This window comes from Hippopotamus amphibius, chromosome 7, assembly GCF_030028045.1.
Source record: "Hippopotamus amphibius kiboko isolate mHipAmp2 chromosome 7, mHipAmp2.hap2, whole genome shotgun sequence".
Taxonomy (NCBI): Eukaryota; Metazoa; Chordata; class Mammalia; order Artiodactyla; family Hippopotamidae; genus Hippopotamus; species Hippopotamus amphibius.
In genome coordinates, this window is record NC_080192.1 from 113,352,569 (window position 1) to 113,560,724 (window position 208,156).

At 39.5% G+C, this 208,156-nt stretch overlaps 4 protein-coding genes across 8 annotated transcripts; 1 reads left to right on the forward strand and 3 right to left on the reverse strand.

Moving 5' to 3' along the window:
- Positions 1-1,962: 1,962 nt before the first annotated feature.
- Positions 1,963-19,539, reverse strand: ABCG8 (ATP binding cassette subfamily G member 8). Its single transcript, XM_057742513.1, has 13 exons — positions 19,422-19,539; positions 14,990-15,091; positions 13,483-13,633; positions 9,924-10,162; positions 9,320-9,452; positions 8,957-9,226; positions 6,517-6,679; positions 6,345-6,428; positions 5,279-5,478; positions 4,776-4,852; positions 3,842-4,109; positions 2,717-2,844; positions 1,963-2,633 (listed from the first exon to the last, which is right to left on the reverse strand). The coding sequence occupies exons 1-13, from the start codon at positions 19,482-19,484 to the stop codon at positions 2,496-2,498; spliced, it is 2,016 nt and encodes a 671-aa protein (XP_057598496.1). The 5' UTR covers positions 19,485-19,539; the 3' UTR covers positions 1,963-2,495.
- Positions 19,540-19,718: 179 nt separating this feature from the next.
- Positions 19,719-49,376, forward strand: ABCG5 (ATP binding cassette subfamily G member 5). The gene is made up of 13 exons (XM_057741339.1): positions 19,719-20,000; positions 20,693-20,814; positions 27,817-27,953; positions 28,038-28,136; positions 32,992-33,124; positions 35,421-35,560; positions 36,315-36,444; positions 36,919-37,132; positions 37,216-37,421; positions 38,252-38,390; positions 43,716-43,901; positions 48,275-48,387; positions 49,178-49,376. Exons 1-13 carry the CDS (start codon positions 19,855-19,857, stop codon positions 49,369-49,371), a joined length of 1,959 nt encoding a protein of 652 aa, XP_057597322.1. The 5' UTR covers positions 19,719-19,854; the 3' UTR covers positions 49,372-49,376.
- Positions 35,470-95,943, reverse strand: DYNC2LI1 (dynein cytoplasmic 2 light intermediate chain 1). 5 transcript variants are annotated; one of them, XM_057741341.1, is made up of 14 exons: positions 95,827-95,943; positions 93,873-93,990; positions 85,182-85,216; positions 84,104-84,173; positions 81,927-82,015; positions 72,481-72,667; positions 71,484-71,552; positions 70,822-70,899; positions 66,994-67,070; positions 66,333-66,403; positions 63,191-63,288; positions 62,670-62,762; positions 59,620-59,724; positions 35,470-35,677 (listed from the first exon to the last, which is right to left on the reverse strand). In XM_057741341.1, the coding sequence occupies exons 1-13, from the start codon at positions 95,832-95,834 to the stop codon at positions 59,662-59,664; spliced, it is 1,056 nt and encodes a 351-aa protein (XP_057597324.1). In that variant the 5' UTR covers positions 95,835-95,943; the 3' UTR covers positions 35,470-35,677; positions 59,620-59,661. The 5 variants fall into 5 exon arrangements, with proteins under 5 accessions (XP_057597324.1, XP_057597325.1, XP_057597323.1 ...); XM_057741342.1 differs by lacking the exon at positions 35,470-35,677 and adding an exon at positions 51,989-59,069; XM_057741340.1 differs by lacking the exon at positions 35,470-35,677 and having other exon boundaries at positions 59,428-59,724.
- Positions 95,944-100,911: 4,968 nt separating this feature from the next.
- Positions 100,912-205,404, reverse strand: PLEKHH2 (pleckstrin homology, MyTH4 and FERM domain containing H2). Its single transcript, XM_057743217.1, has 31 exons — positions 205,313-205,404; positions 198,915-199,044; positions 176,006-176,068; positions 168,915-169,064; positions 167,803-167,886; positions 167,119-167,200; positions 163,878-164,063; positions 161,678-162,168; positions 160,994-161,464; positions 157,808-157,883; positions 156,378-156,472; positions 155,613-155,757; positions 153,326-153,462; positions 153,115-153,225; positions 152,868-152,954; positions 151,361-151,519; positions 143,272-143,352; positions 139,775-139,954; positions 135,978-136,086; positions 134,952-135,064; positions 127,384-127,563; positions 124,947-125,044; positions 123,388-123,565; positions 122,310-122,465; positions 120,354-120,451; positions 114,026-114,167; positions 108,851-108,996; positions 107,683-107,812; positions 106,813-106,899; positions 102,694-102,831; positions 100,912-101,395 (listed from the first exon to the last, which is right to left on the reverse strand). The coding sequence occupies exons 2-31, from the start codon at positions 199,035-199,037 to the stop codon at positions 101,213-101,215; spliced, it is 4,479 nt and encodes a 1,492-aa protein (XP_057599200.1). The 5' UTR covers positions 199,038-199,044; positions 205,313-205,404; the 3' UTR covers positions 100,912-101,212.
- Between the last annotated feature and the right edge of the window lie 2,752 nt (positions 205,405-208,156).

A 208,156-nucleotide genomic window follows, 5' to 3' on the forward strand; every position in this document is an offset into this window, starting at 1 on the left:
AACGAGCACACTTGTCATTCAGATCTTGCCTTCTAAATACCATTTTCCACGGAAAGGAATCAAGATTCTTTAGTGAAATGTCTGCTTCCATGATTAGGGACTGGGAAAATACAAGATGAGCCTGAAACACTTTGTTGTGAAAATGTTCAGAGCATGATGGGGACATGTCAAAACGAGGCAGAAGCCAGCTTGAATGGGCTCCCATGGCCACAGCAGGGACAACTTCAACATCCAAATTAATAATGATGATAAAAGATTATAACCCATTGAATAAAATAGGAAACCACAAGTTTATATTGATATAAACTTAAAAATGAATTAATGGAAAGTTTGATGAGGAATAGGCCATTTACACAGTTTCAAAATACCTGCCTACATGTGCTTATTAATTACAAAAGGAGGGAAAATCATTGACTGTGGTGAAGCCTGGCAAGCACTCCTTTGATTAAATGATCAAAGTGAACAACAGCAGTACGGGACAAATTGAAATCACGTGCCACTGATAGGATGCAATGAGAAAAGCACATCTCTTCTGTGATATTCCTGCCAGAGGTGTGTGACCTGAATTTAATCACGAAAATATATCAGACAAACCAATCTAGGCATATTCTACAAAATTTTCATGTGTCAAGATCACGGGAGTTAAGGAAAGCTGAGAATTATTCTAAACTGAAAGAGACCAAAGAGAATTGATGACTAGATCCAATGCACGAACCTGAATCCTTTTGCTATGAAGGATGTCATCAAAACAGTGAGTCTATTTTTTTAAGTTTGTTTGTTTATTTATATTTATTTATTTATTTATTTGCTGCATTGGGTCTTCATTGCTGTGCACAGGCTTTCTCTAGTTGCGGTGAGTGGGAGCTACTCCTCATTGCGGTGCATGGGCTTCTCATTGCGGTGGCATCTCTTGTTGCAGAGCACAGGCTCTAGGATGCATGGGCTTCAGTAGTTGTGGCACACGGGCTCAGTAGTTGTGGCGCATGGGCTTAGTTGCTCTGTGGCATGTGGGATCTTCCCAGACCAGGCTCGAACTTGTGTCCCCTAAGCATTGGCAGGTGGATTCTTAACCACTCCACCACCAGGAAAATCCTCAAAACAGTAAGTGAGTCTTGAATGATGTCTGCCCTTTGGATGGTGCTGATGTAACAGTGATGCATGTGCAGTGTTACAGTGTAACCACATGAATATCCCAAGTTTGATGGTTTATCATATAAGGGAAGTATACTAGGCACTGCTTTTCAAGCCTGTATGTGTATACCAATCCGGGAATCTTTTTAAAATGCAGATTCTGATTCAGTGGGCCTGGGTGGGGCCTGAGACTCTGTCAGTCTAACCAGCTCCCAGGCGAGGCCCATGCTGCTGGCCCAGGGACCACACTCAAAGTAGCAAGGGCCTAGGAAACCCATGGAGAACATTCACTGTGTGCTTCCTAAACATCCACCTTCCTCCCTCTTTTGGTTCCAGACTCTGTTTTTCTTTGGGGATAAGTCCCTGCCTGCTTTCTGTGCAGCTGTTTTGGTCAGCTGGTCCTTAAGACTCAGGCATGAAGCATGTGACTTGGGCCTACTCCATCCCATACCGAGCCACTGTGAAAGGTTCCAGGCTGGTTCTGAGACACAGCCAGGGCCAGTGACATGCAACTGTAAGAGTCTTGGCTGAGCTGATACAACGTCTATAAGACTTTTCATCTTCTGGAGCCTTCCTGGGCTTCCAATCCTCACATTGGCTCAGACTTGCCTTCTGCCCGCTAACTCCTAAAGGCCTCTAAGACCTTTCTGACCCCACATGACTCCACCAAGTAGCAGCCCTGTGACCTTACTTAGTAAACAATTAGTCTGTGCCTCTGTTTCCTCATCTATCAAATGGGATACCGCCTACCACAAAGGGTTGTTTTAACAAAGAATTGAATGATGCAGTCCACAGAAATAAAGTGCTTTGCCCCGAACCCAGTGAAGAGTGATTGTTCAATAAATATTTAATTGTTCAGTTTGGCTTTTGGAGCCCATCACCTCACACAAAAAGAAGGGATGGCGCCTTGCTGGTATGCTTTTGGTCATTTTCTACACTGAGAACTGCTCAACAGAGTTAGGGGACCCTGGAAGACAAGGTGAAATATTCCACTATTATGTTATTGTTTCTGCAAAGCCTAACTACTCGATTCATAGCTAATTTGCTCCCATCTTATATTAGCTGCCTATACAAATACACATCAAAAGGAAATAAATTAGTGACATTAGAGGTGTCCCCAGGTATGGTTTTCACATTCCCAGTAATCGCAAGCTCTGGCTGATCAGAAATCCCTTTCGACTGTCTTTATTCTACTGCCATCCTGTGGCCAGCCTGTGCCACTGCAGCACTGTGGGCCAGATGCAGCTGAGCTTTGTGTTCTCACGGTCCTCCTTGTGCCTGGGAAGGGGCTCCTTGGGAGGAAGGGAATGCAGCTGAAGGGCCTTCTCACGTCCCCCACTGGCAGGCAGGAGTTTGGGCGTGAATCACCAGTCCTGACTTGATTTCTGTTTTATGAACTTTAAGGAAATATAGTACAGGACCACAAAACCACCACTGATGCCAATGACGAAGAAGTAGATGGCGTAGAGCGGGTACGAGCCCAGGCGCATGGCGTTGAGGATCTGGGGACACAGACATCAGTGAGCTCAATAAGAACATGTTCAGACGGCTGCCATCTATTTAGCCCAGGGCCTTGGCTTCCTACCATGTCTCCCGGGATAGGGATGGTGATATTGCCAGCTGTCAAGTGGTATGTGTTTCCACCAAACTGGATTTGCATCAGGCCTTCAAAACACCATCGGAGGAAGGACACCTTGGAAATCCACGCGGGCACTGGAGGCGGTGAGAGTCACATTATTCACACAGTCTAACCACCTGCTCCCCAGGAAGTGAGCCTGGAGAGGGGCCATGGTGGCTCTGACCCAGGGACAGCAAGTCCCCTGAGGGAGCAAGGAGGGGGCGGGGAGAGAACAAAAGGGTGAAAGGGCAGAGGGGAAGCTCGGAACATGGACTGGGGCCGAGGGGCCGAGTGGCTGCAGGATCACTGCACGTTTGACCCATAGTAACATCAGAGAGTAATTTCATCAGGTGTCCGGCATGTGCTCAGCTTCACAGAGCTTATGGACTGGGGTGACTCAGCAGCCCCGAACCAAAGATTACTGTCTGCACCCTGACCCCGCGGAGGCATCATGGTTCAGAGAGGAGGAGGAAGCAATGAACCCTGTCCGGCCGGATGGGACAGAAAAGGCCCATGGAAGAGGGGGAGTGGTGCTCCTATAGAGAAAGGATGCAGAGCCTCCATCATGAGAGCCTGGAGTGTCTTGGGAGCTGCAAAGGGCTGGGCGGAGGCAGCCGGCACTGAGCAGCCCCAGGAGCACTCAGACAAAGCAGTGACTGGATCTGCCCCTCAGGAAGCTCACGCTGCACAGGTGAGGGCTGGGAGGGACATGGAGGAACCAGGGTCACAGATACCGGACTGTCCCAGTGGCCCAAGATCAGCTGATAGGGGGTCGTGCGCGGGGTATAAGGCAAGAAGACATTTCAGAAAGACATGGGAGGCAGAACTGATCCGGCTTACTGGGGACGTGGAGGGTGAGGGAGAGTCACGGGTGGCCCTTGGGTGTTGGCCGGGCCAAGTGAGAAGCTGCCATCTCCCCCTCTCGCCGCCCCCCCCCCCCCCACCTTGGAGCCATTCCCTTGGCGCCTGCTCCCAGAAGGTCCAGCTGTGAGTTGGACCTAAGTGATGAGCTCTCATCTCCAGGGGAAAGCAGGCTGACCCAGCCACAGAAGGCCTCAGAAAGGTTGACCAGGCAAGGGGGGCAGGCCTCACCTGTCCACAGGTTGTCCAAGCTTATCATGAAGCCCCCGGTGAGGTAGAAGGAGTTGTAGACAGCGTTGCCGAAGAAGGAGGACATGTGGAAGGTGGGTAACAGGGCGGCGGCGGCCAGGGCCATGGTCCTGCAGCAGAAGACCACCAGCCACACCAGCAGGAAGTACAGCAGGAAGGGCTCGGGGCCTGGGCGCAGGTTGGCCAGCCAGTACGTAGGCATCCCATAGATGATGATATAGACACAGTGCTCCGGAAGCTCCCCTAGGATCTGCAAAGGACAGCCCTTGCAAGGATGCGGAGCCAGTGCCTTCACTGCTACTGTTCTTGAAACGTTTAAAGCTTGCAGCCCCCAATGATGCCAACCTTCCCTCCTGGTGGTTTGATTGGGGTTGAGGCAGGAGGGCTGCTGGGCATGGGTGTGTGGGACTCTCAAGCATGAGCTCACTTCTGGCTTCCTCCTGCAGAGGCCAGGTGCTCCCTCTGGGGCAGTTCAGAGCACCTAAGATCTGGTTTCACGTCCCCACCCTGCCTGCCCAGACCTGGTAGCTGTGTGGCCTTGAGACAGCCACATAACTTCTCTGAGCTTCCGTTTCCTTGAAATGCGGACAGTCGCACCTGCCAGACCTGCTTCCCAGGGACATGGTGAGACTGGAGAGGTGAAGTATGCTAGATGTTTCCCACTTCTTCTTTGTTAGGTTTCTGGTGGCCAGAAAAAATGTCATCCCTAGTCCATGGTCCTGGCCTTCTGGTAAATGTTTAAAAAATATCAAGTTGCTGAAACTCCCCTGAGGAATGTGGCATTTGCAACCACAGACGATGCATGGCCCCACAGTTCAGCAAAGGCTTCCCTGTAACCTCTGTACAACGTGGAGCAGCTTTTCCTGCCCCTCCTCCCACCCAGGGTGGCCACTCAATCTCAGGCCTGACCAGTCACCTTGGCAAAGAAATACGGCTCCACAGTGTACAGCCCGTCTTCCAGCTCATAGTAAAGCAACGCCCTTTCCGAGTGGCCTAAGAAGGGGAGAAAAAGAGAATGAAAAAGTGAAATTAATTTACAGGGTTTCTATTTTTGAGTCTCTCTTAGTACAATTAAAAATAGTTTTATTGTCTCAATGTCACATATTGTTTTAAAAAACAGGCCATTTTCAATCCTACTTTAGATGTTTGTAATTCTGTGACTTATGCATTACTGTCAATATAACTCCTGCTAGGACAGGAATGCCTCAGACTCCTTGGTAATTTGTTTTCATTTGCATACTAATACTAATGTTTGAACTTTAAAAACAACCATCATCCTTTATCTCACAGTCATGGTGAAATTATTCAGCAAACCCATCTGCTCCAGGAGCTCAGAGGAACTCAGGCCGGCCCTGGACCAGCTCAGAGCACGGCCAACGCAGCTCCACGTGTGGGTCACGGACAGCAGGCCACACTCACATTTGGCGATGACATCCAGGATCACGTTGAAAGGGACGAGCGCTCCGATCATGAACAAGAGGGCCGCGGTGTCCGCGAGGGAGAGTCTGATGGCTCCGTGGCCATAGTAGAGGAACCCAATGATGAGGGACATCAGGCAGGCCTCTGCCCCGTGGATGAGGAGGGTTGGCAGGTCTCGGAAGTCGTTGGAAATCTGACGACTTGAAAAACAGAAGAAAGAGGTGCCAAAGGAACAATAGGCACCAGCACTGTGACCTTGGCAATGTCCTTCAATCTCTGTAAGCCTCATTTTTTCTCCTCTGTAAAATGGGGAAAGCAGTGCCCACCTCACAGTTCCTGTGAGGCTCAAAGAGAAAATTGATGAACACATCTGTCTCACAGTAGGTACTCAGTAAATGATGTGACTTTTATCACCTATGTATCGCCTTGCCATCTTATTTAAAGACATTATCCTGAGGAAATAACCAATCAAGAGTGTAAAGATGTATGTACAAGGATGTTTGTCATAGCGTTACTTGTAACAGCAAATGACTGAAGATGATCTGACCATCAATACGGACTTAATGGGTAAATGAGTAGATCTGAAACCCAAGACCTAAACCAGATGAGAGGCAGAGGTGCTATTCTAAGTGGAAAGAAAAAGAAAGTTATTGAAAAACATGTATGATCCCATTTATGTATTAAAATGGTTATGTGCATAGAAACATCTTAGACTCACACCAAACACTTGGGTCTGGTTTTCTCTGAGGGCTGGTGTATCAGGGAACCTTCCCTTTCCACTTGAGGGTCTCCCATATAGACTGCATTTTTCACAGTGATTCTGGGTGATTTCTGCGAGCATCTGGCTAGCAAGGAAATTTTGATTTTGTTTAAAGAATCAAAGTAAGCGGAGGGCTCTGTAGCACACGGAGGGCTGGTGCTGGTTTTTTTCAAATGATTCTACCTCTTCAAATTCAAATTCTTCCTTTGAATTCACTTTAAATCCAAAGGGCTTAATTTGATACAACGAAGACTTTTGCAGGGTTGGGGCAGGGGCAGGGGGAGTGAGGAAACAGCAGACAATTACCGGATCAGCGTGGCAAACTGCTGCAGGGGGCCAGGCAGCTTAGTGGGAGTCTGTAAGGGGTTGCTGTCCCTCGGAGGAGCCAGGCTGTCAGGAGACAGAGAGTGTCATGGGGGCGTGGCGGCGGCCGTCTCCTGCAGGGCGCTCTCCACGCAGGACCACCTGGCTCCCTTACCTCTGCACACAGGCGCCCACACCCTGCTCCCTCGACTCCGCTGTCCACAGAAAGTCTTCGAAGCCACGTACTTTTTCTTGAAACAAGGCTGCAAGGGACTGAGCCTTCTCCCTGGTGGCCACTTCCTGCTCGTTGCTTCGCCTGTCGATGCTGGTCAAGTCCACTGCAAGCAGAAGGTGTGCGGCCGTGGGCGACCCGGGCCCCGCAGGTGCTCACAGCCCGTGATGCCGGTCCGTCCGCAGGGACCCCGGGGCATGCTCCCCACTCTCTGAGAGTGGACCACGAAGTGATGGCCAGAGCAGAGAGAGGCAGAGAAATGCCCAGGGCTGTCCCCCATGTCTGCAGAGAGCCTGCCTCAGGGGAAGGGCCAGTGAGCACTGGCCCTGGTCCCACCACCCAGGCTTATTATGGGGACATCCCAGGACAAAGAAGGAGGCTTTGGACTTTTGGAGCCCAAGGCCACCGCACAGTTACGCCCTGGCTCCAACTCTAGCCATCCAAGGAGCTTGTGACGGGGACTCAGCCTCCCAGGCGTGCCTGCCACAGGGAGAAGGCGGGCTGGCCAAGGGGAGGCTGAGCAGTCTGGCTCCTGGCAGCTCTAGTTCCCACTGTAAATTAGTCACTTTGGCTTCCCAAGCAGCCTCCCAAGAGGGAAGAATTCTTCTCCTCCCAAAAGAGAAGAATGTTTTGGCCGGAGGGTGCCAGGCTCTGGCCAAATACGAACTATGATTCTCACTGCTCTGGGAGGAGGGAGCCAGCATGACCAGCTGGAGAACCAGGCTGGGCCGTACCCACCTCCATGTTACCCCCCGGGCAGCACCTGGTAGCCCCAGACCACAGCCCTCCTCTCCCGGGGCCCCTGAAATGCTGGAAAGGCACACCTGCCAGTTACAGCCAGGGCCTTCCTAAGCCTCCCCTCTCTCCATCCCTCCCTTGGGCGGGGGATTTCTCTTAATCTCTCTGCCTCTTCCCTCCTCGCATTTTCATGACAACACCTCAAGACAGGATAACGTCTCAGAGAGGCCTCGTCAACTATGAAGGGTCCCCTCAGTGTGCAGGGCCATAGCTTCAGATGCCAGATTCTGCGGGCGCTGCCAAGCTGTGCAGGCTGGATCTGTGAGGGCCATCTGCCCCGGGGCCTGTGGGCAAGAGCCCCCTCCCCTCCCCCCACCAAAAATGATAATATAAAAAAAATTTCTTTTTCAGATCTGGGCACCTGACTTCTGGCAACCTCTCTCTGGGTTACAGCATACTGCTCCCAATGGCCAGGCGGGCAGGTGCCCTCTGTCCCCTTCTCTGGGATGACCCGTCAGAGGATGATACGCTGGCAGGAAGCCAAGCCGGCACCTGGGCCCAGGGAGGGAGGATGACCTCTAGGTGAGTTCACACAGTGTGAGTGAAGGCAGAGGGTGAGGGCTGGGGGGCCAGAGAGAGTGGCCTGTCCTCCTCGGGGAGGGTTGGTGGGTGGATGCCGGGAGGAGGGCATTGGCAGCAGGGCCTGGGGTCTGGGAGGGGCGGGGCTGGGGGGTGGGAGGCCCAGTTCTGCAACTGACTGTGAGGGAGGACTCCAGTCTTCTCATCTGTAAAGATGAAGCTGACCGTGGCCTGGCAGGGCTGTGAGGGTCAAAGGGACACCCTCTGGTGCTTGGCACCTGTGGGCATAGTATCTGCCCTCAAGGAGCTGGGCCTTGTCATCATGTTTATTAGGGAGGCCCTTGCTACACCAGGCCGTCCTGGGAGGAAGGTGACCTATGTTTGGGACAAGCCACAGCTGCTGCCTCCCCTGGCCCTGGTACAACCTTGCAGCCTGTCTAGCAGCCACGACACTCCTCAGCACTCAGGATCCAGGCACCTGCTTTTAGGGTGGGTACCTGGAAAGGCAACTGTCCCCACAGAAATTGAGGGCCATACGCTGAGGCCTCGGGACCCCAAGCAGAAAGGCATCTCTGGTGCTGACAGCAATTTTCATATCTAGAGATTCATTGGCCAAGACCACCAAAAAGGTGGCCTGTGCCCTGGGCCCCCATTCTACCACCCAGAGCCTCTGGGCTTCCTAGCCTTTGTAGGGGAACCAGGGCATGGCTTTAAGATTTCCTGGTGGCTTCCTACCTCAAATACCTAAGTTTCCCTACAGAATCTGAATAAAGAGCACAGTTCCAGAAATTAATCCAAACTCTCTCCGATTATATCTCCTCCGGTTTGGAGCTCTCATAAGGTTCTTATCCGTCATGCACACAAGGGTGGCTATGTCAGAAGCTGCTTTCTTCAGGCCCCCATTCCTAGCGTTTGATGCCTGGCACACTGAAGCCTGTAATACACCCCATCCGTCCCCCTGCCTCCATCCTCGGTCCTGTTCTCCTGAAGCCTCTGAGAGTTTCTCTCCTGGCGGGTTCTGGATGTAGGGGAGCCCTGTTCCTTGTCTCTGGCCTGGCTGGCTCACCATAGTAGTCGGCAGGGTTGCTGTAGCGAGGACAGGGGTGGCCGGCTGCCGTGAAATACTGGACCATGTGCTGGGCCGCCCCCAAGTAGATGGTGGTGCCAGACGTCATCAAGAGGACCAAGTCGAACAGCCTGAAGATATCGGAGCGGGGCTGGTGGATGGAGATGAGCACCAGCCTGTTGCCTTTGGCCAGCCTGGACAGGGTTTTCACCAGGTTGTGGGCCGTGAAGCTGTCGAGCCCAGAGGTGGGTTCATCCAAGATGAGGATGCCTTCCCAACAGAGAGAAGGCTGGTTAACCAGGGGCAGGACTCCAGCTGGACCGGGTTAAGCCAGGCGGTCGATGCAGGCCCCTCCTGCCTCACCTGGGTTCCACAGCAGCTGCACGGCGATGCTGACTCTGCGCCGCTCGCCCCCCGACACGCCCCGCACGTAGGTGTTGCCCACGCGCGTGTTGGCGCATTGCCGCAGCCGCAGCTCCGCGATCACGTCGTGCACCTGGGAGGGAGGGGGCCTGCGGCTTTAAAGAGCTGCGCGGGCCTGCTCGGGGCCAGACATCTGTGCCCCGCGGTAGATAGGCGCCTGGGTTTAAAGCTCCAGCCTTCATTTCCCTGATGCAATGTTTGTTCCCTGAGTCTCTCCGCACATTTGGAGCAGCTCCCGCGTGTCCAGCATGGCACTGCTTATTGGGAACGTGGCCATGCCCTGGCTTTCTGCCCACACGGAGAACCGGAAAACAAGTAAGCAAATACTCCTCACACATTTTGGGCTAAGATGGGACTTTGAAGGAAAACGGGGGACGGAAGGGCAGGGCCGAGCATATGGTGGACTTTTTCGGATGGACAGAGGGTGAGCTGGGTTGCTCACACTTGACCTGTGGCTGCACCCCGAGGCAGGGAAGGAGGGGGAGGGGGAGGATATCATGGCTTCTTGGGGTCTCCGGGGGTGGGGGTGGGGTCTGTTAGTTACCCTTTTGTCACGCTGGGCCTGGGAGAAGTTTCTGGGCAGGCGCAGCTGGGCAACAAAAGCCAGGGTCTCACGGACGGTCAGGTTGGGGAGCAGCTGGTCGTGCTGGCGCACGTGGGCCACGTACTTCCTCACCAGCTGTGGTGTGCTGGGTTGCCCGTTGATCCAGATTTGGCCTGACTTAATCTTGCCGCCGTGGCCTCGCCCGGTGATCACGTCCAGCAAAGAGGCTCTCCCACAGCCTGGGAAGCCACCAGAGACATCCCTGAGAGCAGGGCTTATGCAGGGGCCAGCCTGGAAGCCACTGCTGCCCATGCACACTCCAGCCACCCCAAACTGCTGTGTCCTTGAAGACATAACCAGCTCCTAGGGAAGGTGGCACAGCCCTCAGACCTGCATGGGGCAGCCAACTAGAGCATCCTGGGGGATTTGGGGTGTTCAGGCCAGGTTGGCCCGTGGCTGCATGGATTCCTAGCTGTCATATGACTACCTATGCCCAGACTGTATGCCGTCTCCTCCAAGCAAGGTTGGTGTTAATTGCACCGTGGAGCTTAACTGTTTTTGCCTGGCAAACATGCCAGCAACATTTCATCATTCAACATCATTTGGCTCAGAAGCTGGCATTGATGAGAAGGACTAATTTTGGAGAATTAATAGGGTGCCTTTTAAAAATGCAAAACTGGAAGCTATTTTCAGAAAGAGAAAAAGTAGAGAAGTAATAGATGTGGAAGTGATTTTAAAACTACAGTACAGATGTACATATGGGTTCTGAATTTCTCTACACCCTCTACACTTATTTTTATCAGTGGTACTTTTCACTCTCCAAAAAAATAAAAAATCCATTACACACAAATTAACACCATCCACTTCTGAATGACATAGTGATTGCTATCGATTTGGGGAAGTTACTGTCAGATTGGATCAGGTTCCATGAGATTCCATGAGACTCTTTCTTTGACAGCCATTTGAGCTGCAAATGCAAATAGGGTTCAGGCTCTGAGAAGGCCTTCTTGCAAAGGTGCTGGGAATAGCTCAGTCCAGTTCCCCCAGATGGGGTTTTGGTTTCCTTATTGTAAATTCCTTTCAGAGGGCACATTTTTCAAGTAGTTTTTAAACAGGGAAAGCTCCAGTACACAAATGTGACGACTCTTCCTTGTCACATGCCCAGGCCTTCCACAGGCAGCCCCATGCCCCCAGTGCAGAAAACAAAAATCAGGAGGCCTCCCCAGTGATTCTTCTGCTTACCCACCGAAGGTTCTCAGGGTGAAAAGGGACCTGTACACCGCCTCCTGGGTGCACATCATTCAAGGTCCCTGAGAACTTAGGTGGCACGAAATAGCCAGGAGAGAAACCAGAGGGAAGGGCTCTGGCCCTGCTTCTGGCTCAGTCTCAGACATCATAGGATCCAGGCTCTGGAGCGCAGGGAACTTTGCTAACATTTACAGGGACCTTAGGATTCCCAGTCAGGGAGCAGGAAGACTATATTTCCTAAACAAAACTGTGAGAGGTGTGGGTAGCCTTTCCAGGGGAGGTTGCCCTGTATATTTGGGGAGATCCTCCGTGAACCAGGAGAAAACACCCATAGGCATTCAAGACCCTTATAAAATGGCTGGAATCTCCAAATTAGTAAATTCATTCATTGAAAACACCTTTGGCGCTACTGCTGCTTCTATAGAAGCAGCTAAAATGCCTGGTGCTGTTTTAACTAATTTTATTCTACTATTATAATTTTGGTGACTGGTGTATAAATCACAGGTGGTATAATTGGTAAACCTTTCTAGGAAATCACTTACGTAATTTCAGCCAAGTAAACCTGCAGCTAAATAACACTGAGCCTAGAGTTGAAAGTTCTGGAGACACTCAGTTCTGCTTGGCCTCTCCTGACTTCCCCTTCCTTCAACTGAAATCAGGGATGCCAACAGCTACAGGGCTATATGTGGCCAAGATTAACAGTGATGATTCTCAGCTTTGCGGAAGTGCCTAGTAAGGCCCATGTGTCCCCTGTATTCTCAGTTCATGAAGAAAAAGCAGGTATAAGCAGAAAAGCCACCAGGTGTTACAGACAAAAAATGAAATTGACCGGTGAAGTTTCCGCATTTTTCTTATTTAGATCAGAATTGAAGGGGCAGGACCAGAAGTTGGTGGGACTTGATTTGTGGGAGGTTGTTTCAGTTACAAAGTGCATTTGTACATATTTGATCTCATTTGCTCTTTGGTTAGACAACAAACAGAACTTCCCCATCCAAAGACTAAAAATTTGGAGCAGGTGTTCAAAAAATTGAGCAATCTCTGCTTCTGGAAATGATTAATTGAAAGGTATAACGTGCCCCCTCTAACACTGTAAGGGAGAAATGCCTTGATCTGTGTTTTTAAAAAAATAAAACAAACAAAAAAACCCCAGTAAACCCCAAATAGAGTCACTTGTCTTAAGCCCCACATCACCAGACTGAGACTGAATACCTAACTTAATTACAGTTTCAGTTTCTCTTGGGAGCAGAATCTTAAACCAGCCCATCTGACATTACCTGGTCAGCACTGATAGACCCCTACTGTCCCCCAAAGGAAGGTGTCCTTGCCTAAAACACTCAGCCCTTTGCTAGAACAACTTCCGTGTCCTACCTCCTTCTGCTTACAAAAATCTTTCATTTTGTACAGCTCTCCAGTGCTACTTTCTGTCTGCTAGATGGGATACTGCCCAATTCATGAATCGTTGAATAAAGTCAATAAGATCTTTAAAATTTAATTAGTTGAATTTGTTTTCACATCTGAGAACCAGGAGACCAGAGTTCTAGTTCTTGCTCTGCATCAAATGTGTGTCCTTAGATGAACCATTCTTCTTTTCTAAACTTTGGTCTTCTCATGTGTCAGGTATAGGGGGAATGGTATACCAGGAAGATACTCTAGAAAATATGGAACTAGGTAATTTGAAAACTCTCCTCTAAAGATGCTTCCAGGCTGGTCAGGAGAAAGAAAGGTAGACTACAGTGAAGGGAATGAACTCTGTTCTCCAAGCCCCCTTCCAGCCCTGGCATTCTACCCTTTTAAGTTTAGCCTGCGGATGTGACTTTTTGAAGCACTCCAAAAATCTGGATCTTTGCAGGTGGTTGAAGGGTGAGCTAAGACTTGGGGTATCTGAGAAGTGAGTTGCAGCGGGGGCTGTGCCTACCCACTGTCTTCCCCAAACAGGAATCTGATGTGGAGGGAGCAATGAATGAGCGCTTCTTGTGGTGGAGGAGTCCCCTGGAAAGGACATTCGATTCCACAGCTGCCTGATGCTCTTGGAAAGGCTTTACCTTGATACTAACCAAGGATCAAAACTCTGGCTGCAGCTGTAAGAGGCCTACTCATGATTTATAAGGGCAGTGACCTGAGAGCGAGTAAATGGAGGAGCTGAGATTTGAACCCAGCTCTGTCGGACCCAGAATTTGTGCTCTCACCACTCTGCTGTATTATTCTACTGGTCAGCAAAGGGTCCTATAAGGAGCATCTGTTTGCTTGAGGGGCCACTCTGTATCCCAGGAGAGAGAGAATCCATTGCCCCACTATTTGCACTTAGTGATACCTGAGCTCCCTATGACGGCCAACATCTGTCCACTCCTCACTTTGAAGCTCAGGTTCTGAATGCCTAGATCACAAGAGTCCTTGTGAGATGTCCAGGGCATCCTCAAGTGGGACAGCTGCTTAAACCAAGGCACCTGGGAGGCCATGTCCACCTGTGGGGAGAAATCAAAAGTTTCCTCAGAAAGCTTCAACTTCTGTTCAGCTCCCTCCAGGAGACATCCTCCTGCTGATACACAACCGGCCTGAGGGGTCCCCCACCCAGGTTCTATCAAACATAGAGGTGGACGCCACCATGCTGAGAACCTGAAGCTGCCATTTCCAAGTGTTGGAAGCAAGAGACTTGGGAAGTATGTGTAGGAGCAGAGTAGAAATAAAAACACAACATAGAGCAAAATGATGTTTTCATGTAATAGTAATTTACTAATAACTTACTGAGCGTTTACTATGTGCAAGGCGTGTTCCTCTGTGTATTATATCCATTTCATTTAATCCTCATTGCAGACCTGTGACATATGTACTGTTATAATCCCTGTTTACAGATGAGGCTCAGAGCAGTGAAGTAATGTGCTCAAAGTCACACAACTAGTACGTGGCAGAGCAGAGAAAGGTTATAGTGTGGCTTGTCAGCTTATTCTAACTCACTTCCCCAGGAAGCCAGACTTGGGCCTCTGAGGTTCACCATCCCAGGTCCCACCATGTTCCATCTGGGCCACCTGGTATCTGGCCCTGGGGAGGTGTGGGAAATAGGGGTCTTCGAATCTGATCAGGAGATTCCCGAGAGCCTCTGAAAGGCCAGTAGTCCTTGTACTCCTGTGTTTTATTAGCTCCAGGGTAGTACATTTTACCAAAAAAAAAAAAAAATATATATATATATATTTGTATATAAAACTGATGAGATCTGAATAGAGTCTGTAGTTTGGTTAACTGTATTATACCATGGTTAATTTCTTAGTTTTGTTTGTTTTTTGTTTTGTTTTTTTGGCACACAGGCTTAGTTGCTCCGTGGCATGTGGGATCTTCCTGGAGCAGGGATCAAACCTGTGTCCCCTGCATTGGCAGGCGGATTCTTAACCACTGCGCCACCAGGGAAGCCCGTAATTTCTCAGTCGTGATTACTGTGCTATGCGTAAGCAAGATGTCAGCATTAGAGGAGGGTAGACAAAGGGTCTATGAGAACTCGGCACTATTTTTGCAACTTTTTCAAAAGTCTAAAGTTATTCAAAATAAAGAGTTAAAACTCCGTTTTAGGGAGTTTGTCCTCATGGGTTCACACAGTTGGCCTTATGTTTTAACAAAAGCCTCAATCTCTTTTGCATTCCTGTCAACCTTCAGCTCCAATGTGTGTAGTTGAGGGAAGTCTCTGTGGTGCTTGCACCCAACACGTGAGGCATCAGTGTGGCCTGGACTCTGTCCTTTGGGGCAGAGGGCCCCCAGCTGGGCTCACCCTTCCCTTTTGCTTGGGGAATTGTCTGTCTGCTCCTGCCACCTGTAGTCAGGTGTGTCTTTACCTGGTAGCTGAGATCTCGGACCTCCAAGGTGTTGGACTGGCCACTGTAGGTGAAGTACAGGCTGTTGTCTCTTTCAGAGGAGAACACACTGTCCTGGAGGCCCTGCCGGGAGACATGAGATGTGAGGGGATCCTTCAGAAGGAGGACGACATAGGAAAAAACAGAAAGGAGACCCGGAGAGGTAAGAGCAGGAGCTAGCGTGGGTGAGACCCCAAGTGGACAAGAGATGGATTTGGGCAGGGGTGCACAAGAGCTGTGAGAAAACAGGAGCATCCATGAAGGCAGGGCTCCTCTTCCTCACAGAGAGAGCTTTGGGGCTTCCCTTCAGTGCAGCTCCTGGCCCCAGAAAAACTCAACCACAGGCTGCCGGAACCTGAACACAGGTAACCAACCTTTCGTGGACGAGACCCAGACCCTGGACTGGAGAGCTTTGTGAGCCTCTGTGCTTGGGGATGGCCTGAGCTGGGGGCTGGTCTTTAACTTTCTCTTCCCTGCGTCCTGCTTAGTATATCTTGATGCCAAACAGACTTTCCATACCCAGCATGTGAGAGGAAGACAGCTGTCGACAAGCTAGCGCTCAATACTTGTGAAGACACTGCCATTAGAAAAGTTGCATCTTCCTGAGGATTTTGCACAACAGAGCTCTTCAGAATGCTGCTGGGAGGTTTTAGGGGAAGTCCCTACCATCACTATTGTTGTTGTCATTGTCACCTTCATCAGCATCTCTTTGCTGTTGTTGGACTGCTGCTTCATTTGAATGTACAGCAAACAAATCAGTGTTTCATGGTATCAGCTGATAACTTCCAATGATATTAACTGTCTGCAGATCTGAATTCCTTCTGTTTTATCAATTCAATCCCTGAGGCCCAAACAAGAAAGAACCTGCCTGGTAAGATTTCTGTTGTTTTTTTTTTTTTTTTGAAGTATTCAGATTTTCTTCCATTGCAGTAGTGCAGGGGAAAGTCTGCATTCATTAACAAGTTCCTGTGGATTCCCATCTTGTTCCCTCAGAGCTGCCATTCCCCCACTGATGGGTTCCTGCAATCAATCAAGCATCCAACAAATACTTATGGGAGGCCCACATCATGCGTTAGTCTTGGAATTTGGGGTGTGCCTGTGAAAAAGACAGTCTTTGAGAAGCTTAGATTTTAGTGGATGAGACAGGTGATGAGGATGGAGCAAGACAGGCATAGGCATTGAGGCAGGTTGACCTCGAACACCCGATCAAACTGTATTTTCACTGTCCCCACAGTGTCCGTGGGTACTTTATGTGAAAACAGCATGGCTTGTGAGTTCTGTGAAAATGACATCCAACAGTCTTTGTCAGAGCATCCCTGCAATGGTGGAGGTAAAAGGTCCTTAAAAAGGACATTGAGACCAATGGAAGTGGAGGGAGGTGAATATGGGTGGCAGTCTGCTGCAGGCTCACAGACTTCTGAGAGCAGCCCCCAGAGTTCTGCAAGACTGTGGAGACAGCAGACCATAGCTACTCACCTTGTTTTATGCTTAAACTAGTAAAGATCCTAGATTATACAGAAAAACATAGGGAAGATCAACAGCTAAGTCAACAGAAGGGCTATCTTTGGGGTATAGGAAGGGTTACAAGGAGGGAGGGTCCATGGCGGGTAGAGAGAGTGGGTGGCCTTCAAAGCTGTTGGTAATTTGTGATGGGTATGGGAGTTCACTATTCTTTAAACTGCTTTGTCTGAAATATTTCAAAATGTTTTCAAGGTGAGCGAGTACGTCCATGAGGAGAAGTCTAGAGTCCTACTCTCACCTTAACCGCCAGCTGCAGAAGCTGGAGGTGGAGGTGGAAGAGATGAGAGGGTCTTGCCCTCCGAGATGGAGAATGGAGCTCCTGGGGAGGTCACGGGCAGTTCTGGATTCCGGCAGGTCAGCCCTGCAGCCCCGACCCTCACTCACCACCTCCATCACCAGCATTCCTGCTGCCTCGTTTACCCATTTCATCTGGTGAAACCATCAGAACGTCTATCCGTTGCTGACTGATTTGGGCTAACGTGCATCTTGCTTGTTTGTTTTTAAAAGGTAGATATCTTCAGGAGGAACATTAGTCAACTGGTATAAGGTATGAGTTAGCTCCGAATTTGCTTCTGCAACAGACATCTGGGCCAGAAGCTCCCCAGGTTAGATTTCAAGGCGGAGGGGCTGCTGAGAAAGGAGGGTTGGACATTTTGGAGTCTTGAGCAATATGTGGCCATGACCTTAAGCCTAAGGTGTTCTACTCTCCAGGCGAGAGCTTGGAGAAGGTGGAGGGTGCTGGGGCCCTTGGGGAAAGAGGCATCAGGATGGGAAGACAGATCAAAGGAAGGAGAGAGGTGCGTGCTCCCTGCTCTTCGGCTCCTCCAACCCCCCCTTCACCCTGGGGCAGGTGCGGGCCAGCCAGGGCCCCAGCCACTATCGAGGGCCTATGCCATGCCCAGCTGCATAGGCGGCTCAACGTTCAGGAGAAGAGGATTCGTGGCTGGGTTGGGGACCTCCCCTGTTCCATTTCGAAATATTTTCCTTGGCTCCCAGGAAGGATTTGTTAGACTCTTCCTGAGGTTTTGACAAACTCTCTGTATTTTTCAAATGCTTAAATATCTATTCAGCTGACACCTTAATCAGTATGACTGTCAGAACATCACTTGAATTTCTGACAGGTGACACCCAAAAAAGCAAAGGCAGGTTTATTTGTAGGTAACCAGCGCAGCTCCTGCTGGGCTACATTGTAATTTCTCCTTGTATTAACTTCTGATCAAATGCCTGAGTCAGAAGCGTAGAGTAGAAGGAAAGTCAGGGAGTGCAGAGCCCAAGTTCCTTGCTCTAAGATGAAGGGCCCGTGCCCTGGAAAAGTAGTGACATGCTGAGAACTCCGCAGTGAAGCCTGGGCCTCTCTCGTCCTCCTCTGGCCAGGCTTTGGCCCATAGACTGAGGAGTCTGTGGGCCGAGGGTACCCACGGTACCAGGTACCCACGACCCCAGAATTCCCTGTGCAGATGGTCACAAGCCCACTCCCAGGGCTCCGTGAACCTCGTCCCACGCCCATCCTCCCAGGCACCCCAGGCCATATTTGGAGGGTAGGGATGGAATGTGGGTGGGCAGGATGGGGTGACCATGTAGTGGTGTGTGAGGTCACGTGTGGTGCTGGGTACGGGCAGAGAAGGGAGACAGGCTGTGGCTTGGGCTGGAAGCCACAGGTCCTAGAATTTCTCAGTGTACACCTGGCCTTCCCTACTGTGAAGAAGGTATGTATGTCACGCTAAGAGGATAGAGACTATTTAATAGCTTTTAGCTTGACTGATAACTTTTAAATATCTAGACAGAGGACACAAAGCCCTCAGCCCCTTGTTGCAGGCACCATAAATGTTAGGGGCAGACTGTCGCTTGGCACCTTGAGTAACAGAGTGGAGGAAAGGAAATTGGAAATAGCAGGGCCTGCACACATTCCTGGATGTCAGATTTGGGCAGTTCTTTGCATCCCAAGCTGTGCTGGCTGAATTGTCAGACCTTCTAGAAAGTGTCCCCAAAGCCACTGGGGACTTTGCATCCTCTTCAGGCTGTGAGCAAGCACTGTAGGCCCGGCTCCTAGGAATCCTTTCCCGGCAGGGAGTGGCCCCATGGGGTATTCCCAGAGCACAGCTGAACTGGGAGGGGTGGGTTCCTGGGGCCTGGCTGAAGTCAGGTCCTAGCAAGTCAAGGCCAGTCTGGGTGGCCTGTGGCCCTTCCTGTGGTGTCGAGTCCTCAGCCCTTTGTGTCTTTCTGTTTCCACCCCTCACCCCACTCACAGCCGGCGAAGACAGATCGGAGGGTGCTGTGAGGCCGGGGTGGAGGGTGGGGATCTGCTTCCTTTCTATCTTCCAATCTCACCTCTTGCTTCAAACCCCGTCCACATCCTGATTTCAGTCAAAGACCATTTTTCAGGCAAACATTCCTCTAGTAAAATGAGGGCAGAAACCCTGTACCTCTTGGCCCCCTGGCTGTTGCCTGTTCCTTCCAGCTCTCTTGGAATCTCACAGGCACCTGCTGTGGCCGTATTTGGAATGTAAATTCTGATGTTCCCACAAAGTCCGCTGACATCCTGTCTCATCCGTTTGTTGCCACTGAGGCTCTGAGCTTGACAGCCACACGGACAGAGGAGATGCTGCAGTGTCCCCGGGATGTGTGAGCACATCTCTGTGATGGAGCCTCATTTGGAAAGAAGCCAGATCAGCCCAAGTCACAGACAAGAACATCATTTCCCTGTAGGAGCGCACCTTCGGGCAGGAAGTGAGCTCAGAGGCCCCCACCAAACCCTGACCGCCGAGTCCATTCCCCTCTGATGCCCAGGAAGTGGAGTCCTGCTGGTGAGTTAGGACAGAAAGTTCCTGAGGGAGGAGAGAAGGGCCCGACGAGCCCCCACCCACCAGCACTGTGGTGACTCCCTGTCACTCACCAAGTCATCCTGGGGAGAAGACGTGTCCGCCAGCCCTTTCTCCTTTGGGGCCTCCTCAGCCATGGGGCCCAGCGGTGTCTGTGCCCCGTCTCTGCAGCTTCCTCTAGGCTTGCCCGCTGCCGACCACGGCCAATGCTCTCTGTTTCCCGGAGCTGGGCAACCTCTGGTGTGGCTCCCAGCATTCCTCGCTGGCCAGCCCTCTGACAAACACGGGCTGTGTGTTCTGCCCGCTGCCGAGATAACAGACAGGCTAAAGGTACATCAGATAATGGCATCCACGGCCAAACCCCAGGCCCGCCACTGGGAAGGCCTGAGGAGGGGCTCCAGGGCCAGGTGAGGAGCGGGCGGGGCAGTCTGCCACCGGCTCCTCGGCCCAGGCCACTCCAGGGAGGGGCAGGCCGGGAAGTTCACCTGCCTCTGCTGCCCGGTGGCCATGAACGAGCGGCCCTTTGGGACCCCTGGGGGGTCCTTGGAACTCCACGTAAAGAGGAACTCCCAGTGCTCCCCAGAGGGGGTTCCTGCAGCTGCTTCAAAGCCTCGACACAGCCTGGGCGTCCTCCATGCCTCCTACAGTGTCAGGTAAGGCCAGTGTCTCTCTCACCCACTGGGAGCTTTGCGCCGAGGTCGGGGACAGGCCTGGTGCGGGGTGAGTGGGCCTCTCTGCCCTCTGCTGGCTTTCCTCACTGACGGGGGGGCCTGCACAGAGGCTTGGGCTCCCTCTCTCGTGGGTGGAGGTGGAGAGAGGGGAGGGGAAGGGTTGCCAGCGGGAAGCGAAGAGCCACAGTGAGCGGCCCTCCTCCTGCCACAGTGGGCCTGGGGGCTCTGACAGACGGCAAATGCGGCAGCGGTGCTCTGCCCCCGGCCCCTGCTTTCTGCCCCTCCCCCTCCCCTCTGTCTCCCTTGTCTATAACCTGCCCTATTTGGATGGCGAGGGCTTGGGGAGTGGGGGGTGCTGGGAACATGAGGTGAATGAAACTGGGTGAAGGAACTCGGGGTCAACCGAGGAAGTAAACAGTGTCCTGTTTGCCGTCTGCCAGCCAGCCAGAGAGAGCTGGCATTCAGAGTGGCTGCCAGGCAGGTGCTTTGCAAAGATGACCTTCTGTCACTACCTGCCAGGGTCTACAGAAGAGGGACACTGAGGCTGAAACACACTTAGGAACCTGTCCAGAGACAACTTGGGCTGGGCAGAGCTGGGATTGGTGCTGGGGGACAAGGGTCTGGACCCCTCCAGAACCCCATGCTGTCTTTCCCTTGTGGGGTTTCCTTTAAAGCCACCATGTGGGGCCCTGGTGGGACATCGCATCTCGTCGACAGAAGTGGTCCAGGCAGATCCTCAAAGATGTCTCCTTGTACGTCGAGAGCGGGCAGATCATGTGCATCTTAGGGAGCTCAGGTAAGCTGGGGAGGGAGCTCGCTAAATTCTCCCCGAGGACTTGGAAGAGGCTCTGGCTTGATTTGAACACACTGAGGAAACAGGTTTAAGTGGTAGCAAGAAGGCCACAGGTCTGATATTTGAATGCAATCTGATGACATATCTGACTGTGAATAGAACCCGGTGCTAATGTGAAATCTTTAGAAAGATCCTTGAAAAAACAAAGTCCTGCCAAACATGCAAGTTAACTTGTATTTCAAAGTTTGGAAAGCACCTAGCACAGTGCCCGGCATATAGGAGTGCTCAGTAAACACAGTTTTTCTGCCTGGAGATGGGAAAAAGAAATAAGCACAAAGATGCCCGTTTATCTCCCACATTCATTGGGCTTTTAAAAATTAGGACCTATTTCAAACATACAGGCACGATAGAGTAAATAAAGAATGTTCGTGTCTTAACATCTGGCTTTATCAAAATTTAACAGTATACCTATATTTACTTCAGACCCTTTTTTGTTTTTTTTTTTTTTAAAAAAAGGAATTAAATATTACAGATTCCACTGAGGCTATCTGCGTGCCTGTTGCCCATCTGGTTCTTCTCCTCCTCTTTTCCTGCAACAGCCAGTCCTTGCTGGGGAGGGTGGAGCGCCCAGAGAGGCAGTGCCCTGGGAGGGTCACAGCTGAGGAGGCACAGCTGTGGGGGCATGGGTGCGTTGGCCCTGAAGAGGGCATCCGTGTGGCACATCACAGGGTCCCCTACGCTAGGTTATCCTGCACATATTAAGATTGAAAGATTCTGACAGATTGACTTTCCAGGAGCCTGTTGGTTGAGTGCTTGCTTGCAAATTGTTGACCCTTCCTGCTACTCTCTGCTTGCATTGCTCTCTTTAATGGAGGTGGGCCATGTAAGTCTGTGATAAAAGTTAAGCGTGGTCAGCCTGTTTCAACCCGGGGAAGTTAAATCCACAGCCACTCCCCTGCTACAGCGGGGGACAGCTGGATGACAACAGTAGTGTTGTTAAGGTGAAAAAGAATTCACTGACGAGGATGGTTAGTTTCCTGAGATTTCCTTTCACTTTTTCCAATTTTTAAATTGTAATTTTCATTTTCTAATTGTATGCATGTCCCATCACATCCAGGGTCGTCCTCATTTTCCTCTTGATAATTATACCTCTTTAAAAAGAAAAGCTGAGTTATTCCTATAATAATGTGTCACTCGTTGCCTGCCTTGTGTAGGATAAAAAAGGGTGTCATGTAGCACCACAAGGAATTGAACCCACTTCTCAGAAGTGTGTCCCACAGGCTTGAGCGTCACGCTTCATGCACATCTCAGCAGGACAGTGGGTGGGGCCCCCTGTTCTGGGGGCTCATGGGCTGGTTTCTGATGATGCCTTATCATGGTTTTAGGACGCTCCATCATTTTATAGTGAACATGAATTCCCAGTAGACTGCAAGTTCCGTGAGGGTGGGAGCTTGATCTTTTTTTTTTTTTTTTTCCTGCTGTATACTCAACAGCTAGGTCAGGGCTGACTACACAGTAGGTGCTTAATAAGTATTTGCTGAATAAATGATTAAGCAAATGAATGAATTCTATGAATTACTCTTAGTGTTTCATAAAAGAACATGATTTCATCGGTGTCTTATCTAAAGCAGTATTATCAAATCTTTACTAGTGAGGCAGAAGATGACTTAGGTGTTCAGAGTCTCACTGGAGAATGGTCTAATGCAAGCCTGCCTATGGTCAACCAACCCTCCAGGGGAAGGTGATTTTATTTGACTCATTATTTTCCATCATTTAGGACCTAGACTCTAGGCTGCATGCTCCCTTGCAGAAGACTAGTTACAGATGATTTCTGTCCTTTCAGTGAAGATAAACTCAAAGGCCATGGTTTTATTGCCCTGTAGGGCATTAACCTGTTTTTTTCTTTTTTTTTTAATTGTGGGAAATTACAGATAAGATTTGCCATCTTAACCATTTTATCTTTTTATTTTTATTCTTTATTGAAGCACAGATGATGTACAGTGTGTTTCAGGTGTACAGCAAAATGATTCAATTATATTTCTGTTCTTTTTCAGATTCTTTTACATTATAGGCTATTGTAAGATATTGAATATAGTTCCCTGTGTCATACAGTGGGTCCTTGTTATTTATCCATTTTATATATAGTAGTGTGTATCTGTTAATCTCAAGCTCCTAATTTATCCCTTCCCTGCCCTCTTTCCCCTTTGGTAACCAAAGTTTGTTTTCTATGTCTGTGAGTCTGTTTCTGTTTTGTAAATAAGTTCATTTGTGTCATTTTTTTAGATTCCAAAAATGTGATATCATATGATACTCGCCTTTCTCTGTCTGACTTAATTTACTTAGTATGATAATCTCTAGGCTCATCCATGTTGCTGCAAACGGCATTACTTCATTCTTTTTTATGGCTGAGTAGTATTCCATTGTGTTTACGTACCACATCTTTATCCATTCACCTGTCTATGGACACTTAGGTTGCTTCCATGTCTTGGCTAGTGTAAATAGTGCTGCTGTGAACATTGGGATACATATATGTTTTCGAACTAGAGTTTTCATCTTTTCTGGATATTTGCCCAGGGGTGGGATTGCTGGATCATACGGTAGCTCTATCATTAATTTTTTAAAGGAGCCTCCATACTGTCTTCCATAGTGGCTGCACCAATTCATTCCCACCAACAGTGTAGGAGGGTTCCCTTTTCTCCACACTCTCTCTGGCATTCGTTATTTGTAGACTTTCTGATGATGGTCATTCTGACTGGTGTGAGGTGATACCTCATTGTAGGTTTGATTTGCATTTCTCTAAAAGTTAGTGATGTTTAGCATCGCTTCATGTGCTCAGTTTTTGATTGGGTTTTGAAAAATTTTTTTTGGTATTGAGCTGTATGAGCCATTTGTATATCTTGGAAATTAAGCCCTTGTCAGTTGCATGTTTACAAATATTCTCTCCTAGTCCATAGATTCTTTTCATTTTTTTATGGTTTCCTTTGCTGTGCAAAAACTTATAAGTTTGATTAGGTTCCATTTGTTTATTTTTGCTTTTATTTCTTTTGTCTTGGGAGACTGACCTAAGAAAACATTGCTACAATTTATGTCAGAGAATGTTTTGCCTATATTCACTTCTAGGAGTTTTATGGTGTCATGCCTTATATTTAAGTCTTTAAGCCATTTTAAGTGTATTTTTGTGTACCATCTTAACCATTTTAAAGTGTACAGTTCAGTGGTATTAAATACATTCACATAGTTATGCAGTCCTCACGACCATCCATCCCCATAACTTTTCATCTTGTAAAACGAAACTATTCTTCTTCAATAACTCCCTTTCTGCCCTTCCTTCAGCCCCTGGCCACCACCATTACACTTTCTGTCCCTATGATTTTGACTACTCTAAGTACCTCATATAGGTGAATCATACAGTATTTCTCTTTTTGTGACTTGCTTATTTCACATACCATAATGTCTTCAAAGATCATCCATGTTGCAGCATATTGCAGAATTTCCTTCATTTTTAAAAAAAATAAATGTATTTTTGTCTGTGTTGCAGCTTTGTTGCTGTGCGTGGGCTTTCTCTAGTTGTGGCAAGCAGGGGCTACTCTTCATTGCGGTGCACGGGCTTCTCATTGCAGTGGCTTCTCTTGTTGTGGAGCATGGGCTCTAGGCATGTGGGCTTCAGTGGTTGTGGCATGCAGGATCAGTAGTTGTGGCTTGCGGGCTCTAGAGCACAGGCTCAGTGGTTGTGGCACATGGTCTTAGTTGCTCCGCAGCATGTGGGATCTTCCCAGACTAGGGCTTGAACCCATGTCCCCTGCATTGGTAGGCAGATTCTTAACCTCTGTGCCACCAGGGAAGCCTGAATTTCCTTCATTTTTAAGACTGAATAATATTCCACTGCATGTACAGACCATAGTTTGCTTATCCATTCATCCATTAATGGATACTTTGATCACTTCCACATTTTAGTTATGAATAATTCTGCTATGAACAAGGGTGTACAAATATTTCTTAAAGACCCTGTTTTCAGTTCTTTAGAGTATATACCCAGAAGTGGAATTGCTGGGTCATATGGTAATTCTATTCTCAATTTTTTGAGGAACCACTATACTGTTTTCCACTGTGGCTGTACCATTTTATAATCCCAGCCGTAGTGCACAAGGGTTCCAATTTTTCCACATCCTAGCCAACACTTGTTATTTTCTTTTTTTTATTTTTTTGATAGTAGCTATTAGGTGTGAGGTGATAGCTCATTGTAGTTTTGATTTCTATTTCCCTAATGATTAGTAATGTTGAACATTTTTCCATTTGCTTTTTGGCCATTTGTGTATCTTCGTGAAGAAATGTCTGTTCAAGTCCTTTACCCAATCTTGAATCAGGCTGTTTGTTTTTGTTGTTGTTGTCGTTATTGAGTTTTAGAAATTCTCTGTACATATTCTGGATATTAATCCCTTATCCCATATAAGATTTGCAAACATTTTTCTTTTATTCTGTGCGCTGCCTTTTTATGCTATGAATTTTTTGTTGTTGAAAAACATAAGTTTAAAATTTTCGTGGTCTGATTTGTCTATTTTTTCTTTTTTTAATTAATTTTTTATTGGAGTATAGTTGATTTACAATGTTGTGTTAGTTTCTGCTGTGCAGCAAAGTGAGTCAGTTACACATATACATATATCCACTCTTTTTCTCTTTTTGTTACCTGTCCCAGTGCCCTCACATCTTAGAGCACTGACCATTTCTGCACTTTATTCCAATCTTCTTTTCTACACTGACTACACATAACGGTTTTTCATATCTTTTTTGAATGAGGATATGAATCCTTTTCTGTCATCCTGCTGGTTCTCTCAGTAAGGAGTTAATAAATATTTGACACATGTTCAGAAAAAGACCATATTAGCTACCTATGTCTCTGTTTCAAAAAGGATCCCCAAACTAAGTGACTTAATATAATAAAAATCATTTATTATCTCTGGGTGTTTCTACGAGTCAGAAATTTGGAAGTGCCTTGGTTGGACACTTCTGTCTGGGGTCTCTCCTGAGGTTGCAGCCAGGTGTCAGCGGGGGCTGCGATCACCTGTCTGAAGGCGGCTGGAGAAGCTACTTCCCAAGTGGCTCCCTCACACGCTGGCTAGCAAGCTGGTGTGTGCTGTTGCTCGGTGGGGATGTGTGACACGAGAGGAGCCCTGAGGGTCACCCACAGGAGGCTGGGAAGGAGCAGCCAGACCAGCAGGATTAAACCGAGAGGAGGAGGTGGCATCAAAGCCAAGGGAGAGAGGTGTATAGAGAAGGGCAAGCAATGGTATCAGACACTGCTGAGAGGTCAGACAACAGAGAAGCATCTGCTGGGTTTAGCAACAGAGAAGGAGGCTAGTTTTGAAGTAGTGGTGGAACTGGAGTCCAGGCTGCAGGCTGTTTGGAGGGTCTGTCAGAGTTAAGACTGGATCCCAGAAATGTAGGCTAGGGAGGCTGCTGGTTAGAAGAACCATAGACAAGGCCTAATACCGTGCCTGGGAAACGTCAGGGCACATTCTGAAAGACAACCTCAGTGAAGTCACATTTTGTTTCTTTACAATCACTCTGCTCCTGCCCCCACGCTGTCCTCTACCTGAACATACTGGGGCTGATTCTGAGCTTTGCCAGTTGTAGGTGAGAGGGAACCACTGTTCCAGGAGCTTGGCTTATTCTTCTTTGCACCTCTCAGAGCAACCAGCAGTTTTTTTCAAGTATTTGAACAAAAGATCCTTGCTTTGGTTTTGCACAAGTCATCACATCCTCAGTAGAATTCTATCACCATCTTCTCGGACAGCCCACCCAGAACCTCCTCTTATTTCCTCTGTTGCTCATTCTAACTGCTGAAAAGCCTTGGTCAGGAAAGGCCTGGTGACTCCCATCCGTGTCCCCACTAACTCTCTGGGCCCATGTAAGCTTGTGTCCAATAAGAATGGGAAGGGCCAGCTGGGGTTACACTAAAGGATCGTCCAACCCTAGGAAAAGCAAACCAGGAGAAACTGCACCCTCCAGTCAACCTCTGCACCAGATAGATAGTTCATCCCAGCTCCTCTCTGGGAAGTTCTTAGTGACAACCAGCTGGGTTATGTCCGAGGCTCTCAGTGTAGGCTGAAGCCACCTTGGTTTTACCAAAGGACTAGCTAAGCTAGTGCTCTTCAAACTCTAATATGCATGAGAACTGCCCAGGGATCTTGTTAAAAAGCAGAATCTGAGTTAGGAGTTGGGGCCTGAGATTCTGCATTTTTAAATATTTATTTATTTATTGGCTGCTTTGGGTCTTCATTGCTGCACGTGGGCTTTCTCTAGTTGCGGCGAGTGGGGGCTACTCTTCATTGTGGTGTGCGGGCTTCTCATTGTGGTGGCTTCTCTTGTGGAGCACAGGCTCTAGGCACGTGGGCTTCAGTAGTTGTGGCATGTGGGCTCAGTAGTTGTGGCACGTGGGCTCAGTAGTTGCGGTCCACGGGCTTATTTGCTCTGTGGCATGTGGAATTTTCCTGGCCCGGGGAACGAACCTGAGTCCCCCGCATTGGCAGGTGGATTCTTAACCACTGTGCCACCAGGGAAGTCAGATCCTGCATTTCTAACAAGCTCTCAGGTGTGGCTGATGCTGCTGGTCCTGAGACCACACTTGATTAGCCAGCCTCTGGGTGGTGTCCCCCACATTCAGCAACCACCAGAGGATCCCAGGGGGTCCCCAAAACAAATTCAGATGTTCTAGGATCCAAACGTTTCCAAGAACCCTGGTTTTCCTTTTATTATGATCCTGTATTTTCTTTTTCAGCCTCAAGCAGCTTTAAAAGCAAATAAACAGGCAGACAAAGCTCCTCCAAGTCCTGACCTGGAGGAGAGAAATAGCTTCTCCCCTGTCCACGAGAAAAGACTCAATTCTAGCCATAAGTTTGCCCCACGAGGCCAAAGAGAGAACAAGGCAGGGTTCACTGAGGGTCTCTGGAAGCTGCTGCGAGGCCTCGTGCAGGGCCTCCTCCAGGGCCTTCTCTTGTCGCCGCCCAGGCTCGGGGAAAACCACGCTGCTGGACGCCATCTCCGGGAGGCTGCGGCGCACGGGGACCCTGCTCGGGGAGGTGTTCGTGAACGGCCAGATGCTGCGCAGGGACCAGTTCCAGGACTGCTTCTCCTACGTGCTGCAGGTGCGCGCGTCCCGGCCCCTGCCCGCCCCTGGCGCCTGCTCAGCCGGCGGCGGCTGCCGACACTAACGCGTCCCTCCCTCGCAGAGCGACACCGTGCTGAGCAGCCTCACCGTCCGCGAGACGCTGAGCTACACGGCGCTGCTGGCCATCCGCAGCGCCTCCCAGGGCTTCATCCAGAAGAAGGTGGGTGCTGCCCCGGGGCCACCCAGGGGACCACGCCCCTGTGGCTTCGCACCCCCTCGTCCCTCCACTTGCCCATTCCTCCACTCCACTCTTCACCCTTTAAGAGTCTGGAGCTGCACTGTCCACTAGGGCAGGGGCTAGGCACACGTGGCTTTGGGGCACTTGAAGCGTGACTAGACCTAATTGAGAGCGGGCCTGAGTAAAATACACACCGGATTTTAGAAAATTAGGCTGGAACCACAGAATGTGAAATAGTAATAATTGTGAAAGTATTGGTTATTGGTCGAAATTGAAATATTTTGCTTGTATTGGGTTGAAGAAATTTTATAGCTAAAATTCATTTCGCCTGTTTCTTTTCACTCTCTAAAATGTGGCCACTAAAATATTTAAATTTTAAATATGGCTTGCATTGTATTTTTATTGGGTGGCGCTGTCCTGGGAGCTCTGTGTTTCAAAAGATATGGGTATTTTCCTCATTCATTTTGTCCTGCAGCCCCGTTGAGGTTTTTCTCAACTTTCCTTAAGGCATCTTGAAGGTGCCTCATCCACACTGGATTTAGTTGGTGAATTGTCAGCTCTTTCTAGGTTCTAATCTGTTTCTTTAAGTGGACCTGATTTGGAAGTAGCTGCAGGTAAACTCACAGGGACCTTACCTGCAAACATTGCCTCATTTCTGTCTGGGCTGGAAACACAACCAGGGACAGGTCTGTGTGCCACCTGCAAAGCAGGCACAGTTTCCTGGGAAACAGGCTCTCATCCTGCATCTCAGCTGAGGGGGCAGCAGACTCCGTTTTTATCAGGCACCTCTGAGCCTGTCACCAGGGAGTTATTCCTCTTGTCCCTGGTGCTGGACTCTCAGACAGGGCCTGGCAAGTGGAGCTGGGTCTGAACTGCGTCCAGAGTACCGGCAGGCCTGTGTGCTGTAGTGCTGGTCAGGAAAGGGCATTCTTCTGTTTCAGAGTCCTGGACGTGCTGGAGCATGGCTTTCACTCCAGAGGAACCTACAGGAAGGACCATAAATCCCACAGAATGAGGACTATCCCTGTTCCTCCCTGGAGGTTACCTTAGAGTGCTCAGGAGGCATTGCGAGGTTCTTGGTGTTCTACCAGCTCATACTCTGGGCTCCCGTACCTGGCTGGCATCCATCAGGCCTTGTTCGCACACATTATCTCATTTCATTCTGGCATCAGCTCTATGAGGGAAGCATCCTCTCTATCTTTCAGCTCAAGAATTGACCCCCAAGGAGATTAAAAATTAACATCTCAGACTGGCAGAGCTGGGGCGTGAACCCATGTCCTCTGGCTCCATCGTGCCTCCCTGGGCCCCATGATGGTCTGAGAAGACGGAGGTCAGAGTTCAGCTGGCGGGGAGGCACAGGCATGTCCACATGACTTAACTGCCCTGACAGTGAGTGACAGGTGAGCCCCTCTGTAGGCTTCCTGTCTGCCTGCTTTAATCTTGGCTCTAAAATGGGTGAGAGATCTCACAGGTATTTGGGTAGGAGAAATGAAGTCATAAGCAGATTCTTTTGAGATAATGACACGTTTACATCACATATCCCAGGGAGAGAATCTGGGAAAGTCACCAAACCTTTTCCCCTGAAAATGCACATATTTGCATAAATATTCAGGAAATTCAAGGGTACCTGCACTTGGGTGACGGCAAATTTGCCCCCTGTGAATGGTCCCTCTCCCTGGCAGTGGCAGCCCCTAAATGTCCTGCAAAGTTTCCTATCATAAAGTTCTCCCCATTTGAGAGTACTTTCTGAGCAAATCCAGTCTACAGGATGTAAAATTCTGACAGTTGAGGGAGAAGGAAGTGCCTGTAATAAGAGCAGAGCGCGCAGCAGATTTGCTTCTGTCCTCTGCGAACCTGAATGTATAGCAGTGGTTGATGTGGGCAGCCTGTGTCTGTTGGGCCATTGGCCAAACCTTGCGCTTCTTGGACCACTTGAGAACCCACACAATTTACTCTCAGTCCCAGCTCTGCCATTTGCTAGTGGTGTGACCTTGGGCAATCCATGGACCTCTCCGAGGATCCGTTTTCTTCTCTATAAAAAATAGAATAATAATGCATCTCTCCTGGAGCTGAGGTGAGGATGAATCCATTTTTGTGAAATCACGTAGATGGAGAGGATCAGTGATCCCAGTGATCCCAGTGGTCCCTTCCAAGACTCTGGGAATTCTATTCCCAATAGTATTTGCAAAACATGGGAGAGGCTTCTAGCCAGAGACATCTGAAATGGATTAAGTAAATATCTCCTTTCTGCATCCCTTCTGAGCCAGGAGGGGCAAGCTTTACTCCTTTCTTGCTGTTACAGAGCAGAGGAAGGGGACGCTCAGGAATCTGCCCTGGCTGGGGAACGCATAAACCCTGCCACGGCAAGTGAAGCTCAATTTCAGTATCCTTCTAATCTAATGGCAAGAAGAGGGCCTTCTTTTTTTCCAGAACAAATCATTCTGGCTTACTTATGCATTTTTAACCTCCTTGTTATCCCTTTGTATCTATTTCAGGTGTGTCTCTTTTGGTCAAAGCTTCATCTATTGATCCTATTCCCTGTCCCCTTTGGAACTTTGTTCCATAAATCATCCCCTGCTTTACTCCAACTTAGTTTGTCGTTGTTATTTTTTAATACTGTATTTCTCTTTTTGTTATAAAAGAAACACAATTTCATTAGAGCTGTATGGGAACAAAACTCATTACCATTTATAAAAATATTCTCAGTCTCTTTCTATCTGCTTTCCCCAGGGCCTTATGCAAATAGGGGTGCTCAGTCAGGGGAGGACCAGACATAGAGATTTTTGAAAGGGTCTCTGGAGAGGGGATAAGCTGAGGAAGGAAAGAGAGAGAGAGAGGGAGGGAGGGAAAAGGCCGACCTTCTTGATTAGAGAGTCAGTTAAGAGTTTCTTTAGTGATTACTGTTTTGGGGAGTTGAGTGAGGAGGGGGTTTCAGGGAGCTGCAGGGTATAAGATAAGCAGAGTGAGGAGAATTGGGGGAAAGGAAAATTTTTAAAGTGGCTGTAGGTTATAAACTGGGTCCCTTTTAAAGTCCTTAAAGAGATTCAAATAAAGATTGGCTGTATTTTTAATTACTTTTGATAGCTGCATTATATTTGATGCAAAACCACAGTGAGATTGGATCACATGGGACTCTAGGACTTACTTGGGTTACATAGGGGAGGCCAGGTTTAGTTCAAATTGGATTTTTTTTTTTTTACATATGAAACATTTATTACAATAAGGTTTCAAAAACCAAAGATTAAAAAATTAAGCTATATTGTAACTGTGACCTTTGGGGATTTTTCTGTATAGGCTGGACTGACTGTAGCATCTGAAAATAGGAGTCAAAAAATGTCTCCATTGTTTCCTACTGAATTTCCCTGAAGCAAGTAGAAGCAGTTTTTGTTGCTCTCAGGGCTTTTTTTTGTTTGTTTTTTTGTTTCAGTTTTATTTTATTATTTGCTAGAAAGACTTTTCAATATGCAAGTGTGTTTCTTCTGAGAGTTGCCCCAGTGTGATCTCAAGAGTCCATGTTAACTCCTTTGCTGGAAACTTCCTTTTCTTAGTTGTTGTATTCTTGAAGAGCCTGGGCCGTGAAGAGTTTGCCCAAGTTTTGAGCAGTGAACTCCTTGATGTTCTGGCAGTATGCGCAGAGAATGCATCCTGGCAGGGGGCTGGTGTGGTTTGAAGAGCTTGGACAGATCCTCCTCCGGGAGCGGGGGTTCTCCTCTCAGGCGCTGCATGTTTTCCTGCTGGTGGCGCTACTGATACTGATGTTTCTGCGGCTGCTGTTTACTCGTGTTCCTCATGTATATCTTGGCTCATTTCATCTACTCTGCCCATCAGCAGCTGGATGGTCTTCCCCAAATGATTGCTGCTAGCAAGACTGAGCAATTCATGTTTATCTGCTACAGCTGACTTCTTCTCAAGCTCCCACATTAGGACACTGATCAGATGTGAATTTTTAATTACAATCGGCACTTCTTCAAACATGTGCTCAAAGGTGATATTTCCCTTTTTCAATGCTTCGGGAGAAAAATCCTTCTCTTTACAAACTTCCATCAGTTTAGGAGTCAGTCTGTATGCCTTTAGTGAGAGAGACCCTTGGGCAGTTTTTATGGGATCGTGAATGAGAACGACAGATTCTTCAATGGCATGCTGGTAACTGAACTGAGAATCCAGAAGCGCCCGGGTGACGAACGAGCCGTAGTACGTGGACTGGTACCAGCCCACGTGGAGATGGTCGATGTTTACATGGCGAAGGCTCCGCATCATTTCCATCTGATATTGGACTTCATCAAAGTCAGCATCATCTTCAGTGTGCTGAGGGAAAGGAAAGCAGTTGGTAATTTCAAGCCTATCTTCTACAACAAGGCCCAAAAGCACTCCCTGAACCACCTCAGTTCCTTGTCCTTCTTCTTGGTAATGTTTGATAATCTTTAATACTACCACGCCATCTATCTGCACTTGTTTCACAGCTGAATCTCCAGACCCCCCTTTGCCTTTGCCTTTCCCTGCAGCGCCGGTGGTAGAGCTGGAAGAGGTGGTGGTAGAGCTGGTGCCTTCCTTGCGGAACGCCATCTTTCCAGCCAGACAGGAAAAGAGACGGTTGCTCTCAGGGCTTTTGAAAAAAAATTCAAATTATTTTAATCTGATACACACACACACATATACATATTACATTGTGATTTAAACCAGGTTGGATTCTATTGTAATAGATGTGCTTTCCCTAGGGATGTGGTGAGTCTGAAAGTGGCTCAAGGGAAGCGTGTTAGCTCTCTTGCCATCCTCAGCCCATCAATTGGGATAGCAGCCTAGCAGTGACCAGCCTTCCTGGGTGTTGTATCTCTTATAGGTGGAGGCAGTCATGACGGAGCTGAGTCTGAGCCACGTGGCAGATCGACTGATTGGCAACTACAGCTTTGGGGGAATTTCCCATGGTGAGAGGCGCCGGGTCTCCATCGCAGCCCAGCTCCTCCAGGATCCCAGTAAGTGGGACCCAAGGACTACTAGCTGCCGCCTGGCATCTTCCACATGTCTACAGACATTTTCAGCCCTTCCTTTACAGTCTCCATTTGGAAAGGCATTTGTGTGAAACTGAAGTCATTGAGGTTTTTCAAGCTGGGGACAATCCCATAGTTTCTGGTGCGATTCCATCATCCAAGTACAAGACAGCTCTTGAACTTGGAAGCACTGCGTTTGTGCTATGTTCGGTTAGGATCTTCCATGGATATGGGACCCTGCCCTTTCCCTCCTCACTTCTTACTAGAGCAGCACCACTATGTCTGCTCTGGAAAGCCAATGAGTTTTGGTGTGACTAGAAATATTTATGAAACGGACTTAAATAGGACTTAGTGATACAGGAATTAAAACAGGACTTTAGTGATACATGAAGAAGTATATATATTGGAAGGAGGGGTTATCAAGATGGGGTAGCCTCTCCTGCCTGGCTTGATCATTCTTCCCACTACCTGGGGAAACCTTGCCATTTATATACACTTGGAAGAGAACATAATACATTTGGATACTTTCTTCACATTGGGGTAGACCAAGACTGCCTGCTCTTCAGAGCAAATAAGAGGGATGTTCTTAAAAGCCTCTGTACTTTTGGGGTAGAAATAAGCTACAGTTAAACCCTCTAAAGCACCCAAATGCCTGCCCCATCTCAAACTTTGTTTCATGGGTCAGAGTTTTTTGCAGTGCAAAGACCCAGTTGGTGTTGGAAAGTGCTAGACATGAAGTAAGATTATGTCTTTTTAAAACTTATTCAAGTATAGTTGATTTACAATGCTGTGTTAACTTCTACTGTACAGCAAAGTGATCCTGTTACATATATATATGTGTATATGTACATTCTTTTTCATATTCTTTTATGGTTTATCACAGGATATTGAATATAGTTTTCTGTTCTGTACAGTAGGACCTTGTTGTTTATCCATCCTGTATGTAATAGTCTGCATCTGCTAATCCCAAACTCCCAATCCACCCCTACTCTAATCCCCCTCGGCAACCACAAGTCTGTTCTCTATGTCTGTGAGTCTGTTCCATAGATAAGTTCATTTGTGTCATATTTTAGATTCCACGTGTAAGTGATATCATATGGTATTTGTCTTTCTCTGACCACTTACTATGATAATCTCTAGGTGTATCCATGTTGCAAGATTTTGTCTTTTTAACCAGCCTCCTCTTAGCCTTTTAGAACACCTTGCTGCCAGCCTGCCATCCCTTGTTCCCTGTTAGGGTCCCCTGGTGGAGCCCAAATAGTCTTTAGTGCCACGTGAGAGGCCTGATCTGGTTGCTACCCCATCCCCTCAAGGATTAAGGCTGAAATGTGCTCTGGAGCTGGGAGCACCTCCCAGGTCAGGTGCTTCCTCCTGGGCTTAAGTTGAGGTACTTCTCACTGCACACTGTTTGCATGGGATAAGACAGCTCACTAAGGACCTGTTCAAAATTCTGAGCCTAGATGCCGAGACCAGCTCGGCGACTCGAGGTGAGTGACGGGTGCCGCAAGCTTGAAGAAAACACAGACACAGACTGAAGAGAAAGATGGGACCGTGGGACTCAAGACCTCTAGGATCAAGAGCCTTGCTGACTCATCCCACGTTGCTTTTATTGGTTTCTGGGCTAACACTCCCAGGTTAATCCCATAAACAATCAAAGACCTCACATGACTGGGGAAATTATCTTTGTTTGCCTCCTGGGTCCGATTTGAGCAGGTGTGGATCTGAGCTGGGCGTGGAGAGCAAAACAGCCCTGGGGGCAGGAGACCTCTCTCAGATATTGGGGGTCTGTGCCCCACCCCTGTCGGCCCCTCTGCGACTGTGCCTGTCTTAGGTTGTTCCTCCCTTGAGGAATCGTACCTGTCTCTGGCTAACCAGTCATCCTCCAGGGCCAAAAGGGTGATATAAGGAAGGCTCTATGCACCACCCCTGTTGGCCCCTCTGCGGCTGTGCCTGTCTTAGGTTGTTCCTCCTCTGAGGAATCTTACCCGTCTTTGGCTAACCAGCCGTCCTTCAGGGCCAAACAGGGTGATATGAGGTGTGCAGTGAGAAAGGGGCTGCGCCCCTAGAGACGGCCAACCCTCTGCCTATGCCCCCATAGTCTCCACGCCCCGCACCCTCAGCTCCTCCACTGCTCAAGCAGGACATTCTGAATCCCCTCGCTCGGCCCACATACTTTAACATTTTCAAGGTTTCAGAAAGGCTCCTGAATGTCTTCCCACACCTAGAGCACAGAGTGAAGGCTTGGCAGTGACTCAGATGTCTGACCTTTCTTTGCCTGCAGAGATCATGCTGTTTGATGAGCCAACCACAGGCCTGGACTGCATGACTGCAAACCAGATTGTCATCCTCCTCGCAGAGCTGGCTCGCAGGGACCGCATCGTGGTCCTCACCATCCACCAGCCCCGTTCTGAACTCTTCCAGGTGAGGAGTTGTCTCTTGTTCCAGCTCAACTCATCCCGGGTGGGTATATGTGTGCCGGGCTGGGTATCTCGGGGTAGAGGTTAGTACTTAAACCAGAGCAATTGGAGCCAAAATCTCCTGATATGGGAAGAGCAAAGTACGGAAACTCAGTTCTTTCAGTACCTACTATGTGCCAAATACCTTCCATACACTAGCTCATTTAATCCACACAACAGCCCTATGAGGTGGATACCAGTATTTTCAGTTTACAGAGGGGAAGAGTGAGAGTTAGAAATTATACAAAATTGAGCCAATATCACAGTGAATAAAAAGCTGGAATTGGCATTCATATTCCAGTTGGCTTACAAGTCTGTGTTTTTCCATTAAATCATATAGATTTCCTCCCAAAAAAATCTCACTTTAATCTCCCAGGATCCTTTTAGGGAGCTTATTATTTGCCTTTTGTAAATGAGGATCTGAGACTTAAAAAATATTTTTGTCCAAGGTCACTCACTCAGGGGCACTGCTGTGACTCAATCCCAGGTCCTCTGACGAAGTCCAGGGGCTCTCTATCCTAGATACGATGCTGGGTGCAGGTATCCACAGTGGCAACCCAGGCTGGAAGGAATAGAGATGCATTTTGAGCGGCTCTGATGGCAGCAGTAAGAGTACTGATGTATGGCTGAGACGATCAAAGGACTGACCACTTGAGACTTATTTTCCCTAAGGATGTGGTGACCTGATTACGCACTAACACTGTCTGTCGTTCAATCAGCTCTTTGACAAAATCGCCATTCTGAGCTGCGGCGAGCTGGTTTTCTGTGGGACACCGGTGGAAATGCTTGATTTCTTCAGTGGCTGCAGCTACCCTTGTCCCGAACATTCAAACCCTTTTGATTTTTATAGTAAGTTTTTCTTTCACATTCTCCATCATACATGTTTTTTAAACTTTATCATCTCAGACTTCTGCCCAGATGACACCAGCACAAGTGGGTTTTATTTCTGCTTTTGTTTTGGTGTTTTTACTCTTCAAAAGATTAATTTGGCCAAGTCAATTAACTTGCCGTAGATGACCTATCAGAATGAGGCGGGGATCTCTCTTGAAATGGCGCACTTCTGCTTTGTCAGAGAAAAATTGGCTGAACTTCTGAATTCTCCAGATAGGCCTATTGGGATCCTCATGGCCCTGCTGGTAGCTTTAAAATAAATATTTCTGATTTTATAGGTGGGCATTAACAACAGGTACTATTTTGATGAGATGGGGTGTTCTGGCTAGAACTCCTAAATCAATGATGAAACATATTAGCCATTGTGATTGTGTATATACATGCATTTAAAAACTCATGGGTCATTTTTTTTGTGTGGGAAAAAAATTTCAGTGGACCTAACATCAGTGGATACGCAAAGCAAAGAACGGGAAATAGAAACCTACAAGAGAGTCCAGATGATTGGATCTGCCTACAAAGAATCAGCAATGTATCGCAAAACCTTGGAGGATATTGAAAGAACAAAACACCTGAAAACATTACCAGCGATTCCTTTCAAAACCAAAGATTCTCCTGGAGCCCTTTCTAAACTGAGTGTTCTCTTGAGGTAAGCGCCTCACCCTGTTTTTAGATGGGTAGACATCCACTCTTAAAAGAAGAGCAATTACAACGGGGCTGTTTGGCTTTCAGGAGAGTGATGAGAAACTTAATGAGAAATAAGCTGGCAGTGACTATGCGTCTCGTTCAGAATCTGATCATGGGTTTGTTCGTCATTTTCTTCCTCCTGCGGGTCGGGGACGACGTGCTAAAGGGTGCCATCCAGGACCGCGTGGGCCTCCTGTACCAGTTTGTAGGTGCCACCCCGTACACAGGCATGCTCAACGCTGTGAACTTGTGTGAGTGCCCTACCCAGGAGGTGCGGCCCCCGAGGTGAAGGGGGGCTTCTCTCTCCCTGAATAGCTCCCTTCTCCAGCCAACACCTTGCAAGACTCCACCATTATAAGGGCATTTCTCTGAGCTCAGCCTGGCCCTCTTCAGGTTCTCTCTCGGGGGGCAAGGTAAATCGTGAATCACGAATAATTACTAATTCCTACTAATTACTAACACCTTAGTGGGAATGAGCTCAGCACGTGGATCTCCCTGAGGGTCTCTGAGGATCCAGGGAAACCTGAAGTTATGAGGAGCTGATGGGGCAGAGTTTGGGCAGGATTTTTACAAGATCAGCCCTGGTATCTTAGCCACTAGGAGGCACAGCCTATGGGGGCCTAGATGCCTCGCCAACTTTGCACTGTTCTTTTCAGAGCCTATTTTAGGACAGCCGGCACCCGGTTTTCAAACTCAGAGTCCAGAAGCAACACCTAGTTGTCTGTTCTGTGCCAAGGCCCTGCACGGAAAGAGGACCGAGTGCCTCGCATCACTCACTTGTATCCCTTTCGCACCTCGGTTCTTGAGTTGCTGACACCCCTCCCCCCACTTTAGTGAGGAGGATGTAAATTATGACAACTTTTATAGCCCTCTTGTAATTCAGGTAGAGTGCAGATTTCCCGGGTGGGGTTATGTATAGTTCTATGGATGGCAGGTCCCTGTTCTCCATGACTAGGGGGCCCCAGCTGATCCTCACCATCCAGTCCTGATAGACCTCAAGTTCAGCCTGGGCCAGCAACTCCCAGCCCCGCCCCCAGCTGTGTGGTGACCGGCTGTTCTGAACACTGCCTTCCGTGCCCAGTTCCTGTGCTGCGAGCCATCAGCGACCAGGAGAGCGAGGACGGCCTGTACCAGAAGTGGCAGATGCTGCTGGCCTACATGCTGCACGTGCTCCCCTTCAGTGTCATCGCCACTGTGATATTCTGCAGCGTGTGCTACTGGTAAGAAAGAGGGTGTCCAGCGGCCTTGTGTTCTCCCAGACCATGCCCCCCTGGGGTCCCAGGTGGCCAGTGGGACCTGTGGAGGGAGAGCCCCACGGTAAATAACTCCCTGCTCTCTGCTCCGGAGGGTCTGTCTTTGCCCACCAATGTCCAGTACAATATCCCATCCTTCAGGACAAATCGAAGACCCCACTGTAGGCCACAAGGGACCTGAGAGCAGACCAGCAAGATCACACGCACCAGGGAATGACATGTCCCACAGTCACTGAGGGGCCTGGCCCAAGGAGAGGGCTCTGGAGTAGCTGGGACCCAGGTGCAGAGGCAGCAAGTGAGTGTCCACCCAGCTCAGCGTGGCTCCTAGGCGGCTGTGAGCTGGAGCAGCAGCGCTGCCTGAGGTTTCACTGAGCAACCTGGGGTTGTCAAAGTTGGCCAAATGATCCAGGAGCAGATTTTTAAAGACTGCCATTTTTGAGTAAGGCAAGGTTGGTTGGAAGCTGAGAACCTTGTTCGGTTAGAACCTTGCTACTCAGTGGCCCATGGAGCCCTGTGTCAGTGTTACTTTGAGGCTCGTTTAACATTCAGACTCTCACGCCCGGCCCTGCTGAACTGGATTCTACATTTTACAAGATCCCCCAGGTGATTCACAGGCACTTTAAAATTTGCAAAGTACTGATTTTGAAGACCATATAGTATTTGTAAAACTGCCCATGAGAAAGAGTTCTGTATGATTTGAGAAAACAGGGCAGTTTTAAACTCGGTTCAATGTAAGCATCCGGGTCATGACTCTTCTTGACAAAAAGTCAGACACAAAAACACAGACTAGTTTCCAGTGGCAGCACAGCTGTTAGCAGTGTGGCAAATACTTTGATTCAATGATAGAAACATTTGTTGAATGCCTGCTAGGTGCCAGGCACAGTGCTGGGTGCAACCAGGGATTTAAAGGGGAGTAAACAGAAGGGGCTGCCCTCAGGCTTGCAATTCTGAACTGAGACAGCCCTGAAAACCAGTGTTTTCTAACTCTTAGCAGTCATCGGACCGGAACGTACTCAGTAGCAAAATCTGATCTGAACCGACCTGAGGTTCTTTGTCCTTTCCCCGTAGCAATGCTCCTGTTAAGTAGAAATATTAAAGGGCTTGAATACAGGTGGAGTCCTGGACCCCACTGCAGCAAGTATGGTCTGTGTAGTGTGAAGCCTTTCCCAGATCTGTCAATTGCCGCATTCTAAAACACATCTGGCTCTAAAGTATTTCAGATGATGGATTGTGGACATAAATGTATCTCCAGATGACTTTAATTCAAGGAAGTGTAAGATTAATATTATAAAGAAGCATAATTATATTATGCTGAGGAATATAACAACAAGAATGGCTAACACATATTGAGCACTTGCCTTTATGTCAGGCACTAAGAGGTTTAAATGGATCAATTCATGTAATCCTTGCCACCATTCTATAAAGATGGCATTGCTCATTATCTTTGATGAGGAAGCTGAGGCACCAATGGGGCATATCTCTGCCCCATTTCACATTCATCATCCCAGTGAATTACAAAGGAGACCAAGGGTCCGTTTGGTTGGGCGGGGAGAGAGACTCTTGGAGGCTTTATAAAGGAGAACTTGAGAGATGAGCAACATTTGAAAAGATGCAAAAGGAGCAAGGCACTCCAGGGCAAGAAGGAGAAGGGGCATAGGTTTAGAAGCAAAAACACACAAGACCTTTCCAGAGAAAAGATTCGGTTGTGCTATGGGGAAAGGAGGATTGGAAGGAGTAGTGGAAAGCATGAGTGGCAGCCTTGGAGCCTGGTAGGTGCTTGGAGGTGCTGAATGCCAGGCTAAGGGGCTGAAGTGAATTAGATATTGGGACATAGTGGAGGATTTCAAACCCCAGGGAGTGACTCATCTGTGTTGAACTCTGGAGGGTGAGGCTGGCATCACTTTGGTCCCAGACTGGAGTTCGGGCAGCGATGCTGGACAGCCCTGTGAGGAGCCTTGGCCACAGTCTGTGGGAAAGGCAGAGGCCCTTGTGAAGACAGTAGCAGTGGCAACAGAAAGGAGGGGTCACTTTGAGTTGCTGGGAAAGTATAATCGAATGGACTCAGAAACAGAATGGATTTGTTGGGGGTAAAGAAAGTCATAGATGATGACTGAGTTTTCAGGCTGGGGGAAGGGGAAGGTGACAGCATCCTTATCAAGTTTGCCAGGAAAGAGAATGGATTTGGTTTTGAATATGTTGCATCTGGGATGCTACCGGACACCCAGCTGGAGAAGTCAATCTGAGGTTTGGGTGATAGGTTGGTGTAGAAAGAAAAGGCAAGAGGAGTAATAGTAAAGACCTGGGAATGGATCCTTTAGGAGAGAATGTCAGAAAGGGAGGGAGCAGTCTGAATGTAAAATCTGAAGAGGCACATTCAGAGGGTGGGAAGAGGAAAGCAATCTCGTGACAGAGGCAGAAGGGTGGGCAGAGAGGCGGAGAGAAGCAGGGTCAAGCAGCGTCAGAGAAGCCAAGAGAGGAGAGAGTTTCAAGGAAGTGTAGTAAACCAATTAATACTGAAGAGGTTCAAGGAGGTGAGGCATAAGATTAGGAGGTCATTGGTGATCTTCCAAAAAAGAGCTTCAGTAGAATGGTGGGGGTGCAAGTCAGGTTTACAAGGGAATAAGGAGTGAGATGGAAGAAGCCGACATTTGAGAAGCATGGTGGTATAGGGTAGGATGAAGAGTGGGGCACTTGCTTAAAAGGTTATCAGATTCAAGGAATGGTTATTTTATGATACGGTAAGTAAGACCCTCAGGGAAAAGCATTAGATTGAAAGTAGATGAAACTATAGAAAAACTGGATAGTTCACAGATCAAGTTTCCAGGTTAGACCAAGGTAGGGATAGGGAAATCAGGTTACCATAGGATCAGGGATGCAAGTAGATAGGGTGAAGCTTGGTAAAGATAGGGGGAAGAGACAGAGACAGAGAAAGAGAGATGAAAAGTAGAGAAGATAGAAATTCACAAAATGGGAGGTGAATCCATCTGCTGAGCACTGTGGGGGGCAGAGTTTGAAATTCCCTGGGGAGAGGGCGTAATTTAAAGTAGAAGCTGTCATTAGCCATGACGGGACATGCCATTGGAACCCAGTAAACAATGAGGAAAAATTAGGAATCCAGGGGTCCAAACCCCACTTTGCCAGCTGAGGCAAAGTGGCAGAGAGGATCCAATTAGCATAGCTTACATGAGAGAGCAAGGTGCCCAGGTGTGGGGATTGGTAAGGAAAGACTAGCAGAGGGGAGCTGAGGACCTGAGGCAGTGAAGGCTTCGGGGAAATAGGAGACAGGAGGAGGCCATGATCAGAAAGGGCACTTTCAGAATCTGAAATTTTGGATGTGAAACAATTTTGAGTGACAAATATTTAAATACAAGACACGGTGAGTGATGAAGATTAGGTGGGTGGAGCCACTGGAACTGATCAGGTTACCTAATTGGGAAGCACTGGTGTTAGTGGATTATCAAGGTTAAAGACCTTGAGGATAATGATGGTGGACAGGAGTGCAAAACTGACCCTGGTCCAGAAGCTACGAGGTGAGAGAATGTCTTAAAAGTCCGAGGACTGCATTGGGGCAGAGAATTAATAGTATAAGCCCACACTAGTCAGAATGGCCATCATCAAAAAATCTAGAAAAAATCTACAAACAATAAATGCTGGAGAGGGTGTGGAAAAAAGGGAACCCTCCTGCACTGTTGGTGGGAATGTAAACTGGTACAGCCACTATGGAAAACAGTATGGAGGTTCCTTAAAAAACTAAAAATAGAACTACCATATGATCCAGCAATCCCACTCCTGGGCATATACCCTGAGAAAACCATAATCCAAAAAGAAACATGTACCAAAATGTTCATTGTAGTACTATTTTTTTTAAGTTTATTTATTTATTATTCATTGTAGTACTATTTATAATAGCCAGGATGTGGAAGCAACCTAAATGCCCATAAACAGATGAATGGATAAAGAAGATGTGGCACATATATACAATGGAATATTACTCAGCCATAAAAAGGAATGAAATTGAGTTATTTGTGGTGAGATGGGTGGATCTAGAGTCTGTCATACAGAGTGAAGTAAGCCAGAAAGAGAAAAGCAAATACTGTATGCTAACTCATATACATGGAATCTTAAAAAAAAAATGGCACTGATGAACCCAGTGACAGGGCAAGAATAAAGATGCAGATGTAGAGAATGGACTTGAGGACATGGGATGGGGGGTGAAGGGGAAGCTGGGACAAAGTGAGAGAGTGGCATTGACATGTATACACTACCAAATGTAAAATATGCAGTGGGAAGCTGCTGCATAACACAGGGAGATCAAGTCGATGATGGGTGATGGCTTAGAGGGCTGGGATAGGGAGGGTGGGAGGGAGTCGCGGGAGGGAAGGGATATGGGGATATATGTATAAATACAGCTGACTCACTTTGTTGTACAGCAAAAACTGGCACAACAGTGTAAAGCAATTATATCCCAGTGAAGAGCTTAAAAAATAGTATAAGCAAATTTTGTGATTTGTATAGGAGGAGAGGCAGATGGCCTTGAAATGTGCTAGGGAGGGGTAGATGTAAGACATGCCAACTCCTCTTCCTTACTCTACAAATGGAAGAAAGAGCAGCTATGTTTAAGGGTTGTTGAGGACATGCTATCACCAGGGAAATGTTATTTGGTGAAAGGAATATAAGGGGTTGAGGGGCATGGATATAGGGTAGCTTGTTTATAAGAACATGAAGGTCAAATCAATGGAGAGGGTTGGTGGACTAAAAGACAAGAATGCAATGGAGCAGGCCTGGGGAGGGCTAATTCGCTGGAGGATGAAAGTAGTGAGGGGTTTTCACACTGGCAGTAACCCCACGTAACAGGGGTGAGGTTCAGGGGAGGAGGGGCTGAGAAGCAGGTTGGGTGAGGCCTCAGCATTGGGGCAGCAGGCTAGCTAGGGTGGGAGCCGTGCCAGCCAGACGGAATGTGCTTGCTTATGGGGAAGCCTGGACAGTTCAGCCCTACGTACGGCAGTGGGTTGTGACTGTGCTCTGAGTATTAGTGTTTTTCGGTGAGAGCTGAGGAGCTGTAAAAAGGAAAAGGTGGGTCCATTGATTTGGGGCCAACAGAAACAATTTGCGGGACTAAACGGCCTCAAATGTTGGCCCTGTTCCGAAAAGGCCTTTCAAAGGGGAGTTGGCCTGCCCTGCAGACTCTCCCCACCCACTCAACCACCATGGATTTATTCGTAGAAGGCAAGTGTGGAATTCTTCTTAAAAGATAACCTTTGGAGAGGAACTAATGACCTTATGTTTTTCTAGGACTCTGAACTTATACTCCGAGGCTGCCAGATTTGGATACTTCTCTGCTGCTCTCTTGGCCCCCCACTTAATTGGTGAATTTCTGACTCTTATGCTGCTTGGTGTGGTCCAAAACCCAAATGTGGTCAACAGCCTGGTGGCCCTGCTCTGCATTGCTGGGGTACTCGTGGGCTCTGGATTCCTGAGGTAAGATCCCATAATTCAAACAATTTAGATTGGTATGATTTGATGTTAATGATTATGATAAGGCATTCCAGAGGAGAGCTGTGTGATACTGTGATACTCGATCACCTTACAGTCCAGAGCATTTATAATGCTTGCTAAGCAGTATTGCTTTGACTTTGAACTGTTCATTATTTGTTCAGTAAAATGTCTTCAGAGTGAGAATCAGGAAGTGACAATTGAGGCATGTTATCTATATGATTCACATGTCATAGGCCATTATAACAAGAAGGGGAAAACCAAGCTATCCTGCAGAAATTCTCACAGCCTATTACAAGCTAAATAGCATGCATTTAGTTCACTTCTTCCCTCGCACTGCTGAGTTTCTGTTCCAGCTCTCAATTCTCAGTTACTTTAAGGAAGATAGAATAGTCAGATAAGAGAGGAGCCTGCCGGGTAAAAGACTGCTCAAGAAAGCATCAGGACTAGAAGGACGTGTACCGACCATTAACAGTAATTATATCTAGGTGATATTTATTTTAATTCATCATAGTTTCCTATATTTTGTGAATTTTCTATAATGAAAAAGCATTATTTTATAATAAAAAATATATGTACACATACAAACATATTGTACGTTTAAAAAAAGAAGTAGCATGGACTTCCCTGGTGGCACAGTGGTTAAGAATCCGCCTGCCAGTGCAGGGGACACAGGTTTGATCCTTGGTCCGGGAAGATTCCACATGCTGCAGAGCAACTAAGCCCATGCACCACAACTACTGAGTCTGTGCTCTGGAGCCTGTGAGCCACAACTCTTGAGCCCCAGAGCCACAACTATTGAAGCCCATGTGCCTAGAGCCCATGCTCTGCAACAAGAGAAACCACCACACTGAGAAGCCTGCACAACTACAGAAAGCCTGCACGTAGCAACGAAGACCCAATGAAGCCAATAAATAAAGAAAATTTAAAAAAAAGAATAAAGTCCAAACAATTAGCAAAAAAAAAAATAGTAGCAGGAGCGTCGAAAATTTGGGAAGGGTGAAAGTGGTCTCAGGTAGGTGATGCGAGTGGGATCTAGTAAGTAAACTATGGGTCCCTGAGAAAATGTGAAGACAACTGTTTCTGTGACTTAAAAATGAAACAAAAAATGCTACTGAGCAGCTACTATATGTAATCATATTTATTTTTTTAATTTTTATTTAATTCTCAGAGCAGTGCATGTTCAGGTAAGAAAACTAAGCTCAGACTTGACTGCTCTGATCACACAACTGTAAAAACTCTCCCAGAAGGCTCCTTGGAGAGAGGACTGACCCTGGAGTCAGTCTTCTTCCTACCACTTAGCTGCCAAGTGACCATTGGCAAGTCACTTTTCTACCTAGTTTCCTCATTTATCAAATGGAGATAATGATCTCAGCCCCACCTGCCTCAAGGGATCATGAGACTCCAATGAGATCATCAACACTTTGTGAACTGTAGTGAGTTATTAAAAGGTGAGATATTAGAAAGCCAAGTGAGCTAGGCTTTGATCAGTCAAGGAGGATATGTTTTTACAGTGACACCATTACTTTGTAATTATCTATGTTGTTTAAGTGGCGTGTTAGCATCTATGAAAAATGCACAGATGAAATCCCCCCAGTGGCATGGAATCAAGCCAGGAAGTTACAGAACCAACATTCAGCAGCATCTCCTCTTTCTTACTTGAATCGTTATGTGTTCTAATCAGCCTGGCACTATTTCATGTATTTGATTTACAGGAAAAGGGGATTGACTGTTCTTAAGAGGGAGGCAGTGACCAACATTAACAAAATGCTTTTGGGCTCTTTGCCAAATCTCAACATCCCAAGGCTTGCCCTGGGCTCTGCTCCCATCACTGGGGTGAAACTCCACTCCCGAAAGCCACACCAGCTTCCTAGTCATTGAGTTTATATTTTTCCCTCAAGTCATCATCTTTCCTGCCTGGCTGCAACATTTGCCTCTTCCTTTATACACAAGTGGAAATAGCTTTGTTGTTCTGCTTACAAAATAATGCAAGTTCTTTTGGGGGAAAAGTGCACACAATGCAGAAATGTATAAGGCAGTAAGTAAAAGTTACCTGAAGTATCACAACCCAGAGCTGATTTTTGTTGTGTATCTTGCTAGACTTTTACATAATCTTTAATTAAAATGAGCTCATACTATTGTGAAGGAGTAAGGTATGTATGTATCTCTCCCCTTTTAACAATGTAATGTGGGTGGTCCCACATCAGTAAATGTAGATCTGTGGTTCCTCCCTCTCAGATGTACTGCAAGGATTTCTGTGACACAGCCTGGTTCTCCTTCTGTGTCTTTCCCTGATCCATTTGTCCCCTTCTGCCACCTGCACAAAGCCTGCCTGTCATTCCGTTGGCAGGGCGAGCTCTCTCTGAAAGACCCTTTTGTTGGGTCTCACAGCCCGTCACGTGCTGCTCGCTTTGCAGTCTTCCTTGGATAGACTGTCAGCCTCTTGAGGGCAGCAGCTGTGTCTTGTTCATCATTATAGCTCTTTGCAGTGGCTGGCCCATGGCCTTTAACTAATTGCAAAAAAAATTTGGATTGAGTGAATAAATGAATGGCTACTCTCTCTTCTTGGACTGCTTACACACTGGATCAGTCACCAAATGACGTTTTCTTCTCTGATGTCAAATCACAAATGCATGTGGAGCTTTTGTGTTTGCCTTGTGTGGTGCGGTACAAGATGAAGGCACATGGTTCCTATCTTACACTGTAGCCAGCTGGGCAGCCATCTTCTCGTGGCCATCATCCTATTCCAGGCCTTTGTTATCTCATCCTTGAACTTCTGCTGTAGCCTGCTCTTTTTTTTTTTTTGAATTTTTTTTTTAATAAATTTATTTTATTTATTTATTGGCTGTGTTGGGTCTTCATTGCTGCACACATGCTTTCTCAAGTAGCGGCAAGTGGGGGCTACTCTTTGTTGTGGTGTGTGGGCTCCTTATTGCCGTGGCTTCTCTTGTTGTGGAGCATAGGCTCTAGGTGTGTGGGCTTCAGTAGTTGCGGCACACAGGCTCAATAGTCGTGGCTCAAGGGCTTAGTTTCTCCGCGGCATGTGGGATCTTCCTGGAACAGGGATTGAACCTGTGTCCCCTGCATTGGCAGGCAGATTCTTAACCACTGCGCCACCTAGGAAGCCCCTGCCTGCTCTCTTTTTTTGCTGTTCCTACTCTACCCTTATTCTGGTCCATCCTACTTCCTGCTGCCATATTAATTTTCTTAAAATATTGACTGCAATGTGATCTTTATCACGGTCCTTCGATGTCAGCTGCCTGCAAGGCCCTGAAAAGCTAGTTCGTGGCTACCATTCCAAACTCATCTCCTACTGCTCCCACTTCAGGTCCTCTGCTCGAGCCTTGCTAATCCATCCAGCCCCACATGCCTGTGCTCATACCATTCTGCCTCCTAGAGTGTCCTTCCTCTTCCTCTCCAGACTCCTATCTGTCCTTTCTGGTTAGCAGCCTCTCAGTGTGGCTAAGTCAATTTTGTGCCTCAGAAAATTGGCAATAACTGAAAGTCATGGAGTTTGGGGATCACTAGGTGAGACCATAAATACTAAGTACAAGAATGTTGTGGACACGTGGTACTGGTTTTCTATACTTTGTAAGCACAAATTGTTTACCACTGTGTGTTATAGTCTTAAGGATATATAGTCTATGTCTCCCAACTACATTATGAGTCTTTAGGGGTAGGATACTTCTTTTGAGATTCCTTAAGCACCCAGAACTAGTGCCTTGCAAATAGAAAGAATTTAATACAGCATGAAGTTTCTCCTGAAACAGCTTTCACAACGAATGTCTGCTTGTTTTCACCATCCTTTTCCCCCTGTATTATAGTTTAGTTCTCACTTCATACACTAACTCCCTCAAATCTGTTTAATCACTAACACCCTCCTCTAATGTGATGTGTTATGTGTTTTCTTTTATATCAGTGGTGCTTACCAATAAAATTAGACACCAGTCCATCATCACGGGTGTGTTAAATTAAGGTTCCTACTATAATGGACCACCAAACTGTGATTAAAAATGATGGAGTGCTATGCTTACTGACTTGAAAGGATGTCTAAGACATGTTTGTTGAAAAAGCAGGTTAGGAAAGAGGATGAGTTGTTTAATTCCATTTATGTAAAATGTTATAAATACACATATTACATATATCACCAAAATGTTAACAGTAGTTATTTCTGGGCAGTGGTATTTCTTCTCAGTGTTGTTTGAAGTCTTTATAGGAAGCATAATTTTTATAATGAGAGATGAAAAACTATGTATATTCCTGTTGGGAAACATAAGGGTTGCCTTTCTTTTCATTTGGTAAGATTGTTAGCAGAACCTATTGAAGTTCATCTTTCTTTCTTTTTGCTTTTTCTTAAGAAACACAGAAGAAATGCCCATTCCTTTTAAAATCTTCAGTTATTTTACATTCCAAAAATATTGCTCTGAGATTCTTGTAGTCAATGAGTTCTATGGACAGAATTTCACTTGTGGTAAGTAATGTATTTTGGAGTTTATTTTTACATATTAGTTTGAAAAAACAGTTCCTTGAGGGAAATATATCTTTTAAGTAAAAGCTATATTGCAAAATAGATTTAAAACTTTTTATTGAAGAGTCTAAATTTTTCTCTGATTTTTAAAATAATCAGTAGTCAAGCTAGTCACTTGTCAAAGGTCAGTAGCTTAAGGGCATTCTGATGTTTTTAGAAAATGACAGACAACGTACACTGAGGTAAACTCTAGAATATGGAATCAGTTCCTATACCTACTGGCAGGCTGAAGCAGGCTGCAGTGGCTGCTTCTTCCCCCAAAACGTACAGAGTATGCAGCTGAGTGAAGCCATTTTTGGCAAAAATCTGTTCCCTAATCCCACAAAGAGGGCGGTGGGAGCACAGCAAGGCCCTCCTGCCCTTGGAAGTCCCAGGCCACTCTGTGAAGACACCTAAAGAACAGGGCAGAATTTAGTAGTTGTTTTAAATATCTTTAGGTGATAACATTAGTAACCTTGGGATAGTCAGTGCTAAGTGATCATAAATTTTATCAGTACTGTGGTAATGAATATATACCCCAAATGGAAACAAACCCATTTCCATCTTCAAGGCCCCCAGCACTGACTGTTGCTTCATCTAATAATGAATTCCTGGCTCTCTAAAGTATCCTTTATCTTCACGAAGAAGGGTACTTAGCAGAATGCTAAGCGTTTGGTGGGCATTTGATAAATACGTGTTGATTAGATTACCTTGCAAGTACCATATTTGACATTGTCAACCTTTTCCCTGGCAGGCAACTCAAATGGTTCCACGTCAACGAATCCAATGTGTGCCCTGAGTCAAGGAATTCAGTTCATTGAGAAAACTTGCCCAGGTGCAACATCCAGATTCACAGCCAACTTTCTGGTTTTGTATTCATTTATCCCAGTTCTTGTCATCCTAGGAATCATTGTTTTTAAAATAAGGGATTATCTCATTAGCAGATAGTGAAGAACATTGCCGCAAAATGGAACTTAAGCTCCTAGTTGTACATGATTGCTTTGAATTCTGAAATAAGAATGCCACATGATTCTTAATAGAACATCAAAAGACTTTTAACCATTAAGACTGCATCTGTGCCCCTTGGATCCATGCAGGCCTTGAATGCTATTCCTTGAAGGCCCGGAGGGACATGTGGTATTTGGAAATTGTGACTGAGCTGGCCCAAAGATGTAAATAATAATAATTCATGAAGTTATGGGAGCCTGGTGTGCCTGTTTGTTTTCTTTGTTCTAGACACAGAAAAATAGGTCGGTTAAAGATTATGCTTACATTTGATAAAGGATTTGGTAAAAAAAAGAAAACATTTGAATGATTGTAAGTAACAGAAAAAGAGTTGTGGTTTGATTGAAGCAAAGCATCATGCAGAATTGGGTAAGAATGCTTTCATTTTCATTTTAAAACCTTATTTATGTGCACACGTCCACATAAGCTACCTGATCACATGGAGAGGATACTGGACAGATGTTGGAGGAAGACCCCTGACCCAGAGCATCCACTGATTTTATTGAGGGTTAAAATGGAAAACAGCAGGAATGGGCTGAACTGAGAACAGCACACTAAACAAAAAGATTAGTTTGCTGTTTTTCACTTTCCACTTAGTTTACTTACAAAATTAAAAGTAAATATCACTAGATAAAGTGTATGCACTGAGAAATGACATTTTTAAGGTTGGAGAGCAGCTGTTATTTAAATCCACATAGAAAAGATGCTCAATTGACAATATTTACAGTAAGAACAGAGTTACACTAGGAATTCATGTTCTTCAATTGTAAAAAGAATGCTGATAAATACACAGTTTTAGGGATGAGATGATGTATATAGATTATTAAAAGTGGGTTCTGGACTACATGACTGATGTTTCTGATCTTCCAGTAATTCACGTACAAGTTTGAAATGAAACTGTCATGTTACCATGGTAACTTTGAGATTATCTTAGTACATGAACTTGTTCAGTTGCTGTGACCTAACTTGTAAAGAATGATAAATTATAGTATTTGAAAGATCTCACATTATAGTGGAAAAGATCATTTCATTAAGGAAACCATGGTAAAATTCTATTTCTTAGAACAGTATTTAAGGATCTGGAGATATTGGTAAATTACCAGAATAGTATTGTCAATTTTTATAAAAGGTCTTTGACACTGATGATTATGGTATAACAGTTACATAATGCCTTACAGATTATATATGTCACATCAGTTATAGACAATTCTGGAGATGATAATCTATTAAAGTAGTTCAAAGAGAGTCCCACAGGAACCTCTTTTGAAATCACTGATTTCAACTTACTAAAGATATGGGTGTACAGTGTAAGTGGAAACATTTTCTACTATTCATATGCAGATGAATTTCATTCTAGCTCAGAAACATTTGGAAAATTGACACAGCACATGGCTTCAAGCTATTAAATGTTAGTAATACCGTCTTAGAAAAACACAATGACTTTCAATATGTGACAGTTTGTCTCAAGCCAAAAATGGACAGTGATGTGTAAGAAAACCAAATTACATAATAAAAATTCCTATTCCCACCAAGGCACTGATATTTCTGAGATCATAACGTTCACTGTTGATTTAAAGGGAGCTGTTTCTCCACAGCACTTGAGCAGGGTGCCTGTCTGCTCCTAAGACTGCAGTTCCTTGGACACATGGTGAAAATTCTGTTCTCCAGAGTGTTGGCACCACATGCACTGTAACTAGTTTAGGAAGTCGTATTTCATTGCAATAACCGGGTAGTTTGCTATCCACTCAGATACCACTCATCAATCTTGGGGTTCTTGAGGTTAATAAGTGTGCTTATTTGTTTCTTGGTGCATGGCATATTAGAGTCAATGTATTTTACAGTGGAAATGGAAGAACACAGAATAAATTACTTTCCTGTTTAATGACAGCAATTATGCTTACTCCAACTGAAGTTAGCTAGCAGATACACAAATCTCCAGGAGTTAAAAGGCTTCTTAAAGGCTATCCCACCTTGGAAATGATCTTGGTTGTTACTAACTCATGCAGTTTTGGCCTGCTTATTGATAGACTATCTCCTTAAATTTGCCTGTTCTTCAAAAAATTATACTCAAAATGAGTATGTCAAAATCACCAGAGGTGATGATAAAAAATACAGATTACTGAGCCCCATTCCAGACCCACTGATTCAGGATCTCTGGGTGTGGGGACTCAGGAACGCATTTTATTTTCCTGTTTTAAAAAAAAAAAAATTGAAGTATAGTTGGTTTACAATGTTGTGTTAATTTCTGCTGTACAACAAAGTGATTCAGTTTTATATATATATATATATATATATACACATATATATATTCTTTTTAATATTCTTTTCCATTATGGTTTATCATAGGATACTGAATATAGTTCTCTGTGCTATACAGTAGGACCTTGTTTATCCATTCTATATATAATAGTTTGCATCTGCTAGTCCCAAACTCCCAATCCATCCTTTCCCTGCTCCTCTCCTCCTTGGCAACCACTGGTGGTGTCCATGATTCTTTTTTTTTTTTTTTTTCATGATTCTTTTTATGTTTCATAGATAGGTTCATTTGTGTCATATTTTATTATTTTATTTTTAATTTATTTTTTATTGAAGTATAGTTGAATTACAATGTTGTGTTAATTACTGCTGTACAGCAAAGTGACTCAGTTATACAAATATATACATTCTTTTTCATATTCTTTTGCATTATGGTTTATCACAGGTTACTGAATATAGTTCCCTGTGCTATACAGTAGGACCTTGCTGTTTATCCATCCCATATATAATAGTTTGCATCTGCTAATCCCAAACTCCCAATCCACCCCTCCCCTACTCTCTGCCCCCTTGGCAACCACCAGTCTATTCTCTATGTCCCTGATTCTGTTTCTGTTTCATAGATAAGTTCATTTGTGTCATATTTTAGATTCCACATATAGGTGATATCATATGGTATCTGTCTTTCTCTTTCTGACTTAACTTCACTTAATATGATAATCTCTGCAAATGGCATTATTTCGTTCTTTTCTATGGCTGAGTAGTAGTCCATTGTATGTATGCACCGCATCTTCTTTATCCTTTCATCTGTTGATGGACATTTAGGTTGTTGCCATGTCTTGGCTATTGTGAATAGTGCTCCTATGAACATATGGGTGCATGTATCTTTTTGAATTATAGTTTTGTCTGGATATATGCCCAGGAGTGGGATTGCTGGATCATATGATAATTTTATTTTTAGTTTTCTGTGGAACCTCCATACTGTTTTCCACAGTGGCTGCACCAACTTACATTCCCACCAACAGTGTAGGACAGTTCCCTCTTCTCTACACTCTCTCTAGCATTCATAATTTGTAGACTTTTTAATGATGGTCATTCTGACTGGTGTGAGGTGATACCTTATTGTAGCTTTGATTTGTATTTCTCTAATAATTAGCAATGTTGAGCATCTTTTCATTGCCTGTTGGCCACCTGTTTATGTCTTCTTTGGAGAAATGTTTATTTAGGTCTTCTGCCCACTTTTCAGTTGGGTTGTTTTTTGTTGTTGTTGTTGAGTTGTATGAGCTGTTTGTATATTTTGGAAATTAAGCCCGGGTTGGTTGCATTGTTTGCAGATTTTTCTCCTATTCCATAGGTTGTCCCTTCATTTTGTTTATGGTTTCCTTTGCTGTGCAAAAGCTTGTAAGTTTGATTAGGTCCCATTTGTTTATTTTTGTTTTACTGCTGTGGGAGACTGACCTAAGAAGACATTGGTATGATTTATATCAGAGAATGTTTTGCCTGTGATCTCTTCTACAAGTTTTATGGTGTCATATCTTATGTTTAAGTCTTTAAGCCATTTTGACTTTATTTTCGTGTATGGTGAGAGGGTGTGTTCTAACTTCATTGATTTACATGCAGCTGTCCAACTTTCCCAACACCACTTGCTGAAGAGACTTTATCCCATTGTATATTCTTGCCTCCTTTGTTGAAGATTAATTGACCATAAGGGTGTGGGTTTATTTCTGGGCTCTATATTCTGTTCCATTGATCCATATGTCTGTTTCTGTGCCAATACCATGCTGTTTCAGTTACTGTAGCTTTGTAGTATTGTCTGGAGTGTGGGAGGGTTATGCCTCCTGCTTTGTTCTTTTTCTTCAGGATTGCTTTGGCAATTCTTGGTCTTTTATGGTTCCATATGAATTTTAGGATTATTTGGTCTAGTTCTGTGAAAAATGTCATGGGTAATTTGATAGGGATCACATTAAATCTATAGATTGCTTTGGGTAGTATGGCCATTTTAACACTATTCTTTCAATCCAAGAGTAGGGGATATCTTTCCATTTCTTTGAATCATCTTCAATTTTTATTAATGTTTTATAGTTCTCAGCATATAAGTCTTTTACCTCCTTGATCAAGTTTATTCCTAAGCATTTTATTTTGGGGCAGGGTGCAACTTTAAAAGGTTTTTTTCTTTTTCTTTTTATGTTCCCTTTCTGATAGGTATTTCATTGTTGGTGTAAAGAAATGCAACCGATTTCTGTATGTTAATCTTGTATCCTGCTACCTTGCTGAATTTATCTGTTCTAGTAGTTTTTGTGTGGAGTCTTTAGGGTTTTATACATAGAGTATCACATCATCTGCATAAAATGACAGTTTTACCTTTTTGCTGCCAATTTGGATACCTTTTATTTCTTTTTCTTGTCTGATTGCTGGGTCTAGGACTTCCTATACTATGTTGAATAGAAGAGGTGAGAGTGGACATCCTTGTCTTGTTCCAGATTTTAGTGGGAAGGCTTTCAGCTTTTCACCATTGAGTATTATATTGACTGTGGGTTTGTCATAAATAGTTTTTATTATGTTGAGGTAAGTTCCCTCTATACTCACTTTGGTAAGAGTTTTTTTTTTTTTATCATGAATGGATGTTGAATTTTGTCAAATGCTTTTTCTGCATCTGTTGAGATGATCATGTAGTTTTTGTCTTTTGTTTATGTGGTATATCACATTGATTTGTGTATGTTGAACCATCCTTGTGAACTTGGGATGAATCCCACTTGGTTGTGGTGTATGATCTTTTTTCATATGTTGTAGGATTTGGTTTGCTAATATTTTGTTGATATTTTTTGCATCTATATTCATCAAAGATATTGGTCTGTAATTTTCCTTTTTCTTTTCTTTTTTTAAAAATTTATTTATTTTGGCTGTCTTGGGTCTTCATTGCTGCACATGGGCTTTCTCTAGCTGCGGTGAGTGGGGGCTACTCTTCATTTTGGTGGTGTGCGGGCTTCTCATTGTGGTGGTTTCTCTTGTGGAGCATGGGCTCTAGGCGTATGGGCTTCAATAGTTGCAGCATGTGGGCTCAGTAGTTGTGGCACATGGGCTTAGTTGCTCCATGGCATATGGGATCTTCCTGGCCCAGGGATCAAACGTGTGTCCCCTGCACTGGCAGGCAGATTCTTAACCACCGCGCCACCAGGGAAGCCCTGTAATTTTCTTTTTTGGTGGTATCTTTGGCTGGTTTTTGTATCAGGATGATGGTGGCTTCATAGAATGTATTTGGGAGTGCTCCTTTTCAGTTTTTTGGAAGAGTTTGAGGAGGATCAGTACAAGTTCTTCTTTGTATATTTGGTAGAATTCACCTGTGAAGCCATTTGATCCTGGACTCATTTGTAGGGAGTTTTTAAATTACAGATTCTATTTCACTTCTAGTGATCAGTCTGTTGATATTATTTCTTCTTGGTTCAGTTTTGGTGGGCTGTGTGTTTCTAGAAACTTGTCCATTTCTTCTAGGTTGTTGAATTTGTTGGCATATAATTGTTCATAGTATTCCCTTATGGTTTTTTGTATTTCTGAGGTATCAGTTGTTATGTCTTGTTGATCTTTTGTTTATTTGGGTTTTCTCTCTTTTCTTCTTGGTGAGCCTGGCCAGAAGTTTGTCAATCTTGTTTATCCTTTCAAAGAACCAGCTCTTGGTTTTATTGATTTTTTTCCTACTGGTTTTTTTTTTTTAAATCTTTTATTTCATCTCTGATCTTTATGATTTCCTTCCTTCTGCTGACTTTAGGTTTTGTTTGTTCTTTTTCAGATTCTTTTCAGTGGTAAGTTAGGTTATTTATTTGAGATTTTTCTTTTTTTCAGGAAGGCCTGTATTGCTCTGAACTTTCCTCCAAAAACTGCTTTTGCTGCATCCCCTAGACTTTGTATGGCTGTGTTTTCATTGTCATTTGTCTCAAGTTTTTTTTTTTAATTTCCTCTTTGAGTTCATTGATGACCCATTGGTTTTTTTAGTAGCATGTTGTTTAATCTCCGTGTAATCGTTTTTTCTCATTTCTTTTCCTGTGGATAATTTCTAGGTTTATGCTGTTGTGGTCAGAAAAGATGCTTGAGACAATTTCTGTACTCTTAAATTTGTTGAGGCTTGTCTTATGCCTTAATATGTGGTCATTCCTAGAGAATGTTCCATGCACTTGAAAAGAATGTGTATTCAGGTTTTTTTAGATGCAGTGTCCTGAAAATATCAATTTTAAGTCTGTCTGTTCTATTGTATCATTTAGGATCTCTGTTGCTGTATTCTCTGTCTAGAAGATCTGTCCATTGATGTGAGTGGGGTGTTAAAGTTTCATACTATTATTGTATTCCTGCCTATTTCTCCCTTTATGTCTATTAGTATTTGTATTATGTATTTGGGTGCTCCTATATTAGGTGCATATATGTTGATGAGTGTAAAATCCTCTTGTAGTGATCCTTTTATCATTATACAGCATCCTTCTTTATCTTTCTTTATGACCTTTGTTTTAAAGTCTGTTTTGTCTGATGTGAATATTGTGACCCCCCACTTTGTCATTTCCGTTTACATGAAATATCTTTGCCATCCCCTCACTTTCAACCTATGTGTGTCCTTTGCCCTAACGTGGGTCTCTTGTAGGCAGCATATTGTAGGCTCATGTTTTGTTTTGTTTTTTATTTTTTTAAAAAATTTATTATTTATTTTATTGGCTGTGTTGGGTCTCCTTTTTGCTGTGCGTGGGCTTTCTTTAGTTGCAGTGAGTGGGGGCTACTCTTCGTTGTGGTGCGCAGGCTCCTCATTGCCGTGGCTTCTCTTGTTGCAAGAGCACAGGCTCTAGGTGCGTGGGCTTCAGTAGTTGCAGCACATGGGCTCAGTAGTTGTGGCTCACGGGCTCTAAAGCACAGGCTCAATAGTTGTGGCACACAGGCTTAGCTGCTCCGCAGCATGTGGGATCTTCCTGGAGCAGGGATCGAACCTGTGTCCCCTGCATTGGCAGGAGGATTCTCGACCACTGCGCCACCTAGGAAGCCCTAGCCTCATGTTTTTTAATCCAACCTGCCACTCTATCTTTTGATTGGAGCATTTACTCCATTGACATTTAAGGTAATTATTGATAGATATGTATTTATTGCCATTTTAAACCTTGTTTTCTCAATTGATTTTATATTTCTTCTCTGTTCCTTTTTGTTTTTCCTTTTGTAGTTTGATGACTGTCTTTTGTATTATACTTATGTTCTCTTCTTTTTGGTTTTTGTGAATCTGTTGTATGATGTGTGATTGCCCTGTTTTTCAAGTATGTTAACCCCTTCCTATATCTACTTGCCTTAGACTGGTAGACATATAGGCTCAAACACATTCCAGGTGGAAAAGAAGCCCTACATTTTCTTACTGTACCCCCACCCTCTATGACCTGATGTCCTCTTCTGCATCTTCATGGTCATCCTGTTGCTGTTCATTGTGGTTATCACCACTTTTGCAGAAATTTTTTGATTTTTTCTAATCTGTGTACTGGCTTATTTAATTTATTTTGCAATTGTGATTTTCTCTTTCCTATAGATTCTTACTTCTTTTCTATTTAGAGAAGACCTTTCAATATTTCCTTTAGGTTAGGTTTAGTATTGCTGTATTGTTTTAGTTTTTGCTGGTCTGAGAAATTCTCTCTCCTTCTATTCTAAATGATAACCTTGCTGGGTAGAGCATCCTAGGGTGCAGGTTTTCCCCTCTCAGGACTTTGCAGGCCAGAAGGGAGTGGCAAGATATATTCAATGTTTCTGTAGAGAAATCAGCTGATAGCCTTATGGGGGTTCCCTTGTAGTTAACTCTTTACTTTTCTCTTGCTTTAGAATCCTCTCCTTATCTTTACCTTTTGCCATTTTTTTATAATATGTCTTCGTGTAGGTCTGTTTGGGTTTATCTTGTTTGGGACCCTCTGTGCTTCTTGTACCTGGATATCTGTTTCCTTCTTTAGGTTTGGGATGTTTTCAGCCATAATTTCTTCAAATACATTTTCTATCCCCTTTTCTCTTTCTTCCTCTTCTGGAATCCCTATTATGCATGGATTGACATGCTTTATATTATCCTATAGGTCTCTCATATTGCTTTCATTTTTTTTTTAATTTTTATTTGGCTTTCTGTCTGCTGTCCTGATTGGGTGATTTCCATTATTCTGTCTTCCAGGTCACTTATTCATTCTTCTGCATTATTCATTCTGCTGTTCATTGCCTTTAGCTCAGCTCTCATCTCTGCAAATGAGTTTTCTAATTTTTCTTGGTTCCTTTTAATAGTTTCTAGTTCCTTTTTACAGTACTCTGCATTTCTGTTGATAGCCTATCTTAATTCCTTCAGTATTTTCGTTATATCCTTTTTGAAATTGGTGTCTATTAGACTGAAGAGGTCTGTTTCATTATTCTTTCAGGGGAATTCTTTTGGTCTTTTAACTGGAATGGTTCCTCTGCTTCTTCATTTTACTTACATTTCTCTTACTTTGTGAGTTTAGGAGAAACAATTATCTACTATGGTCTTGGAGGGCTATTTACATGTGGGGGTGTCCCTGTGTAGCTTGTATAGGTTTAGTATATTTGGTGCAAGGTCTGTTTTTAATTTGGATGCCTATTGCCTCTTTCCTCAGTGTGTGCTGGTGGTTACCCCCTTGATAGGATAGGGGGTGTGCAGATGCAGCGGCTGGTGCCTGGTCCTGGGTTCTCAGTGGCAGTTCAGGCGTGCCCCCCAGAGCACATGATGGGAGTGGAGGTGGCTCAAGACTGCTCCTAGAGTCTGTGAAGGAGGCAGCGGTAGCTTGCGACCACTCCTGGAGCCAGTGCACATAGTGTCCTGCCCTCTGTGAGTGTGCACACAAGGAAAAAGGCTACAATGATTGGTCCTGTCCCTTCCCTTGTGCACCCCCAAACAATGGCGCCTGGCCTCTAAGGCAGCCCAGGCTTCCTCCCTGTATACCTCAGTTGCAGTCACACTAGATTCCAGACCCCCAGGCTGTTTCTGCACAGCCAACCCCAGTCCTCTCCGTGGGTCTGATCTCTGAAGCCCAAGTTCCAGCACCCAGCCCCCACCTGCACCATCGGACCTGCGTCTCAGGCTGGTGAGTGCAGGGCAGTGGCACTGACCATCTGTGCAGTTTTCCCTCTACTCTGGCTGCCACAAACTGGCTGCTGAGTTCTCCTCTGGGTCTCTGAAGCTCCCCTTCTGTCCTGGCAGATCTCCCCACCGGTGAGGGGGCTTTCCAGGGTGCAGGAACCTTTCCTCTTTCATAGTCACCTCCCAGCGGCACAGGTCCCATCTCGATTCCTTTCTCATTTTCTTTTTTTCTTTTTTCCTACCTGGTTACCTGGAGATTTTCTTGCCCTTTCAGCAGTCTGAGGTCTTCTGCCAGTGTTTAGTAGATATTCTGTGAGAATCATTCCACATGTAGATGTATTTTTGATGTATTTGTGGGAGAAGGTGAGCCTCACATCCTACTACTTTGCCATGTTGATTGCTCCTCAGAAATGTGCATTTTAAATAAGTACTTCAGAGGCTTCTTGCCCCTCACCATTAGAGTAAAATGATACCTGTGAAAGTGATCCCAATTCCACTTTCCTACCAGACACAGCTGAGAACTCCTTCGAGAAGGAATGTGTCTAATATAAATGCTTAACCTTATACTCACAACTGTTACTAAGTGCTCTTGCTTTCATATTCCTGGAAGCATAAGAAGAAACTTATAGATACTGAATGGAGTACCCACTACTTAAACATGTTAGAGGTAGGTCCGACAAGATTCTTTTTATTTTTTTTTTAAATACTGCATATGATTATACATTTTCTTCCCCTTTAAGAGACTGAAAAGTATCCAGGGAGTTGCACTAATACAAGAAATTCCACTTTTCCCTTAACAAATTACACATCTAAACTTCCCTCACTTATTACTATAATATTAATTAATAAAATAATCTTACTTGTATTTGGAAAAGAATAAATACACTATAGTTGAATTAGGTTCAGGAATCAAGCTCAATTTGTTTCCAAGACTTGGAGGAACTTCTTTTGTACTGTTCCAGTTCCTAAAACAAAAATATGTATTACTTGTAAAAAACTTTAACATTTAAACTAGGCATCTTAAAACTTCTTTAGCATTTTTTGGGTATAACAGTGTATCCTTTATAACATTATTATTCTCAAAATTTCTTGACAACTGTTTTATACGTAATTATACTTAGGATTTATTTTCTAGAAATGTAGTCTTCAGAGTTTCTGTGTAGCACTTGGAGATGTGCTACACTTGGAGATGAATTATTAAAATTTCAGACATAATTATACACTATATAGTACAAACTATCTTTCAACTAATGAAATTAAGCATTTGTCATACTTTAAGTATATAAAAGTGATGTTATTTTTAAACATTTGCTGTTCAACTCTTGTCAAATTGTGGTTGCAGTTAGCAAAGTATCAACATTTAAAATGTACATATCCTTTGACCCTGTGATTGTACCTTTAGAAATTTATATAGAATAATAGAGAAGAGCAGAAGGATAGCAACAGAAGGATATTCACTGCACTGTGTATATTGGCACACAATTAGAAATGGCTTGGCTTAGATATCTCCCAGTAAGGACTGATTAAATACATCAGTGCCCATTCACACTCGACTTCGTAGGCAGCCAGCAAAAACTGTAGTGGTCATATGTGCCACGTGAAAAAGGCAAGTAGGTGGAGAGAGGGCAGGACACTTCCATTTTCTATGTTATATACTTCTATGTCTTAATTTTTTTTCACAATGAGTATATGTTACTTTTACAATTCATAAAACAAAGATAAAATTTAGTGGGGGTGGATATCCTGCATGAGATGACTGACATGCAAAAGGGACTGACTCCTGGCCTCTTACACGTTGTTCAACGTCTAAGTGTACAAAGTATATTATTACTTCAGATAAGCAAAAAGTGGTTACTCTGCAAGATAAGGCAATCACTGCCCTTTGGCTAATGTCATTGAAGTTCATAGTTGCTAGGAAAAGAAAATTGCATTCTCATTTCCAGAAAAAAATTGTAGATTCTCTTTCATACCTATACTCTAAAGTTATTCAAATTTCAATGTTGAAAGTTTCAAAACCGTATAAAGACTTCAGAAGGATTTTTTTTTATACTGTTAATCCCAAAGTAGTCTTTATAGCTTGGTTTATTTCTTATGATGAAGTTAACTCAGTTCACCAGTTATCTTACCAGTAACTTATGGTTTCAAAGGCTGTTAGCTCATAAAGAATAAACAGTAATCAGTTATCACAAACTTTAATTCGAAGTGTTGAATTATTTTTACCAATAGTAATGGTGAGGACATTGCTTTGAGATTCTGTGCTAGTATTTTGTCCCTTCTACAGACAGCAAACTGAGAGAATATATAACTTTAAAGTTTTGGATATTATCATGTCAAAATTGGAAATGAATATCAATAAAATGATTGAGGGTCAATTGGTAATCATTAGCGTGACTTTTTTTTTTTTTTTTTGGGCGCACGGGCTTAGCTGCTCCACGGCACGTGGGATCTTCCTGGAGCAGGGATCGAACTCATGTCCTCTGCACTGGCAGGCGGATTCCCAGCCACTGCGCCACCTAGGAAGCCCCATTAGCGTGACTTTTAAAGCAGAAGCATAAAATTTTGTTAAGGTACTACACGTACAAACTAAAATCAATCCATCTACCAAAATACCATGAATGAAAGAGGAAAAATTAGGATATAACTAACTTTTCAGGTGAGTTTTTAAAAACAATCTCTCAGTCAAGAGAATGTAGAATTAGTGAGGTATAAGGGTTGAATGAAGAATGATACAGGTATTGTGGGGCTGCTTTCCAGTTCCACTCAAAATTCATAGGGTTTTGGGTCAGTTAGGGAAGATGGATTTGAATGTGAAAACTCATGATTCTCAAAAGTACTCTAGCCCTTTAATAATATGTTTGTGTGTATAAAAAAAAGGGGTCACTATGTAATATAAACAGACATTCTTATCAGCAATGGCAGTTAGTCATTGACTCCTAGATAAATATTAATTCAGAGATGACTTCCAACTAACCTCTAAAGCCAACCTGCACACGTAATAAGGGTTATGTGAGGTCATTTTACCGTCCCTACAACATGCCTCTCACTTTGCTACAGCTACAACACCCTATAAATATTCATGACATATTTTTCAAAAGTCTTCTGTACTTAAATGTTTTGCTTCCTTATTCTAGGGCCCCTGAAGGTGAAAGTTTAGTGCTGAGAGAAAGACCCTGGTCACTGCTCACAGTGGGTGGTTGTGTTCAGGTTATCCTTGCAACAGTGTGACTGCCCAAGTTACACAGTTGTATAAATCCCACCTAAGAGGTGGTCAGGGAATTCAATTTACTGTGCTTACTTATATAAGGTTGTGTTCTGCACAGTGCCTCATTTTATCAAACTAAAAGGAGATCTGGGAAAATCTAAATATTGGCTCATGATGAATTTACCAACTTTTACACTCTGACATTAGATTTGTGTGTCAAATGGTGCTATCTGGGCATATATAGAAAGCAGTCTCCACTTTTAAATCACTTTCCTGAGAGATTCTGGGTTTTGTCAACTGTGTTTGTGTGCTTTCAGATTAGTCAGTCCTTAATTTTTCTGATACAGTAAAGTACAGATACATCTAAATGTCCTAATAATAAACAAAACCTTTTAAATAATCCCACAAACAAAAGAATACTATGGAAGTGTCTCCCCAGCAGTGGGTAAGAATCACTACCCATTGTCAACATAAAGTAAACTGGAAAGTCCAAAAAGGGTATGTGAACATTAAGTCATCTCTGGGTGGTAGAATGATACGTGATTTTTTTTGTTGCTTTTTCATGCATATCAGAATTTTTTAATATACAGTGAAGATGTATTACTTAAATAATTTTAAAAGTAAAAAATAAATCGAGAGAAATTTATGGAATTCTAAGGATATTCCTATGATAAAACTCAAGATGAAATTAATGTTTAGGATAAATACCTGATCCTTCTGAATTCTCATTTCATCAACTTCACTTTCAGCATACTGAGGGTCTCTTGCAGGGTCCTTGACATCTTTTAGTGTGTTGATACTCTGAAATCACAATTTTTCAAATCATTTCATGCCCATAACCCAAAACCTTTAATGACTATCATCTACCTTGTAAGCCAAGTTCCCGTTTCTCAGCCAGCCAGCGAAGGCTGATCTTTTGAGCTTTTATCATCGCCAACGAGGGCAATTCAAATTCCCCCAGGTCCTCTCTCTCTCTCCTTTCAGCTGTTGTCTCTCCCTTCTCTAAGAACCAGAGAGCTCTGTTTGGAAGGAGAGTGAGAACTGTGTCTTATCCATCTTTTGAAAGCCCCACAGTGCCTGATATACAACAGATTTTTAGCAAATGTTTAATTGATTTTTGAGCACGTGAGTAGAAAACAAAGTTACTATAATAGGCCTGTTGAAACATTTCCCAATAACTGTTGAACAGTGCTGAAAATTCTTGCTTGAAAAGAATTACGAACATATACCTTTGGTGGAAAGAATTTTTCATACACTTTTTCCCACAATTCCATTGGTGAATGGGCATGAAGCTTTCCAATGTCATTATCAGGAACAGGAGGAGATCCTAAAATTGGAAGTTTTACTCCAAATGACTGCATTGACTAAAACATTACAAACTATCAATAAAACAGATGATACTTACACAAACATAAATCTTAGATCACTCATTTCTCTTCTATAGTCACTATTAAAATTTGCTCCATCCCAGTGTAGCAAGGCCACTGGGGCAGATTCTAATACCAGAGGAAGATGAGACACAGTAACGAGTAAACAATAATTCTCTTTCCCTGCACTTAAATTGCTGCTCAGCAAAAATATAAAGTTTGATATTCTCATGTGTTCATGAATGTGTAAGGAAATATATTCTCATGTGCTATTGAGTAGAATGCAAATTGGGTAATACAGCACTAGTAAACACTATGAAAATACTAAAAAAGCTCATACCCGATTAACCAGCAATTCCAGTTTTGGGTGTTTACCCTAGAAGTACCTGCATACGTGCATTAAGGATTTCACATGGCTGCATCATTTGTGTCAGTGAAAAATTCGCCACAACCGAAATGTCCATCAATATACAGTGAACTAAATTCCTATGCATAGCCATGCTCTGTGACACTATCAAGCAGACAGAGTATACATAGCATTAATATGGAAAAATCACTAAGGTGTATTGAATAAAAAAGGAAAACATCAAAATGATATAGAATGATAGAATTATATTAAAAGTTTTTTCTATACCACATTCACATATGTAGAAAATGGTCTGGAATATTAAACTTGATCTTAATATGTACTATTTTGAGATTTTATAAGGAGAATGTCTTTATGTGTTGCTTGTATAATTTAATTTTAAATTAATATGAAAAATTTGAAAATATGCTGCCACTTCTTGGCAATTTTCAACCCATAGTCTGAGCTATCTCATTCTTTCTATTCTAGCATCTACATTGTTCACAAGACTGTTTCACTCTTGATCTTTCAGGGCCTCCTTACCACGCTGGTGGATAAAACACTGATATAATCCACCAATCTTATTTAGATTTCCCAAGTTTCTTCCTTGTCCTCATTTGTGTGTGTGTATTAAGCTGCACACAATTTTATCACCTTTGTAGGTTATGTATCCACTACCACAATCAAGATACTGAACAGTTCCATTCCCAGAAGGATCCCTTGTGTCGCCCTTTTATAACCACACCTACCTCCTTCTTGATCCTTTCCCCTACCTTCTTATTTATTTATTTAAGCTGCGCTGGGTCTTAGTTGTGGCACATGGGATCTTTAGTTGTGGTATGCAGACTCTTAGTTGCAGCATGCATGTGGGATCTAGTTCCCCGACCAGGGATTGAACCTGGGCCCCCTAAATTGGGAGCATGGAGTCTTACCCACTGGACCACCAGGGAAGTCCCCTTATGCATATTTTCTAATTTGATTTTTTTTTACTGTTATTTATATATTCTAGAGACTAGTCCATTGTAAAATATGTAGTTCGAAAATATTTTCTCCCACATTATAGCATGTCTTTTTATCCTTTTCACATCAGCTTTTAAGAGCAAAAGGTTTTAACTCTGATGAGGTCCAAGCTCCATGATTTTTTATTTTTTATTAAAAAAAAATTATTTATGTATTGGCTGTGTTGGGTCTTCATTGCTGCACACGGGCTTTGTCTAGTTGCAGGGAACGGGGGCTACTCCTTGTTGTGGTACATGGGCTCCTCGTTGCCATGGCTTCTGTTGCGGAGCACAGGCTCTAGGCGCGCAGGCTTCAGTAGTTGAGGCACACAGGCTCAATAGTTGTGGCTCACGGGTTCTAAAGCACAGGCTCAATAGTTGTGGCGCACAGGCTTAGTTGCTCTGCGGCACATGGAATCTTCCTGGAGCAGGGATCAAACCCATGTCCCCTGCATTGGCAGGCAGATTCTTAACCACTGTGCCACCTAGGAAGTCCTCCATGATTTTTTAAATTCAGTATTTTTCAGTCCTTTTCTGACCTCCAACTATTTACACGGGCAGAAGATTTCCATCAGCATTATCTATCACGACATACAGTGATTCTCACTGCTAATGAAATTAAGTTGGTAATAACTATTATTATAAAAGTCAGTCTTTATAATCATTAACACCTCTATTCTTTTCATTCCAATTCAATCTATACTCTCATGACAAAGATCTCTACATCTGAAGTCAAGTCAACTTTAATTTGTAAGAGTAATGGGGGAGGGGCTTCGCTAGTGGCACAGTGGTTAACTCTGTGCTCCCAATGCAGGGGGCCTGGGTTCGATCACCGGCCGGGGAACTAGTTCCCACATGCATGCCACAACTAAAAGTTAACATGCTGCAACTAAGGAGTCCACCTGCCACAACTAAGACCTGGCTCAACAAAATAAATAAATAAATCTTAAAAAAGAAAAAAAGAGTAACAGGGGATAGGAAATAAGAAAGAAAAATATTGCTCATTAGAGTGTTAAAACCAAACTATGCCAACCCCAGAGTATAGAGTTGCTAGGCCCAAAAATCTCCACAATGAAAATAGCTTCTGTGAGAAGATAAGGAGCTTGACTATATCAACTCTTGAAATTTCTCTTGCTTCATAAGTCTAGGGCATCCATAAGTTTAGGAAACACATTCTATTAGATGATACAAGCTATTTTCATAATGAAAAATTAAGGCATACCTAGTTAGTACAACTGTATTCTTTTTTATTTATTCCAGCACTTGAATCTCTTATATTTTTCATCATTGCCCATAATATATAACTTTGAATTTCCTGACCACTCTATGCTTGTGGTTTTCCTCTAAACCCAAGGAGCTAAAATGTAAAAGTACCTGGAAATCAGCAAGGGAAAGAAAATACATGCAACTTTTTTAGTGGAATAGAGATTAGAAATCAGTCTCTTATGTGGCAACATCCCTTCCATCACAAATATGTCAATATGATACATTTTGCCTCAATACTGTGTATACAAATAAATACATAAGAATAACAGCAACCATAATGTAACCAGAAATGGTGGTTAAGGTTAGAAGATGTTGGAGATGAAGTGAACAGGGAGTAGGATAAAATCAATAAGCAATTAAAAAAAGATTGAACAATCTTAATAAGTTCACCAACCTATTTGACTTAAAGAATCCAATCCTGCTGTGATAAACAGTGGTTTATTCTGATCCACACATATTGATTTGCTACATGGATAAGAAGAAAAAAGAATCTAATTTAGTTTAGCAATTGAATATCCTGCCACTCTCTACTGTAAATACAAAAGCCAAGTTTTATATCTAGCCACTGGTGAGAGCATTGCTCAAAATGAATGAATGAATATTAATGTGATTCCAAAAGTCAAAGTATAGCACTAATAATGGTATTATAGGAGAAAAAAATGATAGACCCAAATTACTCAAATCAAAACCAAGAAAAGTAGCAAGGTTAAGAAAAATACATACTAAAATGATTGATTCCATTTCTAATCAATATAAAAAAGTGATAATAGTGGGAAAGCTACTAAAATGAGCGAAAAGAAGTAAAAGAAATCAGGGAAACAAGTATAATACTATGATTATTTTATTCATCTCAAACTATTACATAACATTTTAGTTGTAAAATTTGATAAATATTTAAACAATATAAGAAGCAGGAGATAATATGAAATTCTCTAAGAACAGTCCTCTGAGACACTTTCCTGGTCAAGAAACAAAAGTCTTGTGAGAACAATAATCAGATGAGACAATACCAAAAAAAAAAAAAGAAAGATATTTAAAAAATATTTTAACGGTACCTTTTGTCAATGCCAAATGCCAACTGGTTAATAACTCCACGTATTTTTAGTAATAGAGCTTCTGATTTACTGGTAAACTAAAAATAAAAAAAAATCAGGAGAATAAATTACATGCTCTGCTTTCAAATCACAGAAACAGGTAAAATAAAAATGAATTTGAACAAGTACAGACGGCAGAGAGAATTACTATTTATTTGCCCAACAAATCCTTGTATTTGAGTAAGCAAAACAAAGCCTGAATAAAGGAAATCTCGATAAATTTGTTTTAACTCACTCTGCAACTTCATGAGTGCAGATATTGAATGGACTTGTGTTTATGCACTAATCATTTCAGCTACTCGCACAAATGGATCATAATCATCACCCAGATGCAATGTGGTTGGTTAAAAAACAGGAGGTATGCATCATAAATAACTTTTCCATCCAAGGGTGTATTACTGTCTTCAAAGCAGTTAATGTGGGAGCTGCAGACTAGTCAACAATACTGATACTCACTAAAATGATTTTTTAACTTCTCTTCTGAATTGCCTTTGAAACCTGCAAAATAAGCTACTGAATATTCTCAGTGGTGATCTATGACTAGAGCGATCATCACCAGAACATTTTAGAGAATGAAACGGGGTGGGTACTATTAATCATTAAGCTGAGAAATCAGGTGAAACCAGAACACACGGTTACCCTACAAACCTTTTAAGACTAATCTGGTTTTTGGAAATACCAAAGTCACCCAGCCCAATAAGAATGACGAAGATGTGTGAAAGTAGGAAAAACAGTCTTGAACCAAAATGAAATGTAATTATAATGTAAAGAGGTCAATTTTCAGGATAAGATTCATTCTGGATTAAGAACAGGCTCTGGGGAAAATATTCAAAGCAGAACACACATGAATATATGATTTGATACATTTATTTTTAAAAACTGAAACAATTTTATGCTTCTATTGAAACAATTTTCTAATATGAAAACTTTAGCTGAATTTTAAAAACACAAGGTTTTATCATCATCATTATTATGTTATCTATTATGTTCCCTATATGGTGAGGAAAAAACCACATCACAAATGGATTTCATAGAACTGTAGAGCTGGGCGGACATGAGAAGTTTTCTAACTCAACCCCACCCCCCACCCCCATCTGCTGCATCAATTGCCTTGAAAACATCCTCCACAAATAGCTGTAGAGCTGGTGTTTTTTTTTTTTTTAACTAATGAACTCAATGCCTAGAAACTCATTCTCTCTGAAACCAATCCATTCCATTTTCAGATAATGGTAGTATTAGAAATTTCTTTCTTGATTGGAACTAAACTCTCTCTATTGATTCCCTGTTCTTGACTCTAAGAAAGCAAAGAATATATTTAATCCCTTTTCCATGGATCAGTCCTTCAAATATTTAAAGAGTGTTATCATATTCCAGATGCCAGAATATAATTTTATACTGTTCCTCACATATCATAATTTTTTTAAGCTCTTTATTGGAGTATAATTGATTTACACTGTTGTGCTGGTTTTCTCTGTGCAACAAAGTGAATCAGCTGTATTTACACATATATCCCCATATTCCCTCCCTCCCGCGACTCCTTCCCACCCTCCCTATCCCACCCCTCTAAATCGTTACCGATTTTAAGTCCCCTACCATCCTGGTGGCTCTCCACTGAATCTGGTCCTACTTACCAATGTTTTTCTTTTTTTGTTTTTATTAACTTGATTAGATTGCTCATACCATTGAACCAGTATTCTTGACTGAATTATAAAGGATAAACTATAGTGTTTAAAAAAAACCTGCTGAGTATCATTGAACCTTGTAAAGCAGGACCCAAGTCTGGGCTGTAAGATAAGAGTGGAAGTGAAACTGAAAGGTGGGGCTCTGATAACTCTGATTTGCTCTCTTTTTGGTTTGGGAAGCTAGAAAAGCTTTATGGTTCCTTTGGTGGTCCAGAGTGCTCTTCTAACCCCAACCTCTGATCCCTCTGGCTTACTGAAAGCTAAGATGAAGGATTTTCAAATCCTTTCCCTAGTCCCTGATCTTCTAGGGTCTTTTGAGTCTCGGTTAATTGCAGGCCTGCTGTGGCCTGGGTTGACCTGACTTCACCGAAATTTGTATCCATAAGACCAGACTGGGCCCCGACGGGTCATCAAGGGTGATCTGTTCCTAAAGAAACATAGGGATTTCCCTCAGCGAACTAACCAGATCTAAACGAGGGGCGTTATCTAGTGGCGAAAGTAAGAAACTGCAAGATCCATGGTCTTTGCTTCTGTACCCTGAGCGAGTGAGTAATTTACTTTAAATTCCCCGTATCTTCTTCAAAACAGTAAAGAATATTTCCATAGTTGCCAAAGAGGAGGGAGGGTGAGGGAAGGCTGGATTGGGAATTTGGGACTAGCAGATGCAAACCATTATACACAGAATGGATAAATACTGAGATCCTATTGTATAGCACAGCATATTCAATATCCTGTAATAAACCATAATGGAAAAGAATATGAAAAAGAATTTTAAAAAAAGAATATTTCCAAAGTACTCTGTCAACCTAATAAGTAAGCAGATACAGTACAAACATTAAAGGTGATGATTTTTAAGAAAATACATAATAAAATGTATTTGGAGTATTCTGAAAAGCATAAAAATTTTAAATACAGATCAGATTTATTACTTTTAGTCTTAATACACTAGCCACAAAGGCTGGGGACTAGGCCACGTTGCCTACAGGATCCTCTGAGCACTTTAATTTAGAGGGGAAAAGAGACCATTCAAATGGGATGAAAGTGTTTTTGTTTTTTTTTTAATAAAAATGCTTTTATATTTTATTGCATTAGAGGATATCCAGCAACATGTGGTCCTGCTGTGGAAGATAATGATAACAGCAGTTATAAGAACCAGCCTTTATTGAGCTTTGTGTCGGACCCTGTGCTGAGCATTTCATAGGTACTCCTGCTGCTAATCCTCACGAGAACCCTATGTAGAAGGTACTATTTGTCCATTTCACTGTGGAGGAGACTGAGACTTCAGTGAGATTAAGTGACTTGTCTGAGACCACATAGCTAGTAAATGGTCATCCTGAAATTTGAACCCAGGCAGCACAACTCCCAAGTTCATATTTTTAACATTTTACAACAAACAGCATTTTTTAAAGTTTTTTAAAAATTGTTAGTCTTTTTCTCTTTTCTTTTAAGAGAACATAGATTCTAATTCTTAAGAGGAAACTAAAACATGACTAAATAACCAGTTTATCTCTTTAAGACTGATGGGGGAGCTTCCTAGGTGGTGCAGTGGTTGAGAATCCACCTGCCAATGCAGGGGACACGGGTTCGATCCCTGCTCCAGGAAGATCCCACATGCCGCGGAGCAACTAAGCCTGTGCACCACAACTATTGAGCCTGTGCTTTAGAGCCCGTGAGCCACAACTATTGAGCCCATGTGCTGCAACTACTGAAGCCCACACGCCTAGAGCCCGTGCTCCGCAACAAGAGAAGCCACGGCAATGAGCCTGTGCACCACAACGAAGAGTAGCCCCCACTCACCGCAACTAAAAAGAAAGCCCATGCACAACAACAACAACAACAACAACAACAAAAAAGACTGATGGGGGTTTAGGGCTATCAGAAATTTAGAAATTTTGCTTCAAAGAAATGGTAGGCCATCTAGCAGGGTGTGTTCTAGAAATACATTATAAACACTCGGTAACAAGAGGGTTTTGGGGCAATGGGAAAGGAAAGGAGAGAAGGACATACATTAGTAAAAGTATTAGCATTCACAACTGTGCACCAAGCTGCTAATCTTCCCAAATTTCTTACTGTCCGTTCAAACCCAAAAGATACGAAACTTGCAAACCATTAATGATGCTCCGTAATAATGTGCAACAAATCGAAGTGTCTTGCATATAACCTTCCTCTTCTCAGAGTCAAAATCCTAAAGAAATATGTTATTAAAAGGAAAAAAGTTGAGAGAACTAGTATCTGTAGCAGAACGGTGCAAATTATTAAATACAGAAATAGATTCTTCCTTATTTTTTGGAACATACATTGAGTAGGATTCCATTACCTTGGCATTTGTTTCTATAGAGAGCTTAACAATAGCTGCAGCCTTCTAGAGCTACAGCTACCAGATCTTTCCTTGTTTAAACACTTAACGCAATAGAATTTAGATATAAGCACACATTTTATAGTGGGGAATACCCCAAGGATTCTCTGACAAGCAAAGATAAAAAGAAACCAATTTTCTACAACTTAAAAGTTGAGACAAAAGTCCTGTCCCTTGGTGACTGGACCGGATTCAGTTTCTAACTCTTCTACCTTATCCCCATTCCACTGCATTTACTGTTCTTTACCTATTTTCTCTTTTACCAACTATATCCTCTTTTCCAAAATTTTTAAGATGCGTGACTCCTTGACCTCTTCCTCCCAGAGTCATTTTTCTAATTTATTACTTTTGCTCCTCTCCTATAAAGCCTAGGTATGCGTACAACAAGCTCAACTAGAAGTGGAAGAGCTTACCTGAAAAATATCGTATTTACTTCCAATTATGACCAGAGGAATTGGAAATGGGTCAATTAATTCACGATCCTGTTAACAAACACATTTCATTGATTCATTATAATTGTTTGTTACTATGTATTCAGCAACTTCCGCTTATATCATTTTAAACCTTCCCATAATGCTGGCATTCTTTGCGTCACATAGAGATTATTCCAATATTTAATTTCTTAAATTATCAATACATTTCTCAAGCATAAAACTAGAAATGACAATTCCCTAAACTACAATATTTATTCTTCATGTTTTGTCCTTTTATTTTCTTAAATAACATGCCACCTTTCTGTTTTCTTTTTTATTATTTTGTATTAACTGTTTGTTACAATAACATTTATAATGCATACATGGGAATGACACTATCAGTTTTGTTCTGATATTACCCTTGTAAAACGCATTCATATAAACCCTGGGCAATATAAAATACTGCTCTTAGTTTTCTAGAAGATGGCATTCATGACTGTATAATAAAGGACTTGTGTTATCATATTGCAACTTTATAGTTTAATTATCAGATGATAAAAAGATTGATTATGTGACAGAAACTAAGTGAATGTAAAGTATAGTGACGGTAAAGGCTGTTAAAGCTATTCCTTGCTTAAAACTGTAGTCTTATCTAGTCTTTGCCAGATGACATTTGTACAACCTGGCTTTTTATCTTCATTTCACAGAGATTATAAAGTCAGTATCAAACTACTACTTTAAAACTCTGTTCCTTGTGATTGGTGTAATATGCCATAACAAGCACAGTAGATGTCAAACAAGAAGACACAGGAAATCTTTTTCTTTGTTTTGCTCTTACTGAGGTTTTATTACATTGCTATAATTTTCCAGTGAACAGGTTCATCTACATCAAATGAATTTCAACTCATGCATAAAAATCTAAAGAAGTTGTTTGTGATGTTAACTTTAACTATATATGGGGCTAAGAATTCCAGGAATAATCCAAACAGAAACTCACTGGATGGTCCTTCTGCATATTGCTCCATATTTTCTGTCTCAGTTCAGAAGCTGCTTTAGCATTTTTCTTCCGCAGTTTCATTATCACTTTATCTACATGAAGTTTTGTGGCTTGCAACAGACTTTCCATGGTGGGCCAAAGGTCATTAGGTTTCGAAAGATCCAAAACAAGAACAATAGAAAATGTCCTAAAAGAAAAAAAGAACAAAAAGAATGGAAGACAGTCTCAGAGACCTTGGTGATAACACTAAGCGCCCCAACATTTGAATCACAGGCATCCCAGAAGAAGAAGAAAAAAAGAAAAGGTCTGAGAAAATATTTGAAGAGGTTATAGTGGAAAACTTCCCCAACATGGGAAAGGAAATAATTAACCAAGTCCAAGAAGCACAGAGAGTCCCATACAGAATAAACCCAAGGAGAAATACACCAAGGCACATATTAATCAAACTAATGAAAATTAAACACAAAGAAAAAATATTAAAAGCAGCAAGAGAAAAGCAACAAATAACATATAAGGGAAAACCCATAAGGATAAAAGCTGACCTTTCCGCAGAAACTCTGCAGGCCAGAAGGGAATGGCAGGATATACTGAAAGTCCTGAGAGAGAAAAACCTACAGCCAAGAACTCTACCTAGCAAGAATCTCATTCCGATTCGATGGGGAAATCAAAAGCTTTACAGACAAGCAAAAGTTCAGAGAATTCAGCACCACCAAACCAGCATTACAACAATTGCTAAAGGAACTTTTCTAAGTAGGAAATACAAGAGAAGGAGAACACCTACAAAAACAAACACAAAACAATTAAGAAAATGGTAATTGGAACACACATGTCAATAATCACCTTAAATATAAATGGATTAAATGCTCCAACCAAAAGACACAGATTGGTTGAATGGATACAAAAACAAGACCCTTCTATATGCTACCTACAAGAAACCCACTTCAGACCAAGGGATACATATAGACTGAAAATAAAGGGATGGAAAAAGATATTCCATGAAAATGGAAGTCAAAAGAAAGCTGGAGTAGCAATACTCATATCAGACAAATTAGACTTTAAAGTAAAGACTATTACAAGAGATAACTACATAATGATCAAGGGATCAATCCAAGAAGAACATATAACAATTGTAAACATCTATGCACCCAACATAGGAGCACCTCAATACATAAGGCAAATGCTAACAGCCATAAAAGGGGACATCGACAGTAACACACTAATAGTAGGAGACTTTAACATCCCACTTACATCAATGGACAGATCATCCAAACAGAAAATAAATATGAACACACAAGCTTTAAATGACACATTAGACCATCTTGACTTAATTGATATTTATAGGACATTCCATCCCAAAACTACAGACTACACTTTCTTCTCAAGTGCACATGGAACATTTTCCAGGATAGATCACATCTTGGGTCACAAATCAAACCTCGGCAAATTCAAGAAAACTGAAATCATATCAAGCATATTCTCTGACCACAATGTCATGAGGCTAGATATCAATTACAGGAAAAAAACTGCAAAAAATACAAACACATGGAGGCTAAACAATTCACTATTAAACAGCCAAGAAATCATTAAAGAAATCAAAGAGGAAATCAAAAAATATCTAGAAACAAATGACAATGAAGCTACAACAACCCAAAACCTATGGGATGCAGCAAAAGCAGTTCTAAGAGGGAAGTTTATAGCAATACAGTCCCACCTCAAGAAACAAGAAAAATATCGAATAAACAACCTAAACTTACACCTAAAACAATTAGAGAAAGAAGAACAGAGAAACCCCAAAGTGAGCAGAAGGAAAAAAATCATAAAGATCAGAGCAGAAATAAATGAAAAAGAAAGGAAGGAAATAGCAAAAATTAATAAAACTAAACGCTGGTTCTTTGAGAAGATTAACAAAATTGGTAAACCATTAGCCAGGCTCACCAGGAAAAAAGGGAGAAGACGCAAATCAACAGAATTAGAAATGAAAAAGGAGAAGTAACAACTGACACCACAGAAATACAAAAGATCATGAGAGACTACTACAAGCAACTATATGCCAATACATTGGATAACCTAGAAGAAATGGAGAAATTCTTAGAAAAATACAATCTTCTAAGACTGAACCAGGAAGAAATAGAAAGTATGAACAGACCAATCACAAGTACGGAAATTGAGACTGTGATTAAAAATCTCCCAACAAACAAAAGCCCAGGGCCAGATGGCTTCACAGGCGAATTCTATCAAACATTTCGAGAAGAGCGAACACCTATCCTTCTCAAAATCTTCCAAAATACAGCAGAAGGAGGAACACTCCCAAACTCATTCTATGAGGCCACCATCACTGATACCAAAACCAGGCAAAGATGTCACAAAAAAAGAAAATTACAGACCAATATCACTGATGAATATAGATGCAAAAATCCTCAACAAGATACTAGCTAACAGACTCCAACAGCACATTAAAAAAAATCATACACCAGGATCAAGTGGGGTTTATCCCTGGGATGCAAGGATTCTTCAATATATGCAAATCAATCAATGTGATACATCATATCAACAAATTGAAGGCTAAAAACCATATGATCATCTCAATAGATGCAGAAAAAGCTTTTGACAAAATTCAACATCCATTTATGATAAAAACTCTCCAGAAAATGGGCATAGAAGGAAATTACCTCAACATAATAAAAGCCATATGAGAAACCAAAAGCCAACATCGTCCTAAATGGGGAAAAAATGAAAAAATTCCCTCTAAGAATAGGAACAAGACAAGGGTGTCCACTCTCACCACTATTATTCAACATAGTTTTGGAAGTTTTAGCCACAGCAATCAGAGAAGAAAAAGAAATAAAAGGAATCCAAAGTGGAAAAGAAGTAAAATTGTCACTCTTTGCAGACGACATGATATTATACATTGAAAACCCTAAAGACTCTACCAGAAAACTGCTAGCACTAATCGATGAATTTAGTAAAGTAGCAGGATGCAAAATTAATGCGCAGAAATCTCTTGCATTCCTATACACTAACAATGAAAGAGCAGGAGAGAAATTAAGGAAACTCTCCCATTTCCCATTGCAACCAAAAGAATAAAATACCTAGGAATAAACCTGCCTAAGGAGGCAAAAGATCTGTATGCAGAAAACTACAAGACACTGATGAAAGAAATCAAAGACGACACAAACAGATGGAGGGACATATCATGTTCTTGGACTGGAAGAATCAATACTGTGAAAATGATTGTATTACCCAAAGCAATTTACAGATTCAATGCAATCCCGATCAAATTACCAATGGCATTTTTCACAGAACTAGAGCAAGAAATGTTATGATTTGTATGGAAATGCAAAGGACCCTGAATAGCCAGAGCAATCTTGAGAAGGAAAGACGGAATTGGTGGAATTAGGCTTCCTAACTTCAAACTATACTACAAGGCCACAGTGATCAAGACAGTCTGGTACTGGCACAAAAACAGAAAGGAAGACCAATGGAGCAGAATAGAGAACTCAGAGGTAAGCCCAAGCACATATGGACACCTTATCTTTGACAAAGGAGGCAAGACTATACAATGGAAAAAAGACAGCCTCTTCAATAAGTGGTGCTGGGAAAATTGGACAGCTACATGTAAAAGAATGAAATTAGAACACTTCCTAACACCATATACAAAAATAAATTCAAAATGGATTAAAGACCTAAATGTAAGGCCAGACACTATAAAACTCCTAGAGGAAAACATAGGCAGAACACTCTATGACATACATCAAAGCAAGATCCTTTTGGACCCACCTCCTAGAATAAAGGAAATAAAATCAAGAATAAGCAAATGGGACCTCATGAAACTTAAAAGCTTTTGCACAGCAAAAGAAACCATAAACAAGACAAGAAGGCAGCCCTCAGAATGGGAGAAAATACTTGCCAACGAAGCAACAGACAAAGGATTAATCTCCAAAATATACAAGCAGCTCATACAGCTTAATACCAAAAAAGCAAATTAACCCAATCCACAAATGGGTGGAAGACCTAAATAGACATTTCTCCAAAGAAGACATACAGATGGTCAACAAACACATGAAAAGATGCTCAACATCACTTATCATCAGAGAAATGCAAGTCAAAGCCACAATGAGGTATCACCTCACACCAGTCAGGATGGCCATCATCAAAAAATCTAGAAACGATAAGTGTTGGAGAGGGTGTGGAGAAAAGGGAACTCTCCTGCACTGTTGGTGGGAACGTAAGTTGGTACAGCCACTATGGAAAACAGTTTGGAGGTTCCTTAAAAAACTAAGAACAGAACTACCGTATGATCCAGTAATCCCACTACTGGGCATATACCCAGAGAAGACCATAATCCAAAAAGAAACATGTACTGTAATGTTTATTGCAGCACTCTTTACAATAGCCAGGACATGGAAGCAACCTAAATGCCCATCAACAAATGAATGGATAAACAAGATGTGGCACATATATACAATGGAATATTACTCAGCCATAAAAAGGAATGAAATGGAGCTATATGCAATGAGGTGGATATACCTAGAGACTGTCATACAGAGTGAAGTAAGCCAGAAAGAGAAAAACAAATATTGTATGCTAACTCATATATGCGGAATCTAAAAAAAAAAGGTACTGATGAACCCAGGGACAAGACAAGAATAAGGATGCAGATGCAGAGAATGGACTGGAGGACATGAGGTTGGGCGGGCAGGGGGCGAAGGGGAAGCTGGGACGAAATAAGAGAGTAGTATAGACATATATATACTACCAACTGTAAAATAGATAACTAGTGGGAAGTTGCTGTATAACAAAGGGAGATCAACTCGATGATTGGTGATACCTTAGAGGGCCGGGACGGGGAGGATGGGGGGGGGGGAGTCGTGGGAGGGAGGGAATATGTGTATAAATACAGCTGACTGACTTTGGTGTACCTCAAAAACTGGTACAAGAGTGTAAAGCAATTATATTCCAATAAAGAGCTTAAAAAAAAAAAAAAGAAAAAGAAAATGTCCTAAAGAAATAAAAACATATTTCAAAAAAAAAAGACTCAAAATAATTACTATTTGAAACCATACTATACTGAAATTTATTTTCTAAGAATAATACTATAGTTTAAGAAAAAAATAGCAACTTTTTAAGAAAAAAATGCCAAAATTGTAGCCTTATTTATTCTAGTGCTTTTCCCTAGTGATATTTAAGTGTCACAACTGAAGTTTTTGTTTGAAATAATAATAATCCAGTTCAAATAATCTGCAAGCAATTGGGTCCAACAATGCCATGTTTAGGTCCAGTTTTGCTGTGTGCTCCAAAGAAGGGCAGCTAAAATAATAATCACAGCAGCAGCAACAATGCAACAATCTGGTGAAGGAGAAGAAAACAGATTTACTGATGGTCCTTGCTAGGCGACTACCTAACTTATTTACTCTTACCAACAACACTTCCAAGAAGATGTTACGACGCCATTTTATGGATTAGAAAGCTGAGGCACAGATGCAGGTAACTAGTAAATGTAGAACTGGCATTTAGATCCAGAGCCACGTGCCTTTCTGCCGTACCTTGCTGCCTCTCTGAAAGCGCACCCTTGGCTACCACACACCACCACTGTTACCATGTGCATGTATAAGCGTGTTCATTTATATCAAACATAAATCTAAACTCAGCAACAACAAACAACCCAATTTAAAAATGGGCAAAGAACTCATACACATTTCTCTAAAGATATACATATGGCCAGTAAACATATGAAAAGAGGCCCAGTATCACTAATCATTAGAGAAATGTACATCAAAACCACAGTGAGATACCACTACACATCCATTAGGATAGCTATGATAAAAAATAAAAATAAAAACAAAAAACCCAGAAAATAAAAAGTATTGGTAAGCATACAGAGAAACTGGAACCCTGGTGCATTGCCAGTGGGAATAGTATAGTACAGAATAAAACAGTACAGCAGACACTGTGAAAAGCCGTATAGTGCTCCTGAAAAAAATCAGAGGATCCAGCAATTCCACTTCTGGGTGTTTTGAAATCAGGGACTCAAATAGATATTTGTACACCAATGCCCATAGTAGCATTATTCACAGCTGCCAAAGGGTGGAAATGACCCAAATGGCCATCAATGGGTTAAGAGATAAACAAAACATTGTACATACATATGATGAAATATTATTCAGCCTTAAAAAAAGATGGAAATTCTGATACACGCTACACCATGGGTGAATCCTGAAGACATTAAGCTAAGTGAAAGAAGCCAGACTCAACAGGACAAGATCGATTTCATTTACATGAGGCGCCTAGAGTCGTCAGACCATGGAGCCAGAAACTAGAATGGTGGTTTCCAGGGCCTGGAGGAGGGGGAAATAGGGGGTCATTTTTCACCGGATACAGTTTCAGTTTGGGAAGATGAAACGTTCTGGAGATGGATGGTGGTGATGGTTGCACAACAGTGTGAATAATACTGAATGTCACTACCCTGTACATTTAAAAATGGCTAAAATGGTGAATTTTATGTTATTTTACAATAAAAAACAAATGTACATCTAGGAGTATTTCAGAAAATGGTCATAATGAGTATGTAGAGCCATAATCATGGGCCAATGCATCTTTAATCAACAGGGCAAACATCCTGCTAGCAGATAGAGCAAGGAATTATAATATATGCTAGTTATAATATACTCAAGTTATTTTGCTTAGTTTGAGCAAATCAGCTATTTTGTGTAGTTAAAGCAAAACAATAGCTAAGCAAAACAATTCTATACTATAGGTTTAAATCCAGATTAGTCTTTTTAGACATTAACTAATTATCAAGATTTTCTATAAAATTGTTGTCATTACATTGTCTAGCCAACCATATCTATGTCATTTTTATAAGCTTAGAAACAGTTCTGCTTAATTATAACATATATAATTATATATACACACACATACACACACATATATATTAAGGAAACATTTTATTTTTAGAGTTTTAGTATGGTTAATGTTTAAAAAAAGAGGACTATGGTTTAACTTTTTTTCCCTCTTTTTTTAATATTTTATTTTATTTATTTATATTTTTTGGCTGTGTTGGGTTTTCATTGCTGTGCTCAGGGCTTTCTCTAGTTGTGGCGAGTGGGGACTACTCTTTGTTGAGGTGTGTGGGCTTCTCATTGCGGTGGCTTCTCTTGTTGTAGAGCACGAGCTCTAGGTGCGTGGGCACCAGTAGTTGCAGCACATGGGTTCAGTAGTTGTGACTTGCGGGCTCTAGAGCACAAGCTCAGTAGTTGTGGCGCACGGGCTTAGTTTCTCCGTGGCATGTGGGATTTTCCTGGACCAGGGATTGAACCCATGTACCCTGCATTGGCAGGCGGATTCTTAACCATTGTGCCACCAAGGAAGCCCCCCCGCCCCCTGCCTTTTTTTTTTTTTTACTATAGTAAAAAATATATATGTATAACACATAAAATTTATGATTTTTTTTCCAAATGAAAATAATTTTCTTTTAATCAAAGGAGAAATGGGTTATTCAACTTTTTCTAAGATTAAAATTTATGTTTCCAGTGCACTGGAAATACTGTGTTACTTTTACCTTCATAGCAAATGACAGCTAAAAAATTAAAAAAAAACGAAAAACAAAACAGTACCTCTTAAAAGAGTGGATCACAGAAGTGCTCTATTACAAATTATCTAAGGTCTGTGGAAATGTTCAATGCATCTAATATTATTCTATGAACAGTCATTTTAAAGATAAACAGTATCTAATAGTATTTGGTAAGGGTGCTGTGGTTGCTGGGCTTTGTCCAACACAAGGAAATTATAAGTCAAATTAATTCCAGTCACAAAACACTCTGAGATTTGCAACTACATGAGGAGTGAAATGTTTTTATGACTTCTTCAACCACTCAGCAAGCTACTTTGGACCCAGGCCTATGGCACCCCCGCCCTCCATTCATCATAGCCCTGACTCCTTTTCTCTCCTACAGCAGGCTCCAGCTGCCGCGGGGTTCCAGGGAAAGAAGCCCAAGAACCCACAAAGTGAGGCATTAAAGAAACCGTGGGAAGATTTGTCTTCCTGCAGGAACCAGAATTTCTACAAGTCCATGAGGTCTAGAGAAGGGCAGCGAGGTAATACAGAAAAGTGATGTGACAAGCGAGGGCCAGCACTGGAGGCAGCTCCCAGCCAGGTCAGAGCTGCTCCCTGCCTTTTCACTCCTGTCAGCCTCAGGCCAGCCTGGCTGGCAGCTCTGGTTCCTTCAGCTCCTCCCCATCCTCGCCACCTCTTCACGACAACACCACTGTGAGCTGCCCTAATTCCCAGGCAGCTTCGATTGTTTGTCTCTGTTAAGGAGGACAAGTGAAAACTATAGAGCTATAAAATCCCATGATTCTGAAAAATAATGTCAGGGGAAAATGCTGGTTATAAGTGAAAAAGCAAGATCTAAATCTGTTTATGTACAATATCCTATACCTGTACACAGTATATTTATGAACACTGAAAACACTGAAAGAAATATCTCAATATGCTGAGAGTGGTTCTTTTTCATGTGACTGAGGATGCTTTTACTTTCTATGTATCTTTCAGTATTTTTCTAAGTTTTCCATATGAGCATACATTACATTTGTAATTAGTAAAAGACAGTAAATTATATTTCTTTAAAAGAAAAAAAGCACTGGACAAATAAAGCCAATGTTATCGGCTAGTTATAGAAAAACAATTATCCTATTAATAAGAAATAATCCCATACTCTAAAGATCTTAATGGCTGATATTTAACAAATAATTGTCAAGCCCTTTATATCTGGTCCAGGCAGCAGCAATGTTTTGTGTTAAACTCTGACAAGAGTGGATATTTCAGATTTTAAAATTTTGTTTTCCTTGGCTAAGATGGGTTCCCAGGAACATTGTGAGAAATGTCACAATTTTCCACATCTGATTTGGCCAACATGTGGGAATCATTGTCAGGAAAACACCAAAGAGTTGGAGGTTTTCCCCCAGGTTCCATTTCTTTAAGGTCAGCAAATACTTTCTTCCTCCTCTAACTCATAGACTTCCCTTGGATGAAGCTTCAATGGTATTAATTAGCATTAAATTCAAGGTAGACTTTTAATATCCAGCTGCAGGAAAAACTCAGGGCTGAATTAGCTCATGCTTGGATGGGTATTAGAAAGAATTGTTTTCAAATTTATTTTTGCCAAGCGAATTCATTACCCAAGTGTTATTTGACATATTTCATTTGTTTGCAGGCTTGCAAAATATGTTACTAGTTGGAATGCCAACTATCTCACTTCAGCACAGGCCAGAACCTTGGTTCTTTAAACTCTCTGACAGCATTAGTTTAAGCACATAGAAAGCAAGTGAATGTAAGCCTTCAGCAACATAAAACTATCTGCAAATTCTGATTCACAAAAGCTTACTCATATTCATCCACTGGGTACTCTAACAACTGTTCCTGGAGCTGGCCCTGTGGCCCCGCTTACCGTAAGGTGTCACTTGTGATTGGTATGCTGATTAAGTCCAGTAAAGAGGTTCCTCCACCTAGTTCCCAAAAATGAGCAATATCTTTTGGCTGAAAAAACAGGGTTTTTCATATTAATATTCTTTGACTTTTTAAATTTTAAATAGTTCTTATATTTCATTAGTACCAGCCAATAATAACTACGGACACAAGATATTATAGTCCTCAAGACCCTTTCTTGGCAATCAAAATTTTCTTTCTCTATTCCATCCCTCAAAATGCACCAAAACGTCTATTCCAAAGAACAAAAGTGAAACATTAAGAACGTACATGTGTACTAAATGTCTTAATTCTACCCTAACTTAATAGAAGATATTAAACAGTGCCCCAATTCCATAAATATCACACGTAGCAGACGCTCAAATTAGAAATAAAATTAAATTGAACACATTTGGAATTCTCTTTTTGAAAACAGTTATAATTTCAGATAGAAATAAAACAGCTGAACAGGAAAACATCCTAATTGAGGGAGGCAGAAGCTGACAAAATAAATTAGACATACAGACTAGACATGAGGAAACGGGAAGAACAGATGGCAGTCCGGGCTGCAGATCCGGATTACCCAGGCAAACGGATAAGCAGCCAGCATGTGCCTGCCTCCCCTGGAGGATGTGACAGGCTGGCGCCGGCCATACAAGCATAGGTAGGGGAACAAGGAGGGACTCAAACACTAGGGGACTGAACGGGCTGGGCAGCCAAGTAGCTAGGAAATAAGACCTATTCCACAATGACTTTCCTAGACTGCTGGCTAGCTGATGGCATCTCTGCTTCTGGCCAGATACTGAGGCACCTCCAGGACACCAAGATCGTGTGAGGAGCTGATAAAGCTCTTCCATTTAGAATTTTTAGGAGACGTTAAATCTGAGAAAGATGTGAATCTTCTAGAATGAATATGGAAAAACCCAACTTGATAGCACAAGGTTTAGCAGAAACAAATAGGTGAAAAAGAATCACATGAGTTTTTATGTGTGTTACCATGAACTTGGAAGAGGCAGATGGTCATTAAAACAGTTTTAGATGAATATGTATATTTTGCATTTTTGACAAGTTATCATCACAATCATTAAAATTATTTTGCAGTTGATGTTTGAATCATTAATGCTTGTAGGGGAAATAAGTTTGCCTTGGAAAATCTCCCTTGATTCACAACTGGATGAAGGGAAGTTTTTAGAGCTCTTCTCAAAAGTTTTTTGAAAGTTGTCTCAGAGTTTCCCACAAAAAGCATAATTCCATTTCTAGGCTTATCACTCATGTAAAAGTTCATGAGTCACAAAAATAAAGTTCTCCCTCATCTCAATATATAACGTTTTTTCTTTTCTTTTTAATTTCAGTTTTTTTTAAATTTCACAGTTTTAATAACCAACTTGTCTAGGTGAATATAGGAAGTAGCAGCAGCCAGTTTTAACTCTTTATACACTGTCTAGTGACCAAACACTTGGACTGGGTCAATCTATAAAAATTCGCCTGTCTTATGGGAGATATGGGACCTTCTACTGTGTTCTAGATTGTTTTTCCATACACCTAACTTTATTTAAGAAATGACCCCTTTTCATATGAGAACTCCAAAAGAGAATTCTATTTAGGATTTTTTATTCCCCTAACATACACTGTAAGTTCTCCCTCTATCCTGAACAATTTCTAATTTTCCTCTGTAGATACACTAACAGAAGTGAAAACAGGATTATAGCCAGTTAGGACCTAGGGCCTCAAATAGCATTACCCGTTACCAACCTCAAGATATATTTGTAAAAATGCTAATAATCTGGATTTTGAGCAGTATATTTTCATAAATATTCCACAGGTCAAACTCACATTTTTAGCAGATTTTATGAGACAAAAGACAACTCACAATGTTATTCTCATTTGACAGAAGAAAATATGCCAAAAATATTGTATAATGCAGTTACAAAGGAATCCTACTCAAGCATTTTAAGATGTAACAAATGAGAAGGCCAAAATATTTCACAGTTTAGTTGGCTTCATATGTGCTGAGTTGCATTTCAATTAAAAAGTACACAGCTATGAAGTGTACAGCTGGATATGTTTATCGATTGTAGATAAGATGGAAAATATAAAACAATGTCAGCATCCTTACTTCTCCATCTATGTGTAGAGCAGCATCACCAAAAAGACACTCACTATGTTATGTCCTTTTGCTCTCCTTCCATACGTATATTCCAAGGCTAAGGTTGGTTTTGGTGGCTCATCTCTGTATAATAAAGACAGGTGGTATTACCAACATGGGTGGAATTATTTTCTTACGCTATCATCTCACCTGATTTATTTTCTGCTTGCTCTTAAAAACTTATTAGCAGAGAAGTTACACCTTATATAACACATTGAGATAAAAATGATTAAGAATTTATATAAAAATTAAATAAGCCTTCAAAAGACCATCTTAGATGTCAGTAGCAGACGTGAATAGTGCAGATGTGAACAGTGGCACCTGCATGTAGTGGCAGCGCCTTGTGACACCGTTGGGGGAGCAGAGCTGGCAGCATTGGTGGCCACGTCAGGGCACAAGCTCTCTGCACCCAGGCCACATGGGAAGCTCTGACCACAGGTTTATGCTCAACCTTGATGTCGGGAGCTAGGAACCTAATGCCTATGTTAATGGAAGATCTTCATACAGTTCTCAATCGGAAATCATGGCTCAAACGTGGGCATCATTTAGCTAATGAGAAGTGCAGACAAACAAGGCTTTCCTTATCAACTTCCTGCAACACCTAACAACAATAATCCTCTGTATTAATCTGGTGGCATGCTTCTACGGTATAGAAAATTAGGAAGTATATAAAACAAATGGTAACTAACATGTACAGTTTGAAGACTAATAATGTGCTTCAAAAGTGTACCCAAGAGCAATTCAAAGATTATAATTAATGTTCAAATAATCATGAAGTAGATAGAAATAAAAAGTTTGAATATCAGAGTAGCATAGCCAAAAAAAGTAAGTACTATGGTACGCTGAATAATTGTGTTAATTTCTCCCCCCAAATAAAGAAATCCAATATTAATCCTGTATAATTTTTTTTGCTTGTTGTTGGTTTTATCTTTAAAGGAGACTGTAAAAGCCATAATAAGAATTCACTAAGAATTAAAATATTTTGTTTCAGCCTCAAAATTTTGCTCTTTCCATATGTCTTTCAGATTCGAACTTGCCCTACACAACAAGAATAAGCAAAAAAGGTAGTCTAAAGGTTAACATAACACTTACCTGTCAAGACACCTTAGAATAATAGTAGTCTTTCCCTGGAAATTCAAAACGAAAGAATACTGTGTTAATGTCACCCACATGTAAAATTTTATTATTGTTCATAATTGTGGCCCAAAATAGCTTTTAATTACTTGAATGATAAATTACCTGGAAACTAGAAACTAGAAACTTTGAGAATTACTCCTAAGTTTGATAAGTGGAAAAAGTTAACTGTCAACTTTCCATCAGAGTGTAACTACACTGCTATTATTATAATTATAAAGTCCCACAGATGACAAATACTAGCAAATCAAACCTTATTTTAGTGGTCAACTTGGCAGCTGTCTTAAATTTTCTCTCTACTCATCAATGCTAATTACTGGTTAAGCTGATGATTAGTGTCTTCTAAAATGTTTTAATTCCAATTTGTTGAAGTGGAAATAAAAAAAGATAACATACAAATAAAGGACATGGTGCAGATATGTTCCAAGTAAGCAATCCAGATACCAGGTTAGAGTACTTTTTTTCGGTTTGTTTTATTTCTAGAAGATGTACTTATTCTAAATTTCTTTTTAGGAGTCAGGATATATAGGTTCTGGTCCCATCTCTGCCACTAATCATGAAACTTAACCTCACATCCTAACCAGGCTCAGTGGTTTAAATTATTGCTTTCTTAATAGTAAAACTTTTTTTTTTTTTAAAAAGCAAACAATCTCTAGACACAGATGTAGAGAACAAACATATGGACACCAAGTGGGGAAAGCGGGGAGGGTTGGGGGGGAATGAATTGGGAGATTGGGATTGCCATATATACATTACTAATAAGAAAAAACCAAATTGTACACTCTGGAAAAAAAATTCTTATAAGAAAACAGACAAAAGAAGAGCAGCAGGGAAGGCTCTACTGATGGAAATCTTTAGGATCCAAAGAAAGCAGTTTGGAAAACTCTGGACTACCAAAAACACAGATTATTTTACTATACATGTGTTGTTGTTTTTAAGCCAAGAAATATATCATATTTACCAAAAAAAAAAAAGATAATCATAAATAAATGACTCCAGATTATATCTGGGTTATGATCAAATTGAGTGACTTTTTTTTGTAATGAGATACATAAATAGATGGAATGGTACTAAAAATATATATTATTGAAGGATATTTATTGGTAGGTGTTATATCAAAGTAAAAAACTAGAAACGATCTAAATGTCCCAAATAGGGGACTGGGTAAATTACTTATGATGACCCACATAATGGAATAACGTGCAGCTAACAGGAATGATGATGTAGGGATATACATCCTGACATGGTAAGACAGGCACAACAGATTAGCACGACCCTGTTAAAAGGTGTCTTTTCCTACTTCTTTGAGATGCACATACATGTATACATAGACATAGATACAGAGAGAGAGAAACACAAATAAATGAATCCAGAGGGACATCATATTGATAGTGAATGTTTCCAGGTGATAACTTTGTATGTGATTAATTTTTTAAGAAAAATCAGGATTTTCTAATTATCCTACACCAAACGTATCATATGTAGTATATTTTTAAAGTTTTAAATAAATGAGGACTACAATACCTTACAATTAATATAGTCTATGTATAAGAAAGTACACAGAGTTACTGTATTTTAGAATTGGAAGGAATCTTAGATAATATCTAGCCAGTTTTCTCAAATTCTCATGGTCCCATAGCATTGATTTTGATTATTTTTATTATAATTTCATATAAATGTATAAGACTACTTGGTGGAATTCCAAATAAAAATAAATTCAACTCTAGGCACTGAAATCAACTTTTAGATTATCATTAAAATAATGATCCAAATTTTAAAAATTCCCTAGTAAATTGTCACCCTCTGAGAATGCATCTAGACACCTGGGTTTCCTAGTCCAAGAAGCAATGACATACTACAAGTCCATTTAGAGGCTATCAAAATGAATCCTATGTTCCCTTCCATTACCTCAATCACAGCAGATGGCCAGTCTTTTTCTCTGACCCCTGCAACTCTAATTCCATAATCCTCTACACATCCCTTCGTCTGGCATAATAATATCCCCCTTCTAAAGTCCGTCCACTCTCCATGATACAAACTGCCTTCCCTATGTCCTCAACCTCATCTTCAGAAGGTTCTCTCTACCTGTTGGCCTGCACTAAAATATAACCATCTCTTGGACCACTTTCTCTGCAGTCTTGTTAAAGAAGGCTATTTATTCTCACCACCCCCATGTACTAGAGGGCCCGCCTCGCTCCCCAGCGCCACCTGTAAACGATTACTCTGCTTCTCTCCTCTTGCAAGAATCTTAGAGGCTTGTACCAGTCTACCCTCATGGTTGCCGGCTCTTCTGGCTCACAGCCCCCCTCTCCCTCTCAGCTTCCGTCATCAGTCTTGTTAACATCACACCCACATGGGCATGGGCCACCCACATAAGACCCTGACCTCTCAGTCCCCTTTGCCGCCTCTACTTCTGCCACATGTCACCTTCAAGGTTCTATCTTGAACCACTTCACTACTGGAAATTGTACCACTTCCAAAATCACACACACAAACAACACATTCTCTAACCACTTTTTCAGGAATCCCTCCAGTAATAACTCTTTAGCTTTTGTGAGAGGCCTCCAAAGTCCGTCCATCCTTCTGGGACACAGGTGGAAACCTGGGCTGCCCGGTAAAGACGTAGTGTCACTGAGGCAGAAGTGAGTTCCTGAAAGCTTCACATCTGTTAACATGCCCTCAGGAAGAAGCACGAAGCACAGAGATAGAATAGTATTACCTATACATATACAGATGTATAATATATATACATAGAATAAAATAGATGGTCCCTGATTTAGGATAGTTCCATTTATGATTTTTTTTGACTTTGCAATGGTGTGAAGTTGATATACACTCAGTAGAAACTGTACTTTGAATTTTAAATTTTGATCTTTTCCTGGGCTAGTGATAGGCACTGCTATACTCTCTCACGATGCTGGGCAGGGCAGCGAGCTGCAGCTCCCAGCCAGCCCGCTCATCACAAGGGGAAACAGCCAATACACTTACACCCATTCTGTACTCGGACGGCCATTCTATTGTTTACTTTCAGTACAGTAGGCAATACATTACACAAGATATTCAATACTTTATTATAAAATATGCTTTGTGTTAGATAACGTTGCCCAACTGTAAGTGAATGTAAGTGTTCTGACCAGATTTAAGGTAGGTTAGGCTAAGCTATTGATGTAGGTTAGGTTAGGTGCATTAAATGCATTTTTGACTGGCAATATTTTCAACTTATGATAGGTCTGCTGAGATGTAACCCCATCATAAGTTGAAGACGGTCTGTAATATAAACCCCAAATAGGAACAAGCTATGATGTTAAGTGAATTTCAGCATCTTGGATCTGCAAGCCTCAACATTTTTTAGACAGTGTCACCAGCAGTTCTCCATCTCTGCCAGGAACTTTGTGTACCAAGCAAATAATTTTTAGTGTTGTTATCAAAATGAGTTTGACCTTGTTGACCCCCTGAAAGGATCTCTAGGACTCTCAGGGGATCCCAGACCACACTTTGAGAACCATTGTTCTAGAGGAAGGATTCAGTCTAGAGCAGGGGTCCCCAACCCCCGGGCCATGGACTGGTACTGGTCCATGGTCTGTTAGGAATTGAGCCATCCAGCAAGAGGTAGTGATGGGCAAGCGACCGACTGAAGCTTCATCTGTGTTTACAGCCACTCCCCATCGCTCACATTACCGCCTGAACTCCTCCTGCTGTCAGATCAGTGTCGGCTTTAGATTCTCATAGGAGTGCAAACCCTACTGTGAACTGCGCGTGTGAGGGATCTAGGCTGCTCGCTCCTTCTGAGCATCGAATGCCTGGTGACCTGAGGGGAGCTGGGGCGGTGATGCTAGCGCTGGGGAGGGGCTGCAGTACAGGTCATCATCCGCAGAGAGGCTTGGCTGCACAGAGACCGTGACACGTCAATGGCTTGCAGACTCACATTATAACCCTCTCAGTGAGTGGCAAGTGTTAATTAAGGTGCATCTGGCGGCAGGTGATTTTTATAGCGGCAAGTGAGTTGATGTATTTCAATTGTACAGCTGCTTCTGGTGGCAGGCTTTAAGTCAGAATCCGACACTTTTTTAGTCTGCGTGTGGCCCGCCTGTTATTTTATTGACCACTTCCACCCGCGCCTCTTTCCCACACTGTGCACTTCTCTCAGTCACAGTTTTGGTAAGCCCACAAGCTAACCCTAGCCAAAATGAGTAAAAAAACAAACATCGCTGGAGAGCTTCTTTAAAAAGGGCGAAAGACCCAATGATGAGACAGCAGAAGACTTTAAAACTGCCAACGAAAAGAAAGCTGCATTTAAAAGAAAATACCAAGAGTCCTACTTAAATTATGAGTTCATTGCAACAGGTGATTTGCATTCTCCAAGCCTGCTTTGTATAATATGTGGCAACCGGCTATCCACATGGAGACCAAGCACCCTGCATTAAAAGATAAGCCTTTGGAGTTTTTCAGAAGAAAAAAACATGAACACAAAGAACAGAAGCAATTATTGAAGGTCGCCCCTTCATCAGATGTGTCTGCACTGAGAGCATCATTCTTAGTGGCTAATCACATTGCTAAAGCTAAAAAGCCCTTTACTATTGGTGAAGAGTTGATCCCGCCTGCTGCTAAGGACATCTGTCGTGAACTTTTAGGAGAGGCTGCAGGTCAAAAGGTGGCACATGTTCCTCTTTCGGCCAGCATCATAACTAGATGAACTGAGGAAATAGCAGAGGATACTGAGGCACAACTGTTAGAGAGGATTGAGTCACTGTGGTACACAATCCAGGTTGACGAATCTACCGATGTTGACAACGAGGCAACGATGCTTGTTTCTGTGTGAAATGTTTTCCAGGAGGATGTGCATGAGGATATGTTATGCTCACTTTTGTTGCCAACCAGCACCATAGCTGCGGAACTATTCAAGTCTCTGAATGATTACACATCAGGAAAACTGAGCTGGTCATTTTGGGTCGGTGTATGCATGGACAGAGCGGCTGCCATGACTGGACAGCTTTCTGGTTTCACTACTCGGGTCGCATTCACTCCTGAATGTCAGTCCATGCAGTGTGTGATCCACAGAGCAATGCTGGCTAGCCGGAAACTGTCCCCTGAACTTCACAGCATGCTTTGCAGGATGTGATTAAAGTTATCAACCACATTAAACTACATGCCCTTAACTCACATCTGTTCATGCAGCCCTATGAGGAAACAGGCGCAGGGCACACACGTCTTCTCTCATATGCAGAAGTGAGATGGCTTTCTAAAGGTAGATCATGGGCCAGAGTTTCTGAGTTACAAGAGCCACTCCAGAGATTTCTTTGAGAAAAGCAGTCACTACTGGCAGCACATTTCAGTGACACAGAATGGGTTGCAAAACTTGCTTACTTGTGTGACATATTCAACCTGCTCAGTGAACTCAATCTGTCACTTCAGGGGAGAATGACATCTGTGGTCAAGTCGGCAGATGAAGTGGCTGCATTCAAAGCCAAACTGGAATTACGGGGGTGACAAGCGGACACTGGGATTTTTAACATGTTTCAAATATTAGCAGAGATTTTGAAAGAGACTGAGCCAGGGCCTTCTTTCTCCCCGCTGGTGCATGATCACCTGTCTCAGCTTTCAAAAGAGTTTGCGCATTACTTCCAACCGCAAAAGACCCCCAAACTGGGAAGGAACGGATCCTCGACCCATTTGTGAATAAGCCAGGTGAATCGACTTTGTCCGTGCTAGAAGAGGATCAACTGCTTGAGATCACAAATGATGGTGGCCTTAAAAGTATGTTTGAGACAACTTCGAATCTCCATACATTCTAGATTAAAGTCAAAACAGAATATCCTGAGACTGCCACAAAAGTACTGAAAAGCTTGCTTCCATTTCCAACATTTTATCTTTGTGAAGCAGGGCTTTCTGCAGTGATAGCAACCAAAACAAGATTACAGAGTAGACTGGACATAAGCAACACACTTCGGGTGTCACTGACTCCCATCACCTCCAGATGGGACCATCTAGTTGCAGGAAGACAAGCTCAGGGCTCCCACTGATTCGGCATTATGTTGAAGTTGTATAATTATTTCATTGTATATTACAATGTAATAATAATAGAAATAAAGTGCACAATAAATGTAATGTGCTTGAATCATCCTGAAACCACCCCCCTCCACCCCATTCCATGGAAAAACTGTCTTCAACAAAACTGGTCCCTGGTGCCAAAGAGGTTGGGGACCACTGGTGTACAATACTGAAAGTCTGGAAACAGCTCATAAGCCCACTATTCAGAAATACAGAAGTAAATCACAAAAGAAACAGTAAAAGATTTGAAAATGGTGGCTTTGAGGAGAGATTCTGAATGAGGTGGAGAGGTTTGTTATTTTACTTTATGCAACTTTTGATAATTTTTTTTAAGGCAGGTGTATTTTATTTTCATCTTATACATGAGGAAACTGAGACACGCAGAGATTAGGCAACTTGATCCACATGCACAAAGATGTTCATCATAGCATAAATTATAATTGCCAAATAAAAAAAGATGAGAGAGTCCAAATACCTAAAAGGAGGCAAACGGTGGTAAATCAACTATGGTACATTATTTGATGGAGGTACTTTAATAACAGTCTATATCAGATTAAGAAGTTTCTTTTCTAGTCCTAGGTTGCTAAAAGTAAGTTAGTTGTCCTGGGTATTGAATTTTATTGAATGCTTTTCTAATCTCCTGAGATGGCCAAATGATTTTTTTTTATCATGACAAATTAATGCAGTACTAAAATATCAAGGAAAGAAGAAAATTATGTCTTTTTTCCAGATTCTTTTCCATTATAGGTTATTATAAGATACTGAGTATAGTTCCCAGTGCTATAGAGTAGGTCCTTGTTGGCTATCTATTTTATATATAGTAGCGTGTATATGTTAATCCCAAACTCCTAATTTATACCCCCTCCATCCCCTTTGGTAACCATAAGTTTGTTTTCCTTTTTTTTTTTGAGAGATTTTTTGATGTGGACCATTTTTAAAGTCTTTATTGAATTTGTTACAATATTGTTTCTGTTTTATGTTTTGGTTTTTTTGGCTGCCAGGTGTGTGGGATCTTAGCTCCCGGACCAGGGATCAAACCTGCACCCCCTGCATTAGAAGTTGAAGTCTTAACCACTGGACTGCTTAGGGAAGTCCCCATAAGTTTGTTTTCTATGTCTGTGAGTCTATTTCTGTTTTGTAAACAAGTTCCTTTATCTTTTGATAGTCTTTAAGTTCTTAAATCACATACATATACTATGTTAATGAAAGTAAATTATGATAAAACAGACTGTAACAGAAGATCCAATCTAATAAAATTAAGGACAAAACAACAGCATAAATGAAAAAGGCTTGCAGATCCCAAGCTCAACCTTAATGAGCAGGGTTATGCGATTACTAATATTTTTCTATACAATAATAGGAACATGGCATCTGGAAAAAGAGAAGCTGGCAGATCTGCTCTTGTCGACATTAGGTAAGCAAAACTTGAGAAATTCTGTTCTACCTTGAGAATTTCACATTAGAATAATTCCAGCTGAGTTACTAGGATGACAGAGAAATAATCCATGACAGGTAGAGTCCATGACACAGAAGGTGTCTAAACCTACTACAGTAGGTAAGTAAAACCTCAAAATTTCTGTTCCATCTTGAGAAATATACATTCGAATCATGGCAGATAAGACCATCCATGACTGACTGATATAGAGTCCCTGACACAGAGGCATGGCTGAAAGAAATGTTAAAGCTGAAACAGAAAGACTAAGGGAGACAAGGTGGTTGCCACGAACAATTTGAAGGTCAATTTTAAAATATTTGAAGGTTTAACAAATAGAAGATGAATGAGACTTACTCCTATACTTTTGCAGGTCAGAATTCAGACCAAGGGGTGGAAGTTACAGTGAAACAGATTACAGTTTTCTAGTAACAAGGATTTGTAACTAGGATTTTCTAGAAACAAAAATGGAAACAGCCTGCCTTGTGAAAAAGAACACCCCCATTGTTGGAAATATTCAAACCTAGACCATACAACCACTGTTTGCAGTGGCTAGAACCCTGGCGGGATCTAATTTCTCATAAAAAAGCACCAGTACACAATCACACACAATTCTGCACACATTTCTAGGGTGTCCACGGATCCCAAGATGTAGCTCCATGGACCCCAGAGTAAGCATCTCTATTGCAGAAGAGTAGACTATCTTCAAGGTTCCTTCCATTTCTAGATGGACAATTTAAGATAAGTGAAAGTTAAACGTATTATACTCTATATGGTTCATGTTTTTACTATATGCTTGTTTCAGCTGTACAAGTTACCTATAAATAGGACCATCAAAAAAGTATCAATATTTATGGTGCCTTTGTGCAAACTGGGAAAAGATAACTCCTCTGGGTCGTCTAGTCAAAAACAGATGCCCCTTCTTCTGGGCTGCTGTGGCCCAGGTCAGGACACACTGCTTGGCAAGAAGAGGCAGGCTGGGTGTTAGTCCCTACCCACCCATGAGCAGGGCCCAACCAGATCCAATGTAACCAGCAGGCCAGAGATTGGTCATCTGGTTAAAGAGTTGAAGTACCTAAATTTTGATCAAGGTATTACAATAAATTTTACCACTGGTTGTTAAATCATCATAATACTTGGGGGAAAAAAAGTAGGAAAAAATGCATTACCCCGTTTTTACTGCCAATGAAGAAAACAGACTTTTCTCCAATTTCAACTCCATCACCTTCACTTTCATTACTTCCCCGTTTTTCCACTTCAGCTTTTGCGATTTCCCAGAGAGTTTCACTATAGGAGAGGTAGAAAAACAAAATTCAGAGAAACAAAAAGAATCCTTTCAGAAATTTCTTTCCAGCCCAGAGAAATTTTATTTCAGTCAGATTTATAAAACAAATCAACATTATTTGGGGGGGGGAGTTGCTGGTAAAACTTCAGAGATCAGTCATTCTCTTTGTACTAGATCGAAACAGAAAATGTAAACATAGTCTTTACTGTCAGGATTTGAGGCTGTCTTATTTTGGGGCTTCTGGGCAAGCTAAAAGCTGTGTTAGTGTCTCAGACACACATGAACGGAAATGTACAACTTGAAAACCACCAACATCTAGGGAAAGGGGGAATGTGTAAAGCCAGTGTACCACAAAATCGTTGCTCCCTGAAGTAGTTCTTGTTTTTGTTTTTTAAGTTATATATATTTTTTGGCTCAAGATTCCTTTTTTAAAATATAAAATATAAAGAAGGGGGAAATCACCTAAAATCACTTTTGAAAATCATCCTTTCATTTATCTCTCTCCACACACACACAATTTTACACAAATAAAATTATATCTTTTTTTTAAAGTAAAGCCTAAATGAACTGTGCAGTATTGAACTAAAAAAACATGAGTAAGATCTGATGCATTATCAACTTGAATCTACTTTCTACTTCGAGTATGCCAACTTGAGCAAATGACCTAACCTCTCTGGATCTTTCATTCCTTTATTAAGTCGACAAATATTTCTTGAGCACCTAATATATGAAAGCCTCTGTGCTAGTCCCCAGGCTCACCTCTGTTTCTTCACCTCTAAAATGCTGATAAAAAAGAATACCAACTTCATAGGATTGCCATGATCATTCAAATGTGATCATTCACTTAGGTTATGCCCTGGCCTATGTATAATCACCTAAAATTAGTGAGTGTTTATAATCATTATTATTCAAGAACCAGGAATGAAAAAGGGTTAGAAAAAGATCAAAACAGGTGTTCCTTAATGTTTGCACTAAAATACACACATTTATTTCACAGGTGAGCCTCTAAGAACTCAGTCTGGGCCTGTTTGCTCTTCAATTACACACCATTTCTTCATAATGTGATTATCTCACCTTTCCAAGTTCCCAGCAGAAAAGAGAGAAGGAGGTGTTGTAACCACTATATGGTGATGGGAAGCTTAAGGTTCAAAAACTCAACAGAGATCACACGGCCCATCCACAATGTGAGAAAAACAGATGAATCACGCTCTCTAATGGACTCCAGGTCCCCTCTCACCGGATGTCCTTATAAGTTTTGGGTCTGATCTTCAGAACAAGTAACTAAAACAGACATCATAGAATTGAAGAGCTAAAATGCATTTGATAGGTGATTAAAATCTGCTGCCGGTTTAAACGTCACCTTACATTTTTCACAGTGCCTTCTCAAGTTAGGCTCATTTATTGTTGTCGCGAACCCCTGCACCCGGAGGGGAGGTCCCTGAGGAAGTGGCTTGTGGTCTGGCTCACCGCCTGAAACCCTGTTCCTAGAACATTCCCTGGCCCTCAAGAAACTCTTACTGAAAAAATTTAAGGATCTTTCAAAATCTCTTAACTTTTCCACCCGGGGAACTTTTCTACTTGCTTTCGACAGAATCCACACTCTCGGGGATAGTCCCTACGGATCCTTGAACAACCAGACAAGAACTGCAAACAGAACAAACCCACACTTTTCTTCCGCCAACGTGTCCCGCGTGGATCTCCTCTGCGAAAATATACCCGCAGGGGCCTCTCCCTCCACACCTCTCCCACCCCTCTCCACTCCTTCCTGGCTGGGATGGGAAAGAAGGGAGTCTCTGGAGGGGAGCATAAGCCAAGCGCAAGCAGGGCTGCAGGGATACCTGGGCATCGTAGCTTGGCCGTCCCAGTTTCGTGGTCGCCGCGTATGGCCCAACCCAAAAGCCGATGGACCGCGAGCTCTGAGCTAGGCCGGGTTAGTGCAGGCTCCAGGGTTGCCATGGTAGCGACGTCACAAGTAAGGGTTGCGTGCGGAAGAAGGGCATCATGGGAAATGTAGTTTTCAGCGTTCTTTTCGAGTCAGCTTCATCCCTTAAGATGGGAGAGAGAGGCAACACGTGGTAATAAAACTGGGGCCTAAAAATTTTGGGCCGGAAATGTTCTTTTATTAAAAAAATATTCTACTGAGTACCGACTATTTATAAGCCAGAGGTCTCTCTCCCTCTCTCTCTCTTTAATTACTTTTCTCTCTCCAATAGCAATGATTTGGGAGTGGAGGAGAAAACAATCTCCTGAGCTGTTTTCTAGTGATTTACTAGAGGCAAAGAATATTTACGACTTTAGTATTTTCCAACCTTCTGCTTGTTTGGTTGTTTCAGGTTTTATGCAATAGCACATCATTTACTAAGTTAATGAAGCAAATGCATCTCCATAATACTTCATTTACTTTATCTCCAAATCAGTAACAAACATTGAGTTATTACTATATGACATACATAAGTAATTATAATAACCCAAAGGAAGCCAGTTATAAGCTAGTGCAGAGAGGTACAAATAATTTACATGAGAACAAGTGACAAATTATACCTAAAAGAGTTGGTGAAACATTCATGGGAGTGACAGTATTTGATCTGTCTTGAATGCTGACCCAGGTTCTCTAGTCCAAGATGGGCTGATTGTTTGAAGGAGAAGCTCTATCTCTACTGTTCAGCCGTTTGGCTTAGTCTCTATGGTATAATGTTCAAGAATATGGGCTTTGGAGTAAGATAGACTTAGATTTAAGTCCTGACTCAGCCACGTTAGCTAAGTTGCCACATTGCCACAATGGATAAACTACTCAATTTCTCTGAGCCTTAATTTCCGATTCTGTAAATCAGGGGAGAATGATGAGTTTTAAATGAGGTAAAGACATATAAAACATAACTTATGTATGTCTGAAACATTTAAGTGCTTAATACTTGTTATTATGGTGAGGTAAGCTGCTGATCAGCAACTTTGAAGAAAGAAACACAAGGAAATGAAGCAGATGGTTCATAGGAAATAAAAAGCATTCACTTCAGATAAAATCTTTGGGGACAAAATTCTAAAGCCTAAGTGCATTTTGGAGACATAGAAGACAACAGTTGCACATAGGAAGGGAAGTAATGGAGCGGAGTTCAATGGAAAAAGCATGGTAGCAAGGTAGGCTGACAAATCTGTCATTGAATTAGCATCTATATCCTGGGGCTATCCTGCATGTAAACTCACAAACGGGACATGTGGGACAAACTGTAATGAATCACAATGATTGGGTTCTGAAACTTTAGAATCCCTTTGCTTGTTAGTTGAGAAGCCCTATTGATATGGATAACTGAGGACAGCTAACATTTTGCCAAGTGCTTTCTGTGGACTAGGCACAGTATTTTAAAGTTATAATGGTTTGGATAACTAGGACACGTGGTTGAAGGAGGGAGCCTAGTAACAGGGAAGGTGAAGTTTATCTGCCTGGGCCCTAACCACCAGCATCCATTCAGGAGTGATTCAGTTGATTCACCTTGATCTGATTAAGCAGGTGAATTCTCTTTTCTACCCTTATGCCTCCTGAGGCTTCACACTTGGACAAAGAAAGTGACTTTCCTGGGTAGATGAAAATTGTTCTCAAGGTAAGAATATACAAAGATTTGAGCTCTTCTTCTGGATCAGCCCAAGAAGACTCACAGATTTCAATGGTGGTGATGGAGGAGGAGACAATTTTATGCTGCTTGCTGGATGAAATGAAATGAGTGCAAAAGGATAAAGGTGTGTGCAGAGCATATTTGGGGACCTGTGAATAGTTTGGGGTGGAAGCTTATAAAGTGTCTGGTGGGGCTAAGGTGGGAGAGCAAACTGGGCAGGTAGACTGAGCTACAGTGAAGGATCTTGCATTCTGGATTTTACTGTGTTGGTGATGAGAAACCACATAAGATTTCAAATAGGGGTGTGCCATGAGTAGACCTGAGTGTCAGTGAGATAATTTTTTGCAGCTGTGTGAAGGATGCTTTGGCATCCAGAAGTCCATAAGGAGGCTATTAACAACAGCCCAGAAAATGACAGAGTTTTTATATTTTCCCCTTGTTTTCAAAGTTACATAAGCTTATTGTAGAAAAAAATAGTATACAGAAAAACTAAGAGGGTATTACAAGCAAATGCCAGAAGTAACAACTATTAAACATTTTGATGTATTTCATTCCAATCTTTTTTCTCACAGCGTTGAGATTTTACTGTAAAGTTAGTTAACATTCTGATTTTAACATGTATTTTCCCATATCAATTTTTAAAACCCCATAATAAACATAGTTTTGATGGCTGCACAACCTTCCACTATATAGATTTTTAATAATTTACTTATGCATTCTCCTAATATGCTTGTTTGAGGTTAAACATCTAACGTGAGTCGGGCTAATCAGAGTCCTTCTCTGGAATTTTTCAAAGAAGAATTAGGAAAATCAAGTCATTCCCTCTCTGGAGGAAATTGGCATATTTCCTGCTAAATGAAGTACTCTAGTAGCAGTTAAAATCCCTTTCTTCCTTTAGGGAGAAGCGAATAGGGGGAAATGTGAGAGGAGATGCGGTCCCTGCATGAACCAGTTAGCAGAAAAGCTTCTCTACCTTGTTAGTCCTGCTCCTTACTTTTGCTTCCTCAGTCCCCACATTCCCAAAGCCTTTGCCCCACAGGAATCAGCCCAGAGACTCTGCACAGAAGTCCAAATTCCATGACAGCTGGAGGAGTAGGTGGATGGGTGAAAAGTGTTCTTGGCATCTCAAGAACACTTAAAGCCTTTTTCTAGAGAAATATGTTTATCCATGGTGATTAATTCTTCGGATTATACTTCAGTATGATTATGGGTTGCAAGTATTGTTTCAGGAACCTGACTATCATGTATTTTTTTCCTATGGAAAAAAGTCCAAACAACCACTAATAAACACATTTTTCAAGCAAAAACTTTATATGTTGTGACTAACTTTTCTTGTAAATTGAGAGTTAAATTCATTTCAAAGCTATGGCAGCATTTGACTTTAAGGACACACACACACACACACATATATACACAAATCTAGAGCATTTAAAATAAAATTTTAGATACAGTCCAATCAACTTACCTATAAGGAGCTTATTATGAAATCATGGGGGAACCCCATGATTTACACATATTGTATATGTGTCAATATGCATACATACATATGAAAATTACAATTTGCTTCCTTTTATATGGCTAAAACAAAGCAACACAGAAGACAAAGCATGAGTACAAGAGAAGGAGGTAATAACTACCATTTTCACTAGTAGTACACCTCAGCTTTGACAATGAAAACATTAGGTATTTCTTGAAGATTATTCAAAAGATAATGCTTGAAATGGGTTTTGTAAATCATTTATTATGATTGAAAGGGAAGAAAATGATAGGAGACAAATATTACAATTAAACGTGTAACATTATTCTCTTGTAACCAATCATAATAACATACTTTGAATTTTTTAAATGGCTATATAAAAGTAATTTCCCAGAAAATAAAATTTTCACATCATCAGTTACAGAAAATTGATTTCTTTCCATCAAAATATTTTATCTCTGCTCTATCAAAAATAAATGCCAAGTCTAGGGTACTACCGTTTAAGCTAAGCCTTCACTACTTGTTTAAATTAGAAGATTTTGGGGAGTGCTTACCAGATGGTGAACTCACTACAGCCTGAGAATAACGTCCTCACACATATGCAACAGCTCTGCCAAGCCTCTGGCTCACCAACTAATGATTATTAAATGGTTTTTCTGGGAACTCAGAAACTCTACTGTATCTGAGCCAAAAGCTAATCAGTTTATTCTCAAAAATAATTTGCTTACACAGTGAGTGGTTGTGGCTCAAAAGATTTAGGAGAAATAGTAAATGGCAATCTATTTCTATGGGTTTTTTTCTTTTACCTTTGTCATTACCATTAAAGCAAAATCTTGCTTGATCTGCGTATTTCTTGGCTCTGCCCTTTCCAAGGATGCTAACATGGAATGGAACATTTTTAAAAGGCTTAAAGTGATAACAGTACATTGCCATAGGGAGAAAGCAGCAAAAAAGAAAACATGAAGCCTCTGCCAACAAATTAATTCAGCAGCTAACTTTTTTTTTCCAATTGGTTAAAAAAATACCATACACAAAGTGATAAATATATGTCCAAAATATAAATATAAAACATTCTACACATAAATAAAATTAAGTATATTCATGATTACTATTTCAATTAAACATTTTTACAATATAATTTTCATGTCTTATCACAGTTTCATTTTTATCATGGATAATAAACACTTTATTCTGATACAAACTGGAATGTACTGACCACTTATGTAACCTAGTAAAGTAATACGTTTCTAGACTCTTTCAAGTAAAATTTACCTCTTCTGACAGAAGAACTATTTTCTCTTTTCTTTTAAAAAATATTTTTGGGAATTTATTTTCAAACTATAATTAAAAAGGACTGTTTTCAAAGATATTATTATTTAACAAAGCAAGGTCAAGATGACCCAGCACCAATGCAATGAAATGTGGGCAATATTCCAGTGAACTTGGGTTATGTTGACAGCCAAAGAATGTCAGGAATCACTGTCTCATTTTACGTTTTACACTCCAGTGAGCTGAAAAGGTGACAGGGTACACTTTCTGAAACCACATAGGAGGTTCTGGTTACCTAGCTCCTGTTTTCTCACACAATGATCATAGGGCCAGACTTACTGCACTTGCTCTAAAAATTCACCCTTCAACACCACTCTGCAGCTGTTTCTTAAATTGTGTATTCTACTTCTTTCTAAACACCATATCATTAATTAAAAACACATTTAATTACAGTACTTAATTTTTTGGCAGTGAGTATTTCCAAGTAATCAACTGGTTTGCCAATTTACAGTTTGGCAAAACTCCCTTGAATCTTCCTTTCTAAAGATTGCTAGAATATTTTTTTTTTAAAAGAGAAAAAAGCTTTGATGTGTCTCATGGCAAGGGAGAAGGCAATGGAAAAAAAATGACGAATTCTAACCCAGTTGATCTAAGAGAAAATCAGCATGTGGGAAACTCTGTGTTTAGGTTTTATTATTAGCATTCATTTGAATATTTTTAAATCAAATGAAAGAGAGTAACCCCCATTATTTTTAAAGAATGGACTACTACTGTGTGGGTGCCATGCTGCCAGGATGTAAATGATCTTATTTGGAGCTGATGCAGGCCTTGTTTAGAGGACAGGGAGTGAATGTTCAGGCCCCCGAGCTTTCAGAGTAAAGTGGGGCCTTTGGTTGGTCTGCTGCTTGACAGAAGGGGCTGACTTCCCAACACCCTGGCTTGGGGACCCTGGGTCCGAGCTGAGAGCAGTGCTGGAGCAGAGAGGTGGTGAACCGCCTTTTGCTGATAGAAGTTGTTTATGTAGCTGGCGATCAAAAGAGTGATTTCAAGAATCTAAAACAAGAAAAATGGAATTGTTATACTCCTGAGAAGTTCTCATCACTTCCAAAAGAGAGTGAAGGGTTGGCCATGGGTGGTCTCCATCTGCAAGTGCGCAGGCTATCAGAATTCCCTTTTAACTAGATCAAACAGTGAAGTACAGCTGACCCGTGAACAACACAAAGGTTAGGGGCCCCAACACTCTGAGAGGTCAAAAATCCGTGCATAACTTTACAGTGGCCCTCTGTATCCACAGTTCCTCTGTATCTGAAGTTCCATACCCATGGATTCAACCAACCGTGGATCGTGTAGTAACGTAGTATTTACTATTGAAAAAAAATCCATGTGTAAGTGGACCTGCACAGTTTAAACCTGTGTTGTTCAAGAGTCAACTATATTTACATGTTCAGCACCATCAAGGCATTGACCTATTTTTCCATTACTTAAACCAGCAGAAAGTGATACTTAAAAAAAAAAAAAGAAATTCTAGTGGCAATGTTAGAAAATATGATAGTAGTACAATTCTGTCAGTTATCGTAAAGAAATTCAGTATATTTTATCAACTGTTCAAACGAAAACACTGAGTGTGCCATGATCTTCTGCACTTACTATCTGCCTTCACTTAAGTATAGATTTAATCAAGAAACATATATGCATTTTTAAAGCTTCAAATTCTAAGAAAGTAGTCTCTTTTAGTTGACAATTTTAAGACAAAGTTTTAGAAAAGTTAATTTCTCATTCTTTTTCCTAAAATCGGAATTACATGTTTGAATGCAGCCCTTTTATGTATTGCTTTTACTTTGAGACATTAAAACTACATAGTTTGCTGAAAATAGTAAAGAAACAAGTATGTCTTAATTTTAAAACCTCATTCTTCTCATTAATGAGTCCATAAAATGAATTACTCCAAGTAAATAAGCTAATGTGTATAGTACCTGATAATAACAACTTACGCCAGGGCCACTTATTTTGAACTTTCTGTATACCAGGCACTGGGTTAAATATTGGGTTGGCCAAAAAGTTCATAAGATGGTATGGGAAAACGCCGAACAAACTTTTTGGCCAACCCAATACTTTACAATTCCTTCATTTAATTCTTATTCCAGAAAGAAAAAAAAAAGTAGCATCATACCATTTTTTTTAGATGAAGAAACCAAGGCTTAGAAAGATGAAGTGAGCCAGAATTTGGACCTATAGTTGTTTGATTATAAGTAGAGTCTGTTTTCCCATCAGGAACTTAGTCTTTGCACAATAAGTGTTTTAGTATGAAAAAAAACTAGCATAAAAAAGCTAGCATAAAGGCTTCTACTCACCTTGGGTTTTGCCATGGCAAAAAGCAATTTCTCTGTTGGTTTGTCCTTTGAATGTGCATTGTTAATGACTATCATAAAATCATCTTGATAACCTCCAAAGGTCATCAGACTCTTGTACACATAGCTGACTATTAACCTCTTCAAAGAGAAGAAAAAGTAAATGTTATACACTTTACTTTCAAAGACAGATGAGAGATGATTAATAACATATATCTCCATTAAAATGCTGATATAATCAACCAACTGCAGATGGAAAATATTTTTCAAAAATTCCATAAAGTTCCAAAAAGCAAAACTTGAATTTGCTGTGCACCAGCAATTATTTACATAGCATTTACACAGCATTTACACTGCATTTGTCCTTTAAGATTCTATCTGTCTATCTATCTATCTATCTATCTATCTATCTATCTATCTATCTATCATCTATCTATCTATCTATCATGTTTGAACCATATGAAACTGACAGTTTTTAAGGTAAAAAAAAAGGCCAAATATTGACAAATCCGTATCGTTCACCCCGATAGACAGATTGTGATGTATTTAACCATAAACAGTATCATGCATACTACTTCTTTTTAACATTCTGCTTTTTTTTAACTTAACAACATGTTATGAACATTGTTCCATGACAAGAAATATACTTGTATAACATTTTAAATGATTTTATAGACATTTATTTAGATTTGATAGACACTTACAGACATTATTTAACCAATGCCCTATTGAAGAATATTTAATTTTTTAAAATTTGTTAGTATCTTAAACAATACTCCAATGAATATTTTGGGACATAGTTTATAGTACACATGGCCTAATTATTTCTTCGGTTATCAACCTCAACAGCTGAAACTGCCATCTCAAAAAAGTAAGGCCAATTTTGAGACTGTTTAAAACTCAGAAAGGTACACCCATTCACGTTCCCAGCACTGCAGTCTTGCTAACATATCATCATTCTTTTGAGGCTTTGACAATCCGATTGGTGAAAAGTAGAATCTCACTGTTTTAAACTGAATTTAGTTGATTAATGGCGAGATTAACATTTAAAACTACATTTATTGAACATCAGTATTTCTCCTGTTGATTGCCTCGGTCCATTTGTCCACTGGTTTGTTTATCATTTCCTTAACTGTTCAATAAGACATCCACGTTCGTAAAGGATACCAATCCTTTGTCACAACATGCAGCAAACGTTTTTTCCCAGTGTGTTACTAAAACAGTTTAAAAAGTATAAGTCAGAGATGTACAGTGTAAAAGGAAAGGAATCTGCATATCTGATGATTAGCTTGCAAGACTCTGAGCAGAAAGACCATCCCAGCGCTGAACGCCTCCAGTGCTGCAGGCCAGCAGCGTCTACCTCCTGGCCTGCATGTCCATCTCTCAGGATCAAGGAACTGCTTTACTTAGCTAAAGTAACTCAATATTGGTGTACGATTTTGGTTGACTTTAAGTCACTGATTTTACAATCTATATTCAGATTATCTACTTACGAACTAAAAGGCATTCAGGAAATATAAATGCCTTCAAAAAGTTTTTCAGCAATTATAAGGAGAAACAGTTACTATAACACTAAAGGATAGTCTCATTTCCAAAAAATTCTCAGTGATCCTGACTATAGCCACGTAGGAAGTAAGAAGTAGGAAATGCCACGACACCTACCAGGTGAATTTAGCAATCCCTGCCCACCAGGTTAAAAAAAAAAAAGAACAAAATTTTTAAGAGTACTCTGATACATATAAAATAGGGCAGGAAATAAAGTAAATTTCAGATAAATAAATAGAAATCAGAGTTTGACTTTATACCTAATCATGTAGGGGACTTCCCTGGTAGTCCAGTGGTAAAGAATCTGCCTTCCAATGCAGGTTATGTGGGTTCCATCCCTGATCAGGGAACTAAGATCCCATATGCCTCGGGGCAACTAAACCTGTGTGCCTCAACTACAGTGCTTGCGCGTCTCAGCTAGAGAGCCCGTGTGCTGCAAACTACAGAGCCCACATGCTCTGGAGCCTGTGCGCCACAACTAGAGAAGAGAATACTCGCCTGCCACAACTAGAGAGAAGCCGGAGTGCAGCAACAAAGAGCCTGCACACCTCAACAAAAGATCCCAAGTGCCGCAACTAAGACCCAATGCAGAAAATAAATAAATAAATAATAAATAAATAAATATCGTGTAAAAAGCTCTAAGATACTGTATGTGTACAAGTGAACTGGCAAATGATATTATGGGAAATTACAAAAATTGTTATAGAAGCCTTAGTGAAAGTGAACTTAAAACTTTGGTAACTAAGGTTTCTACCTTAATGTTATCTTCAAGAGTTTCATTCTACACAGGAAGCAATCTTCCAAACACTATAAATGGTCATTTTACAAATACAACAATGACTGCAATTTAGTCATGGTATCTTAATATTTTTCTCATACACAATATATGAGGGTGAGTCAAAAATTATCCATATTCTGGCTGTAGAATTCATTTTAATTAACTTTTAGAAAAGACAACTACATCATTTTTTGACATAATCTCCTTGCTTTTCAATACACTTTGTCCATCTGTCAATAAGGTTTTGTATTCCCTCATTAAAAAATGTTTTAGGCTGAGCTGAGAGCCATGAACTTACCGCTGTCTTCACTTCATCAGAAATGAATCTTCATCCTGGTAGGGCTGCTTTCAGGGGACCAAACAGGTGAAAGTCTGATGGAGCAAGATCAGGACTATAGGGAGGATGATTTAACACCTCAAAACAAAGTTTTTGCAGAGTGTCGACAGTGTGGGCAGAAGTGTGTGGACATGCACTGTTATGTAAGATCACAATGCCCTTGGATAGCAGTCCTCTGCATTTAATCCAAAGTTCAGGCTTTGGCTGTTCAATAAGCATCTCACTGTAATGAGCACCGATGATTGTTGAATCTTTTTCCTGATAATGTTCCAATAGTGGCCCTTGAGAATCCCAGAAAACTGTAAGCATCAATTTTCCAGCTGATGGTTGATTTTTGAACTTTTTCTTGGTTGGTGATTGAGGATGTTTCCATTCCATACTCTGCCATTTACTCTCAGGTTTGTAGTGATGAATTCATGTCTCACCACCAGTAATAATTCTCTTTAAGAAACTTTCATCTTCCTTAGAGTATCAGTCCAAATTTTGTTTGCAGATTTCCAAACGCTTCTGTTCATGCTTTTCCGTGAGTTATTTTGGTACCCATCTCGCACAAACTTTATGAAACCTAAGTCTGTTGTGGATTACTTTGTTGAGGTGTTAAAGCATCCTCCCTATAGTCCTGATCTTGCTCCATCAGACTTTCACCTGTTTGGTCCCCTGAAAGCAGCCCTACCAGAACGAAGTTTCACTTCTGATGAAGAAGTGAAGACAGCAGTGCATTTGTGACTCTCAGCTCAGCCTAAAACATTTTTTAATGAAGGAATATGAAAACTGTTGACAGATGGACAAAGTGTATTGAAAAGCAAGGAGATTATGTCAAAAAATGATGTAGTTGTCTTTTCTAAAAGTTAATTAAAATGAGTTCTACAGCCAGAATACGGATAATTTTTGACTCTCCCTCATATAACCTGTCTAATCTTGATTTAAAAGATTAAGTTGTAATCATAGTTATATTTGTAAAATGACTATTCATTATATAGTATTAAGAAGAGTGTTTTCTTTGTATGAGAAAAATCAGATTAAGATAACATTACCTGCTAGGGACTTCCTGGGTGGCACAGTAGTTAAGAATCTGCCTGCCAATGCAGGGGACACGGATTTGATCCCTGGTCCAGGAAGATCCCACATGCTGTGGAGCAACTAAACCCGTGTGCCACAAGTACTGAGCCTGTGTTCTAGAGCCCTCGAGCCACAACTACTGAGTCTTCATGCTGCAACTACTGAAGCCCAAGTGCCTAGAGCTGGTGCTCTGCAACAAGTGAAGTCAGCACACCTGACTTCAACGAAGAGTAGCCCCAGCTCACCACAACTAGAGAAAAGCCCGTGCCCAGCAACAAAGACCCAACACAACCAATAAATAAATGAATATATTTTTTAAAAAAGATATCATCACCTTCTGTTTACAGTACACTGAGCAATGGAAATAGTTGACTCAATGCAAAACTTATGGATTTAATCTTACCATGGAGTTGTATTCTAAGATGCTTAAACCATCCTCATGTATAGCCAGCCACATGAAAGTACTTCCAATGGATGATGCAGTTATGGGCTATGAAGAGGTGAAAATACACTATATAATAAATGCTAAGCAAAATTACAGAAATATTTTTCAGTCTAAATGCAATGCAACATTTGCAACAACAATAATATCTTATTATTAAGAACCTCACTGGGGGAGTAGGCAGTGTGGTATAATGTAAAGAGCAGTGAATTAGGAGACCTGGGTTTGAGACCCAAATCTGGCATTCATTAACATGTGCATTTGGACAGGCCACTTTATCTAACCCCTAGCAGCTTTCATCTCTTCTTCTTCCGCGTTCCTGCAGCACTCTGTTCATGTCACTCTTAACCATATTCTCCACACAGTAGTTGCTTCCAGACCTACTGCAGTACTAGTTGTGAGCTCCTGGAAGTGTGAGTACAAGCTATCTGAAACCATGGGCTTACATACATGGTTTAGAGCTTAGCTCAATGTTTGTTAACCAGAATTCATAAATACTAAATAATTAAGCAAATGAGTGAACGAGTAATGGATGAATGAATAAGGAGAAGAAAGCAGAGTTTGGCTGTTGTCTTCAGTCTGATGATTAAGCCTACTGAGTTGTAAGAAATGATTTGTGGTAGGGGGGAGTGGAGCAGAGGGGAAAAGACAGAGATGCTGATGGCTTTCCTGCCCTTTCCTTAGTGTCCCTTCATGGTTTTCTTTAAATTGTTGGAAATGTCCTTATTTTCTTTTAAAAAGCCAAATATACTAAACCTGGGGTTACTGTTATCATTTTATATTTTACTGACCTGAATAGCACCGCCCCCCCCCCCCCCAATTCTTTCTTACTTTTGCAAGAAACAACTTGGCGCCAAAGAATGGCCACTTCCTGGCTACTGTCAAATAAATTCGCACACAATCAGCAGCACTGTGTCCCCGGAGGGCCATCCATCTGGTTGACAGTCGCTGGCAAAGCTGCCTAAAAAAAAGAAAACAAAAACAAGAACACAAAAGAAAAAAACATAAACAGTGTATCATCCTCCCAAGATAAAGCTCTCCTTGAGCAAATCCTAGGCACCACCTAGGGGAAACTGTGGTTTTGTGACTCCCATCTTACCACTGTCCACCCCTTGTCCTTTTTTGTACATTCCTTTCACCAAATTCTCGTGCTGTTACTGCTCTCAGCATGACCTAGGTTCCCTGCTCCTCACCCCTTCAGGTAAATTTTTAAAATCTGATAAGCTAACATCAAACCTTCGCATAAATTAGTTTAAAAGGTAATTTCTCCTGGGAATTAACTTTCATTTTTAAGAAAAGTACAAGACGTTGAGACTGAAGAATGAATCCCCAACAGTGGAATTTTAGGTGCTACCAATTCTGGCTTGGAGAGATGCTGGATGCAGGGGAAACTTCTTAAGTAAAATCACGAACGCAACCACCTATTCTACGTAAACCAAAGACTGTTCTCGAATGTTTCTATTTTGGAAAAAAACATGGTGAATTGGATTTGCCTCTATTTTTGAATCTACAGCTTTTCTTTATATGTTCTCAAAAATCAAAACTCCAGATTAGTTCAGTTTAATTAAAAATTTTATATTAAAAAATCTTGGGTAAGAAGATAGTTTATTTTTATTCCAATTTGTTTATAGTGGAATACCCTAAGAGATAAACTGTTTTTGGTAAACAATAAAATTAAACATATTATTGGCCAATTTTTTCCTTTTATTTATTAGCAAGACTAATTTGGACAAGAATGAATAAGAGCAAATGAAAAGTAACTCTTCTAAATTAAGGTAGATTTTTTTCTCATTAAAAAAAAGTTTAAATCTAGATACTAGAGTTTCTAGGCACATCTTAAATAAAAAGAACTATAACCTCTTGGTATTAAACAGTATTTAAAAAGTCTTGCGAAAATTGTTACGCAAAATTTTTTTCACCTTTAAAATTTGAATAGAAAAATATCACTGAAAAACTAGTGTGCCTCTGCCCTTTCAAGAGTTACAAACAGTTCTTTTACCTTAACTGTTCTTCAGAAGAGTCATCTCTATACCTTTTCGGATAAAATTTCTCTATGACTTGTTTTAGAGTTTGATTCGCTTTGCACTGATTAGTAACATGCCCTGCTGGAGTGGAAAAAGGTCTCTCAAAATCTCCAATCTCCACCTGAGCGGAAACCCAAAAGAGAGAAAATACAGGATATTAAAGAAGAATTTTAAGAAAGAACATTAGTTTTATTTTTTTCTAAACATTCTTTATAACATACAATATACAAATTGCTTTGTCATGATTGTGTGATTATGGAATTTATAATCATATACAAATACTATTGTTTAAATCTCAATTTCCTTTGAAGTCTAATTATGAAAAAAATCTATAATTTAAGCATTCCAGTTTCATTTGTACATTAATCACCCTCAGTTAATATCTGGTAGGATTTGCTAAAGGCCACTTACTCCACTATTGCCTGTAACAGCACCAGATAATTTTTCATTTTTAAGGTACCATTTTGGTTGATAATAATAAGGCAAAATAGCAGTTAGAAATAAAAAATTAAAAAGTTATAAAGCTATGAAAAATCTTTAAAAAGTATTACTTGGACTTTTTGAAGGGTCTCTTCTGAAAATAATGGGAGCAAGTACTATGTTCTCATCACTTTCTTCCTAGATTTTCTCCATAAATGTTACTTTATTCATCCCCTCAATCTATTATCCTGTTATTTCTGGAAATAAAGCCCTTCATTCCCCTTTTCCCCTGAATGAATGTTCAGTCTTTATTTCCATTAACAGGCTACACAGATGCCATCCTCTACCAATCCATCCAACCACCCATCCATCCATCTCTCAATCCACTCTCCCACCCATTCATTCATCCAAACCTATACTGAGTCCCCGTTATATGTCAGGCACTGTGCTAATTTATATGAGAAAGAAAAAGGTTGAACACAGTTTCTATCCTCAAAGAGTTTACTGTCTAGTAGGGGAGACTGAAGAATCAATAGATACTTGCGATAATGCGTTAAATGCTTTGTACAGAGTACCAAAGAGGGCTCCGTAAGTGAGATGGGGTGGTGGACATAACAAACACCCACATCCTTACCTACAGCACTCCCCAGCAAGCAGATGCAGAGGGGCCCTCCATCTCAAAAGGGCCCTCTGCCTCCAGGTAAGCTATTAGCACAACTGGCCTCGGAGATTCTGACCCCTGTGATTTCCATTATCTAGTTCTTAATCTGCCCAGCTACTGTCTAAATTCCTCAACTGAGCTTTGCCCTTACAGTCTATTATGACTTTCTAGGTTCCTTGACCTAGTCTCTTACTTGATGGCTTCTTGGCGTGGCTTTGCTGTTCAGCTTTTTTAGCCCCATCTCCTATTTAATCAGGTTATCATCCTGATTTCCTCACGCCAAATAAAAGTTGTCCATCTGCTCTTCAAATACACCGAAATCATTCCCCTATAGCAAGCTTTTCTTTGTCCCCACCTATCACCAGGCCGTACTCGGCACAGCTAGCTGTGAACACTTAGACCAGGATTTAACCTCCAAGGATATGGCAGTTGGACAAACGATAGTTACACGCATAGCAGGCCACTTAAGGCAACCTTGGCTGTTAGGGAACCCTGCAGTGGGATCTTCATGCTCAGGGTCTCCCTCTCTGGCTCTTGGCATACTGTGTGGCACAGAATCAGCACAAGAGATGTTTGGAGAATCAACTCCAAATGTCTGGAGAATCAACTTACATTTTCCCCAATATGCCACACATCAACACGGCACCTTACCAGACACCATGTACAGCAATCAGAACATCAGCCCCAAGAATTTCCTGACAGAGAACATCAACAAGGACCTACAGATACTCAAATCTACAATAGAAGTAACTTTTTTCTTCTACAGAGCTCAGATTTTCTTAGCATATTTCATTTATCTTCACAAAAACTATTCTGAGGAAGAGACCAGAGGTATTATTTAATTTTCCTTTTGTAGATGGAGAAATTATACTTTTTAGTTAGTAATGTGCTCAGAATCTTCTAGGTGTACGGTTTTACCTTTCTACCCCTTCCAAAAATTCATCTAAAAATATTAGAGGTATGTATCTCCAAAGGATATGATAATTTTTCTTGGAGAAGCTTTCCCCACACAATTAAAAGTTAAGTAAGAAGATGAATTTAAATTTTACCAAAAATAAGAGCGATTTTAAGAGAGCGTCTGTGCCTTTAGAGAACCAGAGCCTAGAATGTCATGTGATAGGAAATCATTCCTAATCCTATCACCAAGAAAAAATGTGACCTAGTTCTCCTTTCTTCAGCTTTTTATCACTTGCAAAAAGGGAACACACAGGGCAGCACTAAATGCTTTAAAGTCTGGATGACCATGAAATGGTTATGAAAGTAAACTGAATTATCAACTAGTCATGCATCCAATAACACTTACAGAGAATGGACTGTGTGCACGGCACTGCACTAGTAGTGACGAACAGGGAGAGCCCTTGCTCTCAGCAAGGCCGTCGTCAGTGGTGCAAAGCAGAAACAAATAAGGAATGATAAACTACTGGGGTCAGGACAGTAACAGATACGTGCAGGGCATTACAAAAACCCCACGAGGAACATTTCACCCATCCAGGCAGAATTCAAGAAGGCTTTCCTGGAATGAGTGATCCTAAGATGAAAATGAAAGGATAAGGTGAAGTTAACAGGTGGAGGCATGGGAGTGGAGGGTTCCAAGCAGAGGAGACAAACAAAGTTTAAGAGGTAAGAGTAAGTGAATTATACGCAGCTCAGGACTGTAAAGTTCCAGGTGGAGACTATTAAGAGATGAGGCTGAAGAGGCAGGCAGAGTTTAGATCATGACAGTCCCTCTGTGTAAACAAGGGAATGACATAGCTAGATTCACATTTCTGCTGTATCTCCATTCCAGTTACTGTGTATTAGTGCTGCCTGACAAACCACCACGGCATGATTTCTAGGCCCAGATCTTAAGAAAATGGCAGCTTCCACATCTTGTCTCTTCCGGGACACTGCTTCTGCCACCCAACTACCATTCTGTGAGAATGCACAAGCAGCCGCTTTAAGAGGCCACGCGTAGGTCTCCCGGCTGACGTTCCCCAGCAGAAGTTCCAGGTAACAGCCAGCGTCAGCCAGCAGATGTGTGAATGAGCCTTCAGATGATTCCAGCTCTCAGCTATAGAGTCACAACCAGTCTACAAGCTATGGCAGCTGATGCCGTATGAAGCAGAGATAAGCTGCCCTTATACATCCCTGCCCAAATTGTTATTTTGGGCTGAGTCTTGGAGTCATTTGTTATGCAGTAGTAGGTAACTGGAACAATCTCTCTAGATTCTGCATGAAGGATAAAAGTGTGTGGGGGACCAGACCAGAGAAAAACACATGAGTTAGAAACCTGATGCAGGAGAGCAGGCAGGATGTGATGATGCTCTGAACCATAGCAATGGTGATCAGCATGGAGAGGAGGGAACAGAGTTAAAATGGGCAGGGTGTGGCGGCTGGCGGGGAAGGGAGAGAGGGAGGGTGATGATTCCTGGATCTGAAGCTTGCTTGGTGGACTGAACGGAGGCAATGAAGATGCAAAATGTGAAGGAAGAGAAGGGAAGATGATTAGTTCCTGATACTTTGAATTTAAGGAGCCCATGAAAGAAATATGAGCTGGAGAGAAAAGATTTGGGAATCATCAGCATAGGCGGTAGATAAAATTAAGAGAATAATTAACATGTCCTGGGATGGTATGTAGAGTGAGAAGACTGAAAACCCTGCGGAATCAAAGCCAACGACACATCATTTTCCCTTAATGAACCTGTGCAAAGACTCAGGAGGGGTACAGACTGTGGGCTGCCACTAACGACCATTCTCTCCTTCTCTCTGAGTAATAAAAACCTTGAACTTAGCTGGGCTCATTGCTGCCCAGCTAAGACCGCATTCTCCAGTCTCTCTTGTAGATTGGCAAGGTCATGTGACTTAAGTTTTGACCAGAGAAGCATAAATAGAATTGTTCTGTGTGACTGTTGGGAAGTTTCTCAAAAGCAGGATAGCATGCCCTTCTTCAGCCCTTCCTCCATTCTGCTGCCTGGAACACTGATGTAATGGCTGGAGCTCTGGCAGATTTCCAGGACCATGAAGATGACAGCAGAATGGAGGGCAGGATAAAGCCCACGCTCCTAATGACTGTAGAGGCACCACCATGCCTATTTCTCACTGGGGAGGGGCAGATTCCCTCTCCTCCACCCTCCCAAGAGTTCTTTTAGCTGGTCTAATAATTAAATTGACACAAGACAGATTAACATGAGGAAAAAACCAATAGAATGCACAGAGGACTCATAGAAATGAGACCCCTGAAATGACCAAAGCAGGCTGTTTATATATCATTTTTAGACAAAGAAACAATTATTTATGAAGATTTAACAAAACAAAGGGGCTTGTGCTTGGGGTAGCAGACTAGTGAAGAACTAACAAAGTTTGTTTATGCAGCTTTCTTAGCCTTGAATTCCCTAACTCTGTTGACAAGGATGCTTTCTATCCTCCTGGTAGAGGGAGGATGCTTTCACATGGGAGATTTATTTCCTGCTTTTAGGGGAAAAGAGAGATGTCAGAGTGTTTTTTAAAATATATATTTGTTTTTTTTTTTCACCAGCTGTTCCTCAAGTAACTTTAATTCAAAATAATCAATATGCCACTGAGGTATATTTGGCAGCAGACTGCCCTGCGCCCCAACACCTTCTATGTGAAAGACAAATAACACTGCTATTTTGATTGTTGTTATTAATTTGCATGTGTGTGTGGTTTATAGTCATCTGAACTTAATTGACATAATAGGTAAACAAAAGAAAGTGCTTTAGCTTTTTAAAAGAGTGATCCTGTTAGATTACTGAATGATTTCAGCATGGCATCTGCAACCCCAAAGCTCGACACTCAAACTCCCTTACTAAATGCAAAGCCTAGTGGGATACTTTCAAGAGAATAAAGAAACTAGGTTCCTTTTATGAAATATTGTCTCATTCTACATCACTGCAACTGTCAGCAATGGGAGTCAAGCTGTAATTATAATGCCTGTAATTTTTAAGGTGTTAATCACAGCAAATTGAATTTAAAGAATTATGAAAGGTATACTGTTTTGCTACATTTAATTCAGTGGAGAAATTAGTACTTTATCTTTACAAAATATCGCTCTATATAACATGGAAGTTACCTGAGCTAAAAGAGCTGCCATTTCTAATGCCAGGTCCCTGTTCAGAGGAAAAAGTCCATTTACTATTTGATCATTTGTCTGATACATTAACAGCAACTTTTCTCTATCAGTTTCTCCACGAGCTTGCATTGAGAAATACAGTCTGTAAAAAAAGAGGAAATTTTTCATTAAATGATATACTTACAAAGGAAGAAAGTAAAGAGAAATTCAGAGGACTGATATGGGGTTGTTCTAACAACAGTTCTCTCAGTGATACAAACTCAGACCATTACTGTTAATGATCTGTATTTCTATTATTTATAACATTTATCAGCAAACTGAGGAAAAACTGCTTTGAAGTTGATGTTGAGAGGTGCTTCTGTGCTATATTTATGCTCTGAAATACCTTAATACCTTAAGAATTACTGAGGAAGGACCTCAGACACCAGTAGGCTGTATAAACCCAGTTTTCAAAACACTCTTGATCTTTCCTAAACACCTTGGATGCACCAGGGAATAGGAAATGAAGGTTTCAATTCAAAATCAACATCAAATGGTCAAGTGGGGCAGTTTTCTCTGGGAATCTAAAAGATAATATTTGCACATTTAAGTGTTTTGACTTTTTTTTGCTATATTCTGATAAACAGCGTTAGGGTCTCAAAAATAGTTTACATATTATCATTATTACTTGTTGAAACATGACATGAGACTTGTTTGCCTAGGTCTTTGTCAATTCAGTGACCCTCTGTATTTAATTACTGTGCTGTCTCTTTGTATGTGAGGTTTCTGGGGCTCTGACTCCAGGCTGCAGAGCTGGCATGGAGCACTGTATGTGACGCTAAATGCTGTGCCAGTGCGGTGGGTAAGAAACACCAGGACACACCTTAATATTGTCGTGACCGCACAGTGGCAGGAAAACAGAGAGTTAGATCTGGCATTTGTTAAGTGTGTGCTCAATTAGCTATAACTGGATTTCCAGCCTTTTCCCCCCTCATCCACTTGAGGGACAGGACACACTGTCATCAGTTATGGAATCTCTTGTATTAATTCTCTCAAATAGCACGGAATGAGAGGGCAGCAGGTCAGAGTCTTGAGGGAAGCATGGGAGTGTACTTTGAAAAGCTCTTCCTCCCCATCGTTCTGATAATGCTTTCCGTTCACGCCAGCTTAAGAATCACTGGCCTGGGCCATCATTCAGAGTGGTTTCTTGAAAAAATAATTATCTGTGACTGCATGATGGCAAATTATTAACTGGTAGGAGAATATGGCTGGGCAATAGAAATAGATTCTAAGTTCAAAATGATGTTAGAAAAGGGATATAAAACAAAGAGAATAAAGTTTAATAGGAAAGCCCTCCCTTTCTGGCATGTGAACGTTTTTGTACTTAGCTTATTTTCTCCACTTGAAGTTAAGAACTATGTCTTATTCATCACTATAATGCACTCGGTTTATTTAGCTAAGTGTTACCACTGGAAGGTTCTTAGTAAAAGTCTGAATTGGTAATACAGCTAGGAGGGGAAGAAAGAACGAAATGTTCAAGTAGCTACAGGCAAGAAGAGCCAAAGTGCATTTTCTATCATTTCTGGCATGCCAATAAGACTGCACCTGGGAAGGAAAATGAAGCACTACAGGCACAAAAAAGAAAAACAATTCCAGACACACATATAGGAACACCACCTGTAGGAATCATAGGCTCAAGCCCCTAATGGAACAGTTTGGACTCTAACAGCTATATAGGGATTTGGAGAGAATGAGGAGAGGAACTAAAGAGTCACAAAAGTGATGAAGAAGTCAGAAAATCGAATCCACGGATCTTGAATAGGAAAGGCACTGGGGAACATGATCTGAGTTTCTCCCAATATGACCAGCTTCCAGCTGCTCCCCAATTCTAATGGGGCCTGAAGCAGAGAAAGGGGGCTTCCGTCACAGCAGGGAGGGCACACGTTGGATGGCAGGGGCATTCCCAAATGCCTACCCACTCACTTGACATTCAGGAAGCTGAATACCGTGGGATGGAAATCACATTACTATGTGGACCAGTATCCGCAAACACACACTGCTCCAAATGCAGCAGAGCTCTCAGCACTTCTGGGTAATCCTTTTGCTCGCCTCCCACCGGCTCCATATTTCAGTCCTCAGAGCATTTATTTCCTACTGTTGCCTTTCTCATCATCATGTAAACTTATTGAGGAAGCAGCCTGCCTTCACTCTCCATTTACCTTCCTTCATTCCTCTGTCCACCACGGTCTGCTGATACCACTAGGAAATCTGCAACTGTGACCACCCCCTCTTCCCTGTTCTCCTCCGGCCTCCATGGCTACCACCTCAAGGTGCTGTGCTCACAAGTCACCCCTCTGCGGAGGCTTCCTCTCTGTTCCCACAACAGCTTGTACACAGACACGCTATATTCACAGTAAGAATGAATATCACCTGGGCATCTACTATGTGGCAGGCCCTGATCCAAGTGCTTCACATCTGCCAACATTTAGTCCCTCAGGCAACCCTAAAGGTAGGTACTGTTTTCATCTCCACTTCATGTAGAGGGTACCTGAGGCACAGAGATGGTGAGTGACTTGCTCAAGGCCACAGAGTGAGTGGGGGAGCCAGGATTCTAACCCAGGAGTTTCTCTTCAGAGCCCATGTTCTTCACTACTCTGCTGTACTGTCCCTGTTACAGCATTAATCACATTGGTAAGAATTCATGTCTGTCTCTCCCTGTAAACTGTAAGATTTCTAGAGGGTAGGAAAATTCTATTCACCTTTGAATCTCTAGGGCTTCAGCAAGGCCTGTCACTGGCAGACACTGGACAGATGTTTACAGCATGAATGGATAAATGAATGGTGGTGAGAATTGTTAAATATGGAAATTATTTGCCAAAAAACCCCTGAAAAATCCCTTCTGTAGCCTTGAGTAAAGGAGGTAACTCTCTAAAGCTTGTTTCCTCATTTATAAGATGGAGATAAGGGCTTCCTAGGTGGCGCAGTGGTTAAGAATCCGCCTGCCAATGCAGAGGTCACGGGTTTGATCCCAGCTCCAGGAAGATCCCACATTGCCGCGGAGCAACTAAGCCCGTGTGCCAAAAAAAAAAAAAAAAAAAAAGATGGAGATAATGATAACACCTACCTAGAGGTGTTGTTAGGATTAAATGAGATGATGCATGTGAACGGCTCAGCACGGGGAGGGCCTGGCATGTGCTAAGTGCTCAGTAAATACTGGTGCTAGTTATTATTATTACTATTAGGATGATGAAGAGTCTTCTCCAGAGGTCTGTAGAAGCACAAGAATCTCTTCATACTGGATTTTTTTTTTTCTGGTGTGAACAAGCTGGAAGAAATGGGGTAAACTAGGTGACCTGTTAAGAGGTTTCTTGGCTTAGGATCCAATGGATATAGGTGCTCTTACAGTCAGCTAAAGGTGGCAGAGATGGGAATGTTATACTACGCCTCAGAAAATATAGCAACAAAGTATCACTGAAAATAATCTTTTGTTTCAAAGAGGGGAGAAAGGAGAGTTGTTCTCTGGAGGAAAAGACCTTTGCCAGTTTTGTTTTCTTACAAACGTGCTTTGATTTTGCAATTTCAAATAGATAGTCAGAAAGCAAATTAAATAAGTGGCTTAAATATAAATAGAATTTAAACGTTAGTTACCAAATGGTTTGCTATGAGAACAAGTTCAAAACCTATTAATTAGATCTTTAACCCCTAAATCTAAATAATTGACATTCCATAACTTACTAAATATGAACAAAAACTCCGTGATAAAGAGAGCTGGTGCTTTAGTTTTGCTTGTTGCAGTGCTGCTCCACAGAGCAAGAGTCAAGTCCGGGGCTGATGACAGGCCACAGCCAGCTTCCCTCCTAAGTGTGTCACTGGAAATGAGGGCTCATTGCCTAAGCTGTTTATACACATGTGCAAAGCACGACCATTTAGAAACAGCACTTTCTCATGGCTGAGGCTATCCAGCCATGTCAGACTTCCGTTAAAAATTAAACTTCATGATTGAGTTGCTTTTTCTCTGATGTCAAAGATATTGTCATAAAGCTTTTTGCTGCTGTTGTTAACAAGGCATTGTGTTACCCAGGACTCTTTGTCCTTCCTGGTGGTGTTTGCTAGACTTGGCACATTATTCTTGTGTGTCTTTCAGACCACTTTTCTCCATTTCGTCCATTTAATTTTGGTTCCAACTGTGGCCAGCATAGTCAAAATCAGTATGTATTCAGCATTCACAAGCTGTGCTTATGAGTAGTCTTAGTTATAGTCTTAGACATGGACGTAATTCCACTTAGTGCCAACAAAACCAAATGAACCTCTTCTACAAAAAGATACGTGGCAGCTCAGTCCAGGAGCTGGCTTCCCTCCACAAAAGACACATGCAGCAACACAGACCTCTGGATCAGTGCTTCTCAAAATTTAGCAAGAGCAAGAATCACCTGGAGATTTGTTAAAACACAGACGCCTGGGCCTTATCCCCAGAGATTCTGACTTAGTAGGTCAGAAGTCGGGCCCAAATAATTTGCATTTCAACGTGTTTCCATGTGCTACTGAAGCTGCCGACACTTTGAGAACCACTGCTCCAGCGATCACAAAACTAAAACAATCATCTGGAAGGTCCACGTCTTCCAGCTGCTGTTCTTGCCAGTCACCGAAGGACCACAAATGAAGACTGCCATCAGTGGAAACGGGTTCCTCTGGAAGTAGAGCCTATTAGATTCCTATTATCAAAGTAATCCCGCTTATCTCTAGGAATACAAGATTTTAAAATCTTAAAGTACCAAAGCTTAACGGTCGCCTCCTCGTTACCGAGAACTCCCACGAATCACCTCAGCTCATGAACCCCTGACCAGAGAAGCTCTAGTGGCTCACAACCACCATCTATTCAGATCAAAGGAGTCTGTTCAAACAGTGGTGAGTGTTTAGTGGCTGAGTGTATGGGAGTAGTCCACAATATGAATGCACAATACTTATTTAACTCACTCCCCTATTATAAAGATAAGTTCCCTCTAACACACTTATTTTTCACTGTTACAAAAAAACACTGGAATACTCTTGCCCACTTATGTGGGTATTTCTGTGGGATAAATGATCAGAAAAAGAGATCCTGAACTGGATCAAAGGCTGTTACATTCTTTATGTTATATGGTAACTTTACTGCTCATATCCCAATTTCAGATCTATGAACATATTCCAAAAGTAGGCTTCTGAAAGAAGTCAAAACTATACCAATAATTCTGCCAGGCTCTTGGTCTGATATTTTAGATTCCTTACTTTATGGGGTATAAGAGTCAAATAAAACAAGGAAATATACGTTTTTGGGGGGTTTTGGTTGTTGTTGTTGTTGTACAGTTAATATGACCTGGTCAGTGAACACTTTATTAAATACCACCTTCTGCTAATACATGGAAAAAAGAAGCTATTAAAAAAAAAAGAGAAAGAAAACCTGGCCTGACCATATGCCAAAGTCTATTACAATTGTATCTGCTGAGAAAGTGAGTGCTCCAGCCCCGCTGGCTTTTTCCCAGGTCCTGAAACACTGTGCAGCTTTCCTCTACAGGCTTTGAACATCCTTTTCTACCCACTTCAATGTTTCCACTCTCAGCCCCCTTCTGACCTTGGCATAAGCATCAATTCTTTAAAGAAGCCTCCCAAAGTCTCCAGGCTAGGTCAGGATTCTTCTTATGTGCTCTCACAGAACCATGCTCTTTTCTCTCAGAGAACTTAATGTGCTATTATATACTCATTACAGTTGTAAAATTAGCAACCGTCTTCCTCACTAGCCTGCAAAATTCCAAACAATCAGGGATTGTGTCTGTTTTTTATTATCATTTTATCCAGAGCATCTAGCTAAGTGCCAGGCTTATAGTTGAAGCTCAATAAATACAGAGGAAGAGAGAATATGAAAGAGTAAGAACGAATGGATCTGAATACACTGCTTCTAAAAGACTTGGGTAAACAAATATTTCTTACCACAGATCTGCAGTCGGGTATTTGAGTATTCAGTCTTATGAAAAATTGTAATAATAATGTTAAAGGAAATTTTGAAAGTGAAAAATTGTATCAACTACCCTAAGAGAGCAGCTATTTCTTCTTACAGTTTTCTTCTAACCTTTGTCCAAATGCACATTTTTATCAAGTATAATTATTCATGACATTAAAAGACTAGAATTAGAGAAAAAATTTCATGCGACAGTTTCTTCCTCTTCCTACAGAAATAGAGTTACCATTTACAGGAAAACAAACATATAAATAAATATAACTTTTAAGGCTATTCAATAGGAAACTAAATTGTAGGTGCATGATTTGAACATAAATGTATCCTCCTACTCTGGCACTTGGCGATGGTATTACACACCTGTTTTTATAAGTGAGACGAACAGTTCTCGTACCTTCCCATTTCCCAGGTTGCTGTTCTTTGGAAGCCTGTTCCCATTTAGAGATAATGTCACAAATCTAGAAGGGAAGTGGAAAATAGAGGTTCATAATATTTTTCACATTGGGTATTTTTTGAAGACACGCATGTCTATAGACTGGAATTTTTCAATTAATGTGATCAAACCAAATGGACTGAAGCTTTCTGTTTTAAGATTCTGCAGCTTTGAGTTTAGGATTTAATTATAAATCACTCTTTCATCCTCTTATCCTTTTGGACACACATTAACTTTGGACTATGGCCATGAATTTTTTACTCAAAAAGGAATCTTAATGAAGGATTGCATGAGACTGGAAACAAGAAGATTCCAGGAATTTTTTCATGATTTAGTCACTGAAGAAGCAATTTTTCCACTTTCTAAGTTTATAAAGATTGGAATAACTGACGTTATACCACAAAAATCTGAAATATAATGTTAAGATTCTTTGATTGGGAAAGAACAAAAATTCTTCAGGAACCAAATAAATGTGTTTGCTTGTTTGTTTTTTAAAAAACTGGTCATTTGTAGAATTATACATAAAAGTTTTCAAAATTATGAGGTAACCAGTTATTCACCAAAGCCCCTAATATTTACTCAGCTCAAGTCAACCAAAAATACTAGCTTATGTCCTTGACTAATTTTTAATAGTGCTCAAGGAATGTCTGTCTCAAAAATTTACATTTGGAATTGTTGGTCTGAACTGGATATACTCAGAGCTGAGAAGAAAAAGACATTCATTTATCTAGATGTCTCAAAATTCAGCTGAAGAAATAGGCAGGGGTGGGGTGGAGTGGTGTGGAAATCCTGTCTTCTGACCATACTCCTAAGGAACTAAGTGTGAGCTTTAACATATTCTGTGGAACCCCACGGAGACCTAGCAGATCGTTCTGTAAGTGGAGCTTGGCTTTGGGAGTTAGACGAAAGTACTGATGTTTCACATGCTCTAAACTCGTGGCGCATCCTTTGCTTTGCCCCAATTCTTTAATCTCCAAATCAGAGAAATACCTTTACTCTGTAACAAGTACTTATTCCCAAGAGCAACCAAGGACCACATCAAGTAAGAGGGTCCAGACCTGGTTCTAGCTGTTTGATTTGTCATAAATCATTTTTCACTTTGGGCCTCAGTTTCCTCATTTTCAAAATAAGTGGGTTATTTCTCTAAGGTTTCTTATGCTTCTACATTTTACATTTTTAATTGTTGCCATTGCTAGGTGGAAACTTTGTTAAAGTTATTTTACTATGACCCAGAAAACATTTTAAAAGAATCTCTCGATTCTCTGTCTTTGCTTGTGATTTTCCTTATGTCCGGAATCTCTTCTTTATTTCCACAGGTCCATTTTCTACCAATCCCTCAAAGTCCAGTTGAGCTCTTCCCTCGTTTCCAATCTGAATTTAACGTCTCCCTTTGTGGAATGTTTACCCTGCTCTTAAAATATTTGTCACTTTCAGATTTAAGGTTATCAGTGTATAAGGCTACTCTTCCCTAAGCAAATCAGAAGTTCGCTGTGTGCAGGGACTATTTCTGGTCCTTGTTTATATTCCCTGCAGGATCTGGACCAGCTCCTGGAACACAATAAATAGTTCAATGAATACTGCTGAGTGAATGAATAAAATGGAAAGCCATTTTATTAGAGCTTCCATACCTCCACTCTTTTTACCCTGACATTTAGGGTATTATTACTATTGTTAATCCTCTTCCTCTCTTTAACATTGAGCCTGTGTGTGTGCAGACAGTATTAAGAATTCTATGGCTTCAACAAAGTCCTGTAATATTTTTTTATTATGAAGATCAGATTGTTTAAATTTTTGGAAAATTCCTGAGCTAAACTTTTTGCAAATAGCAGAGTAGCTTCTTTGCTGTTTGCTGGGTCTGCCTCCTTAAAAGGAGTTGGTTTTACCTTGATGTTTCCTTGAAGACAATGCTCTAAATCCCTGCCAGAAGGATCATCTGTGAACAATGCAAATCCAGACTGTGCTGGCTTCCTCATCCCTGTATCCTGGTTCAAAGTATTCAAAAATTCTTCCACTGTGGTGGATGCATCAAATCCAACTACCTAAACAGAAATAACAAAGTTGTTCTCTTAATAAAAAGGTACACATATTTCAAACTTAGATTTCAGGGAAGAAACAGGACATACTTGATGCATGCTTAATGATAACATATATTTATGTAAGTGCTTTAACTTATTTTTTTCAAAGCTCCACTGGAGAAAGTTAATGTCATCTTAACCATTAGCTTGATGTAAGAATTCAGAAATCTTGGCCTTAGCCAACAGACATGAATTCAAAATAGAAAGAATATTTGACAGTTATAAACATTTTGCAGAGATATTATGCCTGCCCATTAGAAGCAAACCAAGAACTACATTACAATATGTAATCTTTAAGCAAAGGGAAAAAAATATAAACAAGAAATACACTTAAACAAATGAACATTTTTAAGCGTTTAATGTTTGTTTCTTTAATATGCAGTTAAGTATCTGAATTTCGTGATAAAAGGCTTAGAGCTACAAAGACTAATTGCTAGCTTTGCAACATGTTTGCTTCAGTTAATAAGCAAGCATTTAGATCTGAGTTGGGAGGGCTTAGACACTTTTCCCAGATAATTCCTCAGATCTGGAGGCTTTAAAGAGACTAAATCTGTACACGCCTTGTCTTAGTAATTATTTCCTCACCTAGCTGGTACACTGATGGGGAAAGGCTGCAACCAAAGTATTTTTGTTTTTCTCCATCAGAATTATAATGGTAGTGAAAATCCTCCCTTATATGGTTCAATATGGATTTTTTTAGTGTGAATCCTTTTCAGCGAAACTTTCAAAACTCAGCTGTCCTGACAGAAGATCTAATACATTTGCACGTCTATCACCGCAAGGTGCTGACAGAAGTAGAGAGACGGTCTCACTTCCCAGTTCCACAGAGGTTACACATAGGATTCTAGACTAAGCATGTCTTCATTGGATAGAAAGTCTAATCTACCTGATATATCCCATTCATGAAGTGCACGGGGATACTGAAGGGCAAAGAATGATGATACGGGTTTCGAAGAAGGGTGGAAAGAATTTCCATTCTTGAGGGTCTTGCTTCTCGATCTCCATTCTGCTGTGTTCTTTCTACACATCGCTGACAGTAAATGGCATATTTTCCAAATTCTGTCCTATAATACAAAACTTAAAGCCTAAGAAAAAATTTAATTAAGACAACCTTTTGTATATATTCAACCATTAAGAAAGCTTTCCTTGGTGTACACTATTACAATGTATTATGCTAATGTTGATAGTAATTTTTCTTTTTGAGTGATATTAATTGCTGTCACTTTTCTCAAATGCTAGTGTCTTTACTTTTGCCACTGACTAAACTAGACTTCCCCACAAAACAATCTTCATTGTTATTGTATTATTATAGTCACAAAATAAATTTAAAATTACCAGATATTATATGGTCAATATATAGTGATTATATTAATACAGAAAGTAACTGTATAAAGACTAGTACAGGATAACTTAAGAAGTGCACGATAAGGAGAGTTATCTTTTGAAGAACATAGAGGTTAATGCCATTCTTGCTAAGCAAGGTAAGAAAATATCTTCAAACAAAAACAAAAATATATTTTCCTTCTTTACAAAACATGCACTTCCTAAAAAATGCTAAGCATTAAACGAAACCGCTAGAGTGAATAAATCCAGTAAAAGCTGGACAGAGATCTTATTTGCCCTCATTTTTATATATAATTTTTATTGTTTATAAAAGCAGATTGATAATGTCTCTAAATATATTTGTATTCAAGTGCCTTCTAGGTAGACTTTAAAATGTCACCTTTGTTTGAGGGGGGATGGCGTGGTCCTCAGTGACTGCAATTGAAATCACATGACCTTGATGACAGAGTATCCAAAATATATTATGAGCTGGAGGATATTTTCCTACTGCTTTCAAGTTGCTTTCTGTTTCATTGTTTGTTTGCTTGTTTGAGTCCCAGGGTCTATTTAAAAAATCCTAATATGAACCTCTTGGACAAAATGATCCTGATAACCCTTGGCTGGGTGCCCTGGGTCCCACTGTAAGAAAGCCATTCTGACAGCTGAATTTTAAAAGTCTTTTTCAAAGGAGTAAAAATTCTGAAGTAATTCAAATGTATACAATTATAAAAGGTGGGAAGACCATCAGAGAAGTCTTCTACATAAAAGAATTCGATGTGAAGAAAACAGTAATAGGAAAAATAAGGAAACAAAATAGTTGCTTTTATTGAATGAACACACACTAATGATAAGACATTCATACTTGAAATGCACACAGACTTTTCATTTAAAATATTCTTTGTCAGTTTTTCAAGCTTTTACTGCAATCTTCCATAAGCAATTTAACATAACAAAGGAAATATTTTCCCACCTCCACATAAATGATAACCAAAGGCTTCCTGTACCAACATTTGTTTCATACAGTCTTCCACAAATGTACCTGGCAGGTTACTAAATACCTATGATTTATTGTAGACACAGAAAGGCCACATAAATGGTTCAGCTGGCCACAATTCTGCATACCTGGAATCTGCGTTCCTCTTTAGGTGGAGCCTGAGGAGCCACAGGAAAGGATGATGGGGAAGGAAGAGCCCAACACAGAGCGCCAAGAGCTGCCAGCCCTGGGCAAAGAGAAGCATCACAGGTTAGACACCACGTGGTTGTCAGAGATCCAAGTCAGGGAGAGTGTGACTGACAGAGGCTGTGAGAGTAAAGGGATGATGACAGTCTTTCTTGACCCCAAAATGTTTTTGCTTCTTCCATATATACATTACCTGCTTAGAGCATTTATAATACATAAAAATATTAAAGCTTCATATTGGGTCAGAACCATAATCCATCTAGTTGTGTACATTGTTGTCTACAATTGAGGTACCGGAGCACAATATATGGTAGTCCTTTTTGACATCACACCCAAAGATTAGGGAAATTGTTCCTTTTTGTGCATTTATGTATTAACTCATTTGCTGAAATCTAAGTAATGGCACTGAGAAAGGGCAGATTGAAAAATAGTAAAAAAGCATTTACACAAAAAGCAGAACCAATCTACTTATACATACAAATATCCCTAAATAAGGGGCAAGTACAAAAATATTAACAGAGGAATCTCTAGGTAACAGAATTGTACATGATTTTTATTCTTCTCTTGCTGTGGCCTGTATTCTGTTTTCTATCTTAATTTTTTTAATTAAGCAAGTATAACTTCAATGTCATATAAAAAAGGAGAAGAGGGAAAGGCCCTGCCTTTGAAGAACCTACAGTCTAGGAGAAGACATTATATATTTAAACAGTAATTTATAATATAACATCACTAATACATTGTAATAATATTTTTTAAGTATAACCAGTGGAGGGAATGACTTAACTGCTGTGGGAGTCAGGAAACAATATACGGGAGAGATGTTGCTTGGGTTAGACTGTGAAGTCTTCAGGTAGGAAGAAAGCAGAGGGATTCAGGTAACGGGAATCATGCCAGATGCAAGGTGAAGGATAATGCAAAGGCAGGGTGTGTTTGAAGAACGGGGAGAGTTTACTCATTCATTGTACACTGGAGGCAGGATGCATTAAATGATGTGGAGAAAGAGAAGGCCACTGGAGCCAGATTATGAAGGGCCCTTGATACACATGAAGCTTCAGCTTCAGAATCCCTCTCATGCAAAATAATTGGAAAAATAATTGGAAAAACCAAAATGTAAAGTAATTGATACTAATGCAACAGGTCCCTCCAAGCCCCTGGGACAGGCCCTGTGAGCCGTCATAGTCATACAACATGGTCATATGTTCTTTTAAAATGTGTAAAAGTAATGTATTCTGTACTCTTGTTCTTGAAGAGTATTCATTGGGTAAGCTTCAATCCCACAAAATCTGGATCCACTCCTCAGAGTCTTATAGGCTAGGGTAAGAAATTTCTATTTTATCCTGTGGTTGACAGGGAGTCAACAAGTAAAGATTAAAAGAGGAATTCATTGAAGAGTAAACACAAGTGACTAAAAACACCCTGAAAATAAATTCAACTGCACTAATAATTAAGGAAATGCATCCAAAATCAATGGTGAAGGGCTTCCTGGGTGGCACAGTGGTTGAAGGTCTGCCTGCCAATGCAGGGGACATGGGTTCGATCCCTGCTCCAGGAAGATATCACATGCCACAGAGCAACCAAACCCATGCACCACAACTATTAAGCCTGCACTTTAGAGCCCATGAGCCACAACTATTGAGCCCATGTGCTGCAACTACTGAAGCCCACGTGCCTAGAGCCTGTGCTCCACAACAAGAGAAGCCACGGCAATGAGGAGCCCGTGCACCACAACAGAGAGTATCCCCCACTCACCACAACTAAAAAGAAAGCCCATGCACAGCAAAAAAGACCCAACACAGCCAATAAAATAAATAAATAAATAAATAAATAAATAAATAAACTAAAACAAACCAAAAAAACCCAGAATCAATAGTGAAATACTACCTTCTATCTAGAAAGAAATTAAAAGAAGAATTACAATGAATATTGTTGAAGATAAAGGAAAATTCTAGAAGTAGACTCAGTGAAAGTCACCGGACTTGCACACAAAATTTAGGTTCAAAGATGTCTACTACAGTGGTATTTATTACAGGAAAAATACTTGGAAAAACCAAAACGTAAAGTAATTGATACTAACGCAATTAGCGTTAATGCTTTGAAGACTGTTGAAAGCTGTGGGGGAAATGATTATGTTCTATAGTTTTAAAAAAGTAGTATGCACGCTGTAACTCCAGTAACATGAAAAACTGTGAGTGCATAAATATACACACATATACTTTTATGTATAAATATAGAAACAAAGGATATACATCAAAATATTAATAGCTGTTTTTCCATTTCATACTTTTTGTATTTTCCAAATGTCTACGTTGAATATGTATTATTCTTACAATTAGGAAAACAACATCATCTAAAATTGCATGTATATGTAACAACACATACCTGCAGTGGTCCTGGTTGATTCTGTGGCTGTCTCCGTCTTGTCTGTTTAATGAGCTGACAGCAGATTTCATTCTGTAGCTCAGGATGTGTCAGACAGATTTGCAAAGCACTTTGGGCTAGAGATATGTGGTAATCAATCGCAGGAGAGTCAACGGCTGCATTTATAAAAAGTTGGCAGGTCTGAATTAAATGAAAAAAAATAGATATACTCAGGGTGAGAAGTGATTGGATTTATTCTGCATGAATTATATTGATTATCTTCTTAGCAATAGTTTTTGTTTAAAAGGATGGGAAAAGATATATTGTGATAACACTAATCAAAAGAAATCTGGAGTGGCTACATTAATTTCAGACAAAGCAGATTTCAAGGCAAGGAATTCTGCTAGCGATAAAGAGAGTCATTTTATAATGATAAAGGAGTCAGTTCATCTAAAGGACACAACAATCCGAAACGTTTTAATAACATAGCTTCAAAATAAATGGTGCAACTACTTATAAGACTGTAAGGAGAACTAGATAAAATTCACAATTAAAGTCAGAGATTTCAATGCCTCCTGTCAATATCTGAGAGAACAAATAGGCAGAAAAATCAGTATGGATTTAGAAAACCCAAACAACGTTATCAACCAACTTGACCTAATTTGTAGATTACTCCATTTCAGAGCAGAATATGCATTCATTTTAAGGGCATGTGGAACATTAATAGCCTCTGGTTATAAACTTCATAAAGACAAGGATTCTCTTATTTATCTTTGTATTCTCTACACAGCACAGAATTTCTAAACTTATTTGACTATAATCCCTTCCCATCTGTATTTTTTTCTAGTAATACCAATTGGCATCTTTAAAAACTAGTTTACTGAGGAAAATGTTTTGGGAAATAGTAGCCTAAATAACTTAAAATGAATGTAAGTAATTACTTTTTTTCCCCCAAAGAGATTCAATTTTAGAGTAGGTTACTAGGAAAAGGTTATAGCATAATCTTCCCTAGACATTTTCCAAAGCAGGATATCAATACTTATCATTCTTCATTTTAACAGTTCATTGTAATAAAACTGTGAAAATTTGTTTTGTTCCTGACTAGAGGAGTAGCTACTCCTGCTTGAGAAAGTTTGGGATGCATTGCCTAGAGATAAGGAAGCAACTTCAATACTCATAAAGTGTTCTATGAATTCTTAAAAATATTTGCCTGCTAATTGGACAACCCCAAATTATTGTTATAATGTATTAAATAAATTTGTAGTTATAGTATTTTATTTATACACACACACATATACTGGTTTCAATGAATTAAATATATTGGGCTTATTAGTGACACTGAAATTTGGGAGTAAAATGAAGTTCTGGGAGTGAAATCAGTTTCTTTTGAGCTGGCCTTTTGAGCAGACATTTAAAAATGCGAATCTTTTTTTCTTACAACAAATGTTAGAAAACAAAAAAGTACTGCTTGTGACAGCATACAGTTGGATCTTGCTTTTTTAATATAATCTGACAATCTCTTCCTTGTAATTGGAGAGTTTAGACCATTTAAATTTAATGTAATTATTAATATGGTCAGGAATAATTTTTTTTTTTTGGCTGCGTTGGGCCTTCATTGCTGTGCCTGGGCTTTTTTCTCTAGTTGCGGCAAGCAGGGGCTACTCTTTGTTGAGGTGCACAGCCTTCTCAGTGCAGTGGCTTCTCTTGTTGCAGAGCATGGGCTCTAGGCACACAAGCTTCAGTAGCTGCAGCACGCAGGCTCAGTAGTTGTGACTCGAGGGCTCCAGAGCACAGGTTCAGCAAGTTGTGGCGCATGGGATTAGCTGCTCCACGGCATGTGGGATCTTCCCAGACCAGGGCTCGAACCCATGTCCCCTGCGTTGGCAGGCAGGTTCTTAACCACTGTGCCACCAGGGAAGCCCAGGAATAAATCTTCTATCTTGCTATTTGTTTTATATTTGCATCATATGTTCTTTTTTGGTTTTCCTCTTTTTCTGCCTTTTAAAAAATTACTAGAGTATACTTTATGATTCTGTTTTATGTCCTTTATTGGCTTATCAGCTAATCCTCTTTGACTTTTTCATTAAGTGGTTGCTTCAGGGTTTTAGCATATATTTTAATCTTATCACAGTCTACCTTTAAGGAATATTATACCACTTCTTGTAGTATAAGAATCTTATAACAGTACACTTTTATTTCCCCTCTCTCAGTCTTTGTGCTATTATTGTAATATATTTTTATGACATTTCTACATTTTATTTACTTTATTTTCCAGCTCTTAATTGGAGTATAATTTCTTTACCCTGTTGTGCCAGTTTCTGCTGTACAACAAAATTGAATCAGCTGTATGTATACATATATCCCCATATTCCCTCCCTCCCTATCCCACCCTTCAAGGTCATCACCAAGCATTGAGTTGATCTCCCTGTGTTATGCAGCAACTTCCCACTAGCTATCTATTTTACATTGGGTAGTGTATATATGTCAGTGCTGCTCTCTCACTTTGTCCCAGCTTCTCCTTCCCCACCATGTCCTCAAGTCTGTTCTCTATGTCTGTGTCTTTATTCTTGCCCTGCCACTGGGTTCATCAGTACTGTTTTTTTAGATTCCATACATATGTGTTAGCATACAGCATTTGTTTTTCTCTTTCTGGCTTACTTCACTCCGTATGACAGACTCTAGGTCTATCCACCTCACTACAAATAACTCAATTTCATTCCTTTTTATGGTTGAGTAATATTCCATTGTATATATGTGCCACATCTTCTTTACCCATTCATCTGTTGACGGGCATTTAGGTTGCTTCTATGTCCTGGCTATTGTAAATAGTGTTGCAATGAACACTGCAGTACATGTATCTTTTTGAATTAAGGTTTTCTCAGGGTATATGCCCAGGAATGGGATTGTTGGGTCATATGGTAGTTCTATTTTTAGTTTTTTAAGGAACCTCCATATTGTTTTCCATAGTGGCTGTACCAATTTACATTCCCACCAACAGTGCAGGAAGGTTCCCTTTTCTCCACACCCTCTCCAGCATTTATTGTTCCTAGATTTTTTGATGGTGGCCATTCTGACCAGTGTGAGGTGATACCTCATTGTGGCTTTGATTTGCATTTCTCTAATGATTAGTGATGTTGAGCATCTTTTCATCTACATATAACTTTAAACACCACAATACAATGTTATTATTTTTCCTTTAAACAGTCAATTATCTTTTAGGGAGACTGAAATAATATGGAAACATTCTTATATATTTACCCACATATTTGCCATTTCTAGTGCTCTTCATTCCTCTGCATAAATCCAGATTTCCACCTGGCATAATTTTCTGACTGCCTAAAGGACATCACTAAACATTTCTTGTAGTGTTGGTGTTCTGGGGATTAATTCTTTCAGGTTTTGTACATCTGAAAAACCTTTATGTCACCTTTGTTTTTGAAAAATATTTTCACTGGATATAGAATTCTAAGCTGATAAATTTTTTTCCTTACAGTACTTTAAAGATGTTACTCCACTATTTTACGACTTGCATAGTTTTCAATAAGTCTGCTGTCTTCTTATCTATGTTCTCTGCGTGTTATGTTATTCCTCCCCAAACCACCACCCTCTTTATAACTTGTCTAAAGCAATTGATTATAATGTGTATTAGAGTAGTTTTTGTCACATTTTTTTCTGTTTGAGATTCATTGAGCTTCTTAAATTTGAGAGTTTATAGTTTTCATTAAGTTTGGGAAAATTTAAGCCATTATTTTCTTGAATATTTTTCTGTTGCCCTCCTCCCTTTTGTGGAACTCCAGTTCCATATATATCAGGCTGCTTGAAAATGTCCCTTAGCTCACTGTACTCTATTCAATTTTTTTCAGTTTTTTTAAACTCTATGTTTCATTTTGGATAATTTTTCTTGCTATGTCTTCAAGTTCACTAGTCTTTCCTATTGCATTATTTTACCTGTTGTTAATCTCATCCAGTGTACTTTTTCATTTTAGCCACTACATTTTTCCTCTCTAAAAGTTCAGTTTGGATCTTTTAAATATCTTCCATTACTTTCCTTAAAATGCTTATGCTTTCTTCTACCTTCTTGAACATATGAAGTGTGGCAGCTAGTCTCCAAGATGGCCTTCAAAGATCTCCATCTCTTGATATTCAGATCCTGAGGCCATCACCTTCCATATTGTACCAGAGTTAGTCTGTGTGACCAGTAGAATATGGCAGAAATGTTGGTATGCCATTTCTGAGGTTAGGTTATTAAAAATCAATGAGACTTCCATCTTGAGTACTCTACTTGATGTCCAATGCGTTAGATCTTTCCATTCTGCATGATAGGAACACAAACTATTTTCAGCTCTGTGTAAGTTCCAGGAATTTTTTTTTTCCTATTCTTTTCTGGTAGTTCTTTCCCTTGCCTCAGGTAGTTTCCTCACACACATGATTATCAGCTCTCAGCTAAAAACTCAAAAGGAAACCTCTATGAATCTGTGAAGCACTTTCCCACTCTCTTCTGCTCTCTCCTCTTGGTCTTGTGAATTCTAACCATCTTGGTCTCCTCAAATTCTGAACTGTGTCTTGGCAACTCAGGAAGACTGCCAAACACTACTTGGGTGTCCCTCCATGCACGTCAGTCTTGAAACTCTCTCCAAGATATTAAGCTGCAACGATTGTAAGGCTTACTTCATTTATTTTCCTGAGGATCACTGTCCTGCACAGCCTGTTATTCAACAGTCTGAAAAGCACTGGCAGGGTAAATACAGTTCCTGTTGCTTCATCATGGCCAAAAGCATAAGTTCTTCCTTTTCTTTACCATCTAACTGGTTGCTATTTGTACATATAAAAAGTTTTGATTTCTGCTTATTAATTTTGTACCTCACTATCTGATTGAATTAACTTTTTTGTTTGTAGTAGTTTTTTAAGTGCCCCTCCCCAGGTATACAGTTATATAATCTGTAAATATTTGCACTTTGAATTTGTAGCCTTCTAATTTGTTTTTATGGCCTAACTGCAATTGGTTAGTACCACTAATAGAATGTTAAATAACAATAATATCAATGATAATGAGGATACACTCTATGCAGATTATGCTTTAATAAAAAGTTTTTAAAATATTAATGGGAGTCTTGTTCTTCACTTTAGTGAAAATGTTTAAAGCATTTCCCCCATAAAGCAGGATATTTATTTTTACTAAGAAATATTTTATCATGTTAAGGAAATATCTATCACTATTTTATGAATGTTAAATTTATCAAATGCCTTTTCACCATCTATAGAGATGGCTGTTAACTTAATAGTAAACAATATTAATAGACATCCTAATATTTAACAATCTTGATTTCCTGGAAAAAATCTCTCTTAGTCATGATTAGTAGTCTTTTAATATGATGCTGGATTCTGTTTACTAATATTTTATTAGCTTTTGTATGAAATGCTCATTTTTCTACAATATTTTCTGGGGTTTGGTATCAAAGTAATACTCACTTCACAAAAAGTATCTGGTGACATGATGACTGAGAATTGCTTCAAAATACTCCAGTCTTGGGGAGCAGTGGGGATGGGGAGAATAAAACAAAATTGGTCATATGTTGACAACTGTGGAGCTGGATGATGAGTATCTTATACTTCATAATATTCTCTCTACTCTTATGTATATTTGAGATTTACTCCCAAAAAAGGTAAAAAGTTTTTTTTTTGCAAAATTTCCGTCTTTCCTATGCTTTGGGACAGTTTAAACAGCACTGAAATTACCTACACTTATGAAGTTTGGAAAACTCCCCTGTTTAAATTTTCATTTGCCTGTGTAATTGGTTTTGGCCATTTATATTTTCTTATAAAGTTGATCACTTCATCCAGATTTTCAAATACACCTCTATAAAGTCTTTCTAGCTTTGGGTACTTGTGTATCCTACAGGTGAACTTTTAAAAACGTTCCATTATGGTAATTTTAAAATATGAACAAAAGTAGAGAGAATAGCATAATGTACCCATCACCTGGTGTCAATAATTGTCAACAAGCATTTTGCCACACTTGTTTCATTCAACCCCCGCATCCGCTTTTTTTCTGCAGTATTTTAATGTATATCATGTTATTTTACCAATACTTCAGTAGGGCTCTCCAACTGATAAAGATTTTTTCCCATAACCATCATGTCATCATCATCCCCTTCCCAAATTAACAATAATTCCTTAGTATTATCTAGTAAATATATAATTTTTTGAGATGGGAGGAATGTAGGCAAGAAAAAGCCAAAAGAGAGACAAACACTGAGACTCTAAGAGACTTGGGGAGAATGAAATACCAAGGTCTCAGTGCAGAGCCCAGACATGAATCCATAGAAGGTATATTATATTCTGAGACTGGAGTAATGGAGGAAAAGATAGATGAAAGAATGTCTGCTGAGAAGAGGGATTTGAGGCGATCAATTCTGATAATTTCTGCCCTCTAATTTTCCCAATGAACTAGAAGGTAAGTTTGTTGTGAGGAGCATTAGTGAGTAGGGAGTTTGAGGAGATGTGACCAAAGACAAGCAAAAGGAGAGACAGATGACCCTGAGGAATGAAGGCCGCAGATTTACATGGGCTCCAATCCATATGGCTGTTTGATGCTCTCCAGCAGTACGTATGTGATTAATATGGAAGCAGGCAAGACAGCAGCACTGATCTCAGTTGGGGTTCGGCTGAAGAATGCATGGAAGTACGGGATCCAAGGAACTATGAGTATTAATGAAAGTCATCCAGACTAGATAAAGAAGGCAGAAAAGCCAAGAGGCAGTTATCGCACCCTCTCTTGATCTCAAAGTAAATAAATGGTTCAAAAAAGGTCTTAGTGAGAATAAGAAATGAAAGAGTAAGAAAATAAGAGAGCTCATGGGCTAAGAGATTATGGTTAAAGAAAGATACATTAGAATTTAAGCTTTTAGAAGTGGTGTACTTATGAGGAATGTTGAGGTCAGGGTATGGACATAGAGAATGGGAAGGTGAAGCAGGGTAGAGAGGAAGCTTACTGACATTGAGAAGATCAGGAATCTTAGGGCCATGGCATTGGTGAGCAAAGTCATAGTAAAGTCATTCAGGGTAATGGCAAGATTTAAGGCAGAGAGAAACAATGTTAGTTGGGAGCCAAAATCCTTAATGAAATTTGAGGAGTTACCAGAAGGTGACTGATGACAGAGATGATAGGGGCAGGGGATAAAGAGTGATACAGTTGAATGGCACGTTTCAGCGACCAGGGATTTCTGATAGGGGCTGAGTAGTAAGAATCTGAGAGTAGCACTGGAGAAGAAGACAGGTGTTGATTCCTCTCCCAACAATGAGGTACGAGTGATGTCAGGAATCTCTCCATTTGAGAGGTTGAAGAGGAAATGATTCTTCTGATATTCAGTATTTTACATGGCCCAAACCATACATAGTTTATTTCAGTAAATCTCAAATCCTCACTCAGCAAGCATACTGAATTCACCTAATTTTATTTCAGTAGATTTTCCTTCTCTTCATCATCATCGCATTTTGAATTTTCTTGAAAAGAGTGAAACTTTATGACCTAAATTTTTATTTTTCTTATTAAATTTTTTAACAATACATAACTCCATATAAAATTTTACCTTAAATAATTTAATTGCTTCTGTCTGTAGAGCTTCTGAAGGTAGTGTAGTCAAAGGAGAAATGATTCCTTCTTTGCTGTGACACAAAGTAGGGTGTCTCCATATCTGAGAGGCTAAATACAGAAAGAAATATGAACAGGAAACAGAAAGAATCACTTATTTTGGCCTCACATTAAATTAGCCCTTTAGAAATTAGCTCATTCAGTCTTGGCTCACAATTTAAGTCACAGAAGTCATGAAAACCTTTGATAACATTATTTTATTTCAGTTTCCAGGCCACTGGGATTCTCATATTTCTGTTTTGGATAAATGAAATCTAGAAGAGTTTGGTACATATATTCTAAGCCAAAACAAGTCTACCAGGACATTGTCATGTTGCTTAAATGTATTAAAGACTGGTGACCTAGGTGGGGAGACAACTATACATGAGAGGAGGTAGGGGGAAGATACAGAGAAGAGAAGCCAGAGCAGGAAGATTGAAGTCATTCCTAAAATCAACATTTATTAAATTCCTATGCTAGACACTGCACATAAAATGTGATCTCTATTATAAAGTAAAGCAGAGCTTAGAATGGGGAAACCTTAGCCATAAAGAAATTTTCAATGCAAAGCAACAAATGCTATAAAAGTGTTAAATGGTAAAGTGCCTTGAAACATAATTTTAACATTTATTAGGCACCTTTCATGAGCCAGATGCTGAGTTGGGATGGGCTGGCTGGGGGAGCTCCTAAGGTAGGTAGGATTTCATCAGGTTGGTGAGGAAAGTGAAGGAAGAAGGATGTTCCAGGCAGAGGGAGTAATGTGAGCAAAGGCAGAGAGGTGCAACAGGATATGGCATGTCAGAGGAATGATGGTGCCCTTGGGGCCAAAAAACCACAGTGAGAATCCTGGCCTGTGACAAGCAAAGCCAGTGAGAAGATAGGTACATTGCAGGGAAACAGGAACCCATGAAGTGAAAACTCTATTAGGCTAAGGGGGTTAGGGCCCATTTCACAAATCATAAAGACTTGTACATTATAAACTTACAAGGTTCCCCTTCTATAGTTAGCAATTTGCAAACGAGTTGTTCAAATTCAGATCCAACATTTACATTGTTACTTCCAGCTGCAACAGTCAGGTGATAAAGCCAAGTGTCCTTAAAAATCAAAACATATTAATAGAGATGTTAACCAAGATATAGTTTTGATGACTTAAGGGAAAAAACAACTTGCATAAATGGTAGAAAACCCCTGGAAGAAAGCTCTTAATTTTTAAATAATAACTAAAAGCCACTTAGTCAAAGAGTTCTGAAGCAGGCTCATTTGAACTGTGCTCATAGTACATTTTCCCCATTGTTCACATTTTTATTATTTTCTATAGATGTTTCTTAGAAAAGCATAAGAAAATTTAAAAAGTAATATGACATTAAGAGGCTGGAATAAATACAACCAATTAATATTCTTTTAAGAAATACAACAAATTCTATCAAATTTAGACTCTGACTCCTAGTACATACAAATAACACATATTAAAATACCTAGAAAATTCAGAAAATTTAAAGAAGGAAATAATACCCAGAAGGGACATACCTCAACACAACAAAGGCCATATAAGAAAAGCCCACAGCTAATATCATACTTGATGGTGAAAAACTGAAAGTTTGTCCTGTAAGATCTGGAACAAGGCAAGGATGCCCACTCTTGCCACTTCTATTCACCATACCACTGGAAGTCCTAGCCAGAGCAATAGAGCAAGAAAAAGAAAATAAAAGGCCTCTAAACTGGAAAGGTAGAAGTAAAATTATCTCTCTTTGCAGATGACATTATCTTATTTGTTGAAAACGCTAAAGATTCCATAAAAATGCTGTTAAAACTAGTAAATTTAGCAAAGTTGCAGGATACAAAATCAACATACAAAAATCAGTTGTGTTTTGTATACACTAACAATGAATTATCCAAAAAGGAAATTAAGAAAACAATCCCAAAACAATAGCAAAAAATAAAGTAAAATAAAATACTTAGGAATAAACTTAACCAAGGAGGTGAAAGATTTGTGCACCAAAAACAACAAAGTGCTAAAGAAAGAAGCTAAAGCAGACAGAAATAAATGGAAGGATATCCAGTCATGGTTGGAAGAATTATTATTATTAAAATGTCCATACTTCCCAAAGCAACCCAAAGAGATTCAAAGTAATTCCTATCAAAATCCCAATTTTTTTTAACAGAAATAGAAAAAACAATCCTAAAATTCACATGGAACCACAATTATCCCCAAGAAGCCAAAGCAATTTTGAGCAAGAAAAACAAAGCTGGAGGAATCATACTTCCTAATTCAAAGTATATTATGAAGCTACAGTAATCAAAATAGTATGGTACTGGCATAAAAACAGACATTAGGTCCATTAATGGGCCTAATGATTGCCCCATTAGGCCAATGGGACAGAATAGAGAGTCCAGAAATAAAACCATGCATATATGGTCAACTGATTTTTGATAAGAATGCCAAGAATACAGTGGGCAAAGGATAGTCTGTTCAATTAATGGTGTTGGGAAAACCAGATATCCAAATGCAAAACGATGAAATTGAACTCTGATCTCACACGATACACAAAATCAACTCAAATGGAATAAAGACTTAAACATCAGACCTGAAACCATAAAACTCCTAGAAGAAAACACTGAGAAAAAGCTTCTGGACATCGGCCTTGGCAATGATTTCTTAGGTATGACACCAAAAGCACAAGCAACAAAAGCAAAAATAGATATGTGGAAGTATATCAAACTAAAAACTTCTGTACAGCATAGGAAACCATCAAAAAAATGAAAAGGTAACCTACTGAATGGGAGAAAATATTTGCAAATCATATTTCTGATAAGGAGTTAATATCTAAAATATATTTAAAACTCATACAACTCAATAGCAAAAAGATAAACAACCCGATTAAAAAAAGGGCAGAGGATCTGAAAAACATTCTTCTAAAGAAGACATACAGGTGGCCAATGGGTACATGAAAAAGAGCCCAACATCACTAATCATCAGAGAAATGCAACTGAAAACCACAGTGAGTTATCACCTCACACAGCTTTTAGAATGGCTACTATCAAAAACAAACAAAGACAAGAAATAACAAGTGTTGGTGAGGATGTGGAGAAAAGGGAGTTGTTACACTGTTGGTGGGAATGTAAATTGGTGCAGCCACTATGGTGCAGCATGGAGGTTCCTCAAAAAATTAAAAATAGAACCAATACATGATCCAGTAATTCTACTTCTGGGTATTTATCTGAAGGAAGATTTGCAATATAAATTTATATAAAAGAGTAACTCAAAAAGATATACGCACCCCTATATTCATCACATCATTATTTACAATAGTCAAGACACGGAAGCAACCTAAGTGTCCACTGATGGATGAATGGGTACAGGAAATACTGTATATACATACAATGGAATATTATTCAGTCTTAAAAGGGAGGAACTCCTGCTATTTGTTTTTATTTATTTATTTATTTATTCATTTTATTTTTATTTGGTTGTGCCAGGTCTTAGTTGTGGCAGGTGGGCTCCTTAGTTGGGGCATGTGAACACTTAGTTGCGGCACGCATGTGGGTTCTAGTTCCCTTACCAGGGATTGAACCTGGGCATTCTGCATTGAGAGTGTGGAGTCTTAACCACTGCACCACCAGGGAAGTCCCAGTCCTGCTATCTGCGACAACATAGATGAATTTGGAGGACACTGTGCTAAGCGAAACAAGCCAGACACAGAAAGACAATTACTATATTATACCACTTACATGATGGATCTAAAATTGTCAAGCTCATGGAAACAGAGAGTGGAATGGTGGTTACCAGAAGCTAGAGGGAAGGGGCAATAGGGCGGTATTAGTTAAAGGGTACAAAGTTGTAGTTATACAAGATGAAGAAGTCCTAGAGATCTATTGTATAGCATAGTGCCTATAGTTAACAATATTGTATTATAATACATACTTAAAAATTTACTAAGAGGGTAGATCTTATGTTAAGTAGCTCTTATCACACACACACACAAATAATAAATAAGAAAAGAGGTCAAGGGACTTCCCTAGTAGTCTGGTGGTTAAGACTTCGTGCTCCCAATGTAGGGGCCCTGGGTTTGATCCCTGGTCAGGAACTAGATCCCGCATGCTGCAACTAAGACCCATCACAGCCAAATAATAAATAAATAAACAAATATTAAAAAAGAGGTCAAGAGGAAACTTTTGGAAGTGATGGATAGGTTTATGGCATAGATTATGGTGATGGTTTCAGGAGTACATAATTATTTCCAAAACATCAAGTTGTATACATTAATTATGTATAACTTTTTATACGTAAGAAATAAAGAAAAAACAGAAAAGAACCCATTTTTCTGTTTCCCAAATATACTGTCCTTTTTTCCCCTCTATTAAAATATATGTGTACATTATACTGTCACATAGTTGAGATTATATTAAGAAAGTATTTATACTATGTTAGTAAAATTCAGAAATTATAATTATCTATTTTTAATATAAAAAGACATAAAGCTGCAGGATATTTTATCATACAGATATATATTTAATCAATTTCCTATTGTTGAACATTTAGATGGCTATTAATTTCACACTGCTTAAAAAATACCATGAAATCTAACATCTGTTAAGTAAAAAAAGGTGTCTATTTTCTGTGTTTGAAACATATCAGAAATAAAATTATTTTTAAAAGAATACTATGTCCAACAAATTTATATGTAAATCTTTGATTGCACTTAAGATGATTTGAAAATTGTTACCAATACTTAATCATATTAGTCTAAATCACTCTAAATCAACCAATTAGTTCTTACATACCTTTTCATGCTTGGATCCAATTAGGAGGTAAGTTGGACCTTGGTCTTTGGGGTGGATCACAATAGTGTAATGTGTGGATAACAGACTTCGCCCACTGGCTTCATAATCTTCATCTGAATCACAGGATCTGTCAACCTCATCAACTTTAGCCTCCCAGAGTTTGATCTGACCTAAGGGAAACTAAAGTAAATATTAGTAATCGTAAGGAAGGAATTTTCTAAATCTTTTTCTGCTAAAATTTTTCTTAGTCCTTTTCATTCTTATCTTTATAAAGCATACCTTTTTTTAAATGAATGCCTAAAGGTAACTGGATTATCCACATTGTTACAAAAGTGGTAGGCACAACAAATATGCCAATTGTAATATAAAAGCACAATTTGAATACTAGACATTTAGCTTTTGTGGAAAAAGCAAGAAGCCACTTTTGTTCAGTGGTTCAGATTATTCATTTGGACCAAAATGACAATTATCTAGTCAAGCAATTAGATTATTCTGTCAAAATATTCACTTGACTTGTTTCCCGACAGAATTGATTTGATTAAGCTATGGTATCAAAAGGACAAGTGTAGACATAGTCTCAATACTATTGATAGAAAAAGCAAAAAAGTTAGACAATTAGTGTGAAGAAGTATGATTAACTATCATCCTGAACCCCAATAAATGAGAAGTGTTTTGAGGCTATATATATATATATATAAAACATGTCACCAAAAAATGCCATGATTTCTTCCATCTTAAAGGTAAGAAAAAAATCTCTAAAATGATTTCTATTAAATTTTACCTCCTCTTTTACTGACAAAAAGAATTATTTGCTGTGTTGAATATTTAGCTTATCTGTTTTAAAACTTTTGCTTTAATTAAGTACATCTATTCAAGGAACATACACAGTCTGCTTGATGTCTTATCTAAAATGTAATATTATCTGCCTAATAACTGATTAATAGTAAAAAATTGATTCATTTAATTAAATGTGTTGTCTTTTATGAGAAACACTGCTTTCCCCAATTAAATTAATAACAATTATTTTCTGAGTAATTACTATGTGCAAAGCACTATCCTGGGCATTGAATGAAGAAAATTTACTTCGGAAGGAAAAATGCAAACTTAACTTATCTATACTTTCAGAAAATAGAAAGGTAGTAGAACAAAAGCAAAATAATAGGGCAGAAAAGTCACATTAATAGATAAAAAGCAAGCTTTTAAAAAAAGGGATAAAGGAAACTAATTCTACTATGATAACACATGACAATACTATCCTAATTGTGTGCTTTAGGCATATCCAATCTATAATATGACAATCAAAGTTCCATCCACCCCAATATTTACAGATGATTATTCCTTTTACCAAAGGATTCACCAAGGCTCCATAAATAGTGGATAGACCTGATGCTTTTAAATATTTTGACTGAATTTTTAAAAAGACACTGATGGAGATAGAGACAAATTGTTTCTGAAATGTCTATAGCACAAAATGAAGTAAGCCTATACTGATTCATAAGCATTCTCAATACTTTTCCAATAATTATAATGGATTTCTGCTCATCTATCTACATTCTTCAGACTTGTTCCTTCTTCAATCAGTTATCCATTTTTATTAAATAATAAAAATTAGTAGTAGTAGTGGTAGTATTATTAGTATTAGTACTCTACTAATAATAGCAAATTTTTAATTGTTTTTCTATTTATAAAACACAAGCTTATTATAGAAATTTGGTAAAAAATAGAAAGGTATTTAAAAAAGGAAGAAAATAAAGAAAAAATCATCCATAATTCTAGCACCGCTCAACATTTTGGTATAGTTCTCTCTGACTTTTCTGCTATGTGTAGGTTTACAGAGATGTGCTAGACTGAGAATTATAAACTCAGTATCCCAACCTTCCTCTGAAGTCTCCCTGTAATTGCAGAAAAGAAGCTGAGAACTATATCTGTCAGAATCCTCCTCCCTGTATGGTTCCAAATTAGGACTTGCCTGAGAGAATTTACAAGTGATGTGGAAGGTTACGGGTGAAAGACAAATCATCATTCTCCTGAGACAGCTGCAGTCAGATTCCCGGGCTGATGTGAGCGTCACAGAGGCTTCTCAATAAACTGCTGAGGACCAGCTGCCTCTGTGTCTTGTGCTCAGACCACTGGTGCTGATTTCTTAGACCTTCAGTGGCAGCCTCTTCCTCGACCTCTATTCCCCCAACTTTTCTAAAAGTTACCTAACTTTTCTAAAAGTTATGTATGTCCTTAACTCTACATTAAAACTGTTATGCCTGGAATCCACAGAGTGGTTTCTGTTTTCCTGACTGATAACTGAGTTAGGGTCATACTGAACATACTTGTATTATTTTTAAGAGCATATTCCCACATTACATCGGAGATATCACTCTTAATGGCTGCCCTGTGTTAATTCCCATCGCATGAGCGATACTGAGAATAATGGCATGCATTTTAAATATGGCTAGTCAGAACTGAGCGTGCAGGCTGTGAAAACAGAACAGAGAAATACTAACTGACCTACATGGTCAGTGGACCAAGACGTTTAGTCTCATTAACACAGTAATCAGTCATAGGCTGCTATTCTGTGGAGCTGGCATCACCGTTTTATGCAAATATTCTTGGCCCATGTTAGTTCAATTCTCATAGTTTCAGTAATCCAAAGGTGACATGGTGTAGGCATAATGATAATTAGGCATATATTTCATCTTTGGAAGATATCCATCTTTTTACTCTGAAAACTAAGACAACTCAATTTCTTGGGGGGAGGAGAATAGTTAAAAATGAACAAATGGGATATAGATAGGTAGATGGATGGATAGATAAGTGGTATCTAGGGCCTGGGACAGGACTGGATTCTTTTCCCTCCCTAGGTCTTTTTTCCTAGCTTGCCGTTCCCTTGACTCAACCTTATCTAGTCTGTCAGACCTGGAAAATATGAGAAATTGATGGTTGAGAGTGGGACACAGGAAGACTTTTCTAGGTCTTAGAAGAAGCATTAATTAAAAGTTGCTGAGGCACAAGAGTGTAAAGCAATTATATTCCAATAAGGAGCTTAAAAAAAAACAAACCTACAGACACAATTAAAACAATAAAAAAAACAGTTGCTAAGGCTTCATATATGCGGAATATAGAAAAATGGTACAAATCAACTGGTTTGCAAGGCAGAAATAGAGACACAGATGTAGAGGACAAACATATGGACACCAAGTGGGGAAAGCGGGGAGGGTTGAGGGGGGAATGAATTGGGAGATTGGGATTGCCATACATACATTACTAATAAGAAAAAAAATGCCAAATTGTACACTCTAAAAAAAAGAGAAAGTTGCTAAGGCTTATAATTAAGAGTCAAAACCCCTGTAGTTCTATGATTACCTTAGCGGTAAATTTTATGCAAAATTTCAACCTTATCAAAAATTCTAAAGTTTGAGCTAGCAACAGAACAGTGAAAGGGAAAACTTGAAGCCATAACAAACAAAAAATTCCTCTAATTAGCATATTAAAAAAATACATACCTTATCCTCTTGACTACGAAAATAATATAATGTTTTTCCTATAAGTGTACACCAGACTCTCTTGGAGTAGCCATGTTTTACCTGAAATCATATTTCAAAGAATTACAAATGTAGCTTAGAACTCTTAAAATATAGTTTATTCACTCTATTTGAAGCTGTTCAGCTATCCAGTTTGCTCAAGGTGTAAGTGATATTCCAACTAGACTATCCGAATGCTATTTACAATTTACCTGTTATAGTAGTAGCATGGCATGTTTGCTTTGGTGCTCAGCATTCAACATTTAACGAATGTTAAATTAAGACTGAAACTTAAGAATTCTAGTGATTTCCAAAATGTAAGAGAGTCATTCAAAACATTTGATGTCTTCTCCAGAAGTAATGATACACTGAACACGTTTGATGCCTGCTCCAGAAGGATACACACAAAATAATAAAATAATAATATTAAAAGCTATTATTATAATATTGAGTATTTCCTATATGTCAGGAACTATGTCAAGTGACTGAGATGGAACCTGAATCTGGTCCTTGGCTCTGAATTGTCAGAGACAGGTCTAGGTACTGGGGAGACGGTTATGAACGAGACAGTCTTTTTCCTCAAGGAGCTCACTGCTTCGTGAGGAAGACAGATAACTGACCCAGCAGTGTGCTGTATATCTTCATCAAGAACACAAAGAGTTTGCACACCCAGATGTGGTTTTTCGTTTGTTTGTTTTGTTTTGTGGGAGACATTTTACCAAAATTTGTACTGAATACTGTAGGTTTTTCATCATTTGGTGGCTTTATGAAGATCCTCACTGTGAGCTCCTCTCTGCCCCAGTCCTGCCCAGGTACAGGCACTGAAGCACTGAAGATCTTTGTCAGACAGTCCCAGCTACACCCTCAAGCCTAGAAAAACAGCAAGAATCCCATTCCCATCTGTGGGTAAGATGTATAATAGGCTCCATTGCCCCAGACCTAGGATGTGGTGTGCCTGGTTGAGCTTGCCCTATAATCCCACTACCCTGGCAGCGCTGCCAACCTCTGCCTTGAGGTTTAACCCTCTCCTGTAGCAGTTAGAGTTGACTTCAATTTGGAGAGACCCACCACCTGGAAACCAAGACACTGCCCAGTAAAACTAAAGCCCAACATTCCACTGTCATGCTTGCCCATGATGATAAATACGAAGGAGAAAAATAGAGCAGGAAGGGAGAAGGAAGCGCCTGGAGAAGGGGGGACGTGTTTTACAATTTAAAATTTAAGATGGTCAGGAAGGCATCACCAACACTGAGCCAAGCCTTGGAGAAGGTAGATGAGCAAAACTCCAGGCAAGGAAGGAGCAAGTGCCAAGGTCCTGAGACAGTGTGTGCCCATGTGTCTGAGACTGAGCAAGGAAGGGGAGAGGTCACTGGGGAAGGGGCAGCACATGGGGGGTGGGGAGCACACATATTTTGCAGGGCCCTTGCAATGACATAACATATAAACAGACTGTTGGGACTTCCCTGGTCGTCCAACGGGTAAGACGCCTCACTCCCAGTGCAGGGGCCCTGGGTTCCACCCCTGGTCGGGGAACTAGATCCCACATGTCGCAACTAAGAAGCCCTCATGCTGCAATTAAAAAAGATCCTGCATGACACAACGAAGATTCCCTTGTGATGCAACTCAGATGCCGCAACTAAGACCCAGCACAGTCTAAAAAAAAAATAAATATTAAAAAAAACAAAAAACAAAAAACGGACTGTTCTGATAGTTGTACACTGAGAAGAATATAAACTATTGCCACAACGGATTTTAAAGTCAGCAAATCAGTAGACGGTAGAAAAGGCCTGGATTCGGAGGTCAAATGGACCAAGGCTTAAATTCCAGTTCTGCCACGTACTGGGCGGACGATGGCCTCGGCAACTGATTTAACCTCTCAACTTCTGTCCTTAACATGGGATTACTGTACACCTCTTGGGGCTGTTGTGATGACCAAAGAAGAAAATGTAAATAAAGGATACTAGTAGTTACTCAATAAATACTTCCTTCCTCGCTGTGCATAAGGAGAAGCACAACAGATGTTTCATTTAAACCCACCAATGCAGCCAGCCTTTGAGCTTTCAAAACTGCGGTTTAAGCAAACAAATAACTCCACCATCTAACAGTTTGATGGATTTAGAATGTTGCTTGAGGAAAAACAAAACAAAACAAAATGTGGCACTTGGCAAGACATGTTTCAGTTTAATTAAATTTAGAAACATGTATTTACAGATAAATATCCTGGAAGTTTTAAATAGTTTGTGTCATACAGTTTTTTTTTTTTTTCTTCTTTTAAACAAACTCCAGAAAGGAGTCTTACCAAACCTGAAGCATAACACATCTGGCTATAGAGAGTATACTTTTGAAATGATTTATCTTTAAAGAGAACAATGTGTGCCTTTGAGGAACTACAAATTAAAGACTTCTGCCAACTTACTATAAAAGCTGTGTTTTACAAACATAGTCCCTTTTTTTATATACATCTGATTATGTTACAATTTCTTCCAACTCTGACTTATTCTGAAAAAAATCATAATAAAACAAATTACACTAGAAGAATCCTCACAAACATTTAAAGAGAATCTCAAACCTCAGGCTTTGGTGAACTAAACAGTTAAAAGAATAATTTTGCTACCTTGCATCCATAACAAAGGTACTTATATTAGTTCTCTCTGAACCTGTGATGACAAACAGTATATCATATCCTGATTGGCCTTTGCTCTTCTCTCCTCTCCTATATTTTCATGCCTGGAGCCTTCTCCACCGCAAATCCCGCCATCTGCCTTGCTGACTTCAGCATCTAGGTGAAACTCCTGTGATAATAATAGCTAGCATTTTTGGTGTGTTTATGATGTGCCAGGCACTGTTCTAAAGCACTTTACATGCTTAAATAATGTATTTACTTCCCAGCACCCTGTGAGGTTGGCACTATTACTATTCCCATTTTACAGATAAGGACAGTAAGGCACAGAGCCTCTAAGTAATCTATTCAAGGTCGCACAAGTGGCGACGGTCAGAGCCAGGACATGCACCTGTGCAGTCCGGCTCCTGAACTCTTGCCCTAGCCTCCTTGCTACACTACCTCCCTACAATCTTAACTCACAGTTCCTTGCCCTCTTCATTTCTAAAAACCTATGCTATCTCTCCATTTTTGCCATTCATCCCCTTGGCCACATCCTGGTCCTTTTTTCTTCACTGGGAACCGCTCTACTTCTGAAATTTACATTCTACTTTCTGATCTCAACCTCCCCTCAGTTCCCTCCCTCCTTACTCACACCACTCCTATTCTTTGACCTCATCCAAAACTTTTAAGTCCTCAGACTCTTCCGCTTTATTCCAATTTATCAGCTCCCTCCCAGCTTCTCTTCCTTCTCTACCAACCTTGGGTTTGATGTCTGATCAATAAACAACTCATGCTATAAAACCTGTGATTGTGTTGCATCCCTATGCTTCTAACAAATCCACTCAACAAAATTTCACCTCCATCTGTTTTTAAGTAATCCAGTGGAGCATGTAAGAAGAGAAAGAAGGTTACGGGAGGTTTTAAGAAATGACATTAGCCACAGTTAATAACTGTTGAAACTGGGTAATGAATATATGAAGGTTCTTTCTATTATTGTTTCTACTTTCACATGTGTTTGAAAACGCCCATAACAGAACACTGATTTAAAATCATCACCTTGATATGCATAAAGCAAGTAAAATGTTAACTGTGGGACTTAGGTGGTGGGAATATAAGTGTTCTCTGTGAAATACTCTTCTGACTTTTCTGCGTTTTTGAAAATTCATATAATAAAATGTTAGAAAAAAATGACTATCCTCACATCACTACAATATAAAGTCTCTGCTCTTATTTCTGGACATCTTAGAGAAAAATAACCAATATGAACTTAAATCACTGAAGTCAGGTGGGCCCTCGGCAACAATGCTCAATCCTTCCATCTGTCCTTGGGTATATCCTACTGCCCTTATCCTCAGTCCTCTCCTTCACGCCCATGGAACTGTCCACTGGAGTAATCTTCAAAGAAAACCGAGGATATCAGACCTGATTTCACTCATTGCCCCACAAACTTGGATTCTCATCCTTTCTCACCTTTCTGCAAGTCCAGCCCCTCCAAGGGGCCCTCCCACCGTGCCCGCCCATTTCTTCCGGACTTTGTCCTTAAGCTCCCACTTCTCTCTCCTGGCTTCGTCCCTTCAATTTGGAAACTCAAGGTATGCCTCTCCATTCCAAAAAAATGCCTCTCCTGACACCACGTTCCCTCCCAGCTTGATTCTTTCTCATATGCCGGAAAGTGCAGACAGTCCTCCAAACTCGGTACTGCACTTACGCGTCTCCCCGTCACCCGTCAACACACCACAAGGCACCTTCTGCCCTAGCATGCGACCGCGTCTGATACGGCAGATGCACTCCCTCCCTGTCCAACACTCCGCCCCTGGCCTCCACGACTTACTCTCCAGGGTCTCTTCATACATCTCCTCTGAGTGCGCTCAAATTTTGGGAACCCGCGTGTCCCATTAACAGTCCCCTGCTCTTTCCACCCTACACAGTGTCCTGGGTGATTTCTCTCACTGCTATGGATTCAACTGTCATATCCATGCTGATAGTTCTCCAAATCCTTCTCTCCAACCTAGCCCTCTCCTCTGACGGAGACTGGTGTTGCCACTGCCTGCTGGACTTAACTCAGGTGTCCTCACAAGCTCTAAACATTGACGAGTCCCAAAATAACCTTTTAATCATCCTAAACTGCTCCTCTTTTCTGAGCTCTCTATTATCCTGCACCATCTTTCACCCGGCCACCCTTATCTCTCCCATTTCCTAGTCGCTGAATTCAGTCTAACTGAAGATTTTACCTCCTAACATTTATTTAGATTCACCCTCTGGTCTCTTTCTCTATGACCAGTTCAGACTCCCATCCTCTTCAGGAAAACCACTTCCATTTACCGTTCTTAGAACCTCCAGCTTGCTTCCCACAAATTCATCTTTCTCTCAGCAGAGTAATCTGTTAACAACATGAACACAGGCACGCCCCTGTTACAAACCCTCAAGGGTTCCACATCACCTTCAGGTGGAAGAACAAAGTCCTTAACAAGACAAAAAAGCCCTCGCCCATTTCCAAAATTAATTCCTACTCCTCCTTGGAGACTCGGAGCAGGTAAATCTTCTCTGAGAAGTTGTTCCTGATCCCACAATCTAAGTTAGCTTTCTCTGTGACCTTATGATGCATGTCAACAATGGTACTTTACACATAGCGTTATAAATGTGCTTACATCCTCTTCTTTCCCAATAGATATGAAGCTCTCTGAGGGATGGGGCAGCGGCCTATTCCTCTTAATACCCTTCAGATCATTGCCTGACGTGGTAACTGCTCAATACATTTTTTTAAATAAATGAATTTTTATATAGGAAATATTCTTCCAAAGCATTAAAAGCTGCAAGAGTACGATCCAGAATCAAATTAGTCACGTTCTTAATATCTACCTACATATTTCTGTACTTAGTAATAACAGTGTGACAACTTGTAAAAGCCTCCTCCCCTCCAAAGTATTCAAATGCTGCTCTGCCGTATCTGGCATTATAGCCTGGATGTGAGCTCAGAACAAGCCACTCAAAATGAGTTTTTCTCTTATAAGGCTTTGCAGGTGAAAATACGGGGGTGGACAAGCCTTCACAAATGGTAGGAAGGAAACCTAATAAGCATCCTGTCTATAAATCCTAATGGTTTAGTCATCAGATAATCACATCAACTTATACTCACTTCAAATGCAGTTGTGAAATGGGAAGCAGGGAACAGCAGAAACCTAACAGGAGTGGAAACTGACAAGCCATGCTGATAATTAAAAATAAGCAAAAAAACAAAAACACTAATTGTGAAAGAAGTAACAAACCCTTAGCCATGAGATCATATTAAAGCCTAAGGCTTTGATATACATAGTTCTTGAAACAGGAGGACAACTAGCTATTATGAATTAGAGTAAGAAAGTGATTTAAAGTGGCACTGTGTTCATTGGAAAATATATATGAGCACAATACCAGGGAGTTCTCAAACCCAGCAGTAACTGAAAAAACATTTTCAAGGTAATGTAATGTTTTGGAAAGAAACACAGAGCATCTCTTTGTTGAATGTATTGGTAATTTTTTTCTCCAACTTTTCTTCCAATCTTTGTAGACACTACTGAAGAGCACTCACCTACATTCCCAAATTAATATTAAGTATAAAGTACACGGTGGCATAGCTCACCTACAGCTAAATCTTTCACCTCTTACATAAATAAAGCACATGGGGCTTCCCTGGTGGTGCAGTGGTTAAGAATCCACCTGCCAATGCAGGGGACACGGGTTCAATCCCTGGGCCGCGGAGCAACTAAGACCATGTGCCACAACTACTGAGCCTGTGCTCTACAGCCCATAAGTCACAACTACTGAGCCCACGAACCGCAACAACTGAAGCCCGCGTGCCTAGAGCCCATGCTCCGCAACAAGAGAAGCCACTGCAATGAGAAACCTGCACCAAAAAGAAGAGTAGCCACCGCTCCCCACAACTAGGGAAAGCCCATGCGCAGAAACGAAGACCCAAAACAGCCAATAAATAAAATAAATAAATAATTAAGAATAAATAAATAAAGCACGAGTGATGAGTGATGATGTAGAGGTTATTTTTGTGTGTAATATTTTGTGTGTAAATATTTTATTGTATTGTTCTAAAAAGTGACCAGACTCTTTAAAATTAAAAAAAAATATTTATCTTAGCGTAAACCAATACTTACTCATTCTGAAAAAGTTAGAAAGCAGAACTAAGCAAAAATGGAGTAAAAATCACATAGAGATCTCTAATATACCTTAGTATATTTCCTAGACAGACATTTTTCTACAAATGTTTACCAAAAATGGGATAACAATGTACTACTCTATTTTACCACCTAACAATACATCACAACCTATTTCTAAAACATTAAACATTCTTTTACAACATTTAAAACAACTGCATAGTAAAGCATTATCTGGATTATATAAATATTTGTTTAAAACTATGCCCTACTCTCCATCTAAGTTGATCCCAGTTTTTCTTTATTATAAACTATGGCATGCAAGTAATCTTTCTGCAGTAATGGAAATATTCTATATCTTGAGAGAGTGACAGTAAATATCTGTCAAAACTGATCAAATTCTGTACTTAAGAACTGCATTTCAGTGTATATTAATTATATCTCATTAGTTTTAAATAGGAAAGAAAAAACCATGCTGTGATGGACATCCTCATACTTAAATCTTTTGCAAGTTAACTTCCTAAGCATCAATTTCTTGGACTGAGATTGCTGAATCAAAGGGTACATATATATGTTTGTAAAACATTTAATATTCACTCATTTGTTCACTCAAAAATATTTACTGAGTAAACACTTTAGCCAAGACATTGCCAAGTTGCCTTCTAAAGTAATAAACTCACTAGTAAATTGCTTAATTTGTGTCAATACTGCATTTCACACTTTTAAAAGAGGTCCTCCCTTGATCAGATTTTTTAAAATATCCTTATTTCTTGCTTTTTAGGAAAACTATTAGTGAGAGTAGAATGTTTTCCCATGTGTTTATTGATCATTTGTATTTCTTATCTCTACTATCTCTACTTCCTCTCACTGGTGTTTATTCTTTACTTACTGATTAGAAAAGGCTTGTTCTTCACGTTTCAAATACCTTTTCAAAGCTTCTCCTTGGTCTTTTAAAAATTCTGCTTAGAGAAGTTCTGATAGTAAGAACATTTACCTTTTTATTTTTGGTTGCGCCGCACACCTTGTACGGTCTTAGTTCCCTGACCAAGGATTGAACCTGGGCCCTTGGCAGTGAAAGCACTGAGTCCTAATCACTGGAATGCCAGGGAATTCCCAAGAACATTTACATTTTTATGTAGAGAGTCAGATTTGTCATTTTTCATCTTTATGTTTTTTGTCTTTGGTATCATACTTAAAACACTCTTCCCCATCCCCAGAAAACATAAATACTCAATATATATATACTCTCTGATGCCCACTGTTCATGATCAGAGGGCTAATTCCATCACTGCCTGGGACACTGCTACATATACAGAATTCCCACCTTGGTGAGCAATCCCTTCACTGTTGGTTTGCCCTCAGGTTGGAGGAAAAGGGGGTTGGCAGCTTGTACCCGAAGAACGTTCTGTAACACTTTAATCCACTCCTCCAATATATTGGGAGAATCTGCAGTCAGATAGTATGTGTGCTTTTCAGTGGTCAGCTAGAATGGGATAAGAAAGAGATAGGAAAGGAAACTCTGAAGATTTTAGGATATTAGCATTTCCTTGTGCATTCTTCAAACATCACTACCTAACATAGAAACAAACACGCTGAACCTTGAATCCTGGGTTCTAAAAAAATGATTCTATAGATCAGGAAGCATATTTTAACCACTTTGTGAGAATGACAATAACTTTTTGTTGAAATAATTTTTTTCACTTCCATTTACTTTAAAAGTCTTCATTGTATTAAGATTTGAGGTCATGATTTTTTATCTTGTTTACTCATTACATTTCCCTTTTCTCCCTTACATGTGCTACACATTCCTGGTTGTTGAAATGAGGAGCAGAGTGATTACAGACTGCAATCAAATAACACGTTTTAAGCAAATAAAGAGGAGTTATTTGTTGTGGAAATGAAATCAATTATAAACAAAACAAACCTTTCTTATAGAAGAAAAGGAATTCTTAGAATATGTGATCAGATATTATGAACTCAAAATTTCTCAGGCTCAAATTAGCCACATTTCAAAAATTCCAAATATTTCCAGAAGCCTACAAATGACTCTTATCTGCCATGTTCCAAGACAAAGCTTTCCCTGATTCTCCTTTCTACAGTTTTGGGCAGTTCTCAGGCATTATCTACTGGAAACACTGATAATGTACCTTTCTAATAAACTATTGTATTCTACCCTCCAAAGGAGCAAGATAGGAAAATAATGATTATTAAAGACATTTTAGACATAAAGCGTTTGAATTTTAAATTACATATGCCAAACTATCTCTATAGTTTTTTTTTTTTTTCTTTAATTTAACAAAGGTTTCTAGCAAGATGGCATTATGTGTGGGTGACATGGTCGGCAGCTACCTCTGTGGTATGACTCAGTGGGAACTAGGACAACCCCTCTGCTCACCAATGTCCTTCCCACTTAGGTGTTACAGCACCTGAAGCTCATAGAACTGCCATTTTCTGGTTCTGTATTAAATTGCAAACACTTCTGAATTTAACAGTACATTAAATTATGAATATCTTATTGGGAATTCATTTATCAAATAACCCTCCCCTAAAATAGCTTGACAGTTTGAGAACTGAAAATGGCTGGGAGGGTTAGTGTGAGCAAAGAACATTGTAAAGGGTCAAGGGCAAAGAAAGTGTAGAGGTGAGCTACTCACATATACTCAGCTAATATAGTTTTAATTAAGAAGTCCTGGGGTTTCACACCTTTTGGGGGCATCAAACGGACCCCAAGATGGAAAAAACAAACACCTGAACACCCAATTTCCACTCGATTAGCTTACATAATTGAGAACTGAGTTTCACATGATACAAAAAAGAAAAAAAAAAAGTACCTGAACTGTTTGTTTGTTATCTCCTCTTAAAACGCTGCAGGATGCACTAAGTTCAATATGGCCCTGGGGTTTTCTGATGACATCACTCTGTGTGAAAGGAAGAAAACCAATGCAAGGTGATTACCTATAATAGTCATAATAAGAAATGCTTTGTGTAATTAATTGCATTACATGGAAGAAAATCAATCAGGAGTCTGATTTATAGTTTGAGGACTTCAGTTCTAAATAACAAGCAATTTCCACTCACCGGAGATTTATAGTAAAGTAATTCACCACCTTTAAGAACAAACCATCTTCGCTTCCAAGTCTTGACTTTACCACTCATCTTTAATAAGTAGCCAGATTTTTCTAGCGGTTCCTAATTAAAGAGATTTAAAAAAATATTTAAGTTTCCCTTTGGAGGCTCAAACTAACAGTCATTAATGTTTGGGGGAAAAAAAACCGAATTCAGTGTTTACGTTTTTCCCATTATCACTGGAAGATGAGCCAGTTTTCAGGAGCTTCTGCTCTGGCTGTGAGTACTCTAAGTCTGTGGAGTAAGCATCTGGGGGAAGAGCATAATCACTTTCAGAAGCCACAGAAGAGAGAGACACACCTAGATGAACACAGAAATAAATCAAGTCAGTATTTAATAACTGGGTGATCCAAATGCTGGCTGTCAGTTTTCCTAAGAAATACATCTAATCCCACATCATGAACCTTCCTAGACTAGATGTATTCCCTATGTTTGGCCATGAAGTACCTTTAAAGCAGAAAACAGAACTTATGGGTAAGGACTACCAAGCAAATCTCCAAGGAAGTCAAAGGAACATAAGTAATATTTTGGTATGCTATTTTTACATATATGAAATGTAAACAATAGCCTAATAATATCTTTTATTAAGGATTAAAAATACGTGCATTTACATACTGACATATGGGCAAACAAAATGTTGAACCTTAATTTATCAAGATTTGTACAATCATACTTTAACGCACTTAATTTTTGTAATCATTTTTAAACGAACATCACATTAAAAAAACACACAAGCCCAATACTACTAGTTTATAGATTTTGAAAAGCCTATCATAAAAGAGAAGCAATAAGACTTAGAGATATAAACAGACTATTTCATTTGCCAGCAGCTTGAATATAAAATTCAAGGGGACATTTCTCACAATAATTAACTTGCCATTTTAGAAAACAACTTGCAAGTTTCAAGCTACATTTGGAGAGTCACTACAATTGGAAATTTTGAAAATATTACATAAAATCAAGGACTTAAGTCATTATTCATTACAGTATCTGGAAATTTTTAAAGTATTTATTAACATTTAAGGGACATATTAGGACCATGTCACTATATTATTCCTCTTATTTACCCGACTAAGACAAGTAACGGCTGTGATAATAGTAATATCTTTATTTTTCAAAGAATTACAGAGATCTACAAAAGACCTCAGAGGTCATCCTGGTTCATGCCCTCATTCTCTAAGGAGACGAAGGTCCACAGATTAAAGGATTTGTCCAAAGTCAAAGGCAGAGGCAATGTCGGAGTGCAACTCTCAGGTTCCTAGCCCCAGGGTGCTAGGGACAGAGCAGAGAACAAAACGAATAAGTTTCTGCCCTCATGGAACACAGATTCTAGTTGGCAGAGACAGACATAAAACAGGGAGTAAATGCTATGGAAAAATAAAATGTAGGGCGGGCTGAAAGGAATAAACAGAGCTCGCAGTTAGAGAAGGGCAAAGGACTGCATTTGAATGGTGTGGTCAGGGTGGATCTCATGGAGAAGTGGCTGAGCCAAACACTGAAGGAGGCAAAGGAACCAGCCATCAAGACATCTGGGGGAAGAATATCAGGTAGAGCAAACTATGCGAAGGTCCTAAAATAAAAGCACACCTGGCATATTCCAGGAACAGCAAAAGGGTCTGGGTGGCCAGAGCTAAGCAAGAGAGAAGACAGGAGGAGATGAGGTTGAAGACATCAAAGAATCACATAATACCTTATAGTCTTTATAAGGATTCTTTGCAGTGTTCTGAGCAAAAGTGTGCTGTAACTTGATTCTGGCTGTCAAGGGAGCAAGGCAGTAGCAAAAAGACAGATGGAAGCCCAAAATATTAAACCTATGAGAGCTGAACAGCTCCTGTTGAAGCTGAGGGGTGTGGGAGTACCTAGAGGTTCCATGGAACACAATTTGAAAACCAACATACTGTGCCCCATTAAAGGCTTCTGTAAAATACAGATGTCATTTAACGTGACTCTATAACTTGTATGCCAAAAATTTCTTCAAAATCCACAAAAATCGTAGACATGCCCAAAGTAAGTTTTGTTGGTTCCCATCTTAATATCAGATTAACTACCACATTTTTTGGTGTATTCTCTGCCATTTAGCAGTGTAACAAATTTAGCTGAAATAAGTCCATCCTATAAATTACCCAAAATCACGCAGTAACTATAAACGAGAAACCTCATTTAAGCCAAGTATCTCACTTTATTCCCATGATGAAGTGCTCTCTCTTTTACAGATACGCTTTAAAAAAAAAAAAAAAAAAAAAGACTACTGTCTTGTCTGGAATCATAAAAACAATTCAGAAGAGAATTAGGACTAAAATATAAGCATCTTAGTCCTAGGTGAATACTCTTTTCACTGAGTAGAAGGCAGTACTTTGATTTATTTTTAAAGTCCTATTACAGAGATAAAATTCCCACTAAATATTCTGACTTATTTGGAGCTGTCTTGTATGCTTGAGACTTTCCCTTACCTCGTTTCATGGCCCTGGGGCTGCCTGGCCCACTCCGACCGCGAGAGTCTGACTCTGAAGTCCGGGAGCTGGATCTGGAACTATCTTCTTCCTCTGACCCCGAGGAGTCATCCAGGAACGGGCTGCTGCTTATCTGGGTCGCCTTCTAAAAAAAGGCAGAACAGCCTCCCTATGTTCATCCTTAAAATCACCTCTTTCTTTAGGTATAGAATGTTTTACTGGAAGTTATGGAAAAAGATTTTTTAAGGGCTACAAGAAAATATTTTGCCATTATCAAAGTCATGTTGTTAAATTCCAAATTCCAACTAGCAAGGCATTTGTCAATTACAAAAGATTCCTAAGAACATAAGACTGTTAATAACTGACGATACTTTTTTCCCCTGATACTTATTTTAATTAGATACTTCATACAAGGGAGGGGAACACTGGCAGTGATACAAAGATCTTTCTATATTAAGTGTTTTCATTACATCATTAATACTGTTTCCTGTAAATAATTAACAGCCATGGAGGGGGTGAAGACTCACATGTAGCATTACAAAAGTGTAGCATATCAGACCTCTAATACTCTGATAAGAATAAATATCTTCTCTAGATCTTTCCATTTCTTCTCCTTTAATAATACGCTAGTGTGAGCTTCTAAAACTCCCTATAAAGGGACGGTCTATGTAAAACGTCAAGAATGGAATCTGGAGCTTGAATAAAGAGTTTTCTTGATCCCTCGTGAAGAGCCCCACATGTTTAACAATAACAATAATAAGTTACCCCCTTCAAAGTTGTATACACTGGGGTTGTCATATTCTTGTATATCAGTGATGTATAAAGTCCTGATGTGGTATAAGAAAGCATTGCAACAGAATCTGAAACAGAAAACAAAATGATTAAAAAAAAAAAACCCTTCTAACTAGCACTTATGTCTATTTCTTATGAATGTGAATTAGCAAAATTTCCAATTGAAGAGAAAGTGGATGAACACACAATATTCATTACACAGTCTACTTTAAGAATTAGGGCATTTACAGTTTTAATTATACACTCTCTTACATGGTTCATTATGTCCTCAGGTGTGCTAGTTCCCCCACTAGACTGTAAGCTCTTTGAGAGCAAGGATCTTAGATTTTATTTCTTTGGCATCTCCATCCAGCTCACAATGGGCAGAAATAAGTACAAACACCTGCTGACTGATTCAGTGAGCAGTACCCTATGAAGATATTCTCTGATTATTCAAAGCCCTATTACTGACATGGTGTTAAAACATCATCACTTTTAAACCTTTATCAGGTGAACCTCAGATTGAAAGGTCAGAATATATTTCCTGAGAGGCAAGAACAGAAGATAGCTGAAAAGAAATAGAACAACAATCATCACCTCTAAGATATGGATCAGAGGTAGGATAGGGAAGGGGCCAGTAGAAGGAACGACAGAACAATTTCTCTTTTTATTCCAGACAGTTCTCTGTTGTTTGGTTTTATTTTTCATAATGAACATGCATTATTTCTATAATAACTTTTTGAAGAGAGAAAGAAAAGAGGAATGTGTTTTAAACTCTAGAAAAAGAAGACATAGAGATCAATATTTTTACAATTTTAAACAACTGAAACTCCACAGTTTCTTAGCTTTAGCCTCTTTTGGGTAAAAACATGAGGTACTTGCTACATGATAGCTGAACATCTATGTGGCCCTACACTGAGTAACGTGAATTTCAATTTAAAAATATAAATCAGCAACCTTAGAAACCATTTTCCAAAAGCTGGCAAAACTGTATTTATTCCAATGACTTTAGACATTTAGGAAGTTCTTGGCAAGTGAAATGGCAACACAAAATCACTTATTTTTTTTAAACATTTTTTATTGTAGTAAAAAAAGCACATAAGATAAAATTTTCCATCTTAAACATTTTTAAGTGCATAGTTCAGTTAGCGTTAAGTATATTCACATTGTTGTGAATCAGATCTCCAAAACTTTTTTATCTTGAAAATCTGAAACTCTGTACCCATTAAGCAACTGCCCCCCTTTCCCTATTCCTCCTAACCCCTAGGAACCACAATTCTATTTTCTGTTTCTATGAATCTGACTACTTCAGATACCTCATATAAGTAGACTCATACAGTATTTGTCTTTTGTGACAAATACTTATTTCACTTAGCATAAAGTCCTCAAGGTTCATCCACATTGCAGCATGCAAAATCACTTACTTTTATTAACATTCTCCATATTGAAGGCCTCAGACATTCGAATGCCTGATTTGGCTACAGCATAAATTCTGCTTTCCTAATGTAAAAGAGAGATTTAAGCTGGTTATTTGATGCAAAGAAACAATTACTTTCAATACACATGTTTTTCATTTGTTCTTCATTTAACAGTCACCAGAGTACACATCATTATAGAACTGTCATCAGTGCCAACTAAAATATGCTACTGTGGACAGCACTGCAGAATTTTTTCCCCATTCATTAGTCACTCCATTATTTATCTTTGTTCCCAAATTTTTGCTTGGTATTTTAAATTCTTTCAAAGAGATAGGAAAAAAGTAAGAGAAAGCTTATTCACAATCACTGACTATTCACAAATACCACCATTAATATTCCACCATTTCAGAACATGGTTAAAGAAAAAAAAAAGGAAAACACTGAATGGCTGTAACATGAAGCCAGAAACCATTTATTATCATTGACTACACACAAATATTATCTTTAATATTCTACCATTCTAGAATACTGTTAAAGAGAAAAAGAAAGCCAAAACTTGAAGTCAGAAAGCACATACAGAGTATCATGAAGTGCTATCACGTTCATATTTCAATGCACATTTCAATGAAGTAGAAGAAATACCTGAGGTCAAATAATAAGTGAATTTGAGAATTGCAGTGGAATTTATATGATCTTGTTCCAAAAGTAGGCTGTTATTTTGCTTTCTCTTCTTCTCTGAGAGAGATTTCTGAAATGGGTACTAGAAGACTATTAGCCCTGCCCCCTGTGAGAAAAGGGACTCCAGGTTGTTCCTAATGCATAGATCACCAGGTCCTGAACTTTGTAACACACCTAACCTGGACAGTTGTCTGGATCAAGACATACTGGGTAACTATGGGTGGGACTGTGCTAGCCAGGGATCTGTGAGGCAATGTGCATGAGACCTGTAACCATCTGAAACACTTTAGATTGAAGAATGGCTAATGGAATGTATCAGAGACAGCTTCTCTGAGAGTGTGATGGTGAGATATACACAGAGAGACAAACAGCAGAGAGGACAGAACAAAAAAACATATAAAAATAAGGTAGTAAGTGAGGCTCTTAGAAGCCACGAGAGAGCGAAATAGAGTAGTTAGCAGTTGTGAGAGAAGCAGAGAGTCACTGCAGACAGGAGAGGACAAGCTAAGCCACTGGACCAGGTACAATGGGTGTCACCTGTTTCTAAGGAGTTGACCATCAGAGGTGCTGCTGAGTGACATCACATGTTGTCCTGCTAGAGTGGCTACTGTATTTTTGAATGATATTCCAGTTCAATAAGAATTGGCTATGCCTTTAAATAAACTTTTAAAAATCCTTAAAATAAACTCTCATAAATTGAAATGACTAGAACATATCTCTTTAACTTGAAACTTGAAAATACCCAACAAGTAGAAATAAAACCTCAAACTTGGCCTGTCTGCTAGAAGGCTTTTGCAAAGCAATACTACTTTTTCAGTACTGGATAGCTTCAGAAGGCAAGGAGAAGAGAAAAAGGCAAAAAAAGTAATAAAAATGGCTTGCCAAATAAAATGAACGTGAAAGTCTAAGCTAAATCTCTGAAAAGCTCAACATAACATAAGAAGCTAAATTTCAGCTCCTAACTGCCTAAAGGGTAATCTCTTGGAATTCCAGAGATTTACATGCCAGTAAAGTCCATTTTTTATGCTATCCAGAATTTAGTAACAAACTGCAGGCAGTTTCATGTCGACTTTGCAATGAAATGTTCTTTTGAAAGTAAGTAAGAGCAGATACATCTCAAGGTCTGAATTTATACTAGGAAAACATAGTTGTCTTAACTTGCTTAAAATTGCTTTGGTCACTAAATAAGAAATAATGACAGAATATGACTCCAAAACCCAAAAAATGCCACAACCAAGTTGATTCTCTGAAGGCCAAAGGTTAAATTATGTCAATATGTGAAGGAAAACTTCAAATACAAAACAGATAATTTCACTCTGTTTCAAATATAGGAAGAATTTTTTTAAATCTAGAGATTCCTAAGAAGAATCATACAATTAAATGGGTTACTTACTATATTAATGGTCAATGCTTCAATGGAAGAAATTTTAATCTATTCTAGATACACAGGAAGATGCTTTCAGTTAAAGCAATGGATTTATAAGTTCATGAAGAGGGCTTCCCTGGTGCTGCAGTGGTTAAGAATCACCTGCCAATGGAGGGGACACGGATTCGAGCCCTGGTCCGGGAAGATCCCACATGCCACAGAGTAACTAAGCCCGTGTGCCACAACTATTGAGGCTGGGCTCTAGAGCCCGAGAGCCACAACTATTGAGTCCACATGCCACAAATGCTGAAGCCCGTGCTCTGCAACAAGAGAAGCCACCGCACTGAGAAGCTCGCGCGCCGCAACAAAGAGTAGCCTCCACTTGCCACGACCAGAGAAAGCCACACACACACAGCCAATAAATAAATTAACTACTTAAAAAAATAAGTTCATGAAGAGTAAAATTAAATTTCCTTTAAAGTCAATCAAGTAAATACTTAAGTTCAGAACTAGATGACCAGTAAGCACCCTGGTCCAGAGTTCACCCACAAGTATTACACAGTTAGGGAGAACCCTTCTTCCCCACTCCGATGTTTCCCTCCATGTGGAGGGAGCTCTAAAAATCGAACATTCCTGATCTCTAGCCAATGGTTCACTTTCTCCTCTCCAAGAAGGAGTGGCTCAATGCGACTGGAAAGCCTGGAAGGAAAAACTGGACAGCAAAGCCCGGCCCCTTCCCCTCTCCTTTCTCTTGAGAAGCAGCGATGTGCAGGAAACAACCGTTTGTTCTTTCTCCAGATTGGAAGCTTTACAGGAGCTGGACCTCCCTGGAGGGAGTGCTACCTGGGCCCCGGGTGAATAAATCCAGCTTTTTCCCGGGTGCAGTATTGGCTCCTTTGCCCACCAATTCTCTAAAATCTGTTTTATCAGTAATAAAGGTAACATTTTGATCTCCCATTTGTCTTATCCTTGTCTTATTTCTCGACTGGTTTGGGGGAAAGAGAAGGGGAAACTGAATTCTAAAAACTGGGAATTGTCAGAACAAAGCCAGACTGGAAAAGAAAGAGGAAAATTAGTAAAGTAAAACCTGAAAATGAGTGTTGAGATAAAACGAGTGTGCTGTGCGTTGCACACAGCACGTAATTTACCCAAGAGGGAAAGCGGTGCAGGGGAGGAGTTGGAGGTTTGCCACAGGCCGCCTTCTTTGCTGAGTCGCAGGTTTCCTGGTCGTCTGAACACCGGGATTCCAGGCAGTCACAGGAAAATAATCCATCATCACAACTAGTGTCCATATTCTCTAAAATTTCTGTACTGTCGCCATCAACTAGATCAAGATCTGTTTCCTGAGGTCTCAATGGCCGTATCATACTTATAGCATTTCTGTTTGTACCAAACATCCTGTCGGAACTTAACTGTGGCTGGCTTAGGTGTCTTCTGGCTAGAGCTACACTTAAGCTGAAAACATTAGGAATCCTTAATTTGGGGGGTGGCAGGTTTGAGGAAGGCACTAGCTCTGTGCCTTTTCCAGGGAGTGAGTTAGGATGTTTTGGACTCAAAGCTGGGGTCAGAATAGGGCTTGGAGTGTTGGCTTCACTCGATGAAGATGAATAATCCAGTCTCTGAGACTGAAATTTTTTTTTTTTTTTTTTTTTTTTTTTTTTTTTTTTTTTTTTTTTTTTTTTTTTTTCCTCAATTATTATTTTATTTTATTCCCTTGGGGGGTACACCAGGCTCAATCAACTGCCTCCATACACATATCCCCATATTCCCTCCCCTCCCCGACGCCCCCCCCTCGACTCCCCCCCACCCTCCCTGCCCCAGTCCTCCAAGGCATCCTCCTGAAATTTTTTATTCAGTTCATCTGAGGAGCTGTCGTGCTCCTTTTTACTTGATTCGGAATTTCCCTTTCCAAGAGGACAATTCTGAGCTTTCCACTGTGCCTCCTGTTGCCAAGAATACAGCTTCTTGTGTTCTGGTCTCTTTATGCCAAAAGTCTCTTCTTCAAATATAGAACTGCTGTCATCAGAGGCTGTCAGATACGTCTCACTGCCCATTCTGCTACACTGGACCCCTTCCTCTGATGTGTGGCTGGAAAGGGTGGACGTGTACCTGGACTTGGATCTTCCCTTGCTTCCATCGTCCTCATCAGAACTCCAGTCACTCCCGGGAGCCCCAGAATTCTGGGATATGCCACCATCCATCACAAAGCTTGTCCTTATTTTCCGATTCTGCTCTGAGACACAAGGAGCTTGATGCACTGTTCTCTGACCTCGGTTGTTTTCTTGAATTTGGTTATCGACAGACTTTTCTGGAATTTCCATTTCTAGAAAAGCATACATTATATTGGCATGCTGCCTTTAATCATACAATCTTTCTGTATGCTTAGCTTTATATAACTACGTTGTACAAACTGAAATTTCCATATGAGTCAAGTTAATTTACATTATCCTTTTTTAGTCATGTGCCTTTTTTAAACCCAAGTTTGAAAACTATAAGCTTTCTATAAAACACTGAGCCCTTACACTTCAATAGAATAATATCAAAATGAAACTGCTTTTTACAAAGAAACACGGAGGGAAAAAAACTGACAATAGTCTAGGGCAAGATAATACAAGAAGCAAAATGAAAAATAGGGCAACACTGACTATCAAAGAAAGCAGCCACTAAAAAAATGGACACCATTAATTCTGTTTTAGAAGCAAAGAAAATGACAACCCTTTCTACTAAATTTCAAAATTATCATAAATAAAATTAAACATAATAAATATAAAGCTATAGTTTAAAAAAAAACTTTGTTCCCAAGCTTCAGTACATGAAATATGCAAAACCATGAAGAAAACATACATAGAGAAAAGCTTTATTCACTCTACTTTTGGTTTAATCATAACTGCAAAATGTGTCTTTATGATAAAAAATAACAGTCTTTAAAATGCCCTTAGATAGGCTTATTTTTGTTTATAACATAATTAATAGAATGAACCATAGACTTCATGAACAGTGAACTAAAAATTTAGAGTGAAGAGCACAAAAGAAACTTTGAAAACATAAATAGAACCTTCATAATTAAGGATATAAAGGCTGAACAAATAAACTCCACAATTTGGTATCAAGCAGTTTGTTAAATCTGCAAATGAGCGAGAGCTGCAGTACAGGCAACCTCAACTGTACTGAGCGGTACTCAACTGAGTATTAGAAAGTGGGAAAAAGACTAAAATGACTTCTCAAAAAAGAAAAAAAATTCAGGTAATGGCATTAAAAACAAGTACCAAAGGAGCCTTCTGGGTGGAAAAACTTTATGTAGTTTTCAGAATTTCATAACCAAGCATTGAGACATTTCTTAGGGCTATAATTTTTCTCCTTTGGAGGAAGGAAGCAGGAACTGAAAATAGAGAAGATACAAGTTCAAGTCTCTCTAAAATATTTGGGAAAAGTCATACTAGTGGTGGCAAAGCAGCAGCCTCATAACAAAGCAAAATTTAGAGGGGCTTTGAGGCTAAAAGAAGGGTAGAAATCTGCACACAGGTCCAGAGTTTAAATTTCTGGCAAATATTTTCCTCTTTGAGGCGATAAAGGGAAAATCAAAGCAGTTGCTAAATTGTCACCCGGTGTTCTTTTTCTTTATAAGTTTCCTGCATCATATTTAATTTAGTATTGAATATTAGATAATTTTTTAATACTTTAAATAAATAATGAATAGAAAGTTCATACTTCTAATCTGAAACTCAGTTAAAACAAGTAGGTATGACTGTACATTTAAAAATTTTAACTATTATTGCTACCTATTGCAGGAAAAAGTATCAAGAAGGGAAAACCAATTTTTCCTATGCACAAGGGGTAAGGAGTCTCAAAAAACACACAAGATAACTAGATACACAGAGTTAAATACTGTATTGCTCTTTAGAAATAGTCTCATAAAACATCAAGTTGTCGTGAAAAAAATAAGGAAAATGAAGCTATATTTTCATTAATCTTAGCAAACGATTTTCCCTTTTTAAAAAAATGTCAAAGTAAATTACTCTAGTCCATAAATACCTTCTATGTCTTTTCCTTCAGTGAACGCTGGTTCTTTAGATGATATCTTGCACGTTTCCTCAGGTTTTACAACTTGAGGAGGACTTCTTGCGCGGGACAAAAAGCATCCAAAGGTCAGACTGCTTAGCCGCTGGCCTTCTGAAAGCTTTGGTGTGGAGACAGTGGACAACTTCTTTCCCTGAACTTCTGCAAGATCATTAACCAAAATCAAGATCTGAATTTTTTATAACAGTTTATTAAACAGAGAATCAAAGCATATAAAAAAGTGGACAAATCACTCCTTATACCAGAAAAAAGCCCGAAGTTCATCTTTGTTTATGTTTAGTAACAATGACCCCTCAATGTCTAGCATCACACAACAATATTTAAAATCTGTTTATACATTTTGAATGCACAACCTGTTTTTTAACTTCAAAGAGAAAAATTTCTAATTTCTTTAAAAGTAGTTAGTTCTCAAAGAAACCAAAATGCAGATATAAACAACTAGAAAGTTACAGCTTCTTGCAATGTCAAGTACTGGTAAATACCAATCAAGTACTGGTAAAATTTGATTGTTTGGTAATGCTACTAATAGAAAAAAGGGACTGAAGTTTTGGTTGCCAAGACAACCCGGGAAAATGTAGATGATCACTGGGGTAAATATCACAAGATCACTGGAAAAACTTTTGCTTCTCTTAGTTTTCGGTGTGCTTCTCATAAGAAAGCAGATAAAGGGGCTTGGCCTATGGTGACCACAATACAGAGAGCCTTAATCACTTCCTTAGAGAACAAAAAGGGGAGGGGGCAGTTTCTAGATGGAGAATTTAGATAGCTAGGGGAGTGATAACTTGAGCATCTAATCATGCATTTAATTCATCTTCTACGACTTGTAACATTGCTGCTTGTAAGATCAAAAGCATGGAGATCCCAGTGATAGTAAGAAAAGTCCCCAAAGAAATTAAATTCTCAACTCTGGGAGAGCACCAAAGGGTTAAGTTAAACAGCAACTGATAATTAAAATACTATAGGTGATATATCCACCTACAGTGTAGAGGGTATACACTATATAACCTTTATATATTGTATTCCTTCAGATGTATCTTTTAACATTTTCATGTTGACCATCACTAAAGGAACTAATTCATGATATTTTAATAGACATATATACATATATATTTTTAAAGTACTATGTTATATCTATGTATGTTGTATCTGTTCTTCTCCAGTAAAGTCTAGGTTCCAATGATCAATAATCCTTAGTCTCGAAGACTAAAAGGCTGCCAGTGAAGACTAGAATTGCACGCTAAGAATATCAGGGAAACAGTATTTTGTAAATAGGCTTACTATATCCAGTCTATTTCAAAGAGGGTGAATATCACAAAGACCTAAAACTTTAATTATAAATATGGAATTCCAGATCAACTATAGGAACACCTATTTTTCTCATCCTATAGGTAGAGGAAATATGTGATATAAGAAATATATTATAGTCTTCATCCATGGTTCCTGGCACACAGCTCCTAAAACCCTTGGAATTTACTAAGAGTGTTAAAAGTGACTTTTGTTTTCATAACAAGCCCTTTCAAAAACAGCTGAATACATATGAGGTGATTTCTGGAAAGCCCAAAGATGGCCTCAGGATGGGGCCTGGTTGCCAGGGGAACCAACCAAACGGGAGAGGGTTGGAAATTTCAGAAAGGGGCTGGAGGTTGAATTAATCGCCAATAGCCAATGATTTCATGAATCATGCATGCCTACGTAGTGAAACCGCCATAAAAACTCAAAAGGATGGGGTTCAGGATGCTCCACGTTGGTGAACACGTGGAGGTACTGGGAAGGTAGTATACTTAGTGAGAGCCTGGAAGCTCTGTGCCCCTTCTCCAGTATCTTGCCCTATGCATCTCTTCCATCTGGCTGTTCCTGAGTTACACCTTTTGTAATAAACCAGTAACCTAGGAAGTAAACTGTCCTACTGAGTTTTGTGAGCCTCTCTAGCACATGATCGAACCCAAGGAAGGGATCTTGGGAACCTCGGACTTACAAGTCTGTTGGACAGAAGCAGGGGTGCCACCCTGTACTTGTGACTCTGTCTGAAGTGTGTATATGTGTGTGTTCAGAGCCTGCTTGGAGGCAGAGGTGGGTAGTTTTGTGGGGGTGAGGGATCTGGTGCTACCCAAGTAGATAAGGTCGAAATTGAGTTAAATTTATAGGACAACAAGCTGGTGTCTGTTGAGAGCTGGAGAATTACTTGGTGTGGGGAAAACTTCCACACATCTCATGTCAGAAATATTAAGAGAGGGAAAACAGGAGTTTTTTCCCTTTATAAAATGACAGCAACAGGTACTAACATGCAGTAGACAAAGGGCTTTCACTTGTCCTATAATCAACAACCCCCCATAAAACCAGTAAGACACTATAACAATCACCATTTTACTTATGTAAAAAAAAAAAAAAACGGAGACATAACACACCTATTAAATTGTAGGGCATTAAAGCTGACTTCAAAGCCCAAGTTCTTTCTATCATGCCAGTATTTTTCCAACACATTCTACGAACCCCCAGGGCTATGTGGAAATGTCGCAGAGCATGCAAGAAATGCAAGAAGAGTCATGGGTGAGACCAAGTGTGCAGAACTCTGGACCCATCTCCCAATACAGTTTTTACCTATTTTATCTCTTGAGATTCTACAGGGAAAAAAATCATTTTGAAAAGGGTTCTGCTGCTAAATAAAAGTTTAAAAAGAACAGGCTATAGGTACACCCTGCTGACTCACCTCCTCTTTAGCTCAGTGTGCATTTGAGTGGCTATCATATGAACAGCATATGAAGTAAATCTCTGTCTTTAACTCTACCACCCATCCTTTGGCTTCAAAGTTAAAAAGAAAGAAAATAGCCCTAAGTATTAGAAAATGCAAAGAGTTTATTCACATTATAAAATTCTGCTCAAAATATTCAGGCTGTAAGAATTTCTACCACCATTGAGCACAATGCTACAAAGTGAAAACAGAAAATAACAAGACTGATTTTTTTTTTTAAGTAAACATACCTGAAATTAAATGTTCAAATTACCCCCTTTGGGTTATTCACTACTGTCTAGCTGTGCTAATATGGACATGTGGCTATTTAAATTTAAATGAATTCAAATTAAGTAAAATGTAAAATTCAATTCCTTAGTTGCACAAGTCATATTTCAAGTGCTCAGTAGTAAAATTCTGTATAAGCATATAAATCTAACTAGGATATCTGAGTCAAAGTGTACACACCTCGTAATTTTGACTGTACTGTTCTTATCTCTTCAGTTTGGTTTTGGTTGATCAAACGAAGATTCTGATTCTCCAATTCCAGCTAAAAGAACATAATGGTTTTCTTTTATATAGGGGTAACATTTCTAAAATGTACTAGTAAATTATAACATTTAGAAAATGTTAATATCTAATCAAACGTCAGCAAAATACGAAAGAAATAAGTAAATATCAGATGAATTTATCAGCACAGATTATCAGCCTAGATAATTATGGCTTTAATATTTTTTTTCCAGAGCTAAAAGTTTCAAATGTTTTCACCCCTATGACTTTTCCACTGTAAAGTTATTTTAAACCAAGTTATTTCAGCATTTAATCTGCCATATAAACTAAATAATGTGTACTTCTCAGATACTGAATGTACTAATTTTATGAGACATGCACATATATTCTCTAATTATTTAAAGTTAACTAGAACAAAAGTCAACTAATTAGAATGAGACTACTTAACACTGATTACTATGAGTCTATGGATATTTTTAATTTTAAAATTACGTCATTAAAGTGAAAGCTGCCTATCTCACACTTACTGAAAGCCAGCAGCACCACCAACTGATCAGAATTTTGTTTCATTTAGATATTCTGATGACTTATCTATTCAAAAGAAGTAAAAGGTAAAGAAAAGATAAATACGGCAATAAATACCTCATTCAACTTAACTGTTACCCATTCTTTGATCTTAGCTGCTTTCTCTTCTATTATTTTGGCTTCTTGAATCCTTATTTGTTTCTGAAATAACATAAGCAATTTGTTTAGTTCAAACATAAGCTCACTGGTCTGGAAATGTTACAGTCATAGATATAAAAGGCAAGTCCACTTAAAACCTGTTTCCAAGTTAAGATGTCTGCCTTTAAATTACCAAACATAGGAAAAAATGAAAATGGCTGTCCAGCAGATATAATAATAAAAGCATACATAAATACAAGGCATTTCTGGAAATGGCTTACGGTTTAAAACATGGAACAGAGGTCAACCAGGTTAGGGAGAGGAGAATCAGAAGCTCCTCTGGAGAATGGCTTATTTTCCCCTCAAGTGCTGGTTTTAAAAGGTCCAGAAAAAACAGAGACTGAGAAACTCTAGGTCACATCCACCAATCTTTAAATCTGGTTGTGGTCACAAAACTACTGAGAATGTGATTATTATATAAACCCCAGTGGGTAGGGGCTGAAAGCCACTGATCTAAAGGAACACTGATGCCCAGAGAAATGAAAAAAAAATGCTGAAAATAAGTGATCAAACATTTAACAGTTTTTTAGTGGTCATATTTAAATGACACAAAATGACCTTTTAAGTAAATAACCCTAATGCAATTTTTTTCCTAAAGATTTTTAAAAAATAAACTAAATGTTATATTTGATCTCAACAGTGTACACACTTCGAAGCAGAAGGATTAGAGTGAAAACAAACACGTTTAAAATTTAATCTTCCATAGACATTTCCAACACCCTAACAATCTAAAGCAAAAATTTATTGGAAACATTTTACAGACGTAAATGCCTGCTGGTAACCAAGTGTTCCCAACCTAAGGAGTATTGTCACATCCAAAAAGGGGTACAGACTGCCTTGAAATCATGCTGGAATTAAAGTGAATGTATTTAACGTGTACCTTTCACCAATAATGTGATGTAATCCTAGGGGGTCACTAAGTAAGATTTCTGACCAAAACGTAGAAATTTTGGCTCTTTTTTTAATCTTTGAGATTATGCATAAATGAATGCACATATTTAGGACTCTATGATGATCAAATTCTTCCTAACCTGCTCTTCAAGTTGCAGTTCCAAGTTTTGAATGATGTCATCTTTTTCCTGTATTAGGGTTTCCAGATCTTGACACTTTTTATACAATCTCGTCTCTGATTCACTGGTTTGAATATTAGCTGCTTTTAATTTTTCTTCCATAACCTGTACCTAAATTCAGAGGACAAAATATTAAAACTATGCACGTACTTAATTTATCATAGCAGTAAATTCAGAATTTTACTTTAACATTAAATAAATGCCTAAAAGGTATCATCATAAAGGGAGAACACTAAAAATAAAAAAATAAAAAACACTGAACAGCAAGTTTTAATGTATTTAACAATTATAAAGTCTGAAGACTACTTTGCCAAGTGATGTTACCCCTGAGGTGCATGAGGGTACATAAAAGATTCTCAGAATATTGCTATCGTGTGAAGAAATGTACATGCCAACTAGATCAATGATAATATGCAAAGTATTTCATATGAGCACAGAATCAGAAAGTTTCCAGCCCTCATTTTTTCATATTTAAAAAAAGTAAGGATATCAAGTAAAGTTGAGTGGTAAAATAAGACTCAGATTGGATGACCTAGTCTAACAACACATCATGGGGGGGAAAAAACTGAACTTAGATAAAAAAGATACACATTTACAACAGAAAGCAAAAGAAAAACAAAAGAACCTTAAAGCCCCAATGATGAAATCACAGAGAATAAAAAAAGTATGACAGTTAAGATATAGGTAGGAGAGTACATTCCGTGAGGGTTTATTGATTCTATACTTTAACAAATATTCACTGAACACCTGCCAAGTGCCAGGTCTATTTCAGGTCCTGGGAAGACATCAGTGAATAAAGCAGATCCCCAAATCTCTACCTGCATAGAAATTACATCCTAGTTGGTAAGAGAGATTACAAATATAATAAAGACTAAAAATCATACAGTATGTTACAGATGGCAATAAGGGTAATGGGAAAAATAAAACAAGATGAAAGATATCGTTGTATAACTAGCGGTTGTGGTGCCTCAATTTTAATGTATAAGATATACTGGCTCTGCTTGCATCTTCTGCAAAACACATTTGGGCATTAACAAATCTTTGAAGAGATATGTGTGATGCTAACGTTAGTAAAAAAGAAAATAAAGTACTGGGCACTGTATACAATATTAAGACTTTAATTTTATATACTCCAAATAAGTAATAATGTAATTTTAGTAATGTTTTAGATTATAGGGGGCAAAGAAGAAAAATATGTAAAGGCATTTGAGAAATGAAAGATGATAGTTAAGATGAAAAACAAACTATTAAAATATCTCTGAAAAATCACAATGAATCTAATTAAAGCTCAAAAATACTTGATTAATGAGGGCTCCTAGAAGGAGAGTGTTAAGGTTAGTTTGGTTTTGTTTTTTTTTACCACGAATACAAAGTTTCATCTGTGGGTTCACTGTATAAATGTAAATTCAACACAAATGCCAAAACCGTCCTATTTAAATACCACCTACATGGCTGGACACTATGAAAATAAAAGTAGATCCAAAAAATAGAAGAAAAAACATATTCTACTATCCAAATGAAAATTTTAAGTTATTTTAAGATTTAGATTTTTTAACATAACATAGCAGGCTTTCTGCAGGAACTTCAGACCAAGAAGTCAAGGACAAAGGCCTGTATCAGAGATGCTGTTATGAAAAAAGCCAGAGCGGGACAGAGATCTGGACAGTAAATACCAAAGGTCAATCTTAAAATGGTATAGCCAGTTCCATACAGGGTATTCTGTAGCTGTGGAAGCAGGGAAAGAAGAGCAGAGACCAAGTGAAAAATGGTAGTTCTCCTCCAAGGAGGGAGTAATAGATCATAATACTCTAGAAAAACAAAATTAATAAAAGTAAATATCATCGGACCTACATCTATTGTCTCCTTTTATTAAATTGGAACAAGCCACCCATGGACATTGGGCTCACATAAAATTGTCCTATTATTCCTCAGAAAAGGCCTACGGTCCTGGAAAACTATTCTTCCAGGAACTTCTTCCCTGAAAAACACATTCAACTTGAAAGGTGCTCTCATTTTATGAATGAATGCTATAGTCAGAGCTCTTTGGCTGCATCTTTGCCTTGTGCAACTGTTTCATTTGACTATTACTTATAGATAAACAACTTCCCTGCACAAGAAAAATATTGACAAAAGTGGTCAAATCTCTTCGGGAGAGAGATCACAAAGGAGTTACAGACAACCTTCTCTCAGCTGGCCCTGTTAGGACCAAGTTCTACAGGATTCACCAGTCTTCCTTGGCAATTAGTATTAATAAGAGATCTACAGAAAAGCTAAGAGGCCCACAGAAAAAACAATCAGCCTGTAAAAATATCTTACGACAAGTACACAGAAAATAGGCCAGATCTTTTTCCATTCATTTAACTTGAACCACATACAGTTTCAACTACTCAGAGACTGGCCAATAAAAAACACCTATGAATTGAAATTAGTTGTTAATTAAACTCTTGCAACTACCAATACCTGCATATCCTCCAGTGAGGAATGCTTTGTACTTTCAGGCTTTCTCCTGTAGTTCCAGGAGACCCTCTGGTTGCATTCACCCCTTCAGCACACTCCTCAGCCACTTCCCCAAAGTCTTGTTGATTCTGAGCTTTTGTGCAGTGAAGGGTTAATTCAGCAGACTTGGGATGCTCAAACCGTGTACATTTCAAAGAAAGAACTGGCCTTTGACTGTCTCCTGGGAAATAACCTCTGAGCCCTTGGAATATTCTGCCTGATAAGACTGTCTTTATATATCTGAAATATTGGGCCACAATAGATAGTTTATGCTAACAGTGTGAATTTTACTGAATGCCTTTTTTGTTTACTTACCTGGATCAGGGGCCACACTGTATCAGTTTGACCCCTGGAGCGGTTGGAGACTGAGTAGCTAAGGTGGGTTATGCATGCCTTCCATGCTTACAAGACTGACCCTCAAAATCCTGGACACCTAGGCTCAGATGAACAACTCCAGCTGGCAATACTTCATATGTGTTGTCCCACATCACTGATGGGAGAATCAAGTGCATTCCTGTGCAATTCCACTGCGAGACAACAACTGGAAGCTGGTACCTGCTGTCTCCTGGACTCTGCCCTATGTGCATTTTTCCTTTGTTGAGGTAATCTGTATCCTTTCACTGTAATAAACCGTAACCATGAGTATAACAGCTTTCCGGGATTCTGTAAGTCTTTCTGGTGAATCATCAAACCTGAGGGTAGTCTTGGGGACCCTAACACAACTCTCAGTGCTACTTTCCATTTTCTTGCCTATACTGAAGAAAGCAGAAACTGCAAATATTGTCCCCACTGTAACTATCCATGTCTATGTCAATATTTCCTTCTTCCCATTTCTAACTTTATCCATCTCTCCCCCGCTACAGGTAATCGATATGTAACTACATTTTTGAGTGGGGAGGTGTAAGTTAGTATTCCTATATAAGTATTGCAATGACATGACAAAGATACTTAATCATTCCAAAATACAATGAAGAAATTGTTGAGTATTTTGAATCCCAGACCATTTTCCAGTTATTTAAAATTTATTGCAAATTAATTAATCATTCTAATCATATTTTAAACACAGTAATTTCAGCATAGTGCTCTAAAATTTATGCAGTAAGGCCAGGTCCATTCTCACTGAAGGTGAAAAGGAACATTGCTGGATAAAGTAGGTTTCCATTTAATGAAGCAAATCATTACACGGTCTTGGATGTTAGGATGATTGAGTAGTTATCATTTATTACGAACCAAAAATGACTTGGATACTAAGAACCAACTTTACAAAAGGCAGATTAGGCCACGTATTAGAATGGTCAGAAGGAAATTTAAATCCAACTCCTACCAAGCCTGAATCAAATACAGGCAACGGATTGAGTCCAGAAGGACAGAATTGAAAAGACAAACTTCTACAGGGGAAATTATTTACCCCTCTTTGGTTAGCATAAATTAGTGTATTAGATTGTATTATACACCTACCTAATCAGATCCTTGAGAAGGAATCCTGTGTATCAGTGTCTCCCAAATGTGCTATTTGCTGCTTTTCTGCCTCACAAGAGTTCTCATAAGTAGCACTGGGTTGATTTGCACACACTGCTTTCAAAATTTGTGAACAACAACAGTAAAGATGTACTACAGCATTAAGTACAAAGAGTGCCAAGATTTCTCTGGAACAATATTTAATTCTTTTTTCTATAAGTAACTTATTTAATGGTTATGCAGGTGACGCCCACACATTAATAAACAAGGAGAAAAATGTACAAAGCTGAAGTGTAGAGTTGAGCTGGTTTCAGCTGACTATTGCTTTTAGTGGTGAAACATTCTTTCTAGGTTAATATAAATACAGTTTAAGTCTTAGGATATGGCTCAATGACAAAGGATAAGCTGAATTTAAGCAACATAAACAGCAGATAGGCCACAGTCCCATGCAAACTGTTAAAGAGAGCAAAGGATTCAGTTACTCTAAGTTAATAATATTTACTTAGTCTTGCAAAGGCAAAAAAAGAAAAAAAAAGGTAATATAATCAGTGCATTAGAATTCATCTGTTCTCTGTTTATATTTCCTGTTAACTTTTACATTCATTATGAAATATTTAAGAAAAAATTCTTCTGAAGCATAACAAAAATAGGTATTGTATAAATTTAAAGTGTTATGACAAAAAGAAATATCTACAGATTACAAAGTAACTCTAGGAGATCTGCAATTCTCATTCTTTTAGGGGGTATGTTGATTTAAGGCAGTATATCTAAAATAACCAATCGTATAATTTTGTTTAAAAATGTGGCACATAGAATTAAATAACTTTACACTTGATATCCTCAAAAGACAACTTCAAATAAGAAATTCTTCCTGTTAACTTATTAAGATCAGTGGTCAGGCCCTGATGGCTACAAACTGCCATGATTTGCTTTCCTTGAATTGGGAATGGGGATTCCTTTTTTCTTTCAAGATCGAGTGAACCAAAGGGGGAAAAAAGAAAATCACAAATAAAAAATTCTTAATTTAATTTTCAGAGCTAAATAAATGGGCTGCATATGTGAATTTAGAATTTTAACTTAAGGCAAAACAAAACCATCTTCAATTTCTTTCTTTTTTTTCTTATAATGCGAGCAGTTAAAGGAGAAAAAGGGAAGGGAAGAAAGGAAAGGGAAGGGGAGGGGGGAAGGGAAGGGAAGGTTAAGTTAGGAAAGAACAGACAGAGAGACGTATGGAGACTGCCATAGGTACAGAGATAAAGAGAGATGTCACCAGGAAAGGCCAAAATCAGAAATGGAAAGACAGGGAAGGAGACGTGGAAGTCAGAGAGATCAACAAAATGACAAACGTGCTGCAAGGCTTAAGACTGAACAGGGACACACATATAGGGCCCACTACAGAAAAAGACATTTGGTATAGAGTGACAGAGAGTGATATAAACACAAGAGTCTTTCTTTCAGAATGTAAGTGACCTTTAATGACTTTAATGTTAATTACTGGCTTTTTATAGATAAAAGTAGAGTAATTACTATTTGGTTCCATCATCTAAAGAATAAAAAATACCAAAAAACCAAGTACAGCATACATCCTTGCCATTACTACTATACTTATATCAAAATCTATATTTGAGGTTTTAAAGAATTATTGGTAATTTTTTGGTAGGGTGGCGGTACTGTAGTTTTCACTGTTAAGTCTTTTTTTTAGATGAGTTGCTGAAATACTCTTTGGAATGATATGATATCTGGGATGGAATGATATGATACCTGGGATTTCTTTAAAAATAACCTAGAGTGGGGGTAGGGAGGGAAAAAGTGGATGGAGGTATGTAGTTGTGACTCACTAGCTTTGAGTCAACTAATTGCTGAAGTTGATGATGGGGTTCATTATACTATTTTCTCTACTCTTGTAGTGACTGAAATTTTGCATAATAAAGTTTTTTTTTTTATTCTTTTTTTTTTTATTTTTTAATTATTTTTTTTTTGGGGGGGTACACCAGGTTCAATCAACTGTTTTTATACACATATCCCCATATTCCCTCCCTTCCTTGACGCCCCCCCCGTATAATAAAGTTTTAAGATTTTATTTTCAAGTACAATTAATTTAAGAAAATTAAGGATTAGGTTAAATTGGGTTAATTTAGTCAGGCCACTAAAACAATCTACTATGTAAAATTAAATCTTTTACGTGAAAACAAGATTTGGTAATACTCAAATTGAAGGAAGAAACATGACAAATTTAAAGCAAGCATAAGAAATTTAATATACATTTCTTGGAAGAAATAATGTTGTATTTAAGACTTCTGAAATTCTTGACTTGACTGAATCTGACAGAGACCTTTTCATAAAATGTGAAATTATCAATTTAGGCTCCTTAGGCAAACTTTAAGGCTGGCGGGCTCATCCAAACCACTCATTTTACTATTGGCAAGGCCCAGAAAGGGTTAAGTGACTTTTCAAAGCATTATTTTTTTAAAGTAAAAGTAGTATCAAAACCAAAAACTAGAAAGTATGAAGATATAGAAGAAAAAAATCATTCATAATTCTATAAACACAAATTTTAGGATGTTTCTAACAGCTTTTTTTTAAACTCTTAGGTTTGACTTTTTCCCCATATCTATTAACATGTTAAATACAAAAATCTGCATGTATTTTTTCTAATAAAACTCTAAGCATTTTTCTGTATTTGTATATATCCTTTGTAATAGTTATTTTTAATGGAATAGATACAGTTCACTAATTCATTCTCCTATAAAATGGCATTCATATTATTTCCAACTCTTTATAAATAAAGCTGCCATGAACATAGTTATACATAAAATGTCATTACGGTTAGGCATAACCATAACCATAAAAGTTATATTTGATTTTTTTTCGTAAGTAAAATAGAATTTCCTAATAGAAGCATTTTTGTCCTTTTGAAAATTTGTTAAGGGGCAAAGTAAAGTTAGATTCTCCATTTTCTATGTGGAGCCAGCTCATGAACAGTAAAAATGATAACATGAAGAGGACAGCTGAAGGCTATTTTCAGGATTGTTTTGGGCAAAACAATGTTTATATTGGTAGAGGCAGAAAACAATTTTTTAACTAAAACCATACCCTACCTGTTGAAAAGCTTTTTCGGCTTGACGTTCAGCATCAATAACTTGTCTCTCAAGCTGTTGCATCTGAAAAGTGAGAAAAGATATAAAAAAATAGAAAAATTCATATTTCCCTTTCGGAATTCTTTAAGAACATTTAAAGTACTTCAACAGATATTAATCACATATAATTTAGCACATTAAAGGCTCTTTCAGGACATTTAAAAATTGATCAAACAAAATACCAAAGGTTTGATACTTTTAATACAATGTAGTATGTACTACATGAGAAATTCATCAATAGAATTTTCTTCATTGGACTATATGTTAGAAATTACTGGTCAACATATATTAAGAACAATAAATTAAATCTAAAAGAAGAGTAAGATCTCAAATATCATTTGATTTGTTGATCAAAAAGTCCCAGTGAGTGGGGGAGGGATCAATTAGGAATTTGGGAGTAACGTATACACATTACTATATATAAAATAAACAACAAGGACCTACCGTATAGCACAGGGAACTATATTCAATATTTTATAATAACCTATATGGGAAAAGAGTCTGAAAAAGAATATATATATGTATATATATATATATACACATATATAGATATAACAGAATCACTTTGCTGTACACCTGAAACTAACACAATATTGTAAATCAACTATATTTCAATAAAAAATAAATAATAAAAATTTTTAAAAAGTAGAAAAGAAAAGATACACTGACACAGGCTTAATACAGGAAAAAAAGTCCCAATGATATCAAAAGTGGTGTATTCTCATAAGCTCCATAGATGGCATGTTTAAGTTACAACTCAGTTTTAATTCTTACAGATTGTGATGGAAAGAGTATAGAAAATACTCTGATTAAACACACACGTGTCCACAAAAGCATATGGCACAGAGAAGATAAAAATATCTGGGTGTTTTTTAAAAGGTCTGTGGAGAATAAAAAGTTTGGAGATTTCAGAGGGTGGGGAGTAAAAAAAAGTTTGGAGAGTTAAAGTAAAATACTAAAATGAATATTGTAAGTAAAACAAACAGAACTCTTAAAAAAGGACACAATGCAAGTTAACATAATACACAACCACGATGTAAAACTAAATTTCAAATTCTATTTTGCTGTAGGAATAGAGGCACAGATGTAGATAACACACATATGGACACCAAGGGGGGAAAGCAGGGTGGGTTGGGGTGGGATGAACTGGGAGATTGAGATTGCCATATATACATTACTAATAAGAAAAAAAATATCAAATTGTACACTTTAAATATATGCAGCTTATTGTATGTCCATTATATCTCAATAAAAGTTCTTAAAAAAATGAAAATTATTTTTTGCTGAGAGTTGAAGTTTGGTCAACACTAGAGCTGTCTGTGGCTTGATCTGTGTTCATTATCAATTTTATTGTTGGCTAATATTCCCAGACACCCCAAACTTCTAGAGCATCTCAAACTCACAGCACTTTGGGTACTGCCCCCAGAGCAAACACGCCAGACCCGCCCCCTTTTCAAAAACCATGGAGAAATGGCCTCCTGCAGCTACAACGGCCCATCAGGGAGCTGCCAGCTCCGGGCCACCTGGGCAACAGGGATCCCAACTGAGGCATGTGCTGTTCTTAATGCCTGAAAGATGGTTTCCGTTATGAGTGTACTGTATCATTTTTTACAGGTATACTGGTTGGGAGAATTTGCTGTGTTTTGATAACTATGTTTGGGCAAATTACCATTTTACACAGGTAAAACTCAAGGCCATGAGCACCATCACCTTTGCCCACCTAACAAAACATTTCTTAAACATTTCAGAAGTGCAACACATGGAGCTCAGTAAGAGTATCCGTATTTACTGTATCATCCTTGGAGAACCCGATGGTAAACATTAGGCTGTACTGAAAGAGACTTAGACCAAACACTGTGACAAAGTAGAGCACTACAGTACTGAAAATGATGGTTTGTTTAAGATAAAAAATGACATGTGGACACAGATGAGGAACAGGTACAAATATGTCTTTGGAAAGCATGGCAACAACTACAACTGGTTCTTTCTTACACATCCCACAACATTTGCTGTCATTGAAAACAAAGTACCTCTGTTTGCTAGCGATGCATCACAACCTTTCTATCTGGGCCACACTATAACATCTGGTGACCTCGAATACATGACTACGGGAGAAGGAATTGTTTTAAGTATGGAGGCTATGAAAAGACTTAACAGACTTCTGAATAAGTCTCAAAAGTGTGCAGATCAAAGTGTGATTTGGAAGTTATCTGAAGATATGCAACTAGCAGTCTGCCTGAAATATTCAGGAGTTCTTGCAGAAAATGCAGAGGATCCGAAGGAAGAGCTCTATTTATAAATACAAAACAAACTGCACATCTTATTCAAGAGACAATGTCTAATAACCCTCAGCAAGTAGTAGAAGCCTGTTGTTCAGATACGGCTATTACTTTTAATGGACTGACTCATGATAGTAATGATGTGTGATGTGTACCGTTTCAGGGCATTTGGACATTATTTCAATGACACATTGATTTTCTTGCCTTCAAATGGTTCAGAAAATGATGGAGAGCTGGGAAGTAATAGAACTGTGTTGTCCAAGAGCACTTGAAATGTGGCTAGTCCAAATTGACATGTAGTGTTAAGTATAAAATACAAATTCCATTCAATAATATATTATTTGAAAACCTAGTACAAAAAGTATAAAAATCTCAGTAATTGTTCATATTGACTCAACACTGAAATGATAATATTTTGGATATGCTGCATTAAATAAAATATTATATTAAAATTGTCATGTTTCTTTTTCATTTTATTAATGTTGTTAGAAATTTTTAGCATTTTCTTAATTTTAAAATTACATATGTGTCTTACCTTATATTTCTATTGGATAATAAAAGTATAAAACATTCCACTGTTACCATATATGGCAATTTAACTTCCTGTCCACATGGCAGCATTTTTTAAAAGATGGTTTACTGCAGGGATCTAGATTCTGGAAGAGGTTTCAAATATTTGGATACATAAATAGATATTTCCCAAGTGCATTCTCTGGACATCATATCACCTTTAATTTCTGTGAAGATATTTCAAATATTTAATAGGTAGGTACTGTTGTCTAAAAGCATTTTATTGAATCACTGTTATAGACTGGCATTATGTCAAGCAGTAGGACAATCATTGTGTCTCCTGTCTAGGATATTCCTAAAACCAAAAAACTAACCGGCATGCACATGCCAACATCACATTCTTTTACTATTGACAATATGCTGACAATCAGCACCTCTGCAATACAACTACATTGTATTTTCAGAGGAATTTTTGCACTTGTGCAGTCTTAGCCTCAATTTTGAATATTTTTGAGGTTGCCAGGAAAAACAGGAAAATCCACAAACAAGTCGCTGCCCTGTAAAATTTTGCTAGTGAAATAAAATGACTGACACACTTATTAGAATAGCCAAAATCCAGAACACTGACAACACCAAATACTAAGCAAGGATGTGGAGCAACAGGAACTCTCTCATTCATTGCTCATGGGAAGGCAAAATGGTACAGCCACTTTGGAAGACATTTTTATGGTTTCTTATAAAATTAAACATACTCTTACTATACTATCCAGCAAGTGTGCTACTTGGTATTTACCCAAAGGAGTTGAAAACTTATGTTCACATAAAAACTTGCACACAGATAGCAGTTTTATTCATAATTGCCAAAACTTGGAAGCCACCAAGATGTCCTTCAGTAGATAACTGGATAAATCAACTGTGGTATATCCAGACAATGAAATATTATCTAGTGCTAAAAGGAAATGAGCTATCAAGCTATGAAAAGGCATGGAGAGGGACTTCTCTGGTGGTGCATTGGTTAAGAATTCGCCTGCCAGGACATGAAAACAACCTGAATGTCCATCAACAGATGAATGGATAAAGATGTGGTACATATATACAGTGGAATATTACTCAGCTGTAAAAAGGAACGAAATTGGGACATTTGTAGAGACATGCACGGACCTAGAGACTGTCATACAGAGTGAAGTCAGTCAGAAACAGAAAAACAAATGTCGTATATTAACACATATGCAGAATATAGAAAAATGGTACAAATCAACTGGTTTGCAAGGCAGAAATAGATACACAGATGTAGAGAACAAACATATGGACACCAAGTGGGGAAAGTGGGGGGGGGTTGGGGGGAATGAATTGGGAGATTGGGATTGCCATATATACATTACTAATAAGAAAAACATATCAAATTCTACACTTTAAATATACGCAGTTTATTGTATGTCAACTGTATCTCAATAAAGGTTCTTAAAAAAAATACAAAAAGAATTCACCTACCGACGTGGGGGACACGGGTTCAATCCCTGGTCCAGGAAGATCCCACATGCAGCAGAGCAACTAAGCCCATGCGCCACAACTACTGAGCCTGTGTTCTAGAACCTGTGAGCCACAACTACTGAGCCCACGTGCTGCAACTACTGAAACTCACATGCCTAGAGCCCATGCTCCGCAACGAGAAGCCACTGCACTGAGAAGCCCAAGCATCTCAACGAAGGGTAGCCCCTACTCACCACAACTAGAGAAAAAAGCCTGGGCACAGCAATGAAGACCCAATGCAGCCCACCATCCCCCCCCGCCAAAAAAGCATGGAGGAACCTTAAATACCTATTATTAAGTGAAAGAAGTCAATCTGAAAAGGTTACATAAAGTATGATTCCAACTATACAACATTCTGGAAAACTATGGAGATAATAAACAGATCAGTGGTTGCCAGGGTTTGGGGGAGGGAAGGGATGAATAAAAAGAGAACAGAAGCTTTTTAGGGCTGTGAAAATACTCTGTATGATACCATGATGATGGATACACGTCATTATACATTGTCCAAACCCATGGAATATACAACACCAAGAGTGAAACTATGAATTTGGGGTGATAATGATGTGTCAATGTAGGGTCAACAATTTGTAACATGTACCACTCTGGTGGGGGATGTTAATAACGGGGAAGGCTATACATGTGGGGGGGCGGGGGCAGGGATTATACGAAAATTTGTATCTTCCACCCAATTTTTCTGTGAACCCTAAGCTGCTCTAAAAAGACAAAGTTTTAATAATGATAATTTTTTAAAAGATTGAATAGTTTCTCAAGAGGACCACTCTGATCTGAATGTTTGTGTTCCCTCAAAATTCACATGTTGGAATCCTAGTGCCCAATGTGATGGTGATTAAATCCTGAGGGTGGACCACTCATGAATGGGATTGGGCTTTTTAAATAGAGATCCCACAGAGCTCCCAGCCCCTTCTGCCAGGTGAAAATACAAGAAGTCTATGACTCAGAAGAGGGCCCTATCCTGACCTTACTGGAATCCTGGTATGAGACTTCCAGCCTCCAGAACTGTGAGAAATAGATTTCTATTGTTTGTAAGCTACAGAGTCTATTGTATTTTGTTATAGCAACCCGAACAGACTAAGACAGAAAATTGGTACTGAGGGTGGGGTGCCTCTGTAACAAATATTTAAAAATGTGAAAGCAACTATGGAATTGGGTAATAGAGAATTCTAAGGTGCATAGCAGAAAAAAACCTACATTGCCATGAATGAACCATTAAAAGCAATTCTGGTGAGAGCTCAGAAGGAGAACAGGAAAACTACAGAGAAGGCCTCAATCTTCTTAGAGAGTATACCTAAGGATTGTGAACAGAATGTTGGTAGAAATGATGGATGATAAAGGCTCTTTTGATAAGGTCTCAGACGGACATGATGAATATGCTATTGGAAACTGGGGGAAAAGCAATTTTTGTTATAAAATGGCAAAGAGCTTTGCTGAACTGTGTTCATGTCCTAGTGTTTTGTGGAAAGGAGAATTTGTGAGTGATGAAATTGGATATACAGCTGAGGAAATTTTTAAGCCAAGTGTTTAAGGAGTGGCCTGGTTCTTTTTGAATGCTTATAGTAAAATGAGAGAAGAGAGAATGATTTAGAGATGGAATTATTAACCAAAGAGGCTGCAGAATCTAAAAATGTGGAAAATTTTCAGGCTATCCATACTGAAGGAAATGAGAAAGCTTGTTCCAGGGAGAAAAGGGTGCAGCCAAGCCACCTTTTGATTAAGAGATAGTATGGGTTTGAACCACAGACTGAATCAGCCACCCCAGCAGGAAAACAGTTCATTGGAACTGAAGAGGAAGGAATGAGGAAGGCTGATGGACTCAGATTTTACAGGACAGGACTATATGGCTGTGAACATGGGCTATTCTTCAAGACAAGGAAAGAAGGACCATAAGCATAATTCAGAGATCATCAGGGCTCTACAGCTAACATCACTTTCAATGGTGAAAAGTTGAAAGCATTTCCTCTAAGATCAGGAACAAGGCAAGATTGTCCATTGTCACCATTTTATTTAACATAGCTTCGGAAGTCCTAGCCATGGCAATCAGAGAAGAAAAAGAAATAAAACGAATCCAAATTGGAAAAGAAGAAGTAAAACTGTCACTGTTTGCAGATGACATAGAAAATCCTAAGACGCTACTAGAAAACTACAAGAGCTCACCAATGACTTTGGTAAAGTTGCAGGATATAAAATTAATACACAAAAATCTCTTGCATTTATAAAAAAAAAAAAAAAAACAATGAAAGATCAGAAATCAAGGAAAACTGCATCAAAAAGAATAAAATACCTAGGAATAAATCTACCTAAGGAGACAAAAGACCTCTACTGTGAAAACTATAAGACACTGATGAAAGAAATCAGAGATGACACAAACATGTGGAAGGATATACCATGTTCTTGGATTCGAAAAATCAATATTGTCAAAATGACTATACTACCCAAGGCAATCTACAGATTCAATGCAATTCCTATCAAATTACCAATAGCATTTTTCACAAAACTAGAACAAAAAATTCTAAAATTTATATAGAAATACAAAAGACCCCAAATGGCCAAAGCAATCCTGAGAAAGAAAAACAGAGCTGGAGGAATCAGACCCCCTGACTTCAGGCTATACTACAAGGCTATAGTAATCAAAACAGTATGGTACTGGCACAAAAACAGACACAGATCAATGGAACAGGATAGAAAGCCCAGAAATAAAGTAATGCAACTATGGTCAACTAATCTATGACAAAGGAAGTAAGAATATAGAATGGAGAAAAGACAGTCTTGCTTCAATAAATGATGCTGGGGAAACCGGACAGCTACATGTAAAAAAATGAAATTAGAACACTCTCTAACACCATACACAAAAGTAAACTCTAAATAGATCAGAGACCTAATGTAAGGCCAGACACTAAGAAACTCTTAGAGGAAAACATAGAACACTCTTTGACATTAACTGCAGCAATATCTTTTTTGATCCACCTCCTACAGTAATGAAAACAAAAATAAACAAGTGGGACCTAAGTAAACTTAAAAGCTTCTGCACAGCAAAGGAAACCATAAACAAAAAGAAAGGACAACCCACAGAATGGGAGAAAATATTTGCAAACGAAGAAACTGACAAGGAAATACTCTCCAAAATATACAAACAGCTCATGCAGCTCTATACCAAAAAAACAAACAACCCAATCAAAAAATGGGCAGAAGTTCTAAATAGACATTTCTCCAAAGAAGACATACAGATAGCCAACAAACACATGAAAAGATGCTTAGCACCACTAATTATCAGAGACATGCAAATCAAAACTACAATGAGGTATCACCTCACATGGATCAGAATGGCCACCATCAAAAAGTCTACAAACAATAAATGATGGAGAGGGTGTGGAGAAAAGAGAACACTCCTATGTTGTTGGTGGGAATGTAAATTGGTACAACCACTATGAAGAACAGTATGGAGGTTCCTTAAAAAGCTAAAAATAGAACTGCCCTATGATCCAGCAATCCCACTCTTGGGCACATATCTGAAGAAAACCATAACCTGAAAGGATATGTGCACCCCAATGTTCATTGCAGTACTGTTTACAATAAGCAAGAAATGGACACAACCTAAATGTCTATCAACAGAGGAATGGGTAAAGAATATGTGGTACATGTATACAATGGAATATTACTCAGCCATAAAAAAGAATGAAATAATGCCATTTGCCGCAACATGGATGGACCTAGAGACTATCAGACTAAGTGAAGTAAGTCAGACAGAGAATGACAAATATATGATATCATTTATATGTGGAATCTAAAAAAAGGTACAAATGAACTTATTTACAAAGCAGAAAGAGTCACAGATGTAGAAAACAAACTTATGGTTACCGGCGGTGCGGAGCAGGGAATGGGGGGGAGGAATAAACTGGGAGATTGGGATTATGACATATACACACTACTATACATAAAATAGATAACTAATAAGGACCTACTATATAGCATAGGGAACTCTACTCAATACTTTGTAATGACTTCTATGGGAAAAGAATCTAAAAAAGAGTGGATATATGTATACCTATAACTGATTCACTTTGCTATACAAGCAGAAACTAACACAGCATTGTAAATCAACTGTACTCCAATAAAAATTTTTAAAAAAGAGAGAGAGATCATTAGGGCTGCCTCCTCAGTTTCAAAAGGTGGTAGATAGGTGGAGTTATTGCCTGGGTTTCAACAGGCCAGATGACTGACCTCTGCCTAAACCAAAGTGGTACTGCCCAAAGCTATGGGGGCTCCATTCTGCCCAGGAGAGCCATGGGGGCATGGTCACCTCCACCTAGATTTAGAAAGAAGAAGCGACTTGGAGCCATGGCCCACATACCAAGCAGAGGGCCACTCGAGGGCAAGGCCACTGAAGGAAGCCACTACCAGGGCAGTGCCAGTGAAGCCATTGGGCCACCCTTGGGGACCCAGACTGGTAGAACCACCAGTGTGCAATCACAGCCCATGAGAGCTGCTGTGTGGCTATACCCAACAAAGCCATGGGAGGCGGGCATGTCCCAGTGTGTCCAGAGGGCGAGACCACCCCCACACCACACCTCAGGTGGGTCTGGAAGGTAGGACCTCTGCCCCACACAGCAGAACATCTAGTTAAAGAAAATTGTTCTCAAGCCTTAAGATTTAATGTTGTTTGTCTTGTGGGGTGCTGGACTTGCTTGGAACCTGTAACCCCTTCTTTCTCTCTTATTTCCCCCATTTGGAATGAAATGTCTGTTCTATACCTGTCCCATCATTGTATTTTGGAAGCACATAATTTGTTTGATTTCACAGGATCACAGCTAGAGGGGAATTTTCTTAGAATGAATCATACCTTGAGTCTCACCTGTATCTGATTAAGATGGTATTTAGAATTAGGAGTTTGAGAGTAACAGATACCACTACGTGTATAAAATAGATAAACAAACAAACAAGGACCTCCTGTATAGCACAGGGAACTATATTCAATATCTTGTAATAACCTATAGTAGAAAAGATTCTGGAAAAAAACAGGTGTGTGTGTGTGTGTGCATACACACATATATATCTGAATCACTTTGCTGTACACCTGAAACAAACACAACATTGTAAATCAACTATACTTTGATTTTTTAAAAATATAGTTTTTATATGAAATTTTATTCTTTAGACTTTTGAGGTGATGCTAGAAGAGTTCAGACTCTGGTGCTGCTGGGATGCAATAAATGTATTTTGCACGAAAGAGAGACATGAATTTGGGGGGCCAGGGCTATGGTCTAAATGTTTGTGTCCTCCCAATTTCACATGTTGGAATTCTAATACCCAATGTGATGGTGTTAGAAGGTGGGACATTTGGAAGGTGACTGGGTCATGAGAGTGGGGCCCTCACAAATAAGATTAGTACCTTAGATCCCACAGAGCTCTCTGGTTCCTTCTGCTGAGTGAGAATACAATGATAAGTCTGCAACCCAGAAAAGAACCCTCACCCAATTGCTGCTGCTGCCCTGGTCTTAGACTTTCAGCCTCCAGAACTGTGAGAAATAAATTTCCATTGTTTATAAGCTACACAGTTTGTGACATTTTGTTATAGCAGCCTGAATGGACTAAGACAAGGACTATACAAATATCTTGTTGGACTTTTCTTTCTGAAATGTTTGGTTGTCAGTGATAACAGTGAGGGCAAAAGCCTTGTCTGTTTGTCTCACTGTTACGTACCCTAATACAGATCTTTATACATAATAGGTATTCAATACACTATTAATTATTGAATGAAAGGACATCTGTAAAGCACTATTACTGTATGAAGGATAGTACCATTATTTTTACCACTGCCAAATAACTTGTTTTTCTGTTCCTATCGCATTTACTTTCTACCTTGTACTATTTTCACAGCTATACTGCAAATTGCTTGAAGACAGATTTCATGTGTGAATACCCTTTATATCCTCCATAACACCATATCTTGCACATACTAGTCACTTAGTAAAATTCTAACAGCTTAGCAGTGGGAAGTAATCTTACAAAACATGGTTTTTCCATTATAAAAAGCATTACACACACACACACACAGCATTTCATAGCACTTGGTATACAAAGTTACAAACAAACTGAATTTGTTGGACGTGAAAATTATACGTATATGCCTTTGAACACAGTGAGTTAATTAAAAGTACATGTCCCCAAAGTATTTTTTAAATATAAAGGGGTGGTCCTTGAAATATTAATATAGGGAAAAGTGGAAAGAGCACTGAACTTGGAGGCAGGAAGACCTAAATCAAAATCCAGATTCCATTACTTATAAGCTGTGTAATGATGGGTAAGACATTTACCTTCCTGTGTCTGCATTCTTACCTGTGAAGTGAGGTAACACTTATCTCACACTATTTATGTAAAGATTAAACAGGAAAGTGTCCAGCATAGTATCTAATAGTTAATAGGTATTCAATGAATATTTATACAGAAAAATTTAAAGCTGCAGATTTCTACCACATGCATGTATTACCTCTATGAATAAGTTTCAGTTAGCAAGGTTTAGTTGAAAATGAACAAACTATAGATTTAAGACATTGGGTTCTAGTTCTTATTCTATTATTTACCAACAATTTGGCTTTGGGCTCTAAAATTCTTGTGTTTAAAATAGGGATAACAGAACCTACTCTACCTACCTGACAGGAAGTTATGAGGATAAAAAACAAGAAAAAATGTAAAAGTGATGTCAAAAAGCTGTTGGTGTTTCATTAATTAAAAATATGTGGTAGCATGGGACTTCCTTAGTGGTCCAGTTGTTGAGAATCCACCTTCCAAATGCAGGGGATGAGGGTTCAATCCCTGGTCAGGGAACTAGGATCCCACATGTTGCGGGGCAACTAAGCCTGTGTGCTCTGGAGCCTATGCACCACAACTAGAGAGAAGCCCACATGTACGCCACAACGAAGAGCCTGTGCTGCAACAGAAGATCCCGCCTGCCGCAACTAAGACCTGATGCAGCCAAATAAATAAATAAATAAATAAATATTTTTAAAAAATGTGCTAGCAGTTGTGGTGTTATAATCTGAATGATAAAAATAAAAGTCATAAATGTGGAAAAGTAGGTCAGGGTACAGATGAAACAGGATTGGTCCTGAGTGAATAACCATTAAAGCTGGGTGATGTGTACCTGGAGGTCCATTATAATATTCTGCTTAATTTTGTATGTTTGAATAAAAAGTTTAAAAAATATATAAAATATATAAATGACACTGAAAAATACATGTAAATGAAATGCAGTGTGATTAAACAATATATGCAAATATATGCTAATTAAGAGGTCATTATTGACTTTTGTGAGATCAGCTGTAGTGTGAGAAAGCAAGAGTCTGAGTGAATTAAAGTGACTGATTAGGGCCACCAAAGATGGCCTCCATCAATTCCTTCACTCCATACAAGCACATGCCACTTCTCTCACTGAGAGGGGAGGCCCACTGTCTCTCCTGGACTCTGGGATGGCTTTGTGACTTGCCTTAACCCACAGAATGCAGTGGAAGTGACACCGTGCCATTTGGGGTCTAGCCTTTAAAACATATTTGTATTTTTTCTTTTTATGAAAACACATTTATATACGTTACAAACGAAAGCCTGCTACTGTTGCAAAGCCATGGCAGACTAAGGAGTTGTTGAGGGCTAACTTATTCTCCAAGATTAAAGATTTTCTTCAGTTGTATTGATATTTCTACCCAAAATGTCATTCCATCACACTCCTATCCCAATGCATCCCCACACCACCTCAGGCTTTCAAAATAGGTAGTTTCATGATTATGTTGGAAAAACCACTAGTTCTGTCTAGGAATGATGGGGCAATTGAAGTCTTTCTGGTTGCCTGACATTGTCCCACTCTATGGCTTATGATGGACTTACACATTTAGCATCTTCTACTATCCATCAATGCTGAATAATTACCAAAATTCCAAGAGCTTGACTGAAAGCTTAAATTGAAGGTGCCATTTTTTTAAGCTTTAAAAAATACTCATTTTCTAAAGAGTGCTCTCTAAAGAAACATCAGCGCTGGCTGTCCGAACAGTTTCAGCAGTTCATGTTTAGATGCTCAGCTCTCCATTGCTATTGGTTTCCATCCTTTTCTTCACCAACCCCCACCACAATGCCACCTTATATAGAGTTTTTTTTTCTTTTGTAATTATCACCAACTCCCTAATGTTTCCTAGATACATTCAGTTTCAAGTTCTATTGTTACAATATAAAGTATTTTTGCTGGCCTTTAAAAAAAATTAAAAAAAGAGTTAAGGACAACCACTTAAAAGAACAGAAATTCAGTCTATAGCTTCCAAAGCATCAGAGAGGAAAAAGAGCATGGGAGCAGGGAGATAATGAAAACTTCATCAGCATGATACATAGAAATAATACATTTATTATGATTTCAGATATATTTAAAGAGATCACATGTTAGGCCATAAAATCAGTCAATAAATTTAAGAGGGTTGAAGTCATATCAAACATCTTTTCTGACCACAATAATATGAAAACAGAAATTGATTACATGAAAACTGGAAAATTCACAAATATGTGGAGATTAAACAACACTCTACTGAAAACCAAATAGGTCAAAGAAAAAAATAAAAAAAGAAAGAAAAAAATAAAAAAAGAAAGAAAAAAATACCTTGAGCAAATGAAAATGGAAATGTAATATACCAAAATCTATGAGACGCCACAAAAACAATTCTACAAGGGATGTACACAATAATAAATGCCTACCTCAAGAAACAAGAAAAGTTTCAAATAAACAACCTAACTTTACACCTCAAGGAACTAGAAAAAGAAGAACAAAGCCCAAAGTCAACAGAAGGAAGGATATATCAAGGATTAGAGCAGAAATAAATTAGAGACTAAAAAGACAGTACAAAAGATCAATAAACCTAAGAGCTGATTCTTTGAAAGATAAACAAAACTGACAAATCTATAGCTAGACTCACCAAGAAAACAAGAAAGAGGACTCAAATAAATAAAATCAGAAATGAAAGAGGAGATATGACCACTGATAACCACAGAAATACAAAGTCATGAGACTACTATGAATAATTACATGCCAACAAATTGCGCAGCCTAGAAATGGATAAATTTCTAGAAACGGATAAATTCCTAGAAACATACAGCCTACAAAAATTGAATTATGATGAAACAGAAAATCGGAACAGATGGATTACTAGTAAGGAGATTGAATCAGTAATCAAAACTCTCCCAACAAACAAAAGTCCAGGACCAGATGGCTTCACTGGTGAATTCTACCAAGCATTCAAAGAATTAATACCAATCCTTCTTAAACTCTTAAAAAACTCTTCCACACTCATTTTATGAGGCCAGCACTACCCTGATACCAAAACCAAACAAGGATGTCACAAGAAAAGAAAAGAAAAGTATAGGTCAATGTCCCTGATGAACACAGATGCAAACATCCTCAACAAAATATTAACAAACCAAATTCAACAATACATTAAAAGGATCATACACCATGATCAAATGGGATTTATGCCAGGGATGCAAGGATGATTCAACATCCACAAATCAGTCCATGTGATACACCACATTAATAAAATGAAGAATAAAAATCATATGATCGTGTCAAAAGATTCAGAAAAAGCACTGACAAAACTCAACATCCATTTATAATAATAATAAAAAAAACCCACAACAAAGCAGGTATAGAGGGAACATACCTCAACATAATAAAGGCCATGACAAGCCAATAGCTAATTTCATACTCAATGGTGAAAAGTTGAAAGCTTTTCCTCTAAGATCAGGAGCAAGACTCTCACTACTTTTATGCAACATAATCTTGGAAGTCTTAGCCAGAGCAATTACGCAAGAAAAGGAAGTAAATGAAATCCAGATTGAAAAGAAAGAAGTAAAACTGTCACTATTTGCAGATGACATGATATTGTACATAAAAAAAATCCTAAAAATGTCATCGAAAAACTGTTAGAATAAACAAATTCAGTAGAGATGCAGGATACAAAATCAATAAACAAAAATCTGTCGTGTTTCCATATACTGATAATAAATTATCAGAAAGAGAAACTAAAAAAAAAATCCCATTTATAATTGCATCAAAAATAATAAAATACCTAACAATAAATTTAACCAAGGAGGTGAAAGACTTGTATGTTGAAAACTACAAGACATTAATGAAAGAAACTGAAGAAGACACAAAGAAATAGAAACACAGTCTGTGCTTATGGACTGGAAGAATTAATATTCTTAAAATGTCCAGACTACCCAAAGCAATCTAGATTCAACGCAATCCCTACCAAGATTTCAATGGCATTTTTCATAGAAATAGGACAAACAATCCTAAAATTTGTATGGAACCATAAAAGACCCAAAATAGCTAAAATAATCTTGAGAAAGAAGAATACAGTGGCTATTATCAAGAAGACTAGAAATGACAAGCATTGGTGAGGATGTGAAGAAAAGGGTATCATCATGCATTGTCGGTGAGGATGTAAATTTGTGTGACCACTATGGAAAACAGTCCAGTGTTCTTTAAAAAATTAAAAACAGAACTATCATATAATCCAGCAATTCTACTTCTGGGTATTTAACTGAAGAAAACAAAACCACTAACTTAAAAAGATACAGGCATCCCCATGTTCATCATAGCATTATTTACAATAGCCAAGATACAGAAACAATCTAAGTATCCATGAACAGATGAATGTATAAACAAACTGTGATACATATGGATATAGATATAGATATAGACATACAATGGAGTATTATTCAGCCATTAAAGAAAAGGACTATGTATGATAGTCAAAGAGGAACCATGTAGTAAACTATGGTTACTTTTTCCTTTGCAACATAACTTTTTTCCCTAGAGTTAAGTGTCTTACTCTTTTATTTACTTAGCTTTCTATGAACTTAATAGTTCAACTTCAAATTCATACCATTGTCTAAATCATCCCTCAAGATGCTCATTCACACCTACTTTTCCACCAGCTTCATCTTCCTGAAGCTGCTCATAAAGCCTCTGACCTGTGTCAATATGGAACAGCTCCTCTTTCTGCCTGGACACAGCTGTCTTCTTGGGGAGGCCCTTCAACTTTCTTCCACATTGAATCTCCTATTTACCATATCCTATGCCTTCCTCTTTTTTTGGTTTCCTTCTTCCTTTTAATGGAGCACATCCTTCTGGAGATTATTCAGAAAAGTTACTGGACCTTGCATGTCTTAAAAATCTCTTTATTCTACCTTCAAATAAAATTCATAATTGGCCTCAGTACAGAATTCTGAGTTTGATATAATTTTCCTTCAGAATTTTGAAGGCATTTTTTTCATCATCTCCTAATTTCTACTGTTGCTTTTGAGAAGTCCAAGGCATTCTAATTCCTGATGCTTTGTGTGTGACATGTGTTTTCTCTCGGAAAGCTTGCAGAATCTTTTCTTTGGTCTATACATTTTGAACTTTCATGATGATGTGCTGCAGGGTGAAACTAATTTTATCTATTGTGCAAGGCATTTGGTAGACCCTCTCAATCTGGAATCTTGCATCTTTCAATCCTGGGAAACCTCCATGCATCATTTCACTGATTTTCTCCCCTCTGGATTTCCTATTATCTGGAGCTTGGACATAGCAGACTGGTCCTCTAAATTTCTCTTTTCTCTTCTGTTTTCCATCTCTTCAACATTCTTCTCTGCTTCCCAGGAACTTACCTTAAGTTTATATTCCAATCTTTTTATTAAATTGACTATTTCTTCTACCATGATTTTAATTTTTTGAGGGTTCTTTTTATTTCCTGAATATTCCTTGTTTCATGGATGCAATATCTTTTCTCTCTGAGAATATTAAAGATAGAATTTAGTTTGTTTTGTTTTCTTTTCCCTGCATAGACAATATTGTTTTCTTCTGATTGGTTGTTCTCTATCTTTCATGTTAGAGGCCTTCTTCAGATGTCTGGTCATTCATGAGATGCCCACTGATGTTTAAAAGTAAGGAACTAAAAAGCTGACTAGATGCTTTTACACATACATGCAGCTTGTTGATCATGAACTTTAAATTAGGCAACCTGGCTAGGCTTTCTGTTGGAGAACCACTGATGTCAGCATTATTACCTCTTTCCACCTGGGCTGATAAGATTCCCCAGAGACTTTCAATCTCCTCCTATAGGACAAATGTTTGGCTGCCAGCATTTTAGGAACCACATAGGAGAAGAAGGCTGGGAGTGGGAGGACAAGTTCACCTTTAAATATGCACATTTCACTTAATTCTCTTGTATTTGGTGAAGCAGAGTGACAGAAACCACAGCCTAGAATAAGGTTTGGAGGGTCCTGAACTTCTCCCCTGGGAGCTGAATGCCCTGCACAACCCAGTAAAGACCTACAGGGAGATGTGAGTGTGGGGCTGGGAATAGTGGGTATTAATAGAAAACACGTGGCCCTTAGAATTGTCTAACTCCCTGAAACCTTCTCGCTTATTCCCATGTGCTGAATGTGCAGCAGTTAAGCATTTACTTCCTGTTAAAAAACTGAAATATTCTTCTCTTATAAAGATGAGTAAATTACTTGGAGGGCTCTGGTCCAACAACTGTGGCATTTATGGGCTCATGGTGTAATAAGCAGTCTCCCACCCACTCATTCTAAAGCAAACATTGACAGTTGACCAGCACTATTTATATACAATTGTTGGTCAGCTTTCAGATATCCCATTCTTAAATATAAATGGATCACCAAAGATCATCAGACATTTGAGAAAAGCCTGCAACCTGAAAAAACAAACAAACATAAAAGTGGAAAATAATCTCAGAGGAAAGAAAAATAATTCAGGGAAAAGAACCTTCAAAAAATTCGAATTAGTGTTCAGGAACCAGGAATTTTCAAATACATTATTTCACAGCCATGTCATAAGACAGAAATAATTATTCCCATTATAAAGATTAGGAAATTGATGTTTCAGATGAGTATGCCTTGTGTAAGCTAATGCTCCCAGCCACGATGGGATATGTCTTCAAGTTCAGATTCCCTTGTGCTCTTTTAGTTGAACCACAGCTGCTTTGGTATTTATAAATTCCACATACAGTGTATAGTTATACAAAACTATACGAAGATCAGTCCCAAATACGTGAAACCACAAAATCTTTGGCTGGAAAGCATTTGTCTTTATTTTTGTCCCTTGTATGCTATTCTTTTGACCTAGGAATCTTTTAATGGTAACTTAAAATCATTAACATTCATAATAGGAACAATTTTTAAGTTGCATGTTCTCAAGAAATATATTGCAGAAGGAAACACAGGGACAGAGGTATGACCAAGAGAGGCTAAATTTAGAATTTGAGATTCTAATCAAATTCTACTTAAGTACTCTCTCCCCAGATTTTGGGTTTATTATTTACTTACATAACAATGGTTGAAGCAGGGGTCATGAATACCCCATAACAGAAACTCAATAAATGTGTGTTGAACAAATAAAAGAAAGAAAAAAAATGAATGAATGGATGAAGATTTCAACTCTTTCCAAATAATTATTTAAAAACAAAGATAAGCTTTGATAAAAGAAAATCACTACATTTTCACAATCCATGTTATACATCATAAATACCAAACATTTCACATTGCATAAATGTAAATATACATTAAGTACATCCAATAAAGTTTAGAACACTTAAAAATCAGTTTAAACATCAGCATAGGATGAAAAGCAATATTTTGATTTTTGAGTGATTGTTTTTACAGTCATTCAAACTGGTCAATAACTTTGCAGAATAATAAAAATGAAAAAAAGCAATGCAGGAAATACTCATGGAAGTTTTTACTTTCACGATGTAGACTGTAATATAAAGCTAGTATCAATTCCACAGCCAATCCATACTAAGTCAGTAAAAGAAACCTGAAATGATCTGTTGTCCCACATCAGGCTTTGGACAAAAATAAATATTTTATGAACAGGCCACTAATACAATAATAAAATGAAGAAGCAAATTCTAAGCCTAGTGCTTTGATATACCACTGTGAAAATGCCCTCTGTAGCCAGTGTGAACAGAGCAGCAAGTGGCAGAGGGATAGGTGCCACTGATCTTGGATCATAACACCACCACACATAACACTCAGTGATCCCGTTGTTCCACGCACTGTATACAAATAAACATATTTAATGAATTGGTTACTATAGGCAGAATACTTTAGAACCTTCAAACTCATTGATATGGACAGAAATTCCTCATCAAGGATCTCTCCTCCTGATTTTTCCCCATAGAACCCATGAAAGATTCTATCACTATTTAAAAATTTTGTTATTAAAAATAATATCCTCAGTCAAAAGCCCAAAAATGACATTTAAATTAGCCTGAAAAACATCTCGTTATTAGTATATGTATAATTTTCATTGAGCACTGTGAAATATTAGGTGGGGCAAAAGGGTAACAGGGCATGTGTCATTTAAATAGGGCAATTGTGGTGTTGACTAGACTGTTACATGAAAGCAAATACAATGCTGTTCAGGGACTCCTTATTCCTAAACAAATGAGGATGTGGTGTAGGAGTCTCATTACACCACGTCAGGGGAATTGTATTCACAAGGCGAAGGTCAAGTGGCAGGAACTGCCAGACAGAAATGCTGTATCAGGTAAAGGCAGCATTAGGTTACGTGGTCCATGCTGATGCCCAAAGGGAAAATTCTTCATATTTTTCACCTTTTCCTTTTCACTGAACATCTAACCCATAGGAAATAACATTCACTTCAACTGAAAAAGAAACTTTTCCTTTCCCTCCCTGACTCAGAAAATGAACTAGTAATACTGTAAAGTAGGAAAACTACTTAAATCTCAGCTTCCCTGAAGAGTTTATGTTTGGCATACTAGAGATATTTCCTACACCATTCCTTAAATTCCTCTAAAGACCTCTCCCACTTACAGCAGGATTTGCCCAAGACTTCAATAAGGCCTTTTTCTTCACAAGCTTCGAAGTTACTTGGAAATTGTAATGGAAAAAACAAATAGGTGAAAAAAATAGTTTAAAAAAATCCCATGTATTCTCCTAGCTCATCTCCAAAAATATACAATGTATATATAATTGAAATCCATCTTTAATTATAAAAACACTCTGAGATCCTCTTAGACATTTTTCCTAAAAAATTCAGAAAGATGTCTCCCATCGATCTATCATTACATTAGTTTAAGTCATCTCCTTGTACACTTAACCAGTGTGTCCAGTCAGAAAGATACAAGAAAATAAAAATGAGTTACTTCTCTGTGCCAGGCACTCTTCTAGATGCATCACAAAAAAAGTGTGAAAAATCTAAGGTTTCATGCCAACTCTGCTACTCAAATGCTCTCAGTCTTAGTGTCAACATCTTTAGATTGTGAGTAATAATAGTTAGCTCATACAGCTACTCCAGAGTTTAAACCAGCTAATGTTGTAGTCAAGGCTTAGGAACTACAGTTGGCACCTAGTGTTAGCTGCCTAAAATCAGTGCCAAGAAAACAGAACTAAGAACCAGAACTGTAGCATAAAGGAAAAGTTGGACAGAATTTCTGGCAAAGAGCTGAGGAATCAAATTAGTATTCTCTTAAGAATCTTCAGCCTTAGGCCTACATCCATTTGGAGAGAAGTATGGAGAACTGTTAGGAAGAAGTCTTGGGGCAGACTGGTTCTAACACAAAACCAAAGGTTACAGATGGGACCAGACTAGCCTCTGGAACGCAACAGTTGACTCAAGTTGGGTTGATATGCAGAAGCAACACAATAGGGTTTGCTTTGAAAAAATGTAATATTATGTAAACTGTTATTATCACATCCATAAACACATCCTAACTTACACAGATATGTGCTACCAAGCAGAGATGGATTTATATCTTGTGGTTGAATAGAGAAGACAGAATAGATGAGTAGGTAAGAATATCAGAGAAAGCAAGGAATGTGGTAATAAAACTATATTAGAGATGCCATATAGGGTGGTGGCTAAGCATTCAGGCTCTAAAACCAAAATGCCTATTTTCAAATCTTGGCTCTATCACTTACATTTCAGCATGAACTCAGGCAAGGTAAATAAATAACTTTTCTGTGCCTTAGTTTCCTCCTGTGTAAATATGAATAATGTTAATACCTACCTCATAGGGTTGTTATAAGGATTAAAAAGTTAATATATATATCTATATAAAGCACTTAGAAGATTGCCTGGCACATGGTAAGCATAATCTTCCTAATCTTTAAAATGGGAACAATAAAACATTACTTCATAGGTTGTTACAAGAACAAAATAAATCATACCTGTAAAGTTCTTAGTACATAATAAATCAATATTTGGTATTTTTATTAAAACATGGGTGGGTACCAAAAATAATTTTTAATCTAGAGAAAAATATTTCATAGTGGAAAATAACGGAAAATGTCATGAAAAGTGTTATTCCCATTTTGGTGTTGAATATATTTACTGGGAAACCATGAGTAACTTGGCATATTTATCCTCTTTCCACTGTATGAAACACATCTGAATCATTCCATCTCTGAGATCTGTCAAAGGATTTAAGATAGATACAAATTACAGCAGACGAAGATGAAGATGAAGAAGAAACCACAATTAAAACAGCAATTCTGAAATAATATTCCTCTCAATATTCATTCACTGACAAAGAAAAAAGAAATTTAATAACATAAATTAACGATCAAAAAACTATTTACAATTTCACTTACAGAGAAAATGTCAATTTTAAAATTTACAAAATGGGCCCTCATAAAGAAATTTGTTACAACAAGCCTTCTGAAGAACAAAACAAATGTTGGCATTAAATTAAGAATTTAAGAGTCAATTAATTGGAACCCAAATAAGCATAACTTCTTATAAAGTCCATAATGAAACTCGGAGAGTTTGGTAGTCAATGGAACCAAGAAAATTTTGAGCAGGCTGTGGTCAACAGTGGGCCAACTGTTGAGAGGTTAAGGCACCTGGGACACCTGGAAAGTGTCCAGAGAGGTTTAGCAGCAAGGTTATAATTGGTGATATCGACAAAATCATTGCATGGGGGATTGGGATTGTGGAAAATACCAAATAAATCACAGTACAACCTGGGAAATGATTTTTATAGAGAGAGGAGCAGAAGACAAAGCATGAGTCAATAACTTTGAGTTAGGATAAGCTTCCCCAACTTGCAGATATTCAAACTGGGATTTTTTTTTCAAGTTATAATTTTTATTGTAATAGTGATAAATAAAGCAAATTTATATTGGGGACTCATTACACAAAGCCTATTACTGGGTCACCCCCTGGCCCAGAGTGAATAGGATTACTTTAATCTTTCAATCTAACAGCTGTTAATGCACAAAAATTTAAGATGGTACATATGAAAGTTTAAACTGAATGATGTTTTACTGGATTTTATTACAATTCTTCTGTGCTAAGAGATTCTTAGCTAGCAATGAAAGGAAGATTTAACACAATTTTTGGAGATGTGATATGTGTACCTGTCTCCACCCTAAAAGGATTATGCAGACTAGAGTTTAAGAAACTACCTATAAGCTCTTCTGATCAGTTCTGAACGACCATTAACACCATTTATCCATCCATCCAGACAGCACTGTTCAACAGAAATATAATGGGAATTGAATATATAATTTAAAAATTTCTATTATCCATATTTAAAAAGTTAAAAAAAGGTAAAATTAATTTTACTATTTTCTATTTAATCTAATACCCAAAATATTATCATTTCAACATGTAACCAATATAAAATTATTGCTTAGGTATTTCACATTCTTTTTCTCATACTAAATCTTTGAAATCCGGTGTGTATTTTACATTTCCAACACATCTCAATTTGAACTAGCCTCATTTCCAGTTTTCACTAGCCACTTGTAGCTAGTGCCTGCCACATTGGACAGCGCAGGTCTAGGATCCCAGTTCCCTGGAAATAGGAACATGCATTGTCTTATTCACAGATGTAACTGTAGCATTAAGAACTGTGTCTGCCACAAAATGAATATTTGTTGACTGAATAATAAACAAATGAATTAATCTATCGGTTTTATACACATACATTAAAAAAATCCTATGACAAATGAAATTTTAATTACATGATTAGAACTATTAAGAGAAGCACAGAATTATATTAATTCAATTCTACACTTTAGTGATACATAGTTTGTTAACACAAATTTCTAAATAGGTGTATACTTCCAAATACAGTACAAACACATTTTACTATCAACAGGGAACGAGCAATAATCACTTTAAAGATGATTTTCCTAAACATTTAATAGATTAAAGTGCTCTCACACTACCCTAGTAAAATCAAATAAATTATAGCTATTCTCTCTGGATAAATGAACTCCACATTCATCAAATACACACAACTCTTACACAGTCCACTAGTATTTGCAAAGAAGTGATTTTTTGTCTTAATGTCCAATGCATATATATATATGCCAAAAATAGCCTCAGATCCCTGGCAAAAAGTCAAATTATACTCATCATTTTTTAAATGTTTACCCCCTAAAGTACTGAGATTATTTAATATAAACAAATTGGGCCCCAAATAGCTGATGTTTACTAACAAAGGTGAGGGAGAAAAACTTACCTTCTCTGCTAAGAGCTCTCGTATCTTGCTCGCTTGAACTCTAAATTTCATGAGCTGGGACTCCAGGGCTACACATCGTTCTTTCCAATCTACTGGTCCTTCTGTCTCAGAAAGCTCTGCCATATTTAGTCTAGGAAAGAAAGCATCCAAATGGCATAATATCAATTAGCATTAAGGATAATTCATTAAATCATCCAACGTACACACTCCAGTCACCATCTAACAATATCTAGATGCAAGTTTTGAATTCTAAGATAAATTCTAGAACTGGTGACAGTTTATGGAAAGAACTTAGGGGAGATAAGAGGCCAGGGTGGGAAGCCCAACTGGTTTCCTTAAACTTTCTGTGTAACTTAACCTGCCCATGTCTCAGCTTATGCAATCTAGAAAAAAGGGGGAATGTGGCAATGACAAACCATTATTCTTATGGGTAGTTTGCAAGGAATAAATTAAATATTGCTGTTCTTACCAGTACTTTGGACAATATAATAGCACCACACAGAGTACTGTCATTTTTTTAGCTCTGCTCAAATAAAAAATGTAAGATTTTTTACATCTGTCAGCTCATAATTTTACCACGTTCTTAAACTTACAGAATTATTACAGTTTTGATTCAATTGGTAGCATCATAGAATAACCTAAAGAAACTTCATATCAGTGCTTCAATTATGGCTTAGATTTGTGTTAGAATTATTACTTACCACCACCCTAAATTTGTCCAGGTCCAGGCTGTCCTTCCAAACTAAGTCTTTTGGCATATTTAACTGGGCAAAGTATTACGACCCTGGACAAGTTCAGATAATTTTTATTTGGTGTAAGAAAAGAAAACATATAAATATGAAATCTGGAATCACTGACATTAAGTAAATCTGGCTCACTGTTTTCCATGATGCTCACCTTCCTTTTGGAGGAGATTAATCCCACGGAGAAGCACGGTAAGGGGGAAGCCAAGAAGCAGGGGAACTGGTTTTGAAATTCTCAAGTGCAAAAAACTATTGCTTGACTTTGGAAGCACAACTATTTCTAGCTCTGGGATTCATACAAGTAGTTTTAAATGTTTGTTAATGTTTCATCAGGCCATTTTCATAAATGGCTTGATAATGTACTTCTGAATTGTCCTTGCTATTAACTGATAAAATTTGCATTAGGAATGGCTCTTCCGGAGAGGCCAAGCCCTACTCATAGGATATATGTGACAGCAAAACTCTCAGAACCCCAGAAAAGAACTGCAGTTGAAGTGCATTATTCTTTTCTTTTGTTTTACAAAAATGTGTCTCCCTCACAAAGTAACCAAGTTTACTTTCCCAATATTTGGTATAATATAACCCCTTCTTAAACCTATACAAGTTTTTTAAACCTGCAAAAGATTATTTTCCTAGCTTTCACATTAATGCTTACATTATCACTCAATAATTTAGAAATAAATATGAGCAAAGTTGTTCTACAAAGGCTACAACTTTATTAAGAGCTCCCCAACCATCTCCAAGCCTCCAGATGCTCCTAAATTCTAGCCATAATTTAAGGGAAACTTACTGTAGAGCTAGAAATTGTTCTCTTCATTTCTTTGTTTTTACCGAAGCCCCACCCCATTGTTTCATGAGTTTTTCCTAAGGATGTTAGTTAGTCTTGTTAATGACCCTTTTCATTACCCACATTAGCATTTACTATTAGAGATTTAGAAGTAAATAAAGCAGTCTGTCAGTCACAAATTTTTTCCCAATTCTACTGCTACTTCGTTTCTCTCCTCATTAGCTTTAGAGTGGATAAGGAAGAAAATACAGACAAAATATTAAAAATAAAAAGCAGTCCCGTAACAGACATCCTTAAAGTCTTGAACCATTCATATCATTGCCCAAAAATATAGGGACACACCTCTATCTTAAGCAACAAGAAGAGTCTATTTCATGTTGGTTAATTTTTTCTCTACATTTAAAATAAACTGTTTATGTTCTACTGTAAAATTTCTACAGTTTTAAAAATAAACATATTTTTCAATAAATGAAAATCAATGTAATGAACCATATGAATAGAATAAAAGACAAATACCGTTTCAACAGATGCTGGAAAAAAACCTGACAAAATCCAACACCCTTTTATGATAAAAAATTCAACAAACTAGCAATAGAAGTGAACTTCCTCAACCTGATAGAGTGTCCATGAAAGCCCACAGCTAATATCACACAATGGTAAATAACCAATCCGCCTAAGACCAGAAATGACATAAGGATGTCTGCTCCTGCCACTTCTATTCAACATCGTACTGGAAGGTCTGGCCAGGGCAAGGAAATAAAACAGAAAGCACACAGCTTGGAAAGGAAAAACTAAAACTATCTCTATTTTAAGATGTCATGGTCTTATACATAGAAAATTCTAAGGAATCCATTTAAAAACTATTAGAACTATTTGAGTTTAGCGAGGTTTCAGGAAACCAGATCAATATAGGAAAATCAATTGTTTTTCTTTATATTTGCAAGAAAAACTCCAGAAATGAAATCAAGAATATATTCCTACTTACAATAGCATCAGAAAGAATTAAATACTTAGGAGAAATTTAACAAAAGAAGTACAAGATTTGTACTCCGAAAACTACAAAACATTACTGAAAGAAATTAAAGAAGACCTAAATAAATGGAAGACATCACATATTCATGGATTGAAAGACAATATTGTGAGGATGGCAATACTTGCAAATAGATATACACATTACAATCCCTATCGAAATTCCAACTGCATTTTTTGCAGAAACTGATAACCTGATCCTACAATTCATATGGAAATTCAGGGAACCCAGAATAGCCAAAACAATCTTAAAAAGTTGTAGGACTCACTCAATTTCAAAAATTACTACAAAGCTACAGTAATCAAGACTGTGTAGTACTGGTATAAAGACAGACATATATATAGATCAATGGAATAGGATTATGAGCACAGAAATAAGGAAATAAGAAATAAGGATGGATGCAAAACAGGTGAAGGAGATCAAGTGGTACAAACCTCTTACATTAGTTCTATAATAAATAAGTCACAGGGATGTAATATACAGCATAAGGAATATGGCCATGTACTAATTTTGTATGGGGACCGATGGTTCTTAGACTTATGGTGTTCATTTCATAATGTATGCAAACATGAAATCATTATGTAGTACACCTGAAATTAACATAATATTGTACATCAACTGCATTCCAATTAAAAATATGTCTGTAACAAACTTACTTCCAAATAAGACCACATTCTAAGATACTAGGGGTTAGGACTGCAATATATCTTTTTTGTTGGGGAGGGAGCTATTCAATCCATTAAAAAAAGTACAGAAATAAAACCTCACATTTAGAGTGAACTTATTTTTGACAAGGTGGAATGAATAGTTTTTTTAATAAATGGTGCTAGAAAACTAGATACCCACATGCAAAATAATTAATTTGGACTCCCACCTCATACCATATACAAAAGTTAACCCCAAATAGATAAAAGATCTAGCTGTAAGAGCTTAAGCTCTAAACACATAGTAGAAAAAATAGGCATAAGACTTTGTGACCTTGAATAGACAATAGTTTCTTAGATATGACATCTAAAGCAAAAGTAATCAAAGGAAAAATAGATAAATTTAACTTTAAATACTTTTTTGTTTCAAAGGACAAGATCAAGAAAGTGAAAAGATAGTCCACAGAATGGGAAGAAATATTAACCAATCATATTATCTGATAAGGGACCTGTATCCAGAATATATAAAGGACTCTTAAAACTCAACAATAAAAAATCCATTTAAAAAGTAGGCAAAGGATCTAAAGAGATATTTCTTTAAAGAAGATATACAAATGGTCAATAAACACATGAAAAGATGCTCAATGTTATTAGCTACAAGGGAAAATGCAAATCAAAATTACAATGATATCCCACTATATATCAAATAGGATGGTTATAATAAAAAAGACATGTAATAACAAGTGTTGGTGAAAATGCAGAGAAATCATACACTGTTGAGAATGTAAATAGTACAGCTGCTTTGGAAAGTAGTTTAACAATTTATCAAAAGTTTTAACACAAAGTTACCATATGACCCAGCAACTCCAATGGTAAGTATGTACCCAAGAGAACTGAACACATAAGTCCACACCAAAACTTGTACACAAATGTTAATAGCAATATTATTCAAACAGCCAAAAAGTGGAAACAAACCAAGTGTCCATCATCAGATGAATGGATAAACAAAATGTGGAACATCCACACAATAGAACCTTATTCAGCCACAAAAATAGGAATAAAGCACTAATACATGCTACAACAATGGATGAATCCTGCAAACATTACCCTAAGTACCTAGTGAAAGAAGCCAGATAGAAAAGGCAACATACTGTGTGATACCATTTATATAAAATAGGCAAATCCCAAGAGACAAAGTAGCTTAGTGCTGCCAAAGACTGTGAAGAGAGGGCAATGATGATCAGCTACTAATGGGTTTGGGGTTTCTTTCTGGAGTGATGAAAATATTCCAGAATTAGACAGTGATGTTGGCTGCACAACCTTGTGAATATATCAAAAACCACTGCACTGTACACTTTAAAAGGGTAACTTTTATGGTTTGTGAATTATACCTCAATTACAAAGAGCATATATTTACAAATGAGTAAAGAAAAAGTAACAGTTTAAGTGGATGTATATTAATAATCTATTGTTTGTGGTTATTCCCGACAAGAATTCCACCATTAACTCAAAGTTAATTGTTAATCTCAAATATGACAAGTATCAGACATATATTTTACCAAGAGTACTGTGCTATGAAAACGATACATCAAATAAACTCTGTTAAACACACCTATTCATTTCTTTAGTTACGCTAATTACATATTTTTACAGTGAAGTAGCAAAACCTTAAGAATATTATTGGCATTTAAAGTCTGCATTCCCTATTAATAGGGTCATAATTTTAAAAATTCATACCTACAGATTGGTCAGCTAATGGTCTATCCTGAGGTCTAGACACCTGATTTCCTCAATTCATTCTGTAATTTCAGTTATTATAAAGTAACTGCACCATCTTGAGTAAAGATTCTAATTCTTAACAATAATCCACCATCCTTTTCCATGACTACTGATTTTATAGAGCCTAACGATATAGTTTTGGGAGCTATAACCACTTGCTAAATAAATATCATTTTTTGATTTCGAATTTGAAAGTAATCTATCTTCACTGCAGTGGAGAGGAAAAAGTTTTGGTTTTCCAAATACCCCCAATGACTTTTGGAAACATTTACTGACACAAAATAAACTGTTTACAGTTGTGGAGTGAATACTCTTTTTCTCTGAGTCTTTGACTTCCTGTTTCTCTTCCAAATCCCTAAAGAGAAAGAAAAAGAAAAGGAAGAGTTCATCTACTTAGGCTTACCCTGATGAAGTTGAGGGTAGCCACTCATATTTTTTAATTCTCTCCTCTTAAGAAACACCTTAACTTGGCCAGGTAAGGGGGGGGGGGGCGGGGACGGAGGGGAGAGAGAGAGAGTATGTGTGTTTCTAAAGCAGAAAAGATGTCCTTCTTGACCATACTGAGGCTTGCCTTGTTTAAGGAACCTCCGGACCGCCACCCGGCACCACTTGGGCAAAGCCTGCCCTTCGGTAGCACTGCTCAGAACCCGTGCTCCTCACTCTAGACCTCCTCGGGGACACACAGAGCTGTGGGGTCGAGGCTTGCGACTGGCATTTTCACAAAGAAAGCAGTGGCCTGCAGGTAGCACAGCATTAGGGCTTTTCCAGCGTAAATGTCTCAACTTCTCTTTCCACTGCCTTTCTTTCGCACATCAAAATCTATCGCTCAGACCTTCCGTCTGTTAAAAAGTGGTCGAATAACTTCAGCAACAGCGCAGTTTCATGGTAGGTCACCTAAGGGCACTGTGACATTCCTGCACCTCAAGGTGTAGAAAATGGTTCTTTAAAGTTTTGAGAAGTTTCGCCTCCGAGATCGCAGTGGGGCTCCCAACAAGCGGAGGCCGAATCGCAGCATCCCTAACTGTGTGGGCCACTCGGCGCGGGGACGCATGGCAGCCCCACTGACCACCCCCGCCGCGCCACAAACCCGGGCCCCGCGTTTTCAAACAAAATGTCACGGGAGACCAGGGGGCGAGGAGCCGCCGGCCACCGCTCCAAGACGAGACCCCAGTCCTGGGGGCAGCATGGGGGGCGACGTGGAGCGCGGAGGCTGCTGCGGGAGGCGCGGAGCTAAGGCTGGTGTCAGCCCGCTCCATCCCCGGGTCCTGGCCCTCCGGATCCGCCCGCCGGCCCCATCCTCGGCGCGACGCGCCCACCCTGGACCGCGCGCTCTTGGGGCCAGAGTCGGGGGGAATCCCCCGGCACCGGAGTCGCTGGCGTCGCCCCTCGGCTCCCGGCCTCTCTCATCTGCCTACCTCTGCGCCGGCCCTCGGCGGCAGCGCCCGTTGTCCCTACCGCGTCTGGTGCGGGGTTCCTGGGGCTCCCAGCCTGCGCCCGCCTCACACCAAGCTCGTAGCGGGCGGCTGGGGGCGGGGAGGGGGGCAGGGAGCGGGGGGGCGGGGCAGGATACCGCCTCCTCCCCGGACTGGCGGCCGTGGTAGCCAATCAGAGGTCTCAGACGGCCGCCTGGCGTCACCTGGGGGTGTGGCCATGACGGACTCCTCCCAGTCTCTATCCCAGGAGAAAGTTCTGTCCACGAGTTTCTATCCCTGGCCTTTGCCACACTTAGGGCTCACAGCCTATTGTAGCTGTCTCCTTTCTATTCCCTTTGTCTCGACTCAGCACTCTCCTGTTTGGTCTCCGAGCCTGAAGTGTGTCCTCTTACAAATCTATCCTTCACCTTCTCGCCAAGTTAACTGTCCTTAAGTGCAGTTTTGATGTACACCTTGACAAAGACCTTCATTGGCTTCCTTTTGCTCAAGTTATCAAAAACAGATCCCTTAGCCTGGTATTCAAGGCCTCCAACCTACTTTTGTCAGGTTTATTTTTCATAGCTGCCCTTCACACACCTGAGACTGTTGCTGTGCACTTCCCCACCCCAGAGAAGTTCATTTGGAACATTTATCTACTATTTCCTATGTCCACCTTTCTAGCTACCCTCTCAGACACAGCTCAAATAATCTTCTGCATGTAACCATGCTTGTCGCCCCACCTAGCAGTACTCTGTTCTTTTGTTTCTGCTCCCTGAGCATTTAGGTTTTTATGCCTCTTGGCACTTCGTGCATTCTGCCTTGTGTACCATTCCTTCTCTCCCCATTAGACCGCGAGCTCTTTGAAACCGTGGATGTGTTTTCTTTCTTTTTGCATCCTCCTCGGCACCTAGCACACAGCATCACATGAGTGAGTGATAATTTTAATGTAATTGGATTTTACATCCCAAGATGGGGTCTGGAGAGGCCAATCTCAGGGTTAAAAAAAATGAGAATTTTTTTCTGGGTATGTTATGGGTAATCCTTCCCGAGGTCACAAAGCTAAGGCAGACAGATTACTCCCATTGGTTCACAGCTAGCCAATGGAAAGTGCAAGGAGGCTTTTTCCACTACAAACTTTTTTTTTCCTTCAGCGTATCTCACCTTATATAGAAAAAGCACAAAACAGATAAAAGATTTACAAAGCTCCATAGAGGGAAGGCAATAAACGAATAAGACTAAAAAGCCAGCAAGTGAGTATCAGGCTTCCATATTTCTTCCAGATGAGCACTAATTTTGGACTGGATCCCAGACTACCCCCACACATCAAATTCCTTTTGCCTTCTGTGGGAGCTGATGATGCATATCATATGAAAAATGGTCTCCAAACAGCTTTGGCAAACAAACAGGCTGGACTGGGCTTATTTTACAGAGCATGCAGGAGTTAAATAAACAAAGTTTAAGTAACTTGCAAAATTTAACACAGCAAATCAGTAGAGACCAAAGAGCTAAGCTCAGGAGAAAGACAGAAAGAATGCCAAAACAGAATCACTTCCGTCTGTGAGTCAGAATACTAAATAGACTAAGAGAGCTGAGTGAATAAAGTCACTCATGAAAAGAAGCTTTCTAAACACGGCTGCCACCCTTGTAAGGCTCAGCCAACATTTACTCACTGTCACCTTTTTCTAGAAACATGACAAACTGAATTTGTTTGGCTGTGGAGAACACAGTGGAACGGTATCCTGTTTCTGGTCGTGCTAAGAAAAATACATGGAACAATGGAATATTATTTAGCAATAAGAAGAAAAGAAGTATCTTTATTTTTCTTTTGATGATCTAATTTTTCATTTATTGTGAAATGATTGCCACAATAGATTCAGCTATCATCTATCATCTCATAGATACAATAAAAAGAAAAGAAAAACAATTTCTTTTTGTGATGAGAATTCTTAGGATTTACTCTCAGCATCTTGTCTACATATCGTACAGCAGTGTTAACTATAGTCATCGAATTTTATTTTATTTTATTTTATTTTTTTAAGCTCTTTATTGGAATATAATTGCTTTACACTGCTGTGCCAGTTTTTGCAGTACAACAAAGTGAATCAGCTGTATTCTCCACCCCTCCCCCCTCGTGTCCTCAAGTCCATTCTCTACATCTGCATCTTTATTCTTGCCCTGTCACTGAGAAGTACCTTTAAATGCTACAAGATGAATAAACCTTGAAAACAGTATGCCAAGTGAAAGAAGCCAGTCACAGAAGACCACGTTTTGTGTAATCCCATTTACATGAAATGTGCAAAGCAGGCAAATTTATAGAGACAAAAAGTAGATTAGTGGTTATGAGGGTATGGGGAGGATGGGAGTGATGGCCAAGGAGAGATGTGTTTCTTTGGGGGTAATGAAAACATTCTAAAATTTGTGGTGATGACTATGCAACTCTGTGAATATACTAGAGACCATTAATGGGTAGAGTTTAAATGAGTGAATTGTATGTTATGTGAATTATATCTCAATAGAGCTATTCTTTAAAAAGTACATGCTGAATTTTATGTTTTCATATTAAGTAGCAGCAGTTGGAAAATATCTCTGACCAGCCCTCATGAATGTTCACCGCACTATATACCTTTGTCTTATAGTATTTACCTTAGTCATAACATTATGTTTATTTGTGATTATTTGATTTTCTGTTTCCCCCTGCTAGACTGTAAGTGCCATGAGAGTAGGAACTGTCTGGTTTCCCTCTTAAATTTATACCCAGCATCTAGCATGTATGTAGCAATAAATATTTGTTAAATGAATGAATAAAGATGGCAAAGGATATATTTTATTAAGTACTTGTAATCTTGT

Bases quoted from the DNA above. Each gene is read 5' to 3' on its own strand.
- ABCG8 (XM_057742513.1), bottom strand. From the start codon at position 19,484: ATGGCTGAGGAGGCCCCAAAGGAGAAAGGGCTGGCGGACACGTCTTCT. The intron at 4,853-5,278 runs GTGAGTGTGGCC...TCCCCTTCTTAG, and splicing joins CCTGGATGTCATCGCCAAAT to GCCACTCGGAAAGGGCGTTG. The intron at 2,845-3,841 runs GTGAGGCCTGCC...CACCGCCTCCAG, and splicing joins CTTGGACAACCTGTGGACAG to TGCCCGCGTGGATTTCCAAG.
- ABCG5 (XM_057741339.1), top strand. From the start codon at position 19,855: ATGAACGAGCGGCCCTTTGGGACCCCTGGGGGGTCCTTGGAACTCCAC. The intron at 36,445-36,918 runs GTAAGTTTTTCT...AAAAAATTTCAG, and splicing joins AAACCCTTTTGATTTTTATA to TGGACCTAACATCAGTGGAT. The intron at 37,422-38,251 runs GTGAGTGCCCTA...TTCCGTGCCCAG, and splicing joins GCTCAACGCTGTGAACTTGT to TTCCTGTGCTGCGAGCCATC.
- DYNC2LI1 (XM_057741341.1), bottom strand. The intron at 84,174-85,181 runs GTAAGTGTTATG...TTTATTATACAG, and splicing joins ATTCTAAGGTGTCTTGACAG to AGATGAGCCACCAAAACCAA. The intron at 59,725-62,669 runs GTATTTATCCTA...TTTTTGTTTTAG, and splicing joins TGAGAATTCAGAAGGATCAG to GAACTGGAACAGTACAAAAG.
- PLEKHH2 (XM_057743217.1), bottom strand. From the start codon at position 199,037: ATGGCAGAGCTTTCTGAGACAGAAGGACCAGTAGATTGGAAAGAACGA. The intron at 152,955-153,114 runs GTGAGTGGAAAT...CCTTTCACACAG, and splicing joins TACTTTACTATAAATCTCCG to AGTGATGTCATCAGAAAACC. The intron at 127,564-134,951 runs GTAAAATTTTAT...CATTTAATTCAG, and splicing joins AAGCAATTAAATTATTTAAG to ACCTGCCAACTTTTTATAAA.